This window comes from Bidens hawaiensis, unplaced genomic scaffold, assembly GCF_021521415.1.
Source record: "Bidens hawaiensis isolate Kalapana, Puna unplaced genomic scaffold, B.hawaiensis_p1.1 tig00001179_1, whole genome shotgun sequence".
Classification (NCBI taxonomy): Eukaryota; Viridiplantae; Streptophyta; class Magnoliopsida; order Asterales; family Asteraceae; genus Bidens; species Bidens hawaiensis.
The window spans coordinates 630,332-918,689 of NW_027491068.1; the positions used below are offsets into that span (position 1 = coordinate 630,332).

General features: G+C 37.3%; 3 protein-coding genes and 5 pseudogenes across 6 annotated transcripts; 1 reads left to right on the plus strand and 7 right to left on the minus strand.

The window, feature by feature from the left end:
• Positions 1-21,079: 21,079 nt before the first annotated feature.
• LOC143562362 (large ribosomal subunit protein eL32z) lies at positions 21,080-141,305 on the plus strand. Of its 3 annotated transcripts, none has more exons than XM_077050197.1 (4): positions 21,080-21,093; positions 140,640-140,739; positions 140,805-140,986; positions 141,066-141,305. In XM_077050197.1, exons 2-4 carry the CDS (start codon positions 140,650-140,652, stop codon positions 141,193-141,195), a joined length of 402 nt encoding a protein of 133 aa, XP_076906312.1. In that variant the 5' UTR covers positions 21,080-21,093; positions 140,640-140,649; the 3' UTR covers positions 141,196-141,305. The 3 variants fall into 3 exon arrangements, with proteins under 3 accessions (XP_076906312.1, XP_076906307.1, XP_076906299.1); XM_077050192.1 differs by lacking the exon at positions 21,080-21,093 and adding an exon at positions 139,610-139,668 and having other exon boundaries at positions 140,643-140,739; XM_077050184.1 differs by lacking the exon at positions 21,080-21,093 and adding an exon at positions 139,613-139,668 and having other exon boundaries at positions 140,636-140,739.
• On the minus strand, positions 45,804-47,264 carry LOC143562340 (small ribosomal subunit protein eS30z/eS30y/eS30x). Its single transcript, XM_077050170.1, has 3 exons — positions 47,178-47,264; positions 46,964-47,101; positions 45,804-46,019 (listed from the first exon to the last, which is right to left on the minus strand). The coding sequence occupies exons 1-3, from the start codon at positions 47,179-47,181 to the stop codon at positions 45,973-45,975; spliced, it is 189 nt and encodes a 62-aa protein (XP_076906285.1). The 5' UTR covers positions 47,182-47,264; the 3' UTR covers positions 45,804-45,972.
• Positions 51,391-52,132, minus strand: LOC143561781 (uncharacterized; annotated as a pseudogene).
• Positions 81,980-84,048, minus strand: LOC143562351 (protein IQ-domain 26-like; annotated as a pseudogene). The gene is made up of 3 exons (XR_013140470.1): positions 83,704-84,048; positions 83,413-83,589; positions 81,980-82,656 (listed from the first exon to the last, which is right to left on the minus strand). The product of XR_013140470.1 is annotated as a protein IQ-domain 26-like (transcript).
• A 19,367-nt stretch (positions 141,306-160,672) lies between the features above and the next one.
• On the minus strand, positions 160,673-162,117 carry LOC143562382 (serine/threonine-protein kinase OXI1-like). The gene is made up of 2 exons (XM_077050206.1): positions 161,654-162,117; positions 160,673-161,565 (listed from the first exon to the last, which is right to left on the minus strand). Exons 1-2 carry the CDS (start codon positions 162,019-162,021, stop codon positions 160,767-160,769), a joined length of 1,167 nt encoding a protein of 388 aa, XP_076906321.1. The 5' UTR covers positions 162,022-162,117; the 3' UTR covers positions 160,673-160,766.
• A 66,778-nt stretch (positions 162,118-228,895) lies between these two features.
• LOC143562391 (pentatricopeptide repeat-containing protein At3g25210, mitochondrial pseudogene) lies at positions 228,896-230,350 on the minus strand (annotated as a pseudogene).
• Positions 230,351-254,547: 24,197 nt separating this feature from the next.
• LOC143562399 (protein FAR1-RELATED SEQUENCE 5-like) lies at positions 254,548-257,000 on the minus strand (annotated as a pseudogene).
• A 10,946-nt stretch (positions 257,001-267,946) lies between these two features.
• LOC143562409 (chaperone protein dnaJ 20, chloroplastic pseudogene) lies at positions 267,947-268,688 on the minus strand (annotated as a pseudogene).
• Positions 268,689-288,358: the final 19,670 nt, after the last annotated feature.

A 288,358-nucleotide genomic window follows, 5' to 3' on the forward strand; every position in this document is an offset into this window, starting at 1 on the left:
CTTCGCTTAGGATAAGCGAACTTAGAAAGTAAGCGAACCTAAAGAGAACTTCGCTGAACGAGGCGAACTTGAGAAGAACTTCGCTGAGTTAGGCGAAGTTGAGGAGGTATGCGAAGTTATGAATAACTTCGCTTCTCCTTATATCTTCGCTGAAACCCTACGAATCCTGACGGCAACTTCGCCTGATGAACAGCAACTTCGCCTGACGAACTTGAACTTTCTGCAGATCTGAAAAACGGATTTTAACGACGATTTTGACGATTTGAAGGCTTAAACACACTGGTAGGAAGCTAGAATGAGCAAAAACACCACAAACTCGTCCCGGTAACACCCGAAATGAAACAAATTCTACAACCCGCTGAAAGGAAGAACCGAACTTTAATTGAAGGGGCCAGGACTATGCTGGCAGATTCGAAGCTTCCTGTGATGTTCTGGGCTGAAGCAGTCGCTACAGCCTGCTATGTTCTTAATAGAGTGTTAACCGTTAAGAGACTTGGTAAAACTTGCTACGAGCTTATGCATGGAAGGAAGCCCAACTTGAGTGGTCTTGAACCATTCGGGTCTCCTTGTTCGATCTTGAAGACAAATTCGAAATTTGGAGAAGTAGCCGATGAAGGAATCTTAGTCGGTTATATTGTTGGGACTCCCAACAGGCGTGTCTTCAATACTTCGACTTGCAAGGTGGAGGTGGTATGTAACACTGACATCACAAGTTACCAACCGCCAAAACCAAGCAATGGACCTGCTGAGCTTTTCGACTATGTTAAGCTTTTTAAGTCGTTTAACGTACCGGATTTGGAGATTTCTGAAGAAGAAGAAAGAGCTGCGACGAAGATAATGCTCGATGAGGAAGAAAATCTATTGCAAAGACAGCTGATTGAAAAATGTCAACCTTTCTCATCAAACATTATTGATACCCCTGCTGCCTCAACTGAAGAAGAATTTATCAATCCTTTTCACTCTCAGCATGAAACAACCATTGATGAGATCTCTTCTAATTTGGAAGATAATTTGCATGTCGGTTCTGTTCCGACCACGAGAATTCATAAAAATCACCCTTTGGATAATGTGATTGGTGATGTGTCCTCAGGTGTACAAACGAGAAGCAGCTTGAATGAACACACCTGTGTTTATACAAGCATTAAGGAGACAGGAATAATCGATGAATGCCTGTATACCTGCTTTATAAGCCAGATTGAACCGAAAAATTATCAAATGGCTTTAAAGGACAGCTCGTGGGTCGAGGCCATGCAAGAAGAGTTGGCTCAATTCGAGAAGATGGAAGTTTGGACTTTGGTTGAAAAAAAAAGAATGTGCATGCGATAGGCACAAAATGGGTGTTCAAGTGCAAGAGAGATGATAAGGGGATCATTATAAGAAACAAGGCGAGGCTTGTCGTGAAAGGTTTTAATCAACAAGAGGGGATTGATTATAACGAAGTGTTTGCTCCTGTCGCCAGATTGGAAGCCATAAGATTGTTTCTGGCGTTTGCTACTCATGAAAAGATGAAGGTGTTTCAGCTAGATGTGAAGAGTGCGTTTTTGAATTTGATAGTTGATGTGGTTGTGTATGTTGAGCAACCTCCGGGTTTTCCTGACCCAGACTATCCAGATCACGTGTACAGGTTGAGCAAGGCGTTGTATGGATTACATCAGGCACCTCGTGCCTGGTATTCAACGTTATCGGACTACTTGCTAGAAAATGGTTTTGAAAGGGGTTTGATCGACAGTACTTTGTTTGTGAAGAGAGAAGGAAGTGACATCCTGCTGGTTCAAGTCTACGTGGAGACATAATATTTGCTGCATCAAAAGTCTCCATGTGTCAGGAATTTGAAGCCGTCATGAAGAAAAGGTTTGAAATGAGTGCTATGGGTGAACTAACTTTCTTTCTAGGATTGCAGGTTGATCAGAGGAAGGACGGGATGTTCATTCATCAAACGAAGTATGTTCATGATGTGCTCAAGCGCTTCAAGATGGAGGACAGTTCTCCATATGATACTCCAATCTGCGTCAATCACAAATTGGGTGCTGAAGTAGACGGTGATGCAGATGTGGACCCAACTCAATATCGGGCGATAATAGGTTCTTTAATGTACTTAACTGCATCTAGGCCTGATATAATGTTTGCTGTTTGTCTTTGTGCACGTTTTCAGGCAAATCCAAAAGAATCTCATTTGAAAGGTGCAAAGAGGATATTGCGGTATCTCAAGGGCAAGCCGAAGCTGGGGTTGTGGTACCCGAGAGGAGGTGACTTGGAGCTGGTCGCTTACACGGACTCTGATTATGGAGGGTGCAATCAGAGTCGGAAGTCAACAACTGGAGGTTGTCAGTTTCTTGGTGGAAGATTAGTTTCATGGCAGTGCAAGAAACAGACGTCAGTCGCAATCTCAACGTGCGAAGCTGAATATATGGCAGCATCCAACTGCTGTTCTCAGGTTTTGTGGATTCAGCAACAATTGCGCGACTATGGTCTGAATTTCTTACTCACTCCGATTTTAATTGATAACACTGCTGCCATCTCAGTAATTAACAATCCCGTGAAGCATAGTAAAACTAAACATATTGACATTCGTCATCACTTCATACGGGATTGTGCTGAGAAGAAACTGATCAAGGTCGAAAAGGTCGATACGCTGGAAAATTTTGCTGATTTATTTACAAAAGCGTTTGATAAATCCAGATTTCAAAACCTAATTGAGCTGAACGGGATGATCAATCCCGAGTAACCATGTTTTTGTGTATATTTAAAAAAAAAAAAAAAACATTACTATTGCTTAAAATTAGTCGGTTACCTCAGTTTGATGGACATATCCTCGGATATGTTTTGGTCCTCAGAGAATGAGGGTCGCCATTAACCAGATGACTGAAAGTGACCGGGGCAGTTAAGATGTGTTTTCTTTCTGTCGCTGAAAATTAGTCGGTCATTCTTAGTTAGAAGGACACATACTTGTATGTGGTCGGTCCAGTTGATCCATTGGATCTTCGGGATTGCCGTTTACCTGAAGACTTTGACGTGATCGGGGTGACTGAAGTCAAAATATTTTTTTTGGGAAATGAAATTACTTTTCAAGTCTAATACTTCGTAAGAAGTTCTTTGCTATGTTTAACAGAAAATTGATCCAACCGTGGAAAATGATATATATACTGATTGTGTGTGCTTAACTAGTGAAGTTATTAGGCTTAAAAGGCTTTAGGACAATCATTGTATGTCATGGTGACTTTTTATGGTGCGTAAAAGTAGATGTGATACAAACTAATTTTATTTGATTTTACGTGGAAACTCCTTAAGAGTTTTGCGTGTCTTCATATATATCTTTTCGAATGATAGGCAGAAAAGCGATTACCCAGTCATACACGAGCCCATGTGTGTTCTGATTCCCGTGAAGAAAGCGTTTCAAGACACTGCAGTGATCCAGATTCGGGACTTGCAGTTAATTATTACTCTGAAGTCTTAAGTATGTTAAAAAAAAAAAATACTTATGAAGTTATTGTAACATTAGAGAGTTCAAGATATCGAGACTTCTCAATCATGGAGTAAGGATGAATACGGGATCCAGACATAGAATACTTACAAGTTAATCAGACACTATGGGTCAAAGTCAATTCGGGGTGACTTGGGGAAAGCCAAATACGCTTTGAGGATAGATAGGAGGCATCAATATTTCTGAGTTGTTGCCCACTTAAATTTTAAGGATTAATTGAACCTAACTCGTATAACAGAAACGATGAAAACCATCTTAAGTATATTACCTGCTTACAACCTGTCTCTATATGTCATAATACAGCTAAACACGGATCTATGTAACAGTCACGTAGTTAGTATGATTCCTGTTAGGATCTTTTCTAAAACGTGGTGTCCCTGACGAGACTGAAATTTGATCCCTTATTTGTTAAATTTTTATAAGTTTTTCCTATTTTTGTAGTTGTATTATTTTATAACTGGTTACTTAGACATGATCATATTTGTTTAACTTTTTTTGGAAGTTTCAAATGTTAATTGCAAAATGTTCAAACTTAAAGGTTTGATTTTGAAATTATAGGAGAAGTTGTTGAATCAGGCGAACTTGTGCTTAACTTCGCCTAGGCGAAGTTATCCGTAACTTCGCCTGAACTACACTGACCCTATATAAGGTTTTTCAAACATTGATTTTCTTTATTTTCAAAGTTATCAGCGAACTTAAGCTCCGAATTTTCCGGCGAACTTAAGAATTTTCCGGCGAACTTGATTCCTATTCCGATTTCGATCTTCGTTTCCAGTTTCGATTATCAGTTGAGGGTACGTGTTGTCGATACACATCACAAACATGTTCTTTCATGGTCGTTTTTTACCCGGTTCGAGACATCGGGTCGTCGGACCTTCAAAACCGAAACTTTCAAAACTTGTGTTAACGTGTGCATGGACATGCTCCTCATCTTTAACTTCGCCTATTCATTTTTGATCACAACTTCGCTCATGGTATAAAGCGAACTTGTGAGTTGCATAACGGTTATCTAACTTGGTTCGTTTAGTGCAGATATGGCTGCTGTTGGAGGAGCTGGTGGTGATGACGGTGACGATCAGAGGCTATTCTTTCCAGCTCATAATCAGTTCATCACTCTAGATCCAGATGCAAAAGGCGTGGACGACTACCGGGAGATTATTACCTTTCTACTGCGCTCAAGAATATTTCACGCTATCACAACTACCCTGCCTATTTCACTGCCGAATATTGAAGACTTTTGGCAGACGGTAGAGTATGATTGTCGAGTTGAGCCCCCAGTGATGCGAGCCACCGTTAATGGACAAGTTGTTCAGTTTTCCTCTGAACACATACGGGTGGCGTTGCAATTTGGAGAAGAAACAAGAGATGACCCCACGGAGTTTGTTGCTCCTTTTCGTGATGGCGCGTTCCTAAGGATGGGGTATTCAGGTCTCTTAGGGGATACACAGCGAAGGAAAGGATTCTTATTAGATCAGTGGCGCTTCCTAATGCATGTCATGATAGTCTGTATGTCGGGACGGAAGGCGGGCACTGATGGAATGGGTGCGACGATGCAGTCTGCTATGACCGCCCTGAATTACAATAAAAGATATTCTTTTAGTCAGATGATCTTTTACGAGATCGATCGCCAGAGGAGGGCTGTGGCACGTGAGCGGTTTACGATGTATCCACGATTCCTACAGATGATTTTAAATCATGTGGCTCCGTCGCTACCTCAAAGACGCCCTATTCGATACGTGGAATGTGTGTCGAAACGTATCTTTGCTCAGTGTCGCACTTCCAGCGCACGAAGCAAGCCTGAGCTGCGTCCCAGGCATACTCCCTTTTTTGGTATCTTATTAACCCGGAGTATGTACCTGCGGTGGGGGACGAGTTCAGAGACCCAAGACCACAACAGGCGGCAGCACCACAGGCTGTATCAGCTGCGCCTGCTGTATCTACTGCTGTATCTGCTGCTGTGCCAGCTTCTGAGATTGATCTTGACGCCATGTTCGGCGGGCAAGGATTGTTTGATATGGACCGATTTGATCCACATGAGAATAGTCAAGTTTCGGGTCCACAAGCAGATTTTGATGAGGTGATGGAAGAGGCCAGACAGATGATGGTGAGACATGAGAGAACGGTGGGTAAGCAGAAGAGAATTGTTGATGACGAAGATGAGGAAGATGATGAAGAAGAGGCTGTACAGCTGGTGCGAAAGGTCTCAAGAAGGGAAACGACAGGTATGGGTGTTGGAGCCGGAGAGACTTCAAGGTTTGCACGTTTTGCTCCACCTGCCTTGTCTGGTATGTCCCTTGTTCCTACCTCTGTGCAGGTATCGAGTACAAGCGCTACGGTTGTTCCCGTAGTGGCTACATCATCGGCTGACCTTCCACAGATCACAGTCGTCCAGACGTCGGCTCCAGAAATTGTGTCTCTACCACCTCAAACGCGTACTCCACCGGTGGTAGTAGCACGATTTGTTGATTCTACGGTCACCACTTCTGCAGGAGTATCGGGTACGGTACCACCTGCGGACACGCCCAGTTCTGACTCGGAACGGATAGCTTCACTAGAGCGGATTGTAGCTGAGCAGTCAAAGACTATTCAAAGCCTAGTAGAAGCAAATCAACTGCAGGCATCCCTCCTGGCTGAGCACGGGAAAATAATAGATGCCTTGAAGATTTTCTTGGCATCTCAGGGGGAGATGAGCTGTAGAGGAGATGAGTTGAGGACCAAGCGTAGAGAAGACCGAGACGATGATCCCAATGCACCGGAAGGTGCAGGTGGTGAGCTGCCAAGAACCTCACAAGCTCTTGGGGCTTCCACAGCTGAGGGGGAGTCTACCGAAGCGGCTGGTGGTGATGATGACGTGATCGATGCACTGAAGGAAGTTCTAAATCTATTTGTACTAAATGTGAGAATTTGTCTGAGCAACTTGCTACCATGACTGATCAGTATGTTCGTTTAGATGCTGAATTTAAAACTCTTAAAGAAGATCATCACTACACAAAAGCAAGAGAAAACAGTTACAAAGTTAAAATTAAAGCATGTGAAAAAGATGTTAAAAGCTTAAAAACTAAACTTGCTGAGAAAATTGAAGTTATTGATCTTAGTTATGAGGTTTTAGAAGAAAAGACTAAACTGATTGCTGAACGTGAAAAGCAGATTGCTGACCACCAGGTGAAAGTGGTGGAACTGAACCGAAAACTGGAGCAGTTCCGAAATTCCTCAGCTATTCTTGATCACCTTGTTAGTGATCAAGGTACCTCTACAAAGAGAGGAGGAATTGGTTATCACGAGGTTCCACCACCGTATAACCACAATTACACTTTTAACCCCAGTGTACAGAAATCTGCTGATTTTGAAGTTCCTCAGACAGTTCCTATCAAGGTTACAAGTAAAGAACCAAGTGTTAGTAGTGTTAGTAGTGGCGAAACGAGTTCGCCTGTTTCAAGTGTAAATATTTCTGTTACGAGTCCGGTCTCATCGGATTCGGATAAGTTGTCCGAATCTAGTAAGACAAAAGAGAAGGTAGTGTTACCCACTGATGGAGATAAAGATAAAACTTCTAAAAAGAGTACTCCACTCAACCCGTACGTCCCACCTTATGTGAGACGAACGGCTGGTAACACTGCCTCTACATCCAAAACAACATATGAAAAGAAAATGGAGTATAGGTGTTGTTTTCGGTGTAATAAGGTAGGACATCTTGTTGCAGATTGTCCTCTGACGCCGAAATTCAGAGGCGTGAGGCCTATTAAAACTAAGCATAAGTCTACTGGTAATTTATGAAAACCCTTTAAAGTTTCGAAACGTAACTAATTCAGGTTTTCACAGAAACAAACCTCAGTTTTACAATGCTAATAATCAAACCGCAAGATATAATACTTTCAATACACATAGGTTTGGAAGGCCTCACATTCAATTTCCAATGAGATTTCCTACTAGGACTGACAGGAATTATTCAAATGCTAACTTCGGAAAGCAGAAGTACGGGATGTATAGATCCAAGACCAATTGGTCTTGGGTCCCTAGATTCTAATCATTTGCTTTATTGTGCAGGAACAGTTGAACAGGGCTGCCCACAGTCTTTGGATTGTAGATAGCGGCTGTTCCCGGCACATGACGGGCAACAAATACTTGTTGCACGACTTAAAACCTGTTCAGGGAGCCAGAGTTAGTTTTGCTGGTGAAAGTGGAGGAAGAATTACTGGGAAAGGAACGGTGTCCAATGGGAAGATGACACTTGAGAATGTGAATTTTGTGGAAGAGCTGAAGCACAATCTGCTGAGTGTGTCGCAGATTTGTGATAAGGAGTATACTGTTCACTTCACGAAGAATGAGGCGATCGTGTTGAAGCCTGGTTTTCAAATACCAGAAGAGTGGATAGTGATGACAGCTCCACGTGATACAAATACGTATGTAATGGATATGAGGTCTACTGAAATGGCCTTGGGAGAATCATGTTTGTTAACGAAAGCAAGCGAATCAGAATCAGAACTATGGCACAGGAGAATGGGGCACATTCATCTTCGGAAGATGAACCACATTGTCAAAAATGGGCTTGTGATGGGCGTTCCCTTGAAAAGTTTTAACTTTGAAGACAAATGTATTGCATGCAAGAAGGGAAAGCAACACAAGAAATCCCATCTCACCAAGAAGGTCAACTCAATTGCCAGTACTCTAGAACTGCTTCACATGGATCTCTTCGGTCCAGTGAATGTAAAAAGTCTAGGAGGTACTTCTTACTGCTTGGTGATCACTGATGACTACTCGCGATACTCGTGGGTATATTTTCTAAAATCGAAAGATGAGACGGCTCAAATGGTGAAGAGTTTGATTACTAAAGTTGAGAACGTCATGAGTAAAACAGTTAAGTTCATCAGAAGTGACAATGGGACAGAGTTCAAGAATTTTGAAATGGAGATCTTCTGTCTTCAGAAAGGAATTGAACATCAATACAGCGCTCCGTATACTCCGCAACAGAATGGAGTGGCTGAAAGGAAGAACCGAACTTTAATTGAAGGGGCCAGGACTATGCTGGCAGATTCGAAGCTTCCTGTGATGTTCTGGGCTGAAGCAGTCGCTACAGCCTGCTATGCTCTGATACCAATTGTAGGTTCCCTGGACGGATCTTACACGAGATATCCCGATATACACAGGTGCGGAATCCCTGTGTAGATCGTTACGGACGTAGAATATTAGCTCACAAACACACGTACACACAATACGAACAACCACACGTTATATTGATAACTCACACCGAGATGCTTACAGACTCACGTCAATAGACTCACACGCAACTGAACTCGATCAACCAAAACCTAAAATGACCAACACTGAAACAGTAACCCGTAGGTTACTTAAATACACGACAACTTCGCCTCAGGCGAAGTTGTCAATAACTTCGCTCGTTGAACAAGTTCGCCTAGGCGAACTTGTCAACAACTTCGCTTGGTTAACAAGTTCGCCTAAACGAACTTGTCAACAACTTCGCTGTTACACAAACAATTACATAAACAATATTACAGACTCGATTACAGACTTTATACATATGAACTACTGACATCTATGCACCAACACTTAGCCTAAGGTAATCTTCACATACCTCACGACGAAGTACGTATCGATGAAACCTTGCAAATGATTGAGAAACCCATTGAAATCGTGGACCGCAATGAGAAACGAACCAAATGTAGCCGCATCCGTTTAGTTAACGTCTGTTGGGAATCACGGCGTGGCGCTGAATTTACTTGGGAATGAGAAGACGCTATGAAGGAAAAGTACCCGCACTTATTTATTACGGATTCTTCTTAATTTTGGAACGAAATTTCCTAAAGTAGGGAAGACTGCAACATTCGTCATTTTCGGTTTAACTTATATTTATATTTGTATCAAAAACCTGACCCGTTTTGATCTTTCGGATCCGTCATTATTAATGAAATATTGGGTTTGACTTATATTTGTTTGTTTACCACTTGTTTGACCAACTTAAACCATCCAAATGCACGAAACTTCTTAAAAGCAACACCATGGCCAACCCTTCACTCTTTCCCTATATAAACAAGGCTAATGCATCCCATTTGGGTTTGCTCATTCACCTCAAACTCTCCCCAATCTAGATCTAAGTATTCCCTCTAAACTTTCTCTCTATCCAAGTGTTCATCTTCAACCTCTTGTTATTTTGACTACTTAAGGTCAAACTAATGCTAACCTTCTTTCTAACTAATTATTATTACTTAAAGCTTGATGTTGCAACATATATATAATATACACCCCTTGTTTCCTTCGGCTATCACTTCTCAGGTCATGGTCGGTTAAAGTGTTGTGCTACAAGGCAAAGCTACATGGAGGACTATTATAGTCCTTGATTTATGCTTTAATTCATACTTTAGTATATGCTTTATTTTTGTTTATGCTTATCAATATTGCTTAGTCCTTACTTTCTCTTAGTTTCCAAATCATTTTTAATTGTTTAATGGTATCGGGCTTGTGGCCACCATTTTCAGTTTCATCCCGAATCAAGAGCCGAACCAAAACCGAACTTTTATTAAATGCTTTGTTAACATATTGTATGAAAGATTTGAGTATTATTATTTTTAAGTTTATTTTAATGAGTTTTTATGGTATTGGATATGTGACCACCATTTTCGGTTTCATTCCGAGTCAAGAGCCAAACTAAAACCGAGCTCTTGTTTAAATACTTTATATTTAAAATGATTTATTTGTTACAAGTATGGATTGTGTATTATAATTTCTAAGTTCATTTTAATAAGTTCTATGATATTGGGTATGTGGCAACCATCTTCGGCTTTATTCCGAGTCAAGGACCGAACCAAGACCGAACTAAACCGAGTTTATTCGCTTAAGACACACTAGTGTGTTTTGAGGCACCGAATCTCATATTTTCTCTAAATCTATTTTATATACTAAATTTTAAATTGTTTTTCTCAAAACACTTGGTATGTTGGATCTAACTTGATCTTATAACAAGTTTGGACCGACAAAACCAAACACTCGCTAAACGGACGTCGAGGTTCTTCTTAATAGAACAACACACTTGGTTAAGCTTCTTTTGATTTCATTGAGTAATCTCATAACATTTTTGAACCTCGGCTTTGAGCTTGACCAATTATCAAGACTCGAACTGATAAATCCAAACACTCGTAAAGTCTCGTTTTGGTATCTATTTAAATTTCCAATATTGCAATTGTACCCAAATATTTACTTAACAAAGGTTAAGTAAAAACTAATAAATAGAATACCGAGACTCGAATTCGAGAAACCTTACTTTTCAAAAATCAAATATTTTAATTCCTTATGTGTTTACATTTTAGCCTTCAAACTTTAATGATTTATGTTACTTATCAAGTTATTTTACTTTAAAGCTTTCAAAACCATCTACTAACTCAAGACCCTTTTAATCTAAGACTTGCCTGTTGAACTTACTCATCCCCCCTTTTATCGCAAACTATCGTTCAAGTTACTTATTCCATGTGAGTACATTTCATCCCCCGTTTTCACTTTTATACTTTGGGGGTAACATGCATATTTGTCCAAAACAAGAACGATTTATAATACTCTATCTTCAAACCACAAACTCTAGGGTGTATGATACTTAAAATACTTGTTGTATTGTGTGTAATATGTTTCATATGCTTTACGTGCACGAGTGTTTATTTTTATGTTGTTGTGGAACGCAATAAATATGATCATACGAACCCCTAACTACTTAGCTTGTGCTGGTAGCATAGGGCATCATTATTCGAGTATGTCGGTTGTTACCGGTTAGAAAGGATCCTCATTTACATATGCTTTATATACCATGATTGATGCTTTTTGTTTTGGACAAAAATCTGCTAAGGATAATGTATCCAAATATGTAATTGTGAGGTATAGTGCTATGGTGATAATAACGATTGTATGAACGAAATTGAGATGAACACCGTGATTTGTTGCGAGGTAAAACCCATTGATCTTATTTAGATCAAAGCAAAAAAACCTCGGGTGATGACAACTCGTCGATCACCACTTTATTAATATCAAAAAGGGTTACAAAGTGTTGGAGATAACGATCAGCAGTACAATTGAATGCTAGTGTGTAGTGTTAGAGAGAATCGTAGTTCTGCTCTAGTGTGTGAGAATACAAGTGATTCCTAACTGATCAGATATCTCAATTATAAAGAAAATAACAAACGACAATATTTCCTATTAATCCGCCACTCGTCCACAACTCCTTCAACGTTCTTTGACCACGTGCTGGGAGCTTCCAGTAGCGAACTTTAAGGAAGACTCAGTCATATAGTCGTTATAACTAGCTAACACATCACCATTCAAATACAATCATTAGTAAACAAATAATACCGAGGATCCTCGATCCTTTGTAATTTGAGACATATCTCCAGGATAACTTATCCATAAGACAGTCAAGGATAATGGATCCTCAGCATAAAATTCATGCCCTAACAACTCCCCCCCCCCCCCCAAATGGCGGGTGTTTATGCTTTACAGCTGGCATTTTGAAATTTGAAATCCCTGCAAAAAGATTAAATGATTAGACATATGCCAGGTGTCATTATTATCAAACCCTCAAAATTAATTATAACTGCCTATATATGCGATCCCTATAACCCTTTTATAACTACATATCCAGGCAGCTCATCAGGTATCTTTTCTTCTCTCTTTATTCTTTTAATTTTTCCGATAACATGGCTGTCGCTTCTTCTTCATCTCCCCCTCTAAGTCGTCCGACCAGTCTTTTGACGACTCCGGTTTGATGGAGATGCATTCCCAAAACCTCATAGCCAATCCTTCTATGGAGGTATGCAAGTTCACTGACCCCGAGATAGATGAGTTCCGACCATTGTTTCCTCCGGAAAACATTTTCCGACCATATGACTCTGGCGTTCCATGTGACTTTTATTCTCGAACCTGGGTGTGTTTTCCGGCTTGTCCCTTTCTCATTGGCTACACTTATCATTTCCCCCCTTTCACACAGAGTTTATTCGAAACTACGGGCATATCTTATATCCAAGTTATGCCCATGATTTGGAGGGTTCTAGGTACCATTGAGAAGATTATTGAAGAAGAGGAGATCGACTTTGACATCCTGGAATTGTCTCACCTGTATACCTTAACGACTCACGGTCCAAGCCGGTTCGTACTAAAGTCCAAGCATCGACAACCCCATCCGATTTCAAAAGTGACCTTAAACGATTCCTTTTGGAGGAATCAGTTTTTCTTCGTAAATCGCAACTCCATACCTGGTGGGGCTGATTTACCTTTGAAATGGATCAGAAAGGGTAGGATCCTGGATCCTTAACAAGACATAATCCGTGATGACCGATCTAACTCTAAATCTTTTTTATTTTTCATGATTTGCAGTTGATAATTTTGCTTCCCTGGCCAAGCTACCTGGAAGAGAAGAAAAAACAAAACGGTTCCTTGCACTGGATACCGAGGTCAGAACTTTTCAAGCCCGTTTCATCGAAGCTTTTTTTGATGTTTCCTCAGATTTCAACATGTCAAGTAAGATTAGTGTAATAATTTGAAATAAATAATGATAGATAGAATACTTATCTGTTAATTTATTCCTGCAGGTGCTAAGAAATCTCAAAAGTCTGCTAGCAAATTCTCCTTCGAGGATATTGACAGTATGATTACTCCTCAAGATGCTAAGGAAGAGGCTTTGAAGGCAGCAACCAGTTCTGAGCCAAAAACTGCAACTACCAGAGCCAAGTTAGCCGCTTCCAAGAGAAAGAGATCCTCTGAGCCCGAAACCCACTTTGATGTAATCCTCACTGTAAGTATCCTGTATCCTGCTATTTTGAATTTAAGGATCCAATATCCTTCTAATCCTCACTCAGTTGTTGGTCATAGGCTATGAATGCTTTCAAAGACCACTATGAAAAGATTGTGAACCAGATGAGCGAGAAGCTGTCCGGGATGGGGAATGTTGTGGTTAACAAGGATAAAGCCTTAATCCAGCTTTCAAAGGACAAGAAGTAGTTGAAGGATCAGCTATCCTCAGCAGAAGCCCAACGCCATGAAGAAGTGAAGCAGGCTACAGAAGAGGCCAAAATGTGGGCTGCCAGGTTGGTGCTCCAGGCAATAATTAAGATGGCGTCGGAGGCCGGTGATTCTGCTTTTGATAAAGCGACCTGGGATGTGAAGAAGTGGAAGAGTGCTCTAGCGGATATTGGTGGCGAAGAGGATGTGGAGATGGTTGAGGAGAACGAAGCTGGGACTAGTGGGGTCAAGGATGTGGTGGAAGCTGGTGAAGGAAAGGAAGCAACCGCGAAGGGTGAAACAGCCGCGTAAATGGGCGATGAAGGATATCGAAGACAAGCCCGAGCCCATATTTTTTTATGTTGATGTATTTATGAACAATGGTTATGGTTTGTAACAAACACTAGTAATTTGGGTTTAAGGATCAATGATCCTTAAGAAAATTTTCAGGGGAACCGAATGTGGATGGATCCTCTGTTTTCTGGGAATGAAGCCTTTGGTGCCTCTGACTTTTATTTTCCTGCACTTTAAGAATAATTAGTAACACCTTCTTAACCCGGGTGGATGGTCCATCTTCCGTATGGTGAAATCCGGGTAAAGGATTTTGGATAAGTCCAGGTGACTTATGTTAATAATAATCTAAAACTTTTGACTATTTACTTGTTATTTATTATTTTGAAGATATGTTTGATATAGTCTTAGTTTTGTTGAGAATTTTAAGAAATAATCTTGAATAAAAGAAATTTTTAGGATAGAATATCCTTAGAAAAAGTAATTATAAAAAATTTTAGGATATAATATCCTTATAAAAATAATTTAAAGATGTTAAATCTTTAAACAAAAAGATTTATAAGGATCCTAGCTAAGCCAATATCAAATTTCAAGTAGAAATCATACCACAAGGTCTAAGAAGACCTAAGTTACCATAAGTATAGAACCTTCGGTGATCCTTGTAGAAATAAGCTAAGGATTTTGAATCCACAAGTCTTGATTCTCGTTATTGGACTTTGAACATCTGTTGCAAAGGGCTTATAAGATCAACTGGGTTTAAACCCGTTAAGCTGGCGACAAGCCCATAAATAATAAACTGGGTACAAGCCCGTGCAACTGGGGACAAGCCCGTGAACTGGGGACAAGCCCGAAAACTGGGAACAAGCCCGTAAACTTGGGACAAGCCCAAACTGGGGACAAGCCCAAAACTGGGGACAAGCCCAAACTGGGGACTGGCCTAAACTAGGGACTGGCCCAATATATGGATGTCAACCGGGGACTCGCCTAAACCGGGAATTAGCCCAAACGTAAGATAACATGAAAATGTAATAAACCGGTGGTATGGTACGTCTACCATAAATCATAGGATCCTCCATATAGCAGAAGACAACGAAATTGTCAGCCACTAAGCGTGTACTGGTCCCGCTGCCCCAAACTATACGTTGGATAGTGTGCACTACAGGAAAGAGTGTAGAAACTCTAGTTCGTAAGAAAGGTGAAAACCTTTAAACCTTGGAGGATATGACCATCGGGGGACATACCCAATCATGGGCTAGGCCAAGGGAAATAGTTTAGTACCTTAAATGTAAAGGAGAGGTGGCCAACCTCTTGATCATTGAATACCTCATTAATATCCTGCATTGTTACTTAAAACTTGGAAAATACAAGTGTTAATTATATGTTATCCTTAAATAAGCGAAAATCAAAAATGAATAAGTGATTAGATAGATGTTACCGATTTTAGGATCCTTGATCCTTTAAGGATACTTGATCCTCAGAGGATACTTGATCCTGATCAGCAAAAGTATTTCTTGAGGTGGATAGCATACCATGCTCTTGGTAACATGTTGCCTTCCATAGTGAGCAAATGATATGCCCCCTTTTCTGCCTCCAATTCAATCAAATAATGACCTTCACACTTGGGTGCTAGCTTCCCATCTGCCGGATTGGTTGTATTCTGGAAGGCTTTTCTCAAGACTAGATATCCTTCTTGATATCTTCTGATCCTTATACTTTTTTTGTATTCCCCAGCTACCCTTTGTTGATAAGCCGCCATACTGATCTTGGCTAGGTTATTGAGTTCTTCAACAATATCCAAGTCTTCAAGAAGGATTCCGTCATTGGCTTCAGAATCACGGATGCTTGTTCTGGATGTAGGAACCACCATCTCTGTAGAGATTACTTCTTCTGACCCAAACACCAATGAGAAGGGTGTTTGGCCTGTTGCATTCTTGGGTGTTGTCCTGTCAGCCCAAAGAACATAAGGTAGCTCTTCAGCCCACTTGCTTTTCTTAGATCCTAGTTTCTTTTTCAAGTTGTTGATTATTATCTTGCTACTTGATTCTGCTTGGCCATTAGCTTGAGGATGCACTGGGCTAGAGGTAATCATCTTGATGCCCCAATTGTCACTAAAGTTAGTGGTTCTTTTCCCGATAAACTGGGAACCATTGTCACAAATAATTTCTGAAGGAATGCCAAATCTAGTAATAATATTTCTTTTAAGAAGGATATCACCTCTTTTTCGCGGACTTGAACAAAAGCTTCTGCTTCTATTCATTGTGAAAAGTAGTCAGTCATTTCAAGCATGAATACTCTTCCTCATGGTGCCTTAGGTAGCTTACCCACAATATCCATACCCCATTTCATGAAAGGCCATGATGAGGATATAGGATACATAGGTTCTGCTGGTTGATGAAGGATGTTTGCATGCCTTTGACAAGCATCACATTTCTTTGAGTATTCCATGGTGTCTCTCTTCATTGTTGGCCAGAAGTATCCTGTTCTTAGAATCCTAGAAAACAGAGCTCTACCTCCAGTGTGATTACCACAATCTCCTTTGTGAAAGTCTTTGAGCAGCTCTTGAATTTCAGGATCCTCTATACATCTTAAGTATGGACATGAAAGAGATTTTCTGTATAGCATGTCATATAATAAAATGTATTGTGATACCTTGAGGTTGAAAGATTTAGGATTCTCCATGGCTCGAATCTCTCCAGTTTGAATGTATTTTTTGATTGGGAGGATCCAGGATCCTTGGTTGTTTGAGGATGATGGATCCCAAAGTACAATTTGTATGTCAGTTGTTATCTCTCCAACTTTTTGTTCTCCTATTGTCGGCGAGAGTATATGAATGATTTGGATTGTTTGAGGATGATGGATCCCAAAGTACAATTTGTATGTCAGTTGTTATCTCTCCAACTTTTTGTTCTCCTATTGTCTTCTGGAATCTTCAAAGATGAGGCTAAATTTTCCAAGGCATCTGCCCCAGCGTTCTCTTCCCTTAGTACCTGTACAATGCTAAACAATTCGAAGGATTTTGCTAATTCCTTCACAACATCTAGATATTTGATTAGTTTTTCTCCTTTAACAGCATATGAGCCATTAAAGTGGTTAGAAATCAATAACGAGTCTATATATACTTGAAGATACCTGATCCTCATGCACTTAGCTAATTGTAAACCTACGATCAGAGCTTCATACTCTGCTTCATTGTTCGTTGCTTGGAATTCACAGGCGATAGTGATGTGTTGTAAAACACACTTACTTTCCTTATCATTTTATCATGTTTTACATACTTTATTAGTATAATTATTAAGATTTATGGATTGATTATGCTTGATTTTACAAAGTTGAAAGTTTACTTGTAGGTTTTGAAAGTTGATGGAAAAAGAGTGAAATTTGAAGAGTTTAGGGGCTTAATTGGTCAACTTTTAATACTACAACTCAAGGCCCGACCCAAGCCCAAAAATTAGAAGCCTTTCTTGCTTATTATATTAATTAAATAAAAAAAAGAAAAACCCTAAGACCTGCCCATAAGTCCGATCGGCCAGAAGTAGGAAGGAAAGAAAAAAAACAAGTGGCGGCTAGGGTTTGGTGTTTGGACGGCTAAGGAAGAAGATGTAACACCCCGCAACCGCAGCGGAAACGTAAACGGGGTGCGACAGACTCGTCTGATATCAACCACATTGTTTATAAAGAAAACTGAATACATTAATATACTTCAAATTACATTATCTTGTATTTCATTACCGTCTAGGTGATACACACATCATACAATACGATACACAATTCTATTTGTTATAATGTATCCTAACATCCTGCACGCAAATCTTACACACATCAAGCACTTAGCACGTAAGCAATCACTTCATCTTAATTGTACCTGAAACGCATGTGAGAAAACAGGTCAACTACGAATAGTTGGTGAGTTTCACAATTTGAGTAAACCATGATAAATCTATATCATAATATAATATTATCTGGGGACACTGTTAACCCAGTACTGTACCCTTTCCGGGGGCAATGTTAACCCAGAAACACCTCTTTGGACATCTGGGAACACTGTTAACCCAGTACTGTACCCATTCCGGGGGCAATGTTAACCCAGAAACACTTCTAGAGACATCTGGGGACACTGTTAACCCAGTATTGTACCCATTCCGTACGATTCCCGTACAATCAAATATTTATAAATACACGCAAATCCATGCGTTCAGTATGTACTTAAACATTTCAATAGTAACATGCTTCCGCCCCGGGAAAATATTTGAAAATAATTCAGAAAAAGGGGCTCGTGAAACTCACCTTAGGACATGCAAGCAGGTAACAACAATCATTATCAATTAACACGTCCAATCTGTAATATGATCCCTACGATCGTTACTATACACTCATTATTAATATAACTTTAACCAAGTTAACCGGTACATCTGGGGGCACTGTTAACCCAGCACTGTACCCGTTCTGGGGGCAAGGTTAACCCAGAAACACTTCTCCGGACTCAGATTGTGATGTCGTTTAGAGTTCCATGGTCACAACTGCTATTAGTCGTTTTTCTCGTTTTGCGTGCCTAGCACGGTTATCCGTTTTTATGTTTCAAAAATGAGTTTGGTCACACACGACCCGAAAATAGTGGTTGACTGATAATTTAATTAAAGATGTGAAATTATAGCTCGGTTTAGACGTCCCGATTGGCCGCGGGACCCGTTTCCGTCTTTGGCGTACCGGAAACTGTTAAAATAGGTTAAAATTACTCAAATCATCCGAATTATTTTCGGATGATTTATTTTTACTTGTTTAACTCATTATATGAAAATAGTCCATCTTTAGGGTTTTTATACACCAGTCAGCTCGCTTAAGCGAACTTCATCGGTTTACGCGTTTTAACTTTAAAAGTTTGATAATTAGCACAAATAATTATCCGTTTAACCTCGGATCTTGAAATTTTGGACAAACCACTTTTTGACAGTGGGGAATTTTATAAAAATATTTCCAGAATTAATTTTTATATTTAAAATTTATTTATCTATTTTTAAACACCATTTAAACACTAAATATGTCGTAAATACCAAACGATCTCCAAATTTCTCCTGGATGTCCCCTGCCATCCACATAATCCCCTGTAATTTTTCCAGAACCAAAATCTTCTTTTACATGCCATTTTCACTAAAACCGTGCTAGAAAACCCTAGAACTCGTTTAACCGAAAAGCCTACTTAGACTTCTCCAAAAAGGACCTCAAATTTTGTGTGTGACTTATACATGATATAAAAAGCTTATCTGTAATTTTCCAGAATTTTTCATGATATTTAACTATTTTTCACCATTTTTGGCCAAAACCGAGCATTAAATTCACCAAATATTCATCCTTTATCCAAAAATTACCAAAAATTCACAGAACTCATATTTTCATGTGTTTAATACCTCTGTAAAATTTCATGACCTAACTCTAAAGCATCAACAATCTGTCCAAATTTCCCAAAACCGAACATAACCGAATATACCTTTCGTTTTCCGCCACTACGAGCTACAAACTCGTCTTTCCGCCTTATCTACCACTAAATACAGTTCCTACAAACAACATACCACAATACCAAGCAAGTTACACTCACGATCAAGCCATTTCTTTCATGGTTTCGGTTATGATTCCAAAAACAAAGATTTAACCGTAAAAATTCGTTTTTGGTTCGTTTAACTCCTTTCTTGGACCAAGATCCCTTGTATAACCCGTATACATCACTTGATCATGCAAGAATCGGTTTTCATCATTGAAACCTCATTTTCTTGCAAACCAATTCAAGAAACGAAGGTGAAAACATAGATAACTCGATCCTTACCGTGTTTTTCTTGCTCCCAAATCTCGGTTTTGGATTATAATGTTGAAGAAGGGATGAGGATCTTGCAACGGAGGATAAAAAAAAAAGAATGAAGAGTGGGGTGTGACCCTATAGGTCCGATCGGAATCATCAAGGGGTGGGGTGGGACCCACCTCTCCAATATTAGCCACATATTTGGATTCTCGTAATCCGGATAATGTTTTGGATAATCTGGTTCAGTTCGTTTTTCGGTTAAATGTCTAATTCGGCTTAAAACGAGGTTAAAACGGTCGTTTTTCGGCTTAAAAATGAAATTTATATAAAACCGATTTAAAAACTTAAACCATGACTTTTATTAACTTGAAACATCATATCATTAATTATCGTGCATCTTTTTTTCGGCTTGATCGATCATCTCTTGCTCGGTTTGGTATTAAAGGTTTCGTTTAACGTACCGACGTACTATTAAATCGAAATCCTTTTTCTGTGCTTTAATCCACTTATCCCGAAGCTTTAATACTTCGTAACATCACTAAATATCATATATCTCGTCTATAATTGAACCCTCGATTCGTCCGGGTTTTAATAACTATCGATCGATTGATCGCATATTCAATACGGTGAATTATATATTCACGTACAATCAATGCACTGAACCATGTATTCTCGTATGATTAATATGGTAATTTATGTATCCGACATTAAATATGATGTAACTATTATCTACCGGTTAGGGTATACCGGGTTTCGTCGGAATCGTTACAGAAGAAGAACACCGTGGGCAGTTTGCTACAGCAGCTAAGGGTCTCATACATTCATAAACTCAGCTCATAAATCATAAGTATTCATCTTTAAACTTTGTCTTTTGTTCAAGAACCCTAACTAGTTAAGTTTGATCTTTTTGTTGGATTGTTTTGCAAGTAACTTAGAGATTGATTTGTGTTTGATTGTTCTTGATCATTGAATGAGTTTTATTATGTTTATGATGAGTTATATGATGTTTAATTTGATATATTGCTGCTGTCCAAAATCAGTGAGTGGCTAAAGTAGTTAGTTCTACCTAAGTTAGATGATTATTGTTAGGTTTTAGTAAGTAGTTTGGATTGTTGATGATCATGACTTGATTTGTTAATGTAAAGTTTGGTTAAACATTGAATTAAGTTGTGTTTAGTGGCTATGTTTTGATTAATAATACTCAATTACCTCTTGCTTTGATTGATTGAATCGGTTTTAGTTGATTTTATCTTGTTTGAACCATTTACTTTGTGTTTAGAGATTGTTTGCGGGGTGGGGTGTACAACCGTAGGGTAAATTTGGGTATATTAATTAGTTAAAATCAACGGGTAGACACCTTCCTTGAGACTGAGAGGTGATAGGAAGTAAACTCGTCTCATAGCTTTTACTTGTTAGAATTAGGATCGCGCGAGAGCGGGTTCGGTTCTTGTCGGGTTTTGGCGTGTGAGCGATTAGTTGACCTAGTTTAAGTTAAACTGAGTTGTTCCTCTATCCTTGGTTGCGTAGTATTCGTCTCCATTAGGGTAGTGTGTCGGTGAGACCGAGAGGAGAGTCGGCATTAGAGCACGTTAACAATTTGCCACCCGGTTTGTTCTTAAAATCAACTAAGTATAGGTTAGGGTTTGTTAATGAGACCGAGAGGTAATCTAGCTTCCTGAGTGAACCTTAGTCGTGTCAACCTTAGGAACCGGTGTCGTGAGATTCTACAATCCATTAGCTTACTATACCTTCAATAGGATTCTTACCTAGGTAGACGTTTTTCCCATTGATAAATCGTATTTTCAAAGGTTCGTCAGTTTTTCTTAAATTAAGTCTTTTAAGTTAATTAATTTAAGTTATGTTAAGTATTTAATAATATAAAAATCAATTTAAAATATATTATTCTTAGGTGAGTCTTATTTAGGGTTAAGTATTAGATACGTTTTCACGTGTCCTTGTGTTCGACACTCGGACTTCCTTAGTGCTATACTATTAGTGATCGGTACACTTGCCGGTTTTGTGTGGCTTCTTTAGGAATTTCGTTTACTAAATTTAAAGCTTAGTTGTGAGAGCATAGTTTTACACACATCATATAGACTGGGGTAATATGTCCCCCGTGGCGATTTCAGTAGGATACCTAATCCTGTCCCTCTTACGTTGGATGCTCCATCTGTGAAAAGGATCCAAGGATCCTTGGTTTCTTCTAGTTGCTGGACCTCTAAATCAGCTTCCTTTTGCATGTCACTGCTGAAATCAGCCACAAAGTCTGCTAGTGCTTGCGATTTGATGGCTGTTCCAGGCTCATACTGAATATCATATGCACTCAGCTTCACAGCCCACTTGGCCATCCTTCCTGACAACTCTGGTTTTCTAAGCACATTCTTAACAGGATAATTAGTTCTCAAAATAATAGTATGTGTTTCAAAGTAATGTCTCAATTTAGTGGAAGCCATAATAAGTGCAAGAATTAATTTTTCTAAATGAGAATACCTGGCCTCCGCATCTAAAAGACTTTTACTTACATAATAATTTAGTGGAAGCCATAATAAGTGCAAGAATTAATTTTTCTAAATGAGAATACATGGCCTCCGCATCTAAAAGACTTTTACTTACATAATAAACGGGATGTTGTTCACCTTCGTGATCCTTCACAAGGACAGCACTTACAGCATTTCCTGAGACAGCTAGGTATAGGTATAAGGATTCTCCATCCACATGCTTCATCAGAGCTGGTGCTGAGGATAAGTAATCCTTTAAGGCTTTAAGTGCAGCCTCATGCTTCTCTGTCCACTCAAACTTCTTGTTTTTCCTAAGAATGTCGTAGAAATCTTTGCACTTCTCGGAGGATCTGGAAATGAATCTGTTGAGAGCAACTATTCTTCCCATCAATCTCTGGACATCCTTGGCATTCACAGGGGATTTTAAGTTGATGATGGCTTCAATTTGCTCGGGGCTTGCTTCTATTCCTCTTTTAGTCACCATGTATTCTAGAAACTTTCCAGCCTTAACACAAAATGGCATTTTGACGGATTCAGTTTCATGTTATACTGGTCGAGGATATTGAATGCTTCTTCAAGATCTCTGAGGTGATCCTCAGCCCTCTTTGACTTTACCACCATGTCGTCTATGTAGACCTCCATAGTCTTGCCTAGCTGATCCTTGAACATCATGTTGACTAATCTTTGATATGTTGTCCCTGCATTTCTTAGTCCGAATGGCATAGCAATATAACAGTATATGCTGGAAGGAGTCATGAATGTTGTATCCTCTTGGTCAGATGGTTCCATCTGAATTTGTTGAAATCCAAGGAAGCATCCATAAAGGTGAGCATTTCATGTCCTGCCGTAGCATCCACCATGGAATCTATATGTGGTAACGGGAAAGAATCCTTGGGGCATGCCATGTTTAAATTAGTAAAATGGACACACACCCTCCATTTTCCATTCTTTTTAAAAACAACAACCACATTAGCTAACCATCTAGGATACTTAATCTCTCTGATCATACCGGCCTTAAGAAGTTTTTCAACTTCTTCTTGTATGATCGCGTTCCTCTCAGGAGCGAATTTCCTTCGCTTCTGATGGATGGGTTTAATAGATAAATCAAGGCCTAACTTGTGAGTAATTACCTCTTTAGAAATACTTGTCATGTCTGAATGTTTGAAGGAAAACGTAGACTTTCTTCTTTTTAGGAAGGATATAATATCCTCCTCGATCTTACTAGGGATACTGGATCCTAGGAACACTTTCACATCTGGATCCTCGGGGTCCAAGGATTCTTCCTTTAAGTCCTTCTCACGAGCTTCCAGCACGTCCCTAGGATCTTGTTGTGGTTGGTATGCTATCGTATGTTTAGTTGCTGGCTTCATTGATGAAGAGTAGTAGTTCTTGGCTTCTACTTGGTCACCATCTATCCTTACTACTCCCCGAGGAGTTGGTAGTTTGATGCATTGATGGTAAGTAGAGGCCACTGCCTTCATCCCATGTAGCCAAGGCCTGCCTAAAATAACATTGCAACAAGAAAGGTTATCTATAACACAAAATTTTTTGTAAGTATTTAACCCTTCGATGTTATTGGGAGTTTGATGTCCCCCAATGTCTTCTTGGTCTCTCCACTGAAGCCGACTAACACCAACGTCCTCGGGATGATTTCTAAATATGGGATGTTCATCTTCTGAAGGACATCCTGTTGGATGATGTTAACCGAGCTTCCACCATCGACAAGGATCTTGCGTACATAATGCTTAGCAATAAACAAAGTAACAATCAAACCGTCATGATGAGGATCCTGGATGCTTGATTTATCTTCCTCATCAAAGAAGATCCTTTTGTCTGTTTTCAATGTGGTGGATACAATTGGTCGTTCCCATTATCCAACTTGGTCTCTTTGGCCAGCCTCTTAGCTGCGGAGAAAGAAGTTCCACATATGTTTGAGCCACCGGAAATGAAGTTGATCACTTGAGCATCTGGTGGGGGGCGGAGTTGCTTTTTGGGGAGCCTCTTCAGGATCCTGGACTTCTTTCTTCCCAACAGTTCCTTAAAGTGGCCCTTGCTTAGGAGGTATCCGATTTCCCTTCTCAAACCGATGCAATCGTCCGTCATGTGGCCAAAATCCTCATGGAAGGCACACCATTTGGACTTGTCTCTAAAGGTGGTTGACTTCTTGTTCTTTCGGGGCCATCTTGCCTTCTCCCCTAGATCCTTCATGGCATAAATCAAGCCATGGGTGTCTACGGAGAAGCAATATTCTAAAATGCTTGGGTAATCCTCATCATCATCATCTTCTTCAACAGCTCGAACTTTTTGATTGTTGAATTTGGAGTATGACTTCGAATTATTGTTTCTGTATGAGGATCATTTATTCTTGTCAGGGGATTCTTGCTTCGTTTGAGCCCCTAACCGTTCCTATATCTTTTTGTTATCCTCCAGCCGTATGAACCTCAGTGCTCTGTTCCTTACTTCATCTAAAGTCCTGCAAGGAGTCATCACAAGATCATCATAAAAGGGGGAGCCCTTCTGAATTCCCATCTTGATTGCTTCAACAACAGTAGTCATGTCAAGATTAGGGATTTCTAGAGCTTCCATGCCAAACCTTGTAACAAAATCCCTAAGAGATTCATCACTGGGTTGGATAACGCGGTATAAATCACTAGTTAACCTCTCAAATTTCCTGCTACAGGAAAATTGACTGTTGAACAAGTTAACTAAGTGTGAGAAAGAAGTAACAAAAAAAGGGAGGAAGACTTAGCAGCCATTTCAAAGCAGATCCTGATAGTGTGGCTCCAAAACCTTTGTATAGACAAGCCTCCTTGAGCCTCTCAGGGATTGGATTAATTTCTATCCTTTCCCTGTATTGGGCTACATGCTCCTCAGGATCAGTGGTCCCGTCATACACCTTCATGTTGGAGGTTTGAAAGCGTTTCGGGATCTCCGCGTCACAAATTGGTGGAGAAAATATGGATATCTTATGGCTTCCCTCTGGTATCTCAGGAATTGGACGGATCACCCTTGGTACGCTGGATATCATATCCTTGAGTTTCTGCAGTTCCTTAGCCATAGCTTGGTTGATACCTGCGTCCTGCACGGAACCATGGTTAGCATTTAAGGATATAGGATTATAGGTGTTACCTCTTTGTTTTGTAAAGGTCGGCATTCCAGAAGAGTGGCTGAGGTAAGAAGTGTCTGCTACAGGAGTTGGTCCACCCGAAGCTATGGTCTGCATAGGGATTATATCTCCTTCATGGACCTCGGGGGATCGTTGATGTTGAACCCCTGAGGATCCTTGATCCTGGAATAAGGATCCTTGATTGTGGACAAAGGATCCCAATGGTTGAGAGTTGGGGGATCCTTGAAGATATGACCCGCAGGACCCCGGTTGAAGGATGGATGATCCTTGTTGGAAAGTTGAGGATCCTTGAGCTAACTGACCCATGGACCCCGGTTGAAGGATGGATGATCCTTGCTGAAAAGTTGAGGATCCTTGAGCTAACTAACCCATGGACCCCGGTTGAAGGATGGATGATCCTTGCTGAAAAGTTGAGGATCCTTGAGCTAGTTGACCCATGGACCCCGGTTGAAGGATGGATGATCCTTGCTGAAAAGTTGAGGATCCTTGAGCTAGTTGACCCATGGACCCCGGTTGAAGGATGGATGATCTTTGCGCATGTTGAGCCAAGGATCCTGGAGTAGTGAAATCCAACATCGTAGGCACTAGAGGAGTCTGATCCTCTGTCGGCCTCTTAGTCCTCTTAAGGTCTTCGATCTCCCGAAGGATCCTCTGGTTAGTCTTGTTCTGTTGCTCCATGTATGCTTTAACCTGTGGAAACATATTAGAAACATCATTGTTAGTATTAACTACCGAAGTGGCGGCGGTAGTTTTCGAGCTCTGGAAGACTGGTAATTGCGTATTGTTTCCAGCAACAATAGCCCTTGAAGCTCCCAAGATTGTCGGAGGCATCGACGGCAAGGTTCTTGATGAGAGAGGAACCGAAGATGGCATGGTTGATGAAGCAGAGGTTGATTGAGAGGCCGTTAAAAGTGATATGGGTATGAAAAATTGAAAATTGATAGGAATAATATGGATTATTGCACCTATTGCCCACGGTGGGCGCCAAATTGTTTTAGACAAAAATCTGCTAAAGATAATGTATCCAAATCTGTAATTGTGAGGTATAATGCTATGGTGATAATAACGATTGTATGAACGAAATTGAGATGAACACCGTGATTTGTTGCGAGGAAAAACCCCTTGATCTTGTTTAGATCAAAGGAAAAAAACCCTGGGTGATGACAACTCGTCGATCACCACTTTATTAATATCAAAAAGGGTTACAAAGTGTTGGAGATAACGATCAGTTGTACAATTGAATGCTAGTGTGTAGTGTTAGAGAGAATCGTAGCTCTGCTCTAGTGTGTGAGAATACAAGTGATTCCTAACTGATCCGATATCTCGATTATAAAGAAAATAACAAATTACAATATTTCCTATTAATCCACCACTCGTCCACAACTCCTTCAACGTTCTTTGACCACGTGCTGGGAGCTTCCAGTCGTTATAGGCGTTATTTTGTATGAACAAGTTGTGTTATTTGGTTGATTGAATGAAATGAATGAGTTGTTTAAATATTGTCACTTTAATAATATCTTGTGTTCTTGGACAATCCGTTGCACCCCAACATGTTCCGCCGCCTTTGATCGGGATGTAACATCCGACGTGTAATGACAACCCTACATATGATTAAATCTGTAGCTATTTATTGGAATTTGAAGAGCTGAGTTTATATTTTGGAAGTATAATAGAAATGGTACTAAATTAAACTTGACTTTTTTTTTTGCAATTAAAACATGGAGCAATTAAGCAATGATACTAGCTAGAAAGATAAAATTGTTGATTTAATTTAAATACAAGTTTATACATTAGAAGTTCTGAAAAGATAAGTAGATCTCTCAAAAGTAATATATTGTCGGCTATTTTGTGTTGAATTATTAAGAGGTCTGATTAAGTAAGATGTAGTTTTTCAATCATTTAGCATGTCTCTAAACTTAACCATTAAGAGACTTCATGAACCATATGAGTTATCTTTTTTGTGAACCAAACACACTCTACCTCTTAACAAATTTAGAGATATTTGTTTATCGAAATCATTAAGAGTCCACCAAACAACACCTAAATATTATATCTCAACTATGTAACTATTTCCACGAAAGATCAAGTTTATTTTATTATGTTCATGAAATTCATATTCTTAGGGTTATGAGCTAGATGTTCTAATTTATTTTATAATTATTTTATAATAAAAAATTAATTAACTGAAAACAACTAAGAGATGTTAACAGGAAAGTTGTGAAATGGTTCGATCATTCAACGAATCTAGACGTTTTAAGGGCCCTAGAATGATGGACTTTGCTTTAATATGTGTGGATCATTTACATTTTACAACGGAATGGTAAAATTTTACTTTTATATTTGGAATTGGCCCTCAAATAAATATATATTACAATTATCAAATTTTCATATTGTTACGTACTATGTGCAATGTTTTTTTACCCTCCTTTCTGCTTAGTGACTTGGTTACATGTTTGCTCTTGATTGAACCAATATTTTAGTTGAATTATAATTAATTTGTAATCCTTGAACTAGAATCTAGCTTCGATCACACTTTTTTAGCAAACATACATAACTTGCTGTGTTTGGTAGATTGGCAATAGAACTGATCCTACGATGTTCTACTTATATTCCTTCTGTATTAGTTTTAGGTTTTCTTTATTTAAGAGGAAGAAGAGAAAACCATATAGAAGGAACTGGGTGATTTATTTACGATATTTACGACTGCGGTTTCAGCACTTCAATTGTCTTCCTAATTATTAGGTAACGCTAGAGGTGCAGAAATCGGGTTTTTTTAAAAAAAACCGTTTCCGGATATGGAACTAAGTTCGGGTATGACCGAGTATTGGAAAATCGGGTATTAGTAATACCCGGGTCGGCTTCGGGTATTGTCTCTAAGAAATATACCCTATGCATCGGGTTCGGGTCAGGTATAGAACCGGGTATTCTAAAACCGGGTATCTAATTTTCGAGTATTGAAAAAACCCTATTTTCAGGTTTCTATTTTCAAGTTTTTTCGGGCATAGATCGGGTATTGTAAAACCTGGTTTCGGGTATTGGAAAAACTAGGTTCCGCGTATGGAACCGGTTCCGGGTTTCGGGTATTACCGGGTACCAATAGGGTCCAGTTCGGGTACGAGTTTTGGTATTGAGATGCATACCCTATCCGTACCATACGGGTAGAATCGGTACGGGTTCGGATATTAGAAGCCAGGGTATAAATAAACCGGTTCCGGGTTTTTTTTGGGGTCGGTTCCAGGTTTGGGTTTTTTGTGCCCCTTTGGTAAGGCCAACTTCATTGTTTCAATAGGAGAAAAATAGTTGTTTCTGAAAGTTGGTCCGTTGGCTTGGCTGCCATCGTTCAACTCAACCGAGTGGGCCGTATGGTGACCGTGATCGAGTGGGCTGATTAAATCGGTGAACTTTATTGCTAGGGAAGTTGTGAATTTTGTCAACACAACCTAGGTCAGACATTAACTGTTTACTTTTATAATCTTGAAAAGAAAGGCATATTATACATTCTATATAGTATTTAGGCACGTTCTTTTCATGAAATTGAATGAAATTGAAATTGGAATTGGAATTGGAATTGGAATTGGAATGAATTGGTTTTTAAATATGAACATTCTAATGGGATTGGAAATGAAGGGAATTGAAATCCAATTACATTCTTAATGTGTTCGTTTGACCAATAAATAGGAATCGGTTTTTTAACAAAGATAACGGCGAAAACTTTTAGTTATTTTAGATTTTTTTTTGTTTTTTATATATATTTTGCGTATGATTTTTTTTATTATTATTTTTTTATAATTTATATTATGGGTTTTATATTAAGATCAAAAATCCCTCAAAAAATATTCAAAAATAATAATAATAAATTCATAACTCAAAATATAAATAAAAAACAAAAAAATTTAAAAAAATAAAATGTTTATTCGTTGTCCTCATTTAAAAAAAATTCGAGAATAGATTCCAATGAATTGCCTTGAATTCTTCCACACTTTGGAAGGATTTGGAATTCCTTAATTTAAAGGAATTTGAAAGAATTGAATTCCAATTCCAATTCTTTGAACCGAACACACCAAAATGAAATTAAGATTCCAATTCCAACGTAATGAACACACCATGTTATGGGATTTTAATTCCAATTCTTTGAAACTCCCACAAATTTTGTGAAACAAACACGGACTTAGTTGTATCATGTTATATTTTTAGTGATTTAATGAAAGGCCTATATATAGATTTAAAAGGGTAATTATGTTGGAGGGAAACGTCACCTTATATACAAAAACCTAATTTTACCTATAGACATGACAAGTTAGGTATCGAATCCAGATGAGCATGTGGTCAGTGTCATATGTGTGTTCGTTTATCTAAATATATTTACAAAAGAGTTATAAAGAAACAATTATGAAGTTTTGTCGAGTTCTGATCACACTAGTTGGTTTTGTTAGGAAGCAACTTAAACGAGTTTAAAAATTAACGAGAACAGAATCACACATAGGGTTCAAGCATGCAACTAAAACAATAATCTCATGTTAACTTAACAGATTAATTGTCAAAGATCAAATCAGATTGACTAACTAGGCAAACCTTAGGCATCAACAATCGCTAACACACGACACTGGTTATCAAACAGTCCTTGCAAGTGTGACTCAACTAAGGGCAATTGTATGCTTCATCATATTCAAACAAGTCAATAAGCAATTATCATAGCAACTGGTAAACTAATCGTTCTGGTCGAAATAAACCTAAACCGACTAAGTGCACGGCAATACCAAATATCAATACTCATAGATTAACCATAAACAATTACAATTAGTTTGTTCTTTAAAACATGAGAAAATAATGAAAAGTCACAATATCCTACATCCCGGGAATGACTCGTGACGAATCAGCCGCTCATGATCTTCGATCAGTCTTCAGCTATTGATTCAGGATGATGAACTATGAACCCCGAGGTGATTGGAGGTGATCCAGGGCTCCTGGAATCGCCCCTTGTCGTCCCCCAGACGACTGGAAGTGAATACCCTGATTAGGGTTCGTCAAATAGAACATATAGGCTGAAACCCGTTTTTTTCCGTTTTTTATGTCCATCGCGATACGCGATGGACATATACCCATCCCGACGCGTATCACGACCTAAGATAACTTCATATTCAGATTCCTCTCGTCGAGAAACCAAAAATTCATATATTATGGGTCCCGTAACTCATTTTCTAGCCCAGGATATGCCCGTTTTACTTCTTGGTCGCGTTTTGTCAACCCATCTTGTTCAGTTTTAGCATCGGCTTATGATTTCTCATCCATACTCTTCCCTAATCCTTGTAACACTTACCAAGACATCAAATCATGCTCCGGTCTTCCCGAGATATCATTCCATGCTCGTACAGGTCTCCCATTTAGCATATTTAACGATCAATGACCTGAAATACAAAAACACGTATGAAGTACTAAAGTTCTAACAGTATACTCAATAAAACTACATAATTAATACACTAATATATATATATACAAAATACCTGACCATCAGTCGACATAGACGTTTCCTCTAAAATTCTAGAAGAATCGATTTGCAGCAGCTGTAGGCATGGTTGGTCGGTGATGGTTTGCAGTTCAGGGTAACATGATAGTATACAGATCTTCACATCTCCATCGTTACCTCTTCTCCAGTGTCGGGTCGTCTTCATCCATGCTACTTCTTGATTTCATCTTAAAGTTTACTAATCCGTTTGGTAAGTCCTCACTCCTCAGTTATAGATTTCTACACATATATAATACAAATGCATACTGTTTTCATTGATTAATCCAACGAAGAAGGACTGTATATGATTGTTGTTGTGTTAATTTAGATGGATGATTGTCTGCACAAGTGGTGGTAATTTTGATGGATGATTCTGTTGGAAAATTTGTTACGTGTGCATTAGTAGGTTGTTATGACACAACAAATGCACACTAATAGACATTGATGAATGAGATATCGATGTGTGATTGTGTATATTTGAAAGAAAATACTATAGTGGTGTATCACACATTGGTGGGATGAAAAACTTGTGCCTTGTTTTTCCTCTATAAATAGAGAGGTAAACTAAGTTGCAACACACACCAAACCTTACACACAACACAAGCATTGTTGTAAGGTTTTTCCAACTTCTTCTTCTACATTTCTGGTTTCTTTTATTCGAACCATTTTCAGGTTTACGGTTAACTCCGGCAGTACTACTGCTCTGGCTGTTGTACCCTGGGAAACAACGAGTTCTCTTGGGAGACTCGAAATATTGTTTTAAGGGCCCCGTGTTCAACACGATCCTCAGCCAAACCGTTTACAATTTTTTTTTGTGTATTGTATTTGGTTTATTTCTTTGATTCTGTATTGTATTTCAGATTCTTGTATTTTATTGTATAAGTAATAAAATTATTTGTTAATTTTATGTTTATTTACTCAATTCACGAATTCGGTTCCTACAATCTTAAAACAATGTTTTTAAAACCGTTTCGTGTAAACTTTGTTTAAATTTTCAAAAACTATTCTGTTTTGATCCAAACCAGTTTTGTTTCAAAATAGTATATGTTTTAAAAACAGTTTTTTCTTTTCTGTTTTGGTCTCAGAATCAAGAATTGGATCTTCAAAGTTGGACTTAGACAGATTCGTTCTTGGTTTAACATTCTGAAATCAGAAAATGCTCCTTTTTGGGCTGATTTTGGCTATCTAGCACGAGATAGCTTATCGTGAAAACTTTGTTTAAATTTTCAGAAGCTATTCTATTTTGATCCAAACCAGTTTTGTTTCAAAATAGTATATGTTTTAAAAACAGTTTTTCTTTTCTATTTTGGTCTTAGAATCAAGAATTGGATCTTCAAAGTTGGACTTAGACAGATTCGTTCTTGGTTTAGCATTCTGAAATCAGAAAAGGCTCCTTTTTTGGGCTGGTTTTGTTATCTCGCACGAGATAAAGCTATCTCGCACGGGATAAATTTATCTGGCAAATTTCAGAATTTTCTGAATTTTTTTTCTAAGTTACTAACTTGGTCTGTTTTCTGTGTGCAAGAATGACAGGACCAACCCCAAACACTTCTAATGCTACCCCTGTTGTCCATTTTACCACCCCAGCAATGTGGGAGCAACCACAATGGCTAACCATGCTGAAAAACCCGAAAAGTTCACGGGTGTCCACTTTAAGATATGGCAACGGAAAATGGTTTTCTACTTGACAACCTTGAACTTAGCACAGTTCTTGGAGAAAACAGCCCCCATACCCACTGCCCAAGATGATGCCCAAAGTGTGAGTGCTTTGGACGCTTGGAAACATTCTAAATTTCTATGTCGCAATTACGTGCTCAATGGTTTGGTGGATCCATTGTATAACGTCTATTGTGGGATAAAGACTGCCAAAGAACTATGGGAGTCTTTAGACAAGAAGTATAAAATCGAAGATGCGGGAACAAAGAAATTTGTTGTGGCCCGTTTTTTGGACTTTAAAATGGTTGACTCCAAGACTGTGATCACCCAAGTCCAAGAACTACAAGTTATACTTCATGAAATTCATGCCGAGAGTATGACACTTAGTGAAACGTTCCAAGTTGCAGCCATAATTGAAAAGTTTCCTCCTAGTTGGGTTGAGTTTAAGAATTATCTTACGCACAAACGAAAGGAGATGACTATTGATGAATTAATTGTTCGTCTTCGAATAGAGGAAGACAATAAAACGGCTCAAAAATCAGCTCGTGTGGAGCCAATGGCTAAGGCCAACATGGTTGAACTTGGACAATCTTCTAAGGGGGGGCATAAGGGTAAGGGTAAAATGAATAAGGGAAAGGGAAAGTTGAACCTTGGACCGAAGAAGGAGGTTGTGAAAAAGAAACCTCAATCTTCAAACTTCCAAGGTGTTTGTTACAATTGTAATGAGAATGGCCATCGTGCGAACCAATGCAAGAAGCCTAAGCGTGAGCGTGCGCATATGGTGGATGAAAATGGTGAACCGTTGGTGGCAATGATCACCGAGCTCTCGGCAATGAGTGAAGAAATCAATCTTGTGGGGGACAAACCGCAAGGATGGTTCATAGATACGGGTGCGACCCGTCATGTGTGTGGTGACAAGACCCTCTTTAGCACCTTTAAGGAGGCTGCTAGTGATGCTAAGTTGTTTATGGGGAATCAAGAAACGGCCGACATCAAGGGTGAAAGGAATGTGATCTTGAAGATGACTTCGGGAAAAGAGCTTACTTTGAGCAACACTTTGTATGTGCCCGAAATTCGTAAGAATTTGGTTTCGGGTTGGTTGCTTAATAAGTTTGGTTTTCGTTTAGTGTTTGAGTCGGACAAGTTTGTCTTGACTAAGCGTGGAATGTATGTTGGTAAGGGCTATGCCCTCAATGTTACGTTTAAACTTGATGTAACCGTGATTGGAAATGAAATGAATAAGGCATCTACTTCTGCTTATATTATTGAGTCTTTAAATTCAAATGTTTGGCATGGTAGATTAGGACATGTAAATTTCAATTCACTTCGTCGTTTAATTAAATTAAAAATCATACCAACATTCCACATTGATACAAACTCGAAATGCGAATCATGTGTTGAATCCAAACTTACAAGATCATCCTTCAAACCGGTTGAAAGAATAACCGAAACACTTGATTTAATTCACACCGATGTGTGCAATTTAAAAATGTGCCCAACAAGAGGGAGAAACAAATATTTCATCACGTTTATTGATGATTGCTCAAAATATTGCTATGTATATTTACTTAAAAGTAAAGATGAAGCAATAGAAAAAATTATCTTGTTTAAAAATGAAGTTGAGTTACAACTTAACAAGAAAATTAAACGTGTGAGAAGCGATCGAGGAGGTGAATACGTTTCACCATTTGCGGATTTATGCGCACAAAGTGGCATAATACATGAATTAACCCCTCCTTATTCTCCACAATCAAATGGCATGGCGGAACGAAAGAACCATACATTGAAAGAGATGATGAATGCCATGTTGGTTAGTTCTGGGGTGAGCCATGACATGTGGGGGGGTGCCATTTTAACGGCAAATTATCTTTTAAATAAGATACCTCTCAAGAATAGGGACGAGACTCCTTATAAGTTATGAAAGGGAAGAGAACCTTCGTACAAATACATGAAAGTGTGGGGGTGCCTTGCTAAAGTCACCGTACCACCTCCTAAAGCTCTTAGGATTGGTCCCAAAATTGTTGATTGCATTTTCATTGGATATGCTCACAATAGTAGTGCACATCGGTTTTTGGTACATGAATCCAAAAATCCAAAATGTACACGTAAACACTTTCATGGAGGCGAGCCCCAATACTGTCTCGTATTTTGAGCACGTGTTTCCTAAGTTAGGACACACATATGAGGCCTCATCATCACGAGCAAATGATGTAGGTGCAAGCACGTCAACACAAAATGACGACTTGGTTCATGAAGGAACACATGAACGGCACGAGACTGAGGATGGTGATTTAAGACGAAGCAAAAGACAAAAGGTTGCAAAATCCTTTGGTCCTGACTTCGTAAGCTTTATGGTTGAAGGTGAACCTAATACCTACCATGAAGCGGTGACCTCACCTGAAAGACCTCAATGGAAAGAAGCAATCAAGAATGAAATTGATTCGATCTTACAAAATCATACTTGGGAATTGGTAGATCTTCCAGTTGGTTGCAAACCACTTGGATATCGTTGGATATTCAAAAAGAAGATGAAAGCCGATGGAAGTATTGATAAATACAAGGCGAGGCTAGTGATCAAAGGTTTTAGACAAAAGGAAGGTATAGACTATTTTGATACTTACTCACCTGTAACACGTATAACCTCTATAAGGTTGGTGCTTGCAATCGCGTCTTTACGAAGTTTGGAAGTGCATCAAATGGATGTAAAAACGGCTTTTCTAAATGGTGATTTGGAAGAAGAGATATACATGGAGCAACCTGAGGGTTTCTCCACCCCTGGTCAAAAGGGCAAAGTATGCAAACTCATCAAGTCTTTGTATGGCTTGAAACAAGCTCCAAAACAATGGCACCAAAAGTTTGACCAAGTAATGATTAACAATGGTTTCAAAATTAATGAGTGTGATAAATGTGTTTATGTTAAAAACACAAATGGAGGTTATGTTATTTTATGCCTTTATGTGGATGACATGCTTATCATTGGGAGTAATGATAAAATAGTTCAATCTACAAAAGACATGTTAAAGGCACGATTTGACATGAAAGACATGGGTTTAGTTGATACTATTCTTGGAATAAAAATCATTAAAACCAAAGAAGGTCTTGCTTTGAGTCAAGCACACTACGTCGACAAGATTCTTGAAAAATTCAACAAGGAAGACAAGCGAGTGGCTCGTTCTCCTGTTGACACTACTCTACATCTATGTAAAAATAGAGCTGAGCCGGTTGCTCAATTAGAGTATTCAAGAATCATTGGAAGTCTAATGTATCTCATGACATGTACGAGACCCGATTTAGCATACGCGGTGAGTAGGCTAAGTAGATATACTAGCAATCCAAGTGTTCAACATTGGAAAGCTATTATAAGGGTGCTTAGGTACATAAGATACACAAGAGACTATGGTTTGCATTATACCAACCATCCAGCTGTGATCGAAGGGTATACTGATGCGAACTGGATTTCGGATATGAAAGATTCCAAATCAACAAGTGGGTACGTGTTCCTACTTGGTGGGGCAGCAATATCTTGGAAATTATCCATACAAACTGTAATTGCTAGATCCACAATGGAGTCTGAATTCATTGCCTTAGACAAATCTGGGGAAGAGGCAGAATGGTTACGTCAATTCGTGGAAGACATTCCACAATGGCCAAAGCCGTTGTCGCCAATTTGCATACACTGTGACAGTGAGTCTGCAATTGGTAGATCTCAACGTTCAATGTATAATGGCAACTCAAGGCATATGAGACGTAGACATAACACGATACGACAACTACTGTTAACGGGTGTTATCACGATTGACCATGTGAGGTCAGAAGATAATATTGCAGACCCGTTAACAAAAGGCTTAAGCACGGATAAATTTTATAAGTTGTCGAGAGGAATGGGACTAAAGCTCGCGATAAAGGAAGTATGAGGGAAACCTAACTTAGCAGACTGGAGATCCCAAGGGCTAAGTTCAATAGGCAAACTTAATCACATGACCAGAGGCAGTCATTGTGGGGGAGTACCCCAAAAACCAAAGGGAGTCTTGAACTTCCTAGTCCTTTCTCCTAGGGGAGTACCCTAAAACCAGTGACATTTGAGAGAGGTTAAGCATATTAAAGTTAAGTGAAATAACCATGATGCTTTTAATGATTCATGTGAATCACCTATGTTAGAGAGAAGTGTGGTCGCTTCGAATGGAATTGTGGGGAGGCGCAATTTCCTAGAGCTCTCGCAGAACCAGGACCGTGATCCATGACCATAACGGACACAAGAATGAGTGGTTGACCAAACCAGGGAGAGTATTGTGTGAAGGCATATTGTCGTCTACACAAAAGGGGGTCTGTTCAAAGTCATCGCGACTACAAACCGCTAGGAGGCTAAGTATGCTTCACAACGGAAGGTTCAAAGGGTAACACCTACCTATCCGGCAATACTCAACTGCTGAAACTTACTTCGAAGAATCGATTTCCATTCATGTGAGGGATTGTTGGAAAATTTGTTACGTGTGCATTAGTAGGTTGTTATGACACAACAAATGCACACTAATAGAAATTGATGAATGAGATATCGATGTGTGATTGTGTGTATTTGAAAGAAAATACTATAGTGGTGTATCCCACATTGGTGGGATGAAAAACTTGTGCCTTGTTTTTCCTCTATAAATAGAGAGGTAAACTAAGTTGCAACACACACCAAACCTTACACACAACACAAGCATTGTTGCAAGGTTTTTCCAACGTCTTCTTCTTCTACATTTCTGGTTTCTTTTATTCGAACCTTTTTCAGGTTTACGGTTAACTCCGGCAGTACTACTGCTCCGGCTGTTGTACCCTGGGAAACAACGAGTTCTCTTGGGAGACTCGAAATATTGTTTTAAGGGCCCCGTGTTCAACACGATCCTCAGCCAAACCGTTTACAATTTTTTTTTGTATTGTATTTGGTTTATTTCTTTGATTCTGTATTGTATTTCAGATTCTTGTATTGTATTGTATTGTATAAGTAATAAAATTATTTGTTAATTTTCTGTTTATTTACTCAATTCACGAATTCGGTTTCTACAGATTCTACAAATTATGCAAGTTATCTAGATCATTTATAAATAATTTTTTTGATACTTATTTTGATTATACTTTGCTTAATTCATATGTTTATTAATTCTGGTTCAACATACCATGGGTATAGGCATCTACAAAATATGTAAGTTCTCTTGATCATTTTCAGACGCTTATTGTATCAATATTTAGAACAGCAATACTCACATTGTTTTGAAAATTTATTGTAGGAGACGTATTTGCAAGAGTTGAAATAACTATGGAAGGAACTTCATATTCAAGCATGAGACCATGGGACCCGCGTATTCAGGTAACCATGGCACCGACCTCATCTTACGAGATTAGACCATCATTTACTGAGTACATGCAATCGCAAGAAAGGGTGTGTTAGTATTATTATAGTCATGTGGGGTTGTTTTTCAGGTTCAGCAATCGGGTTTCGGGTAGATCGTTTTTTTTGTTTTTTTTTTGTTGGAACCGAAAGGTTCACCATACTTATATTTCATATCTGGTGGTAGGTGCTTACAAATATATCTAAAATCTACTGCGTATTATTCTTCATGATTGCTTACGATTTATAATGTTTGATGTTTCAGCATCAAAGGATATAAATAGAACGATCTAGGCTTATTTGAAAGCATGGTGGTGGTTGGATTGCATCCAAACTATGCCTATATACATACAGAAGGGTGCTCACGCGATGCAGCGGGTGTTTGAACCCGGACCCTATTAATCACGTAACAATTATGAGTGTTCATGATTCGGTTTAAAACCTTGAAACCGTTTAAACCGGTCATCGGTTTAGTTTCACGGCTGAAATTTTTTCTTTCCGTCGGTATTTTTACTTCCTTTATCATTTTAACTATCATATTTTGACTTAGTTGGAATTGATGATACGGTTAATTTAATAATCATTTTAAACAAATTTAATTATCAAAGCTTAAACTGTTAAACCAAACCAAACTAAAACCAGACCGTTAATAACAGTTTGACTTTCAGTTTTCAATGGTTTAGTTTTGGTTTTGGATGACAAAAGATGGGTACTAGCGGTTGGACTCACAAGCTTAACTTAAAAACAATCAAAACCGGCATTAAACACCCCCTACGTAACAAATTAATTTTTTTAATTGAAAAAATTATAACAATATTATACTCAAATTAAAGAGAATAAAATACTCGTTTTTATGGTACAATAAGTTTACAAAAATATTAACGTATGAAAAAGTTATTGATGTTTAAAAATTATGAGTGAGAAGTTGGTTTAAAATTGAAACTAAAAAAAGAATATTGTTAAAGATGAGATGACAAACTTGTAAGTTGGATGATTTGTGTTTAAAAGACAATTTTACCCCTAATTACACATATACTTTATGTATTATCACTTGTAAACTCTTAAAATCATGTGTTTTAATTTGCTCTTGTTTAGTGTATTATATTTAATATAGATATATCATCACCTATATCAATGATTTCTAATATTTTTTAAATATATGGAACTTGAATAACTTTGCGTCTTTGCATTACTTTTGGTTTGTTTGTAACTCTTAAAATCATGTGTTTTAATTTGCTCTTGTTTAGTGTATTATATTTAATATAGATATATCATCACCTATATCAATGATTTCTAATATTTTTTCAATATATGGAACTTGAATAACTTTGCGTCTTTGCATTACTTTTGGTTTGTTTGTACTAATCAGAAGTTGTTCCCTACTTAATTGACCATTATAATTAGCCTGTCCCTTGTATTAGTAAATATTCCAAAATTGCTTCAGTATATTGAATCTTAATTTTATGTAAAGTGTGTTAATTGCAAAATATGATTTGACTTTTAACTACTATGTAGTCTTTTGCAAGTGTACAACCTATCATATGTTATTCAAGCTGAAAGTTTTAATTTCTGAATCCCGAAAACACCCCTGCTTATAAAAATGTATAACGAATACTCAAATTAACCTGGTCATGAAATGTTTGACTGCAGTTTCTAATTCACTGTTTCACTAATTCAAGACAATTATTATTGCAAATCATATCCAATACATGTGTAGACATCACTTTTGACTTGGTAATACAAGTTTGGTTAGGAATAAGAAAAATTATATAAAGATGATGTGCTAGCTTTAATGAAAGATGGATAGAATAAATCTACAAATATAAACGGCTCATTACTGTGGATGCATAATATTATTATATAGTATCCAGATACTAAATGTGTATGACATGTGTGTGCTGCTCGGTTGTTTTATATATGCAGATATTTTTGTTAGTGTTCGATAATTTGGTTTTGTTTCTTAATGTAGTGTTTATCTTTGTGTGTGTGACATATATGTGTGTTTCTGGTTGCAAGAATTGGAGTCGTCATATAACGCCATAACGGGTAAAAATGGGAAACTTTTATACAAGAAAGTGTACGGTAATATTGATCTTTAAAAATGGCTTGATTTAGAAACTTTTATACTTGTCACACTACAGGCACGTATGAGCGTAATGATGCGCCGTAACGTGCACGGGTCTAATTGCTAGTTGTATTATAAAAAGCATTTTCCCTTTATATTTTATTATTTTTGTACATTGAAACGATTCTAAAAGATAACAGATAACGTTGACATTCTACTAATCACGTTTCTCTTTTAAGTATTTTCTAATGAGAAAAGGGTTTTAATATAACTTGAAATAAAAATAAAAGTGATGGAAGAATTAGTTGTCTAAAAAAATTTATAAAAATAATAAAAAAAATCATAACTCAAAATATAAATTAAAAACAAAAAAAGTAATAAACACAAAAATGTTTCTCCTATCATCCTCGTCCCCTTTCTAAAAAAAGACACAATGTCGAAAAATAAACATAATGATAAATGATAAAAGACAATAAATTACAAAATAACACAATAACGAACAAAATATAACACAATATTAAGAAAAAAAATCACAATCAATAAAGAAAGAAAAAAAACACAATAATATTTTTTTCATTGTTGCTTCTTTGTTTTTGTTTTTTTAAACAAAGAGAGGGGGGGATTTTAGTTTTTTATTTTATTTTTTCCGGTGTTTATTAATAACCCACCCCCCCCCCCCCCAGAATAACTCAACCTTTCTAATTATTGTTATATTGTACGCATGTTTTATTTTGGTTGTTAATTCAATATAAGTGTCAATGTCTAATAAGTGTCAAGTTTTAGCTCAACTACAAGGGGAAGTGAAGATTTTGGATGGAGGCAACAAGTTCTTATGTTCGAATCCGATTCCAAACGGGTAACCTTAGTTGGCCTTTGGGAACAATCGATCTAATTAAAAAGCTCAGTTGTTAGGACGTTATGTTGTAGATACATACGTTCTCATAAAGGCGTCTTCTATGCTTGACATAAGTCGAACGCTTTAGACCCTAAGTTTAAAACACTTTTAAAAAAAATTGAGCATTAAGGTATACTGGCTATAGGTGATCAAATCGGGTTGGTCAAAGGAACCGGAACCGGTTCAGAACCGGTTCCATTAGTCAACATCACTGTTTAAACCGGTTCCATGGTCGAACCGGTTAGGGAACCGAACCGGTTCCCCAACCCTCGGACCTGGAACCGGTGGAACCGGTTCTGACCGGTTCCTAAACCGGTTCTTACACTGTAACCGGTTCCAACCGGTTACAGTGTAAAATATTATTTTTTTTTTTCGTTTTTCGTTTCCGCTGCTTGTGTAGGTGATGATTTGTGTTCTTCTGATTTCTGAAGAGGCTCATGCTACTTTTGTTGTTCACCCACAGAGCAATGGTAAACAACATATTGAACTTAATGCTATGAGTGTCAGCGTGTTTGAATTGATTAGTCTGTATCGTGTATCGTGTAATGGTGAACTTAAATCTGTATCGTGTTACATTTGTTGAGTTTGCTATGTATTATAGTCTTTTGGCTTACGCAAGTCAAATGCTGAATTATAATCAAGAGCGGTGTTATACGATTCGTATTTGTATAACATGTTAAATAAAAAAACAATTAACATAAAATTCATTTTATTTACTTTAAGAAGTTCAAAAAAAAAAGGTTACATGTTTTAAAATATTCAAAAACAAACTAACAAAACATTAAACTTATAAATATAAAGTTGTGACATATTATTTCTAGAAAAGCCTTCTTGTTCGTCGTAATTATTGAGTGGCGACTTATTCATCAGAATTACTTGTAGAAACGCCTTCTTGTTCGTCGTGCACTCGAACATCAAGTGGTGTTTCGTCTTCCAGAGTGGTTACGTGTTGAACACGATCGATTGAGTCCAAGTGATCCTTCAAGCAAATGCACATCTCCACCGACTCCGAATTCAGTCTTGTTCTTCTCACCGATATTACCCTGCCACTAAGAGAAAAAGCAGATTCCGAAGCTATCGTAGAAGCTTGGGCGGTTAGTAAATCACGGGCCATGGTGGCAAGAATCGGAAACTCGGTTTCCTTTACCTTCCACCAAGCCAAAACATCAAAAGTGCCATATTCCTCTTCGGATAAACCGGTAGAGAAATCATATGCACTATACCTTCCTAGTTCGCTTGAAGGGGTGTTACCCCTTTGTTTTTTAGCCGTTACGTTGCGAACGGTGTTCATAAGGCTAATCATGGGGTCTCGTACTCTAGGAGCACTTGAACTTGATGAAGACCCCCCCGGCGTAGGCATGTGTATGTTTGACCCATATTTATTTATATAAAAGTCATACATAAATTTAAAATTCAAGTTAAAATCATTTTGTGCCTCTGTTGAAAAGTTTGGGTCAACTTAATGCATATCTAAGGCTGAAAAAATTTCGTCTATCACACATTCAACCCCCGTAACATTTAACATTGGGTTTAAAGCTGCGGCACAAGTAAAAATCGGTGGCAATTCAAGAAAGTATTTTTTTAATTTAAACTTCATTGGTAATATGATGTTTGAAAACATTGGACTTTTATTTTCAAATTCTTTAAGATTGTTAACGATTAAAAATAACTCCGAAAGAACCAAGGGACTTGTCGGATAATACGTTCCCGATAGTTTCGTAGTTGATGTTTTAAAAACTTCAAGAAAAGTCGATAAGTCATTGATAATTTCCCATTTCTCATTTGAAAAGGGGATTGCCAAATCATTCTCGGCAAGACTAGAATGAAACATTTGTAAAGTGTCTCTTTGTTTCAAAGCACTTTGAAACATTATGCAAGTGGAATTCCATCGATGAGGTACATCCCAATTAGCTCCCAAAGCTTTTCTTCCCGTATCTTTACAAAATTTTCTATAATCCATTTGTCTTTTTTTACTTTTCTTAAAAACTTCATGTAGCATTACTCTAAAATCGTTTATAACCGATGTAACCTCATCCGAAGCAAGTCTGTCTTGCACGATTAAATTAATGATATGTGCAACACACCTTGAGTGAAAAAATACACCATTGCAAATCGGCGTATATTTTAATTTTAATTTATCAACCGCCGATGTATTATTCGACGCGTTATCAAATGCAATTGAAAATATTTTATTTTCTAGTTTATAAGTTTTTATAACATAATCTAAAATTTCAAACAAATTATCTCCCGTATGTGGATACTCAAAGAGTTCGAAAGCAATGGTGCGTTTCATCATTTCCCACGATGACGGGTCTACCCAATGAGCGGTGACACAAAGATAAGATTCGGGTAGACCATGTGGAGCCGACCAAACATCAGTAGTTAAGTTTATTCCCGTATTTATATTTTCAAAATATGCAATTAGTACCTCTTTGGCCTTCTTCCACAATTTTAAACAATAACGTTTAAGAGTATGACGACTTACGTGAGTGTATTGTGGTTGAAGCGTATCTCGAATCATGGCGGTTAAGCGAGGGTTGTCGAAGTGGCTAAACGGCAAAGCTTCTTGAATCACAAACTTCGCCATACGATCTTGAACTCGATCAATTTGGTATGTAAATATTCCGCCTTCACTATCCATTTGTGTTTGTTGCGACTCGACGTTCTGTTTCAACGCCCTGCAATACGGTCTTTCGATGTGTTTCTTCAAATTTGAATTCGAAAGTGGGTTTAAATAAATCCCACAAAACTTGCACCGAGCCTTCAATGAATGGTCACTCAATTCAACCAAATCCCAATTGCACCAAATCTCTTGATTACGATTATGAGGTACAATACGAACGAAACTTGGTCCGGCGGTGGAACCTTGACCAACCGATGATTGTGAGGCAGCCATAACAACAAATATGAATATAGAAGAAGAGAAAACAAGAGATTAGAGAACTCAGAACGTTGTAATAGCATTTTTTTGTATTTTTTTGCGTTCGGGTTTGCGTTTTGAGTGTTGTGATGAACCCATTACACCAAATACCTATTTATACTAGTAGTGGGGTGTTTGGGGAGCCAAAAAACGGCCATTTTTGACCCCAACGGTCAAAAAACGGCCATAAAACCGTTTCCCAACGGCTAGAACCACTCCAACGGCTATAACCGGTTCCGAACCGGTTCCGGTCGAACCGGTTCCAGAACCGGTTCCTACCCGGTCCACCTCCAAACATGTCAAACCGGTCCCGGATCGTCGGGTTGAAACGGAACCGAACCGGTTCCTACGAAAAACGGGTAGGAACCGGTTCGGTTCCGGTTCGGTTCCACCGAACCAGTTCCAGGAACCGGTTTTGTTGTCCACCTCTAATACTGGCAGCCTGTATTAAAGACATTATTTTGGCATCACTGCCTTCGTTTAGGAATGTAGGATGAGAGTGTTTTATACATTTTCATTGAAATCACTTTCTTCTCTCATTGGGTCAACATTTTTTAGTTATTCAAGAATGTGGGATAGGGGTGGCATTACGAACTCAAATGAGTTGTTTTTGTTCAACATTGTTAACTTTTAAAATTTGAAATGGGTCGGATGGATTAAAAGAATTTATTAAGAAGATAAAGATCAGTCTTTTTCTGGAAGATTTGTAATTACTTTTGTTTATGGGTTAGAATCGGTTTTTTTCTGGGAGATTTATAATTACTTTTGTTTATGAGTTAGAATGAGTTTGTTTCTGGGTTAAATGGAGTAAAACAAGCTACATCCTATTTTATTTCAAAACAAAACTCACGTATTCAAACTGAAAAAATCGAAACCTAACAAAAACCGAAAACATCAAAACCGAACCGAAACTAACCAAAATGGGAGAATATAAAAACAAAATCTAATAGAAAAATCCAAACCTGAACCAAGACAAAACCAATTTTTTTAACGAGCGAGGACGACAGCGAAAACAATTTTAGTTTTACTTTTTTCGGTTTTAATTTATATTTTAAGTTATAATTTTTCTATTAATTTTTTTGAATGGATTTATAAAACCCTTTAAAATTTAACATTTACTTGGGTCAAGATGAGTTAACTTAACCAATCTTGACCCATGAAATTGAATTATCGCATTCAAAATCAATGCCTAAAAAAACTATACTACTCATACCCATGCTAACCAAATCAGTTCGTATTCATCACCCAATTCAACTTAACCTATTCATTTCGCCATCTCATATTAAGCTGTATAACTTTTTAAAATTAATTAATTATGAAAGTTACTTTTTAAAAGCCCTAAATAAGTTATGTGGCCCTTATACGTACGTATAGATTTGGATCATTAGTCAATTACAAAACATCATTATATCATTACACAATTTGCACGTATTTAAAAAAAATTGTAATGCGTACTGCAAACTAGAGGTGCACAAAAAAAACCGAACTTGAAACCGGACCCGAAACAAAATCCTGGAATTGGTTTTTTAATATCCGGGTTTTTAATACCCGAACCCGTACCCTACCCGTACGGTACGGATAGGGTATTCATTTCGATACTAAAACCCAAACCCGAACCGGACCCGATTTGTTTGTACCCGATAAACACCCGAAAACCCGAACCGGTTCCAAACCCAGAACCGGGTTTTTCCAATATCCGAAACCAGATATTTTAAATACCCGATGTATACCCGAAAAATATCTTAAAAATACCAAAAAAAACACCCCTAATAATGTAACATTTTAAAAAGTCCAATCTATACCTGAAAAATTATCAAAGAAAAACCAAAAAAACAAAAATAGGGTTTTTAATACCCAAAAATATGGTATTTAAATACCCAGTTATATATCTGACCCGAACCTAATACATAGGTATGGTTTTTAAAGACAATACAAGGGCCAAAACACGACCCGAGTATTGCCAATATTTTTTTCAAATACCCAATCATACCCGAACACGGATCCATACTTAAATCCGGGAATTTGAAAAAACCCGATTTGTTTCTATTTATGATTTTATTTAGATGAAATTAAAATTTTATATCCGATATCATGTTTCATCTGAATCGTAAAAATTCACATTCAAGTATGACAGATTTCTTCTTAATATTTTGCATCAGTATTCTCATTCTCCTAGGTCATTAAAAACCACAATCAAAACACAACGCATCCTAGAACCATCAATCATTACACCTGCTATTAAAAAGTAACTCATGAAATGTTGACACACAACGCAATCACTTCATTTGAAAGTTACTACCACTTCATAAAATTTAATAAACATAACAAACGTTCATAACATCAAAACCAAAGCATATTAATCGTCAAAAACTTGTAAATGGTCCAGCACCTTACTTCTCTGATGAGTTAGGTCCTCTCTTCTTTCCAAAACCAACAACTGCACAATCACAAATCAAAAACTTAGCCACAATTTCAAATGCATCAACACCATAATCTCAACAAGCACAACACAATATTTATCAATGCAGTAAATCCATGTTTATTCATACATGTGCCAATCCAAGTGAAATCAATTTACCTAAATAAAACCTACTTTGAAACCAAATATTAATAACCCATGTGGATATTAGAGGCAGAAATTTCATGACACAAAGAAAACTCGTTTGGGATCAGCAAACATGACTTGTTTTCTTAAAGAGGTCAACCCAAACACAACCACCCGTTTAAAAGTAGATTGACCTGTTAATCCTTTTAACAGTTTTAAAGCAGTTAATATTTTGATTTTAGAGATAAAAAAACGTTAAAAAACTGTCTCTTAATTTTTCATAAAAATATCAACTTTTAAACCATTCTATCTACTATTCACTTCTAACATAATAATTTCGTTAGTTCTAGCCATCCATATTCTAACTATTCCCATCCGCATATTCTAATCATGAGACAAATATGTAAATCGAAGTTAGTTAACTGGAAATGGGGAATACTAACAAAAAAACAAATTAAATAACAAAAATTACAAAAAAAAAATGACTAAATAATTTCTTAAATTATCACTAATTCCGTAGTAATTACCAAATTTTTAAAGGAACATAAAACGAGTCGACTCAAACATGACATAATCTAATGTGAGTTCAACACAACACAAATATATAAATCACAAGTTACAATTAAATAATTTAACCCACCAACCCAAAACAATTTACACTTGTAGCTGATGAAACTCAAAACAATCTAAAACTTAAAAGTCAATTTTTACAGACACCCAATTAAAAGGATCTATCAATGACTCAGATTCAGTATTAGTTATTTGTCTTAATAGTTAAATAAATTCTAACAAACTAATAGTTAAATAAATAACAACGTTAACAGGCGGATACTTACCGGCGGTGACGAAACGGCGGTTGTATTGAATGCGCTTGTGAGCACGTCCACGTGGCTGTTTCTTCTTGTCTTGCTTTGCCACCTTTGGGGTTTGACCTCTCACCTTACCGGCACGAGCCAACGATCCGTGAACCTTACCTGTATACAAAATTCAATCATTAACAGATGATATTGTAAGTAATAGAAACACAGTAATCTAAGTAATTAAGGCTACCCATGTTGAATTTGAGGTTGTTTAGCTAGATCTAGTCTTCGTTTCGGCTGGATGCAGGGAACGAGAAGCAGGTGCCTTGTATTATTATTATTATTATTCTAGGGTTAGGGTTGGGAGTGTGCTATGTATTTAAGGCTTAACAACTCATATGGGCTGAATAATGGCCCGGTCTATTTGGACTCTTATGTTTATTTGCCAAATGGGCCTTATTTTGGTTGGATTCGAGGTGATCCGGTGTCTATTTTTGCTTTGGAACTTCAAAAGGATGTGAGGGTGATTGAGTGCTATGATTGGAGTAGGGTTGTTCACGAGCAGTGGCGGACTCAAGAATTATTTTCTTGGGGGGGCAACATCGGGACTTAACACTAATCTTAAGGGGGACGATTGGGATTTCACATTTAAATAACACTAAAAAAAATTAAGGTGGGCGGCCGCTCCCCTACCTTCTACATAGGTCCGCCTCTGTTCACGAGTCGAGCCATAGTGGCTTCGAGCTCAAGTTTGAAATTAAACGAGGCAACTTACGTAGGCTCGAGCTTGAATTTGAAGTTAAACAAGCCTAAGATCAAGCCAACGACGTCGACTTTGGATCGGTAACAAAAACGAGCCAAATCAGCTCAGGTTGCTTCACATCAAGTTTTTTAACTAGTTTTATTCGAGCTTTTATTGTGTGAGCTATTAGGTTTTTGAACAACCCTAGATGGGAGCAACGGTGGATTTGATTGGAAATGGAAACGGTGCAGGTAACCCACCACGGTTGGACAACATTTATAGCTTAATGGTTGACTTAATCTTTTATCGAATATCACACTCAGATGTGTGGCTTTGGAAAGGTTCAAACGACTTACTTTCGTGTTTTCTTATTAAATTACTTAGATGGGAGATTGACAAATTGAACAACCAGGCATTTGATTTTATCTATTGGCTTAAACGTGTCCCGGTCAAATTAAACTGTTCCATTTGGAGATTGCTACTTGATCGTGTTTCAACCAAGTGGGATTTATCGACTGGTGGAGTTAATGTTGGTCATGTCCAATGTGTTTTGTGCGGTAATAATGTAGAAACTCGTTTTGTGCGGTAATAATGTAGAAACTCATAACATCTTATTGTACATTGTCGGTCTCAAAGTGGGTTTACACGATTGGGTTAAATTACCTAAAAGGGGCAACTTTGGTATGGTGGAAGAGATTCTTTGGTGTCCAAGCAAAGACATAAAGAACAAAGAGGAAAGGTCATGCGGTATTGGATGATTTGAAATAGTAGACTCGATTTGATATTTGATAACTTGACATTTCAAATGACCAAAGTGAGAAATGAAATCAAATCTACATCCTTCTTGTGGGTGAAGCATCGAAGCAAACGATTAATATTGGAGTGGGAAAAATAGTGCAAGTTTAACTTTATCAATTTTCCATTATAATGTAGTACTTTGTTGTTTTTCTCTTTTCTTGTTTGTACCGAGTTACTTGCTTCTTATGAGTATGCCTAATTTTTCTTTTAATAAAGCTGGCCTTCTAAATATATGTATAACTAAATTATGTGATTAACAAAAGGACAACAAGAAATGTTTTGTTTAACTAGAGTAATTATTTGTAATAATGTGATTAACAAAATAACTTTGATATACAACAAAAATGTTTCCATAGCTAGGGTGATTATGTAACTAGATATAACAAGAGTATATAATTTAGTTAACTGAAGTAATTTATTGTGTTATTTTTTCGATTGTTTGAAACCTCATATTTTATAGTTTTGACTTAATTGGGTGGATATCCATGGTCCCAACGATCTACTTTAAGTTGCTATGTTTTCCTCATAGACATCGTCTCATGTGATAAACTGTTCGATCAAGGTTGAGCGTCAATCATGCTACCACTCAAACTGAAAGAGAATATTAGCATATTTTATACTTTGTGTGTTGTATTGATTGTATTTATTCTGTATGTTTGTCTTCAAGACATATAATCTCTTTGCAGTATACCTAGTGTTGTAAAACTTGGGATTAAGCGAAGATTAGTCGATGAGTTACTGACTAATTTTCAACGAATCGATGACATTAATTAGTAGTCAGCCCTAGTCGGCCAAACTAGACCATTTTTTATAAAACATTATATATACTTATTCGGAAAGGCAATTAAACCTTGATTTTAACTATAACATATAAAAATTCCAATCAAACTAATTGGTAGTCAGTATCCTACTAGTCGACTAGCACCTAGTGAGTTTGATGCAACAATAAAACGATAACGAAGATCGAATCACGTTGATTCTAAGAATACCTGTGATGAACTTCCCAAAACTCCCAAAATCCCACCCAAATGTCAAGGAATATGAAGAGAAAATAATATATTATTGAAATTCAAGTCGGTCCATTCACATTACATAAATATGATATAAATAAAATTTCTAATACGAAATGGGCCCTAAAAGTCCATGGGCTAAACACAAAAAAATAAAAATGTAAAAACTAGCGAAAAAACATAAAAAGACCCATAACTTTATTTGGGAGGTGTTTTTGGGCTTCGGACAGAGGCCAAACCACCGTGGGCAGTTTGCCACAACGTGATCCTCGTCTCAAGCTTCGATTTGACTGTTAATGAGCTCGAAACGGAGCTTCGTGGGCCAAGTTATGCCCGTTTTCGTGGGCCACAATCGGAAGCACAATCATGGACCTCTAAATATAATATGACACGCTCTTCAATACTTGGGCCTCCATTAGAGTTCTACTTCATTAATTATATCCTATATATATATATATATATTCGTGTTCGTAGTTTGTAGTAATATATACCAATTATCTAACACTAAAAACATTTTCAATAAGGCGTGGTTCCATATTGCTTACTTTTGAATAAGAACTAGGGAGAACTAAATATTTTTATTAAGGTGAATAAACTTAAAGAGGGGAGGGTTAAAAGACTTGAGTAGTTGACTGGATATTGGTGGGCCACGAGTAAGTCCTTTGGTGGGCTATGGCCTATGGGTCAACTAGTCTTGGTACACGCATGTGCCGTGGATGCTTAAATTTACCAAAATGCTTGTCCTGGTGCTATTTACTTTTTCTATTTTTTTTAGTGGGAGATGGTTAGAAAAAGCTAAGCAAATATTAAACACTTACATCATAAGCATAGGTTTTTTAACCACTCGGCCCAGGAAACTTTTAATTCATTGTTCCAACTAACAATCCACAAAAAAGAGAAATGAGAAATCGAGTCAAAAATAAGATTCGTCTTCAAATCGTTAGCCTTGAATATAACCTCATTTCGAGTCTTCCAGATCACCAGTAAGGGGCCGTCAATATCTAGCAAACCATAATCGATCTTCGAGCACAAGAAGCGATATGTGAAGTAGCAAATGAGTTCTCCACGGGTCTAACTCATTCGCACAAAAAAGGACACATAATAAAAGGTATATCTATACCTTTATTGAAAATATTCACTCGGGTCTGTATTATGTCAAGTAGAAGTCTCCAAATGAAAATATTGACTTTTTAGGGACCCATTTATGCCAACGGGTCGGAAAAAATCGTTTGGGAGGATTCTATAATTTCGATAGCGTTTGGGAGAATAGTTAAGTTGAAGGGTCTTTATGAGGCTCGAACTTGGACCCAAAATCATCTTATTTCGGGCTTTTTGGAACATAATGCCGACTATCTATAAAACGACTCACCTCATTCGCACTCACATGAGCGCATATGCTACGTAGTAACAATCTCTTCGTTTAAGTGTTTTTATTAGTTGTGGTTCAATTATATGGTTTCATGATGGAAATTCACTTTCCAATTATATAGTTTTAGCTTATACAAATCAAGCAATTTTTCTAATTCAGTGGTCAGATACAATTAAGAGGTGATGATCGTATATTATTTTTTTGAACGGCTGATGATGGTAAATTAACTCGAAAGAAAACGAAAACATTTAATCCGATTAAACATTGTGCTATAGCTACTTGCTCAAGAACACAAATTTTATACATATTTTGTTAAAAAAAAGACAAATCAAAACAATAACAAAAACAAAAAATAAAAACTTTATCTATACAGTATCATCCTCAAATCTCAACATCAAAAGCATCGTATACATCTACCAAAAGGAAATTAAAAAAAAAAGAAAAAAAAAGAAAAGGAAAAGATAGAAAAGCTAAGCCTTCCCACAAATATTTTTAAGCACGAAGGAAAGAATTGGAATGTCAATCCAAATTTAGGTCACTAATTTCATTGGTTATCATTGCATATGATTACATTTAAAGATAAGAATATGTTTTATTTGTTTCGTAAATGTTAAAATTTTTATGAAAGAAAATCTTGTTCGTCTTGTAAAAATTCTTTTCTTAGTTTTCGAGAAAAAAAGCATACAAGCGTCCATACTAAGATCAATTGCAGCTGAAAGCGCGATAAAAAGAGCAGCATCGGCCATACATGTCACATGTTGCACACCCACTTGCACCATTGGCTTACTAGCTTTCCCTTCGCCTTCAACACTTGAACTCATAACAAACCCTTTGATGTTTGACAATGGACTAGCTCTTGAATCTTTTAATGTTTCGTCGATGCAAAATTTGCCGCCTTTCTTTATATTCATCGTGCCTTCAGAAATAGGAATCCCGCTTGTCATAGAATTTGTGACAAGTTCAAATTTATAACCTAATCCGTCTGTTGGGCCCCTTTCACGCCAAGCTTCAAGCCGGCCCCATGGCTTCCAGTTACTAATCGAGACACCGTGAGGACGAAGGATAAGCCAAGCCCCAGGGTTTGACCGTGAAACACGATCAGACCCTTGAGAAGGAACAAAAGGAGTGATCATTGATGCAGCAGCTACGGATGAACCAGAGAGATCATGGACCACGATCATCCATCCTTTTCGTTCTCTACCATGTTTTTCTTTTCCACTTGAAAACGTTGTCATCCATCCTCTATTGATATTGTTCATGGTAAAATCTGATGGGAGCGAACTGAAAATTTAATAAGAATATCAATATCATATATTAGTCAAAATTAAACTTATACTTAAATTAAAATCACTTGAAATATTAATAAGATTTAATTAAAGTCAAATGATATATGCACCAAAATAATTAAGAGATGGTGGTTATTCATGGCAAATTGAAATGACACAAAAATCTTGAGCACATGGAAAAGAATCAAGCTGGTGGTCGTCTTTGACAGTTGTAAGCATTATTTATTGTCATTACATCAATTATTAGATGATATGTGTATGTAAATATATTTATCATTATATATTGGCAAATTAAATTATGCTATTTTCTTATATTTTTCAGTTGGTAAAAAATAAGTAACATTATGGATATAAAATGAATAAATTGGTTGTGGCTCAATGGTAGAGCACTTACTTTACAAGTGAGAGGTATAGAGTTCAAACCTCACTATCACCAATTTATATGGGAGATATGAGGATGACTCTGGCTTGCCAGGGTTCGAGTCCTGATCTCACCCGGTTTTATCGGCTCCTCGTTGTCATGCCATTTGGCGGGCGTGGGGGTCAGGTTTTATCCAGTGAATCCCTCAATAGGTGGACCGCTAGGGGTTCTGTCCGTCCGAACTAGTGGCCGGCTCGAGCTACCTTTAGCCAATGGGGGCCGCGTACAGAGTACCCGGCGTTACTTCGTTGGTCGTTCAAAAAAAATGGATATAAAATGATTGTCGTGGCATAATGCATAGAGATTGAAGACAACATTATCTTAGGCTATGGGTAATGGGGCTTGGTTGAACCTCAAGTGATCCAATCAAAACCCGACACGTAGGCGATGATATGGCACTGAATCAAGCCCCTCAACCAAGCCCCAGAGGGTGTAGTGGTCCGGTGATCCGGGGCTTTATCCGGTTATTTATTTATTTATTTTAAATATTAATTTTAATTTTAATATTAATATTCTTCTTCACAAATCACACATGGCTTCTTCTTCACCGGACCACCACCACCGATCATCGGACCACCGGACCACCACCACCACCACAGATCACACCACCACCACGATCCGGGGCTTCTTCCTCCCAAAACATACACAATCTCCTCTCTCTCTCTCACACACACAAGTTTGAATAAAAAACCCAATCTCACAGATCATTCCTCTTTTGCGCCCCGCAGTCCCAGCCACAGGGGCCAACCACGCCCCGGCTTACCTATGATTCACACGCTTGGATCTCAAAAATTCTGTTTATATAATATATATATTCATATATATATTAACTTGTAACTTTTATTATCAAAATTTTCGTGGATGCTTCAAACATTATTTATAAATTATGATATTTTCAATTTAATACATATTATTAGTCAAAAAATAAAATAAAATATCTTCCTAGACGCAACCACAAGTTCTCAAACACCCGTAATCCATCTCAAACTACCGCCTTAAATCAAACCACCCTTCCAATTCAAAAGTTTCCCGAGCACTCAAATCCTCCCTCGATATGAATGAAACCTAATACATCAACGTTATATCCTCACCTACCCAAACCCCATGCAAGTCCAAGATATACAAAAAAAAATCAACCTAACAAAATGCCCTAACTACCGTCACTCCTACGCCACGAAAACTTATCAAACTCGCTATCCTAATACTTCAAAGACACCGACAAACACACCCACGAATGCTTTGAACATATACAAACCAAAGTTTACCCAACTAAGACTTAAAACCCTTTGACCCATACTATGTCGAGTCACAAACCATATCGCCACACCGTTCCCATCCAACCATAGAGTTTGATACCAAAATGGCAACCTAAACACTCCTTACAAAATACCTGTATAAACCAAATCTCAACCCAAACTAGCCAAGATCAAATTATCCAACCCATCAACTTAACCCGAGCTCAAATAAGCCAAACCTCACCTATTAGCCCAACCACTACTCACACAAATTAGCTAAGCCCAACCCACTCAAACGACCAAAACTCAACAAACCCCACGATTCAACACAAGAAAACTCAACTATCCAAGCCAACCTAAACACTCTCACTTACCACTAAATTTCCAAACCATTCACCGTTTTAAGCCTAAAACCACCCCCTACACATGCAAGTTTCGTTTTCCGCAAAATTTTTATTTATTTATTTATATATATACAACTAGCGTATTTATTACAATCTCATGTGTTCAAATAAACACTTTTGAATTATAAACTCTATATATATATATATATATATATATATATATATATATATATGGTATTGTCATGACAACAAAATCTGATTATGAGGATTTGCTTTCAAAGATTATTAGCCGATTACATGGATGATTTCAATAATCATAAATATTGTCACCTAAAGTGGTAAATCTCATAAAGACCTTATAAACACGAGGTTTCATTTTGAATGTTGAATGCGGGATTTATTTAGTAATAAGTTACAATTTTCCTTATTTTGCATAAACGCAATGACCATGATTTTGTAAATCTTTTTGGGACGCGTTTATAAATGTTTTATATCGTTACACAAATTGTTATTCAATAACGATTTACGGAAACTATTACTTCTTATTATCGCAAGCATTATTTTATAAAAAAATCATCACAACCGCTCTGTGTATACACATTCCCTTAGCAAATTGGCTTACAAGATTTACTTTTGATAATGAGCAAAACTTTCTTTAGCTATGCGATTTACATATGTTGACATTAAATTCAAGTCTCACAATTATTGCGATTTCTTTTCATTTGATTAGATGTTTTGATGACATATTATGCACATGAGATTTCATTTTTGTGTTTTGATTTTCGTGACCGAATGCAAACTATTCAATAAAATATGTGGAATATTTTCAAATCCTCAATTTGGCTAAAAATTTCGTTTATCTTTTAAACGATATTTTCATGACTATGTTATTTATATTTGAACATTTATGTAAACACGATTCTATACATTATTCTATATCATTTCATCTAATCTACTAACGGCCTATGTGTGTCTGTCTACAAGTTTTGGCGCTATTAGAAACCGTTATTATAATGACGATTATATAAATTGTTTCACAATAGTGGCTGTATTCACGTTTTATCATATTTCATTGATTGTTTTGATTATTAATCTAATTTTATTTCATTTATGTTGATACACGTATGCGTCACCCCAAAGAAACTCACCTCATTTCTCATGTTATTACACTCTTCGTAATCGTATTCTCAATTACTTATAACCTCAAGTTTGTTCACGTATAAAACTCATCGTACAATATTATTGTTAACTGTATCATTGTTTACCCCGACCTCATGTACTCACTTCTGGGTTTCTCATTTACATCTATCAGAGTTCTCATTATTAAAATTGCACTCATCAGATTTTATACTAATTTTAGTGTCCCAACGTACAACCATGGAGCTCAAGAATTTGTTTATTCTTTTCACATTGATGACACTTGACTTTAAATTCTCGTCTCGTAATTACCTACCCTGGTTTGTATTTATTCGATCGTCTCTACTTATCTAAACCAAAATAGTTATTTTAACCTTAGTTATACATTAAGATTTTTATTGTTTCAATTATTTATTCCACTTTCCTACTTATTTAAAAAAAAGGTCAACCCCAAAATTTCCAACTGCTGGTATTGTTTTATCAATATGTGTAAAATTCAACAGATTTATGTACGAATCTAATGTTTGAAATTTCTTTTAAACCACATAATGGGACGAACCATATGGACCATACGAGGATCGAAATAATTATGGGTGCACACTTAATTATCGAAATCCCCGTATGGAAGCCATAGTAAGTACACTTGTGTGCGATAACTCAGGTCCGAGGATGATAGCAGAAAGATGGTAGAAATGCGAGTTATGATAAGGGCATGGTGGATACGCCGCTGGTACTTCCTATATATAAGTGCTATTATTATGTTCTCATTTGTAGCGTTTTTCGAGTCATGCAAGGATTTGACATTATTCTTTTGCTTAAAAGTTGTTCATGCAAATATTTTACTAAAGACAATATTCGTTAATAGTTACTTTTCTTTAAGTTTATTTTAATTTCGGGACGAAATTTCCAAAAAGTTGGGGATACTGTGACATTCGTCAATTTCGGGTCTCGTTTTATATTCGTTTTTTTTTGTAATCATTTTGTAACATGTTGATTTTTCGCGTTTTATTTTAATAAATTTTACATCGTAGTTGTGGTTAAGCTTGTAAACCCGAACCGGCATTTTATCAAATTATCGATGTTATAACTCTAGCGTGTGTGGGGTTTGTCAAATACAGTTATTTATAATTTAAAAACTCGGTTAAATAAACGTTAGGGACTAAAGTGGATTTCTTTAAAGTTATACAAGTTTTAAATCATTATAAACTAAATCCCAAACTTGGAGGGTCATTCTGTAAATATGTATTATACATATAAAAAGGAAAAAAAACCCAAACCCTAACCCTAACCCTAACCATTTATTCATTCCAGCCGCCACCCCCCGTTGTAGCCATTTTCAGGCGAGCCCGAGATTCCGTCAGGAAACCGGCGACGCGATTCCGGCCACCCTCTTCCCTTATTCTCTGACACCGACGCACCACCACCACTTCACCTTCCCTCCCTCGGCTTTCCGGCATCTCCATCACCCTCAGCCGCACTCTCTTTCCCTCTCTGGTTGCTTTTCCGGCGACCGGAAAACCATACTTCAACCTCTCTCTCTCTACCTCCATTCTCTCTCTATCTCCGTCATCTCTCTCTCTCTCTGCTCTCGGCTCTCTCCCTCTCGCTCTCTCTCTCTGCTCTCGGCTCTCTCCCTCTTGCTCTCTCTCTCTCTCTCTCTCTCGTTCTCTCTCTCTCTCTATCTCTCTCTCTCTTATGCGCTTTTCCGGCGCGACTCCGGCAACCTTTGTTCTCCGGCAGCCTATTTCTCCGACGACCCTGTTCGGCTTCGACAATTACTCTCGGTCAAACATCATATGGTAAGGGATTTAGAGTTCTTTTTATCGTCTTTATATCTAACAAATTAATCGGTAATCGAATCCAAGTCCGATTCCCCCTTAAACCGACTTTGGAGTGTATTTTTTGGTATCATTATTATTCATAACATAAATCTTGTTAAAACTCATTATTATTATTATTATTATTATTATTATTGCTATTATTACTTTTAACAAAACAATTATGATTATAATTATTTTCACAATTATAGATTATTACTATTACGATTATTATTATTATCATTATTATTATGATTATTAAGGAGTATTATTAAAATCTTATATTGTTAATATTATCTGTTTGTTTTGGCGAACTGAAACCCATGTCGGGCCTAGTTGTCGTTTAACGACATCGTTACTCGAGTTATATTTTTATCACTAATACTATTATTACTAAAATGTTATAAGTAAGTTATTATCATTAATATGGCATATATAATTTTTATAATAATAATAATTATTATTAGTAAAATTCAAATCTATTAATAATGTAATCAACAACAAAAGTAATTATTATTATATTTGTTATTATTATTATTACTATTATTAGCTTTAACAACAATTCTCGAGTGGTAGTATATTTATATATCATCATCATTATCTTATATATATATATATAAACCATATTTTTAAAATCACTATTATTATTTCTATCTTTAACATTAATAATATTATTATAAACTTTATTATCAATTCATTTTTATAAAACCGAACTCCTGATTTAAACTCATCTTGTTTCTATTTAATATTGGTTTAACTATTTAAAAGCTCAATCATATAATATTATTTTATTTTAAATTATCAATTAAGTACGAGTCCCTAATCGTTAACAAATTTACTAGTAACCCGATTAACAACCGAACCTTCTCGTTCAATGTTTCAAATGAAGTTTCAACTAAAGTTCAAGTTCATTAATATATTTTATTTATTCGTTTACATTTAGCTTTCAAGTTGGATTCGTTCGTTTCGTTCGCAAGCTTTCTACATTTCGATCATTTATTATTTCTTGATTCGTCAATCGAGGTGAGTACATTTCATCCCCAGTTTTCCCTTTTATATTTTGGGGGTAACATACTTATTCAAAACAATAATGATTTATTATACACTTTACTCAAACCACAAAACTATAGGGTATATGATACTTGGAATACTTGCTCTTTTGTGTGTTATATGCCTCATATGCTTTACGTGCACGCGTGTTTATTTTTATGTTGTTGTTGAGCCTCATTAAGTATGATCATACGCTCCTCTAAATACTTAGCCTTGTGCTAGTAGAATAGGACCTCATTATCCGAGTATGTCGGTTGTTACCGATTAGAAAGGATCCTCATTATATATGTTTTATATTCCACGATTGATGCTTTTATTTATAGTCTCATATACGTTTGTGGATTTCGCTCATATTATATATACTCAAACTATGAAATTGCTCACCAACATACGTGTTGACAAAATATTATTTTATGCATTGTTACAGGTTTAACTTTTATCGACTTGAGAACTTGACGAAAAACGTTACCAAGACTATTAGGATATTAGTAAAACGAACAATATATTTGTTTAATTGTGTTCAATTTGTTTGTATGACCAAGATGTGTTGTTTATTGATTTGTGAAATAAATGAGTTGATTAAATATTGTCACTTTAATAGTGTCTTGTGTTTTGGGCAATCGGTTGCACCCGGCATGTTCCACTTTTGGTCGGGGTGTGACATGAGTAAATATTAAGGGCTAGATACTTTAACCCGGTTTTGAGCAAACTTAAATTTTTAAAAGACTATTATTATAATATCTTAAATATTTACATTTTAAACCTTAAACTTTAAATTGTTTGCATTTATTATCATATATTTTATTTAAAGACTTCCTAAGACAACCTTTCTAATACAAGACTTCCTTTTATTTAGACCTTGCTCGTTAAACCCCATCCTTTCCGGTTACTTGTCATTTACCAAATCAAGTTTGTTACTTGAACGTGAGTACTTTTCATACCCTGATTTCCATCATTCGTTTTGGTGGTGATATTGCATACTTAGTCAAACTAAATGCTTTATACTTGAGTCTTAAACCACAAACTTTATTGTATACTTTACTTAAATAAATGCTCGATTTGGTGTTATATGCTTACATGCTAATGTGTTTACCGCTTTTGGTTAGTTGATTCATGAAATCTGAATCTATTTGGTATTCTCTTATAGACGGTGTCGTTAATGTATTCTTATTAACGATCTCATACGAAATCCGAATCTATTCGATATTCTCTTATAGACGGTGTCGTTAATGTATGCTTATTAACGATCTCATACAAAATCCTAGGCTATTTGGTATTCTCTTATAGCAAGGTGTCGCTAATGTATTCTTATTAGCGATCTCATTTATCCAAATTATTGCTATTGTTGTAGTTTTTTTCCATTTAAAAAATAATATGTTACGTATGAGTGTTCACAACTCGGTTTTGACAATTTTTAAGTTAAACATATGAGACAAATCGTTAATAAAGATTTTTCGTTGACAAAAATCGAAGCTAAACTGTTGTAAATTGAAACCGAAAGTTAAATAAAAAGTGAACTTTGAAACCTAGCCGATGGCCGGTTTAAACAATTTTAAAGTTTTAAACCGAACCATAAAGACACATAATTGTTACGTGAATACCAGAGTTTGTATTTAAACACCCACCGCATCGCGCTGGCTCTCATCTTGTACTATGTAATTTATAAGTAGTAAAACTGTTAAAATCAACACACTTACTCTTTCCTATCACTCCTACATTATATATACAAACTGGGTGCCTCTGCGATGTCGTGGGTATGCGTGTAAACACAACATCAAACGCGACCGGTATTAGTACGCACCTTATAACCTTGCATCGACATGCGTGTAACCCAACAATAGTGTGCGTGTAACGCGACATCGGGCGTGTATCCGATATCGTTACAATTTTGACGCAACAGTTGTACATGCGCAATTCGTTGTCGGTACGCGCGTAACCGATCTCAACCAGACATGAACTAAATTAACTTTTTATTTATCACGTTTTTGTTCATAACCATTTCTGACCCATGACCCGAACCCACTCGACGGGGCCCATTTCCTAGTCCTAACTGGTAATTACATAACACGTTAAGTTTTTAATATTAATATATATGTATCATACTTAAATTAAAGAGCATAAAATGCTCGTTTTTATGGTGTATATTTTTTTTGTTTTTGAAAAAATATTAACTTGGAAAAAATTATGACCGTTTAAAAGTCATAGGGGTAGTTAATTTAGAATAATGGGTTAATATGTAACTATTATATATATTAACAAAATGTCATTGAAATTATAGGACTATACTTATAAATATTTTTGAATCGTATATTATTTGTTAATCGTAGAAGAGATTGAAAAGTCCATAATATGCCTAAAATCTCATATATTTATACATTGTGTGTTGTACATTGTGTATGATTTTATATACCTCTTAATGCTTTACATATAGTATAGATAGATATATAGAATTAGTAAGTGTTTTGGCTTAAACAAGTGGTCAATGCTACTTTTTTTTTTTAATTGGAAGGAATGAAAGCAGTTTATATATTTTGTCGATCTTGATTAATTTTCTTTTCTCGCTATCGTATTTTTGTGCCCTGTTTGTCCTTTTTCTCTTTCATGGTTGCACTTGCATTTATCTTAACCTAACATACGGATTCAACGAATTAGATGAAACTTTAGGTTATCATCAAAATTTATTGGGTGACACCGAGGCTGTTTGTGGTATTTAAAGGTTTCATCTAGCTGTTCAAAAGGGAGACTAAAATTATAAACAAAATAAAAATAAAGCTTTTATTTGTCAACGTAGCTAATCCTATGACTAATACTAAAAGATAATTTTCTAAACTCAAAGACATCTCACATATCCTTAGACCTCAAAGACTTCCAGAGTGTTACATTTTATCAAGAAATGTAATATGAAATGATATATGTATTCAACATCATTCTTTTCTTTTCTATCTTATCTTTTTTTTAATTCTTTTTTTATTTACATTTTTGAGGTCTAAGGACATCTCACATGTCCTTAGACCTCAAAGACTTCCAGGCTTTTTTATTTACATTAAACCTGAAATTCAAAGTCAGGCTTGTGGTGTATGGCCGATCCAGCAAATTAGGTAATATACAAGGTAAGGCACTAAGGCCCTCACGCTACCAATTAGCTACTGGTGGAGTAACAAGAAGGAAACTTGGTGTTTCATGTCATTCAGGTTTAATTCATGCCTCATCATTTAGTTTCAGCTGCATCTGGTGATGATTGGAGACTAGACAAGTAGCTGACGTTCACTAGTTGGATCCTTGAACTAAACAAGTTTTATCTCATTGCACTATCGTGCTTTCGTACAAGTGTGTAACTATGTTCATGGATGTTAGCCTTAGGTGAGGATTTTCCACTTATCAAAAGGTGAGTGTATCCCAATATAATGAATCTAGTCAGTCACTTATTTAGAGGATTCATTGACATTTATAAAAAAATTGTTTTGAAATTAAAGAAATTCAAAGTCTCAACTTGTGGTGTATGGCTGATCTGGCAAATTAGGAAATAGACAAGGTAAGGCCCCCCACGGTTTATATTTGTGCTGTCAAATATGGGTAACAAAAACATATATGAGTACGAGGGCAACCAATGCCCATCTGTTCTTTCTTCACTAGACATGCTATCATGTTTTTGTTTTATACACAAGCAACCTCTTTTTCTTTTTCTGTAGATTTTAAGCATATTATAACCATAATACATGATAACAATAATAATAACTTTTATTGAGTGCAAGGGCACTAATTTTTGTACTAATGCATAAGTTTGTGTTTCCCAAGATTTATGAGCGAGAAGATTAATAGAATCACTATAACCTTACCTATCTCTACTAATCTACTTCATCACAAAAAGGAAAGGAAAAAATCTCTTTATGTTGATAATGATGCGGTATATTTAAGAATTAGCAATTCTACATCAGAGGGTGGACGGGACAATGCACCCTACTCAAAACCATGCAGCATGCGGGTTGGGCAAGGTACACCGCCACAAGTGATTCTAGGTTAGGGATCCGGTGAGTAAACAGTTCTACAACTCAGGTTGTTGAATGGATGGGTTGCTTGACTTTTAAATACAACTTTCTAATAAATACAATAAAATTTTGAATAGATAGTGTAACAATGTAGTTATATAAAAAATTATATATAACTAACTATTTAACCAAATGACAGTAAAAGTGAGTGCACAAAGTATTTAGTTTTAAACGTTTAACCAAATAACCAAATTTAAAAACTGCATAACTGAAAACCTGACCAAATAAGAATTAAGTTAAGACAGAATGAGCATTAGTTTCAATTACAATGGAATAACCATTAAATTTCATTTATTTTAAGTTTATTTATGTTTTCTATTTTTAGTTATTGTATTTTTTTTAATTTAATTTATGGATGTGTGTTTTATTTATTTATTTAATTTTAATTAATAAAAACATTTGGATGGTAGGTTGAGCTAGAAGGATGCCCATACATTTTGGGTCTAATTCGTTGGAGTGCATTGAAATGATGTGGCACATTAAGGGGAATGAGTGTTTCTTTCATTACTCTTCACTATCCTAAGATTCAACCATTAAGATATTATCACTTCAAACGTACCATAAACTACCAATATTAGTAACGCCACTCCCCTAATTAAGCTACCCTAGGCTCAAAATTTATGTCAGAGACCATGAAATGCCCCCCCCCCCCCTTCTCTCTCTCTCTCTCTCTCTCTCTCTATATATATATATATATATATATATATTATATAGGGGATGGTTCAAGAGAAAATGATATTATTGTAAGAAATGAATATGGACCATTAGTTTTATTTTAACTTTTAAATTCTTAAAGCTAAATAAAGAAAATATTAATTATTTTCTTTCTTCAATTAATATAACTAATAAACTATATCACTTATCTATTTAATTAATATAACTAATTAAATTATTATAATTAGAAAATATTAAGAACTCATTTATTTTTATAACTTATTTTTTATTTATTGAATTTTTATCCTACACAAGTATAATTTATTCATACATTAAAATTTCTTTCTATCCAAAACTAATTTCTTCCAAATTAATATATTAATATCCATCAACACATACTTACATTATGATGAATAATACCAAAAAACTATTTTACATGTGTTTGCATTAGATATCAACAAAAAACATACAACCTACACAAAAACGTATAATCTACACTTGTTCTAAGAATAAGACAACATATAACCTACACACGAAAAACATTTAACCTACACACAAAATTCATCATCAATAAAATACACACGCACACGAAAACATTTGGCCTACACACAAAAAACATATAACCTACACACGAAAATTTTATCTTACACAAATACAATTTATTCCTACATTAATTTCTTTTCAAAACCAATTTCTTCAAACTCAATATATCAATGTCCATCAACACGTAGTTACATTGTAATAAATAATACAAAAAAAATATCTTACACATGTTTGTCTTAAATGTCAATAAAAAATATACAACCTACACAAAAACATATAACATACACTTGTTCTAAGAATAAGAAAACATATAGCTTACATGCGAAAAACATATGACCTACGCATGTGTAGGGTATGTGTATCTTTGTGTAGTTTATATAATTTTTTATGTCAAATTACATATGTAAGCTATATGTTTTTTGTATGTTGTACGTTTTTATTGCTCAAAACAAGTGTATGTTATATTACTTTGTGTATGTTGTATATTAATTGTTTACATTTAATGGACACATTTGTTTGATATTTTTTTATTATTATTATTTATGACAATAATTTTTATAGACATACCAATTGAAAAAATATATATATATATTATGTTTTGATATTTAATGTTAAAAATACGTCGATATATGCTAATATATTGAGTGAAAATTATTTTTTTAATATAAAGAAATAGTTTTATATGAATAAATTGTATTTATGTTGAATAAAATGAAGAATGTGTAAATAAAAAATAAAACTAAAGTAGTGCTTATATCTTTTTAATTATTATAGTTAAATTAGTTAGATATGTAAATTACAGAGAGATTTATTATGGTTATATTAGTTGTATTAATTGGAGAGAGAGTGCATTTATTGTTGTATTTACATCTTTTTTATTTATTTTTAAACATTTAAAACTTAAAAAAAACGAGCGGTCCATATTCATTTCTCACATTTGTTGCAATAATATCATTTCTTTCTTGAACTTAAACCTATATATATATACATATATATATATATAGGATTGATTTCTTTTGAGAACCATTTTGATTTTTAAGAACTCGAAAGAACTCAACGTAACAAAAAAAAATTTGAATTTTTTTTACACATGTGTAATACGTAAGTGTAAGTGATGTACAAAAAATCACGGTATTTTTTTACACACCGAATCGACTTTTTACACATGTGTAACTAGCGCTTAAACTTGTGTAATTATCAAAAATACTTATTCTCTCTCATGCTTCGTTTTTTAATTACATTTAATATCAGTCACATGTTTCATATCATTTAATTAAATGTGTGGTCCAAAATTGAGTTCTTAAAGTTCTTAAAACTCACCATGGTTCTCAAAATAATCCTTCCATATATATATATATATATATATATATATATATATATATATATATATATATATATCTACTATTATAATAAACAAAAATGTTGGTTGAACCACAAGTCCCTTAGCTAGTCTAATATTTTGACAAGTTGCACACTCATGTAATTTCTAATTAAATTTATTATTTAAAATACAATTTTTATTAAGATTTAAAACATTCCTTATTAGCCTTATCAATCATCACATCAATATTAAATTTACACATTATACTTACCTACATAAATTATTTAAATATTACAATTTTAGATATTGTTAATTTTAGTGTATTGTAACCATATAACCGTTTACAATATGTACAAAATTAATGTTGTATTCTTTGTTTACGGTTATGGTGGAACTGGTAAAACCTTTTTGTGGAAGACACTTTCTGCATCAATAAGATCCAAAGGAGAAATAGTTTTGAATGTTGCTTCAAGCGACATTGCATCTTTATTATTGCCGGGAGGAAGAACAACACATTCAAGATTTGGAATTTCTATAAATCTTACTAAGGTTTCATCTTGTGGCATTAAAAAATCACTGATGCTGCCCATTTTTTAAAGAAAACAAAGTTATTTATATGGGACGAGTCACCTATGACTCATAAACATGAGCTCGAAGCTTTGGACAGAACCTTGAGAGACATGTTGGGTCAAAATGGTAACGATCGTTTGTTGTCCATGTTTTATAACGACTTTTGATATTCCTAACAGTCTTCCCAATGATCCTATTTCACAATTAATTAACTTTGTATATCATTGTATCCTCAGAGACTATGAAAATCTAGATTTCTTTAGTGAAGGAGCCTTACTCACCAACAAATGGGTCGTTGAGGAAGTTAGCGATCGTTTGTTGTCCATGTTTCCAGGAGAAGATAAATAATACCATAGTTCTGATAGTATATGTCGAGATGAAAATGTTCGTGACACGCTTCAAGAAAATATGTACTCTCTGGAATGTCAAATCACAAGTTAGTACTAAAAGTTGGAGTACCGATCATGCTACTTAGAAATATTTACCAAAAAAATGGTCTATGTAATGAAACAAGACTACAAGTAAAAAGACTTTATAATCGTGTTATTGAAGTTGTCAAATCTGAAACCAATATTGGTGACCGCACTTATATTTCAAAAACAAATCTTATACCAACAGATAAAAAAATTCCGTTCAGATTTTAAAAGAGACAGTTTCTGGTTGCTGTTTGTTTTGCAATGACAATCAATAAAAGCCAAAGCCAGTCACTTTCTAGAGTTGGTTTATTTCTTAGACAACCAGTTTTCGCCCATGGCCAGTTATATGTTGCGTTGTCTAGAGTTAAAACAAGAGGACTCAAAGTACTCATTTTTTATGAAGATGGTCAAGTTTAAAAAAAGACTACGAACGTTGTATATAAAGAGATTTTTAGAGAATTTTGTCATGTAATTTTATTTGTCTTCATTGTAATTTATTAGATGTTTTAAGTGTATCTTTAGATCCATTGACTTTTTTATAATATAATTTATCCAACTCGTGTATTACACGTGTACCTAACCTAGTATATATATATAATGGTAAAAAAAATACTTAGAAATTTAATTTGGTATATTTTAACAAAATAACAGTATACTTATATTCGTGGGTGTGCCTAAATGTAATAGGTAATCACTTGATGACATTGAGACTGGTACAAGAACACCATTTTAAAATCATACATGACAATATGATGAAATATACATGTCCCAAACCCATATTATATACATGGGTGTACTATTTTGAAAGAGAATGTATGTAACTACGATTGTTACTTATGTCCTATCTATTAATTATTCATTAATCAAGACGACTTGGGTCGGTACATATTCATCCGAGTTAGATGATGTTTAACAGCCTATTCGAGTCGTAATGAGCTAAAAAACATTTTTACCATTATTTCTAAGTTTTTCTATCTTTTTACATAAACATACGTTTTCACATATCAAATGTTTATTCATGCATATAAAGTACTTATAAAGATACTTTGAAGCATATCGTTTTGTCGTTTAGTCTAACTTTTTTTTTTCCTGTTTTTTTATATTAAATAAATAAAATACTTGTTCGCTATGCGACAAAAGAACATATAAGAAAAAACTTGAGGGAAATAAAGTCTTTTGTTTTTTTTTTCCTTTTAATATAACATACATCGGAGGCACAACCAATATCTATCTGGCAAATTGAGATACCAAATCCTACCAGCTACCAAACAATTTAGTGAAATCATATATAAATTTTTACGTTATTTTTTATAATATTTTAAAACGTTTAAAGTTTATTGAATTGTATGATCTGTAATTTCTTTTTGCAAATATCATGACCCAAATCACTAAATAATAGCAATGATGCTTATGGGAGCTTTATTTCGTTATTTGTGTCCGCTTATGAAAGGTCAAATTGACAACAAACATTGTGATGCAAGAGTTATGTTTGGAGAATAAAAAGCATACTTTGCCTGTATGTTATTTAAGAATATTGAATATAATGTAACTAGATGTCTAGACCGATAGGTGTGGGTGCGTGGTTGAGCTCGTGGGATTACTTGACACGATGTCATGTCGTGGAACATCATGCCTAGCACGCGTGGATCATGCCCGTGTAAGATGCACGTGGAATACTTTGGCAAACGTAAACAAATGAGTTTAAACAAATGTAAACTAACGACCGTGATTGAACGTAAATGAACGGGCATAAACGAAATTAAATGAACAAACGATCATGAGCATTAATGAATAAACAATATATGTGTTCCCGTTTGATTGTTTAACTAAAAGAAAAAAAAAGATATTCCATGTTTGTTTGTGTATTGAATAAACGAACATTCCATGAAATGATTCTTGTTTAGTTGTAAGAGGAGAATGGATGTGGTCCGTCGAGATGAAAAAACCTTCGAGTATATACATAAAGAGCATATTTTGGAGTGAGTGCTTTCGTTTAAACTTTATATTTGGAAAATTAGTAAATCCAGATGCTATCAGAAGTTTATATATATAATTATACGTATATTTGATATGTACATGCATAAATAAGAAACGATGATTCTACAATCTCCTTAGGTCGTGTCTTGTACTCTTGTGGTGGTGTGGTTTGGGCACCAAGCTCCCCACGTGGGCAACAAGGGGGCGGAACACTATACGTCTGTACATTATATCTCAAAACCGACCCATACCAAATTGTGCACCACCCTATGAGAATTTATCATTTTATCAGCCTTCTTAATTCTGTACAAGTTCAGTGACACATCGTACATAACCTAAAATGACAGTGTTCGTAGAAGCTTTTTGGTTGACCCCTTTCATGATTTCGTTAACCTTCTCATAACCCAAATCTTGGAACACGACAATCTGGCCATCGTAAAATATAGTCATCGTTATCGATTGACGCTGATGCTTTTGTGCAGCGGCCGGTGGCATGCGGAGTTTCAACCATATGGAATATATTCAAATATAAGACCTCTTCAAGATCCAAGAACGATATTAGGGATTGATAATTGAGTTTTCATATCCAGCTCTCTATGTTCCTTTCCGTAGAATTTTGGTGGCTAATTTTACTTTAGGGAGATGTGGAGGGCAGATGGTGATGACGGGTGAGAATGAGATAGAACACATGGTTGGCTAAGCTGTTGAAGTCCTAATGAAGTGTGGGGTGGAGATTTGATAATTTCATCAACACTATTTTACTGAGAGGAGCCAAATGATGGTTTTTGATATTTATATAATAATCTATCTCCTGTTATATAATTAGTTAAATACTCTTGAATAATTCTGAGAACGACAAACCGAATTCTATTATTTAATTATTTTATATGCAGATAATAACTTTAGATAACATATAAATGTACATTCATTTAATACTTTAAATATATCAATTTTTTAACAACATAGACCCTAAGGCTATGCGTAGTGGATAGGCTATAATTGGGGGCGAATTGTGACACTTGATGCCCAGTCAGCAAAGGGAGCGAATTTGTTTTTGGGGTGTAATGGTGTAGGAGCTATAAGTTGAGTCCACGGTATCTTTTTTATTATATAATTTTTATAATTAAACTAATCAAATAAAAACCAATTTGTTTAAATAATTAAATAAAAATGCATTAAAATTAAAAAGAAATACCAAAAAGTTAACTAAAAATATACAACTAAAAATATAAAAAAACATAACTACAGAAAAAAAATTTAAAAAAACACATAACTGAAAAAAAGAAACTAATATCCGTAATATTCGCGCATTTTTTCACGTTAAAACAATAATGTGGCTTCCTCGTGAAACTCCTCCACTTTGAGGGATTCGTAGCCGTCTTTCATTTGACGTAATTCCAACGTCTGGTTCAGCTTTTTTTGTTGTTTGTTGGATGCTCGAAGGTCGTTTCCTATTACCGTGGCATTTGTTTCCAAACGACCGACCAACTCGTTTATTTCATCGAGCGCCGTATTGAATCGTGTTGACGACAAACCTTCCCATTATTTTTATTTGATCTCCCGCGTGGTCGAGGCAACTCCTCTACCTCTTCGTCGTCGGGTATATTAAAATCGTCGGCTAAATTAATCGTGTCGTCCAGGAAGAAGCTATGAGCATCGGAGGGTGTGCTTGGTGTGCTCGGATTTGTCGACGACGATGTCTTCGACCTTTTTGAAGGCCGGGATGAGCCGGCTCGTCGGGTGGCCGGAACGGTTGGTGCCCCGTTCCTTTTCGAGCAACTGCGTAGCATTTCTTAACAACTCAAATACTTGAACGCTTTCCCGGGCCGCTCAAGGTGTGACCCTGAGCTCGAAAGTCGCTCAACGCTTAACTTATAATGTCGACGTCGTTATGCCCGCTACGCCAGCCGAACCCCTGCAACCGGTTAATTATCCCGGCAAATTTTTGACAATCGGCGTTAAGCCCCTTCCAGTGGGCTTGAACCGCTTCTTTTCCCCGGTAGTCTTCGGGTTTATTGGTTATCGTGAGCCAAGCTTCAAAGATTTTCTTCCAAAACACCCCGGTGGCTTGAAAATTAGCTACAAATTAAAATTATTTGTCACAATTATACATTTTAATAAACACTAAATATATTTTTAATAAATACTTAATATTAAAAAACTTACCGACGTTGGGATCCTCCGAAATGACGATCCAAGCCCTTGCGAGGGCCACCTCCTCCTCCTCGCTCCAATGCTTGTATGGATCACGTTGCGCCGTCGGCTCCCCCGGTTGTTTCTTTTTGTGTTTACGGGTCGCCTTTTTGCTTGAACCGGAGGCCTGTGCCGTTTGCGTCTCCGGCACCGTCACCGGCTCCGACTCCGGTGGTGTAGACCCGAACGCTGGCATTGTGTAATGGGGGCTGAGAAAGTTGGCATACATGCTTAGGTTCGGGTCGAAAAATTGAAACGGAGAACTCGGTTGGTTCAACGGGTTCCAATGTAAGTTCGGTTGGCTCGGTTGCGAACCATACGTTTGACCGAAACCAGGGAATTGGTAGTTCGGTTGGTTCGGGATGTTTCTAGGATTCATTTTGCTAATTTTTTGTAAGAATTTGGGTATGAATTGTGTATAAAATGGAGAAAAATGGTGTATGTTTATATATATATATTGTTTAAATTAATTATTTTTTTTTATTTGGCCGTTGTAACGGTAATATATATTATATTATTATTTTCTTAACACACCAGCGACAAAAACAACCCGCCCCAATTCTCCCACCGGGGGGGCGGTGTTTGCGCCCAATTTTGCCCATTTATCGCCCGAACCCACACCCACTATACTCAACCTAATACCCAAAATGACTGTCAAATAGATACTTTTTTAGGCTTTTGGATTAGGTGAGCCGGCCTACCAAAACCATATTATTCAAAGTTAAAAAACTTAACTAATGGTCAAATACATATAACATAATAAACTAATAACTTATAATTTTAAGGTTAAAAAGGAGGGGGGAAAGGCCTTTCCTGAATCCTGCCCCTCTGTGTAAGTAAATGCAGTGAAAAAAAAGGTAAAAGTAGAAGCGGTAAATAAAAATTGAGAATTAAAGTGGCACGCTGGTATAAGCCCAATCTATAAGAGCCCAACCCAGTTAAAAACTGATCGGGTTAGGAGGTGTTAGCTTATAGCTTATTTTCTATTATTTGATAAGCTATTTTTAAGTGTTTGGATTAGCTTATATTCTTCAAGTTAATTATGTGTCTAAATAAGTTGTTAAATCCATCATTTTTTAATTTGTTAGAGTAATAAGTTGCTTCAATAATCACTAATCTACCACCATTTGAGAACAAATGAGTAACTTATACCCTTACACAAATAAGTTTCTTCAAATAAGCTAAAAAACTATCTTTAAATAAGCTTATTCAAATGAGTTTATATAAGCTAATAAGCATAACCTTAAAAAGCTAAACCAAACACCAAGTTAAGCTTATTTTGTAAAAAAAAAACTAAAAAAGCTATAAACTTTGTTAAAAAAGCTAGGCCAAACACCCCCTTAGATGTCATTTTCACTATAGAATCAAGAGCCCATCCCAGTTTGTGGGATATATTGCAAGCGAACACTGGCTGTGATAATGTTGGATTATCCAACTTGGATAACCATTGCTACAAAATCAAATCAACCAGGTAAGGTTTCGTAGATACTTATGATATTCAGTTTTGACTACACACTACTTAAAAGTTAGACCCGATTATTAAAAACTTATGTTTTCTTTTAAAACAAGTGGCTAAATATCAAATAACCTCCACGGACACTAAAAGTTGAGTTTTTGGATTTTAAGAAAGAATTCAAGTTCCTTCCTAAAATACCAAGCTAACAAGACTCAATTCTTAAAATTACAAGAAACATGTCCTGTGGAGAGGCACTAAAAACCGTGTGTTTTAGCTCAAAGTGTTGTTATCGATGATTGAGAATCTATGAAATTAATGGTACCTTAAAGCGTTCCACTATTTTAGAAATCTGGATTTACCTTATTGAACAATAAGGTTTTAGGAGCTAGTCACATAAACCAGACTGTTGAGTAACTAATTGCAAACAATAACTTTTTACGTTTTTTTAACCACCACCAATGCATTCTAGGAGATGAGAAGGTGAACACAAGATAGATCGTTGTCACACCATAACCGACTCCACACCTCTTTAGCATAAGGACACGAAAGGAACAAATGGTCCAAGGTTTCATCTTTGATGTGGAAGAAGTGACACAAGGACGATGAGACGGATATTTCCCTGGTACAAGATTTGTGATCAATGGTATTCTATACTGATATAAGTCTCTATGAGAAGCTAACTGTAACACTCCAACCCGGAACGGCTGACGTGTCACTATTAGAGATATCAAATCAACGCCACAATCCAAAATACAACAAAAATAAATGCAACCTATGTCATATTATTAAACCAAAATGAAATAACTTTTAAAAGCGTGAACTTCATTATTTTCTCTCATCACTAATTTCCCCGAGTCCCGGATTACTTGAAAACAAAATAAGAAAAACAAAACAAGAAAATACGGTTGAGCCAAAAATTGCCCAATAGAAAGAACAATAGTATAGGTAAAGACGGACTTACGAAAAAGCAACAGAAATAGAACTGGCACTAAACCATAACTGAACTAACTGAAACTAATACAGATACTAAATATAATACTAATATGAATGCCGGCTAACCCAATATACAAAATAACAGAATCGGATATAAAACAATAATAATAATAATAATAATAACCATATACAGAAACAGAAACAGATGCAGAAACATATATCAAACTACACGACAATAATATATCCATAAAATAAGTCGTGTACACATAATCACCCAGAGCCAGAAACAGAAACAGAGGGGTACACAGTTAGCTAATCTATGCACCAATGAGATGGCACGTGTGGCGTACACGCGTTGTTCCATCCCCCAGAAATCAAAAGTCAGAAACAGAACAGAACTAAGATCGATCCATACGCCCCTAAGTGACCCTAATACTTCACAAGTACTAGTTAGAGACGCCGTGAACTTTAATTACGCACTGTCACGACAAGTGCCATGCCGTTGACGCCCCAACGACAAGTCAGAAATTGCTCGGGTAACAGAGTACAAAAACTAAAGCCATATAACTAAACATATTCAAACCGGAACATGCAATAAAGAGTACAAAATAAATAATCTATTGCATACTACAAAAATATATTATATAATATAAATGAAATCAAAATATAACCGATGCGTAACGAAAATCCGTACTACAAAGTAACGGAATAGAGTCAATACTATAAGTAACCGAAAACAAAAACCGTAACGGAATATAATTATACTATGAGTGACAGAAACCAAAAACCGTACTATGAAGTAACAAGAAACAGAATCCGCACCTTAACCAAAAGCGAAAGAAAAAGTAAAGTCAACGTCGTCCGCAAATTGTGTGAGAACCTACGGTTTAGTTTCTTGTAGGATTAATTATAGGAAATTTAAATTATCGTAATGGTGATTCGTTAACTTACGGATTTTCCGGCAACTACAGGTTTAAGATTCTTAATTCATTATTTAATTGGCGTTACAAGGTCATGCTATCGCATAATACCTCAAAACATAAGGCTGAGGGGTGTGGAGCGCGAGAGGGGGCGCGTGAGCCCATCCGCTCGCGCCCCGGGGCGCGAGCACCACACCACCGAGGCGCGAGAGGGGCGCAAGAGGGGCGCGAGCGCGGAAATCCAGGCAGGCGCAAGGGGTCTCGCGGCTGGGAATAGCGTGAGGGAGCCTGGGAATGCGTAAATAGAGCCGTTGGGCTCAAAAAAAAAAATCCGCTCGCGCCCCTCCACACCAGGGCCAGGGGCGCGAGCGGGGGCTCCAACACCCATCTTATCAAGTTTCTCTCTCTGCCACACGTCACAATATTATTGGCTGGAGCCCCCACTCGCGCCCCCCACACCCCTCAGCCTAAAAGTTAGAATAAGCTTAGCGGGGTTTGGTCGTGATAATTATTTGCAAAATAATCATGACAATCCCAAGCAATATTATTATGCTAGCATGTACTTGATCCAACATTCTGGTGGCTCAATCAGTTTATCACAGTATCATAAAATTTGTTTTAACTAAAGTATTGAACATCTCCATTTAATTTATATCAATTATTTATCTATAATAATTAATTAAATAGACATATAAATCATGCATTATTACGTACTGTAATGAAAAACAAGGATGAACTTAGATTAAATAAACTTCAATATGTTTCAATTCTTCCCCGACTACTACTGCTCGGTTTCGCAGCACCTAAGTCAACCAACAAATAGCAAGAAAGCCAAGGGCTGGTGAAAGGATCCATTAACGAATGATCACAAAAGAAACCGGTAACAAAAAGGTTAAAACGAAATCACACGATCCAAATAAACATGCTTGATTTTACCGAAAACGTTATTGCTTGTTCATCTTATTGTTATTTAAAGAAATATGATTTCAAGTTAGGTGTTCTTATTGGGTTTTATCGCCGGAACAAGTTAACGATCGCATAAGCGGTATAAAAGAAAAACAAGTTATCAGAATAAACAGGTTGTAGGGAAACGGACGATTACCTTGACGGCCGAACAGAACGAATTAGATAGGCGAGGTAAGTCGCAGCGGTTGTGATGGTTTTCTTTGTCAACAGCAGTTAGCGGTTGCGGTTGCGGTGGCGGTTTAACTCGGAAGAAAACAGGGTTGCAGATGGTGGCGACAGCAAGCGGCGAAGAGGGTGGCGGAGATCGCCGTTTTCCGGCGACGAGTTATAGGGAGGTGGTATGCCGTAACGGATGAACAACGATGTAGGGTCTGGGTTTGTGAAACGAATATATAGTTAAACGAATCGTGTACCTCAAGTTAGGCTTCCTTCTTTTGATAATAGGATTAGATTTACCAATTCAAATGATAAGGCTGAGGGGTGTGGGGGGCGCGAGAGGGGGCGCGAGAGGGGGCGCGAGCCAATAATATTGTGACGTGTGGCAGAGAGAGAAACTTGATAAGATGGGTGTTGGAGCCCCCGCTCGCGCCCCTGGCCCTGGTGTGGAGGGGCGCGAGCAGGGGGCGCGAGCGGATTATTTTAACATTCCCAACGGCTATATTTAACATTCCCAAGCTCTTTCTCGCGCTCTTCCCAGCCGCTACCATTCTTGCGCCCGCCTGGAAATCCGCGCTCGCGCCCCTCTCGCGCCCCTCTCGCGCCTCGGTGGTGTGGTGCTCGCGCCGCGGGGCGCGAGCGGATGGCCTCACGCGCCCTTTCTCGCGCTCCACACCCCTCAGCCTAATAAGTTTTTGCCCAAAAACTCGTTCAAGAGGATACAGTGGGATTTTAATTCAAGTTTTTGTATATGACGAAACTGGTCCTCCTACTTTGTTTCATAATTAATTTAATATTTATAAAACAAACCTTTTTGTTTAGTATTTAATTTAACAAACCCCTAAACTTAATTTAGCGTTTCATCTGCTTAACGAGATATTAATACTTCTAATAATTGACCACAAATATTCGACGGTTATTACTTTATTATTTTATTGTTTCGATTTTTCGTATATTACACTAACAACGTTAAGGGGAAGCCAATTGAACTAAGGAGTTTTTGTTGTTGTGTTTCATGTTTTTACTTTTTAAACCAACATCTGACTAGCAGACAAATTAAGAAGATTCCTAAGGTACTTAATAATACATAATTAGTTACACAAGTCTCACACAAAGGTATATTAATAGCACAAAGGGTCTTCTATATAATTTATATTAATATCATGATTATTACTAAAATAATTATCATTTTAGCAATCATAACTATCGTATTACTTATTTTAAAAATAATATAGAGAACAAAAAAGATGGTTACAAGCCAACCCAAGTACTCAATACCTTGTACAAAAAATACCATCTTTATTAGAGGTGTTTTATGTAAAATGGTACGGAGCTCAATGCAAAGAAAAAGGTTTTTTTGGAACACTCTAGACATTCCTCTATACGCCTTGTATAAGAATAGGGCATATATGGGGTGTCAGTTGTCCATAGTAGGCCTAAAGAAAATTGGAGAAGCAATGGTGTTTTGGGTTTATTATAAGCCTATACTCTATTCCTTCTAGAAATCTATGTTCGAATGCGTAGTCATTTGTCTTTAGTATTTTTATTTTAGAGTAAAGTACAATTTGTGTCCTTGTATTAATTGGGCGAGAGCAACTTGTGATCCCATTTCCAAATTCTCGCATGTTGAGCCCCTGCGGTTTACGAACAAGATCTTTGCATTTCTCCGTCTATTTGAAATTTTATTGGGCGTAAGACTAAGGGTATTTTTGTAATTCGTGTCACCATTTAATTATTTATTAGAGTAAAGTGCAATTTGTGTCTATGTAGTTTATGGGCGAAGTCAACTTGTGTGAACTTGAATATTATTTTGTGAAATTGAAACTGCGTTTGTGAACATAAACTTGAGTATCAATTTTATAGCCGGAATAAGGGTGAGTTCCACCCTTGATTATATGTGTCATCTCGTATATGTATATTTATGTGTGTACGGGTGGGATCTAGAGAGAACTCCTTTTAAAAAGAGAACTAGAGAACTAGTAAAAAATTATTTTTAACTATTTAAAAAAAAAATATTTTATGATTTTTTTTCTTTCCTCATTCTAATAAGATGATATTGATACTAAAAAAAAAAAACTTGTCGGTGTAGTACTATAGTGCATATGTGCACTAATGCCTATTGCATATATACAATAGTGTTTTATTGCATATAATACAACACAATTGCATTATCCAATACACACTATTGAATATATGCAAATACGACACTAATAATTGTATGCAAAACACATTATCGCATATATGTAATACAACACTAATGCACATATGCACTATATCAATTTTTTTTAATTTTTGTATATAATATAACATTATTGCAAATAAACAATACAAACAACTATATACATGCTATTCAACACTATTTCAAATATCAAAATGCACACTATTGCACATATGCATTATAAAAAAAGTCGGTGTATTGCATATTACTCGTTAATTTTTTAATTTTTTTAACTTTTTTTTATTTTTGTTTTTTTGTGATGAAGATTAACAACATATAAGAAGGATGAAAGAAAAAAAATTTAAAAATATTATTTTTAATTAAATTAAAAATACTTCATTATTAGTTCTCTAATTCTCTTCATAAAATAGAGTTCTTTCATGATCCTCTCCCTATATGCGTATATGCACATTTGATATTTTTTATGTTTAAAGAACTTTTTTACATATAAAAATCATTCTCACTAATGTATTTAATACTCTTATATGCTAGCTTTTAATAATTTAAAATTTGTATTTATGTAATTTACCCTAAAATCTACTTATTTAAATATTCAATCCAATGATTTCAAGTTGTTGTTGAAAGATGGAGTTTCTTCTAAGTGACAAGAGTTAATGTCTTATTGTGCTTGTTTTTAATATAAAAACTACACACTCTTCTGCAACATTTATGATATAAAAACTAAAAGGTTTTTTATATGTTGTCCCGGTGTCATTCTTTAAAGAGTGACCCATCGAATATTTAGACATGCACGCGTTCGGATGAACAGCTATAGTTTCAGTTCAAACTTTAAACTTAATACATTTTATTTCAGATCCATAGTTTGTACAATCTCACTTTTAATACTATTATTGACACTGGCCATTCGTTCCCAAATCAAATTTTAGGAAATTAACCAAAATAAACACTTGAGTTATCTGATGTATCAAATTAAACATTGTATTTTCGTTTTGCACTTACTAACAATGGCTAATCAAACATATCAGAATTTAACACATGGGATCTTTCGAAACCAAGTGCGCAATCCACTAGCCACAAGGAGCACTATAAAACAAGCTACATATGCATCTTTGGAAGTAAAACGACCAAAGATGAAAATCGCCGATGAACTTCGCCCAAAAATAAAATGTTGGAGGCGAATTTCAAGCAATGTTTAAAAGTTGTCAGGGATTTCACTAAAAGACCACAACCCGTAGAGTCGATATTATTTGCCGTTCTCAAATTTGTATCACTCTTGTCATATGTTAGAAAATATTGCTCAATTTTTCTAAGTACCAGAAAAATCATATTTAGCTTGTTAATTTAAACGGTGAAACTTCTTTTTTTTGTGAATTGGACTTTTTTTAGGGATATTGGTTTTTAATACCCTAAACTTTCACCCGTTGGTTAATATCACTCTCAACTTTCGATTTGTTACTCACTACTCCCAACTTTCATCACATTTGTTTTTGTCACTCCCTCACTAACTCAAGACTAACAACGTTAGTTTTTTTTGTTGATGTGTCGTTTTTCAATGACGTGGCACGACTATGTGACGGGTTTTAAAAAAAATTGTGGGGCCCATCCACAATCTCATCTTCCTTTTTTCACACATAACCAGCATAACCCACCAACCATCTCTACCACTACCACTACCACTACCACTACCACCATACAATAACCAGCTACCTACAACTAATTAATTTCAAATCAAATAACTATAACATGGAATGGAATTCTCACTTGAAGTTGAATTAGTTCTTCAAATTCCAGCCCCCATCACCATGAACATCAAACCTCCTATCATTGTCATACACTCATACGACCGTTCATGGTGGCCGATCCGTCATTGATTTCACGGAATACATCACGAACGCCCCTCTAAATTCCTTCTCCTCACCTTCCTTCGTCATCTTCTCAAAATACCCAACCCTAACACCCCATCTTCGTCTGCATCTGATGGCCTCAAACAACCATCTCTCCACATGAGGATCGCATGAAATCTACCACCAACCACCGCCACCATTTTCTCCGATTAAGGGTTTTTGCCGAAGAAAAAGCAGAACCAATTGGAGATCGTTAGAGCTTAGGGTGTCATAAATTGATGATAATTGTTATATGGTGAAGAAGAATGAGAGGATTTATTGCTTGATTTGGGGGATTTGTGATGGGATTTAGTAGATTGTGTAATTTAGGGTTTACACCCTGCAAATGTTGCTCAACTGATGTTTGATTAGGATAAAAACATAACAATGCTAAAATAAGTAATATCCAAGTAAGCATGCCATGTCAATTAGAAAAAGCCACGTCATCATCATCACTAACGACGTTAGTCTTCAGTTAGTGAGGGAGTGACAAAAACAAATATGGTGAAAGTTCGGAGTGGTGAGTAATAAATTGACAGTTAGGAGTGATATTAACCAACGGGTGAAAGTTGGGAGTATTAAAAACCAATATACTTTTTTTTTACTAATAAGGTTAGTGGTTCATTAGTTTGTGAGTGGAAGGTCTTGAATACAAGTTTCAAAGACAACAAAAACTAAAAGAAATTCGTTATGCAAAAGAAAAATGTTCGTGGATTTTTGCAATGACATAATTACAAATTTTGTCCTTTAAACAAAGTCAAATTACGGGTCGTGTCCTTTTTTTAGTTTCCTTGCAGGTGGTGTCCTTTAAACATTTTTTTCCTACACGTTACGTCCTTTACGCTAACTGGGTTAGAAAAACTCAATTAAGTATGACATGTGCCAGACATGTGATGGGCATAATTGTAATTTTAATATATCCTTAAATTTAAAAATAAGAAAAGAAAATATATATAATACATTCCCCTCATTTCTCTCTTCTTTCTCTCTAAGCCACCACCATCACCATAAATTCCAGTCACCTCGTTGCAGATTCCATTATAATCAGATGTCATCTTCATCCTTTCCAAATCCTAAAACCCGAAATCAACTTCATCCTTTCCAAACCCTATAACAATCTCTTTTGAATGCCGACAAGATTTAGAAATCTTTTGACTTATATTTTGAAGAACAACAAAACTACAAAGAAAAGGCTTACGAAGACGACAAAGACCGGTGGGGATAGGCGGCGATTGTCGTACATCACTTTTTGGGCAAATAGGCGGCGGCTGATATCAGTTCATAGCATATCTGTGTGGTTAATTGGATGTGGAAAGAAATAATTTCAGATCTGCGGATGAAGAATTGGATGTACGCGACCTAATATTTTAGGGTTTCATGGTCGATTTAAAAAGTTTGGGCTTCGTGGTGGCAGTTGCATGTGTTGGCTGTTGTGTAGTGGTGGTTGCGGTATGGTGGTGTGGTTGTTTCTGGTGGCCGGAATTTGTGACGGTGGCTGGTGGTGGCCGACTTAAGAAAGTATGGTTTTGTGGTGGCAGTTACAAGTGTTGGTTGGTGTGTGGCGGTAGCTGTGGGCTGGTGGTGTTGTGGTGGTGGTGGTGTACATATAGAAGGAGGTGTTTGTCAGTTGTGGTGGTGTATAGAGAGAGAGAGAGAGAGAGAGAGAGAGAGGTGTTTGTTGGTGGTGCTTATTGGGGGGTGAATGCTGAGCGGTGGTGGACTGGTGGTGGAGGAATTGCAAAGAGAAAAGAAGTTTAAGAGAGAGAGAGAGAAAGTATTATTTACTAAATCTTTTTAAAAAAGACAATTTATGGAATCTGAACGAGGGGCGGGAATTTATGGTGATGGTGGTGGCATAGAGAGAAAAAAGAGAGAAATGAGGGGAATGTATTATATATATATATATATATATATATATTTTTTTTTTTTTTAATTTATGAATACATTAAAATTACAATTATGCCCATCACATGTCTGACACATGTCATACTTAACTGAGTTTTTTAGCCCAGTTAGTGTAAAGGACGTAACGTGTAGGAAAAAAATGTTTAAAGGACACCGCCTGCAAGGAAACTAAAAAAGAACACAAATCGTAATTTGGTTTTGTTTAAAGGACAAAATTTGTAATTCTGTCTTTTGCAATCCCTATGGGCTGTATGATAATGTATAAATCCAAAGGTTATCTTACTGTATGTCACGATCGAGATTTAAAAATGGGGGGAAGTGTAACAATGTGTGGGGACAAAAGGTGCATGTGAAAGGGACCGAACTAGCCATAAGTGAAAGGTTTGGTGACAAGAATATTAATCTCTTCTTATCCTCTTGCAGTTCCTTGTACCATTTCCAAAATAAATTGAACCAACCAAGAGTTTTATGTGTCCGTTGAACCTCAAATTTATGCAAGATTGACCAATTACTAGGATCTTTTCTTATAAATTATAAATGTTGAGTTTTTTGTTTTCGCTATCAAATTAAACTCCCAAAATGTTATGTAAGTAATTTTATTATCACGATGTTTCAAATCCTTCGACTCACTTTGTTTACACATTTACTTTTAAGGATGTGATACCATGTCATGCTGGCTAGACATGTGTATACGGGCCGTATAGGCTACGCATGACTGACAACTGTACGAAGGGGACAAAAATAACAGCTTTTTGCAGCCTTTACGGTCATATAGACCTATACGAGTCGTATGGGTATTTAATTGCTCGTATGGCATCTGGTACACCATAAAACCTATACGGGTTGTATCAGGCTACACGACTGTATAGAAAACTTTTGTAGAATAACATCATGATATAATCTTAAACGAAGGTTCTCGAGGTAGAACGACAAATTACTTAGAACCTAATGATAAACTTAAATTATTGACAACTAGTAAATTTTTAATATTAAATTATATTACCCATGACCTATTGGTGGTATGATGTTTATTCTTACATATATATATATATATATATATATATATATATATATATATATATATATATATAAAGAAATGGGTTTAAATCATTAAAGTGTAAGATAAAGTAAAAAATGGAATTTAGGTGTTGAAATGAAAATAGTTGCTTTGTTAAAACAAAAAGAAATTATATGTCAAAAACTTTGGCTATTGCCAAAACTATTTGAATATGTAAAAAATAAAAAAATAAAAAATAAAATCAATTAAGCCTGTATACTGCATTGCGTGTTATCCGTGACAAAAACAGGTGAATAATTGGAACAGAAAGCAATGAGTGGTGGATGACCAGCTTATCAGACATCACAGAATTACCACCAACCAATTCTCATTTTTAATTGATTAAACGCTTCACAAACTTTTGCACATGTATTGTACCAGATAAAGAAAACGTACAAGGAGGACTCGATATATTAATTAGTCAATTGTTCAATTTACAATTAAAAATGACATCATGTTATTATCCATTCAAATTTCTTCAATGTTGATAAAGTTTGGTTATTTAAAACTTTTTTTAATGATATAACAAGTACTTTGAAAAAATAATAAAACATCATTTAATAATAAGCATAATACTAATATATATTTGTTATGTGGTTCAACAATAACTTACTAATATATAAATCAGTAAATCCCAAATCCAAAATCCTAAAATCATATTTGATCTTCCCTTCAAATGTTATGCCCAATTCCGCAATCAGATGAACTCAAATATCAAGTTAAACGTTTGTCGAAGAGCTTTGGTACTCACCATCGAATATCTGAATACCTGGCAAGCCTACCCGAAACCGCACTCTTGAAACTAATCGACTCTTGAGCTTGTGAGGTCGACCTATGCATTTTCACCCCATAACTTATGCTATTTCTTGGCTCCGTCATTTCATTAAGTGACATCTTCTTCTTGTGCCCGAATCCAAACTCGGGCCTTTGCTTTGGCGCACTTTGGGACCTTAACTTGGCATTGAATGATTTTGTGTTAGCCATGTAGCTCCGGTTGCTTGACGACCCGTCTGTGCACACGCTCTTGGATGGAGAGACGGGCCTGAACCGATTAAGCCCGAGATGTTGAGCCCACTCAAACTCATGGCTTTGCGAACTGGGTAAGGGTAAACGAGCTGGGGATTGGTGTCGCTGAGGTGACGAATGGATTTTGGGCACTCGGGTTATTGATATAACCTGGTGTCCAAGCCCATGTGTTGGGCTTTCTAGATCTTGATCTGGGCCTTCCTGTGTCCATTTCCACAATTTTTGGGCTTTCTTCAATTATGGGAGTATCAAAAGAAGATGACAGCCTTCTACTGTGAATAGATGTGGTGTACTCACTCCTTGCCTCATCGAAACCCTCCTAAAAAAACATATACCATTCTAAGTACACACAATGTTTGATATAACATAATAAGTTTTGTAGTTAACGATCAGATATTTAATACATTACATAAAAATCATGGAGGTATTTAGATAGAACACGGTTATTGCGAGAACATGCAAAAACACAATAAATCATTAGTTTTACCAATCTTAAAAAAATATATATACAGAAGATGGTTAAAATGTACTAATGTTTATCCATATCTCCAAAAATATAAAAAAATGTTAGAATAAATATTATTTACGCCTAGAACTTACAGATTTTTAATCATATGTAGTAACTCTTATAAAAGAAATAATAATAAAAAAACACAATATAAACAAATTACTTATAAAAGTAAACAAATTACATTAGAAAATATCAAAATATGAAAATATTTGTATTTAGGTAATACAAAATTATAGAAATATGAATCATTATTTATAAAAGTAAATAATTTACATTATAAAATAATTTTCAACAATAATAATTTGACAAGTATCCTCACTAAAAGTCTAAAACTTGGTTTTATATTAAAATCGTCCTCATCATTTCAAATTTTTGGATTCAAAAATTAAATGCAAATTGACTTTTTACCCCGTAAGGTACAATAATTGAATATTAATTTCATGTATCAATCAACTTTATTGCAAATAAAAATAAAAATATATATCTTTAAAAAATACCCAGAAAAATAAAATAATAATAATAATAATAATATATTTAAAAGTAGAAGTTCAATGTGCTGCTTACTTTAGAATTTTGAAGATTGTTGATAGCATGAAATCTCGGCGCACAAATGCTAGATTGCGCTCGCACCATAGCCTCCATGCTGCGCAGTGTAGCGGCTGCTTGTTTCCTCACCATGTATCCTCGTACTAACGCTTGAAGTTTCACTAATCCCTTTAATGCCCTCAATGCTTTCCGTGACTGTTTAATTATCACTCATTAGTCACTACCCAATTCCGTAATTTAACTTCATAAAAACAAAATTAATAAATAGTTACAAAAATAAAAAACAATATTTAATGTTAATATTAATACCAAGTAACCACGAAACAACGATTGAATTTTGACGGCGGCTTTAAACTCATGACCACCGCCGACAAACCCGCCTTGACTAGTCAACTTAACGACAGCAACAGCCGCTTGTGCGGCGGCAACGGCAGCGTCCGCGGCGGCGGCGGCGGCGGCAGCAACAGCAATTGCGTGGCGGTTCTGTTCTTCCTCGGACTGAGTTGAGTACATTGGTTTTGTCGGCGGAGAAATGGTGGGGTCTCTACGTGACCGGCCAATGCATGAGAAGTTGTTATTCCGGTCACCGGAATCTTTAGATTTTTTAATACCGAAAATGCCCTTGAGCCACCTTGTTGCTCTGCCCATTGTTTGTTTGTTCTTCTACTTCCAGAATCTGGGAAGACTGAGAGAGAGAGAGAGAGAGAGATCTTATTAATAAAAGGCAAAGGACCCAGTCTGGATTGGATTATGTATGTATATGTAAAAGAAACGGACATTTGAATTGAAAACATATTTAAAAATGATTCAAGGGAGAGAGAAAAATGTACGCTATATTTGTTGCGTAAAATTGTCACTTTAAAGGTTTTTAGTAAGTTTTATTTAAATTGGTGAAAGGAACGAGACCAAATAAGATGCTATTTAAGTATTTAAGGGGCTGTTTGACAAACCTCTGAATGATTAAGTGCTGAATGGGTAAGAGGTCTGAATGAGTAAAGATGATCTGAACCATTAAGAGCTTAACCATTAAGAGCTGAACGAAATGTATCTGTTTGGTTAGACATCTGAACAACTGTGTAAAATTACTATTTTACCCCTTTGCGTAGATTTGATATTAATCTCATTCAAAAGATCTAAATGATTTTAAACAAACTAGATTTATATTTATTAATGAAAAAAATATATCAATGTATATTTTAGTTCTTTAAACAAAAACAGGAAATTAAAATCTGTAAGTAATATAGAGTTAAAAATTTTTAAACTATTTATACAAATAATATACAAATAATAAATTACTAAACAAAATTGTAAAATAATACAAAACAGATTGTAACAATTATATTTTGGCCTGCATTTCCATGAAGCCCCAATTGTCCAGTTTCCAACTCCAAAACCAGAAACCGGTAATGGATCTCCACCGGAGACCTCAAGAGAAGCGGTGCACGGCGGCTAGTGATGGTGGTGTATTGGCAGACTCTTGTTGAACAACATACCATTTCCCCTTTGTCTCTAACCCTTTTTTCTGGTCGCCAGTCATCAGATAAAGCTCGATCGATTTTCCGGTGACCTTCTAATGACGGAATTGGAAGGGTGATGCAAGAATAAATGGTGAAAGGTTGTGGTGGCTGTGTTCGGTTGTGGCTGGGGTCGGTTTTACAGCGATGGGTGACGGCGGTTAGGGTTTCACCTAGAGCCGCATCTCCGGCGAGCTCTTGCTGGTTCTCCGACGACGACCCATCACACATGGTGGCTGGATGATAAATGGAGGGTAATTTGGTCTTGACTCCATTCAACAACTATCTGTTCTCATTCAGCGTTAGTTTCATCTGAACCATTTAGAGGTATTTTATCTGACCGGATCAGACCCATTGGTTGAACCAAACACTCTGAATCTGACCGATTAAGACGTTTGCCTCTTAATGGGTCAGATTCAGACTCTACCAAACAGCCCCTAAGTAAATAGATAATTTTGACTAAGAAAATCTATTATTGAAAAGTTTATGTAGCATGCAAAACGCAAATTGTGTTTGACATAAAACCAGTGACAATTGAATTCAAACATGAAACACTTATCGGGTTATCACTATGTTAGTGCTTGAAGGTTCACCAATGAGATTTTCACGGCCAAAATGTTTATTTGATTGGTTGATTTCTATGTTTAAGATTTGTTAGGTTGCGTTAAAAATTGATTCGTATAAAAGGACTAAACACGAGAATCGTGTTGTATTCATAATCAACACTTGTTTATAACATTTACGCTTGATACTTTGTTTTATTGCGCATGAGGATATGGAGCTACTTACTTGTGACCAATAGGTCATGTATAAATAATGTTATGATCTTAAGATCTATGAATGTAGTTTGTAAAACTGATTAGTACTTTTCAAAAACACAAAAACACTAGTGGTGTAACTTATTACCCGTTTATCTTTCATTTTGATGTGAAAAATGTCTTAAAAGTAAATCCAAATAACATTCTCAATCAAATAATAATAAGATAATTAATAAATATTATTATTAAAATTTATTATAAAAAGATTTTATGAGAAAGATAAATCGTGATGGAAAATGATGGCAGAATCAGATTCTAAAAGTAGTTTTAGCTCAAGGGGAAAAGAGTGGGAAAAAAGGGGGTCGTGAAAGTGAAAGGTTGATGGAGAGTGACTCAAAAGATATTGTTGTATAATATTTTATATTACTAGTTTATAACAGGGAAAAAATGTTATTTAACAAGAAATTAAATTACTAATAAAGTTTATGTATATATAATTATTAGAAGTACTTTTATAAAAATATATGTTAACCTAAATCTTGTATTAAATTTTAATATATAATAGAGAAAAGCACTTAAAATCCGTAAAATGAAACACTTTTGCTTTTATGTATGTATAGAGCAATGTGCTTTACAAAGAAAAGATACCAAGTTTTGTAGGCTTCTATCTTTTGCTTCTGACCATCTCGTGAACCCTCTTAACATTACCACAACCAAACCTCTGTTTTGCTATTACCAATCCCACATGCAGCTCTGACTTGTTAAGGTACAAGTTATACTACTATCTAAATAAAGTTGCTTCCTGATGTAGTCCCTTTCATGTTTACAACATCCTCTCTGTACGTACCAAAAGAGAAGCTCTTTTCTGTAAAGTGGTATAAGTATATTTATATAATTCAACCTATAAAATATAATGCATATAATGAATACATAATAATAGGATTTATTAGCAATTATAAGGTTAACATATATATTTAGAAGAGGGTTGATTTATGTAAGACACTTTTTTAATTATTTTTATACATATATGTGTTTGTAAAAATGTTCTTAGTTTTAGTACTGTAACCTGTTTTAACTTGTGAAAATTGATGATTTACACTATGTGGTTTAGTTTTATGATGCGATCTTGTTGGTAATTCTAGACCGTATTTGCAAATCGGTGGATATGGAAGGACCTGAGTTGATAAGTAGTTTCCTAACTGTAATATAATTATTATGGTAATGTCCTCACCAAATTAGAGTTAGATTATAAATACATGACTTGGTTAGAGGCTTTAGATCAATAAATAATTATTGTGACGAGTTTTTGAGTCACTTTTCTCTTACAGTAATAAAATGTTTGATCGATCATGTGTCTTAAGACCTAATTAATATGTTGGCGGTATATACTCATTATTTCTTAATAATTACATCATATATCATGAACATATTGTAAGATCATGCCACCATTGCTAAACCTTGTAATGGTCAAGTAACTATCTACATTTTAACCTTTTTAAAAGTATATATAAATCAAAAGAAAGAAAAGGTACGATGGAATCTTGGATGCATTTTCTGGTAACTTATGTAACAATTTACAGCTTACATAGACAGTCTAAAAGGACATGGACGATTTTTGGATGTTAATAAGAGAGAGTGATAGTTCGCAACTTTATACAATAAACAAATTGAATTTTGAAACGGGTTTCTGCTTATATCATAAAACTATATATTTTCATTTTTTGATATTAATATTCAATGATTTACGAAGAAAGAAAATTGGGATTATAATATCAAATTTCCTATGCAAAATATCATGATTTATGAAATAAATTACACATTTTTAGGTTGACCGATAATAATCCCAGCTCAGAAAACTATTGGTTGAGAAAACTATTGATATTAAAAAATGTGTAATTTATAAAATCAAATTTCCTATTGAAAGTATCAAAATGAGAAGTGATTTAGAAACAACAAATCAAAACTATAATTGTATATTGATTATTTTACTGTTTCCTAAACATTTTTGTTGTTTCTAACTATGTATAATAAAGAAGATATGAGATTAAAATGATTTATTATGAATGAGTTAGCTTTTAACATGTAAGTTTGGAGTTCACAAAATTCGAATAAGAAAGACGGTTTTGACATTTTAATAACAAAGTTAAAGATTGATTGACAGATATATTGATTAAAACACAGTTTGTTTTATGGGTACAGAAGTTAGCGTCTGTTGATGTTGATGTTGATGTTGATGGAGCAACACTTGTGTTTTTCAATCAATAGGGTCATCGAGGTCAACGGAAGCTTTTCCAAATGTGAGGCCAAGTCTAGTGTAGTGGTTCAAAATTTTAGCAAATTACTCAATTTCCCTTATACTTTTAGGATATACTAGAACAAATTCATATATACATACATGTGATCATAAAAACATGAATACTTGTTGTCTTGGTTTTTTTTAACTAAGAGAAAAAGAGTTTACCCGATAATAGTATAAAAAACACAAATCAAATTTGAGTATCTACTTTTTATACACATCTAACAATACTATTAAAACATTACAATTGTCTACATAATAATCAATTAGGCTGTCCACATAGGATGTCACCTATATATCATGTAGATCATTGTTAGGGTGTAGAATTTATGCTGAGGATCCTCTATCATTGATCGTTTTGTGGATCAATAATCCTTACGATATGTTCCGGATTGTAAAGGATCAAAGATTCTTGGTATTATATTTTTATATTAAATAGTTGTATTTGAATGGTGTTGTGTTTGTTAGATATAACAGCTGGAGGACTAAGTCATCATATTCTTGCGCTACTGGAATACTTTCGCACGTGGTCAATGATGAAGAAACGGCTAGTGGAGTGGTGGCGTAAAAGTAGGGATTTAGTTAGTTATCATTTTTTATTTATAATCAAGATAAATGATCTGTTAGAAAAACACATGTTTTACACACACTCTCGAGCAGTCTCTCATTCATAGCTCACACACTTAGCTTCCATTGTAACACTGATCGATATCTCCACCATTTGTAACCTATTTTGATATTAATAAAGTGGTGATTGATGAGTTGTCATCACCCGGGGTTTTTTTCCTTTGATCTAAACAAGATCAAGGGGTTTTTCATCGCAACAAATCACGTTGTTTATGCTCATTTTGTTCACATATCCATTGTTATCAAGTTAGCACTAAACCTTACTAAACGAATTTGGATATATAATCCTTAGTAGATTTTTGTCCAAAACAATTTGGCACCCACCGTAGGGCAATTGGTGCTATAATCCAGAAAATACCCTATCAATTTTCAACATTTTCCATCAATACCACTACCAATGGCCTCTCAGTCAACCTCTGCTTCATCAGCCATGCCATCTTCTGTTCCTCTCTCCTCAAGAACTTTGCCACCGATGCCTCCCCCAATCACGGGGACAACAAGGGCTGCTGCTGCTGGAAACAAGACGCAACTACCAGTCTTCAAGAGCTCGAAAACTACTGCTGCTACTTCGGTAGTTAATACTAACAATGATGTTTCTAATATGTTTTTGCGGGTCAAAACATTCATGAAGCAACAAAACAAGACTAACCAGAGGATCCTTCGGGAGATAGAAGACCTCAAGAGGATTAAGAGGCCGGTAAAGGATCAAACTCCTCTGATGCCCAGGATGTTGGATTTTAACACTCCAATATCCCTGGCTCAACCTACTCAAGGATCATCCATCCTTCAACCAGGAGCCATGAATCTACAGACTCACGGACCCTCAATTTTCCAGCAAGGATCTTCTATCCTTCACCAGGGGTCCATGGGTCAACAGGTTCAAGGATCCTCAACTTTTCAGCAATGATCTTCTATCCTTCACCAGGAGTCCATGGGTCAACCAGCTCAAGGATCCTCGGCCTTTCAGCAAGGACCGTTGATCCTTTAACCAGGATCCTCCGGATCGTATCTTCAAGGATCCTTCAACTCTCAACCACTAGGAGCCTTTATATACAATCAAGGATCTTTATTCCAGAATCAAGGATCCTAAGGGGTTCAACATCAACGATCCTCCGAGGTCCATGAAGCAGATATAATCCCCATGCAGACCATAGCTTCCGGTGGACCAACTCCAGCAGCAGACGCTTCTTATCTCAGCCACTCTTCTGGAATTCCGACATTTACACAACAAAGAGGTAACACGCATGATCCTATATCCTTAAATTCTAACCGTGGTTCCATGCAGGATGCAGGTATCAACCAATCTATGGCTAAGGAACTGCAGAAACTCAAGGATATGATATCTAGCGTACCAGGGGTGATCCGTCCAATTCCTGAGATACCCGAGGGAAGCAATTGTCCAGATTTGCTCCACCAATCTGTGACGTGGAGATCCCGAAACGCTTTCAAACCCCCAACATGAAAGTTTATAACGGGACCACTGATCCTGAAGAGCACATTGCTCAATACAGAGAAAGGATGGAAATCAACCCTATTCCTGAGAGGCTCAAGGAGGCTTGTCTCTGCAAGGGTTTCGGATCCAGACTAACAGGATCTGCATTAAAATGGCTGCTAAGTCTTCCTCCCTTTTCTGTTACCTCTTTTTCACATTTAGTTCACTTGTTCAACAACCAATTTTGAAAAGTTAACTAGTGACTTATACCGAGTTATCCAACCTAGTGATGAATCCCTTAGGGATTTTGTTACAAGGTTTGGCAGGGAAGCCCTGGAAATCCCTAATCTTGATATGGCTACTGCTGTTGAAGCATTCAAGATGAGACTTCAGAAGGGATCCTCCTTTTATGATGATCTTGTGATGACTCCTTGTAGGTCTTTGGATGAAGTACGGAACAGAGCATTATGGTTCATACGGCTGGAATATGACAAAAGGATCCAGGAACGGTTAGGGGTTCAAACAAAGCAAGAATCCCCTGACAAGAATAAAGGATCCTCATATAGAAACAACAATTCGAAGCCGTACTCCAAATTCAACAATCAAAACATTCGGGCATTTGAAGAAGGAGATGATGATGAGGATTACCCTAGCATCTCAGAATATTGCTTCTCCATAGATACCCACGGCTTGATTTGTGCCATGAAGGATCTAGGGGAGAAGGCAAGGTGGCCCCGAAAGAACGAGAAGTCAACCACCTTCAGAGACAAATCCAAATGGTGTGCTTTCCATGAGGATTTTGGCCACTTGACGGACGATTGCATCAGTTTAAGGAGGAAAATTGGATACCTCCTGAGTAAAGGCCATTTTAAAGAACTATTGGGAAGGAAAAACTCCAGGATCCTGGAGAGGTTCCTCAAAAAGCAACTCCGCCCCCACCAGATGCTCAAGTGATCAACTTCATTTCCGGAGGCTCAGACATATGTGGAACTTCCTTCTCCGCAGCTAAGAGGCTGGCTAAGGAGACCAAGTTGGATAACGGGGAACGACCGGTTATATCCACCACCTTGACAACAGATAAAAGGATCTTCTTTGATGAAGAAGATAAACCAAGCATCCAGGATCCCCATCATGATAGTTTGATTGTTACTTTGTTTATTGCTAACCATTATGTTCGCAGGATCCTAGTCGATGGTGGAAGCTCGGTTAATATCATCCAACACGATGTGCTTTAGAAGATGAATATACCAGACTCGGAGATCATCCCAAGGACATCAGTGCTAGTAAGTTTCAGTGGCGAAACCAAGAAGACATTGGGGGACATCAAACTCCCAATATGCATTGAAGGGATATATTCTTACAAAAAATTTTGTGTTATAGATAACCTTTCTTGTTGCAATGTTATTTTTGGTAGGCCTTGGCTACATGGGATGAAGGCGGTGGCCTCTACTTACCATCAATGCATCAAACTACCAACTCCTTGGGGAGTAGTAAGGGTAGATGGTGACCAAGTCGAAGCCAAGAACTACTATTTTTCATCAATGAAGCCAGCAGCTAAACAGACGATAACATAGTAACCACAACAACATCCTAGGGACGTGCTGGAAGCTCGGGAGAAAGACATAAAGGAGGTATCCTTGGATCCCGAGGATCCAGATATGAAGGTGTTCCTAGGATCCAGTATCCCTAGTGAGATCGAGGAGGATATAATATCCTTCCTAAAACGAAGAAAAAGTCCACGTTTGCCTTCAAACATTCAGACATGACAAGTATTTCTAAGGAGGTAATTACTCACAAGTTAGGCCTTGATTCATCTGTTAAACCCGTCCATCAGAAGCGAAGAAAAGTCGCTCCTGAGAGGAACGCGATCATACAAGAAGAAGTTGAAAAACTTCTTAAGGCTGGTACGATCAGAGAGGTTAAGTATCCTCGATGGTTAGCTAATGTGGTTGTTGTTTCTAAAAAGAGTGGAAAGTGGAGGGTGTGTGTCGATTTTACTGATTTAAACAAGGCATGCCCCAAGGATCCTTTCCCGTTACCACATATAGATTCCATGGTGGATGCATCGGCAAGACATGAGATGCTCACCTTTATGGATGCTTCCTCTGGATTTCAACAAATTCAGATGGAACCATCTGATCAAGAGGATACATCATTCATGACTCCCACCGGTATATACTGTTATATTGTTATGCCATTCGGACTAAGAAATGCATGGGCAACATATCAAAGATTAGTCAACATGATGTTCAAGGATCAGTTAGGCAAGACTTTGGAGGTCTACATAGATGACATGGTGGTGAAGTCAAAGAGAGCTGAGGATCACCTCAGAGATCTTGAAGAAGCATTCAATATTCTCGACCAGTATAACATGAAACTGAACCCGTCAAAATGCCATTTTGATGTTAAGGCTGGAAAGTTTCTAGGATACAAGGTGACTAAAAGAGGGATAGAAGCAAGCCCCGAGCAGATAGAAACCATCATCAATCTAAAATCCCCTGTGAATGCTAAGGATGTCCAGAGGCTGACGGGAAGAATAGCTACAGCAGATTCATCTCCAGATCCTCAGAGAAGTGAAAAGATTTATATAACATCCTTAGGAAAAACAAGAAGTTCGAGTGGAAGGAGAAGCATGAAGTTGCGCTTAAAGCCTTAAAGGATTATTTATCCTCGGCACCAGCTTTGATGAAGCCTGTGGATGGAGAATCCTTATATCTATACCTAGCTGTTTCAAGAAATGCAGTAGGTGTCGTCCTCGTGAAGGTGAACAACATCCCGTTTATTATGTAAGTAAAAGTCTTTTAGATGCGGAAGCCAGGTATTCTCATTTAGAAAAATTAATTCTTGCACTTATTATGACTTCTACTAAATTGAGACATTATTTTGAAACACATACTATTATTTTGAGAACTAATTATCCTGTTAAGAATGTGCTTAGAAAACCAGAATTGTCAGAAAGGATGGCCAAGTGGGCTGTGAAGCTGAGTGCATATGATATTCAGTATAAGCCCAGAACATCCATTAAGTCACAAGCACTAGCAAACTTTGTGACTGATTTCAGCAGTGACATGCAAAAGGAAGCTGACTTAGAGGTCCAGCAACTAGAAGAAACCAAGGATCCTTGGATCCTCTTCACAGATGGAGCATCCAACGTAAGAGGGACATGTTAGGTAACCTACTGAAATAGCCACAGGGGGACATATTACCCCAGTCTATAGCCTGTGAGTTCCAAGCGAAAAATAATGAGGCAGAATATGAAGCTCTGATCGTAGGTTTATAATTAGCTAAACGCATGAGGATCAGGTATCTTCAAGTATATATAGATTCATTGTTGATAACTAACCACTTTAATGGCTCATACGCTGTTAAAGTCGAAAAACTAATCAAATATCTAGATGTTGTGAAGGAATTAGCAAAATCCTTCGAATTGTTTAGTATTGGTCAGGTACCAAGGGAAGAAAACGCTGGGGCAGATACTTTGGCAAATTTAGCCTCATCTTTGAAAATTCCAGAAGATATGAAGATCCCAATCATCCCTATACTCTTGCCAGCAATAGGAGAACAAGAAGTTGGAGAGATAACAACTGACAAACAAATCGTACCTTGGGATCCATCATCCTCAAACAACCAAGTATCCTGGATCCTCCCAATCAAAAAATACATCCAAGATGGAGAATTCCAGCCACGGAGAGTCCGAAATCCTTCAAATTAAAGGTATCACAATACATTTTATTACATGATATTCTGTATAGAAAATCTCTTGCAGGTCCATACTTGAGGTGTATCGAGGATCCTGAAATTCAAGAGGTGCTCAAAGACTTTCACGAAGGAGATTGTGGTAATCATACTGGAGGCAGAGCTTAGGGAACCCCGTAGATCAGACACTATATCGATCTATGATCGGGTCCTTGATGTATCTGACAGTCAGTCGTTCGGACATCATGTTGGCAGTTTTTCAATGTTATCGTTAGCAGGCTAAACCTAAACTGCCTCATTTAATTGCTGTTAAAATAATTTTTAGATATCTGAAAGGGATGCTGAAGTTTGGTCTTTGGTATCCTAAGAATTCAGATTTTGATTTATATGCTTGTTAGGCCATGAATTTTATACTAAGTAAGAATAGGATACTTCTGGCAACCATGAAGAGAGACGCCATGGAGTACTCAAGGAAATGTGATACTTGTCAAAGGAATGCAAACATCCTTCATCAACCAGCAGAACATATGTATCCTATATCCTCATCATGGTCTTTTATGAAGTGGGGCATGGATATTGTGGGCAAGCTACCTAAAGCCCATGAGGAAAAGTATTCATGCTTGGAATGACTGATTACTTTTCAAAGTGGATAAAAGCAGAAGCTTTTGTTCAAGTATGTGAGAAAGAGGTGATATCCTTCATTAAAAGAAATATTATTACTAGATTTGGCATTCCTTCAGAAATTATTTGTGACAATGGTTCCCAGTTTATCGGAAAAAGAACCACTAACTTTTGTGACAGTTGGGGCATTAAGATGATTACCTCTACTCCAGTTCATCCTCAAGCTAACGGCCAAGTAGAGTCAAGTAACAAGATTATCATCAACAATTTGAAGAATAAACTAGGATCTAAGAAAGGCAAGTGGGCCGAAGAGCTACCATATGTTCTTTGGGCTGATAGGACACCACCCAAGAATGCAACAGGCCAAACACCCTTCTCATTGATGTTTGGATCAGAAGCAGTAATCCCTACAGAGATGGTGGTCCCCACAGCCAGAACAAGCATCCGTGATCCTGAGGTTAATAGAGAAATCCTTCTCGAAGACTTGGATACTGTGGAAGAACTCAGAGACCTAGCCAAGATCAGAATGGTAGCTTATCAACAAAGGGTAGCTGGGGCATACAACAAAGTATAAGGATCAGAAGATTTCAAGAAGGAGATCTGGTCTTGAGGAAAGCCTTTCAGAATACAACCAATCCGGCAGATGGGAAGCTAGCACCTAAGTGGGAAGGTTCTTATCTGATCGAGTCGGAAGCAGGAAAGGGGGCATATCATTTGCTCACTATAAAAGGCAACAGGTTACCAAGAGCTTGGAATGCTATCCACCTCAAGAAATACTTTTTCTGATCAGGATCATGTATCCTTTGAGGATCGTGTATCCTTAAAGGATCAGTGATCCTAAAATAGGTAATATCTATCTGATCACTTATTCATTTAAGTTTTTTATTTATTTTAAGGATAACATATTTTTAACATTTGTTATTTCCAAGTTTTAAGTAACAATGCAGGATATTGGTAAGATGTTCATGTTTTGGACAAAAATCGCTAAGGATCGAGTATCTAAATTTGTTAGGTGAGGTAAGGTTCTAACTCTATAATGACAAGTGTGTAATCGTAATATTGGTGAACACAAAGGTTTGATCACGAGGGAAAAATCCCTTAACCAAGATAGTCTTACTTCGTTCAAAACTTATCAAGGTAATCTTTGGTCGAATCTCATCAATCAAGGATTAATTAAGTAATCGTTGGTTGAATCTTTTCGGTCAAGGATCAACAAGGTAATCTTTGGTCGATGAGTATGTGAGTATCGTGGTCTCCGGCACATAAAACCCCCGGACGGTGAAAACTATCACCGTCGACTATATTGATAATAAAAGGTGGTTACAAATGTTGTGGAGTTGATGATCGAGATTACAAAGTAAACTAGTAATTAGAGAGAGTTTATGGCTTCTGCTCTAGTGTGTGTGATGATACATGTGATGATATCTAATCGATCATATCTCGATGTTTATATATAAATTACAATTAACAACTAATCCCTATTTTTAAGGAACTACTCCACTAGTTGCTCCCATAACTTTGACCACGTGCATAAAGGAGTATTGTATCGAAAGTTTAGGCAGACTTGGTCATACAGCCGTTATACATAGCTCTGGAACTCTTCAGAAAGATAATTTATCAAGACACGTCTTCAAGAATAACATATCCTCAGTACTCAGTTATTTGTCACTCAACAAGAAGTCCTATAAATCCGTCACTTCTCCCACTATCTTAGTCTTCAGCTTTGACCACGTGCTGCAGGTGCCTTGTAGCAAAATATTAGGTAGACCACGTCTTATAGCCGTTATACCTATCAAATATTAACCTACACATGAGAAACAATCGTTAGTAATACCAATTGCTGAGGATCCTTGATCCTGACAGAATTTGGAACACATTCTAAGGATAACTGATCAAGAAATATGCCAAGATAACGTATCCACAGTGTCAAATTTTCGTGCCCTAACAGTTCAAATGTCTAAGAGGTTGGCCACCTCTCCTTCACGTTTGAGGTACTTTACTACTTCCATTGGTCTAGCCCACGATTAAGGTATGACCCCCGATGGTCATATCTTCCAAGGTTTAAAGGTTTTCACCTTTCTTATAAATTAGAGTTTCTACACTCTCGCCTGGAGCGCACGCTATCAAACGTATTGTCCAGAGCAGCGGGACCAGCACACGCTTAGTGGCTGACAATTTCGTTGTCTTCGGCTATATGGAGGATCCTACGATTTATGGTAGACGTACCATACCACCGGTTTATAACATTTTCATGTTATCTCACATTAGGGCTAAATCCCGGTTTGGGGGAGTCCCCAGTTAACATCCGCATCTTGGGCTTGTCCCATGTTTTTGGGCTTGTCCCCAGTTTTTGGGCTTGTCCCCAGTTCACGGGCTTGTCCCCAGTTGCACGGGCTTGTCCCCTGTTTATTTATGGGCTGGTCTCCAGTTTGATGGGTCAAATCCCAATTAATCTTATAAGTTCTTTGCAATAGATGTTCTAAGTTCAATCATGAGAATCAAGACTTGTGGATTCAATCCTTAACTTATTTCTACAAGGATCACGGAAGAGTCACTACTTATGGTAACTTAGGTCTAATTAGACCTTATGGTATGATCTTTACTTGTTAATTTATATTCTGAGATCATTATAAACCTTTTTACTTAAGGATTTAAAACCTTTAAATTATTTTTCACAAGGATATTCTATCCTAAAATTTTTATAATTGTTTTTCATAAGGATATTCTATCCTAAAATTTTTATAAGTATTTTTCATAAGAATATTCTATCCTGAAAATTTTTTACTCAAGATTATTTCTTAAAATTTTCAATAAAGCTAACACTATATCAAACAAACTTTCAAAATAAAAATTACAAGCAAATAGTCAAAAGTTTTAGATTATTATTAATCATAAGTCACCTGGACTTATCCAAAACCCTTAACCCGGATTTCACCATTCGAAAAGATGGACCATCCACCAGGGTTAAGCAGGTGTTGCTAACTGTTCATAGAGTGCAGGAAAATAAAGAAAACATGGGCAACAAAGGCTTCATCCCCACAAACAAAGGATCCATCCACCTTTGCCACCCCTTGAAATTGTCTTAAGGATCACTGATCCTTCAACCTAATTATTATTGTCTGTTACAAACCATTACACATAATCCATAAAAACATCAATAAAGGAAAAAACAAGAATGGGCTCAGGCCTTGTCTTCATTATCCTTCATCGCCCATTCATGCAGCCTTCTCAGACTCTACTGCACCTGCTCCTTCCTCAATCTCCACCACTTCCTTTGCTCTACTAGTTCCAGCTCCATCAGCCATCACCACGTCTTCCTCACCACCAAGAGTCACCAAGGTCGCTTTCCACTTCTCAACATCCCAAACAGCCTTGTCGAAGGCATGATCACCAGCCACTGTCGCCATCTTGATCCTTGCCTGCAGCACCGACCTGGCAGCCCACATCTTTGCTTCTTCGGTAGCATGTTTCACCTCTTCTTGGCGTTGGGCTTCTGCTGAGAATAGTTGATCCTCCAACCGCTTCTTATCCTTAGCCAGCAAAGCCATGGCTTTATCCTTTGCGACTGCAACACTTCCCATCCCCTAAAGGCTCTCGCTCATTTGGTTCACAATCTTTTCATAATGATCCTTGCAAACGTTTAGAGCCCGTGGACGACAATTAAGTGAAAGTTAGAAGGATATTGGATCCTTAAAATTCAAAACATCAGGATACAGGATGCTTACAGTGAGGATCATGTCGAAGTGGGTCTCGGGCTCGGAGGATCTCTTTCTTTTGGATGTTGCTGACTTGGCTCTGGTAGTCGTGGTCTTTGGCTCGGAAGAGGTTGCTGCCTTCAAAGCCTCCTTCTTGATACTTTGAGGAGTAATCATACTGTCGATATCCTCTAAGGAGAACTTGTTGGCAGACTTCTGAGATTATTGAGCACCTGCGCAAACCAAATAACAGATAAGTATTCTATCTAATTTTATTCATTTTATTATTCTAATCTTACTTGACATGTTGGAGTCTGAAGAGATGTCGCAGAAAGCTTCAACAAATCTGGCTTGGAAGGTCTTAACCTCGGAATCCAGAGCCAAAAATCTTTTTGTTTTTTCTTCTGTTCCAGGTAGCTTGGCTAAAGATGCAAAGTTCTCAACTGCAAATAAGAAGAAAAAAATATTCAAAGTTAGTTCAGTTTCACTGATTGTATTTCTGTCAAGGATCTAGGATCCTAACCTTCTTAGCCCAAGCCAAAGGTAAATCAGTCCCACCGGGTACGGAGTTACGATTCACAAAGAAAAACTGGTTACTCCAGGAGGAATCATTTAAGGTTACTTTTGAAATCGGGTTGGGTTGACGAGGTTTGGATTTCAACAAAAAACGATTTGACCCTTGGTTAGTTAGAGTATACAGATGAGCCAACTCTTGGACGCAAAACTCGATATTCCTATCCTCTATGATTCTTTCAATAGTGCTCAAGACTCTCCAAACCATAGACATAACTTGGATGTATGACATGCCGGTTGATTCGAAGAAGTTTTGGGTAAAGGAAGGGAAAGGATAAGTGTAACCGATGAGACACGGACATGCCGGAAAGCACACCCAGGTTTGAGAGTAAACGTCACATCGGACAGTGGAATCGTATGGTGGGAAAATAGTTTCCGGTGGAAACAGTGACCAGAAATCATCGGTTTCGGGGTCAGTGAACTTACAAATCTCCATAGAGGTATTTGTGATCAGGTTTTGAGGCTGCATCTCCAATAGCTCGGAATCGAAGAATTCGTCGGATCGTTTAGAGGGAGAAGAAGAAGAGGAGACAGGCGTTTTTCAGAATATTATATTAAAAGGTTGAGAGGAAGAAGGATACCTGAAGAGTTGCCAGAATATGTGGTTATAAAGAGATTGAGAGCATCACATATATAGGCGGAGACTGTTGAAATTCAAGGGTTTGATAATAATTATCTTTGGCAACTGTCTAATCGATTAATCTTTTTGCAGGATTTTCAAATTTCAAAATGACAGCTGTAAAGCATAAACACCCGCCATTTTGGGGGCAATTGTTAGGGCATAGAATTTATGCTGAGGATCCTCTATCCTTGATCGATTTGTGGATCAGTTATCCTTACGATATGCTCCGGATTTTAAAGGATCAAGGATTCTTAGTATTATATTGTCACACCCCGCCAAGGCGGAAACGCAGGATGCGAGGTTTATGGTTTCAGAACGCCTGGACTAGCCCAAAATACTTGACATATTCCAACCGTGTCGCTGACAACAGATACCTGAAAAACATACTTAAAAAGTCAACATAATGTTGGTGAGTTCACGGGTTTTATGGTTATAATGTAAAACCGTTTTCCAATGAAAACATTGAAAGTGTATACGTAGTCTTAGTATGAAATCATTATCCTTGAAATCATAATGTAAGCATGGCCATAGTATGTAATTATTTTCCTTGAAAACAATATATATAAGGCCACAATAGCCATAATATATGAAAACATATCGTTGAAAATATAACGTAGGCTTGGCCGGTGTATGGAAACGTATGCTTGAAAACGTAATAACCGTTGCAATTTTGTATTAAAACGTATAATGAAATCATAACGTAGACCTCATGGTCATAACTGAAAACGTTTTCCTCAAGAAAACCTTTACTGGTAAATTTGTTTTCATGTTAAGCCCTCGTTAATAAAATGGTGACGATAAACACGATAACCAAAACAAGTAGCGATGAGCCTCCGTAGAGTAGCTAAATCTACGAATTAATATGCTGACTCTTGAGCCTATAACCAAGCCTAAACCTGTCAATAATTTGCCCAAGACCGTGCCATCACGGTAAAACGTTAGATTACACTGCACCCAGAAGACCATACAGATCGTGCGGTTAGCGCGACTAACCCTGAGTGGGGAGGTCGGTCCCAATAGTACTATTCACATAATCCTCGGCTAAGTCCATAGTTAATGGTTATAGTATGTGTGCGGTCCTAGACCACATGAGGGCTTCGTTCAATCATGATCACATAAAGATCGAATGTCTTCTTCTCTAGTTATCGTCTTAAATGAGTTCGGGCATGTTAAACAAATACGTTTATGTATGTTTTCAAATAAGTTTGAGTATGGTTCCCCCCTGAGTTTATAAAAAAAAACTTAAAAAGAAAAAGGGGTCGTGAAACTCACCTTGGTCCTTAAGCATGTTTATTAGATGTAGAAAGATGTTAGCCCGTTATCGCATATGTGTAAGCATCAAGATAATCCTAACAAGCAACATAACATAAGTGGTTTGGACTGGGAAATCTTAGTACACGTGTGACTGGGCTCGGACGATCCATTAAAACGTTACGACCCTTTGCAATAAATTGGGTTGTATAATATTTATTGATATATAAATTACTTCAATATCACTTAGTGGTACCCATTATGAATAAGTGTATATAAATACTTATATGAAATTAATATGCATCATGTGTATAACTAGATTTGTGTCAAAGTAAGCGTTAAAAGATATCATCATATATGTTTGTATGAAAATATAACACATGCTTCGTAAATATGAGTTTTTCAACACCTATACACATTTTAGATGTGTTTTAACTAAACGCTAGTGTCATGAAAAAAAGTATAGTCCCATAAGTATATTGCTTACATTTTATAAAGATTTAATTTGGTTTATGTCATAAAGGGTACTGCTCAAATATGCATACCTTTATTTAATCAAATAATTGCCCATGACTAACTCAACATTAAATACAAGTTATGTCCAAGGTCGATATAGTTTCCAATTAATCATATTACGATATAATAGTTTCAATAGCTCTGATTGAACATATATTCTATTAATTATACCTAGACACTTATCTAGTTAACCATTCACTTGTGTCGAATTATTAGTAAGTCCTTCGAACTTCACATTATTATTTGTCATGACTTATCAAAGAAACGTTGTTATTTTATATGGTCAACAAATAATATTAATGATCACCAACAACGTAAATCCTTTTTATGTCCTAATAAATACGCATGGTTGTATTTATTATTTTCCGAAACTAATTTATAGTATATTTGACCATTTTATTTTATCAAAATCAATCTTGTTACTATTTATAAGTCAAGTCGGGTCGGGTCAAGTCGTTTTGGGTTGTTAGAGTACGATCCGGCCTCACACGTGGTTAAATAATCTTAATGTTAAATATGTACATATTTAAATATATTACCGCGTTTTTACCTTCGTGCTCAAGCTAACTACGATTAATCCGAGTTGACCAGCTTTGACATATTGGCCAGATCCAACTTTAATCCAATACGCTCAGTATGATTGTAACCAACCACTCACCTAATTTAGTAAGTAGAGATACAGTACAACCCAACGTCTCTCCTATCACCATTTTAAGATCACTGCAGCCACCATCACTCGACGGGGTTCACCAGAGATGTCGCCAGAAAAACTTACTTCGCCGGAGAACATTGAATCCGTCCCTTGGGCAGTAGATCTGAACCATTCAGTTGCTGGATTTGTCTATCATGCACCACCATCACCTTCAACGTCTCTAGGTCCGTCACAATCCATGCCTAACCCGTCGCCAGAAAATCGTCCAAGCAACCACATATTACTTCGATAATCACTTATACAACATCAAGTTGCAACCTAAACTCACGACCGTCGATATATCACGCCACCTTGGGTCGCCGAAAAGATGGCTGCGTCGGAACCCTAGCCACCGGATGGAATAATCACTAACCTTTAGATCTGGCCGCTGATAGGACGTCTGATACGGATCCCCCATGATGCACAACTATTGGCTCCATGTTCTCTAGCCAATCCCATGTTTATTTGCATTAGTTGGTTAACTCCTTTATTTTAGTTATTTCAATTCTAGAAGTATTAGTGGGTAGTTATACCACTAACTTATCTTCCCTATTTCATGCATATCTTACGTTTCTTGTAAGCCTATAAAAGGCATATTTGGTTTTTAATGGAGAACGTGAACAATTTAATCAAAACAAGTCTCTTTACATTTAGTGTTATTTTATTTTAGAAGGAGATTAGCCAATCTCGAACTTGGCCTCTATCAACGTCCAGCCAAAACAAGGCTTGTTAACCGCCTATAAGTGCAAGCCACCGTTGTTGTTATCCTTGCCGGAATGCACGGGTCGACGTCGGAGAAGAGTGTGGCGGCCGGATATCTTTGGCTGTCACTCTCTCTAGTTGTATTTAGGGTTTTGGATAAAATGAGGCTACCAAGAGAAAATTTGCTTAAATAGGTAGGGTTAGGAAATGGGTAAAATGGTAAATAAATGGGTATGTGTATACGAACCCGTTTAAGTTTAACGCTCCATCGTTGATTCGTTTATTTCTAAATATTCAGCTAGCCCAATTATTCTAATAAGTGGTTTTATTTTACGAGTAATAAACAAGTGCTACTCAACATTTAGTCGAAATTTAAAATGTCGCAGCAGTGAACTGCGTATTAAACTGACATGTTAAATTTGAACAATGTGTCTCGCGTAATTATTCTAATTATTCGATTCGTTTAATATAAAATGAAAAATGAATTTTATATTAGTTTTCTTACTTGACCAATTGTTATTTAGAATGAATAAATAATGTCGTGTTTTATAGTATCGCGTAAATACGTCGTGGATTTCAATGAAGACCGCTACAAAAATGTCACCAATGCTCTTAATAGGTCTGCTTCTTAATAATTATTATCAAGTGAAATAATTACTACTAAGTAGACATATTAAAACACTTATCATTTAGTAGTTTAGTTAGATTCTTAACATTTTTAATATTAAAATATATACAATTAACGAGTAGAAAATTAGAGGGTGTCACATATATGTTTACTAATAGTTGTATTTGAATGGTGTTGTGTTTGTTAAATATAACAGCTGGAGGACTAAGTCATCCTATTCTTGCGCTACTGGAAGGCTTTCACACGTGGTCAATGATGAAGAAACGGCTAGTGGAGTGCTGGCATAGAAGTAGGGATTTAGTTAGTTATCATTTTTTGTTTATAATCGAGATAAATGATCAGTTAGAAAAACACATGTATTACACACACTCTCGAGCAGTCTCTCATTCATAGCTCAAACACTTAGCTTCCATTGTAACACTGATCGACATCTCCACCATTTGTAACCTATTTTGATATTAATAAAGTGGTGATCGATGAGTTGTCATCACCCGGGGTTTTTTTCCTTTTATCTAAACAAGATCAAGGGTTTCCTCGCAACAAATCACGGTGTTTATGCTCATTTTGTTTACACATCCATTGGTATCAAGTTAGCACTATACCTCACTAACGAATTTGGATATATTATCCTTAGTATATTTTTGTCCAAAACAATCAATTCCTTATTAATCATTAACTATTACTTAAAATACCCGGCTACCCATTTATGTGTTAATTCTCGCCGTTTTTGGGTGCCCCCGTTAACCCAACAACACGGAACTTTAAGTACTATAATAGTTGATATCCTTTATCAGTCACAATCATTCTCATTCTCTATCACCATCCAAAACCCTAATTACCACTCCAGTTCTTCTTCAATCATAAGTTTAGTCTTTTATCTATCTAAGGTATTCTTTTAAATGATGTTTTTTAAGTTTAATTAAAATCGTAGGTTATCAAAACCCTTACCGTTTGAAAGTTTAATCGAAATCTTTGTTATCCATTATAAATGCAATCAGTCACTGTAAACCCTAATCTAATTGATTCCCTACTATTTTCATATGTTTACTTTTCAATTTTTATCTTTGTTATTAACTTATTCTTGATCAATAAATTGAACCTGATAGTCTAATAATCATTTTATGATAACTTCTATATCATCCTTACATATTTATTATATCGTGATTGGTTAGTTAAGGCATACAAGTGCTTACCCGCATTTTGGTGTTAAGAATGTTCATGTTGAAGTTGAAGTTGATGGTGAAGATGATGATGTTTCAACGGAGATTTGTAATTATTCATTAAACTATATATTGTAAATGTTGTTAATAACATATATATTTAGTTAATAAAAATTATTAAAAAATGAAACAAAATATAACATGCACTAAACTATTATTTGGAAAGTTGTTAAACTTTAAAACCAATGGAAATGATATTGTTCAATCTGAATACAAATTCATGTCATCTTTGTATTATTTGGAAACAACCTTTATTTTAACAAAATTTCCACACTATAAGAGTTTTGAAGACAAATTTAACATGTTTTTGAATTATCAACAACTTTCCAAAAACCTAAACATAATAATATACGGGATTTAAAGTTAAAAATTAATAATTCAAAATAAAAATATTAAAAATATATTTTTAGTAAGATTTCATAATTCAAAAATATATATTAATTTTTAAAAATAAAAAATATATTAATTACGTTTAACTTTAAACCTAATTAATTTTACGTAAATTCGAACATTAATATATTTTTTTAAAACCATTAATTATTTTCAAAGTCAAAATAATTTTTTAGTCTTTCCAAAGTTATATAAAATTTCATATATTATAAATCATTATTCAAGTTTCACAAATATTAATGTCACTAATTTTACATTAATGTAAATAAAAAACGTATTATATTTGAATTATGTAATGACTAACAGATTTTCTAAGCATAATATAAATCTTCAAATTTTAACATCAACAATTTGATAGTTAAGTTTTCATAATGTTTTCAAACACAATTTATTTTGTTTACATATCAATTTAAAATTTGAAAATCTTATTTATTTTTTATTTTTTTATTTATTTTGGAACAACCAACTAAGTAACGTCAGGTTCTCCGTCCGCGGCCCCCATTGGCTAAAGGAAGCCCGAGCCAACCACTAGTCCGGACGGACGGAGCCCCTAGCGGTCCACCTATTGAGGGATTCCCCGGATAAAACCCGACCCCCACGCCCGTCAAAGGCACGGCAGCGAGGGGCCAGTAAAACCGGGTGAGATCAGGACTCGAACCCTGGCAAGTCAGGGTCATCTCTCATATCTTCCATAGAAATTGGTGATAGTAAGGTTTGAACCCCCTACCTCTCACTAGTAAAGTGAGTGCTCTACCATTGAGCCACATCCAATTTATAATAATTAAAATGTTAGTTTGTTATAGTTAACACATTACCTTATTTAGTATTTAAATTTTATTTAATTTCATTAATTGATTCATAATTTCAAATTAGGTTTTCTTATTTTTCTCAATCACAATTTATTATGTTGACTTTTTATTATAAAATTTAAAGTTTTTAATTATTGAAAATAATAAATTGATTTCCCAATTTCACATAACAATTTTATTCCTTTCAAACTTCTACATTGTAAGTTATTATTCATCACTTATTTACATATCAAAATCGAAGATACAATGAAGATTTTCCCCATTTCGTTTTTTTGGTAAAGCGATTCAAATAATCTGGTTATCAAATTGAACATCAATTTTACATTTGTTTACATAATTCAAATCTTCCATAATTGATAATTTTTTTATTATGTGATATTAATATTTAATTTTCTCATTTCAGGTTATGTCCCCAACTTAATAAAGCTAATTTCATGGATTGAGAATTTGTTGATAAGATTTCTTATTTTCTGTTTAATGTTGATGTATATTTTTGTTATTATTCATGTATTATGTATTTTTCACAATTCATGTAATTTATTTGATTTTTATATAATCAATCATATATTGTTGTTGGTCAAAATCTATTTAATATATTTTAACAATTTTGATTCATTTGAAATTTAATATCATATCCAACTAAATTACCAATGTCAACGCAATTTAAAACATTATTATATTTTCCAATACTATCGTACTTTACATTTTAAAATAATACATATTTAATATGACATTTTAGAAACCAATTTTCACCATTCAAATTCGGATTCTCGCCATTCTTTTGAAGTATACAAAAATATGTTACATAGTTTGACTTTCACCAGTTATTCAAAAACCGAATTTTAATGAATTTTAACAATTTCATCTTTTTTCAATATTCATGCCTTAAATAAAAAAAAATATTTTTAATAACCATTTATTTCAAGTTATTATGATTTTAATGTCACTTTCAACTAAATTCATTAATATATATATTCCTAGATGTCAAAATTAATATATATATATATATATATAAAACCGAATATAAAATTTGGATTCTCAAATTAACAAAAATTTAAACATTAAACCATAAAGTTCAAAAACTACTAAATATTTCCTTAAAAATCATATTTGATTATTTGTTATTTTGTGAAATATTTCCTTACGAAATTATTCAATATGAGCATGTTCCATAAAAGGAAAAAAAATGGGAAAAATATTTTAGTTTATTACTTTTGCCAGCCGAAAAGTACTTACTCGAAATATATTTGTGTTGGTTGAATATGTTGTCTATATTTATATGTGTGTTGATATGTTTTTCCACCCGTGTATAACACAGGCTATATCCTAGTATGTATCGTGAAGAAAAACATTTATTCCATCTACCTGTAATATTTGGATCATATTTGAGCACATACTAAACGTATATGCATTAACATTTTTCTACTTGGCTAATAAATTATACATGAATCGAATTCGAGTACCTTTTATAATCGGGCATTTCCATAGATATATTTTTATCTGACCCATAGATAATAATCATGGGTCGGGTTTTGATATATTCATTTTATTCTCATGCAACTCTTGGTTTATATGCGATTATTGGAAACAAATAAATTGAGACACGTGTAAAAGTAAGATGCGATTGTATAGTCATATGTGTAATGTTCATAGTTGCGAGTTGGCTTAGACATAATCCAAATAAATAGTAATATATGTGAGTTTCTCTTAAATATAGGATTATACATAGATGAACTACACTTGTGTAACATTCGTCATTTTCAGTTTATTTTGTATTTGTATTTGTATAAAAAACTGACCTCTTTTGATCTTTCGGATCCGTCGTTATTAATAATAAATGTTGGGTTTATGTTTCACAAATGTCGGGTAAAAAACATCATTTTCGGTTCGTTAAAACACCTTTTTATGGCTAAAAACGACTTAAAATGAACTTTAGGGACTAAAATTATCAAATATCAAAAGCTGGAACAACCCCCCCCCCCCACAGAGGCGCCGCGCTGCGCCAATACCAGCCCCTTAGTGGCCGCGCAGCGCCTAGCCTAACCTGCAGGTTTCCCAGCTTGTTTTCGGATGTTTTGTGCATTGTTTGATCATTTTAAACATACACATTTGCATGCAAACCTTAAAAGAAACTTTATGGCTAACCCATCACTCTTTCCCTATATAAACAAAGCCAAAGCATCCCATTTGGGTTTGCTCATCCTCCTCAAACACTTCCCAATCTAGATCTAAGTATTCTTTCTTCAAGTTCTTGATAATTTGACTTCTCAAGGTCAAGCTAATACCAATCTTTGTTTCTAACTTATTCTTGGTATTTAAAGCTTGATGTTGCAACATATATATAATATACACCTCTTGTTTCCTTCGGATTTCACTTCTCTGGTCACGGTCGGTTGAAGTGTCGTGCTACAAGGCAAAACTTCATGGAGGACTATTATAGTCCTTGATAAACACTTTAATTTATGCTTTAATTTTGTTTGTGCTTATTAATATTGTTTAGTCATTACTTTTAGTTTCCAAATCATCTTTAATAGTTCAATGATGTGTGTGTGGCCACCATTCTCGGTTTCATCCCAAGTCAAGAGCCGAACCAAAACCAAAATTTTGTTTAATTACTTTATTGTTAACATATTGTATGTAAGACTTGAGTATTATTAATTTTAAGTTTATTTTAATGAGTTATATGGTATTGGGTATGTGTCAACCATCCTCGGTTTTATTCCGAGTCAAGGACTGAACCGAAACCGAACTCTTGTTTAAACACTTTATTTTAACATGTTGAATGTAAACTTGAGTATTATCATTTCTAAGTTTTTTTAATAAAGTTCTATGGTATTGGGTACGTGGTAACCATCCTCGGTCTTATTCCGAGTCAAGGACCGAACCAAGAACGAGCTAACCCAAGTTCACTCGCTTAAGACACACCAGTGTGTTTGGGCCACCGAATCTCATATTTTCTCTAAAACTATATTATAAACTAATTTTAATTGTTTTCTCAAAACACTTGGTATATTGGATCTAAATTGATCTTATAATAAGTTTGGACCGACAAAACCAAACACTCGCTTAACGGACGTCGAGGTTCTTCTTAATAGACCTACACATTTGGTTAAGCTTCTTTTGATTTCATTGAGTTATCTCATAACATTTAATACTTTGGATACCGGCTTCGATCTTGACAAATTATCAAGACTCGAACCGACAAATCCGAACACTCGTGAAATATCGTTTTGATATCTATTTAACTTTGCAATATTGCAATTATACCAAAATATTTACTTAACAAAGGTTAAGTAAAAACTAATGAATAGAATACCGAGACCCGACTTCGAGTAAACTTACTTTTCAAAAATCATTACTTTACCTCCCTATGTATTTACATTTTAGCATTCAAACTTTAATTATTTGTGTTACTTATCAAGTTATTTTACTTTAAAGCTTTCAAACCATCTACTAACTTAAGACCCTTTTTAATCTAGGTCTTGCTCGTTGAACTTACCCTTCCCCCGTTTTATCGCAAACTATCCTTCAAGTTACTTATTTCACGTGAGTACATCTCATCCTCCGTTTTCCTTTTTATACTTTGGGGTAACATGCATAATTATTCAAAAAAAGAATGATTTATAATACTCGATCCTCAAACCACAAACTTTAGGGTGTATGATACTAGAATACTTGCTATATTGTGTGTTATATGTCTTCATATGCTTTACGTGCACGAGTGTTTATTTTTATGTTGTTGTTGAGCCTCAATAAGTATGATCATACGCACTCCTAACTACTTTAGCCTTGTGCTAGTAGAATAGGTCTTCATTATCCTCATTTACTTATGATTTATATACCGCATGTCACATCCCGACCAAAGGCGGCGGAACATGCCGAGTTGTAATGATTGCCCATAATCACATGACACTAATTAAAGCGACAATATTTAACAAACTCATTTTATTTCACAATGTCGAAAATGTCAAATAAAAAAATATTCATAACAAGATGTCACGAAAGATAGAAAATCAAATATTGTTCATTTTACTAATATCCTAGAAGTCTTGACAACGTTTTCTCCACAAGCTCGACTCAATCAAGATGCAAACCTGTAACATTTCATAAAATAAAATTTATCAACACAAAGGTTGGTGAGCAATTCATAAGTTTGAGCATATTAGTAGATAATAAGAAAAGCCACAAAACTCGTATACGAAACAATAAATAAGAGCAATAATTTGGATAAAATCGCTAATAGATTTACGTTAGCGACACCTAACTATAAGGGGATGCCAAATAGTCTAGGATTTTATAGTTATCGTTAATTGCATTAAGTTAACGACACCTTGCTATAAGGGTATGCCAGATAGACTAGGATTTTATAGTTCCACCAACCAAAAGCGATAAACACATAGGCATATAATCATAGACACCAAATCGAGCAATTATTCAAGTAAAGTATACAGTAACGTTTGTGGTTTAAGATTCAATTATCAAACATTTAGTTGAATAAGTATGAAATGTCACCCCCAAAATAAAATATGGAAAACGGGGTATGAAAGTACTCACGTTCAAGTAATAAACTTGAAAGATGATAATTTGGAGATTTGCCAGAACGACGGGTTTAACGAACAAAGCCTAAAAGGAAAGAAATTTCGGATTTAAAAAGGCTGTCTTGAAAGTCTTTAAATAAAATAAATGTTGAGAAATGTAAACAATTAAAGTTCAAGGTTTAAAATGTAACTATTTAAGAACTTATAATAATAACCCTTTAAAAATGCAAGTTTGCTCGAAACCGGGTTAAAGCATCTAACCTTAATGTTTACTCAACCTATGTTAAGTAATAAGGTGGGTAAAATGCAAGGATGCAAGTCCCTTTGGAATAAAGATACTAAAACAGGTTTTAACGAGTGTTCGGGTTGTTGGTTCGGGTCTTGACAATTTGGTCAAGCCCAAAGTCAACTTTCCAAAATATTAAATGTTATGAGACTTCTCATAAAAATCCAATAATACTTAACCAAGTATGTAGATCTATTGTTTTAGAACTAACAACGTACGTTAAGCGAGTGTTCGGTTTTGTCGGTCCAAACTTTGTTATGAGATCAAGTTGGATCCAACATTTCCAAGTACTTAGGAAAATAATTAAAATCAGATTGTAAACTATTTTTAAATAAATATACAAGTCTTGATAGCTAAAAACACACTCGTGTGTAATAAGCGAGTAAAAGTCGGTTTAGTTCGGTTTGGTTCGGTTTCCATCTCGCAATAAGTTCATAGATGGTTTCTGTTTTGGATAAAAATCAGCTAAGGATAATGTATCCAAATCTGTTATGTGAGGTTTAGTGCTAAATTGATAACAATGAATATATGAACGAAATTGAGATGAACACAGCGATTTGTTGCGAGAAAAAACCTTTTGACCTTGTTCAGATCAAAAAAAAAACCTCAGGTGATGACAACTCGTCGATCACCAGTTTATTAATATCAAAAATGGGTTACAAAGGTTGTGGAGATTAGATCGATGTTACAAGAATTGCTAATGTGTACAGAGAGAATAGTGAGTTCAGCCCTGAGTGTGTGTGAATATAGTGAGTTATCCAATCGATATTATCTCGATATATAGAAAATAAATACAACAATAAGTCCTATCTATTTGCCACTATCCCACTAGCCGTTACTTCTGTCGAGGATCCTTGATCTTCGACATGGTTCTGGAGCTCTTCGAGAGGATAACTGATCCAGACATATCTTCAAGGATAATATATCCCCAGTAGAGAAAATATCAGTCCTACCAATTACCCAAAATGGCGGGTGATAGTGGAACAAAGCTGTCATTTTGAATTTCAAACTTCTGCGAAAACTGGATGATGGGACGGTTTGCCAGACATATTTACCATTGGGCCCCTGAGATAATCATAACCGCCTATATATGCCGCCCTATATCTTGCTTATAATCACATATCCAAGCGACGCATCAGGTATCCATCTCTTTCTTTTCTTATTTTCTTTGTCTCTGAATAATGTCTACTGGTTTGTCTTCTTCTTCCCCTTCGCGTCACTCCGACCAAGTGTCCGATGAATCTGGGTTATCTGACATGCAACCACAATACTTGATAGCAAACCCTTCAATTGAAATCTGCAAGCTAACAGATCCTGAAATAGATGAACTCCGAACATTGTTTCCTTCGGGAACATGTTCCGTCCATACGATGCCGGAATCCGATGCGACATTTACTCTCAGACCTGGGTTTGTATGCCCGCTTGTCCATTCTTGATTGGTTATCTCTATCCAGTCCCTGTCTTTACCCAAAGCTTTTTCGATTCCACGGGCATATCTTATATTCAGGCTATGCCTTTGGTGTGGCGAGTTCTCAGCACTATAGAAAGAATCATCGAGGAACAAAAGATCGACTTTGGTCTCCCAGAACTTTCACATCTGTACACCCTTACTACCCACGGGCCTGCCCGCTTCATCTTGAAATCCAAGCCTCGACAACCCCTTCCGATCTTGAAAGTGACTTTAAACGATCTCTTCTGGAGGAACCAATTTTTATTTGTAAAACGTGACTCCATACCTGGGGGAATTGACCTTCCTTCAAAGTGGGTTAGAAAGGGTAGAATCCTGGATCCTTAGAAAATACTAGGATCCTTGATACTTTAATTTTAATTCTGAATCTTCTTTTGTTTGCAGTGGACAACTTTGCTTCTTTGGGTAAGTTACCTGGTACAGAAGAAAAAACAAAACGGTTCCTTGCACTGGATACCGAGGTTAGAACTTTTCAAGCCCGCTTTGTTGAAGCTTTCTGTGATATCTCCTCGGGTTCAAGTATGTCAAGTAAGTTTATTATAGTAATTTTAAGGTAAACAGAATTAGAAGAAATACTTATCTGTTTACTTAACCTTTGTAGGCGCCAAGAAGTCTCAGAAGTCAGCTAGTAAGTTTTCCTTAGATGACATTGATTGTATGGTCACCTCTCCGGACATCAAGAAAGAATCCTTGAAGGCAGCAACCAGTTCCGAGCCTAAAACTGCAATGACCAGAGCCAAGTCTGCTGCATCCAAGAGGAAGAGGTCCTCTGATCCCGAAACTCACTATGACATGGTCCTTAATGTAAGTATCCTGTATCCTGTAATATCAATTTTAAGGATCCAATATTCTCGTAACTTATTCTTCTCATTGGTTATAGGCTATGAATGCTTTCAAAGAGCATTATGAAAAGGTTGTCAGTCAGATGAGTGAAAAGCTGTCAGGACTAGGGAAAGCCGTGGTTGCTAAGGACAAAGCCATGATCCAACTTTCCAAAGAAAAAAAACAGTTTGTTGGTGCATGATGTCAGTAGTTCAGTGTCTAGTGTCTGTAATCGCGTTTGTAATGTTTTATGTTTTGTATAAGCGAAGTTGCTAACAAGTTCGCTGATATGGGCGAACTTGTTAGTCAAGTGAAGTTAGTGACAACTTCGCCTGAACATGCCAGGCGAAGTTGTCGTGATTATATAAGCCATATGTTACGGCTTATTAATCATTTATTCAGTTTTCCAGTTTTCGTGTATTCGAGAGAGAGAGAGTCTGTAATCAAGTGATCTTCGTATCACGTGTTTAAGGTTGGTATACAACGTGTTTGATTATCGTGTGTTAATCGTATTGTTTTCTATACTCGTAACGTCTAACGTAGGGATTCCGCACCTGCGTAGTACGTGATATCTCGTGTAGATCCGGCTGGGAACCTACAATTGGTATCAGAGCATTTGCTCGATTGTGTGGTTCGAGATTATCATGCGGGTATAGAAATCGTTCCGTTCGACTATTCGCGGGACGAGTTTTCTGAGTTTTTGTGTCATACTCATCTCCTACAAGCTTAAACAACCCATAACACCTTCACAAACCTCGAAAAACCCAGAAATCTAATCTGCAGAAACTTCGTGTTCATCAGGCGAAGTTGCCGTCACTGTTACTAGGGTTTCGGCGAAGATATAAGGTTAAGCGAAGTTATCCACAACTTCGCCTACCTCTTCAAGTTCGCTTACCTCAAGCGAAGTTACCCACAACTTCGCCTACCTCCCAAGTTCGCTCAACTTAAGCGAAGTTATTCTCAAGTTCGCCAATCCAGCGAATTTAAGAAAGTGAGCGACGTTACAAATTCACGCGAAGTTAAGCTTTAAGCGAAGTTATCCACAACTTCGCCTACAGAGCTGTTTGAAAATAAAATTTTTGATTTTCGGATTTCTTTGAGTTTTGAGAAAGATGTCTTCGATAAACATTACTGAACTGGTAAAGATGGAAGTAGAAGCAGGTTCGGCTACAAAGGCACCTAAGATGCTTAAGAAAACTGATTATGTAGCGTGGAAAGATCGTTTTGAACAATATGTCAAGTATCAAGATGCGAAGATGTGGGTATGCATACAAGATGGTTACATTCCACCTACTACTGAGTATGAAGGTCGTGATCAGATCAAGAAGGACAAAGAGATGGAAGATGAAGAGAAGAAAATGTATGAAGCCGAAAGCAAAGCTCATGCAGCAATTACAATGGCTCTTCCACAAGAGATTTTGCACACTTTCAGAAAGTACAAGACTGCTAGAGAACTTTGGGAAGCTCTTGAAAACCGTTTTGAGGGCAATGTGGGAATTCGTGCTTCGAAGATTAAACTTCTAAAAACCCAATTCTCGGTCTTCAAGTATCTGAAAAAAGAATCACTTGATGATATCATCACCAGATATTATCATCTGATGACTGAACTCAGCAACTATTCAATTGCATACAAAGAAGATGAGATTGTTGAGAAGCTTCTTGATGCTCTCCCACCAAAATGGGAGATGTATACAGTGTTGATGAGAGAAGATAAAGACTTTACTGACTATGAACTGGAGACAGCAGTTAAAAAGCTAAGAACGTTTGAACTGAACATGGTACGAAAGGAGACACCTACCGATCAGGTTCAAGATCCGGGTGACCTGGAGACAGCAGTTAACAAGCTAAGAACGTTTGAACTGAACATGGTACGAAAGGAGACACCTACCGATCAGGTTCAAGATCCGGGTATGTATGGTGCAAAGGTTAACTCTGGATCAAGTTCGAAAACTGAATCATCTGCTTCTTACTCTAAGGGAGAGTCAGGCGCGAGCTCAACACATGAGGGACATGTATCTCTCAACATGAACGGTGATGTGTGCTATGTAGCTGGAGGGTCAAATGCTTCTCAACCTCAAGCGAACAAGAGTAGTTATTCCCCGAGTGTTTCAAACAACAACTACTCGAAGATGCCAATGAGTGTCAAATCTGCTGAACAGCAGTTTGCTCTCTATGCATCTTTTATTGCTTCGTATGAGAACTACATTCAGGGTAAGATCGTTGATCCTGCAGTTTTGGATGAAGACTATGACCAGATCGATGCTGATGATCTGGAGGAGATGGATCTGCAGTGGCAGATGGCTATGATAGTGAGAAGGGTGAAGAGGTTCATGAAGAAGACTGGCAGGAAGTTTGTCGGAGAGAGGCCAGGGTTTGATAAGACGAAGGTTCGCTGCTACAACTGTCAGCAGAATGGCCACTTTGCAAAAGATCGCAAGAATGAACGTGCAGAACGCAGTCAGAACAGATCTACACAGCAAAGTGGTAGTGGTAATGACTATAGAGCCATGATTTCCAGACAGAACGAAGAGTACAACTGGAATCTGCATGTTGAAGAAGTATTTGAACAGGCCAACTTGGCAAACATCGAAAATGCAGATAGTAAGAAGGGAACTGGCGAAAATGAAGCGTACATGGCAGATGTAGCAGACCAGCTCTCCGAGGTAAGTACCGAACTCCCTTGTACTAAGTGTGAACTTCTGTCTGAACAACTGACAACTCTAACTGATCAGTTTGTTAGTTTGGATGCGCAATATAAAACTTTAAAAGAAGATCATCATTTCACTAAAGCTAGAGAAAATAGTTACAAAGTAAAAATTAAAGCTAGTGAAACAGGTATTAAAAGTCTTAAAGCAAAGCTTGCTGAAAAAATTAATATGATTGATCTTAGCTATGAGGTTCTAAAAGAAAAAACCAAACTAATAGCTGAGAGGGAAAAACAGATAGCTGATCACCAGGTAAAAGTGGTGGAACTTAACAGGAAACTGGAGCAATTCAGAAATTCCTCCGCTATACTTGATCACCTCGTTAGTGATCAAGGTTCCCCAAAAAGGGGAGGAATTGGTTATCATGAAGTTCCACCACCTTTCAATCATAATTACACTTTTAACCCTAGTAATCAGAAATCTGTCGATGTTGACTATGGTCAGACAGTTCCAGTTCCAGTTACTACTAAAGAACAAGAAGTTAGTAAGCCTGTTGCAAGTGTTAAAATTTCTGCTCCGAGTCCTGTCTCATCTAACTCGGACAAGTCTTCTGAGTCGTGTGAGAAAAATCATGAGGGAGTGTTACCAAGAGGTGGAGAGAAAAAGAAAACATCTGAAAAGAAGTCTCCACTAAACCCGTATGTCCCACCATATGTGAGACAAACGGGCAGTAATACAGCCTCAACATCTAAGACAACTTTTGATAAGAAAGTTGAAAACAGGTGTTGTTTTAGATGTAATCAACAAGGACATCTTGTTGCTGATTGCCCTCTGAAGCACAAATTCAGAGGTGTGAGGCCTTTAAAATCTGAGAAAAGAGCTAACAGTAATCAATTTAATGATAAAACTGAAAACCCATCGAATTTCAGAAAATGGACTAATCCAGGTTTTCAAAGAAATAGATCTCAGTTTTTCACTGGTAACACCCAAACCATAACTAATAATTCATTTAATTCAAGACGGTTTGGATGGCCTCATAGACAATCCACAAGAAGGTATCCTGTTAGGACTCACAGAAATGATTATGATACTAACTTTGGACAGCCAAGGTACGGGATGTATCGATCCAAGACCAAGAGGTCTTGGGTCCCAAGATTCTAATAATCTGCTTTAATCGTGCAGGAACAGTTGAACAGGGCTGCCAACAATCAATGGGTTGTGGATAGCGGCTGTTCCCGGCACATGACGGGTAAAAAGAAATTGTTACAAGACTGGAAACCTGTTCAAGGTGGTAGAGTGAGTTTCGCAGGAGAGAGCGGTGGAAAGATCACAGGAATTGGGACTGTGACTAACGGGAAGATGACGCTAGAGAAAGTTAACTTTGTTGAAGAACTGAAGCACAATCTGCTGAGTGTTTCGCAGATCTGTGACAAGGATTATACCGTGCATTTCACGAAGAATGAGGCGATAGTGTTGTATCCTGGTTTTAAGATACCAGAGGACTGGATTGTTATGAAGGCTCCAAGAGTGAAGAATACGTATATCATGGATATGAGGTCTACTGAAATGGCCACTGAAGAATCATGTCTTTTGTCGAAAGTGACTGAATCAGAGTCCGAATTATGGCATAGAAGAATGGGGCACATTCATCTTCGTAAGATGAACTACCTTGTCAAAAATGGGCTTGTGTTGGGGGTTCCCTTGAAGAATTTCAACTTCGAAGACAAATGCTTATCATGCAAGAAGGGAAAGCAACACAAGAAATCCCATCACACCAAGAAGGTCAACTCAATAGTCAGTACCCTAGACCTACTTCACATGGATCTCTTCGGTCCAGTGAATGTAAAAAGTCTAGGAGGAACATCGTACTGCTTGGTGATTACTGATGATTTTTCTCGATACTCGTGGGTATATTTCCTGAAGTCGAAGGATGAAACTGTTCAGATGGTAATAAATTTGATTATCAAAGTTGAGAACATTATGGGAAAAATAGTTAAATACATCAGGAGTGACAATGGGACTGAGTTCAAGAACTATCAGATGGAGATCTTCTGCCTACAGAAGGGGATTGAACACCAATACAGCGCACCGTATACTCCGCAACAAAATGGAGTGGCTGAGAGGAAGAACAGAACTTTAATAGAAAGAGCCAGAACCATGCTGGCTGATTCGCAACTTCCTGTGGTGTTCTGGGCTGAAGCTGTTGCTACAGCCTGTTATATCCTTAATAGAGTGTTAACTGTTAAAAGATTAAATAAAACTTGCTATGAACTAATGCATGGGAGAAATCCCAACTTGAGTGGTCTTGAACCATTCGGGTCCCCGTGTTCGATATTAAAGACCAATTCAAAATTTGGTGAAGTAGCCGACGAAGGAATCTTAGTCGGATACGTTGTTGGGACTCCCAACAGACGGGTCTTTAATACATCGACCAGCAAGGTTGAGGTGGTGTGTAACATTGATATCACAAGTTACAAATCACCAAAACCAAGCACGGGACCCGCTGGGGTTTTCGACTATGATAGACTCTTTAAATCTTTTATCATGCCTTATCTGGATTTTGCAGAAGCTGAGGAACGAATTGCTACGAAGATGATATGCGATGAGGAAGACACTTTGGTGCAAAGACCACAGTATGATGAATGTCAGCCTTCCTCGTCAAATGCTGTCAATACCCCTGCTGCCTCTACTGAAGAGGAATTCATCAATCCGTTTCACTCTCAACATCAATCAACCATGGATGAGCTATCTTCGAACTTGGAAGATAATCTAAATGTCAGTTCGGTTCCGACTACGAGAATTCACAAAAATCACCCATTGGAGAATGTGATAGGTGATCTGTCCGCCGGTGTACAAACAAGAAAAAGCGTGAATGAGCACACCTGTGTTTACACAAGCATTAAAGACACGGGCATTATCAACGAATGCTTGTACACCTGCTTCATCAGCCAGATTGAACCAAAGAACTATCAAATGGCTCTGAAGGACAGCTCGTGGGTCGAAGCCATGCAAGAAGAGTTAGCTCAGTTTAAGAAAATGGAAGTATGGAATTTGGTTGAAAAACCAAGAAATGTGCATGCGATAGGCACAAAGTGGGTCTTCAAATGTAAGAGAGATGAGAAAGGGGTTGTTATCAGGAATAAGGCGAGGCTGGTTGTTAAAGGCTTTAATCAGCAAGAGGGGATTGATTACAATGAAGTATTTGCTCCTGTGGCAAGATTGGAAGCCATTCGGCTGTTTTTGGCATTTGCTGCTCATAAGGAGATGAAAGTTTTTCAGTTGGATGTGAAGAGCGCGTTCCTAAACGGTAAAGTCGACGAGGTTGTGTATGTTGAGCAACCTCCGGGTTTTTCTGACCCTGACTTTCCCGATCACGTGTACAAGCTAAGTAAAGCGCTGTATGGACTACATCAGGCACCTCGTGCCTGGTACTCAACGTTATCCGATTACTTGCTTGAGAATGAGTTTGAAAGAGGTAAGATTGATAGCACGTTGTTCTTCAAGAGAAAAGGAAGCGACTTTCTGCTAGTGCAAGTCTACGTGGACGACATTATCTTTGCTGCATCAAAGGTCGCCATGTGTCAGGAGTTTGAGGCCGTCATGAAGAAGAGATTTGAAATGAGTGCTATGGGTGAACTAACTTTCTTTTTAGGACTGCAGGTTGATCAGAAGAAAGACGGGATGTTCATTCATCAGACGAAGTATGTCCATGATGTTCTCAAACGGTTCAAGATGGAGGACAGCACTCCATATGACACTCCAGTCTGCGTCAATCACAAATTGGGTGCTGATTCAAACAACGATGCAGACGTGGACCCAACCCAATATCGGGCTATTATAGGTTCTTTAATGTACTTAACTGCTTCTAGGCCTGATATAATGTTTGCTGTTTGTCTTTGTGCACGCTTTCAGGCAAACCCAAAAGAATCTCATTTGAAGGGTGCGATGAGGATACTGCGGTATCTCAAGGCCAAGCCGAAGCTGGGGTTGTGGTACCCGAGAGGAGGAGACTTGGAGCTAGTCGCTTACACAGATTCTGATTATGGAGGGTGCAATCAGAGTCGGAAATCTACAACTGGTGGATGTCAGTTTCTTGGTGGCAGATTGGTGTCGTGGCAATGCAAGAAGCAGACTTCAGTCGCAATTTCAACCTGTGAAGCAGAATACATGGCAGCATCCAACTGCTGCTCCCAGGTTCTTTGGATTCAACAACAGTTGCGCGACTATGGTCTGAATTTCTCACTTACTCCTATTTGCATTGATAACACTGCAGCTATCTCAGTAACTAACAATCCCGTGAAGCACAGTAAAACTAAACATATTGACATACGTCATCATTTTATACGGGATTGTGCTGAGAAGAAGCTGATTGAGCTCGAAAAGGTTGACACGTTAGATAATTTCGCTGACTTATTCACGAAAGCGTTTGACAAATCTTGTTGAGCTGAATGGGATGATCAATCCCGAGTAACCGTGCTTTCTTATGTGTGTTAAAAAAAAAAAACGTCACTATCGCTTAGAATTATGTCGGTTGCCACAGTTTGAAGGACATGTCTTCGGATATGTTTGGTCCTCATTTCTACTTGTAGAATATGAGGATAGCCATTAACCAGATGACTGAAAGTGACCGGGGCGGTTTATGATAAGTTTTCATTCTTTCGCTGAAAATTAGTCGATCATACTTAGTTAGAAGGACACATACTAGTATGTGGTCGGACCAGCTGATCCATTGGATCTTCGGGATAGCCGTTAACCTGAAGACTTTGATTTGGTCGGGGCGATAGAAGTTAAATTTTTCTTTTCGGGAAATGAAATTATTTTTCAAGTCTACTACTTCGTAAGAAGTACATTTGCTATGTTTAACAGAAAATTGATCCAACCTTGGAAAATGATAGATATACTGATTCTGTGTGCTTAACTAGTGAAGTTATTAGGCTTAAAAGGCTTTAGAACAGTCATTGTATGTCGTGGTAGCTTTTTATGGTGCGTAAAAGTAGATGTGATACAAACTAAATCTATCGATTTTATGTGGAAACTTCTTAAGAGTTTTGCATGTCTTCATATATATCTTTCCGAATGATAGGCAGAAAAGCGATTACCCAGTCATACACGAGCCTGTTAGTGTTCTGATTCCCGTGAAGAAAGCGTGTCAAGAGACTGCAGTGATCCAGATTCGGGACTTGCAGTTGTTCTCTATGTGTTTGTTAAAAAAAAATAATAATAAAAATACAAAAATAAAAAATAAAAAAATTTTTAAGTCATTGAGACATACTTTAACTTAAAATGTCAATCATGATGTAAGAAAGAGAACGGGAAGCAGAGTCTAAAGATCGAAGAATACTTACAACTTAATCAGACACTACGGGTCGAAGTCAATTCGGGGTGACTTGGGGAAAGCCAAATACGCTTTGAGAATAGATAGGAGGCATCATAATCTCTGAGTTGTTGCCCACTTAAGTTTTGAGCTTAATTGAACCTAACTCGTATCACAGAAACGATGAAAACCATTTTAAGTAAATTACCTGCTTACAACCTGTTTCTTTATGTCATAATACAGCTAAACACGGATCTGTGTGACAGTCACGAAATTAGTATGATTCCTGTTCGGATCTTTTCTAAAACATGGCAGTCCCTGTCGAGACTGAAATTTGATCCCGTGTACTTTAATTTTTCAAATTTTTGTTATTTTTGTAGTTGTATGATTTTATACCTGGTTACTTGGTCTTGATCGTATCATTTAACGCTTTAAAGGATGTTTTAAAACTTAATTGCAAATTGTTCAAATTTTGGGATTTGTTTTGAAAAATTTTAATATCAGCGAAGTTCTGCATAACTTCGCCTGATATGCGAAGTTATCCACAACTTCGTCGATACATCTGTGACCCTATATAAAGGACTTTAAAGGTCAAACGATTTCATTATTTCAAAATACCAGCGAACTTATCCTCCGATATTTCGGCGAACTTATCGATCGTATTTCATCGACCAACTGTGTTATTTTGTCTTCGATTCTAATCCGATTCAAGGTGTGTAGGGTTCCATATTCGTATAATCATTGTCGTTAATATTAATCACAGGTCGATTCGACCCGTTTCGTGACCTCGATTATTTGAAACCTAAACTCCCGATTTTCAAACTTGATATTACGTGATAGTAATTTGCATGAACGTCTAAAACTTCATAAAATCATGTATTTCGGAGTCCTCGATCTCCGAAATCATCATCTACACGTCGTTCAATATCCCTAACTGTTGCCGATTCAGATTCGGCGAAGTTACAGTTTAGGCGAAGTTATCCGTAACTTCGCCTGAGGTTTAACTTCGCCTGATTATTGATTTTGAAACAGTTTATGAGGCGATGTTGTGATTAGGCGAAGTTATCCGTAACTTCGCCTGGACCATTTTACTTAACTATTTTCAGACGAAGTTCAAGTTGAAGCGAAGTTGTTTCCCAACTTCGCCTCACCTTTAACTTCGCCTATACAGTATTGATCACAACTTCGCTCATGGTAACAGGCGAACTTGTGATTCACTTTGACGTTTATCTAACTTAACCTGTTTGTTGCAGATATGGCTGCTATTGCTGGAGCAGGTGGTGCAGGCGGTGATGACGGAGGTGATCAACAAAGACAGTTCTTCCCGGGTCACAACATGTATATCACCTTAGACCCGGAAGCGAGCGGAGTTGTTGATTTCCGCGAAATCATCACATTCCTTTTACGCTCGAGGATATTCCACGCCATTACAACAACTCTGCCGATATCCTTACCCAACATTGAGGATTTCTGGCAGACCGTGGAATACGACTGTAGAGTCGAGCCCCCGGTGATGCGCGCAACCGTCAACAATCATACTGTTCAGTTCTCTTCTGAACATATCCGGGCGGCTCTGCGGTTTGGAAACGAGACAAGGGATGACCCGACAGAGTTTGTAGGTCCTTTTCGCGATGGAGCATTTTTGAGAATGGGTTATTCAGGTCCCTTGGGGGATTCGCAGAGAAGGAATGGATTCCTACTTGACCAGTGGCGCTTTCTCATGCATGTTATGATAGTATGCATGTCAGGGAGAAAGGCGGGCACTGATGGCATGGGCGCGACCATGCAGTCAGCAATGACTGCTCTGACATACAACAAGCGATTCAGCTTTAGTCAAATGGTCTTTTACGAGATTGATCGTCAACGAAGAGCGATGGCGCGTGAGCGGTTCATCATGTATCCAAGATTCCTACAAATGATCTTGAATCATGTTGCTCCAACACTTCCTCAGCGCCGTCCGATCCGATATGTAGAAAGTGTGAACAAACGGATCTTCGCCCAGTGTCGATCCTCCAGTGCGAGGAGCAAACCTGAGCTTCGTCCTCGCCATACTCCACTCTTTGGGTACTTAATCAACCCGGGATATGTGCCTGCTCGTGGGGATGAGTTTAGGGACCCGGCACCACAACAGGCAGGAGCACCTCAAGTTATACCTGCTGCTCCTGTTGTGTCACCGGAGGAGGAAGTGGACCTTGATGCAGAATTTGGTGGTCAAGGCTTCTTTGATATGGATCGGGTGGATCCAGAGGAGAACGTTCAGGTCCCAGTTGAACGTGCCTCGACTGTGAATGTTACTATAGCAGCTACAACGGTGGCTGGCTTAGATTCTGATGATGAAGTGGCAGAGGCGAGAAGGATTATGGTGACTCGAGAAAGACTACATGGGAAAAGAAAGAGAACGGATGATGATGACGAGTCAGACTATGAGGAAGAGGTACAACAGTTGATAAGAAGGTCAAGAAGGGAACGGATAGGTGCAGGATCAGGAGCCAGTGAGAGCTCTAGGGTGGTACGTTTCACTCCACCAGCACTATCAGGTATGACAATGGTTCCTTCATCCCTACAGGTTACAAGACCAAGCGCTACGGGTGTTCCCGCAGTGGCTACATCGTCTACATTTGGCCTTCCATCCACTACTTCCCAACTTTCGACTCCCGTGATCGTTTCGTTGCCGCCTCCGACTGTTACTCCATCGGAGGTCGTGGCACGCTTTATAGAGTCGACTGTTGTGGCCACTGCAGGGTTGTCGGTCACGATACCACCTGCGGTTACGTCCACAGCTACTTCTGATGTCCCGGTTTCATTCGAAATCCCTCCTCAGTATTCTCAAGACATATCTCACATGAGGTTCGATTTCGATGCAACCCTATCAGACTCAGAACGAATAGCTGCACTTGAACGGGTCGTGGCAGAGCAATCTAGGATAAATCTTATCCAGACCCAGGCTATTCAGCGCCTAGTAGCAGAAAATCAACTACAGTCGTCCATCCTGGTTGAACATAGAAAAATTATAGATGCTATGAAGGAGTTCTTGGCATCTCAGGGGGAGACGAGCTGTAAAGGCGACGAGCTCAGGACAAAGAAGAAGAATGACAGAGACGTGATCCCAATTCATCGAAAGGTGCAGGTGGTGAGTTGCCAAGAACTACTCAAGCTCTTGGGACAACCACAGCTCAGGGGGAGTCTGCAGGTGCAGCTGGCGGTTCCGGTGGTGATGAGGCGGTGATGGTAGAGGACGAGGAGATGGGAGATGATATGATAGATGCCTTGAAGGAATTGGATGATGATATGTTAGATGTTGATGATATGTGTGATGATGATGTGCTGCCATTAGAAGAAATTGAGAAGATTGGTGCACAGATAGTGATAGAAGATGATGTTGAGGAAGGTGAAATTGTAGAGGAGAATGTTGAACACGAGCTTCCAACTGTTGAGAAGTCGAATGTATGTGAAGATACAGTAGTTGATGATACAGAATGGGAGGAGCAGCCTAGATGGAAGGAAGGCTATGCTCATTGGTTTATCAAAACGAAGAAGCCAGTGGTACCTACAATGTTCAAGAAAAGCTATAATATTAAAGGGTACGCTGAGTCAAAGAAAGGCATTATCTGTTGGTTATATGATGAACAGCTAAAAGTGTTCGTGGTGAAAAGATATGATGGGATCCAATACTTTAAGAGGACGTTGAGATCTCTAAATACCTTACCTGAGTGTGAGGTAAAGGATTTGGCCAGACTGGGGTTGATTAATAGATGTGATGATAATATGGCCAGAGTTATTGGGAAGATAGTATGGAAAGAAAGTATTAAAGAGAAAAAGTTTGAGTTGTTAAAACCACAGAAAGGGAAATTAGTTGAAGATACTGAAAGAGGAATGAGAGCAGATGGCAACCTTGGATGGTGATGAAATATAAGCCGATTCGGTGTTTGAAAGAGGTTCCAATGAAGACTATGCCTCAAGATGTGCTGAAAGATCTTAAATGGTGGTATGTGGATTGCCAGACTGCTGAAGCCGTGATGGAAGACGAAGACGAACAAGAAGTGCTAAGAGTGTATGATCCGATGCATCTTGTTAATTTATCTAAAGCTGATCTGCAGGTGTTAAACGAGAAGAAGATATTCTATATTCCTGCTTGGAAAGACGAAGCGAGGAAATATCAGCGAGTAGTCACGGTCTGTGTAAGAGAGGGAGTGCATGCATGAAGATTACAAGACAAGTGCTTAAAGATAAAGATATGAAGCTACTGCCAAGGGGGAGTCTGTTGGTGCATGATGTCAGTAGTTCAGTGTTTAGTGTCTGTAATCGCGTTTGTAATGTTTTATGTTTTTTATAAGCGAAGTTGCTAACAAGTTCGCTGATATGGGCGAACTTGTTAGTCAAGCGAAGTTAGTGACAACTTCGCCTGAACATGCCAGGCGAAGTTGTCGTGATTATATAAGCCATATGTTACGGCTTATTAATCATTCATTCAGTTTTCCAGTTTTCGTGTATTCGAGAGAGAGAGAGTCTGTAATCAAGTGATCTTTGTATCACGTGTTTAAGGTTGGTATACAACGTGTTTGATTATCGTGTGTTAATCGTATTGTTTTCTATACTCGTAACGTCTAACGTAGGGATTCCGCACCTGCGTAGTACGTGATATCCGTGTAGATCCGGCTGGGAACCTACACAGTTGGAGGATCAGCTATCCTTAGTGGAGACCCAGCACCAAGAAGCAGTGAAGCAGGCTACAGACGAGGCTAAGATGTGGGCCGCTAGGTCGGTGTTCCAAGCACGGATCAAGATGGCGAAGGAGGCCGGTGACCCTGCTTTCGATAAGGCAACCTGGGACGTGAAAAAGTGGAAGTCTACCCTGGAGGCTTTTGGTGGCGAAGATGATAAGGAAATGGCTGAGGAAAGTGAGGCTGGGACTAGTGGTGTCAAGGAGGTGACTGAAGCCGGTGAAGGAGAAGGTGCTACAGAGGGTGAAGACCAGCATAAGTGGGCGATGAAGGATATAAAAGACAAGGCCCGAGCCCACTTTTTTGTTTGTGTTGATGTTTTTCTATTTAAGGATAATTTGGTTTGTAATAAACAATAGTAAGTAGGTTTTAAGGATCACCGATCCTCAAGACAATTTCCAGGGGTACCGAAGGTGGATGGATCCTCTGTTTGTGGGGATGAAGCCTTTGATGCCTCTGACTTTTATTTTCCTGCACTTAAAAATGATTAGCAACACATGTTTAACCCGGGTGGATGGTCCATCCTTTGTATGGTGAAATCCGGGTTAAAGATTTTGGATAAGTCCAAGTGACTTATATTAATGATAATCTAAATCTTTTGACTATTTGCTTTGTTACTTGTTATTTTGAAAATTTATTTGATATAATCTTATTCTTATTAAGAATTTTAAGGAATAATTCTGAGTAAAAATTTTAGGATAGGATATCTAAAAGAAAAGGTGATCATAGAAATTTTCGGATATAATATCCTTAAAAATTTTAGGATAGAATATCCTTAAGAAATAATTCAAATATGTCAAATCCTTAAACAAAAAGATGTATAAGAATCCTATCTATACCAATATAACTTTGTAAGTAGAAATCATACCACAAGGTCTAAGTAGACCTAAGTTATCATAAGTACAGAACCTTCGGTGATCCTTGGAGAAGTAATATAAGGATTTTGAATCCATAGGACTTTGCCTTCGTGATGAACTTAGAGAATCTGTTGCAAATAACTTATAATGTTAACTGGGATCAAACCCATTAAGCTGGGGATAAGCCCAAATAAAATACTGGGGACAAGCCCGTGCAAGTGGGGACAAGCCCGTGTACTGGGGACAAGCCCGTGAAACTGGGGACAAACCCATGAAACTGGGGACAAGCCCAAAACTGGGGAAAAGCCCAAAACTGGGGACAAGCCAAAAACTAAGTGGCAAACGCAATAACTAAAGTCCTTCATTCACATCGAACCGTTTAATATTAGATAATAGCGAGTCATTGTTGAGTAGTACTACTGGGTTTGACAAACCCCACCCAACGCTAAACTCGACTGGAAGTCGAGTGGGTGTAATCTTGGCTAAACACATACCATGGTCGGGATAGACCTGGTGGCAAGGCAAATGATAAACAGTCAGTTTCGGTGTCGAACACTTAGTAATACTTGTTTTATAGGCTAGCTACCTATAGATATATAATTGACATAACACTATCTGGTAACGCATAACGCAAAACGCTTAACGCAAAACACTGAACGCAAAACGCTTAACGCAAAACGCTGAACGCAAACGCTAAACGCTTTATTTTATATAAACTTGTGAACTCACCAACCCCGTGTTGACACTTTTAGTATGTTATTCTCAGGTAGCCGAGGCGGACGCGTGGTATAGGATCATGCATTGCTTGAAAACGCTTTTATTATGCAAACTCTTTTAAAACTGTTATCATTGGGTTTAAGTCGTCCTGCGTGACGCAACATTTTGTTTTTTGTTTTTTTTACGCTTCCGCATTTAAATACTCAAAAACGTTTTCATGGTTTTGAAACTTTGTTTTATGGTTTGATTATAACTAATGAATCCGATCCTGTTAGTTCACACCCTCTGACGGTAAAACTATGTTAGTGGATTTTGAGGGTGTAACATGGTTGGATAACTCGGTATAAATCACTAGTTAACTTCTCAAATTTCTTACTACCGGAAAATTGACTGTTGAACAAGTTAACTAAGTGTGAGAAAGAAGTAACTGAAAAGGGAGGAAGACTTAGCAGCCATTTTAATACGGATCCTGCCAGTGTGGATCCAAAGTCTTTGCATAAACAAGCTTCTTTAAGTCTCTCTGGAATAGGATTGATCTCCATCTTTTCTCTGTACTGAGCTACATGCTCCTTAGGATCAGTATTCCCATCATAAGTCTTCATGTTGGGCGTCTGGAATCGCTTTGGGATTTCAGCATCACAGATAGGTGGAGCAAATCTGGATAACTTGTGGCTCCCTTCTGGTATCTCGGGAATCGGACGTATCACCCCGGGAACACTGGATATCATATCCTTGAGCTTCTGTAGCTCCTTGGCCATAGCCTGGTTGATACCTGTATCCTGCATAGAACAACGGGTAGTATCTAAGGATATAGGATCATACAAGTTACCTCTTTGCTGGGTGAAGGTCGGCATCCCGAATGAGTAGTTGGGATAAGAAAAATCTGCGATAGGAGTTGGTCCTCCAGAAGCTATATTCTGCATGGAGATTATATCTCCTTCATGGACTTCGGAGGATCGTTGATGTTGGATTCTTGAGGATCCTTGATTCTGAAAGAAGGATCCTTGAGGTTGGGAATTGTAGGATCTTTGGTGATATAACCCTGAGGATCCTGGTTGAAGGATGGATGATCCTTGTGGGAAGTATGAGGATCCTTGAGTTTGTTGACCCATGGATCCATTTTGAAGGATAGATGATCCTGGCTGAAGCAACGAGGATCCTTAAGCCTGTTGATCCATGGACCCCTGTTGAAGGATAGATGAACCTTGTGTGAACTGAGCCATGGATCCTGGACTAGTGAAATCCAGCATCCTGGGCATCAGGGTGTGTGATCCTCCGCTGGCCTCTTAGTCTTCTTGAGATCTTCTATCTCACGAAGGATCCTCTGGTTGGTCTTTTCTGCTGCTCCATGTATGCTTTAACCTGCAAAAACATAGATGAAACATCACTGTTAGTATTAACCATCGGCGCAGCAGCAGTGGTTTTCGAGCTCTGGAAAACTGGTAGTTGCGTCTTGCTTCCAGTAGCAGCAGGCCGTTGTGCTCCCGTGATTGGCGGAGGCATCGGTGGCAAAGTCCTTGATGAGAGAGGAACTGATGACGGCATGGTTGATGAAGCATAGGTTGATTGAGAGGCCATTGATAGTGATATGGGTATGAAAAAATCGAAAATTGATAGGAGTAATATGGATTATAGCACCAATCGCCCCACGGTGGGCGCCAAATTGTTTTGGATAAAAATCAGCTAAGGATAATGTATCCAAATCTGTTATGTGAGGTTTAGTACTAAATTGATAACAATGAATATATGAACGAAATTGAGATGAACACAGCGATTTGTTGCGAGGAAAAACCTTTTGACCTTGTTCAGATCAAAAGAAAAAACCCCGGGTGATGACAACTCATCGATCACCGGTTTATTAATATAAAAAAATAGGTTACAAAGGTTGTGGAGATTAGATCGATGTTACAAGAATTGCTAATGTGTACAGAGAGAATAGTGAGTTCAGCCCTGAGTGTGTGTGAATACAGTGAGTTATCCAATCGATCTTATCTCGATATATAGAAAATAAATACAACAATAAGTCCTATCTATTCGCCACTATCCCACTAGTCTTCCGACGTCCATTGACCACGTACCGGAGTTGCGATATTTAAGGTGGACCAAGTCATATAGCCGTTACTTCTGTTGAACATTCACCTGCACACATGAAACAATTGTTAACAATACTAACCTCTAAGGATCCTTGATCTTCGACATGGTTCTGGAGCTCTTCGGGAGGATAACTGATCCAAACATATCTTCAAGGATAATATATCCCCAATAGAGAAAATATCAGTCCTAACAGTTTCCACATGCCCAAATATCCAAGAACTTGTATAATAATGTACAAATGAAAATACTTAAGTTTTACAACCAAAAAGTTAACAATAAAGTCTTCAAACAAAAGTTCGGTTTACGGTTCAGATCTAGTTTCGGGTTAAGACCGAGTTTAGAATCTACTAACCCATAACCATGGAACTCATAAAAATAGTTTTATAAACTGAGATCTAACCTTAAACATGCTTACACAAGTATTTAACAAAAACTAGTAAGCAAAGTTCGGTTTACAGTTTAGAGCTATTTACGGTTAAACCGAAGCATAGACCCTCAAACCCATAACCATGGAACTTGTAAATAAACTAAAATGAGCAGAAGTTAAGCATGGTTAGTATGTATAAACAAGTTATATAAGTATATATATATATATATATACATATCAAGAACATGAAATTCTCCATGAAGCCTTGCCTTACAAGGTCCGAAACCTCACCGACCGGAATCGAAGAAACAACTACCAAAGGTAACAAGGGGTATTATATTATATATATATTGTGCCACCATAAACAAGTATTAATAAGACTATATAAGTTAATTAGAATGAAAGATTAAACTCAGTTTGACTTTTGGAAGTCAAACCTTCAAGAACACAATAACGAACAACCTTGAATCTATGGAGTTTGAGAGAGAATTTGAAGTTGTAACAGGGGAAAATGAGGTGAAATGGTGGTGTATATATATGGTAATGTTGGTGGTCAAATAGGAGTGTGAGACACAAGAGTTTTCATGCAAAATGGATCAAAATAAAACACAAAACAACAAAATTCGGGTTGCTGACCTGCACAAAGGACGCGCCACGCGACGGCTAACACTCTTCCCCATCGCGTAGCGCGATGGGGTGCTAGCTGGTGATTTTCCAAGTTTCGAAAATGGCAGATTTGACCCATGTAGTTCGTTTTAAGTGATTTTTACGCATTTTAAAGACCGAAAAGGATGTTTTCAAGACCCAACAAGTGTAAAACAATATTGTAACATAAAATCCATAATTATTGATTATATAAAAGGTTTCAGTTTACAAAACGGGTCGGTTTACATGTTAAACGAATACAAAAACAAATACAAACTATACCCGATATTGACGAATGTCACACCGAATTTTTGCTTTTATTTATAGTCTCATATACGTTTGTAGATTTTGCCTCATATTATATATACTCAAAACTACGGAATTGCTCACCAACATATGTGTTGACAAATATTATTTTATGCATTGTTACAGGTTTGGTTGTTGGTTGATTTGGAGTTCGAAGATGCTATCTTATTTGAGACCGTTTAGGTTATTAGAAGAATGAACAATTAAATTCTTATATTTTGTGATATTTTGTATGAACGATGTTGTGTTACTTTTGTTGATTAAATGGAATGAATGAGTTGTTTAAATATTATCACTTTAATAGTGTCTTGTGTTTTTGAGCAATCCATTGCACCCCGACATGTTCCGCCGCCATTGGTCGGGGTGTGAAAACTTGAGGTTAGCATATGCCACACCCCAACCTACGGCGGAAATATCGGGGCATGAGCTGATTGCTCACAGCTCTCAAGGTACTATCAGACAATAATTAAAATTATAATAACTATTAATTCAAATTAAATAAATTCAACAATTGTCAAATACCAAATACGTAATCCATAATTAAGATAAGTAATGACAAAAATAAAAATTTAAATTCTTGTTTCTTATCTCTAGCATGCAATCCTAAGTTTTCTTCAACACAAGCTTGAGAATCACATCACGCAATGACCTGTATATGCGTTAAAAATACAAATATATTTTATCAACACTAGGTTGAGTAAAACATCAGATTTTGTGAATATATAATAATAAATAAAAGTGCAAAATGTGTCATGTGAGATAAGCAATTTAACCAAATGAGCAAATAAATATGTTGTCGGTAAGCTCGATGCTAGATGAACTGGACGATGGCTAACACGACGAGCGTATGATCATACTAGTCTGAGAATATGTTGGACCTCTCCAAAATATATTCAAGTAAAGCATATAAGCATATAACACGTTATGCATAAATTGTTAAACACACATGACTAACAGTTACAAGTTTGAGTATTAAATAATAGAAAATATCTACGAACGTATATGTCCCCAAAATAGTAAAAATGAGGGAAAAAAAGGGGAGTGAGATATCACCTTATCAGACGAGCAAACGGGAAGATTAATAATATAATAAGGATGAAGACAGTAGATCAAGTTTTGACGATAAGGCCTTAGGGGGCGAGGGGTGGTGCAAATCTCCTCACACACCACACCCAATGGTGATGTGCCACATCACCAACCCCAAATCCATCACATTTTTGATGGAATTTGGTAGGGGTGGTGGTGTGGTGTGATGGATTTTCAATTTTCCGGCCAAAATAACTCACTCATCCTGAAGAACAACTTCATCAATACTGGGTTTCACTCAAATCCAACCAAAACCCACTTCCTAAACACCCTCAAAACCCCAAATCCACCTTCACCCCATATCTCCGGACCTTTTTCCGGCCAAACACCAACCAACCAACCTCCATATCCGTACCCGACGACACTACCAACCACCAGATCCGTTCATCACGCACAAGATCCGTTCATCACCGGAGCTCCGGCAAGAAAAAATCACCGGATCAGACCTTTTCCGGCCAAACACCAACCAACCAACCACCACACCTTCTCCTCCAACGTTAGGGAATATATAGAAAAAATCACCGTACCACCCCGCCCTCTCTAAGAGGTTTTATTTAGAAAATTATTATCCGATGGTTTATATAGAATAAATGCGAAAACAATAATTGACGGATATAAATAAAGTTGGGAATTTGATGACTTTGATAAATATATTCCTTAAATTTATTTATATTTTATAGATCTTTTTAATATATTTTAGTTAATAAATTTAATATAATAAATTATTATGTAAAAATACATGTTTATAATATATGTGTATAGTAAGGTTAATAAATGTATATATATATATATAAATTACATATTTATGATTTAAAAGTTAGATTAATCATTTAAATATATAAAATCAACTTTTATTTATATAAATCTAAAATATTTCAATTTTAAATCGATACATACATACAGTTTTTAATTCAAGGTTCGGAAAAACTAGCTAATATGCCGGTGTTTATAAAATACTCATTTATTTATATATATGATAATATTTATATATCTAATTGATTATGTATTAATAAAAGGTTTAAATTAGTTAACAAAACAAAAAGAAAAGAAACAAAAAAACGGGTTTGGAGGGCGGTTCGAACCTGCGACCTCCAGCCGAGCACTAACAACACACACACCAACAACTGAGCTACCATGCCAGTTGGTATTAACATCAAACAGAAAAATAGATAACCAGAAGCCCGATAATCAATTCCAACTAAGAACCCTCATAATCTTAATCGGTTAATCCCGTTATTGTTTAATCGATTAATCATAGGGTTATTATAGAATAGATCATGACGAGCAAAACCAAATTTTTAATTACCTTATACGACGATATATGAAGGGTTAATTATTGATTAAACGGCCAGCTCAGACGCGATGATGAACAACTATCAAACAACAATGAAAATCAAATTAATAAAGGTTAAGGACGGATAAGGTTAAGTGATTATTTCTGCAAGTTTAATCTCATTCTCAAGATGAGCTTGAGAGCAATCTCATCGGGATGATGAGATTTGAGACCAACCTCATTGTGAAGATGATATTTGAGAGTCACGTGTCAGTATGTCATCGTCCGACACATAAATCTCATCACCACGATTGGATTGAGACGGGACATTTTTGGAATTAAGCAAAATGATGGGTCATTATGAGAGTCTCTCTCCTCTAATGGGTCATTTTGATAATTTTCCCACATATTAATAATGTTTATATGAGTTAAGACTTTAAGGGATTGATGCTTAGATTTATATAAACTTTATATATACATTAAAGAGAGGACCATGCACATACCTTTTGGGTAATACACAATGGCGATTAATGTTTCCACCGAATTCATCAACAAACGATAAGCTTTTTTATGATATACAACGGAAATCTGATTCACAAATTGAAAGTCAGACAAACGCTTCAATGAATAAGGAAGATATGCGAGTTAAAGTTGATACATTACTATGATGTCATGCATCATTTCACTAATCACGATAGTGTTGATTTTTTCTCCTAACTTAGTCTATAGAATATATCACGACTAGAGAGTGACTAGTTTTGCAATGGCCCCCAAATTAACATAGATAAGGAGGTTGTTAATAGATTAAACTACATATATTAAATAGAATAATACATTTGTGAGGTAATATACCTGTTCAATTTTTAGAGTTTCATTGGACCATATGTTTAACTTCTTAGGCATTTTTATTATCATCATCATCTTCAATCCGGTTGTCTCGTTCCTTGCATGCTTTCATCGAGTTTCGCCCTATCTCTTTCTCTGTTATCAATCCCACCTCTCACCGATCGTGGTCACTCTATTTACGACTGCGCCGTCATCGCCTATTGTTCCGGATTCGAATACAAAGCCCTAGGTGTTGATGACGAGGTAGTGGCACCGGTCTGGTTCTTAGACCATCCGTAGTCGTGGGGTTATGGCAGCGTTTTGGTGTATAACACCGGGGGCACACCGCCCCCCCTCCCGGCGTTTTGGCTTTTTTTAACGTTGTACATATAACGCGAGCATGTGGCTCAAATATAAAAAAAAGAGCCGTTAGTTAGTTACCGTTAGGGAATAAAAAGAATTATTATTATTTCCTATATATTAAACCATCTCATCCCTAATCAAAACTCATCAAACTTATAAAAAATCTCTTTCAACTCTATATTTCCTCACACAAAATTCACTATATAAATGGATCCTCCATCTATATATAAACGGTTTTTCGGGCCCTACCAACAAGCCGACGACGACGCGGAGGAACATGCGGTTACGAGTGCGATTATGCTCGCGAAAACTTATATGAGTTCCGTTACGAGTGCGATTAGCTCTCCACCACCCCCCGTTTCAAAAAGAGCATGTATCGTACGAGATCGTACCGAAGCCAACAACCGGTTGATGGCGGATTACTTCTGCGACTCGCCGAGATACAAGAACCCGAAGACCTTTAGGCGTCGTTTTCGGATGTCTAAAAATTTATTTATGCGCATCACCAATGATTTGGAGCGTGAGCTTGATTACTTTAAGCAAAAGCCGGACGGTCGAGGGACGCTAGGATTCACGGCTATTCAGAAGGTTACGTCAGCCGTACGCATGCTCGCCTACGGAAACACGGCCGACATCAACGACAAGTATTTAAAGATGGAAGATCAAACAACTCGGGACACCTTGGAGTATTTTTGTTACGGTACGTTTTGTTTTTTTTTTTAAATAATTTTATCACTTGTTTACTTTAATCATTTATTTTATTTAAGTTGTGTAAAATATAGGACTATTGAAACTATATGGACCACATTATCTGAGAGAGCCCAACTATAACGATCTACAAAGTCTTTACGAGGTATATACAAGGGTGCATGGTTTCCCCGGCATGATAGGGAGTGTAGATTGCATGCATTGGGAATGGGCTAATTGTCCAACTGCATGGCGAGGTTAATTCACACGAGGTGACCAAAAGGGACCAACGATCAGCCTTCAAACGATTGCTTCATACGACCTTTGGATTTGGTCGACATTCTTTGGTGTTCCCGGTTCCAACAATGACATAACCGTCTTAGAGCAGTCTCCTGTGATGGAGAGTTACATATCTGGGACCGTTCCCGTCACTTCATTTTGGGCTAACGATAACTTCTACCATCATGGGTACTATATGGGTGATGAAATATATCCAGAGTAAGCGATAATCGTTAAACATTCAGAGACCCGATGGATTAAAAAAACAGTATTTTAAGAAAGTGCAAGAGTCTGCGAGAAAGGATATCGAGAGGTGTTTTGGTGTTCTTCAACAACGATGGCATTTTGTTAAAAATCCTTGTCGCCTATGGTCTTTAGAAAGAATGAAATGTGCTATGTATGCGTGTATCATAATGCATAACATGATCATCGAGGACGAGGGAAGAGCAATATGTCCAACTTTCATACCGGACCCGGATCCTCCACGAACTCCGGCAAGTATGGAGGAAAGACTCGAAAACTCGGATTCCGTGCGGTCAAGAGAGATACATAACACACTAAAGAAGGATTTGGTCCAACATCTTTGGATGTATCGGCCTTTGCCCGGTGAAAACGATGATCAAAACGAGGGCAACAGTGAAGACGATGATGAAGACGACTACGACGATGGCGAAGACGATGAAGACGAAAAGGGCGACGGCGACGAGGACGAGGACGAAGAGGGCGAAGACGACGAGGATGACAACGACAGTGAGTAGTTTTTATTTTATTTTAATGTAATATTTATTTAATAAAATATTATTATTATTTGATTATTCTTATTAAAAGATTAAAAAAAATAAAAAGTGCAAAAGTTACTGGGCGCCACGTGGTGCATAACGCCTGGAGGTGGAGAGTTATGACTACACCCTGTTTTTGTAAAATATCATAACTCTGACTGGGCGCCACGTGACGTAAAATTCTCGGGGGTGGAGAGTTATGACTACTCATGGTCTTAATAAGCACTTCAAGATTCTAAAAACTAAGACCATCCGTAGTCGAACGTTATGGGGGCGCGTTTTGGCACAAAACGCCGAGGAACACCGCCCCCCCCCCCCTCCCGGCGTTTTGGGGTTTTGTTTTTTTGAACGTTTTGAGTATAACACGGAAATGGGCACAAAAATAAAAAAAAAGAGCCGTTGCATCATGCCGTTGGGATTTAAAAAATATAAATTATATTAATTAAATTTATACTATAAAAACAAACCAAACTCATATTTTTTTAACACATTCCTCTATTCCTTCCACTTCTATATATTTTTTACTCAAATATTTCTACCAAAATGTTTCCGAATAACAACCAAAATGTTTTCGGTTTCGGTCAATTTGCCCGTCAAGGCAACCAAAATCCAAAACCGAACCCATCTATCGCCCCGATGCCAACCATACCTATGATGGACCCGCAAATGGCCGCGTACATTGCATTGTTACAAAACTCTATGCTAAATGCGGTGTCTGGTTTCCAAAACCCAACGGCAAACATTTTTGCCGTTTCGGGTTCCCAACCCGTCCCGGAGACCCAACCCGACATCGAGTTGGAGCCAGAAACACAACCCGTCCCGGAGACCGTAGGCGGTTCGATCCAACGCGGACGTCCGACAAAACACGCAAAGAAGCCCGCCGGGCGAACCTCGGGTTAAAAAAACGGTGATACCGTGGAGTATCGACAAGTGCGTACTATGTGCTCGTGCTTGGTGCGCGATATCGGAAGATGCCAAATGCAGTATGTTTTTAAAGTACATATATATATATTTTTAAATTTCTTAAAAAATCATTGAACGTGTAATGTTTTTATTTTTTTAGCGAACTATCAAAAAACGGGGGTATTTTGGCACAAAATTAAAGAGTTGTTCCACGACATTGGCGGGGACTCACGTCGAGAAAAAGATTCGTTATTGTTGAAATGGGGCGACATAAACACCAAATGCATGGGTTTCTATACGGTTTACTCTCGGATGAATCGAAATAGGAGTAGCGGTGTCTCGGATGCGGAAGTCATGGAAAACGCGTTGGTAGAGTATCAATATAAGGTCTCGGGGGCCTTCAATTACTTTGGCATTTGGAAAGAACAGTTGAGGTTTCACCCAAAATGGGGCCAGGTTTTGGATGCCGAAACCGAAGGTGGTACGCGTAAAAAAAAGGTCTAAAACATCGCCAGTTGATCTAGACACGCCCCGTTCCGACGCTCGAAACTTCAACTTAAGCGATAATGATGCCGTGAATACTACCGAGATGCCTCGGTCGGGGGGGGGGGGTAGAAGAACCAAGGGCAAGGGAAATGGGAAAGGGGTCGCTTCGTCGTCGAATCCCGAAATGGATAGTCAATTCAAAGAAATGAACTCCCGACTCCGAGATTTACACGAACTTGGAACCGAACGACTTAAGTAAATTTGGACGCCGTCGAACTTCTTAGAAGAAATCAAATGGACAAAGTCATCGAGATTTTATCAAGTGAGCTAACCGAAGCCGACCCGAGAGTCCAATCTCTAAAAGCCGCTCGACAAGCGAAAATTTTAGAAAAATATAACATGTAATTTTATTAGTATTTTTTTTTATTTTTTTTAATTTGATGTATTTTTTTTATTTTTTAGTTTTTAAATGGAAGTTTAATGTAATTTTAAATTTTAAGTTTATTTATTTAAATGATTTATTATTTAAATGATTGGGCGCCACGTGGCGCATAACGCCTGGGGGTGGAGAGTTATGACTACACCTTGTTTTGTTAAAAAACCATAACTCTGACTGGGCGCCACGTGACGCATAACGCCTGGGGGTGGAGAGTTATGACTACTCATGGTCTAAGGAATTATATAGTAACAAATGAACAAACTAAAACAAATTATTATTGTTTGACAGAATTACAAATTTTGTCCTTTAAAAAAGTCAAATTACGGTTCGTGTCCTTTTTTTAGTTTCCTTGCAGGCGGTGTACTTTAAACATTTTTTTTTCTACACGTTATGTCCTTTACGCTAACTGGGTTATAAAAACTCAATTAAATACCCTCACGTGAGAAGCATGTGAGGGCATTTTTGTCTTTTCACCTGTACCTGCAAACACAATCATTAATCACCATCATCAATAATAATAACATAACCACACCTTCTTTAATCACCATCATCAATCTCACCAACCAATTCTCCATCACAGGCTAAGAAAAATCCACCCTAAACACCCCGCCGGACTCACCACCACCACCACCACCACCACCGGAATCAATAGCCATAAGTGGTGGCCGGAAAACCGACTGTAGCTGCTGCCGTACACCCCCTAAACACCCCCGCCAGAATCACCACCACCACCACCACCGGAATCAATAGCCATGGGTGGTGGCCGGAAAACTGACTGTAGCTGCTGCCGTACACCCCCTAAACACCCCCGCCGGACTCACCACCACCACCACCACCGGAATCAATAGCCATGAGTGGTGGCCGGAAAACCGACTGTAGCTGCTGTCGTACACCCCCTAAACACCCCCACCGGACTCACCACCACCACCGGAATCAATAGCCATGAGTGGTGGCCGGAAAACCGACTGTAGCTGCTGCCGTACACCCCCTAAACACCCTCGCCGTAGCTGCTGCCGTACTGGTAGCCGGAAAACCGACTGTGACCACCATCGTAGGATTCAGATATGCGATTTCGATTTTTCAGATATGCGATATGCGATTTCGACTTTCAGATCTGCAAGGATTACGATGGTAGAGGCGTGGTATTATTCCGATGGACGGTGATGATGGCGATTGAACGATGGGGGAGGCGTAGCGGTGTTCCGGTGATGACGGCGGCTGGACTGTGGTTGTCTTTCAAAGAGAGAAAGATGAGAGTGAGAGAGAGAGTGTGAGAGAGAGAGAGAGAGTTGATCTTAGATTAGGTATTGTTGGTGGTGGTTTATGGTAGGAGTGGAGATGGTTTTCGTTGTCGGAGAAGATGGCTGCGGTGGCTTGCCGGAGAGGGAACCCGGTGGCAGGCAAGGGAGGAAAGGACAAAGGGGGAGACGGGGGTGGGTTGGGTTTTGTTTGACTTCAAGGGGTTTTGTTTGCAGGTATAGGTGAAAAGACAAAAATGCCCTCACATGCTTCTCACGTGAGGGTATTTAACTGAGTTTTTCTAACCCAGTTAGCGTAAAGGACATAACGTGTAAAAAAAATGTTTAAAGTACACCGCCTGCAAGGAAATCAAAAAAAGGACACGAACCGTAATTTGGCTTTTTTTAAAGGACAAAATTTGTAATTCTGTCTTATTGTTTTAAATATCATGATACCACGTATTATCGTATTAAGATAATCTTTACAAAATAACTTATCTTATTGAATTAAATTCACAAAATCATTACCTATATATTTGTGATTTGGGCAGTGCAGAGACGTACACATTTTCTTGTTACGGACCCAACCCGGTGTACCAGACTCGAATAATTAATTTCAACTCGTACCTGACCCGTGTGTACGACATGGTATTAGGTTTTACTTTGGACCTATATCCAAAACCGAACCCGACCTGGACCCGCCAGAACCAGTTAAACCTTTACCCGGTCAAAGTTCGACTTGCCACGAAAACCTAAAAAACCCAGAATACCCGGTAACATACCTGTCTATACCCTACCTAGTTTTGAATTTTGTTGACCATACCCGAAACCTGTTCTTACCCGACCCATTTTGACTTTTTTTGACCATACCCGAAACCGGTTTCTACAAAATACCCTGTTTGTGCACCTCAACTTAGGTGGGTTAACATATAATACGGGCTTAAAGCCTTATAAACTAGATATGGGCCACTGAATGTACCGGCCCAGCAAAGATCAAAGTATATGTAAACCCTAAAGTTATTCCGTTGCTTCTTGCGGCTATACATCACTGCTTGATTGCCAACAAACGCCGCCTTGGATCGTCTCAATTAGCAGGTTCCATGATCTCTTCGTCCTCCTGCTTTTAGTTTATTTTGATGCTATTAAATCTAGCTTCATCAGCGTCTTTAATTTAGCCTTTAATTTTGAGCTAAGCTTTCCTATTATTATTACCTTGTTATAATCTGAATCCATTGTTGTAAATTATATGATTTTTAATCTTCAATGATTTAATTTGTTGTTTTGAGTCTAGCTTGATCAGCGTGTTTTAATTTATTTGGGTTTAGTTTTGAGCTAATTCTTCAATCAGTGTGTTGATTGTTACAGTTATTGTCATTGTTATTTAGTTTAAGATAAATTTGTTTTTATGTGTGACAAATTTTTATCATTTTAACTTGACATGTGTTTGGTTTTCATTGATAGTAAAAGTTTTCGTATTTTATTCATCTAGGTGAAATTGAAGTTGGTTAATTATCTTTTGAAAAAAATTGTTTTAAATCTAAACACATTTGATCAAAGTAACTAAAATAAAAATAAAATTATAAATTTATGACAATATGGTAAGTTGACACCAATTACATGGACAAACTTTTTAATTAATAAGCTAGATTTAAAGCAACAAAGTTGCTACATTCATATATTTGAAGCCAGTTAGAGCATATGTTGTGAAAACTAAAGCAACGTTTGCTATGAATTGTTCTTTCTATGACAAGATTTCATTCAATCTTTTTCTAGAAGGAACCGATCATCCTATATTTTGCTTCTGTTTTCGGAACAGTTCTAATTGAGTTTAGACATATGATTGACGTTTCTCTGTTGCTTCAAGAACTGTTTGATTAGTTTAAAATTTTGTTTATTATATCGGTATTAGTTTGCCAAAGTCTTATAATTTATTGTTTTTTTTTGTAGATTTTTGTTATCTTCAACAAATGTGTTTAAATTAAATACGAATTTGGCCAATTTATTTTGCTACTTATTTAATTGCTTGTATATGTCATGAAAAATTTGTAATCATGTTGGATAGTTCTCAGGTAAGCAATGGCAGTTCCTAAGCTTGCTAAGAAGATCGTCAAGAAGCGTGTCAAGAAGTTCAAGAGGCCTCAAAGTGACTGGAAGATATGCGTCAAGGTATGATAATATACCGTTATCTTTTAATTGGTCTAACGGTTTGACTTTCATATTTATTGTTTTAGGAAAACTGGCGTAGGCCCAAGGGTATTGACTCACGAGTTAGGAGAAAGTTTAAAGGTGTAACTCTTATGCCCAACATTGGGTACGGATCAGACAAGAAGACCCGACACTATCTTCCAAATGGTTTCAAGAAGTTTGTTGTTCACAATGCCAAAGAGCTTGAAGTCCTCATGATGCACAACCGGTATAATATTCTTTTTAATACGGTGTTTTTATTATTAACTGTTTTATTTTTTCAGCTGTTGATATTGGATATTTTTCAGGACATATTGTGCTGAAATCGCACACAATGTTTCTACCCGTAAAAGGAAGGAGATTGTTGAGCGTGCCGCGCAGTTGGATGTTGTTGTCACCAACAGTACGGCTAGGTTGCGCAGCCAGGAAGACGAGTGATTTTATCTTTATGTGCTATGGATTGGGTTTTCTTTCGGTTAATGTTAGTTTTAATTTGCAAGAACTCAAATCTTGATTTTCTGCTCATGTGGTTTCGTTACCAAGACTTGAATCAATTTTGTGAACCTGAATGTTATTAGTATATTTATTTTTATGCTGACTTTGTTGCATCAGTTCATTATGCCTGTTACTACTGACTTTTTTTATTTTTTATTTGTCTTGATTTAAGGCAAAGTAGTAAAGTTCTGTGGTTTATTAAGTTGGTTTTATGTATATATGTTTTTTGCTTTGCTTTGGTATCTTGATTTAAAGCAAAATACTAGTTTATTAGGGAATGTTGTGTGAGTATAATTGAATTCATAGTTTTAATTTTTGTTAACATATAACTAACTACAAGTTGCAATATGGTTAACATGCCTATGTGGACAATGCCGGAACACCGCTTTCTCGCCTCTGATTTCTCCTCTTTTCTCTCCTTTCCCCTGCAGCTTGTTTTGATTGCCAAACTTCTGTCCATCTTTCTCTTCGTGTAGCCTCAAAATTTGTTCCAGACAAGATTACAAAGTACTGCTGTGGATACTCTCATTAAGATGATCATGTTGCCCTTGTATACTGGAGAATTGCGAAATGTATAAAGAATCACCATTTTGCTAACAAACTTGATAGTTCATTTCTCACCGGCTAGAAATTAATATGGTATTGCGGTTCAAATGTTTATTTAACGAAATTGATCCTTTGTAGAATTTATGAGTGGAGAGCTTGTTTTTGATATTTCCTGCTAAAATTGAGTGAGTTGACCATAAAAGTCAAAAGCTGTAGCATGAACAAGCAAACACTTTTAATAACCGAAGATCACGACAATGAGGAATGGTATGTGGCAATGGATGCTTTCAACAAAACTTCTGATGCTAAAGGCGTTTGTTGAGGGTATATCATTAGTTGGGGCGCTGTGCATTTGAACTGGTCTGTGACCCATCAAAACATGTTATGTATATTTCCTTTTTAATTGTATTAGACATTCTATAACCCGATTTGATGCTTGACAACATGAATCGCTGGTGTGGGTGTTACTACTGCTCTACTTTGTCAAACTACGGGTTGGCGTAATTCGTGACTTGTTCCCCTGTGAATGTGAAGGAGCATCAACTATGTATGCCAAATTGGTCATGGATCGTCTTCCGCCAATTAGTCGCACTTCATGTAGTAGTAACCTAAAAAGGATCTAAAAGGATGGACTTAATGAAAATAGGTCCACAACTTAACCTAATATAAAACCTCCGTCTTCGTTTCTTCTTCAATCTGTTGTCAGTCGTTGCTTTCCGGGGACTAACCTAAGTCGAATGAAATATCAAATATGCACTGTTTTTCCTTCTCTCAACACTTTAGCTACTTTACGGATAATAAGAGGGGTCAAACTCTCAAAGGACGATCGAACTTTTAATACCCCTGTGAAGAAAGGTTTGCCTGTCGGAGGGACTTGTTTCTTAAGTTTTTTATTTAAGGGTTTGAAAAACAATAAGATAAGAAAATTTTTCTTTTTCCATTTTTAAGTTTTGTCATTAAAAGAAAAGAAAGCAAATGGAAATAAAAGTTAGGGTTTTTTTGCTTCAAAACTTTCCAGCCAAATATGGCTTGATTGTGAAGGAAAAATTATAGCCAATTACCATATTACCAATTTATCTTATCTTAATTCTATTTTCCATGTTCCTATGAGGACTAATTGTAAAGTTACAATTTTTTTTCTATCTTTTCCTTCCAATCTTTTTTTTGAACGACCAATCAAGAAGTTATATAAATGAAAAAATATCGACCTAGAAAGAAGCTAGACCGAGAAAAACACCAAAACACCCTTTTTCTTCCAATCTAACTCAAGAATGTAATTAATACTTTCTTTTCCTTTCTTTTATTTTAACTCGAGAATGCCTTTTAAGTATATAATTTCTTCTATCCAATCTTATCATTTTTTTTCCTTGTATTTTAAACCCAAGAATTACGTGCCTCGGCCAATTGTCAGGCTCGCACTACCCTAGGCCAGCCCTGTTCATTAATGTGTTTCAAAGAAATTATTTTACAACTGACCACAAAATAAAGCAAGTCTTAAATCAACTAATGGCATTATGAACCGTGTTTGTATATATAATATATGTTACAATTTGACGTGTGATAGAACCACAACGATGCATATCTATATTGTTGAAAATAAATAGCCTACTGTTAAACATTCGATTATAACAAAACATTATTAGTAAAAAATGTTTTAAATACCGGTACCATCGGCTACCTCATAAGGCTTAGGTATGACCAAGTATGGTAAAACTAGGAGACGGCATATGTTCTAAACAGTCGGTAATTCCGTTTACACCGATAAACTGGTTTAAATAATACGAACTTTTGGGGTGGTTGAAGAAGAGCAGAAGGGAGAACTTCATAATGATGATGTGAATAACATGTTTGGTGTGGAAGAGCATAAACCGGCTTCTCAAACACAAGGTCACTTGTTATACATATTAATTGTTACTTACGTAATTTCAGTGTATTATGATTATTGGTAAGTATAACTTCTTATTTTATATTGTAGAAAACGAAAATAGTTATGCTCTTATTGATGACTTTGTCAATGATATTGAATTTCTTCTTTTAAACGATTGTGAACTTAATGCATTCAACACTCTTATGCCATAAACCTAACGTAGACATTTTTTTTCTATAAAAAACGTTGTTGCAAACTTGAATTTTTATTATGGAATAATGTAATTTTGGATTGTTTTTTGAGTTGAAATTGCATTTTTATAATAAAAATTATAAGGTTAACTAGTTATATTGATACGAACTGCTCTCAGTACAACCAGTTGTACTATTTCTAAGACCATAGAAAACCGGCTTGTTAAAAGTTGATTAAAAGGTTGGTTTGATAAAAATATTTATTTTTCATATTTTCTCAAATATCAGATTATTTAAATTTGTGCATAAATTAATTTGAAAAACGTATGAATTCTTATATCTATTCTAATAAATGACTACTCACTTTTGCCACGTGTCACTCTCATAGTTCTTTTCCTCTTTTTTTCAACATTTCAATATTGATCCTTATATTTTAAGTCATTTCAATATATAAATAGAAGTTTATTTTTCTTGAATGTAAATCTTATTCGATTCATTTATTAACATTAATGGCGAAAGATAATAAAATAAGGAAATATCAAAATTAAAGTTGCAAACCTATTACAATAAAATTTGAAAATCATAGGTAATTAAAATCAAGGTAAACTATAACTTGTTTTTAAACTGAGATTTGAGTAGCAATGCATAATTTTTTTTATATAAGATTGGTTTCAAATTTGGATTTAAAATTTTTCTCATATATATTTGAACTCAGGAACATGTGTATTTTCTTAATTTTCTCCAACCATTTTATATAAATATTGCAAACATGAAGAATACATTTTATATATATATATCTCGGTGTTTAACATTAAATCATTGAAGTTGAATATAATAATTATAATCCATATGAATAGCGATTTACTATATGAACTATCTATCATTTATTTATATGACTTTTTTGTATAGTATAAAAGGTTAGCAACAAGAAGATCAATATTTAGTTTTCAATATTTTTCTTCATAACTCAAGACAAAAATGCTACAGAAACATATATTTTATGACGAGAAAAGTGAATACGGTGCTGTCATACACCCAACTTACACGCAAAACTCACCAAAACTACGTAGTTTTGATAAAAATACCTAAAAATATAAACTAAATCTCTTGATTTCTAAACTATCTCCATGTGTACTGATCGTTCTTCCTTTCTTCCTGCTACCCCAACATCGATACCTATTTCATTTTCTTTTTTCCAAAATTCTTCTAAGGTTCAGAGTGAAACATCTGGTATATGACTATGCAAGTAAGTATTATGAGACTATCAGAAAACCCTAACGTTTGCTCTATTCGAATATTCTATATCAATAAAAAATCGCAAAATTTCTCAGTGGAAAGAATTGGAATTGATCATGATGGTTCAACTGATTAATTTTAGGTTAAGATATTAACTAACATTTTTTATTTGAGATGCATCACAGGTCTTTGCACTCAAACTCATGATTCTATTACCTTTATTTAAAGATGGATCTCCACATTGCTTAAAACATGGGCCTTTGAGAAATTATGTCAATGATATATGTAATTGTGATTCTGGTATCTATATAACTAAATGGAATTGTGCAAACCTTAAGGTTCGTGAACAGTAATGAATTTGTTACTGGAATAACAAGTAATAATAATAGATAAAATATTAGGGTTCATGGGTAATTGTGATTCTTAATCAATTTAAAAGATGCCACGGATATGAACATTCGAGAGGATACTTGCCAGAAACGAGGGATGAGCAGATGCAGAAATTGTGTTGTGTCTTTTGGCTAAAGGAAAATGAAGTTGTTTGTTTAATTTTAATCAAAACTACGTAGTTTTGGTGAGTTTTACGTGTAAGGTTTGTTGTATGACAGCACCGTATTCACTTTCCCCTTTTATGACTTGATTTATATTTTTTTATACATTCAAATATATTAAATTTAATATGCCTTTTAAGACAAATTACTTAATTAAGACTTTCAAATTTTTAAACAAAAAAAATATGTTTCAATCCCTTTCCACTATTTTCGCTTTCCAAAAACTATTTATGATATGAAAACCTAGAATATCGTTTTCATAAGTTATTCATTCAAATCATTTTAATATTATATTACTTAGTAATTTTATTTTTAGACAAATACAATGATTTGAGGTTATGTTAGTGTTACATGTTGGGTAGTAGATAATTAAAGTGTCTGTTATAGTTTATATTCAAAATAATAAAACTATATACATTTTTTTTTTAAAAAAGAATTTACTGTTATTTGAACATGACTTTAAGGTTAGTATATTTTTGTCATTTTCCATTCATATGAAATGAAACAAATCATTTTGTTATTATATTTAAATTTTGGGTTTTATATGTTTTTTTATTATACAATTGTTAATTTTAATATATAAAATTAATTAAAATTTGTCATATGCAGAATATTAATAACAACAAATAATTTATCATGATTAATCAATTTCAGATTCAAAAGATTCTAATGATGATTATATATCAAAGTTCAGGTAATCTGTTTTTTGGGATAATTATTTTTTTTTGGATAAACATGAGCAAATGATCCCAAATGACATCATACATATTAATTGAGCAAAATGTATACTATTTTATGTGTATGAATATTTTTTGTTAGTTTCATAGATATATATTATAATTTATACAGGGTCGCGATATGTACTTGAATAACCTTATTTGTCACACAGACAACTATACATGGCTATATCAAGAGTTATAAGTAGGCATATATGTTACCTTATAAAGAGTTACAAATAGACATGGACTAAAGATTTTGATTTTTGATAAACAATGTATACCAACCAATACAATCACAAATGTAATTTACAAGGAAGGTTTTACTCCATCCGTCCCATTAAAAGTGTCAATGTTTCTTTTTTTGTTTGTCCCATTATAAATGTCCACTTTCAAAATTTATTAGTAAATTTTCAAATTTACCCTTAAACACACACAATTAATATTAATAACTAATATTAATGGACCCAATTTTCAAGGGCATTATTGTCATTTGATAAGCAAGAAAAGTAATCATTCAATATATATACCTTAAACTTTGTGTTTTCCAAACTGTTGGGTGCGGATGTTTATCCTCGGAATTGAGCATAACTTGAGGATGTTGACTCAAGCGGTTATTCTGAGGAATGTACGTTGACTAATTCAATTATCCTATATTATCTAACTGTTTTGCAGATAAGAGCACGTGTTAAATATGTTTATAAGAACGTGGATTACAACGGAATACTGCTTGAACTTCGTCAACAAACAAACGTGGGCAGTAACGGCTTGGTGAAGACTTAGTCTAGGGTTTCCGGAATAATCGGGATATCAGTTGTAAATCTCTTATTATATATTGAGCTGATAATATCGATAGATCACACACAACTCACTATTTAGCTACTATTACTCGTTGAATCACTTAGCTCACGATCACTTATCAGCTCAAACACGTTGTATTCACCGATTTCATTATTAATAATATTGACGGTGATAGTTTTCACCGTCCGGGGGTTTTTTGTGCCGGAGATCATAATAATCAAGCTTAATTTGACCAAAAGTTATGTTCATAATCCTTAACCGAAGCAAATTCGACTAAGGATTAAGTTGTAAACTCTTGACCGAGACGAAGACTATTATAATCAAGGGTTTTTTTCCCTCGTAATCATATCTTTGTGTTCGATCTTTTTACCATTAAGCACCTAGCCTCACGCACTAATTTGATCAAAAGTTAGTTGTTAATTTTTTACCGAAACACAAACCATAGCACTTCTAATGGGACGGAGGGAGTACTTATTTGTAACATATTTGTGTAATCTTAGTTATGTAATTTCTGTAATTTTCATATATATTGTAATTGTATTAACAATATATGATCATTTTATTGACAGTAATTCACTTAATGATTAAAATTTAAAATTTTTATCAATTACCCGTGTAATACACGAGCCTCAATCTAGTACACCAATATTGAAAGGTCACTTTCTAGGAAAGGTTCCTTTTATTTCAAAGAAGAGTTAATGACTTTTGTTGTGGTTGGATTTTGATTGAATTAAAATTCAACTCTATAAATATCGGTTAGTCTTGTCACATAACCATCACTTATTTCTTTGCTTTCATGAGATGACTTAATGATTTTGGTTTTGGTCTTGTTTTTAGTGGTTAAAGTTTCTCTATAATTTTTTTAAACATCAAAAAACATAAGATATTTATAATAATAATAATAATAATAACAATAATAGAAGTGATAAATAATAATAACGATAATAATAATAGTAAACGTGCCAAATTCTCGTCTTCACCAATGTTGAAAGGTGTCACTTTCAACTTTCTAGGTTTCTTTACTTTCGTGAGGCTAGTTAATGATTTTTAATTTATGGCTGGACTTTGAGTTAAATAATGTTCAACTTATTAAATGTTGGTTATTCATGTCATGACCATCGTATACTACTATACTTTTATCTGAGAGGAGTTAATGGTTTTGATTTTGGTCCAATTTGTTTTTTTAGAAATCCGTATATCCCATGAATAAAAATTATAGAAATTTGCAAATATAAATAGATGTTTATATATTTAGAGAATGGTTAAAATAAAAATAGAGTCTTAAGAAATTTGTAAGAAGTGCATAAATTTGGAGTTAAGAAACTAGCAAAGGTATGGATCAATACAAATTACATTAACGTGCTAGTTGTGAGAGTCAAGTAGTGTAATTATATATATAACATAGTGTAATGTAATTATAGTATAGTGTAATTACACTACAATGTATTTCTATAATTGCATTGTTTGATTCACATGTTTAGTACCGTTTTTTAGTTTGTACGTTTAACTTTCTCCTAGAAAACTATATAGGCCTAGATTCTAGAGATTATGTAACTATATGGGCTAGATCATAGATCCAAAAAAAATATTTAGTATTTTGAAATAGGAAAATTGGATTTTAATAATCCATATTGAATGATATTGGCCAATAATAATCCATATTCATTTTATCGTCACTAGCGGTCCCAAATTCAAAAAAGTTGGCCCCCAATGGTCCCCCGTTAAAAAGGACTTAACGACGTTATACTTTTTTCCGAATTTCAAACTAACTTTTTAGGGCTATTAATTGGAAGGAAGATGTGAGTCGAATGTGTTGGAATACCGTATGCCCGAGACACATAATTAGGTTAATGTGGCTAGTCATGTTTGATCCAAGTCGGGTCATACCCAATAACGAGTTAGACACACACCAATTATGTAATTGTTGAGATATGATCTATAAAACAAATACAGAACACGAAACATTCAGAAATCGGGTTTCTGAATAATTACTTGAAAGTGTTAAATAAATTAATTGGTTAATTTATTTATTCAAATAATTATTATTGAAATGATTATTTAAACATGTGTTCTTTTATAAAATGGTTTATAAAAGAAGGGGTGTTTATATATTTTATAAGGTATAAAATATATATATCATTTAAAACATGAGTCACATACACTCCATACACTTGGTCAAAGTTGGTAAAGAGTTGATGTAGGTTGAGTAAGACTTACTTGACCAAGACCTAACCAAGGATTTGATTGAGATATGATCTCATTTTAAATAGCATCAACATACTTTCAAGTAAGAAGAGAGATACAATACCTTTTCTCTCTTGCTTTTGGTTCGGCCAAAGACAAGAAAAGAAGAGGTTCGGGTCTCGTTTTTCTCGTGTTCAAGCTCCCTAACATAGCTCGGTGTGTGTTGGAGGCTCGGGGTATCTTCCGTTTGAGGATCTTCCCTTTGAAAGTCTAGCATCAACATCATCATCTTCTTCAACCATCAACTACATCTCTTAAAGGTTTAAGAATGTAAGTTTTACAATCTTTGATAGTTTAGTTTTTTCCCGTATTATTTGATCTTTTGTCTCGGGTTTCTAATCTTAAGATTAATGGTAATCTTGAAACAAGAATAAAGGGTTATTCATAGATTAACATATCATATAAACTTGTAATATATATATATATATATATATATATATATATGGATACATATGTTTAAGTTTGTGATTATCACGCTTCCGCCTTAATTGTGACTAGTTAAATAGTTAACTAAGTTTAAAATATCCATAGAAACCCAACAAATGGCATCAAGAGCCGGGATACGGAAAACTAAGCTTCGGGTTTTCGGTTTTATATTTTCCCCTTGAAAGATTTTATACAAAAATTAACATGCATGATTTTTTGTATTTAATCTTGTTATATTTTTTTGGCTTTGTTAAAAAAATAAAAAATAAAACCGAGTGAAATGGGCCGAAGCCCATTTTGGATGAATGGGCCGAAGCCCATAAGACCTTTCATTGGGCCGAAGCCCATGTGTTTTGGACATGTGGGCCGAAGCCCATAATCAAGTTATTGGGTCAAGCCCAAATGGGTTGGGCTAGGCCCGATAAGGTCGAGGGTTTTTGAAACGGGATCCTAAAACATAACGGGTTATGTTTAATATTTATTAAAACTAGACCGAGCCTAGACCAAAATGGATGTTTGTTTGTGGTTGATAATTGTAATTAATTATTCAAGTTTCGGTTTGTAATAATTAATTAGGGGCAGTTTTGTAATTATTTATTCATATGGGTATGTAATAAATAGATTGTTTGTAATATTTTTATTTTATAGAAAAATGTATTAGGACATTTGTTTTGTAAAATTAAAGAAGATTGTAAAATTGGAAGTTTGGGCCTTATTGGGCCGGGTATGGTGATAATGGGTCTCACAAGCCCATTAAGGGGATTCAAGCCCAAAAGGACCTAAGCCCACCTATTGAGCCCAAATGGAAGCTTATGGAAGCTAAGGCCCAAGTTCAAGCCCAATGGATCACAACGGGGTTGAAGAAGATGCTCGAAGCATTTGGATGCGGGATCGAGTGGGAGCTACAACATCCATGTGTCATGTGTCCCTTAGGATCGGACCTAAGACACACACTTGTTTCGGCTAACAAGTGTGGTCTAACTTAGCGGCTCGTGTCTAGTATAATAGTGTATGCTTGTTAATTGATTGTTTGATTATGTGGTTGCTAGATATTAGGATATCAACTTCGTCACATAGAATTAATTAACAAAGCATAAAACGGGTTCTAATAATTATCGGTAATTACGTGACACATAGTTTAATAAAATGGATTTATTAACTAGCCGTCTCACGCCCATAATAAAATGGTTTTATTATAAATTAGAATTTTGAAAATGGTTTCAAAATATCATGTTACTAAATGCATGTTAGAACATGATTTAAAGTTTTACAACTAGAATTATTAAAACCAAAAATCCCTTTTTAAAATTAAGGATAACAAGTCAAACACCATCCTTTTGTATAACGCTTAACGTATTAGTAAGCTCTTAGTGGGAAAAAGGTCACCTAACCGCGTAGAGTAAATTAATATGTAGAGGTAATATTGGCATATAAATGGGAAAAAGGTCACCTAACCGTTTGTATGTTAATATTACAAGTTGATACAAGTAGGACGACTTAAATTAGAACCATGTGAAGAGGGTCACCCAAGCATGGGGTCTAATAGGTGTTGATGGGATAAACATGCCGACACGAAATATGATTTCGAACCGGTCCCATAAACTCTAGAAGTTGCAAAAGGGTTTGCAATTGTTATGAATAACTACCTTGATAAACCGACAATGGGAAAAAGGTCACCTAACCGGAGTCGGGTTTATCGTTGGATTCTAGATTTTAATTATTAATTATATTTGGTATATATAAAAGGGTATTAATAATTAAAAAAAGGTAAAACACTAAAATGAACTTAATTAAAATACTGCAGATGGCCGCACACGTCGACGACAACATAATCCCTAACGTCCAAAATGTATCTCTCCGATCTATTCTCGCTAAAGACCGTCTTAACCACAATAACTTTTCGGATTGGTTCCGAAATTTAAGGATTGTTCTAAAACAAGAAAAATTATATCATGTTTTGGAAACACCTATCCCCAACGAACCGGAAGAGGGAAGTGAGGTCGAATATATGAATTGGGTCCAACACACGGAAGATTCCATTCAAGTGTCATGCCTCATGTTGGCGACTATGGTTCCCGAAATCCAAAAGGATTTCGAAAACCATAATGCGTACGACATGATTACTCAACTTAAGGAAATGTTCCTTAAGCAATCGAGGGTTGAAAGGTTCGAAACGGTTCGAGCCTTGCATGCATGTAGAATGGATGATAATCAACCAGTTTCAACTTATGTACTTAAGATGAAAAGTTACATTGATCGCCTCGCCAAGCTCAACTGTCCCATCTCAAAAGAGTTAGCAACGGATTTGACCTTAACTCTTTGTCGAAAAGGTTCGACACTTTCGTGTTAAATTATAACAAGAACGGGTGGGACAAAAACATTGGAGAACTTCACTCAATGCTTAAAACAGCCGAGGCGAGCATGGGTAAAAGGGTTTTACCCGTGTTTGCGATCAATGAAGGTAAATTCAAGAATCGATCTCAACCCAATCCTAAGGCTAAGGTAGCAAAAAGAAAGGGTCCCCCTGTGCATCTTAAGGGTAAGGGCAAATCACCGGTTGTGGCAAAGAAACAAAAGGTTGTGGAACCAAGGGGTCATAAGGATGATCCTTGTTTTGGTTGTGGGGAGACCGGACATTGGAAACGCAATTGCCTGGTCTACCTAAAAGAGCTAAGAGACAAGAGGAATGCGGGGCATGCCTCGGGTAATGTCTTTATGATTAATATTGAGCTAAATCTTATTTCTTCTAACACATGGGTATTGGATACCGGATGTGGAACTCATATTTGCAATTGGTTGCAGGGGTTCAAAAGGAATGAAGACTTAAAGAAGGGCGAAGTGAGTCTTTTCATGGGCAACGGTGCAAGGGTGCACGTGGTCGCTAGAGGAGACTTCACTTTATCGCTTCTAAGTGGTTTGGAAGTTGTTTTGAGAAATGTTTTGTATGCTCCTAGTTTGACTAGGAACATTATTTCCGTGCACCTTCTTAAGACAATGTAACTTTGACTTTAAATTTGTAAAATCAGAAATGCATGTATCATCTAATGGTATCTTTTATTTTAAAGCTGTACCAAACAACGGTATTTATGAATTAGTTCATGACAATACCTCGAATAGCTCATTATATCAAACTTCCACTAAAAGACTCAAAAAGGATTTGAGTGATTCCTACATTTGGCATTGTCGTCTTGGACACATAAACAAGAATCGTGTAAATACTCTCCAAAAGAATGGTCTTTTGAAAACAAATGAGTTAGGTTCGTTTGATGAGTGTGAATCTTGTATTCAAGGCAAGATGACCAAAGAACCTTTTAAAGGTACAAATGAAAGGGCTAAGGACTTGTTAGGTATCATACATACGGATGTATGCGGACCTCTCAAGCCCACTAGTAGGAATAGTGAAAGGTACTTCATTACCTTTACCGACGATTTTAGTCGATATGGGTATGTGTATCTAATGAAACACAAACATGAAGCCTTTGAAATGTTCAAGGAATTTCAAAATGAAGTACAAAATCAGCTCGACCGAACAATCAAGGTACTCCGCTCCGATAGAGGAGGCGAATACCTAAGTGATGCTTTTCAAAGTCATCTTAGAGATTGTGGAATTGTTTCACAGCTCACTCCTCCTGGTACTCCTCAACATAACGGAGTATCCGAAAGGAGGAATCGAACACTGTTGGACATGGTTCGATCAATGATGGCACGAAGCTCACTACCACCATCATTTTGGGGATATGCGCTACTTACAGCGGCTCGTATTTTGAATATGGCCCCGACCAAAAAGGTGGATCGAATACCCTATGAAGTGTGGCATGGAAAGGTTCCATCCTTTTCATATTTAAGGGTATGGGGATGCATAGTTTATGTTAAACGTGACACCCCAAATAAGCTTGAGGCTCGATCCATCAGGTGTATCTTCATAGGATACCCAAAGGATAATATAGGATATATATTCTATGATCCTAGTGAACAAAAAGTGTTTATTTCACGCAAAGGATACTTCTTAGAAACTAAGTTCCTTATGGAAGGACCTAGTGAAAAGAGAGTGGAACTTGAAGAGGTTCAAGAATCACTGGATGATACACAGTTGGTCGATACTAGTTTTCAACACGAGGATGTTGAAGGTGATCAAATGGTTGATCATACACACGTTGCTCGCAGATCTAGTAGGATTAGTAGACCTCCCAAGAAATATGGATTTCTCGTGGATGATTGCTACTTGGTCGATTCGGATGAACCGATCTCCTACAAAGATGCTATGTCACAACCTGATTGTGACAAGTGGCTTGAAGCCATGAGCGCCGAGATGCAATCCATGCACGATAACCAAGTTTGGGAATTGGTTAATCGTCCACTTAACTCCAAAGTGGTTGGATGTAAGTGGGTCTTCAAGAAGAAGACCGATATGCATGGAAATTTAGATACTTACAAAGCACGACTTGTAGCAAAAGGTTTCACGCAAACTCAAGGGATTGATTATGATGAAACCTTCTCGCCGATCGCGATGCTTAAGTCGATCAGGATATTATTTGCCATTGCAGCTCATTTTGATTATGAGATATGGCAAATGGATGTCAAGACCGCTTTTCTTAATGGATATCTTGAGGAAGATGTCCATATGGTTCAGCCTGAAGGTTTTGTCGATCCATCTAATCTTGATAAAGTATGTAAGTTAAGGAAATCAATCTACGGGTTGAAACAAGCATCACGGATGTGGAATCATCGTTTTAATGAAGAAATCAAAGCGTTTGGTTTCGTCCAAAACGGTGATGAGGCGTGTGTGTATAAATGGGCTAGTGGGAGTATAATCATGTTCCTCATTTTGTATGTCGATGATATACTTTTATTTGGAAATGATATACCAAGTATGGAAAACGTTAAAGCGTGGTTAAGTAGTCGTTTCTCAATTAAGGATCTTGGAGAAGCGACATATATCTTGGGAATAAAGGTCTATAGGGATAGACAAAGGAAATTGATCGGACTCAATCAAAGTGCATACATTGATAAAATCCTGAAAAGGTTCAGGATGGAAAACTCTAAGAAAGGTTTGGTACCTATTCCTAGAGGAACCGTGTTAAGCTCATCCCAAAGTCCTAGCTCTAAGGAAGAGCAGGATAGGATGAAGCATGTTCCTTATGCTTCGGCAATAGGATCTATCATGTATGCAATGATGTGCACTAGACCGGACGTCTCGTATGCTTTAAGCATAACGAGTAGATACCAGCACAACCCAGGTGACAGTCATTGGATGGCTGTCAAGAATATATTAAAATACCTTAGAAGGACTAAGGATATGTTTTTAATATATGGGTCTGGTGAGGAGGAACTCGTCGTAAAGGGTTACGTGGATGCGAGTTTCCAAACTGACCGAGATGATTCTCGGTCACAGTCGGGATATGTCTTCATTTTGAATGGAGGCGCTGTCTCTTGGAAGAGTTCGAAGCAGGATGTTGTCGCGTTATCCACTACAGAATCTGAGTACATCGACGCTTCAATGGCAGCCCAAGAAGCTGCATGGATGAAAAAGTTCATCATGGATCTAGGGATTATCTCTACCATTCAGGAGCCCCTAGAGATATTCTGTGACAATGAGGGTGCTATTGCACAGATCAAGGAGCCTCGTGCTCATCAGAAAACGAGGCACATTGAGCGCAGATTCAACTACATAAGGGATGAAGTTGAAAAGAGAAAGATATGTATTCATAAAGTTCATACCGATCAAAATATTGCGGACCCACTCACGAAGCTCCTCGATAGGCCAAAGCATGAGGGTCATGTTTGTGCATTAGGACTTCGGTATTCTAGTGAGTGGATTTAATCTGTGTTTAGTGTTTGTATAAGAATGAATGTAATGGGTATCTCATGAAAATTAATTATGTTTTAATTATTCAATGAGTTATGTTCTATATTTGCATGTTTAATCCATGAATGACTTATGTTGTTCTAAACGTCCGTAGTCGATCATACTTGTGGGAACAAGTATGAAGGTAAGACTATTATGAACCCGGATTGGTTGATGTTCATGTGATGAATATAGGGCATAGGTTTGCCACCAAGGTTCATAGATATTTGTGGGATACAAATATTGGACTGACCCGCTCTCAAGGATCACTGCATGGAGTTAGTGTAACTGATCATAAGTAATCCTTGAGTAAAGGCGAGTATCATTATGTCCTTTGACCTGAGATGCATATTGGATCTGGTTTTCATCAAGTCTGATAACTTGACTCTCTTCTTTGTTATTTCGGTAACACCATAACGTGTAAGAAAGAGCTCAGATATCATACGAGATGTCAACGAGGATGTATGCAGTCAAGATGGGATTTGTTCCTCTTATGTGTTGAGAGTTTAGATGTCTAAGGCCTGTTAAGTTAAATCATTGAGAGAATGATCACTCTGTGTCTCTTCGTTTTGACAGGACATCTAGTAACAAAGGGATGTAGTGATAAGACTTACCTATATCATATCAAGTATGGACTTGAAGGGGATGATGTTATTGAATGGCACTTAGTCAAACACACTAGGGGTGGTGACCTGTTGTTAGGCGGTATTCACCATTAGCATTAACTTCCTATGAGTCTCGTGCAAGTAGGAGATTGTTGGAATACCGTATGCCCGAGACACATAATTAGGTTAATGTGGCTAGTCATGTTTGATCCAAGTCGGGTCATACCCAATAACGAGTTAGACACACACCAATTATGTAATTGTTGAGATATGATCTATAAAACAAATACAGAACACGACACATTCAGAAATCGGGTTTCTGAATAATTACTTGAAAGTGTTAAATAAATTAATTGGTTAATTTATTTATTCAAATAATTATTATTGAAATGATTATTTAAACATGTGTTCTTTTATAAAATGGTTTATAAAAGAAGGGGTGTTTATATATTTTATAAGGTATAAAATATATATATCATTTAAAACATGAGTCACATACACTCCATACACTTGGTCAAAGTTGGTAAAGAGTTGATGTAGGTTGAGTAAGACTTACTTGACCAAGACTTAACCAAGGATTTGATTGAGATATGATCTCATTTTAAATAGCATCAACATACTTTCAAGTAAGAAGAGAGATACAATACCTTTTCTCTCTTGCTTTTGGTTCGGCCAAAGACAAGAAAAGAAGAGGTTCGGGTCTCGTTTTTCTCGTGTTCAAGCTCCCTAACATAGCTCGGTGTGTGTTGGAGGCTCGGGGTATCTTCCGTTTGAGGATCTTCCCTTTGAAAGTCTAGCATCAACATCATCATCTTCTTCAACCATCAACTACATCTCTTAAAGGTTTAAGAATGTAAGTTTTACAATCTTTGATAGTTTAGTTTTTTCCCGTATTATTTGATCTTTTGTCTCGGGTTTCTAATCTTAAGATTAATGGTAATCTTGAAACAAGAATAAAGGGTTATTCATAGATTAACATATCATATAAACTTGTAATATATATATATATATATATATATATATATGGATACATATGTTTAAGTTTGTGATTATCACGCTTCCGCCTTAATTGTGACTAGTTAAATGGTTAACTAAGTTTAAAATATCCATAGAAACCCAACAGAATGATATAAAACTTAGCTCCAAACAATGATCCAAACGACTTGAATTGGTTAATATTAAGTTCAAACACCCGAATTGAAGTATTGTTTCGTCATTTTGAAGCACTGTTTTGAACTAAGTTTCACACCAATCGACTCGTATCCTCCTAACGATCAAAAGCCCTAAAACATTGGTTTGAAATTCAGAAAACAATAACGCCGTTAAGTTAATTTTAACGGGGGACCATTGGAAACCAACTTTTTTGAATTTGGGACCGCCAGTGACGATAAAATGAATAGGGATTATTATCAGCCAATACCATTTAATAGGGATTATTAAAATCCAATATTCCTTTTGAAATATACCAATCTTTAAGACTTTAACCACTAAATCCTAGAATTCCATGTAACCTTTTATTTAATATAATTTCTCTCAAAGTATATGATTAATCTTTCATTATGTTACATAGCCGATTAAAATGAAAACAATATAAAATGTTTTTAGGTGTGATAAAACGGAATACGACTACGTAAATATCTCGAATGATAATTTTTTTTCTTTGAATAACCAATAAACCCCGCCACCTGATACATTTATTGTCAAAAGGTCACTCACGTTCGTACAGACATCATTAGTGACCTGGTCAGTCACCAATTTTAGGAGAGACCCATCCAGGGTCGTCTTGTGGGTAAACTAAATGAGACAATGACTTTAAGCCTCCAGATTTATAGGGTTTCTATCTTGAATAAGTGTTATGTATTATAAGATTTTGAAAGTAGAGTTCTATTAGAATTAGTAACTCAATAATGAGCCATAAGCTAACGATGAGTGCTTCATATTCATTATCACGACATATCATCCATATTTTATCATTCTTGTATACTCTCTAACGCTATACGCATAAAGAAAGGAAAATAAAAAGGCCTCAATATTTTAATTAGTTTTAGGCCTACGAGGATGTTGAGCCGACCCTGGACTCATCGTCCGAAGATTTATTATAGTAAAATCTCTAGCTCGCGTATAAAGAATAGCGTAGTGTTACCATCGGACCAATTGGTTTGATGATCAATTCGGTTAACAGCTAGCTCAAACATGATGCATGAGAAAGTGAGGTGGCCCCAGCCCTCAAATGAAGAGCTGGCATGAAAGCAAAAGGGGCTATGTGAGTGCGGGCAGCCAGACATTTTAATGGAATATTTTAATATGTTAAATGCATGTCTTTTCTAAAACTTAAATATCACTATTTAATGGGTACATGTTCAATTGTCTTGCTGAATTTGGCAGCCAAAAGGCCCAAAACTTCAAAAACCCCATATCATTTATGTCATTCCAGAAGTAAACTTTATTATTTATATTTTTATGGTTTAATTATATAAATATGAGGTTCGAATTGAAGAATAAGATATTATGATTGTGGACTGACTGATGTAATATGGGGCCTCGTCCATGAGTATTCTTGGGTTTCTTTTGTTTGTAGGGACACATGTCCGGCCGTCCGAGGCCTACCAATTTTTTTATACAGTTTTAAATTATTTCAAAATACACTTATAAAACGGTTTCTTTTTATTATTTTTTATTTACAGAACAAATTAAAGCTTTAAGAAAACAAACTTTTATAAAGTAAACTTTTAAAATACTATAATTTCTTTTTAAGTGAAAAAGGGTTTACATAAAAGCAGGGCCGGCTCAAGCATTTTGGGGGCCTAAAGAAAAGAAAGAAGCCGAGGCCCTTTTCCGATAATTTTATGCTTAGAAAACATTGGTAGATTCATATCTAAATAGGTTGTTAATTTATTTCAGCTGAGTAAAATTGGGTATAAGAAAGCAAACCATCGGATTTATTAAAGGAGTTCAACCTAAATTGGTTGGGTTCGGGCTTAAGAAAACAACAATTTATGATAGAATATGAAAGCAAAATAAAATTTTGGAAATTCATTTAAAGATTTTAGAAAAATAAATTCAAATCTGCACAACTAGATTAGAATAAGTTGGTTTGTTATCAAGCAAACCAATTAAGTAACTTTGCTAGACATAATTGATAATTTTTTCATCTATTTTTCACCTGCTCTAGTGCTCTCTACTTGTTGAATCCAACAAAATAACATAAAAACAAAACCCAAACCATGAAACTATGGAAGCAAATAAATGGTTTCAAGTACAGGAATGATATTGAATTATGAGTCAAAGTGGTCAAAGGATTTTATAATAGAAAAATACGTATATATTTTTTCCAAAAATGGAGGCCTTACATATATGGTGGCCCTAAGCTAAGGCTTTACTTTGTTGTAAATAAGGGCCGACACTGTATAAAAGAACCTTAAAAACTTTTGGAAAATAATTTGATTATAAAAATAATTTAGAATATGACGATAATGTTGAATTTAAAGGTAATAGTACTGTTTTTGGAATGAATGCATAACCCACAGAAAAAAGTTTGTACAATATGTTGTATGTGCGAGCAAACGAATTTATACAGGGGACATGAGTTTGTTTTAAAGAACCTGTTAAACACGATTCTTAGGCAAACCAATTTTGGTGCATGTTAATGTATGTAAGCTGTAATTGTACTATAAAGTATTGTAATCGATAAGTATTTTTATTTGTTTGTTATACAAGTGTTTCAATTATATCGTTCATACAAAATGAAACTTTTATTTAACATAAAATAAAACAAATTATATAATTAAAATTACAACTACAAACTCGTGCAATGTAAATAAATTAATATGTACAAGTGTATTTCTAGTCATCATCCTTTAATTTCCACACTTCCTTTTCTTCAACAAGAATAATAAAGACTTACAGGGATTACACAATTTTCTTTGTGGAATTAAACTTTCTACTAAAAAAGACTTCATATAATTCTTAGACACTGGTGGGGGAACTAAAACTATAAATCTATAATGAATAAAAACCGCACACATACCTTGACATTTTAATTTAAAAAAACTATAATCACGAAATTATTAATAATTTAAATAGACAAGTGGTCTAACACTCTAATTTTTAAACTAGGGGGGCTTGCCCCAATGGCCAAGAACATGATAGATAATCCGGATGTCCGGGTTCGAATCCTGATTTCGACCGGATTTTACCAGAGTATTAAAACCTGTCGTGCCTTCTGGCAAGGTGAGGCAATTGAGTTAACCGGGAACGCAAAGCCAAACTCGGATGCCAGTGTGGATCCCGATCATGTCAATATAGTTGGCATGAGTGGGGTGGTGGACGCGACATGTTCACGCATTAAGATAACTTAACTGTGAAAATCAGTGTTCGAAACAAAAAAACAATCTAATTTAATCATCAATCATTTCTACACATTCTAATTAACATTATTATAAGTGATATAATATATTAATATCCAATAATCATAAAACTTACAAACTCAAAAAACCAAAAAATTCTCTTCATTTACCTTCTTCTCCATGACGTCATCACCCACCTCAAACACCTCACGGACATAATCCTCTACATCAATATTTTTATTCCCACCCGTGCACTCCTCATCGAACCGTCCAGGTATAAACGGTGGCCTCGAGATATCCATGACTTTTTCCCAGTCAACGCCTTTGAAAAAATCTTGACCTTTGATTTCCGCCACCGTTATTCTCTCTTTCGGATCCTTTTCCAACAGTTTCCGGATCAAATCCCGCAACGGCGACGGTTCTCCCACGAGTTCCGGCGTCTTCGATAATATCCGGTAAAACGTTTCCTTCCTGTTTATTCCTCTAAACGGCGTCGTTCCGTACAACATCTCGTGCAAAACGACACCTAAGCACCACCAGTCTACCGCAAAGTCATGACCGGTGCCTTGTATCATCTCCGGTGCCACGTACTCTTCCGTTCCGACGAACGAGTTTGATCTGTCGGAACTCGGTTCTGAGTTGACTGACTCGGCTGGATGGACCGAGTCTTTCGCCGAGTTAGCAAGATTGCAACACGTGTACAGGTTTGAGAATTTGTATTTACGGTTTTTCGACGGATCGGATTTTGGTAACGGTGACGGTGACGGAGATAACGATGAAGATGAAGCTTTTGGTGAGAGTTCGGTTGAGAGGTCGAAATCAACCAGCATTAAGTGTCCGTTATCTTGTATCATAATGTTATCAGGCTTTAGATCGCGGTAGACGATGCCTAATTGGTGAAGGTACTCCAATGCGAGTACTAATTCCGCAGCGTAAAACCTAAATTGTGCATGATTTTAATTTGTAGTTTATGATTAACGTAATGGTTTTACATTGACAAATAATTGAAATTTGAATTATATTTTACCTGATGAAATCATTAGAGAACATATTATCAGTCTGTTTCTTGCGGAGGTAATTGAGGTTACGTCCTGGACAGTAATCAATGGCGTAACCGACGATGTGTTCAGTAGATAATATGCCACGGAGTTTCGGAAGCAAAGGATGTTGAAATCGTCGTAACACGTCTTGCTCGAAGAAAATTCGCTTGTAGTGTTTATCATTGCTATCGGTTTTCTTCACTTTACTATTGATTGAAGCTCTTGAAATCGCTTTTAAGGCGAGCAATTCTCCGTTGTGTTGGACCAAAAACACTACGCCTTTAGCTCCTCGACCTAAAGGCGATAAAACGTTTAGTTTGTCGATGTCTAACAACGAAATTTGATCATTGTTCATGGCAACACCGGTGGCGATGAATGCCGTGACGTAGGGGTTTTACTATTTCTTTGTTTAGGAGAGGTGAGGAGTAGATGGGAAGTGTAACAGAAACAAGTATAGGAGGTTTAAAGTTGAGGTGCCTTTCAATTAAGACTCGCTGAATATCAAATAAAAATTAATGCTACTTACTAACGCTGTTTTATTCGCGTCATCACCGCATATACTGTTGAATGTTTGATGTTCATATGTAATGTAATACTAGCTTGGTTACCCGCGTAACACACAAGTTAAAATAAGTATTTTTTTTTAAATAATAACATAATATAAAATACAAAAAAAATGTATCACATATATAAATATAAATTATACAGTAAAAAAGTACACATTACGCAATTTGGAAATAAAAAGTTATTAGTTTGTTATATTCTATATCCAAACTTAGTTGTAATGGCTACTTTTTTAAAAAAATTGTGAACAAAAACTCATTCTAATCTTAAACTATTTTGACATGAAAAATGTTTGATAATTTAACCGGTTAAAGAAACCCACTCGTTTCGTATTGGTTACTTAGACTGGGGGGTGAGCAGTGGGCGCGGCCGCCTACGTGGCTCGCGAACACCGCTACACCCCTCAGGTGAGCCGGGGCGCGGTGGTCCGGCGTGGGTGTGACCGCGGGAGAAAGATAGCCGTTGGGCTGTTTGGGCTGTTTGGGTTTACAAAAAAACTAGCCATTGGGCTGTTTTTAATTCCTTTTTTTTTAATAAATAATACATTATAAATAACTATCCCATTTTATAACAATAACACACCATTCTCATTATATTTCTCTCTTATAATTTAAGAATCTATCAAGTTACAAACCATGTCGAGTTGGGGCAACATCAACGAAACTCAATTTCCCGAGGAATGTAACTACATGGACGACGATTCGTTTCAAGAGTTCATTAGGGTGTCACAACCTGATTTTTCGGTCCCGGAAACACAACCGGAGCCGGCAAAACGATCACACAAAAAGAAGGGGAAGAAGACAGGTGAAGCGGATGGTCCTTCGGCACCGGAGAAGCGGAAGTCTACTCCGTGGTCTAAATAAGAAAAACTTGCGTTGGTGAAAGCTTGGATTGAAATATCCCAAGATCGGAACGCGGGTAAATTATTTTGTGAATTTTATTGTTTAATATATCTTTTAAGTTTTATGTGTTCTTATTACATTTTTTGTTATTTATTTTGTAGTCGACTTTCAAAAAGCTCGAGTTTTTTGGGCCAAGGTTCGGGTATGTTTTTATGAACAAGTGGGGAGTAGGGCTCGTACCGATAATATGATATCGGGTCGGTGGACCTATACTCGTAAATATGTAGGATTGTTTACCAACATACATAACCGCAATGCTAACCGAATGCGGCCGAGTGGGTCCGATGATCTCGCGGTTTACCGATTCACTTGTGATGAATGGAAACAAGAGGTGTTGCGGATGTATGGGGTGGTGAAGACGTTTGACGATGGCTACTTGTGGGAGGTGTTAAGAAAGTGCTCGAAATGGATTGAACTATGTGCGGAGGACATGGGCGATGGGGCAAAACGTACAAAAACTAGTGCGTCCGGCACATAAGTCTCTTCGAGCGGGTCGGAGAATCAAATTCACTTCGACCTAAACTTGTCCGAAGGTCATTTGAAAGACCAAGGTTGTAGCCGCCCTCCGGGTAGGGATCGTGGGAAAAAAACGGTTGTTGATGGCGACTATAACAAATTAAGGAATAGTCAAGTGGCCTCCACTCGATTGGTGAAGCTCGACACAAAAGAAACCGTTTCAAGAGTTTGGCTTTTCTAGCCAAAGACTTTAACCACCTACCGCCATACGACCAAGCGCTAATGGAAGAAGAAAAAGAACGTATTCGGAAGGAATTGGCAACACAAAAATAAAAGCGCTATTTATATGTATTTTTTTTATTTTCCTTTTTATTTTCATTTTTATTTATGTTTTAATGAAGTATTTTAATTTATATTTGCGTATATAACAAAAAAAATAATAAATAAAAAAAATCAATCAAGCCCTTGACCAAGCCCCTGATCACCTGGACCACTACACCCTCTGGGGCTTGGTTGAGGGGCTTGATCATGTGCCACATCAACGCTTACGTGTCAGATTTTGCTTGGATCACTTGGGGCTCAACCAAGCCCCATTACCCTTAGCCTTATAAAAATCTAATATTAATAACTAATGCAATATATTTTATGTTAAACAAATTAGCATATTTATGATGTCATTAATTCTTTTAAATTAGGATGAAATTATTAAAAACTGAAAATGAAATATCAAAAAGAGAAATATATTAGTACGAGAGAGAGAGAGAGAGACTAAGGAAAATTTTGTAAGGATTAATATAATGATGACATGTGACATTTAGAAAACTTTATTTATTAAATAGTATATATTATTTTCTTTTGGGGGCGTTTTGTGCCATTTGACATCACATCATCATAGGTGTGTTTTACAACAAAGTGGTGTAATAGATGGAGCTCATTCAAATCATTATCTCGTTATTAATTATTAATTTATTATTGTATTTTTATTAAAAAAATAATAAAGAACCATCAATCACCTTCCGCCTCTTCCCTTTTGGCGCTTTGTGGGAAGCGCCCTCTAAAACGCCCTGGAGGACGGTGTTCCCCAACGCTTTGGGTGTGGGAAACGTCACACTACACAAGATCTAAGAGTTTAAGAAATAAGTTTTTAGTTATGAAATTAATTTTGTCAATAGATGAGTAAGAAATTTGCTTTAGAAAACCGTTAGTTCATGATTTAGGTTGACTTACTTGTTATGCGGTTTTTAGGCGACCGACCCCCTTGTTAGGAGTACTCGGAGTACGGGTCAAATACTATTTAACTAACGATACGAGTCTGATCTCCCAAAATCCAATGACAGAAACCTGCAAAACAACCACCGTGAGCTCGTTAAGGGAAGGACAAGAGAGGGGGTCTTCTCGTAACCACCCTCCGGCGTGAGAATAAGTACAATTCTGGCAGAGAGAAAGTACTTAAGTATTTAGAGTAGATAGTTGGGAATGAATGGATACCTCGTCGAGATTGCGAAGATATTTATAGCTGAAGGATGTGGGAAAGTGATTGGTCCAGCTGTCCCTTTCCAGAAGATGCTCTCGTAACCGCCTAAACACGTCCTCATATGATAGGGTGAGGTATACGGCCCATGTGCATGGTTGTAACTGTAACACCCCGGCTTTAAGCGGAATACGCCCGGGTGTAACGTACAGATCACTCATAAGCTCGTAACACTATTAATAGTGACAATATATTTATTTTATTTCATAATTTTACAAGTACACAAATAGATTGATAATGAGACAAAAAGAACATCACATCTAAATGAAGCAAATATTATTCATTGAAATAATCCTAAGGTATACCTAATTTTCTTGACCTGTCATTTCATCGTATCAACCTGCAACACGTTTAACAGCACATGTTGGTGAGTTTTCATAAGTTTTTGCGTATATAAATATATATAAAATGTGTGATTCAACGATCGTCATGCAATAAATATTCAAACATAATGTAAATGAAATCAAATAGTGTCGTCCTCCCGTTCATTTAGCCGAAGCCGTAGAAGTTGGGGAAATGAGAACCACCTTACGTAAACAACCGAAGTCGTAACGTTAGACGGCGCAGGTACGTCCCGTCAGACCCTCCCACTATGTGTATGTGTTTGCATAACTTCCACCATAAAAACAATAAACACGTTGCAAGCAAGTTCACTTATAATCATACACAATATGCAAGAATAATATTAACATGTACGATAAATGTGAATCGTTTTCTAAATAAGTGCATAACTAACGAAATAAAAACTTGTGACATGATACACCCCAAAAATATTAAAAGAGTTAAAAAGGGGTTATGAAAAACTCACTTGTTAAGTAAGCGAGTCGAGAGAGAAAAAATGCCTTTAAGCGAGTGAACTGAAAAAGTTTGGTTCAACAAATGGCCCTAGATAAATAAATAGCTTGGCTAAAAAAATAAGTTGCGTAAAGAAAATAATTTGGCGAGTATGTTCAGTTTATGACAAAATTATTTATAAAGAAAAAGTATTTTTGGTTTATTAAAAAGGTTATTGGTTATTTGATTTGTTAGGTAAATTTATTTTAGTCTTAGAAAAATAAATGGTTTATAATAAATATTAATTAATTTAGATGAGTCCGGTTTGTTCCAACCGAACAATTAATTAAGAAAACTAGTTTAATGAGTGGTTCGTTTTTTGGTCGGACACAAACCCGGTTATTGAGTCGGGTTTGTGAGTAACATAATTTGAAAAAGATGAAGTAGTATGTTAAAAAAATGTTTGTTCTTGATTATTAGTTTGTAAAAATAAAAGTTGAATTTTAAACATAAAATTCATAAACCGAACATAAGCGAGCCGATTACGAAGAATGATAGGTCTCCATGAATGTCGTTTGCGTTATCATCATGGAAACAATCATTATGCGTGACGAAAGAAATAAACATTACCCGAGGATTGAATCACAAAAGAAAAGAAAATAATATCTCTTGAATAATTGACTTTTGAATTTTAAACTTGAGAGTTGAGAGAAAATGAAAAGTTTGGATGATTTGAGTGTAAATTGGTTGTGCAAAGAATGTAGAGAATGAGTGAGCTTTATATAGGCTCCAAAATCGTTAATAACAAGGTCAAAATAAGTTAATTTGATGGCTACTCAAGAGGCTAGTCATAAGGTTTGAAACATGGTTTTGACTAGTTGAATGTCTTTTATGATCAATTAATTTCTTTGACTCAATTTATAAAATAAAGTTGATATAATACTTATGATTAAATTTGTAACATCATAAATAACAAAACAACATAAAAAAACATAAGCAACATCATGAACATAAATACAAAAACAATTCACCATTTTATTAATAAACAAAGATCGGAAAGGTGTTGAAAATTTTAAATGGGTCGGATTTTTGGGTTTTAAAAATGACGAATGTCACAGTAACAACCTGGACACGTGTCCATATGTAATAGGATGAGCTAAACTTGGCCATGCGATGGTTATAACCACATGGCCAGCTGTCCTTCTATTGGTTGTTGGGTCACGTGCTCTCCAAGAAAGGATCTTGGTAAATCTTCTAAAAGGGAGTTAGTTAATTACAGCTGTCCTCTAACGTTGCCTTCTGGCCATCCTCGCGGGTGGGAACACTACCCTGTGCATGACTTCTGAGGGCGTCTGGATCCTCCCGCACATAGTCTCTGGGATATATTGTTGCTCTTCCTTTATCTTGAGTTATGCGGGTGATTCATATGTCCCTCGGGTGACATATGAGGGGATCCCCTCTTACCTGCAGGTGGTATTTAGGGGTGTTTGGTTCTTTTTGGTGCCCTACCTCTATACTCGGCTTGTACTCGGACATGATAATTATAACATAAATTAATTATTGGATATTATATACATGTTAAGATAAACATAATTCACGTCAAAATAAGCATAATTCACATGAAAAAAAACATAATTCAAAAAATTCATGTTTTGTTATTTTAATTTTTTACTAAAAAAATAACAAAAAATAAAATAAAATAAATTTTTTTCGAGTTGACCTTGGAAGCCGAGTAATCCAGAGTACTCCGACTTTTGACCGAGTTGGACCTTGGCGAGTAATGGTGGCCGAGTTGGGAAAAGACGACAAGGTTGATGTCCTAGGACATTGGAATCACCGAATCCAAGGCCTTGAAATCCAACTTTTACAACACTAAGTTTAAGTATGTAGGCAATATCCTCGATATGCAAGCAGTGGCGAAGCTTGGACATACACGTCGAGGGGGGCGGACTCAATATGTATAAACAAATTCATAAAGTAGAGGGGGGCGGGCTCAAAATTTCGGTCATAAACGAGTAAATTTATACTATGCATAAAAATTTTCGGCCAAAAAAGGATAAATATACACTTCCGAGCATAAAAACGGAGAGGCCGGGCCAGGCCTGGCTCCGAGAAACACAAAAAAAATTTGGGCCGAAGGCGAATATTAGTTTGGGCCTTAAGACTTAAGTTAAATATAAACTCGATAACTCAAATAAAAAAGCAAATCATACGATGATAATATTAATTTCAATACACAAAACATAAATATTGTAGCAAAATAATCTAATTTACATACCTAAACGAAACACGATGCTCGCCTTGCATTTTTTGAAGCAAAACTCTCGATCAATCTTCGTCACGTTTCCTCTTTTTGCGTTTTTCATTAACGGATAGGTATTTGTATTTAGGAGGCATTTTCCTAAAAAATAATATATATATGTTAATTCATTAAAAAAAATAAAGTAACACTAACTGTTAATTCAATAAACATAAACTGATAAAACAACAATTCAACAACTTTTATAATAAAATTGTTACTAACACTAACTGATTAACTCCCTAACTCACTAAGACACTAACTTTTATAATAAAAGTATAAAACTAAACCAAGTAAACAAATAATAAACAACTAAACAAGAAGTTAGAACTAACCCCTACTGCTGGACGGACTGACTGACGGAGCAGGGTTGGAGCTAACGAAGCCGACTGCGGCGGTGGTCGGGTGGTGGACTGGTGGTCAGCGCCGGTGGTCACGGCGGTGGTTTGTGGCTGCCTTTTTGTGGTACACGGTAATCGCCAATTTGGAAGATGGCGTTGTATTTTTTTTTTAAAACCTTCAGACTTCTGGATCTTCTATATTGTAATAGGTTATGGGTCTTATGGCCTACAAATAATTGGGTCATTGGGCTACAAACAATTTATAAATGGGACTAAACAAATTTTTTTTATAAAATATAAAAAAAATAAAAATTTTCGGGCCTACCGGATGGTCGGGCCTATGGAGGTCGACTACCCTGCCATAGGCCTGGGCCGGGCTCAAAATTTCGGTTGAAAACGGGTAAATTTACACTATGTATAAAAATTTTCGGCCGAAAAGGGATAAATTTACCCTACCGAGCGAAAAACGGAGGGAGCCGGACTCAAAATTTTGGTTGGAAACGGATAAATTTACACTATAAATAAAAATTTTCGACCGAAAAAGAATAAATTTATACCACCGAGCGAAAAAACGGAGGGGGCCGGGGCCACCCCTGGCCCCAACTAAGCTACGCCAATGTATGCAAGTAAAGCTCATTACTCATTAGACCATTCATAGTAGGAAGGCCTAAAAACACTTAAAATCATCTTTAAAAACTTAGTAGTATAAATTTACATGTTTGCGTCTAAAAATTTATATACGTATTAAATCTAGTCCCTGTTTATGAAATTTTTTATGCATGCCTTGCCAACCCCAAGCCTCATCACTATTCAAATTTTCTTATTTTTTCTCACTCATTTCAACCACTCATTTCCCTCTATACATGGTCCACCCCCAACTAGCTTTTGGTAATTCTTGGCCAAGAAGCGGATGATAAACAGGTCATCAAAACCAACCACCCGTCCACCATAATAATATGATTTGACATTTTTAGGGGCTAAAACCAACCCTGGTGTTGCTGTTAGTAATTATCCCATTTGTGAGTGATTGGCCCGCAGAGAACTGGGCCATTGTTTAAACCCAACTAATTCTGTTTAAAGTAAAGGACTTAAACCTCTTTCTGGTCTTTCTGCTTTTTAATGCTTACGAGAACAAAACATAATACGTGAACCGTCCTTAAATAGAGGTTTTATACATGTATTTTGACGTGAAAAAGTTGATACACAAACACGAGTGATATTAGATACGCATCTTTAAGTCACGCAAGTCACGGTTATGTGCATCAACTGATTTTGACATGAGACCATAGAGGAATAATTCAACCTAAAGAATATGTTTTCGTGATTCTCACCTTTTTAACACATAAAACCATCTTTATAAGCTTAGTTCAATCTTATATGCATATGGATTCCCATTGAAGTGCTTATTTAGGTCATCCCAACACCTCTTTCTTTATGTCATTCTTGCAATGCATTTGAGACGTGCTACCAAGGTTTTACAGTTTTGTTTTCGTAACTATAATGTAGAAAACAACTTTTGGATGCTATCAACATAACACAAGGCGTGAATGCTTCCCCTTAAAGAAACATGTCAGCAGAAAATGTTGTTAGCACTTTATTAGAAAGTTGGTAAAAGTTGGAGGCGTAGTTGCAACAAACTTTATTTATAATGAAAACAATATGTTGTATCATTGTTATGACATCAAATACATACAGAGATTGATTGAGATGCTGATGATTAATTTGAATGCGTAAAAAGACTTAAGAGAACTTATTACTTATATGAGAAGATATTGTCACTTTCAGTTTGAAGGTCTAAACGATCAATTATAAAACTTGAAAAGCCAATTGAATGTTTGACAAATTACATAGATAAGACATAACTTGTATTAGATTCTCATTGATCTTAGGAGGACATATAATCAATTACGTTAACAAGACATCGACTACACGTCTAGAGTCTCCTATGATGTAATGACATCATTTAGGGGAACAACAATACTCCATCACAAATTATAACAAATCATACCGTCAAAACATCTACTATACACTTAGAGGTCGACTTAGGGTGTAATGACACTATCATCAGTAAGTTCAATACAATATGTGTTTCTGGTTATCATAAAGAAGCAATAATGAAAGCAAAAGCAAAATCATACACATTTACATATTAATGGACATAATCGTCTGATGTTCAATTGAATGTAATGTTATGCAATTTCATAGTCAACTGATGATTTTAAAGCCTCCTATACATCAGCTTGATTGATTAAATCATCAACCTTTGATCTATTTTAAGATTCTTGATGTTCAACACCGTACGATTTTTTTTTTTAATTTGTACATGATCAAGATTAACACTCAAACGGTCAGTCGGTTGATGCTCTGTTAACATTAACAAATCATAAAATGAATTTACAAGTTAACAGAGCGTATATCAGTTGAACCTAAAACCACTTAAACTCTGTTCGTCGTTCCAGATAGACTGAAACTGTCACACCCCGACTTAGGGCCTAGGCGTGTGGCCAATAGTTGGTACATGTTTTGTAAATATATCAGAGTTTAGCGGAAGTCTTTAATTTATAATAAAATATTAATATACTTTTGAAATATCAATTTAATTAAAAACCTTTATTTATAATAATAAAATATTTAATTTATTTGGAAAGCTTCTCGGATAATAAATACCCGAGTATTTAATTTATAAACCTTGGTTGAATTTTATAAATCATATTTAAATATTGTTTATAATATTTTAATAATTTAAAACTGAACCAACTCTACCTTGCGGGCGTCTATCTTCTTGAATGGCTCTAATTCCTTGCTACCCGTACTAACTTTATTTCCTGAAATGTTAGGAAAAATACGTCAGCGAAATGGTGAATCGTTGACTTCAAAAACATTTTATAAATCTTTCTTCGACTGACAAGATAGTTTTCTTGAACAATCTCAGCAGAAACGTCTCTTATTTTTGGGATTTGCCACTGCCATACACATACAATTACGGTTCTCCGGTAACTGATGCCCATTAGAGAACTTTTATTATGATCTATAGTCTGCGGTCACGTAGCCTTTATTGAAAGACTAGATTAATTATGTTTGGATCCAGACACATGTGTACTCAGTCTGAGTTGCTTTTATTTTCTATCTTGTAAATTATGGATCACGTAATCCCTTAAGTCTTTTTGTTAGAGATCATGTAATCTCATAAAAATTGACTGTTTTTGTTTAAGATAAACAACCCGTTTATCTTGACTGAAAAAGGTTTAACGTATTCACCTATGACTGTCTGTTCTGAATGATGTGGTGATCTCGTTTGAAAACCTTTGTGAATGAATGAATGATTGGCCTACAATAAAATAGGTTTATGGATATCTGGATCGTCTCTTAATCCGGCTACATACCTTTAGTCTGGTTTTGATAGCTTTAAACCTTAATTGATCTTTTGTTTGAATAAAATACTAGATCTGAAATCTTTTTCTTTATTTGCTAATCATGTGCTATGTTTCTTCTTCTAGAAGAAATTTCTATGATATGTTTCTTTTTCAAGAAGAAACGTCAATTATCTATATCCTTTGTATAAAATCTTAAGTTTCTTAATAATGAAGAAATAATATACTAACTATATCCTCATGTATATAAAATTTCATCTTTCTTATTATTTTTTTAAAGAAACATTATTTTAACTTAACATTTGTATTTATAATTCTTGATCAAGGTCTAGGTTATACCCCTAACTAGGGTCTAAGCCTTAAAATATAATAAAATAATAACTTAGGCAGAACCCCTACCTTACGTGGGTATACGGAGTTTAAATGCCTAAACTTGTACAAGCAGCACTTCTATGTCGTGTACTAAGAATTAATTGGCGGAACTTCGAAGCTTGGCACGTATTACGAGGTCGTCACTTATTATGAGTTCGGCACGCAAAACGAGGTTCACCGGTCATCAGGATTTGTTAGCACGAACTTCGAGGTATCGTAGGTATATGGCACGGTTTACGAGGTGATGCTTATCGAGTCGAGGCACGAAACTCTAGGTAGAGAGAGAAAGATTCTAGAGAGAGAAAGTGTTTTGGTGTGAAAATGAATGTCGTGACCCTTTCTATTTATAGCCGAAACAGGGCCCCATCGCGATACGCGATGGACCCTTTCTTATGGTCATCGCGTATCGTGATGACTCATGTTGCTCATAGAGTGCCACGTGTTGCCACGTGGCATGACACATCTCTCATATGTCACCCGGATGAGACACTTGTCACTGAGTCATAACGGACCATCGCGTATCGCGATGGCCTTGTTCTTGGACTTATCACGTATCGCGATGGGTTCCTTGATACAATCTTTTTCATTTTTGGTCCCTTGTCTTTTGGTAACTTAACACGTCTGGGCCTAACTTGAAATGTCCAAAAATACTAAGGCGGCTCTCGGCGATGCGAACGTGCAAAGTGCGCCATCAAAGCGCCACATTGCGCCCATCGCCCTTCGTCTTCGCCATTGTGCTCGTCCTCGCCCGAGCCCGTGCGCGTCGAGGTGCTCTGCACCCTCTGCTAGGACCACTTGATGCATGCTAAGCATAAAAGAATATAACTATGGAAATTCCATCTTTTATAAAGAGCTTCATTTTCTTTCCCACTTTTCATGTGGGATGGGTTTATCTTTCTTATTTATACTATGTGAAATTTTTTCACTTTCTTACATCTTTCCATGTGGGATTAAGTTTCCTTTTTTCATATCCTTAATATGAGATGACTTTCTTTATTGAATATTTTTATTTCATTATAAAAATGTTTTTATTTTCTTTATCTAAATTTCTCATTACTTATTTTAGAGAATAATTTTGATCCTTCAACTTTACTAAGTTGTCAAATTTGGACCAAAATTTTGAGGATGTTATAGAAACTCTTAATTGAATTCAACGAAATTTATTTAGAAATTGGGATTAGGTAACAGATTTTAGGATCACGCTTGATGACTTAATTGATTTGTAATATATGGATTAGATTGCAAAATTAGATCTACGATATTTACAAATATGTCATCGCGTGATTTTGAAATTAGACACTGAAATCGCTTAATATAATCTCGTAATAATCAAATAATCATCAATCGATCAACGATTTCATCATATGAATTATCAAATGAATTTATTTATGAACTTGGTCGGTATTTTGGAGTCATGTCTCATTTTGGTTAATGATTCATATAATTGAATTGATTTACGATTGTCACAAACATGAATGAAGCGATTAATTATGTCGAATACTGAATTGAAAGAAATTTCAATATTGCCACCGATTTTTTTTTAATTACCTGTGTATTAACTCGTGTACCTATTGTACAATAACCAGTTATATAAAGCAGAGTTATTTTAAAAAGACCATAATGTCTAAGAAGTATAGGAAGGAATCTTGATCATTGGATGAAGTTTTTCAATGGTCAAGATAGAAAGTTGGACGAAAAAAGTGTGTAATATTTTATTAGAGTTATATGGGGTTACAAGGGCAATATCGTCTAGTATGTTATAACTAAATAAATTATCAATGCAAGATTAAATAAAACTCAATTAACGAATTTAAATATCATTATTTTATTATCAATTAATCGGATATTTAATCTAAACTATGAACTAAAATATAATCAAACATAAAGTAAAAAACAAACGACAAAAAAACTACACATAGTATTAAATAACTAAAACATAATGACATGAAAAATAAACAATATTTAAGAACTAAAATACATTATATTAAACATAATGAAATAAAATACAATATGTTGTACAAAAACACTTCTTAAAACAACAAAACATTGCATACATGTGTATGTTTTTACACAGGCTTGGACGCAAGACTCTCTCCAATGTTACGTGCACCTTTAGGCGCGTTTAACTGTCATATCGTCTGTCATATAATATCTTTACAAATCCTTAGAAATTTAATTTCATCTCCAACCTAAAAAGATCCTTACTCTCTTTAATTTCCACCTCACACCCCATCCATTACACATAATATTTATATAATAGTTTTTTTTTACTTTGGGCCCACCTCACTTTCAAAAAGCAACACAAACCAAAGCCCTTCTGAGAGTGCTTGGTTGCTATCTACAACAACAAACGTATACAAACCGCAAAATCATCGTCACATCATATTTCAGATTATTCTTAAAAACTCCATTTTTTTCCACAACAACAAACTTTCACAAACCTCATTAAAAATATTAAAACTATACATATAGTGTATGTACATATATATGTATGTGAGAGAACGAAAGAGAAAGTTGGGCTACCATGGAGTCCTTCTCAAGTCTGCATACAAGGACTTATCTCCATAAACTTCACTCCCCAACAATAAAGTTTTTGAATGCTCTAAAGACAAATTTCTTCGATGACAAAGGACTACCATGAAATGCAGGTGATTGATTTCGAAGATTCTTAACCTTTCTGTGTAACTTACGGTTTAGTATAACTAATCTAAATTGCTAGAATAGTTGATTTTCTTTGGTTACGACTGCTGATCAATTTTGCTTCTGATTATTTAGTGAAATAAATATTGGATTTAGGGGTGGAAATCTGACAACATTCTAGCAATGCGTGGTGATGATCCAGAGTGCATATACTTTCTTATGCATTGAATTCTTTTAATTAAAATTTGTAATTTTGTTTAATTCTCTGTTGGTGTGAAAAATATAGTTTCTTGACAAATCCAATAATAAGATAAGTGAAGAAACGTGGATCTACTCACTGGTAGCAGATCTACTTTCCTCGGGTGTGATTATACTATTTCACCGACGGTTCTTCTGGATCAGTGTTCTTCCACCTACAAAATGAAGAGCGCCGTTACTTACCCCTCAGAAAGGGACAGAGGGGTCCTCTTTGGGGTAACCCTCCGGCGTGAGAATCAGTATATTTGTGGAGAAGATAATAATGTGTCAGAGAATCTCAAGAGTATTTGCTTAATTGCTCAATACCCTTTGGTTGTGAGACTGTGTGATTGTATGTAACTGACTGTGAATGAATGTGATTCAATATGATTGAATGTGTGATCACTGCTTGTAACTGTCAATGATTGAGTATGAATGTGTCATCAAAGTGGAGTTGATGCTGTATTTATAGTGCTAGGGTTACCACCGGTTGGGCTCAACCTCGTTGGCTTCCTCCAATCGCACTGCGCCACGTGTCCTCTGGGACACCTGGCGCTTTCTCGTTGGTTGTAATCACGTGGTAACACATGTGTCATGCTGAGTTGTCGACCTTTCATTTGGCAGCTATCAACATCAGCATATTCTTTCTCCTTAAAAAGATGCCTTCTGGAAGGTTGTCTGACGTGCACAATCAAGGTTGCCCTAATCCTGATTGGGATAAGGACGAGGTTGATTATGCGCACGTGTGATATGCGCCCATCCTGAGGATGCGCGAGATCTTCTCTTTATTCTTACGCGCAGATGTGATATGCATGAGCATGTGATATGCGCCGCGCGCTGATGCGCTGCGCGCATATGTGATGCGCGAGCATGTGTGTCTGGGCAGATGTGATATGCACGAGCATGTGATATGCGCCGCGCGCTGATGCGACGCGCGCATATGTGATGCGCGAGCATATGTGTGCCTGGGCATATGATGCCTGAGGATGTTTTGTATGCGCCATGCGCATAGGTTTTGGCTTTGTGTCTTCATAATGTCTTTATCTTGTGGGTTGACCCGCCTTGCTCGGTGTTGAGGCGGGTACATACCTCTTCAAGCCCCCCCAGTCTAATGTGTGTCTTATCTCGCGCGAGCGCGGTAAGATGGATATTAGACTTACTGATTTTTGTCTTTAAATGGGGTTTTGTCGTTTTCCTGGTTGCTTCCATCGTTGCGCGACGTTCTGTCCATTTGGTTGAAAACGAAGGGTAAAAAACGACGGGTCGAACACGTGGTTAGTTGGTGGTGACGTGCGCCGTAAACATGTCAGACGTTTCGTGTGCTCGAGGTGCTACAGTTGCCTTTCACGTCCCCTCACACAGCTGTCTTGAACACGTGTCGCGCTCGCATTGGTTAGCACCTGCGAGTGGGGGCGCGTCTCTGCTCCGTGGCAGGTCGGTTACGATTTTATGTCCCCTCAACAGTGTTAGGGACACGTGTCGCGCCCTCGTTGGCTTGCACCCGCGAGTGGGGGCGCGTGAAATCCGATCAGCTGCCACATTTCTCTCTCCTTGGCCTATAAAAGGAGGCCCTTAGGAAATTTTTTATCTTCATCTTCATTGTTGATAATTTTCGAGTTTCTGCCTTTCATATTCTGAATTGAGTGTTTTCATCTGTTCGATTTCTCGATTATCTGCTGCTGCATTTGTATGTCTGATAGTTCAGACTCGTCTAGCCCCTCAATCACCTCTGTTGCCTCTCGAAGACGCCGTGTGAAATCTGTGGTGATGTCGATATTGAAGCAAAAGGGGAAAGGGAAGAGGGTTGTTGAGACCACATCGGAGGAAGTAGGGAGGACCAAGGCCACCAAGAGGTGGAATGAAATCCTCTGCAAATTGAAGCAGGCCGATCTCGACAACCTCATCGCCTCTCAGGGCTTTCCCACCCTGTTTGGCTGCATGTTGCCTAGGTCCGGGCAAACGGCGGCGGACCCACCTGCCGGCTATATTTCCCTATATAGCCACTTTTTCACCCACTGCAACCTTCGTCTCCCGATGACAAGGTTTGTGGGTGCACTGCTGAAGTTCTATGGGATTCATATATCCCAAGTCCATCCGTTTGGACTCGTGCGCGTGACTCATTTTGAGTTCATGTGCAAATCCCAGCGCGAGGAACCCACTCCTCGGCGCTTTCAATATTTTTACAAGCCCAAGATCCAGGACAATTGGATCTCTTTCATTCCTCGCAGTCAGAAGGTGAAGTGCTCCACTGTTTCATTCAAGAGCCTTCATGACTGGTCTGAGAGGTTCTTTTACATAAGGGCTGGTGTGATCCCCATCCGTATGACCATGCGCTCTATCTCTTCTGCGCCTGCGGATGAGGGTGTCCTCAAGAACCCAACTGGCGCCTGGGTTAAGAAACTGACCGCCGAACCATCCCCCGCGAAGAAAATTTGCGAGGAGGCGCTGGTTGGGGTCGGCATGAGTAAGCTTTGGGGCGATAGCGCGCTTGAGCCCGTTATCCAAGTCGACGGGTTGTGTAAGTTTATTTCATTGGTTTATTTATTTTTTCTGCGCGAACATAATTCTTTTGCTGATATCACTTAATTTGTTTTTGCGCAGTCACCAAGGATTATGTCCTTGCCGCCTATGATGAACAAGTGGAGGGTGGCTCCGTCGCGCTTGGCGCTGGGGAAGTTGGTTTCCCAGATCGCTTCGATGACATGTTCATCCCAGTGGATCTGGAATTTGACTTTGACAGTGACGCGCCTGGTAAGCCTTCGCACTTATGCTCATTCCTTTAGAATACCCAAGTTTATTAACAGTTCTGTTGGTTGTTTTTGTAGATGCGCTTGAAAACTACGAGCTAGAGCTCGCGGAAGAGGAGGAGGAGGAAGAGGAGGCGCCCCTACTAAAGCGCAAAGCTAAGGGAAAATCTGGCGCAGGGGCCAGTAAGAAACAGAAGAAAGATGACACCCCTGTCGCTCATCCCCATGCTCAAACGAAGGGACCTAAGGAAACCCAGGTGTTTACCACAAATGTTTCTTTAGCTTCCCTGCCTGTGAGAGTGGGCAGACCTCCTGTCCACTTGAGGTATGGTGGCGTCGCCTCCTCCTTTCGCGCGGCTGAAGAGAGAAGCAGTGCCGCGCCTGCAACAGGTATACTTTATTTATCTTCATCTGGCTGAATTGTTATTAAACCTTTCCTCCTTGAATGTTTGCAGAACCGGCGACGGTTGCAGATGAGCCGCAGGCGCCACAAGGTGCTGAGGCTGCGCCGGGGGCTGCTTCGGAGTCCCCTGTTCTACCCTCTGAAAAGGGTAGAATGAATTTTATGGCGATGTTTGCCGCGCGAACAGAATTGCGTCAAGGTATGTTTTGCACACTTGTCTTCTTTATTTTTCTTTTGGATTCAGTCATAAACCATTTTTCCTTGTTGATTTGTTCATAGGAGTTGTAGCTGGCGTACAAGTTGCTGGCGACACTCCTGGCGCCGTTGGCGGCGCCGCTGGTTCTGGTCCTGCTCCTGCTAGTGCTGATTCTCCCCTTATTGGGGTTACCAAAGAGCAGGAAGCCGTATTGCGCGCCGAACTGGCGGCGTCGAGACCACCCTCGTCTCCTCCTACGCGCAGTCCTCTCCGCGAGGCTGGTTTGGAGCCCCCCAGGTCGCAGGAGAAAAGGCCTATTCAAGAAGACGAGGAGGATGAGGGGGCTCAAGCTGAGGGCTCCTTGGGAGACCGCGCCAGCCCTGCGATGCCACAAGTCTTCGCAGCGCATACTTCTGGTGGGGCTGGCGCTGACTTTTCTGCTTCATCCCCGCAGGTATGTTTTAATTTATTGCTCCGCTGCGCGTACCTCCATATAAGTATGTTTTATGACTTAGAACATTTCTTGTGTTTTGTAGGAAGGTGACCACGTTTATCGCCCGAGATGGAATATTAATGAAGAAAGTTCCTTCCAATCCATGGGCGTATGCGAGGACTTCTGGGCTCATGCCGTGCCTCCTACTGAAAGGAGGTATCAGGAGGAGCGCACTCGTGCTGACTTGCTCAACGATCACATTTTCGCTGGGTCAGCTTTCTTTGCTGCCTCCCAAGAGCTTCATCGCGATTATATTAAAGTACGCGATGCTCTTGTGGCAGCCCAGCAAGAGGCTAAGGTGGCTGCCTGGAACCTTTCTGATGCTCGCGCACGAGCTGAGAAACTCCAGGCGGAGCTCAGCGAAAATAGAGCAAGTGCCAACACCGCCTATATTAAGCGCGGGCATGAGCTCCAAGCTGCGCGGGAGAAGCAGCAGTTGGCGGAGGCCGAAGTTGCCAAGTACGCGCGTAGAGTGCGTGTCTTGGAACAGCAGGCTGAGGCGCGTGACCAAGCTATCGTCCAGAGTATCACTGAAAAATCATCACTGGAGAGAGAGGTTGCGCGCCTGAAGAGGGAGTTGGCGGCCGCGCAGGCCGATAGAGATGAGGCCTTGGCGACGGCGGCGTCCAGCCAGGAAGCACTTGGTGCTGCGCAGGCGGAGAAAGAAAAAATCTTGGCGGCAGCAGCGTCTGATAAGGAGGAGCTACAAAAGACTAAGGAAACTGTTGAGTTATTAAACTCCCAGGTTCCTGTCCTCGAGACGTCTGTTGCTGGCCTAGCGCAGGATCGCCAATGGCTGGTGTCACAAGGCATAACTCGCTGCGCTTTGGCGATGAAATATTCCGCCGAGTTTCAGGCCCTTGTGATGGACTGCAATGCCGCCGCGCGCTTGGTGGGCCGAGCTGAAGGGTTTACGGATGGGTATGACTATGGCATGTTGAAGAAGAACCCATCCGAGTACCCTTACAAGAGCGACGCGGCCTGCGCGGACATGGCCGCGGTGGGGGAAAAGTATATGAATACTCCCATCCCCATCCTTATGCAGGTACCTCGACCTTAATGAGTTTTACTTGACTAATTTTTCCAAGTGTTTTGTACTCAATATTTTTCTAATGATTTTGCAGATAGCTGCGCTTGCTGACCAGCCCGACCTCGGCGCGCTAAAGAAGTTGCTCGATGAATGCGAGAGGGCTGGTGGCGATGATGGTGGCGCGGGGGATGTTGCCCCTGCCAGCGGCTCTGGCGCTGCGAATAAATCTGCTCCTGCCACCGTCGTGATAGAAGACTCCAATGAGGAGGAAGAACTTGACTACGGTCAGTTCGGAGATGAAGAGCAGGCCGAGTCAGATGCTGCGGGGGATGATGAAGGTGATGAAGTGGCTGACGTCGACGTGGAGACTTGAGAAGCCCTTCATCAAATTTTACATATTTAATTTTTTATACTTGTAATTTGTAACTCATCATACTTGTAAATTTCAAACCAATGGAATGAAACTTGTTTTCTCTTTTTCACATCTTGCGCATTTCCATTCATCTCTTCATGTTTGCTTGTAGATATAAGATATGCTTGCACGTTAAAATAAGAACAAGGTTGTAAGGAAATTATTCACTTAACCTCTGTTCTATTTTGTTTGTGGTTTCGCAGTATCTTGCTCATGCTGACATGCGCGCTAACTTTTCATTATTTCTTTTTTGCGCGTCGTTGTCGCGCGGTATTTATATGGAAGTATGAGTTTAGCCATTACATGTCAGCGTGTGTTAGTCAGATATCCACTATGATTCCGCGCGCGACCTCGACCTGAGACCTTAACATGATATGGCATGTACTTTGCCTTAGTTGTGTTTAAGGATTTTTATGATCAGGCTGCGCGGGATGTAAGATGGATGTTTGTGAGTGTTTTGAGCTAAGGCTCTTTGTTTTGGGCTAAGGCCCTGACGTTTTTAGAGTTAAGACTCATTAACGTGTTTGAGCTAAGGCTCGTAAGTTTGGGCTAAGGCCCTGGCGTTTTAGAGTTAAGACTCGTTAACGCGTTTGAGCTAAGGCTCGCGCATGTATGTTTTACTTCGCTTTATTTTGCTTTGAAGTCAATATAGTGTTGTCATATTGTTCCAAATTAATAAAGGAAGTGTGAAACATGTATGCAAAGGTGATAGAACAAATATTGAAAGATAGCGCGACAAATATTGAAAGATAGCGCGAATCATCATTCATGATGGCTTAAAAGCCTTGATTACATATTTGAACTTTTTACATGAAGCATTTTCTAAGTTGTGCCGCGTTCCACGCGCGCGGTATCTTTTTTCCATTCAAATCTTTTAAAGTGTACGCGCCTTTCCCCAAATCTTCTGAAATTTGATAAGGTCCCTCCCAATTGGGGGACATTTTTCCTGGGGGTATTGCGCGACTAGCTTCATTGTTTCGAAGGACAAAATCATTTTTCTTGAAGTGGCACTCTTTAACGCGCTGATTATAATATTTTTCCAGTTTTTTCTTGTATCTGGCTTCATTAATGATAGCCGTTTCTCTGCGCCCTTCAAGCAAGTTAAGGTCCAATCTTCTTTCGCGCTCGTTATCAGTTTTGCTCATCATGAGTACCCTATGGGATGGGCATCCAATTTCTGCTGGGATCATAGCCTCTGTCCCATAGGTTAGGCTGAACGGGGATTCGCCATTGCTAGTTTTGCTTAATGTCCTGTGCGCCCACAGGACATTAGGTAACTCTTCGACCCAAGAATGGGATTCTCCCTCCAACCTTTTCTTCAGCCCATTTAGCAAACTTTGATTCGCGCGCTCCACTTGGCCATTCCCCTGAGGGTGGTAGACGGACGTGAAGATTTGGTTGATGTGCAATTCTTTGAGCCAGCTTGATATCTTCCTGTCAGTGAATTGTTTTCCATTGTCGCTCACAATTTCCATAGGAAGTCCAAAACGGCAAATGATGTGGCTCCAGATAAATTGCTTCATCGCCTCAGCTGTGATTTTTGCTAGTGGCTTGGCCTCAACCCATTTTGTGAAATAGTCTATCGCCACTACCAAAAATTTCACCCGCCCTTGCGCTTGCGGCAGGGGCCCCACAATATCAATGGCCCATTTGTGGAAAGGCCATGCGGAGGTCACTGGAATCAAGTTGTTCTTTGGACGCATGGTGTTTGGCGCGTAGCTCTGACATGCCTTGCATTTTTGGATTTCTTTTAGCGCATCCAAGTACATGCCTGGCCAATAGTAGCCTGAGCTCATTGCCTTGGCAACCACCATGCGCGGACCAGCGTGTATTCCACAGATTCCTTCATGAATCTCCCTAATCACATAGCTTGCTTCTTCAGCATCCAGGCATTTCATGAGCGGTCCAAGATAAGAGCGCCGATATAATGTACCATCAAGTAGTTCATAGTTCTGCGCCTTGTGTCTTATCTTTCTCGCCTGTGCGCGATCATCCGGTAACGTCCCCTCCTTCAGGAATTCCGTTATTGGAGTTATCCAGGATGAAGGGGTTGTATGAATCACAAGGACCGATTGCGTTTGTACTGACGGGTTGCTCATCACTTCCACCCTGACATCTTTGCCAAAGTGTTCAAAATTAGTTGATGCCATCTTACTCAACGCGTCAGCGGACTTGTTTTCGCTGCGCGAGATGTGTATGATTCTGAAGAAGTCAAACTGCTCAACGAACTTTTTTGCCTGCTCTAGATATAGAGGCATTGTGTTCTCCTTGGCGTCATATAGGCCGTTGACCTAAGCAGCTACCAAGTAAGAATCAACATGGGCCTCTAGCCTTTTAACTCCAAACTTGCGCGCAATGTGCAGACCAGCCAGCAGGGCTTCATACTCAGCCTCATTGTTGGTACTCTTGAAGTCCAACCTAATAGCATAAGTATATTCATGATTATCAGGGTCCACCAGTTTGAGGCCTGCGCCGGAGCCTTCGCTGTTGGAGGCTCCATCAGTGAATAGCCTCCAAACATCTTCTTCATCATTTGCTCGCGGAGGGTCTACCTCGCGCTGAGCTTCTTCAATCTTTCCCTCTGGGATTTCCGTGATGAAATCCGCCAAAACTTGACCCTTTATCGCTGGACGGGGCTTATAAGTGATCGTGTGTTCACCTAATTCCAGCGCCCACTTTGTCAGCCTTCCGGAGAGCGCGGGGCGTCGCAAGACTTGCTGGATGTTGTAACCAGTCAGAACTTCAATAGGATGACCATTGAAGTATCTATGGAGCTTGCGCGACGCGTGTGTTAGTGACAAAACTAACTTTTCCATGATGGAATAGCGCGTCTCAGGGTCTGTGAGCACCCGACTCACATAGTATATTGGCGTTTGGATCCCCTTGCGATCCACCAATAATACTGCGCCGATCGCGCGGTCTCCAGCTGACAGGTACAATGTAAGGGTTTCGCCAGGAAGTGGAGCTGTGAGCGCTGGCAACTTTATGAGACATTCCTTTATCTCAGTGAAAGCTTGCTCAGCCTCAGGCGTCCACTTGAATTGGCTCTTCTTCAAACAGTTCCTCAAGGTGTTAACGAATGGAGTAGATTTGCTGGCGTGGTTCGCTAGGAACCTGTTGATTGACACCAATCTACCATTCAGCTTCTGAACCTCTTTCATGGTGGATGGTGAAGGCATGTCAAGGATGGCTTCCACCTTTTCAGGGTTCACCTTGAAACCATCCTTAGTGACCATTACACCAAGAAATTTCCCCTCTTCTGCGCCGAAAGTACATTTGCTCGGGTTGAGCTTCATGTTAACCTCCGTTAGGCGCTGAAGAGTTTCCTCGATGTCTTTGAGCATTTGTCTCTCCTCCCTGCTCTTGATCACCAAATCATCAACGTAGACTTCTAGATTTCTTCCGATTTGTTCACTGAAAACCGAATCCATAAGTCTCTGATAGGTTGCGCCCGCATTCTTTAAACCAAAGGGCATTTTTGTGTAACAAAAAACACCCTTGTCGGTTCTGAAGGCAGTCTTGTCTTCATCATGTGGTGCCATTTGAATCTGGTGATAGCCTTTGTAGGCATCCAGGAAACATTTGAGCTTGAATGGCGCAACGGAGTCCACCTTTGCGTCGATGTTTGGGAGGGGGTAACAGTCTTTCGGACATGCTTTGTTGAGGTCCTTGAAGTCAATACACATTCTCCATGACCCGTTACTTTTCTTTACCATCACAGGATTGGCTACCCATGTCTGGTATCGGATCGGGCGGATGATGTTTGCGTGCAACAGGTCCTCCACTTGCTCATTCATGGCCTTCGCCTTTTCATCCCCCATGATTCTCTTTTTCTGAGCAATTGGCTCCACCGACTTGAACGTGTTAAGAGAATGTTGCGCCAAGTCTCGCGGGACCCCTGTCATATCGGAGTGTTGCCACGCGAAAACCGACGTGTATTTTGTGAGCAACTTTTTCATTCTCAATCTCGTTTCGTCTGAAATGGTAGCGCCAATTGTGACCGTTTGCTCTGGGAATTTTGGGTTTAAAATCCACTTCTCTGGCGCATTGTCAGCCATTGGAAGTTTCATTCTCCCTTCCCGCGGCGTGCTTGTCACTGCGCACAAATGATCGCGGTAAACAAATGTTACGCCTGTTGGTGTAGGGAACCCCAATGCGCCGTGCGCTGGCGACGGTACAGCATTAAATTGAGCAATCGTTCCCCTACCCAGGATCATATTGTGGCATGACGTGGTGGGCAAGACCAAGAAGTTGACAACTTCGGCTCGCTTGTGCTCATCATCCCCCATAGTTAGTTCAAACTGAATCTGGCCTAGGGGATGTATGATTTCATTTGAGACACCACAGATTGGTGCGTTCACAATTTCGAGCCGCGCTTGGTCTGCCGGGTCTAACTTTCTGAAACACTGCTCATACATAATGTCAGATTCGCTTCCAGTGTCCACCAGGACCTTTGACACTTCGTAATGAGCAATGTGTGTGGTGATGACGAGAGGACTGCTTATTGAAGGGCCTCCCCTGATTCTTGGGAAGATGACTTGCTGCTCGCGCCAATCTCCGTGGATTTGCGCGCTTCTCTTTTTTGACGTCTGCCCTTGTCGTCCCCCCTCAGCCACACAGATTCTTTTGTATTTCTTGCTGGCAGAGGCTCCTTCCGGTTGCTCATCTTCTATTCTTTGGTTTTTTACCAAGTGAGCCAGCCTGCCTGATTTTACATCCTTCTCGATCGCATCCTTTAAATGATGGCATGCGTCGGTGTTGTGGCCCGGGGACCTGTGAAATTCACAATATTTGCCACTGTTTTGCGGTCCCTTGTAGTGTAGTTGCTTGGGGGGCTTGAATTGGACATTCTCAGTACTTAACACCTGTGAAGGTGTTTTAGTGAGGGGCGTCCATATTCTTGGCAGAGGTCTGCTAGGATCTCTGCCGCCCTCCCTCTTGTCACCCTCCCCGCGATTACGAACTTCTTTTTGGGGCTGTGGTGAGGTTGGTTGCGCTTGTTTTTCCGCGGAAGAAAAACTTGTTGGCTGCAACCTGGACCATACAGAGTTCTGTTTGGCCCTCTTCTCTTTGCTGCGCGGTGATTCTGCCTGATGCGCTCTTTCTCTTGCCCTATCTTGGGCAATCTGTTTCTCATTTCTCGCGAAAACTCGCGATGCCTCCATTAACTTGGCCCACGTGGTGGGCATACCATCTTTGCTTACGAGAGCCCGGCGGAGTTGATCACTGCGCGCGCCTTGTATAAAGGCCACGCGCAGGAGCTGCTCAGTTATACCCCCGATTGCCAGGGATTCCTGATTGAAACGAGTGATGTAATCTTCAATCGTTTCATCATTCCTGCGTATGCAGTGCATGATGTCATCAGGATCGCGCGTGTGCCTGCGCTGCTGTACGAAGTGGGCTTGGAACTTTTCTAATAGTTCCTCGAACCCATCAATCTGCCCTGTCGGCAAGCTCTCGAACCATACCCGCGCTGCGCTCGTGAGGCAGCGAGCAAACATATGACACCATGTTGGCATCGTCCAGCTCTCTAGGTTTCCCGTGTTATAGAAACCTTGCAAAAAGTCATCTGGATCTGTTGTGCCATCATATTTGCCCAGACCACTTGGCATCTTTGTCTTGTGCTGGATGGGAGCCTGCGCGATACGCGCAGTAAACTTTGAGTGTTTTACCAGGATGGCTGGTCTGTAGGGCGTGGTTACGTCTACTTGCCCTCTGACCGGTGGGCTGTACGGCATGTGCAGATCCAGATCTGCTCTGGCTCCAGGCGCCATGTTCACAGGCGCGCGGAGCTGTGAGCCTCCTGCATGAGTATCCCGTGTCTTCCTCATGCTATGCACTTCTTCATCACTGAACTCAGTGTGTGCAGTGTGAACAGAATGTCCTTCTTCCGGCGCGCGCGTCCTCTTTGTAGTCTGCTTATCAAAAGCTTGCCTTTGTGTTTGGTCGGCTAGCTTCTTCTGCTTGACCATTTCGTTGTACTTTTCAATCAGACGCCGCTGCTCGTTTATGAGCCATTCATTCGGATCATTTGCTTCATCTTCTGGACCCATTGGTCCTTTCAGCTTCGCGCCGGCCATATTTTGTAACGTGAGATCATCTGGAGGAGTTTCAGTCTGGCCGTGAGGGGTTGTGACGAAGGGACGATTGCTGGTGGTACGCGTAGAATCACGCGGAACCCTCAGAACCTGCTGTCCGTCGTTAACACCCTCACGTTCAATATCCTCCAGAGCTTGTTCAACGTTACGAACTCCAGAAACCATGGTGATTGATTTTTTTTTTTTATAGATCTGATGAGATCTGATTGCCGTTTGTAACAGTGGATGGCGCCAATGAAGAAACGTGGATCTACTCACTGGTAGCAGATCTACTTTCCTCGGGTGTGATTATACTATTTCACCGACGGTTCTTCTGGATCAGTGTTCTTCCACCTACAAAATGAACAGCGCCGTTACTTACCCCTCAGAAAGGGACAGAGGGGTCCTCTTTGGGGTAACCCTCCGGTGTGAGAATCAGTATATTTGTGGAGAAGATAATAATGTGTCAGAGAATCTCAAGAGTATTTGCTTAATTGCTCAATACCCTTTGGTTGTGAGACTGTGTGATTGTATGTAACTGACTGTGAATGAATGTGATTCAATATGATTGAATGTGTGATCACTGCTTGTAACTGTCAATGATTGAGTATGAATGTGTCATCAAAGTGGAGTTGATGCTGTATTTATAGTGCTAGGGTTACCACCGGTTGGGCTCAACCTCGTTGGCTTCCTCCAATCGCACTGCGCCACGTGTCCTCTGGGACACCTGGCGCTTTCTCGTTGGTTGTAATCACGTGGTAACACATGTGTCATGCTGAGTTGTCGACCTTTCATTTGGCAGCTATCAACATCAGCATATTCTTTCTCCTTAAAAAGATGCCTTCTGGAAGGTTGTCTGACGTGCACAATCAAGGTTGCCCTAATCCTGATTGGGATAAGGACGAGGTTGATTATGCGCACGTGTGATATGCGCCCATCCTGAGGATGCGCGAGATCTTCTCTTTATTCTTACGCGCAGATGTGATATGCATGAGCATGTGATATGCGCCGCGCGCTGATGCGCTGCGCGCATATGTGATGCGCGAGCATGTGTGTCTGGGCAGATGTGATATGCACGAGCATGTGATATGCGCCGCGCGCTGATGCGACGCGCGCATATGTGATGCGCGAGCATATGTGTGCCTGGGCATATGATGCCTGAGGATGTTTTGTATGCGCCATGCGCATAGGTTTTGGCTTTGTGTCTTCATAATGTCTTTATCTTGTGGGTTGACCCGCCTTGCTCGGTGTTGAGGCGGGTACATACCTCTTCAATAAGAAAAATGAGAACAAAGAGGTTGCAGTCGATGACTTTATGCCTTCAAATACTGCTAATGATGCCATCCAATACTATAACTGATTATTTTGCATAATTTGGAATAATTATATTATTTATGATGATACTTGTGAAGAAAATCTTGATTATATAACTATTTTTATTAATATTTTACACCACGTTGTCTTTGGATTTCATGTGCTTTATCCTGGATTCTCTGCATAATCTTGGATAAAGGATTATTGACTGCAAGCCAAAGATTGTTAAAACTTGTAACGCATTAAACAAAACAAAGATGTCCTAAATCTTGACGATTTGTTGATTCTGCACTTTCGGTCTCATCTCAAAGTAGAATTCATGTCGGTGCGATATTCATAATTTCCTATGTTGTTTCCACTATTCATATATTCTCTCTATATAAAAATATTATTTGATTGAAATAATTATTTTTATTTAAATCGTTGTTTCAGGTCACCTTTGACATTCATCTCTCTGTTTTGTAATATTTTAGTTTCCAAGTATTGTTCTTGGCCTTTAAAACTCTTAACAGAATCTGTGCAAGACCACGTTTACAGTAACATTGAGAAGCCCCTTTTAGCTCAACCGTCTGCCTTTTTAGAGGTATTGCAAAACCCTTAATGGACCAATGTTTATTTGTCTTAAGTTGTTTTTATAGTTGTAAATTTATAAATTTAAAGTGGCAAAATTATATGTTTATGCTTTGCAATAACATAATTTATGCTTTGCAATAACAGAAATTCTAAAAAAGGTATTGGATAATATTCGCAACCTATAATAAGGATACTTTAGAGTGACACTAACTGGTCTTGAAAAGAAAAAGAAAGAACTGGTTGTGAAGCTTATAATAAGGTTACCTTTTGAAGAGGTAGGTCCCAGCAGGGCTCAGTTGGTCCCGCATGACTCACCTTGAACAGGGATGTCTGCGCAAAGACCATCTACTCCCGCAGGACCCACCATGCTCAGAGAAGCCTACGCGCAGTATGCAAGCTGCATACGCAGGGAAAAGGCTCCCAATGGTAAAGTAACCCGCCTGTTCCCGCAGTTGCGGATACAAGCCATCAGGGAAGGCTACCCGCACAGCATAGCTACACGCATAAGGCTTAACACTTACAAATATTCAGTGTCACCTGAAAGAATGAGCAGAGGCGGGAGGGGGAAAACTCCCGCCAAAATGGGCCAGTCTGTATGATGGAGGATCTTTTGCGTGATACCTGACGAGGTAAAGAAAAGATCTGACCAAGAATGCGACAGCTCACTGACAGCAGCGTGGCAGACAGCACGCCACAGCACTGTGACCAATAGCCGCCGCCTGCCCACCAACTCCTGCCAGACCACGTGCCTAGCCTGCAGTGGGTAGAAGACGAAGAGTGCACGGCACGCCTGCTCTGTGTCAGCCGCTACCTATCCACCACTCACAGGTAGGGCACGTGCATAGGTTACAGTTGGTAGCGTGTTGGGCCGGCTAAACCCCTTGGAAACCCACCTTCGGCTATAAAAGACAGCAAATGGTATTATCATTTCATCATCTACGATCTCGTATAACTTACTTGATAATTGCTCTAATAGTATTCATATACTTTTATATTTAAAGAGCAATATAGACTGATTCTCACGCCGGAGGGTGGTCACAAGGAGGAACCCCCCCCTTCTCAGTGACGAGCTTACGGTGTCTGTTTTGCAGGTTCCTTGAAGTACAACTTACTCTGCTGGACCTAACCTTCGTGGGAAACATTACTTAGCCCCCAGATTACCCATAATCTGCCAGGGGTCACTTAGTGTTTCTTCATTGGCGCCATCCGTGCATAAAGCTAGAACTACATCTTTCTCCAGTTTTTCAAAACTTCCAAGATGACTAGAGAAATTCCGGTAACCACAACCCCAGCCACTGGGGTAAACACCGGCAACACAATGTTTACAAACACTACCCCAGCCACCCAAGCTGGGGCAAGTGAAGTACATTTTACGAACACTACCCCAGTCACTCATGTAGGGGCAAGTGGAGTAAATATTCCACTGGGATTCACTGATGCCCAGCTGGAAAAATGAACTCGAGCCCCTCGCCAAACACTTGATCAAGTGAAGGCATGGGCCGAGGCACGTCAAAGAGAATTTCAGGCTGAGTTGGACGAACGCTTGCGTTCAGTCCAACAAGCTGAGGAATTCGGTAGTACTCGCCAGCACCTCAACATGAGTAGTGAGTACGAGTACTCAGACGCCGAGAGGGAAGACTCCGACACCGACGCGAACCCTCGCCATAGGGCGAAAGGGAAGCGTAAGGAAACGGATCCCCAGCCAAAAAGGAATTTTGGGGAAGCATTCCAACCAGTCACGGAAAAAAGCTCGCGTGACTTCTCCAAGGCCTTTAGACCTACTGCCACAAACGCAGGAAGGTCAAAATTTGCAAGGGACATTGCAGAAGCAATCGCCCCGAGGAGTGCCAAACAAATGTCCAATATTGGCACATACGATGGTATATCCGACCCAGATGACCATCTGAACAGGTTCATTGCGGGGGCAACCGTCAGTAACTGGACGGAACCCACGTGGTGCTACATGTTCCAGATGACTCTGGTAGGAGCAGCCAGAGCATGGTTCGACCGTTTACCGGTCCACCACATTTATGACTGGGCAGACTTCCAGAACAAGTTCAGTCAACAGTTTAGTCAACAGAGGAAGCACACTGAGGAGCAGTGGACGATCCTCAACTGTGTGAGAGAAGAGGATGAATCCTTACTGGACTTCATCACCCGCTTCAACTCCAAGAAGCTGAGTCTGGGCAACATCAGTGAAGACCTCGTTCGCGCCGCTTTCATTCAGGGCGCTGAATACCCAGAACTCATCCGCACTCTGACGGGTAAAGACGGCATGCCATCCACGTGGGATGCCATAATGACGGCAGCCAAACGCTTTGCCGAAACGGAGAAACAGCTGGGAAGAGATCTCCCCCAGAATACAAACCTCTACACGCAGAGGACAAGGGAGAACAATGTGAGAACCGCCCGGCTAAACAAAAAGAGGCGGCAAGGTATTTGGCAGTCAAGGATAAACTTTGACACCCCCTCAAGCTCTCGCCCTCTGGTTGGCGGAAGGGACAACACGCACCCTTCGAACCGGAAAAACCGTTGGACGCCACTCACCAAGAGCGTCACGGAGATATTTGCCACGGAAAAACTGCCATGGCCAAAAGCCCCAGCGATCCGACAGAAACCCAATGCGGATCAAAGCAAGTCTTGTGACTTCCATGGGACAAAGGGCCATAGCACTGAGGAGTGCACATCCTTGAGGGACATCGTCGAGACATTTGTCAAGGATGGGAGGCTCGCACACCTCGTGGCATCTATCAAGAAGGGAGGAAGGAACGACAACAGGTACAGGGGTAACGGACGAAAGCCCGTCGACATTAGCATCAACATGGTCCAGGGTAAGGTCAGAGGAAGAAAGAGACCGATAACCGAACCATGCGCATGGAAGGAAGCAGAAGTGCGCTTCCCGCGAGTGCCGGGAGGCCCAAACAAAGAAGGCCCCATTGTCATTAAAAGCCAGCTGGGGCACTACATCACCTCCCGCACCCTCGTTGACAATGGCGCATCGTCGACAGTGATGTACAGGCAGTTCTTCGACAAGCTCGACGATGAAGACAAGGAACGCCTGGAGACGGTCTACGCTTCAATGGAAGGGTTTGACGGCAGCATGAACACTCCCTTGGGCATCCTATCTTTCCCCGTCACTCTCACCGATGGGAATTATTCACGCACGGAGGATGTGGATTTTGTTGTGATGAAAAAACCACATCATACGTATGACATCCTATTCGGGAGAGACGGGATGGCAAGATTCAACGCCGTGGTATCCTCAGTCCACGGCATGATGGGATGGCCAACAACTGAAGGCGTAGCGATGATCACGGGCATTCCCCAGGTATGCATCGCATCTGTCTCCTCTAAACCCAAACCGAAGATGGCCAAACAAACCATCACTGAACCTGAACAGTGGGCATTCAATGGGAAATATCCCGATCAGGCCGTTACCATTGGCCCGACAATTGTTGATCCAACACGCACCTTACTCAAGCGCTTACTGCAGCGAAACGCAGACATCTTCGCGTGGACACCAGCCGACATGACTGGTGTACCCCGGGGAAAGGCAGAGCATAAGCTCAAATGCGATCCGGCCGTTACGCCGATCGTACAAAAGCGCAGAGTAATGGGGCCCGAGCAAACCAACGCGTGCAGAACCCAAGTCAAGGAACTCCTTGATGCGGGCATCGTGCGCGTTAGCAAATATCAAACATGGGTTGCAAATCCCGTAATGGTACCGAAGAATAACAAACAATGGCGCATGTGCATAGATTTCAAAGATTTGAATAAAGCATGCCCCAAAGATTGTTATCCGTTGCCAGAAATTGATCTCAAGGTGGATTCGGTGGCACCATTTCGCCTTAAATGCTTCTTGGATGCGTATAAGGGGTACCATCAAATCCACATGGCTGTAGATGACCAGGACAAAACCGCCTTTCGGACGCCCGATGGCACATTTTGTTATAAAATGATGCCGTTCGGACTTAAGAACGCGGGGTCCACGTACCAACGACTAATGGACAAAGAGTTTCACGCCCAAATTGGGAGAAACTTGGAAGTCTATATGGATGATTTGGTCATCAAAAGCCCCGAGCCAGAGGCGATGTTGAAAGACATTGAGGAAACTTTCAACACGCTCAGAAAGATAAACATGAAGCTCAACCCGAGCAAGTGTTCATTTGGGGTGGAAGAAGGGAAGTTCTTAGGAGTCATTATTACTAAAGATGGCTTCAGAGCGAACCCTGAAAAGGTCGAAGCCATTGTCAAAATGGAATCACCTACCACCATAAAACAGGCTCAAACACTTAATGGACGACTAGTCGCGCTTAACCGCTTTTTGGCAAACCATGCGGATAGGTCGTTCCCTTTTGTGTCAACGCTAAGAAATTGTTTAAAGAAAACGCACTTCCGCTGGACACCAGAAGCGGAAGCAGCTTTTCAGGAGATTCGATCACGCCTGATCGAACTCCCAACACTCACAGCACCACAAGCGGGGGAGGAGTTAATCCTATACCTCTCCGCAACAGATAGAGCAACCGGAGCAGTCCTGCTTGTAGAACGAAAAGGCATCCAGATGCCAATCTATTATGTTAGCCGCGTGCTGGCAGACGCGGAAACCCGGTACTCTACCCTGGAAAAACTGGTCTTGGCACTTATACACGCTTCACGCAGGTTGAGACGATATTTCCAGGGTCACCCAATCACTATTCTCACCAACTTCAAACTCTCAAATGTTCTAGGCAAACCCGAGTTATCGGGACGTCTAGCCAAATGGGCAATTGAATTGGGAGAATATGCGATTCAATACAAGCCGAGACCAGCCATTAAAGGTCAGGTCCTGGCTGATTTTATTGCAGAAGTCCCCGCTTCACGGGAGAAAGAGTGCCAGGAGGAGGTTCAACCCTCCCCAGCACACGAAATCGATGAAGTCTGGCGACTCTACACTGATGGAGCAGCTAGTAACGAGGGTTCAGGCGCAGGGTTAAAATTAACAAATCCAGCAGGCCAGGAATATACTTATGCTATTCGGCTGGATTTTCCAAGTACGAATAACGAAGCTGAATATGAAGCATTCCTGGCCGGATTGAGGATTGCGCGAAAGATGGGTGTAAAAAATTTGGAAGCCCACGTAGATTCCATGCTAGTGGCAAACCAAATAAACGGGACGTACACGGCTGTGAACGACACAATGGCCCTGTACCTTGCCCAAGCCAAAGCCATCATGCGCGATTTTAATGATTGTAAAGTGATACACGTCAAGCGCAGCGAAAACAAATCTGCGGATGCGTTAAGCAAGCTTGCATCACTGGCCTTCACCCACTTGGGAAAGGACATCCGCGTGGAACTCCTCGAAACACCATCAGTCCCGCACAAGGAAATTTGTGTCATCCAAACCGGTACAGAAACATGGATGACCCCAATAATAAAATACCTTGAAGCAGGAACGTTACCAGAGTCGAAGTCACAGGCAAGAAAACTACGCTGTAAAGCACTGAATTATCAGCTGGTCAATGACACCCTTTACAGACGTAACTTTCTTGGCCCATTGTTAAGATGCGTGGACAACCAAGATGCTGACTACCTCCTAAGGGAGGTTCACGAAGGCATCTGTGGAGTACACGCAGGCCCCCGCGCTGTGGTAGCCAAGCTAAACAACGCGGGATACTTCTGGCCGGGGATGCATATGGACGCGTTGGCATACATCAGAAAATGCAGATCTTGCCAGCTTTACGCACCCAACACGCATCGCCCGAAAAATGAACTTGTTCCTGTCACTTCCTCGTGGCCATTTCAGAAGTGGGCCATTGACGTGACAGGCCCATTTCCAACAGCAGCTGGGAATGTTCAGTTCCTAGTGGTAGCCATTGACTACTTCACCAAATGGATAGAAGCGAAACCTTTAGCCCAAACAACCGCAAAGCATATCAAAAAATTTATTTGGGAATTTATTATTTGTCGTTTTGGACTTCCACAGAATTTGGTAAGCGACAATGGCACCAACTTTGCTGACAAGAAGCTACAGCAGTGGCTGAAAGAACTTCAAATCACCCACACCTTTACCTCAGTGGCACACCCGCAAGGTAACGGTGAGGTGGAAAGAGCAAATAAGAGCATCGTCGAAGGCATAAAGAGAAGACTCTTGGAACATAGATCCGGTTGGGTGGACGAGCTTCCACACGTCCTTTGGGCAAACAGAACGCTGAAGAAGACCAGTACGGGAGAAACCCCGTTCAGTCTCACTTATGGCACTGAAGCCATGATCCCAGTCGAAATCGGTTTACCCTCACCAAGGGTCTTAATCCAACCAGAAGACAATGATGCGGAAAGACGGTTAGACCTTATGCTAACCGAAGAGCACAGAGACTTAGCCGCCGTGCGTGAAGAAAACTACAAACGACAAATGCAAAAATACTACAACACGCGGGTAAAACTCTGCAACTTCAAGGAAGGAGACTACATACTGCGTACCAACGAGGCTTCGAACCAACAACGCCCAGGAAAGTTGGCCCCGATTTGGGAAGGGCCATACATTATCAAAGAAGTTCTGGGAAAGGGCGCGTACCGGCTCGAAAGGCTCGATGGCACTCCCATCCCTAGAACATGGAATGGAGCTCAATTACGCAAATGTTATATGTAGATCAATTCCAACTTGTAAAGAAAAGGCCTAGAGCCACTTCTAATGGAAATGATTCTCCTTTCATGATGTATTAATAGCTTGTAACCTATGAACTTCCCTTACGGGAAGAAGTAGTTGCGTGTGGAAGGCGGCAATACCCGCATAAACACAACGCCAAAATGTTAAAAAGTTCTAAGGAAAACCTACACGCAGGTCAGACGTAGGTAAAGTTTAGCCATCCTTGTAAGTGCAAGTGACGGTCTTACCCGCACAATCACGAACAAGGAAGCCAAACTTAACTTACCGTCTACCACGTTAAAAGGTTAACTTATGAACACTTAAAAAAGGATAAGAAAAACCTACACGCAGGTCAGATATAGGTCTAAAGTTAAAGCCATCCTACTAAGTGCAAGTGACGGTTACACCCGCACAATCACGAAAGAGGAAGCGAAAACTTTAGTCCATTATCAACCACGTTCAAAGGTTTAACTTAATGCCTTAGAAATTTCGAAAAGGAAAACCTACACGCAGGTCAGATAGAGGGTAAAGATTAGCCATCCTACCAAGTGCAAGTGACGGTTTTACCCGCACAATCACGAAGGAGGAGGCGAAACTTTAACCCATCATCAACCACGTTCAAAGGTTCTTATTCTAAACACTTGGGAAATTGCTAATTTAAACTAAGTATGCAAGTCATAAGTTTATAAAGCAAAGAACCCAAGGAAGGAAATAACAATCTTATACGCAAAGAGATTAATATTTCACAATCAATTACAAGAATGGCTGGGTAACTACCCGCCTAAAAGAAATCTATACAAGGCTAAGTCTATCCTAGCAGTGGGAAGGGATCTTCAGGATCAGGCTTCAGGGCCACCTCCGCTTGGACCAGCACCGTCAGAGCGCGGCTGCCCAAGGAAAGCCTTAAGGATGCTTAGCCCATCATCAGCAGCAGCAGCTTCATTCACCTTCTCCACCACTGGATGCGGGAAGGCAGCATACTGATTCACAGCTTGGTCATAAGCAGCTTCAGTATTAACATTGAATAAAGGGAAGTTGGAGGGCGGAAAGCCTCTCTCAGCAAACCCTAGACCAAGCAGGAAGCCAGTCTTCTGCCCATCCTCATGAGAAGCGTTGAGGGCTGCGCTCATTGCATCGTCGTAAGAGGTCTCTGAAAGGACCCGACGCACAACCTACAAAAGAAAATTACAAGTTAGAACATTTTCTAATTACGAGCGGAAAGCGTAAAGAAAAAGATAAAGATACCTCAGGCAACGCTTCTCGAAGCAGCCATTGGAGGGTAGCTTGACTTTCTTTGTAAGCACGTTCGGCTCCGCTTTTATCAAGGTTGGCAAGTTGAACTTCCTTGGCGGCAGCTTCTTCGACGCTTTTGAGTTTCCTTTCAGTACGGTCAAGCATCCCCCTCTGGTCAAGGATCTCCTGCAGCTTCTTGGCATCTTCCATTGCCAAGGCGTCATGAGCATGCTGAAGAGCCTTTAATTTGCATTTAAGCTGCTCAGTCTCTTCGCGAAGTGGCTCAGCAACAGCTTCAGCCTTGGCAGCCCTCTCAGTTGAGTTTCGCGCAGTCTCCTTGGCCAGCCGAAGCTGTTCATTCACAGCTTGGGCAGCCTTGGAGCGGGCCTCGAGTCGCGCCTGGACTTCAACCTCGAGGGCCTTGAATGCCTTCTCCTTCTCGGCTGCGGCAGCGGCCAACTGCCGGTTCTCCTCCCGAAGAGCCCGCGCTTCAGATACATCTTTGGCGCGAGCTGCGTTCGGGCCTGGAGAACCCGAAGCTCATTGGTTAGCCTACCCTCTTGGTAGCTAGCCATGGCTTCCCCCAACACACCATGAGGAGCAGCGTGGCGAGCCCAGTCCACGCACTCCACAGGGGTGCGAAGGGTTGTTCCTCGGCGTATGTTCCATCTTGGAACATACACTTCATTGGAATCCGACACTGCAAAAGAAACAAAGGCAGTTAGGAAAAGATGACAAAAATATACAAAGAAAAAAGAACCCTACGTACCTGTAGGGTCAATAACAGGCCGATAGCCGCCAAACCCATCACCTGAACCTAAAGGAAATCCATCCAACAGGTCAGGCAGACGGGAAGGTGGCGTAGATCGGCGGGAAGCCCGGCGCGTACCTGATGGTCCGGCCGTCGGTGCCGGTGGCGCAGGTATAGTGGCAGCCGCCGTGGTAGCCATTGTTGGCGCCGTCTCCTCAGCAACAGTAACCGCCGGCTCCGTGAAAGATGCTGTAAAAATTGCACTCACGGCCGGCGGAGACACCTTCTCAGCTGGAACAGCCTCAGGAAGGCTGGAACCAGCGGAAGCAAGCGTAGACGCCTGGGTCGACGCCTCGGGAAGGCTGACCGAGCCTACCGTCATTGGCGGGGGAATACTTACTCCAACTCCACCCTGGAATGCGTCAACATCCACACCTGCACAAGCAAAAGTGTTAGAAAAATTTATTTGAAACAACAAATCTAGACAAGAATTATGGGGGTACTTACGGGGTTTCTTGAGCTTGAACGCACGGACGAGCGGGGGCGAACCCGATGGAGCCGGCCTCTTGACACCGGTAACCGTCGTCGTCGCTGCCTCCCCGGAGGTAACACCTGCAGCCTCAGGAGCGGTGGTCTCCTCACCACCGGGCTTCCCCGCCACCTCTGCATTATCTGACTCTGAGTCAGATAGGACTACCGGGTCGGCCGTGGAGGCCACCTTCTCCTTGCCTTTCCCGACGGCAGCCTTTTTCTTCCGCACCAGTGGAGGACCTTCTGCGGATTCCTCAGAAGAAGAAATGTCATGAACTCCAGCAGCAGGCACAGCATTGAGAGGATCAGGGTAGAAGATAGGCTTACCTGGCCGTCGGTGGCTCAGGATCTCTTGGCCTGGCGGGTAAACCTCCACGAACCGACCCGCGGTCTGCTCTAAGATGGGCAACTCGTTCTCGTCCAGAGCACGAGTACCCATCCGCGCGGGACCATCTTCCTCCCGCGGGTTCAGGAGCGACTGAAGATCGTTCCCCTCTGAAATCAACAAGAAAGTTAGAAAAAATCGAAGTCAGCAAAATGAAACAAGACGTACCATAAGGGACAGAGTTCGAACCATATTCAAGGACGATCGGAACCTTATCCGCATTCGCCGCCTTCCACACCCGGCTCATCCCCAGCATCACCATCGCCGACTCCGGAAAACGGAAAACCGGGGACTGGACCCGGGATATCTTCGAGAACCATTCCGCCTCCTCGTAGTTGAGGGCGGGAAGGTTCGGAAGCGCCTGGCCATTCTTGAACTTCATGGCGATGGGGATGGCGCGAGCGGATATGAAGAAGAACTCTCTTCTCCACGAGCGAAGACTCCGCTCGGTGGTACAAATCTTTAAACCCTTGATACGGGTTGTAAGAGTGTACCACCCCTGGATGCACCTCCAAGTGTAGAAGGTCATCAGACGGTCAACGAGGGGCTCAAGGCCCAGTATCCGGCACACCCACTCAAAGTGCCGGACCTTGGCAATGGCCATGGGGTGCACCTCTGTCAGGTGCACACCGTGCCTCTCCAGAACACGGTACACAAACTTTGTCAACGGAAACCTAAGGTTTCCGTAGACAAAGAATGCAGCATAAACCCCGATCTTGCCACTAGGGGCATCGTACACAGTATGGTGGGGTTCAGGAAACTCAGGCTCGAGAGACTCGAGCATGAACTTCCTGACAATATACTGGTACAGATCGACAGGAAGAGAGCACTGGCATTCGCCAGCAGTCTTCTGGTCATCAGCATCATGAGAAGGCATGGTGGAAGAAAGAAGAGATTTCAGAGTAATGCTTTACTGAAAAGAGAAATTCGCCGGAAATTACTGGAGAAGAAGAGATGAAAGTGGAAAGTGTGAATCGCAAATAACCCTCTCCCCCTTTATATAGTAATCGCAATTAATGCGATGAAATTAATACGGAAGAGAGAGAAGTCAAAGGTGCAATGAAACTATGACACGTGGCAAAGGCAAGCTGGCAACAGCTGTCAAAAGGACGTGTGCCAGAGATTTCGCGGCTACGCGCCCGGAATCCCGTGCCCACGCGCCTGAAAAAGCAACTGGAATGACCACATAATGTCATGTCGCCATAACTTCTGGCACGTCCTGACACAGTCAGAAGAAACCGTCGCACGACGTTTGAGGTATTGGGTTGTTATCCATCCACCAACTCTTCAAATTTCAAAATTTAAAAAATTTTTTGAAGACTAAGGTTCAAAAAAGTAAGCGGGAAAATACCCCTTACCTTGGCAAACAAGTAACCATAAGCCGGGTGTGGGTACAGTGTAAAGGCAAAACCCTTCACATACCTAACACCCGCAGGGAATTGAAGCCAAAATATTTGGCAACCAAGTAACCATAAGACGGGTGCGGGTACAGTGTAAAGGCAAAACCCTTCACATACCTAGCACCCGCAGGGAATGGACGCCAGGAATACCTTGGAAGTAAAGTAACCATAAGACGGATGCAGGTACAGTGTAAAGGCAAAACCCTTCACATACCTAGCACCCGCTGAGAATTGAAACCAGGAAGGATCTTCTGGGCAATGCTTGTGAAAACGGAAATAATATCCCCGCATAGCGGGAACATCGAGTACTACGTTGTTTGAGGCTCCAAGATGGAATTGGTGGTTTAAACATAATTGATCACTATGTTCAAAAACTACCAGAACCACAGGGAGAATCCGCACAACTAAGACTCAATGCTCCTGACTTGCGAGGAGGTTACAGACCTACCCGCATCATACCCAAAGACCAAGCAGGAAACTCGGGAATTTCTGCAAGTGACAAGGACTTCCGCGGGAAGAACCCCCATGGAAAACCTTACAAAAACCCCTTTTCAAAACCCTTTGCTTATAAGTCCAAAAGTTCACCTCACTTCATTAGACATTCGTGAAAAGAACATTGGACTGGGGGGACTTGAAGAGGTAGGTCCCAGCAGGGCTCAGTTGGTCCCGCATGACTCACCTTGAACAGGGATGTCTGCGCAAAGACCATCTACTCCCGCAGGACCCACCATGCTCAGAGAAGCCTACGCGCAGTATGCAAGCTGCATACGCAGGGAAAAGGCTCCCAATGGTAAAGTAACCCGCCTGTTCCCGCAGTTGCGGATACAAGCCATCAGGGAAGGCTACCCGCACAGCATAGCTACACGCATAAGGCTTAACACTTACAAATATTCAGTGTCACCTGAAAGAATGAGCAGAGGCGGGAGGGGGAAAACTCCCGCCAAAATGGGCCAGTCTGTATGATGGAGGATCTTTTGCGTGATACCTGACGAGGTAAAGAAAAGATCTGACCAAGAATGCGACAGCTCACTGACAGCAGCGTGGCAGACAGCACGCCACAGCACTGTGACCAATAGCCGCCGCCTGCCCACCAACTCCTGCCAGACCACGTGCCTAGCCTGCAGTGGGTAGAAGACGAAGAGTGCACGGCACGCCTGCTCTGTGTCAGCCGCTACCTATCCACCACTCACAGGTAGGGCACGTGCATAGGTTACAGTTGGTAGCGTGTTGGGCCGGCTAAACCCCTTGGAAACCCACCTTCGGCTATAAAAGACAGCAAATGGTATTATCATTTCATCATCTACGATCTCGTATAACTTACTTGATAATTGCTCTAATAGTATTCATATACTTTTATATTTAAAGAGCAATATAGACTGATTCTCACGCCGGAGGGTGGTCACAAGGAGGAACCCCCCCCTTCTCAGTGACGAGCTTACGGTGTCTGTTTTGCAGGTTCCTTGAAGTACAACTTACTCTGCTGGACCTAACCTTCGTGGGAAACATTACTTAGCCCCCAGATTACCCATAATCTGCCAGGGGTCACTTAGTGTTTCTTCACCTTTAGTGTTTAAGGATTCCTTTTCGTGTTCGAACTTGTCAAATTATATTTTATATGTAACAATCCACTTGATAATCATATAAGCAAAACTAGTTTTGTTGTAGCTATTCTTAAATTGATTGTGTGACCTCTAATTAGTCAAAATCAGTTTCAAATAATCACATGTATTTGAGTTTTGAGGTGTATTCCATATGGACAAAAGCTGTAACATCTGCACTTTGACTTTTGTTGGATACGTGATATGGCATGTAATTATTTCTTTACTATACAGATTTAATATTATCAATAACAAAAATGATTCAAGAACAGTTAGTAGTTTTTGGTATCAATCTAATACACCCCAACCCCCTCTTTTTTTTCCCCTTATTTATGATGTTATTGTATATTGTCTAATCTCGGGATCTTAAACGAGTATCTCTTTCACATTTTCAGGGATGGCGTTAGTTCATGACGGGTCATGGACTTCTTAAAAAGTTATGACCATATTTAGAGATAAAGCTCAAATTGAGCGCGCTCAAGAGCTTTGAAGGTCATGTTGATATTTTTTGCACATATATTTGCTGTATATCATTCAATACAAAGCTTGTTTTAGTTGCTAATTATTGTTTTCTTTTTTTAAAGTTTCAGAAGAAATTAGACTTGGTTAAGAATTTTGCAGAGTTTACATTATGAAGCACCTTAACACTCGAGCCATACACTTCCCTCTTTTATTCAGCTCCTAAGGTAAACATGAGAAAATTTTAAATAAGTTTTATTATATCTAGATATTGCTTTTATATATAATATTTTGTATTCTTTGCTTCACCGAGTTTTACACATGTCTTACCGAAAGATAATTTGTTATAAGCTACCTCAAAATGTCTAAAATACCCTCGTATAATTGTTTTCTTATTTTAGTTTTTGGTCAACACATTTTGACAGTGTGGGTTTTACTTTACCTTAATCCTTACCTATTGAAAAAAGTAAATGTTAACACATGAAGTATCTGAGGCAGCAAACTGATTAGAAGCAAACTGATTTAATACATGGTGAGAGGCAACTTATGTAATCAATTAGAAGCAACCTATGTGACCGATTAGAAGCAGGTGGAAAACTAAAACTATTGGTGATTGATTTAGTGACTGAAGCGAAGCAGGTGTTGATCGTTTTGTTTTTAAACTCAAATATGATTTGTTATCTAATTCTCACACTGTCCGTATATTTTTTTACGTAAATCAGTTTGAAATTTATCCAAGTTCTATGCGTCATAGTGATGCCTAAATGATGTGACATATTAAGAGTAAGTGTTAGTCACTTCTTTTGTCACACCCCAAACTACAGCCTAGGTGTATGACACATATGTTGGTACCACAGTTGTAAGTAAATCAGAGTTACGTTTAATACCGGAAGACTTTATAAACTTGTGGATTAAAAGTGTAATATTTACATATTCAAAAGACGGGATTTAAAAGTTTCCCGTTTAATGTTTAAAAGATTACTTGTTTTACAAAAACCACCATTTACATTATATTATGTTAAAACAAAAGATCCGAGCCATCGGATATCTTTTAGCACTTCGTCACTCCAAGCGCTAACCTTGGTCACCTGCAAAATGTAAAAAAAATACGTCAGCAACGAATTCTGTTGAATATGCTGACGCTAAAAATATTTTCTTTACTTAATCACCCCTCGAGACTACGTAGGTCTCGGCCCAACGTGGCTTAGAAATAATCAAGTTAAAACCATACAATTTATAAACTCAAGTCTGTATACTCGGTTCCCCCAGTGAAACACCACAGCGTTCGACTAGTTGAGTGCCTATGCGTATACACAAGGTCATACTCCCCGCAGGCGAGCGTAATTGTGACCAGGTGTGATGTGACCACCACATATGAAAGGATCCAGACAAACGTACACGATAGCCTGAGGCCAGTATTTATACCCTTGTTTATAAATGTTTTAGAGACACTTAGTCTCATGTAAAGTTCTTCATATAACACACTGACTTGTTTGAAAACAGTTTGTAAAAGTTGGGGCGTATTCACCTTTTGATTTGGATCGGCTTCAAACACCGGCCGAGGGTCTTTCCCGTTGCTATCTCGCACCTATGGTACGAGTATAACCAATAGTTAGTCGGATATACAATCCGGCTTTAGACCTTTAGTCTTATTTTATAAACTTTACCTTGACGAACCTTTAGTTCAAAATCTATTTTACTTTAAAACCTTTAGTTTAAAAGTAATTTATAAACCTTTAGTTTATTTATAAAACCCTACGTTTACTCTTCTCAAAGAAACGTATTCTTTTCTTTTCTTTATTATTTAAGAATAGTCATTTATTACATAAATAATATTTTCATAACAAAGAATATATATACTTACACACACACACAGATATATATGTATATATATATATATCAATATTCACAATCATATCTTTTATTTTTTCTTTGTTATGTTTTCTTTTATTTTTATCGAGGTATCGAGTATAACCTCGACATAAGGTTTAAGCCTTTTATAATATTTTATTATTATTTTATTCGGTGTTACGCCTACCTTTGTCGGCTTATGGAAACCCTAATGACTCGAGCAGCACTTCAACGCCGCTTTGCCTTCTTGATCAAACTTCCTTTCTCGTCACCTTCCTTTCAGCACGCCAAACAACGAACACTAAAACTTCACCACTTGTCGGTACGCCTTTCGAGACACATCGCCATGGTGTAGAAAAATAACAAACGCCTTCTTGGTCGATACGTCGGTGGAGGGTGGCAAGAACTTCCAGGAAACGTTGGCATGGAAAACGATGAATCGAGACACGCTTTTCGAGATGGATCAATGGAATGGTTGAGTACTTCTAGTGATATGTTATAGAGAGAGTGAGATACTGAATTTTGGATAAGAAAATTTGAATCACGGATTTGTTATTTATAGGCAAAACCTGGAAGCCCTTCGCGATACGCGATGGCCTCCTGGGCACCCTTCGCGCATCGCGAAGTAGCGCAGGCCAGTCACCATGTAGGTCTGCCACGTGGCAGACGGTGTGCCACATGTTGTCACGTGGCGGACGACGTGCCACGTGTGGCCACGTGTCGGGACACGTGGCAGACGGTGTGCCATGTGTGGACACGTGGCAGAACTCGGGCCAGAGGTGTCAAGCCATGTCATCGCGATACGCGATGACGTAGCTTCAACGATGATCGCGTATCACCGTTGACCCACTTCTAGAAGGTTTGACCAAGCTCTTCGCGATACGCGATGAGTTTGTCCTTTATCCCGTCGCGTATTGCTAAGGGACAGAAAATCAGAATTTTCATTTTAAGTCCTATAATTTTTACGTTTTTGGTCCCTAAACTTTGGAAGGTTGACATTTTTAACTCGAAATTTTCTCGATGTTACATCCTCCCCACCTTGAAATAAATCTCGTCCTCGAGATTGCTTTACAAGAACACGTGGGGGTATGTCTTTCTCATTTCCGATTCGAGTTCCCATGTATACTCGGGCCCTCTTCAGGAGTCCCATTTAACTTTCACAATTTTTAATGTTCATCTTTTCAATTTCTATGTTTTCGAATATTCTATTTGAATTGGTTTTTCAATAAATTTTAAATTTTCGTTTATTTCGACATCTTTTAGAGGAATGGATAGAAATTCGTCGGTCAAACATTTTCGCAGATTTGAGACATGGAATACGTCGTGTATCCCTTGCATTTCCTCGGGCAGTCGCAAACGGTATGCAACAGTACCAATTCGTTTAAGTACCTCGAAGGTTCCAACAAATCGAGGACTTAGCTTTCCTTTCTTTCCGAAGCGAACAATGCCTCTCCAGGGCGAGACTTTCAAAAGAACTTTGTCACCAACATTGAATTCCAATGGCTTACGACGGACATTGGCGTAACTCTTTTGGCGATCACGTGTTGTCTTAAGTCGTTCTCGGATTTGAAGAATCTTGTCGGTGGTTTCTTGGACTATCTCGGGTCCAGATAATTGATTGTCTCTGGTTTCAGACCAACACACAGGCGTTCTACATTTACGACCATATAACGCCTCGAATGGTGCGGCTTGAATACTTGTGTGATAGCGATTGTTGTACGAAAATTCCATTAGGGGTAAGTGGTCATCCCAACTTCCACCTAAGTCAATAACACAAGCGCGGAGCATGTCTTCCAACGTTTGAATTGTCTTTTCGCTTTGCCCATATGTTTGTGGATGATAGGCGGTGCTAAGGTTTGTCCTTGTGCCTAACACTTATTGGAAGCTTTTCAAGAAGTGAGACGTAAAACGGCTGTCTCGATCAGAGATTATAGATAGCGGTACTCCATGCAAAGCAACGATGTTGTTCACATAAATACGCGCTAGTCTATCCATAGAGTACGATTCATTGATGGGTATGAAGTGTGCGGATTTTGTCAATCGATCCACGATAACCCAAATAGCATTGTGTTGTCAAGTCGTTTTAGGGCGTTTGGTAATGAAATCCATGGTGATTAACTCCCACTTCCATATGGGAAGTTCGGGTTGCTGAAGCAATCCCGAAGACTTTTGGTGTTCAACCTTGACTTTCAAACAAGTTAAACATTTCGCCACATGCGAAGCGATGTCCTTTTTCATCCCATTCCACCAATAGTTCCTTTTGAGATTTTGATACATTTTGTCACTTCCGAAGTGCATAATATATTTGGACTTGTGAGCTTCGTTCAAAATTTTCTGACCCAAATCCCCAACGATTGGTACCCATATCCTATTGCCGAGTCTAAGGATACCATCGTCACCCTTGACTAGCGAGTCAATGGTGCCGTGACGATTTTTGTCGAAATTTGGTTTTCCTTGATCGCTTGAATTTGAGCATATTTGATTTGTTCGAGAAGATCGACTTGAAGTTCTAGACATAACGCTCGGACTCTTTTTGGCTTCTCATGATCCTTGCGACTTAAGGCATCAGCCACGACGTTAGCTTTACCTTCATGGTAAAGGATCTCGCAGTCGTAGTCGTTGAGAGTTCCCATCCATCGTCGTTGGCGCTTGTTAAGCTCTTTTAGAATGAAGATATGCTTTAAGCTTTTATGATCGGTATACACGACAAACTTTACTCCATAAAGATAGTGCCTCCATATCTTAAGTGCAAAGATTATGGCGCCTAACTCTAGATCGTGAGTTGTGTAGTTATTTTCGTGTACCTTGAGTTAACCAGAGGCATAAGCGATTACTTTCTTGCGTTGCATTAGTACACATCCCAAACCGGAATGGGACGCGTCACTAAAGACAACAAAATCCTCAGTACCTTCTGGCAAAGCCAATATAGGTGCTTGGGTGAGTTTTTGTTTGAGTATGTCAAATGCCTCTTGTTGTTTTGTTCCCCACTCATACTTGATGTTTTTGAGAGTCAAAGAAGTTAGGGAACGGCTATACGAGAGAAATTTTCAATGAACCTTCAATAATAGCCGGCCAAACCTAAGAATTCGGATCTCGATTGGCGACTTTGGAATTTCCCACTTCGAGATGGCTTCGATTTTAGCGGCACATTTATGACATGCCCAAGAAATTGCATTTCGTACAACCAGAACTCGCATTTTGAGAACTTGGCGTATAACTTCTCGGTTCTAAGTAATTCAAGTAAGGTTCGGAGGTGGACTTCATGATCAGCCTTAGACTTAGAATAAATAAGTATGTCGTCTATGAATACGATAACAAATTTATCCAAGTATGGCTTGCTGATTCGATTCATCATGTCTATGAACACGGCTGGCGCATTAGTAAGTCCGAATGGCATAACAGTGAACTCATAATGGCCATACCTTGTTCGGAAAGCGGTTTTCGGAATATCTTCGGATTGAACTTTGAGTTGGTGATAGCCAGAACGAAGGTCGATTTTGGAAAAGAAGCTAGCACCTTGAAGTTGGTCAAAAAGATCATCGATTCGAGGGAATGGATAACGATTCTTGATTGTGACTTTGTTCAACGCACGATAGTCGATACACATACGCATAGATCCATCCTTCTTCTTGAAGAATAGAATTGGCGCTCCCCATGGTGATGAACTCGGTCGAATGAAGCCTTTCTCGAGAAGCTCGTCGAGGTGTTTCTTTAATTCCTTTATTTCGGCCGGAGCAAGACGATATGGTGCTTTTGCGATCGGAGCAGTATCGGGAATAAGATCGATCCTAAACTCTACTTCACGATCGGGAGGAATTCCAGGAAGTTCGTCGGGAAAAACATCATAAAAGTCGGAGACTACAGGTACGTCCTTTATCTCCTTCGGTTTGGATTCTTCAGTGACATAGGCCATGAATGCTAAGCATCCTTGATTTAAACATTTGTTAGCCCTAATCATGGAAATTATGCTAACTTGGCCAGCGTCTTTGTCCCCTTCAATTCGAATGGTTCGTTTATCGGGGGCTTGAAGTTCGACGTGTTTGCTATTGCAAATGATACGAGCATGGTTATCGGATAAGCAATCCATACCAAGTACAATATCAAAGCCAACAAGAGTCATAGGCAACAATTGAATAGGCAGAATGTAACCAGCTAAGAGAATTTTTCCGTTTACAAGGGCTTAGGAGATTTAACGATTTCGCCACTAGCAGTCTCGACGCTTAGAGTTTTATTTAACTTTGTTAAAGGTCCGTTTAATAGATTACAGAAGCTATAATCTATAAAACTTAAATTGGCACCCGAATCAAACAAAATTCTAGCATAGGTGTCGTTGACTAAAAACGTACTGGTGATGGTTTCCGGCATGTCAGCGGCCTTTTTCGTGTGAGTACGAAGACTCTTGCATTTCCTTTCTTGTTCTGGCCACTTCCACCCGCACCACCAGTCGCGGGATTGTTCTTTGGGCACTCAAAACTTAGATGTCCCATCTCCTTGCAATTGTAACACGTCATCTTCTTCTTCCAACAGTCAGCAGCAGCGTGGCCCAATCTTTGGCATGATTCACACATGGTTGTTGAAGCATGTCGGCATTGCCCTCGGTGGCGCTTTCGGCAAATCCTACAAAATGGAGCGTTTGAATTGAACCCATATCGATTTTGGTTTGCACCTTTGCCTTTGTAGTTGGTGCTTCCTCCTGTTCTCCCTTGAACGATTGTTGTTGTAATCTTCTTGTCTTCTTCCTTGTTACGGATCATTCCGCCCATCAGGTAACCAGCTAATTCCATTGTAGAGTCAGCAGTTTGAGGTAAATGAGACCTCACCATGTCGCGGATTTCCCGCGGAAGTCCCCATATGTATCATGTAACTTTGCTGGATTCAGGAATATACAGTTGTGGAACCAGGCGACAGTACTCATGAAACTTTGTGTTTACTCTCGTAGATTTGTCCCTACAACCTTGTGATTAAGAAACTTAGTTTGAATTTGGTCGGTTTCATGCATGGGACAAAACTTTGCCATTATCATCGCCTTGAATTCATCCCAAGAAAGATCGTATAAAACTTGACGTCCCTTACTTAAAATCAGTGTGTTCCACCACTCCAACGCCTCGCCTCTAAACATTTGCGCGGAGTATTGTATCATTTCTTGTCTTGAACACTTGCTTATTATGACAATAGATTCCATATCCTTAAGCCATCTAATGGTTGTGATAGCTCCTTTATCTCCATAAAATTCCTTTGGGCCGAAATACTTGAAATCTTTGAAAGAATAGCCTCCAATATTCAGTTTCTTGAATTCTTGACGGATTCCGCCATCAGCATTCGATTCATGAACACTTTCTTTGACACGAAACGGTTTCGGACGAGATTTTACGGATTTATGGGAAAGATTAACAGATTGAGAATGTTTCGATTGAGATCTCGCTATAGATTCTTCTCTAACCGCATCCTTTATCATCTTTTGTATTTGACTCATATATTTTTCGGGAATTGGTTCATCTTGTTTATTCTCGGGGTCTTTCCCCTTTTCTTTTCTTATTTCTTTTTCTTTTCGAGCATTCTCTATATTGTTACTTTGTTCAGACATTATATATTTCTTTTCAATATGTCTTTAACTAAAATTTTAACAAACTTTATTAAACACATATTTTATTTCACTATATCACAAAAGGATATCTATATTTATTTTACAATACTCATATATATATATATTATATAGATTATCCTATCTTTATTTAAGAATGTTTCAACGTTCTTGGTTACACATATAACACATAACACATATGATTACATTATACACACAACTTCTACATCACATCCTTCTCCATCGTCTCGTCAATCTCTCATGAATTTCCTCACCACCTTGGTTAACTTGTTGCATCTATGAAGAAGCGTCTCTCCTATCTTCTTCTTTTTCTTCCCATCAACGGTCATCTTTTTCCTTAATTCGTTCGACTCATGCAAGGCGGATCCAAGTGTTCCCCTTGTGACTGCGGGATTTCGTTGGGTATCCATATCTTGGAGGTGGGTCGCGGTAACCCATCGTCACCATGTCTTAATGATTTCTTGGTTCTGGATACGGGGAGGTGGTCACGTCGGATGAGTAGTGGAAGAAAGCTTCGGCAGCTTTGTTTTGTTCTCGAATTTCATTGGCTTGCTCTTTTTCCATTGGGATCGTACCTTGAAAAGGTGGAAAAGTTGATGAATCTTGGTTCTTGATTTTCTCGAGGTATTGAACATAAGGGTCAACAGAACCGTAGCTTGGATTTTGGGAAGTGAATGATTCCTCCATCGGTGTTGACATCTCATTGGGATTATCAGGGTGTTCTTCTTCTGGTTCTTCATCAGATTCTTCTTCCGGATCTTCCTCTTCCTCAGGGTCCTCTTCTTCTTCTTCTTCTTCCGGTTCCTCTTACTCCATGAGTTGAAAGGTCTCCTTCACAATTGGTGGCATTCGGAAACTTTCATAGGGCATCATCACCCTCATCTTGGGTTTGCGGGATGGCCCTTCACCGTTGTTAGTTTGGGAGTCAACTGCATTGAAGGTAGAGCTTCCAGTATGCCATCTTCGTTGGTCGAAGTGGCATTGCATCCAGTCAGATGAAGGAGATCTTGGTTCTTCCTTTATTGGTCGATTGGAGAGGAAAGCATAGGATGGGTGAGGATTTGGTGGTAAATATGTTGGATTGTTAGATGGGTAGTAGGGTGGTATCCCCTGTTGGGTATGGATTTTTATCCTTGGAATTGAGCTTAACTTAGGGATATTGACTCAAGCGGTTATTCTGAGGAAGGTACGTTGACTAATTCAATTGTCCTATATTATCTAACTGTTTTGCAGATAAGAGCACGTGTTAAATATGTTAATAAGAACGTGGATTGCAACGGAATATAGCTTGGACTTCGTCAACTAACAACGTGGATACTAACGGCTTGTTGAAGAAGTAGTCTAGGGTTTCCGGAATTATCGGGATATCAGTTGTAATCTCTTATTATATATTGAGCTGATAATATCGATAGGATACACACACTTTTTCACGGCTTAGCTACTAGCAATCACTGTAACACTCAGCTTTCGATATTCAATCAGCTCCAACCCTTGTAACCACTTGTTTTCGATATTAATAAACTTGACGGTGATAGTTTTCACCGTCCGGGGTTTTTTGTGCCGGCGATCATAGTAATCAAGCGTTAATTCGACCAAAAGTTACGTTCATAATCCTTAACCGAAGCAAATTCGACTAAGGATTAAGTTGTAAACTCTTGACCGAAACGAAGACTATTATAATCAAGGGTTTTTTCCCTCGTGATCATATCTTTGTGTCCGATCTATTTACCATTTAGCACCTTGCCTCACGCACTAATTTGATCAAAAGTTAGTTGATAATTTTTGACCGAAACAGTTTGGCGCCCACCGTGGGGCCAACGGTGCTTTCATCATTATCCATTCTCAAACGAAACCCTACTCTCAATATCCACAACTTGTCTTCACAGCCCAAGATATTTTCATCTTCTGCCGCAGCCTAAGAATCCTCAGCGAAACCTTCCATGCCTCCTCCTCCTTCTGTTGCTGTTATCCCGAAGAAACCTGACAACATCTAGAAAAAAGCTGCTACTCCAGTATTTTCGGGATCGAGACCATCCCCTCAGGATCCCGTTATGGTATCTAATAATGAACTTTTGTCTATTTATAAGCGATTACAGGAACAGATGGATCGTCAGAACAAGACCAACCAGATGCTGGTGTAGGAACTAGAAGATATCAGGAAAGCCAAGAAGCCGGCGGAAGAATTCACGCCATTAATCCCGAGATCTCTAGATTTCACTCCTCCAGGATCCTCAGGATTGGTGCGTCCGTAGTCAACCACGGCGTACAACCCTGGATCCTCTCTTTTCCATCACTCAGGGTCCACGGGATTGTACTCATCCAGATCCCAAGGATACTTGCATGCATCCATTGCTGGGCCATTTCAACATGCAGGATCCTCAGGATTGGCACAGCAGGGAGGATCCTCAGGTCCTTATCAACAGGTGTTATCCTCAGGATTAGCGCAGCAAGGAAGATCTTTAGGTCCTTACCAGCAGGTTGTATTCTCAGGATTTCCACAGAAGGCAGGATTCTCAGGAGTACCTCCATCAGGATTCTTCAATCCTCAGCAACCATATGCTCAGACTCAGCGATTTGTAGGGTCTTCCGAGGTGCACCAGGGAGACTTCATCCTGATGCAGGCTAACACCTCGACCACTCCATTTGTCACTCCAGTAAATACTATGTTCGGGAATACCAGCTACAACACCCAAACCGTTCCTCAGAATATCAATCAGGGTAACACTTTCAATACAATTCCTTTTAATGCTAATCAGGGATTTTTGCAGGATGGAGGAATAAGTTCAAGTTTAGCCCGAGAGTTACAGAAGCTCAAGGACATGATATCAAATGTCCCTGGTGTAATCCGTCCCATAGCTGAAGTTCCCACTGATAGCCACAAGATATCCCGGTTCGTGCCATCGATTAGCGACGTGCAGATCCCAAAACGGTTTCAAACCCCAAATATGAAACTGTATGATGGCTCGACGGATCCTGAGGAACACGTCGCACAATACAGAGAACGTATGGAGATCAATCCAATCCCCATGGAAATCAAGGAAGCATGTCTTTGAGCAAGGTGTCAATGAAATATCAAAAGATGGCGAAGATATGGGAGCCAAGAATCCTGAGAATAGTGAAAATTCTTGGATTATCCTAATCAAAGAATATATTCAGGATGGGGTTATCCCTAAGGGTGAAAACCAAGAGCTTTTCGCACAAAGGTATCTCATATACTATAATGAATGATATATTATACAGAAAATCTCTTGCAGGACCATATCTTAGGTGCTTGGAGAAGGCAGAAGCTCAAGAAGTTCTTCAAGATATCCATGATGGAGATTGTGGGAATCACACTGGGGGCAGAGCACTATTCTCCAAAATCCTGAGGACGGGGTATTTCTGGCCAACGATGAAGAGGGACGCTATGAATTATTCTCAGAAATGTGATGCATGCCAGAGACATAGCAACATCTTGCACCAGCCAGCAGAACCATTATATCCTATTATATCCCCTTGGCCTTTTATGAAGTGGGGAATGGATATCGTGGGGAAATTACCAAGAGCTCCAGGAGGAAAAGTTTTTATGTTGGCTATGACAGATTATTTCTCGAAGTGGATCGAGGCAGAAGCCTTTGTTCAAGTCAGAGAAAAAGAAGTTATCTCATTCATCAAGCGCAATATCCTGACCATATTTGGGATTCTGGCAGAGATAGTATGTGATAATGGTTCGCAATTCATCGGCAAAAGAACAACTAACTTCTGTGCCAGTTGGGGAATCAAGATGATCACATCAACACCTGTTCATCCTCAAGCTAATGGACAGGCCGAATCAAGAACAAAATCATCATCAATAACCTGAAGAAATAGTCGGGGTCTAAAAAAGGAAAGTGGGCCGAGGAATTACCTTTCCTTCTTTGGGAAGATAGAACCACTTCAAAGAATGCTACTGGTCAGACTCCTTTCTCATTAGTATTTGGAGCTTAAACAGTTATCCCCACAGAAATGGTTATCCCAACGGCCAGAGTCACTCATCAAAATCCCGAAGATAACACTCGTAGCCTACTTGAAGATTTAGAGGCGGTAGAAGAGCTCCGGGATTTGGCAAAGATCAGAATGGCTTCTTATCAACAGAAGATAGAAAAGTCCTACAACAAGAATATCATAGTTCCAAGGTTTCAAGAAGGGGATTTGGTTCTCCGAAAAGCTTTTCAAAATACTACCAATCCTACGGAAGGGAAGCTCGCACCAAAGTGAGAAGGTCCTTACCTGATCGATTCGGAAGCAGGAAAGGGGGCATACAAGTTGTCTACTTTGGATGGTGACTTACTATCAAGGGCTTGGAATGCTATACATCTCAAAAAAATATTTCATGTAAGATTTCTATCCCAAGGATAACTGTTATACTAAACAGTCAAGGTATGTACTCAAACTTAAACTTTTATTCATTTTTAATATTATTATTCTTCAAACATGGTACTGACTTAAGCATCGGAGGGGTGTTAGCAAGGCTAACACCCACCCCTCACTTAGAGTTGACTGTTTTGTAGATATGAGGGATTCTCATATGGAATAAAACTAGCAAGGCCTTTGTCGCCAGTATCTAAAGGCCTCGTCGCCAGCTATTCCTTAAGGTATAAGAGGTTTTCACCTCTTCTAAGGTTTAAGGGATTTTCATCTCTTCTTAAGTCGCCTGTAGAGCACGTTTATTCAGCCTTAGTTTGAGAGGCGGGGCCAGCACATGAAGTATAGTGACTTGTTACCTCGTTATCCTCGGCTATTGGTTTGAATCACAAGTTTATGGTAGACGTACCATAATCTAAGGTTAAATAGATTGACATCTCTTCTAAAGTGCCTCGTCGCCAGTTCTTACTTAAGGTTTAAGAGATTTACATCTCTTCTGAAGGGCCTTGTCGCCAGTTTATTTAGGTCTTGTCGCCAGATTATTTAGGCCTTGTCGCCAGAATTTCTAAAAATATTTTTCAGGATAATGCTCATGTCGCAATTCTATTACTAAATCCTCAGGATTAGAAGAATATTCTGAACAGTGATCTTATTGCAAGGATAAGACGGTCTGGACAATCTCTAGATTAATTGATACACTGTTCTGGTATGATTTACTATTTGCAAAAAAATTTATCTTTCATATTATTTAAAGTTTATGACTTAATATTGGTTTGCTGGTAAAACTTAAACTATTACTAAGAGATTTCTCATGAAACTTAGATTTTTCTAAAAACAGAAAAAGTGAAAAGCATGCTGATATAAGTCATAAAAAGTTATACTAATATTATAATGCAGAAAAAGATAGTCCGGGTTTCACTCAAAACGGAGCCTATCCACCCGAACTATCATAATTGTTCTAAGTGCAGAAAGTAAAAGGCGGTTTGGGTTTCGTCCTGAACCAGGATCCGTCCACCCAAACCATTATCCTGAGAATACGACATTATCCTTGCACAACCATAAGAGAAATTGTTCAAAACAAACATTCAAAATACATGAAAACAACCTGGCAACCAGGTTCAAGCCTTTCCACCCTCAGCATCATCACCTTCCTTCTTCTCCAAATCTGTAGTCTCCCCAGCCTTATTCTCCTTCACATTCTCACTAGCTTCAACATCCTTGATAACCTCAGAACTCCCAGCCGTTTCATCCTCTTCAATCTTCTCTCCCCTTAGCACCTTAAGCTTTTTCTTCCAAGCTTCAGAATTCCAAGACTCCATCGCATGACCCTTCGCTTGTACTTCTTCGGACATCTTGATCATCGACTCCAGAATGCTGGCCGCTGCACACTTCTTAGCATCCTCAAGAAACTCAGCTTTCTCTGACTCAAATGAGGCTCTGAGATCCAAAATCTCTTTCTCCTTCTTTTTGAGCAGCTTGTCCTTTGTATCAACATTTTGTAGAAGATCGGCGAGCTTGGCTTCAGCCTCTCTCTTAGACAATTCATCATCTTGGGATATCCGACGGTAACTTTCGGCTTTCTTTTATCCCCAAATTAATATTTTTTTCTGCAGGTTGTTATTTTCAGGATAAGCAAAAAGTACTTACTGTCCCGAGAAAGTTAGCAAGAGCTTGAAGCTTCTCTGCAGCATCCAAGATGGTCATGTCAGCGAAGGGCTCGGTTTCAGCCAAGTGACGGCTTTCCTCTTCTTTTGTGCATCACTTTTTTGGCGAGTAGTTGGAATTTCACCGACGGAGAAAGTGTATTGGAATGCTCTTGCTTTACTACAGGCTTGTCCTCAATAAGATCGTCCAAATCAACTAAGCAAAAAGACTTTGGCTTCGGCATCCCTACACAAAGATTTATCTAATTATTTTAAAGATTCCAAAATCCTTAGAAAACCTAAAATCCCTAAAATACTTACCAGAAGTCATACTCTCAGCAGGTTTCTCAGCAATCACACTCGTTTCTCCTGTTTCTTCCTCTAACCAAACCTCCCTTTCCTCTGCTGGAATATTGAACAACGCCTTAAGCCTCTTCTTCGTGTCCTTCCTAAGCTTTATCAAATCCTCAAATACCACTGTCAAAAAACAAACCATATTAGAATAAATCATTTACAAAAAGAAATTTTATCCTACAGATTTCCTACCCTTATGAACCCATTTGGTAGGCAGGTTCATCCCATCAGGAATAGAATCCCGTTGAACGAAAAAAGAAGTATTTTTTTCAATCAGAGTCGCTACTGGACACTTTGGGAATCATATAAACACGGCTGGACTTGGATTGAAGACAATAGCGAAAGGATCTGTGGGTTCGAAGATTATAAGTCGCGGCAATCTCAGGCACACCTATGGATAACCCATGGGTTTTGTTTAAACGATCTATTGTTGCCAAAACCCTCCAAACCATTGGCAAGACTTGTGAGTACGAGAATCCGGTTACGTCAAAGAACTCTTGGATGAGTGGGGGAAACGGATATGAAAGGCCGATCGAAAAGGGATAATAAAAGAAGCAGATCCAGGTTTCAGAAGAAAAGTCGGCCTTGACTTTGGGATCGAACGGCCTAATGACGGCTTCGACAGGTAATAAACCCGATTCTTTCAAAAACCTAATATCTAAATCTTTGAACAGACATTGATCTTCATCGGTCGCCGGAATGAGACTTTGGTCGCAAAACAGAAAGGCTTAGGTGCACGAGGGGTTCTTTTCCTCATCTTCAGTATGGATCGAAAGGAGAACTTCAAGAATTAAGAAGATGAAATATGAGAACTAACCTGTTTATGAATCGCCGGAAGAGGATTGTGGTGTATAAGAAGGAAAATGCTTTAATTATAACCAAGAGGGGCGGTTGTAGAGTCTCCTCGATTCCCGCGCACGTCATTTCACATATCAGAGATATCATTGTTTTTTAAATTTAAAATTTTTATAGCTGTCACGCAGTAAAAATTGGGGGCAATTGTTGGCTGTGGATTTTTATCCTTGGAATTGAGCTTAACTTAGGGATATTGACTCAAGCGGTTATTCTGAGGAAGGTACGTTGACTAATTCAATTGTCCTATATTATCTAACTGTTTTTCAGATAAGAGCACGTGTTAAATATGTTTATAAGAACGTGGATTGCAACGGAATATAGCTTGGACTTCGTCAACTAACAACGTGGATACTAACGGCTCGTTGAAGAAGTAGTCTAGGGTTTCCAGAATTATCGGGATATCAGTTGTAATCTCTTATTATATATTGAGCTGATAATATCGATTGGATACACACACTTTTTCACGGCTTAGCTACTAGCAATCACTGTAACACTCAGCTTTCGATATTCAATCAGCTCCAACCCTTGTAACCACTTGTTTTCGATATTAATAAACTTGACGGTGATAGTTTTCACCGTCCGGGGTTTTTTGTGCCGGCGATCATAGTAATCAAGCGTTAATTCGACCAAAAGTTACGTTCATAATCCTTAACCGAAGCAAATTCGACTAAGGATTAAGTTGTAAACTCTTGACCGAAACGAAGACTATTATAATCAAGGGTTTTTTCCCTCGTGATCATATCTTTGTGTCTGATCTATTTACCATTTAGCACATAGCCTCACGCACTAATTTGATCAAAAGTTAGTTGATAATTTTTGACCGAAACATCTCTGATGGTTGGTATGTGGGGATCTCTGATGGATAGTATGTTGGAACTTCAGAGGGATGGTACATGGGTATTGTTGGTGGGTGGTAGCTTGAGTGCCTCGGTGGTTCACTTCTTTGTTTCGGTGGGCTATCGGGAACATTTATTGGATAGTGCTTGGCTCCGGGGTAGTATACAGGTTTAGTTAAGTCATGCTCCACATCTTGGTCGAAGAATGCTTGATAATAGCCTTCACTCATATTATCTTCGGGAAAAGGTTCGGCGATTCCAACCTATTTAGCCTTGCTTAGAAAGTTCTCCATCATGCTTTTGAATGACATCTATCAATTTGGGTGGTTTAGAGTGAGGAGGGAAAGAAAATGTTTACCAGCCTATCTTATCTCTATTTCAAATAAACAAATAATTCCTATAATTGGATCGAAGCTTAGGTATTATCTTGTAATACCTAATTCGCTAAGATCGATGGCTCTGATACCAACACTTGTCACACCCCAAACTACGGCCTAGGTGTATGACACATATGTTGGTATCACAATTGTAAGTAAATCAGAGTTACGTTTAATAGCGGAAGACTTTATAAACTTGTGGATTAAAAGTGTAATATTTACATATTCAAAAGACGGGATTTAAAAGTTTCCCGTTTAATGTTTAAAAGATTACTTGTTTTACAAAAACCACCATTTACATTATATTATGTTAAAACAAAAGATCCGAACCATCGGATATCTTTTAGCACTTCATCACTCCAAGCGCTAACCTTGGTCACCTGCAAAATGTAAAAAAAAATACGTCAGCAATGAATGCTGGTGAATATGCTGACGCTAAAAATATTTTCTTTACTTAATCACCCCTCGAGACTACGTAGGTCGCGTATCGCTAAGGGACATAAAATCAGAATTTTCATTTTAAGTCCTAGGGTTTGGAATTTTGACATTTTTGGTCCTTAAACTTTGGAAGGTTGACATTTTTAACTCGAAATTTTCTTGATGTTACATCTCGATGTTACAGCTAAAACTTATTGAAGAAAACGGTTGGTGTCGTGTTTGATAATTAGCAGTTCCATTGAGAAAACATTTACCAGCTAGAGTTTCTTTGATATATAAGTTTGCCGACATTCATCTTTTTTCATGTATTAAGTGAAACATTTGTTATCGTTATCAACATTTTAGTGATATAATTTTTTGTGCAAATTTGTTATTTTAATACTTCTCACTTTGTAGTTGTCATTAAATGAACGTCCTTCCAAATGAGAAATGTTTTGAAACCTGGACCATTCCAGAAATTGATGCTCACGACGGTCCAGTTTGCACTATATGACCCGGTTTTATAGAAGCCGACCGCTTTTAATTTGACCGAACCTGATTTTGGGTCACTGATTGAACCAGGTTCGTGGGTTTGTAGTTATTTTGGCATTTATAGAGAAAACTAGAGTCGATTCATGGGATCATATCACCAACTGAACACGATCCTCTAATTTTATGTTGAAAGGCGATGTGAGACCAACGAAGTGGATCCGTAAAGTAGGTTTTAAAGGAAACTTTTAATCCATGTTAAGGACCAAGTGGCAAGGATCGAACCGATGACCAAGTCAACTAACGATGATTGTTGTATTTTGGTTTAATGAGCAACTTATGCTCTTATTACTATTCAAAAAATTATCCGAACATGTAATGCATCGTAATCCGTTACAACACGCGAGTAATATTACTTTCAGTTAGTTTACTATAATATAAATAAAGTTTATGGTATTATTTAATGATTCATCAATATTAATTTGTATACTTAATAATAAATAAATAATTATAATTTATCCAGTTCCTATGTTTGGTTCGACTAAACCGACTGGTCCCACGAATGTTGTAACACCCCGACCAAAGGCGGATTATACATCGGGGCGCCACATATTGTTTCATTACTCGTGACACTATTGGGTGTCAATATTTAATAAATACATTCATTCGCGCACGCGCAGGGTAAACACAAGATAACATAAATCAACATAAATCAATATATTATAAGACAAAATATTCGAACAACAAAAACTTGTCTTGATACCTTTTAATCTAGGTCCAAAATAAAGAAACTTCCTATGTGTCCACAAGCTTCAAAACAGCTACTGCAAACCTGAACATGTGTTAAAATAAACGTCAAACACTTGCGTGTTGGTGAGAAATCAAGTTTAATACAATACATAGATAACAATAAATCTGCGCGCAACATGTGTATGTCTGGGTTTCAACAAGGGTGTAATCAGATCGGGACCAACTCTAAGAGACAAGACTGCCAGTGCTCACAATTGAGCTCACAAACAAGACTAACTGTGCAAGTGTAACAAAAGAGAAAATCATAAACGATAGTTCTCCCGTGTTCATCTAATGGTACCATGCGAACTGCGGAATAGACCGACAAGACGGTTAATGATCCACACATACAAATAAACAGCCAAGTCTACATCCTCAACACATGGGATACTGCGCGACTAAAGTTCATAAACAAGTTTAAGACTCTAAGTTTTGTATGAACACATGAACATCCCAAAGCATTTAAAATAAAAAGGGATTAGGTACGAGATAACTCACTTGATAATCGGTGCGGTGTAAGGTAAAGCAAGAACCAACTTTAAACAAGCACAAGTTAACCTATAATTAAAGATTATTGTTTTAACGATTGGTTTTAAGTCTTGAATATAAGTAGCATAATTAATAAGTAAATTATTATATATATATATTACCGGAAAACAGAGCAGAACAGGGAGGAAGACGGAGGCAGAGAGGGAGGCGGCAGAGAGAGCAAGGAGGAGGACAGGAGAGATTAAGTGTTTTGTGTGTGTAGTGTTAGGAAAATAATACTATATATAGGCAAACCCTAGGGGACACAAACCCTAGAAAAGATCTCCAAAAGTAAAAGAAAAGATATCAACAGTAAAAAGTTCTGAAAAGTAAAGATATCAAAAGATATGGTAGCAGGGAAAAAGAGAAAAAGGCTGACAGGATTCAGAAAAAGGCATGGGAGAGGACAGATAAAGTTACTGGTCAAGCATGGCAAAAGCAGATTCTCAAAAGATTATGTCAGTCACTTTATCTGCCAACCAATGGGGTTGGCGCGCATGCTGCGCCGAAAGCAACTTTTCAGACATAAAGCAGATTAGGTCAACAGCTCAAAAGATAAGACAACTCAAAAGCAACGGCTAGATTAAACAGAAGAAAACTCAAAGGGGTTTAGCGCGAGAAGGCTAAGGCGCGAAGGCAGACACAGAAGGTCAAGAGAGCGCGAGCGCGAAGGCAGACAGAACTAACCTTAACGCGTCGCGGAAAGAACTACATTTCTAAGCGCGCCGCGGGAAGAATTACATTTCTTAGCGCGCCGCGGGAGGAACTAAAATTCCTAGCGCGCCACGGGAAGAACTATAATTCTTCGCGCGTCGAGGGATGAACTACGATTCTTAGCGCGCTGCGAGAAGAACTACAAATCCTTAGCGCGTCGCGGGAAGAACTACCGTCCTTCGCGCGCTGCGAGAAGAATTACAATTCTTAGCGCGCTGCGAGAAGAGTTCGTCTCGCGTAACGCTGAAACAGGTGGTCTTCACGCAGGATTCCTTGTAAGGGGTCTGGCGCGTGGAGCTGCGCAGACAACCTTAGGCGGGAAGGAACAAAGGACAAGCAAAGAGTTAGAAGAAAAAGAGGGAAACAAGGCTTAAGGGCGGGACGGCGACAAGAGGGAAAAGAAGGCGGAAAGAGAGAAGGAGAGGGACGGGACGGCGGAAAGAAAGAGAGAGAAAGAGGCGGGAAGGAAAATATATATTATTATTATTAAAAGTAAAATATAAGTATAAATAAATACTAAATCATAAAAGAAAGAGATCGGGTCAGAGAAACGGGTACCTGGGTCGGGTCGGATCGGGCAGATGTCACAAATGTACCAACTAACAAAAACTTCAACTTCAATACCCTCATAAGACCCCGCCGCAAAGCACAGACTCTTTGCTAGTATGAAATTAAGCCTATAAGACCACCCATGCATTCATTATTAAATGTCATATTAGAGAAAATTTTGTTTTCAGAAACCTAAAATTCACTTGATAAATAGATGACAAAAACACTAAAAAAACATTGTCGCATTATCACCATTTTTTTAATTTATAATCGTTTATTTTCATCACTCATTTCTCTCTTCCAACTATTTTTTTTAGTTCTTTGCCACAAACTAGGTGTTAAACTGGTCATCAAAACCGACAACCATAACAATAAAGACAGATGATGACATGTTTAGGTGCTAAAACCAAGCCTGATGTTGTTGTTACGTTGTGTTCCCGAGTTTACGTAACGAAGTAAAAAAATGGAATATAAACATTTTCATTTCTTTCTTTTCTCTTCCTTTCATTTTTCTTTCCCTCCTTCCAGTTCCTTCTAATTTGGAAAGAAAACTTTTCACTATAAGGGTCTGTTTGGTATGGGGTAATGGAATAGACGATGGAATGAAATTGAATGGACATGGTAATGGGTGATTCAATTTCATGGACCAACCAAACACATTTTTTTCATTTCATTATAATGGTTCATTTCATTCCGCCTCTCATTCATACATACCAAACGCTATCTAAGTCTTTCCTTTCCTTTTTTTCTTTCCCTCCTTTAATAAACTCGGAAACACTCTTCATATTATTTCCATTCATTCCCTTCCTTAAATTAAACTCAAGAAACATCATTTTCTTTCCCTCACCTCACTTTCCTTTCCTTAAGTGAAACTCGAAATAGAATTATCCTATTATTGATGATTGGATGGATAGCTATTATGCCTATATGGGTGATTGGTCCATAGAAAATTGGGCCATCATTTGAAGAAAATTTTCAAAATACTTAAGGAAAAGAGAGAAACCTAAATTAATCATTTTAAAAAATTCCCATTATAGTCCAAACAAAACCCACGGAGGTGTTGCATTTGGTTTCCCGTCGACGGATTTCGGCCGCCACTAAAATAGTGACACTGTAAAGATTCTAACCCCACCCGATAATTTTCTGATAAAATCCATCTCCACTGTTATTTTTGGTATGAAAAACGTCCTCGCCAAAACCATCTCCTCCGTGAGTTTAAAAAAACATCAAAAATCATGTTTTTCTGAAATCAGTCTGACCAGACGAATTTCACGTAAATTTCGTCTTTGGATACAAACTTCAAAAAAACATGCATACATCCCCACCGCTTCATCTTCACCAAACCTTCAAAACATAAAATAATATTTTTTTGGTGAAACCGATTCTGAGACCACGAGGTCGTTTTCACATGTTAGAGCAGACAACAAAGCATATCCCCATGGATCATGAGGTGGTGCCTTGCAAATAATTAACAAGTAATTTAAAAAATCATTCTCCTACTTGAGAGCAACCCAACGACTATGCATATCCCCATGGATCCTGAGGTGCATGCATTTTTTATTTTTTTTTGAAATGTCTCTAAATACGATATTCACGTGAAAATTCGTCTGGTTAGACGAATTTCAAAAATACAATTTTCGACGTTTTATGAAAACTCAGGGGGGATATGGTATTGGGGGAGACGTTTTTCATACAAAAAGTAACCGAGGTAGATTTGATCAGAAATTATCAAGTGGGGTCAGACTCTTTACACGTGTCACTATTTTAGTGGTGGCCGAAATCCGTCGGACGAAAAACTAAATGCCACGCCTCCGTGAGTTTTGCTTGGACTATTATGGGAATTTTTAAAAATTTGGATTAATTTGGGTTTCTCTCCTCCTTAGGCCTATTTTGGGAATTTTCTCCACTATTTATGTTTAAAGAAAAGAAAAGTGCAGTAGGACACGTACGAGATTAGAATTTTAATACATGAAATTTGACGCGAAGAAATTGACACACGAACATGAGTAATATTAGATGCATCAAATTATTTTGACATGAACATAGAGGAATAATACAATAAAAAGAGTAGCTGAATATTTTCACGATTTTCCCTTTTTTTAACAAATAAAACCATGTTTATAAGTTCAGTTCAATCTTATATGCATATGGATTCATGTTGAAGTGCTTATTTAGGTCATTCCAACTAGAGGTGTATAAAATACCCGAACTCGTAACCGGACCCGAAATAAAAACCCAGAACCGGTTTTTTAATACCCGAGTTTTTAATGTCCGAACCCATACCCGACCCTACCCTTAGGGTACGGATAGGGTATGCATTTCGGTATTAAAACCCAAACTGGACCCGATTTGTACCTGTAATACCCGAAAACCCGAACCGGTTCCCTACCCGGAACCGGGTTTTTCCAATACCCGTAACTGGGTATTTCAAATACCCGATGTATCCCCGAAAAATACATTAAAAATACCCGAAAAATACCCCTAAAAGCACAACCTTTTAAAAAATCCAATCTATACCCAAAAAATACCCGGAAAAAAGGCCGAAAAAACCCACAAATAGGGTTTTTTCAATACCCAAAAATAGGGTATTCAAATACATGGTTTTAGAATACCCGGTTCAATACCCGACCCGAACCCGATGCACAGGGTATGGTTTTTAGAGGCAATACCCGGACCCGGACCCGGACCCAACCCGGTTTTTACCAATACCCGATTTTCCAATACCCGGTCATACCCGAACCCGAGTATTTGAAAAATCCGATTTGTGCACCTCTAATTCCAGCACCTCTTCTTTTGGTAATACATGCAATGCATTTAAGACATGTTGTGTTATCAAGGTTCTAATGTTTTGTTAAAATTCTTTCGTAACTAAAAGGTAGAAAACAACCTCTAGATGCTATGATGCTATCAACCTAACACAAGGCGATATTGCGCCTTAAAGAACATGTCAACAGAAAATGTTAGCACTCATTAGAAAGTTGGCATAAATCGCATCATCAAGACATCTACTATTATAATAAAAGACTACTCACTTGTGTCACTTGTCACTCCTTTAGCCATTCTTATTTTTTAACCTTTTTTCAAAAACATAAATTCAAGAAACATAGTTTTGAATCTGATCAACTCATTTAACATGCTTCCTAAAAATTCGAATTCTTTGTTTATATGGAAAACTACAATCACGATTTACTAACTATTTAAAACTTTTCATTATATGTCTTTTTTTTCATTACTAAGATACCATTAGTTGTTTGTTTTTTTGTTATTCATATTTTTGTTGACTACATTTTGCTTAATGTGCAAAGTTTTAACAATTTCATTAAAATCACTTTATTTGATATTTTTAAAATTAAGAGAATTTAAAGTAAATATTAAAACCAGTTTAGCTGAAATTTTGGAAACCTACGGTTCTGGTTTTCTTGCTAAAACTCTATTCCTCTTCCTCTATCTCACAGGTACAGTGTTTGAATCAATCGAGAACCTTTTCTTCTGTCTGAATCGATATTATTCCATTCCAATTCTTTCCCGATACCTCTCAAGGAAAATATTGAATTGGATACTAAATTGATGGGTTAGTGTGAGCTTATCCATGCGGTTATGCATTCTTCGAATAGGAATCCATTTTCTGAAAGATCCTGGCTTTCGTGCTTTGGTGGGTCTCTAAGATCCTTTCGATGACCTATGTTGTGTTGAAGGGATATCTATATAATCCAATTGATTGCGTAAAGCCCGCGGTAGCAGCGGAACCGAGGAAAGTATACAGAAAATACAGTTCTTTTATATTGTATTAGTATTAATTCATATTAGATTAGTCTTAGTTAGTGATCCCGGCTTAGTGAGTCCTTTCTTCAGTGGTAAACTGTTGGCGACAGTCCTACATTTTGTCTCTGTGGACCGAGGAGAAAGGGGGCTCGGCGGGAAGAGGTAATCATATGAATAATTATTAGTTTTAAGCCTTAAAATCAAGTATTAAATTATATCTTTTCCTTATTAATACATATATAAGTGTGAAAACAATCATGGTTTACTACATGTTTAATACTTTAACTACTTTTCAAATAAAATTATCTAATCACACGGGATATGTATCAAATTATAAATATTCATTATTTAACACTTTTAACTAATATAAATGTGAGTGATTTGATTTTTTAGTTTTCCTAAATATAAATCAATAGATTGTTTTAGGTAGATTTTTTTAAGGAAGAAATCAAGGGTCTAATATGATCAAGCTATAATAACGGTTTTTTTATTTAATCTGGTTAACTCATTTACCATATGATTGTTTCCTGTAATTCTGAATTCTTTCATTATTTTGAAAACTACAATCATGATTTTTTAATTGTTTTAAATAATTATAGAGATAGAGATATATCAATTTAATTAAATATTGCAACTTCTTAAAATAATCACTAATCACACGAGATTAGTATTTAAAGCATTCTTTATCAAATATTTTCAAATACTATATATAAGACACATCATGTGGTACTTTGTTAACTCATACAATAATCAACTTTTTCACAACTATGGAAAATAGGATAGTATGTCATTTTCATATTTATGCCAATCGCATTTCTTGTGTAATACTTTTAACTATTTCATATACTCCTTAATTATATGACATTTAATTGTAATAAATTAAAAATAATCTTTAAATATTTTAATATAAATCAGTTGGTGGCTGCAAATTTATCATGCTCATTCAACTTCCGATTCAATTAGTATAATACCTTGTATTAAAAGTCTGTTAGTATAATACTATTAAAAGTATCCAATTCAATAAAAAAAATAACCAACATATATGTTTTTACTTGAAAGAACCCGTGTTCTTACATGGACGGTTATATGTTGCCTTGTCAAGAGTTACAAATAGGCATGTGCTAAAAAAACTGATTCTTAGGCCATGTGTAGTGAAGGGGCTACAACTAGGGGCGAATTGTGACACGTGGCGCCCAGTCAGCATGGAGTGGAAATTTATTTTTGGGGTGTAATGGTGTAAAGGCTACAAGTTGGGCCCACAGTGTATTTTTTTATTATTTTTCTTTTTATAATTAAACTAATTAAATAAAAACCAATTTATTTAAATAATTAAATAAAAATGTATTAAAATTAAAAAATAAATACAAAAAAATACATAAACTAAAAAAAATACACGAATAATAAAAATAAATTATAATAAAAAAACACACCAAAATAAAAATACACATAAAAATTTCTATAAAAAAACTAATCTATTCGTCTTCATCTTCGTCTTCGTCCCCGTCCTCGTCATCGTCCTCCTCCTCGTCTTCGTCCTCGTACTCGTCTTCGTCCTCCTCCTCAACGGGACGATTATCCCACACGTGTTGAACCAAATCCGCCTTCAGTTGGTTATGTATATCACTTGATGTGAGCTGGTGAATGTTATACGTTCGTTGTTCTTGGGTTGGTTCAGGGAACTGTTCTGAAACGCTTCCTGGTATATAGTGTTGACATATTGCTTTTCCCTCGACTTCTAAAATCATATTATGCAATATGATACACGTATACATGGCATCGCTAATTTTTGCCAACGTCCATACACGACAAGGGTTTTTCAAATAATGCCAACGTTTTTTAGAACCCCGAAACACCTCTCGATATCCTTTCTCGCGGACTCTTGCTTCTTCTTAAAATAATCTCTTTTTTCTTCGATATGGTCTTGAAACGTCTTGACGATGATCGAGTACTCTGGATATATCTCATCTCCCAAATAGTATCCGTGACGATAGAAGGTATCATTGGCATAAAACGGTAAGACCAATATGCTACGGCTGATATAATACTCTAACATGGGTGACGCGTTGAGAATGTTTATGTCGTTATTGGACCCGACTGAGCCGAAGTAGGCTAACCAAATCCAGAGGTCGTGTGAACAAATGGCTTGAAGATTAACTGTTGGCACTCCATGGTCACCACGAGTGTATTGACCTCGCCATGCGGTTAGACAGTTGGCCCATTCCCAATGCATGCAATCTATACTCCCGTTCATGCCTGGAAAATAATGTTTGCTTTCGTGTACATTATATATGCGAGTCAGGTCGTTTGAAGTAGGAATCCTCAGATAACGACGAGAGTATAATTGTATTATCCCTATACAAACAAATTATTAAACAATATTTATATTAAAAACAATAGTTAATACAAACAATTTAAATATTACCGATGCAAAAATTCTCCAACGCATCTCTCGTTGTTTTCTCAGCCATCTTTAAATACTCGTCATTGATATCGTTCGTGTTGCCGTATGCGAGGATGCGTAGAGCCAAAGTACACTTTTGGATGGCGAAGAATCCTAAATATCCTCTTGCGTCGGGTTTCTGTTGAAAATACTCATACTCCCGCTCCATATCTCCAACGATGCGCAAAAATAAACGCTTGGACATCCGAAAACGACGTCGAAAGATAGCGTCGTTAAATGTAGGTGTGTCGTCGAAGTAGTCCTTCATTAAACGAGCGTTCGCTTGCCTACGATCCCGAAGGATATATGACCGTCTACGTGGTGCCGTAGATGGAGCAGAGCCGGACACCATGTTATTGGTGACGGCCCGAACCGCGTTCGTGACCTCTAAATGCTCTTCCGCCACTTGTCGATGAATCTGATGAATTCTTCGACTCTCGTTGATTAATTGATCCCAAATCTTGGCAGAGTTCGTGGAATCCAGGGAACTCATTGAGTTTGAAGAAGTATGAAAATAATAAAAATGATTGGTATTTTTATGTTTGGGTTTGTGTATGATAGGGTGAAAATGGTTTAATTGGTTTGATATTATATTAAGTTTTTAAATTAATTTTTTATTTTTTATATTTAGCTGTTACCCTCCAACGGTAACATTATTATTATCTTTCATTCTCGCCGGCGACAAACTAACCCCGCCCCCGCCCCTTTTCACCCAAATATCGCCGGGGGGGGGGGGGGGGTGTTCTCGCCCCTCTTCGCCCCTTTTCGCCCAATCCGACGCCCCATTACACTTGGCCTTAATAAACAAGGTAATCTGACCAATACAAACACAAATGTAGTATACAAGAAAATTTCTTATTTGTAAAGTATTTGTGTAATGTTTCTTTTATAATTCCTGTAATTTTAATGTAAGTTGTAATTGTATTAACAATATATGATAATTTCATTGTTGATTGTATATTTCTTAATGTTTAAATTTTAAAATAAAAAAATTATAATTTGCTTCACGGGAGCACTTTACAGTCCCGGTCCGATTTTGCGCGTTGCGTGCCACTAAAGCACATGGAGGCAAATCATAATTTTTTCTTTTAAAATTTTCACCAATTACCCGTGTAATACACGGGTCTCAAACTAGTCTACTATACATTTAGAGTCTATACTTAAGGTGTAATGACACCATCATTAGAAAAGTGGATACAATTTGTCTTTCCATTTATCATAAAGAAGCAATTGCGAAAGCGCAATCATCCACATTCACATATTAACGGGCATACTCGTCTAAGGTTTAAACAAAGAGTCAGAAAATTCGATACAATGTCATTCCAATTATACAGAAGCCACAACGAAAGCGCAATCATACACATTCACATAATTAACAGGCGTAATCGTCTAATGTTCAAACAAAGAATTAAAAGTACATATTATAGACGATGACTAAACCTCTAACCTGATTGTAGCAACAAAATGTTTGGCCGCTAATGTTTAAACAAAAATTGCTCACATGTAGCAACAAAAATTGTTCTCATGTTCAGATTATTGATAAATAAAAAGGCTACGTAAGTACCATCAAATATCGTAACCCCCTTCCAAACTGTTCAACATCTTCCTTAAAAACTGATGCAAACGGTTTTTTACTCAAATTTGACGCCGACCACGCCAAGCTAGCCTGTTTTCTCCACTTTTGTGTCGTTTCCTCCACTACATCATGCTATTCTATCAAAGCAATGCATTTTCACAAACTACTATATTCAAATTCTCCACATTAACACACGATTTATACATACACAAATACGCATGTATCATCCTCACATTTTGAATAATGTATTATTTTCTAACAGGAACACATCGAATTTTCTTCGCTTTACCATACAAAAATTATATTACACGAGTCAAATTTGATATACAAATGTATCTTCATGTATAAGCTATCAAAATGTAATTCTGTTAGGGCATAAGCTGTATACATAAAGTTAAAACTTATCAATTCTTATTCTCAGCATATCAAACAAGAAACTTTCAAGATAACATTCATGTATAAATGCGGAGTCAAATTGATCAAACATTATTCCAACTTAAACGATGACTTACTCCTTTCTCCATTTGCAGAGGCATCAACACAGGTATCCAATTATCCATCGATGCAGAGCATAAGCGGTTTCAACCATTTTATCCCATTTCCAGCTGTTATATGCTCCCCGCAGGGCTGATCACACTAATCATCATCCAGAGTTACAAAAAATCATAACTTTCATATGGCAACCAGATCTACTAGTTCATATATTGCAACCCGTTAAGCAAAACCTTGTACGTTTTCTCGTTCATGAAACTATCTTTCTTCCTAAACTCTTCAAGAACATCAAAAGCATCATCAACCCTACCTTCCCTACACAACCCTTCAACAACCGTCTTATACGTCAACAAATCAGGCGACATCGATTCACCCAACATATCAAAAACAATACCAATCGACTTATCAAACCGCTGCTCCATCGCAAGACTACAAATCAATATCATAAACGTACTCCCTTTCGGCACCAACCTCTTCTCCCTCATCAGTTTATAAAACCCTAAACCTTCATCCACTCGCCCCTTCTCACACAACCCGTGAATCAGATAACAATAAGTATACAAATTCGGCTCGTTCCCATACAACTCCATTTCCCAGTAAACCCGAATCGCCTGATCAATTTCGTGACATTTCGCGTGTGCTTTAATTATCATATTCATTGCGAAAGTATCCGGGACCACACCCGAAGCTTTCATTTGCTTCGATAATGATTTCACGCCACGTAAATACACGAAACACACATTAACATTATGAAACCTTCTAAGCAACGAGTCTAACAGCATTTTATAAGTTTCTAAATCGGGTTTAATGTCTTCAGAAGCTAACATCTTTTTATAAACATCGAACGCACGGTTGAATAAGAACTTACGGCCGCAGCAGAATTTGATGACGGAGTTGTACAGAGAGACGCTGCCGGAGCAGGCGCCGGCAATGATTTCTTCGACTAGGGTTTCGGCGTGGTGGTAACGTTTATTGGTAACCAAGATTTGAATGATGGTGAGGTAGGTGGTGCTGGTGTGTTTGTAATTACGTTGTTGGCCGGTCCAACGGAAGATGTCGAATGCGAGATCCGGGTCGGGTTGGGAGCGTAAGGCTTCGACGACGTCGTATTGGGTGAATCCGGGTTTGAGGTATTCGACCCATGAGTTGAATTGTTTGACTAGTGGGGTTCGGGTTATGGGGTTTGGTGGTGGTGGTACGGTGGTGGTGGTGGTGGTGGTGGTGGTGGGTTGGAGTTGGTTGTTGGTGGTGGTGGAGAGTGTCCGGCGGTGAAGAAAAGAAGTGAGAAAGCGTTGCTGTAATATTCGTTTGGCCATGGGGCTAACCTGTATTTGTTTGCAAAAAATTGAATAGAAGTGGACAATGTACAAACTGAGTTGTTTTTGGGTAGTGGTTTCGGTTAGGGTTAACAAAAAGGAGGCCTCTGTTGACTTTTTTACGGATTTTTTTGAAGGGAGGTCTACTTTTCGACCGGCTGATATTCTTGTGTTCGGGTGGGCAGGGGGGAAACACGCTTGTGTGGATCTTACAGGAGTGTCTCCTCTTATTGGGCTCAGGGTCCGTGGGTTTGTTGTGGGTCAGGCTGCGTTGAAGGCTGAATCAGACAAAGTTGTTAAAAACGAGAAAGCTTGTTTAGAGAATCAACATGTCTTTCTCCCATTTGCTTTTGATACATTTGGTTTCCTGGCCCAGAGACTGTAAATTTTTTTAGTAGGGTTCAGCGTGTCGTACACGGAACCTCTTAAACTCCTAAGTCTCAAAGCTTCGTTTTTAGTAGGATTGGCTTTGCTATTCAAAATAGGGTAGCGGCGCAGCTTGTTGCCCGTTTGCCTGCCACTTTATTGTAAACGTTTTCTAGAAATGAAAGTTATATGTATTATTATGTAGAAAATTGTCGTCTAGGTTTTAAACCGGTTTTGGGTTTTTTTCCAGTATGGTACAATTCCAAATCGGTTTCAACATAAAGGTTCCCAACTTGATTAGAACCAATAGTTTGATTCTAAATCGGTTTTAACTTTTAATGTATGTTTTGGTTTCCAAACCAATATGTACGACACTACAATTTGATATCAATTTGTTTCATCTGTTGACTTAAATCAAACATCATTGATTACGTCTTACTAAGTTTTATGCTGATTTGTATTGAATACTAAGACGTTTAAAAAATTAGTTATTCTACAGTTCTAATTTTTATGTCAAATCACCCAAAAATTGAATATAATGTGAACATAATAATTTTTGAAGGCTTTTTAAAAATAATGTGTAGGGTTTTTAGGCTGAAATACGAACTCAATCGCTGGCTATATACCTAATATCAAGTTCTTAAAACGAAAATTATATTAGGGTGTTTCGGGCTAATCCAAAACCGGGAGAGACCTAGTAGATTACACAACTTTTATACAGTAATTAGTTTTTATCTCCCGTATTACGAAGGTTGTTTTTTTTTTCGCAGTTAATATTTATATTTTTTGGATTTTAATTTTATTTATTGTAAAAAGGTTAATAATATACTTAGGGTTTGTTGATGAAATGGTTTCACAAATAAATGAGATGTTATAATCCGTTTAAAAGCTATCGGTTTGGTAAGACCCATGACCCACTTATTTTTTTTACTATAAAATTGTTGCTTAATATAAGTAATATCTTTTTTCTTAAAATAATGGATATTAATTTTTAGTATATCCTATTTTATAAGATTTTCATATCAAGGTGACATTATTTTTTAATATAATGAAATATTATAACGCGTTTAAAATTATCTGGGTTTACTGAAACTCATACCCGTGAATTTGGGTCAAATGTATGAAAAGTCTTCATTTACAAATAAAACAATCTGATAGATTGAGAGAATGTAAGAAGCAACCAGAGAGTTTTTATGGATTTCGTTTATATATATTTAGGATTAAGATTCTTAGTTCTATAGTTTTTCTTAAATAATATTTTTTTTAAATGGATATTAATTTTTAGTATATCCCTATTTTATAAGATTGTTCATATCAAATATATGAAGAGATTAATTTTTATAGCATGTTTGGGATTGAGTTTGGAAAATGTTTATTGGCTTATTGATGTTTTCAAAAAGCCAAAAAGTTTAAATATGTTTGGGAATCATAAAAAACTTTCTTATTTTAGCCTTTTAAAATGGTTAGAAAACAATTCCAAAAGCCCCAAATCCTGGCTTTTCAAAATGGCTTTTTGAAAAGCACATAAGCCAATAAGTATTTTTCAAACTCAATCCAAAACATGCCCTTAATATAATGAGATGTTATAACCCGTTTAAGGTTATCTGGGTTTGGTGATATTCATACCCATGAATCCAGGTCAAATGCATGAGAAGTCTCCATTTAAGACTTGAGATAATTTAGAGAACTTTCGTTTTATATATATATATATATATATATATATATATATATATATATATATATATATATATATATATATATATATATATATATATATATATATAACAAAGACATAAAAATCCTACGTGTCGCGATGTGGTCGCTCCCCCTTTTTTTGGAGTCACCAGATTTGCTTGACTTTTAAATGGAGGCTTCTCATGCATTTGACCTGAATTCATGGGTATGGGTCTTACCAAACCCAGATATTCCTAAACGGGTTATAACATCTCATTAAATAAAAAATTATTCTCACCAAATTATTTATGTAAAAATCTTATAAAATAGGATACAATAAAAAATAATATCTTATTTATTTTAAAAAAGATATATATATATATTATTTAAATTAAAAAAACAATTTAATAGTAAAAAAAAATAAACGGGTCTTGGGTCTCATCAAACCATAAGTATATTATTAACTTTCATAAAATTTTATTTATAATTAAAAAACCAATTTCATAGTAAAAAAATAAAGGAGTCTTGGGTCTCATCAAAACCATATAGCTTTTAAACCGGGTTATAACATCTCATTTATTTGTGAAACAATTTATCATCAAACCATAAGTATATTATTAACTTTCATACAATAAAAAATTAAATAAATATTAAAACAAACAATATAAAACAACCCCGTAATACGGAGGATAAAAACTAGTATATATATAGAGAAAAAATATTAAATTAAAAACCACTCCAGCTGAGAAAACTATGTAAACCCTCTCTAAACCATTGATTTCTTATAATGGATAGCTGAGATTAAATGTCGATTATTAATACATTATTTATGCTAAAAAAAACATATTATAATTGCAAAAGGGTAATAAAGACATTTCACATACCTTTACTTTATGTCTAATCAACCAACCTGCACACCAACAATCTAAAAACAAAAATCGTTCAAATTTGAAACACATATTCCAAAACAAAGTTATCCTCACCGCTTCATCTCCTTCCTCTTCCACAGGTGATGAACAGTAAGAAATCAATTGAAGATTCAACTGAGAGATATCAGGCTATTCCATAGACGTCGATTAAATTATTGGTATGTTTACTTGCTTTCATATGCGTAACTGAAGTTATAAAAAGTATATCTTGGTTGAATATAGGTTAATAACAACTTTATGTTTATGTTTTTAACATTTTCCATTGATTTGTTGAGTCATCTGGATTTTAACATTTTCCGGTCGTCTGGTTGTTAACATTCTTGGGTCATCTTTATATAGCGATCTAAGTTTTAGGGTTCTTACAATTTTAAAAATATTAAAGTTAAAGAAAACGTAGATGGGTTTCATTAAGGTTTAAAAGTATGAGGTTTACGTTTTAACATTTTTAACTTGAAAAACATGAAGTAAGTTACATAATGTGAATGTGAATGTTTTAATAAGTTACATAATGTGAATGTGTAATGTAACACCACGGCTAAAGCGGAAACGCCTGAGTGTGACGTACAGATTGCCCAAAACACATGTCACACTATTAAGCGACAATATTATCATTAATTCATTCCAAAGCATCAAGTACACAAGTTATTTCAAATGAACAAAAACAAGGGAAAAGGAACAAAACAAACATCTTCTTGTTTATTATCTAGATAACCTAACTTCTAGTATCCTCTTCATTTCATCCTCTAATGAAAGTACCTGTAGCATATATATATAATAATGTCAACTAAATTAATAGTTGGTGAGTTCACACAGTTTGAAATAGTATATAAAAAAACCATACAATTCCATGAAAACTTGTGAAAAACACATAAGGGTTCTTTACACTAGAAACGATGGTCCATGAGTGTAAAGAATAAACGAAGGTCTTTTCCAGTTGGGATTGTGCACCAACGTACTTAGATCGGAGTCCCTTTTACACCAGAAACAAATAGTCCATGGGTGCAAAGGGGGGGGGGGGGCGTATGATCATACTTATCGAAGAAATCCATGCACGTAATAATTGAGCAAGTAACAAGTAAACACACAAGTCCATGTAGCGAATTGTAGTTGGTAAATAATAAATAAATAAATTGCATTTTTGATAGGATATATATACTACCCCCAAAATAGTTAAAAAGGGTAAAAAGGAGGTGTGAGAAACTCACATTTGATATTGGAGACAACTTGAAATAAATAACCGAAAGGGAGTTAACAAACGAAGCAATTGAATCTTACGAAACTATAAATAATAACGAAGATACAAAAAAAAATCAAGGACTAGTAACCGGAATTATAAAGTTAATTAACTTATAGTAAATGGGGACTTGGGGATTTTTAATGAGTTTAACAAAAATGAATAAAGTTTATATAAATCATTTGATGTTTATTAGTTGAAGAACGATTTGTAGACAAATAATTATAACTTATTAATATAAGATTAAATAATAATATTAATAACAATTTATGATTAAACATTTGTTTCCAACAAACATAATTAATTAATTAATTCTCATAAATAGTAGTTATGTTGAAATAAAATAAATAATAATTAATTTACTCAATTATTAATTCAAAGATATGAAGTATGTTATATCTATTGTAAAATATTTTAAATAAAAGAAATTTTTATGAATAATCTTATTTAAAGAAAGTTCATAAGCTATGATAATCAACGAATCATAAGATTTAGATAAATATATATATTCATGTTTGTTCTTGCAAAATAACTAGGCTTGATCCAAGATTTAGAAAAATCAAAGTGTTCATCTTGGATATCCATGATCATAATGATTCTTAAAACCAAAATATAATATTTTTATGATAAAAGTAACATGATCATGAAGAACAATTTATGAACATTCAAGATAAAATCAAAACAAAAGCTATAAAATGCTTGAAATGGTAACATCTTACTTGTTAGTGCTCTTAAAATTAAGAAAAGAATAGATTGAGGTGTGAAAGTAATGGAGGATTTGTCCTCATTTTATATTGAAAATATAGAGTTGTTATGTCTTAAGAAAATTATGAAAATTAATCATATTTAATATAATTAAAACACAAATTAAAAATTGTTTAATAGGGTATTCAAAAGGTTTAACTATTTTAATAAATTTTATTGAATTAAAACATTCATTAGTTTTTATTAGTTAAGTAACATATGAAAAGATGATGATAATGATAATAATAATAATAATAATAATAATAATAATAATAATAATAATAATAAAATAAAAGTAGTAGTTGTAGTTAAATAATAATTATAATAAATTGCATGGGACATGTACTTAAATATTTGATCTTGATTATAAATGTTTTAAATGAGTTTGTAATACTACAAAGGTGGTGAAATGTATAATTGTATAGAAATGATCACATAAAATACATTAATGAAAATTGAGATTAATTAATAATATTAAAAAAAATATATAAATTTAAATTGAAAAAAAATCGAAAATTTAAAATGGGTCGAGTTTTCGGGTTTGAAAAGTAACGAATGTTACAGGACTTACAACTTTTAGAAATTTCGTCCCGAAATTAGAATAAAAAGAGAAAAAAATTAAAAGAGAATCACTAATAAACGGAGTTGTTGGAAATTTTAGCAATTTTATACATTCACAATTAAAATAAAATAACGTAGATCTTTGAATGACCCGAAAGAACGCCACAAATAGGAAATATGACAAGGACACCTATATATAGAATGTACAAGCGGTGTATCCACCATGCCCTTATCATATTGTATTGCCCCTTTCTCCAAAAATCATTATAAGTTCTGAGTTATTTCACACAACCTTACTTATTATATTTTCCATGCGAGGACTTTGATAATTACGTGTCGACCCGTAATCACCTCTATCGTCGGATGGTCCATATAACTTGCTTTATTGTGTGGTTTTAAGACATAGACCTTAGATAAAGAAAAAATACTCTCATATAGAACTTCAAAAAAATAATGAATTAAAAAGGTTAAAAACATTACAAAACACATTAATAGACCGTTCAGGCCAAGGACAACGTTAAAACACTAAGTCAAGTAAATAGAATCATTATGTCTAAACCAAGTGAACGATGTTGAAAACAAAATAAACGAGGTAATGAAATTAAAGAACGAAACATTTAGAATTATAACCATCGTAACATGTAATTGAAATACTGGGATCGAAAATAACGTGGTAGGTAAACGTAGCATTTAACCAACGAAATATGAACATGTAAATTTGATAACGCATTGGGTTCGAGAATAGATTAGATAAACGAAACTTTTATATATCAAAATATCAAAAAGTTTAACGAATGTCATGACTGGGTTAGAGATGTCTTATGGGATGTGCTTAGGCGTGCCGGGATCTCAGCCAAGAAAGAGGCACCTGTTTACTTTTTGACTGATCCGCGAGAGGGAAGATCTACCCTGCGTCATGCGGATGTTCTTGTGTTTGGGTGGTCAGGGGGTAAGCATGCGTGTGTTGACCTCACTGGGGTGTCCCCGTTGGTGGGGCTGAGAGACAGTGGTTTCGTACCGGGACAGACAGTTTTGAGAGCGAAATCTAGGAAGGTTGCTAAGCATGAGGCAGCGTGTTTGGAGAATCAGCACGTGTTCATTCCATTTGCCTTCGACATTTTTGGATCCCTAGCTCCCGAGGCGGTTCGCTTCTAGGAGCGGGTGCAGAAGGTGGTCCACAGTGACTCGCAGAGCCCTAGGAACCAAGGATTTATATTTAGTAGAACAGGCTTTGCGATTCAAAAGGGGATAGCGGCGCAGCTTGTTGCTCGCTTACCCATTATCCAGATGTAGTTCGGTTTGTGTTATATAAAAAGCTTTTATTCTTTAACGAATGTAAATCTCTGAATAACATTCAACGTAACTAGCGGCAACATTGAGATGAATAAACAATTACATATTACGAACATGTAAATTTATAATAAAGTGAAATGGGTGAACGGAATTTTAATATCAAAATCACATAGGTCTATAAAAAGAAAATTTCCAATAATAACCTTGAGTTTATCAAAGTAAACAATTGAATTTTTTTTTGAAAGTAAAATAACGCATTTGTCTCAGATTGATGAAATCACGAACAAACAAATGGTTCAAATAAAACATTGCGTGGAAGAGAAGTAAACGAATAATCCAAAACAATTTGTGTAATAAATAACATAACATAAACTCAGCATGTATATGGGACACAATTTCGGTTCAAAGTAAACGAATTTATTAAGAGAGAGTCGGTCAAAAATATTCAAATGTAAAAATATCATGAAAACACGGTTTCTATTAGGTAGCTATGTACACATAAATTTTCATAGTCTCAATTTTCACTTAACGAGTATTTTTAAGAAAAAGATGGGTCATAGACCACGAGATTTGAAATAACAACGTAACCCAATTTAGCAAAGCGAATAAGTATGATGTACGAATTTACGTTTCGTAAAAACACAAACGAATATGGATCCAAAATCAATGGACAATCAAAATAAACTACGTAAACAATATTCTAAAGAAGTGGATGTAAAAGTCACTTTGGGTAAGTTCGAAACATACATGAAAGAGAAAAATAAAGAAAAGTAAATGTAGCTTGCGACGCTTGTCTTCTTGAATATAGGTTTGTTTGTAGCATGAAGGTTGCCGTGGAAGGTGGTGCCATGATTTCATAGCCGAAACTCATTGGCGTTAACGAATGGGAAAGAATGGAAGGGATATATCACATCGGTTGTAAATCGTGGTGTTTTATGAAATCCTTAACGTAAAAATAAATGTTTTCTTTTGGCCAGCTGCATAGGAAAGAGATTGTCAAATAACCTGACTTGTTGAATGAAATATAGCCTCAAACGGGCTCAAAACTTGTTTGAAGCAAATATTTTACTTTAAATATTATTATATAATAGTAGTGACGATGATACTAGTAATAATAATATTACTAATATCAATAATAATAAAAAATATTAACAATAATAATAACAATTCTAATAATAATCATATTGATAATTACCGTAATAATAATGATGGTGACGGTGATGGTACTAATAACAATAGTAGTAGTAATATTAATAATGATGGTAATATTAATAACTTTAATAATAATAATAATAGAGGTAATAAATTCTTTTTAAAGAAAATCAATTTGACTGAAGATTAAATAACTAAGGATTTGGGATTTGGTACGACGTGTTAGTAAAAGAAATAAAATGTAGAAAAATATGCAAAAGAAAATGTAGACGAGTTTAATGAGTTTTGTAAAAGTCTAAGTATTGAAACCGAAAAATCGTATAAGGTCGACAAAGGATGCGGGGTTAGGGTATTGCATGGCGGAAACAAGTTAGGCCTTCCAAAGTATGGAGAGTGTGCTAGGGTCACCATGATGATAGTAGGCTTTAAAGCATGAGGTTAAGCATATGATTGAGACAAATGGTTAGATACAGGTCTTGCAGATGGGTGAGTGGCGTTGAGTTTTGGGTAGGTTTTAGCAATAAGTGGTAATTGAATCTACCACAAATTGAAGTATATCAACGGTTCAGGAAAGTAAAGTGGTGGGAATTACACATACTATAAAAAAGGGTGTGTTTCTGTGCGAGAGTTTTCGGTTGGGTTTAGTTTGCATTTCCAAGAATGGTGCTGGGTTTTAATTTGAATTAACTATAGCGATGAAGGTAGGTGAGGTCAAACGTGGGGTGATCAGGATCGCGGAGGCCATTTACTTGATAACTTGGATTTTCATTTCGCGAGTTGAGTGTGACAACTAGGAAAACAATGAAGCATGATACGAAATGTGAAGAATTCGCGTGACTTGAGACGTAAGTATGAAAACGACTAATATATACAAGTAAAGAAAAGAAATCACATGAAACAAATTTGAAATCGAAATTGGAATTCCCATGAAACGTCATGAATTTTTACCTTTCAATAAACGGAAACCCCATAATATTAAACTTACAATAAATAATGAAATCGAATTGAAAATCGAATGTTCATAAGCCACCATGACTTTTTAAATTTTCACTTCTAAAACATAATGGCAAATGAATATGGAAATAAGGTAATCGAATTGAAATCCGACCATTCATGTATCACTATGACATTTCGAATTTTCAATTCTAAAACGTAATATTAAAATAACATATGAATCGTTTGAAATTCGGTTATTACTTTGCAAAATTTTAAAAGTTTAAGCCGTAAATGAGTGTATAAATAAAGAAAACGTGTCACAATTTTTTTTTAAACTTAACTATTCTCGTATAAAAACGCGTAATTAAGTCTAACCGAAAGCTGGGTATTCGTGTACAGACTTCCAGTTAAAACACATTGTAAAACACAGAGGAGTGCAACCATATTCTTTTCACAAAGAGAACATGGTCGCGTTTGAAAACTTAAAGTTGTGATTCATATGGCGTTGAAAGTGGTATGCTTTGGCTTAATAGAGTTCATGCTCTTTCCTAACTTTCCAGGTAAGCAACCGGGTCCCGCGTCTGATTGGGATTTATACGCATTGCTTATCCTTAGGTTTCAATAACCTTAGTGTCAAGAGTTTCGAAAAACAGGCACGTCCCCCTTATAGGTTACTACATACCCGCCATATAAAACCATCTTTAAGAAGAATAAATATCGGAACACCACAATCAATCAATCAATCAATCAATCATACCCAGTAAAATCCCACCGACAGCAGAGCTATAGGTAGGGTCTGGGGAGGGTGGGATGTAGGCACACCGTACCTCTATCCAAAGGAATAAAGAGGTGGCTTCCAGAGAGACCCTCGGCTCTAAGAACATGTGTATGAAAAAAAAAAAAAAAAAAAAAAAAAAAAAGTTTAACAGTTATATAAAAAAAAAACTACTACTAATTATAATAATATTAATAATAAGGTCGCAGTTTAACCGCAATATAAAAGCTAATAATAATAATAATAAAATATGTAAGGGAACACCACAATAATTGAAAATGTTGGAAACTCTTGTTTTTAGGCATAAGCCTTAGACTTGTGTGTGCTTGTATAATTGAAGTAATTGAATCATCAGTATAATAGTATTTGCGTACATGAGACATAAACAAATTAATAATAACCAAGTAATGTGCATTGAACAATCAAATAAGGCTCACATAATTTCTAATCATGCAACCTAAACAATTAAGCAAATAAAATATAACCAACTAGAACACTACGTCTAATGTTCTATCTTATAATCACGGGTTTGATACCAATCTGTAACACCCCGGCTAAAGCGGAAACGCTTGAGTGTGACGTACAGATTGCCCAAAACACATGTCACACTATTAAGCGACAATATTATCATTAATTCATTCCAAAGCATCAAGTACACAAGTTATTTCAAATGAACAAAAACAAGGGAAAAGGAACAAAACAAACATCTTCTTGTTTATTATCTAGATAACCTAACTTCTAGTATCCTCTTCATTTCATCCTCTAATGAAAGTACCTGTAGCATATATATATAATAATGTCAACTAAATTAATAGTTGGTGAGTTCACACAGTTTGAAATAGTATATAAAAAAACCATACAATTCCATGAAAACTTGTGAAAAACACATAAGGGTTCTTTACACTAGAAACGATGGTCCATGAGTGTAAAGAATAAACGAAGGTCTTTTCCAGTTGGGATTGTGCACCAACGTACTTAGATCGGAGTCCCTTTTACACCAGAAACAAATGGTCCATGGGTGCAAAGGGGGGGGGGGGGCGTATGATCATACTTATCGAAGAAATCCATGCACGTAATAATTGAGCAAGTAACAAGTAAACACACAAGTCCATGTAGCGAATTGTAGTTTGTAAATAATAAATAAATAAATTGCATTTTTGATAGGATATATATACTACCCCCAAAATAGTTAAAAAAGGGTAAAAAGGGGGTGTGAGAAACTCACCTTTGATATTGGAGACAACTTGAAATAAATAACCAAAAGCGAGTTAACAAACGAAGCAATTGAATCTCACGAAACTATAAATAATAACGAAGATACAAAAAAATCAAGGACTAGTAACCGGAATTATAAAGTTAATTAACTTATGGTAAATGGGGACTTGGGGAATTTTAATGAGTTTAAAAAAAATGAATAAAGTTTATATAAATCATTTGATGTTTATTAGTTGAAGAACGATTTGTAAACAAATAATTATAACTTATTAATATAAGATTAAATAATAATATTAATAAAAATTTATGATTAAACATTTGTTTCCAACAAACATAATTAATTAATTAATTCTCATAAATAGTAGTTATGTTGAAATAAAATAAATAATAATTAATTTACTCAATTATTAATTCAAAGATATGAAGTATGTTATATCTATTGTAAAATATTTTAAATAAAAGAAATTTTTATAAATAATCTTATTTAAAGAAAGTTTATAAGCTAGATGATCAACGAATCATAAGATTTAGATAAATATATATTCATGTTTGTTCTTGCAAAATAACTAGGCTTGATCCAAGATTTAGAAAAATCAAAGTGTTCATCTTGGATATCCATGATCATAATGATTCTTAAAACCAAAATATAATATTTTGATGATAAAAGTAACATGATCATGAAGAACAACTTATGAACAAGTATGAACATTCAAGATAAAATCAAAACAAAAGTTATAAAATGCTTGAAATGGTAACATCTTACTTGTTAGTGCTCTTAAACTTAAGAAAAGAATAGATTGAGGTGTGAAACTAATGGAGGATTTGTCCTCCTTTTATATTGAAAATATAGAGTTGTTAGTCTTAAGGAAATTATGAAAATTAATTATATATAATATAATTAAAACACAAATTAAAAATTGTTTAATAGGGTATTCAAAAGGTTTAACTATTTTAATAAATTTTATTGAATTAAAACATTTATTAGTTTTTATTAGTTAAGTAACATATGAAAAGATGATGATAATAATAAAATTAATAATAATAATAATAAATAAAAGTAGTAGTTGTAGTTAAATAATAATTATAGTAAATTTCATGGGACATGTACTTAAATATTTGATCTTGATTATGAATGTTTTAAATGAGTATGTAATACTACAAAGGTGGTGAAATGTATAATTGCATATAAATGATCACATAAAATACATTAATGAAAATTGAGATTACATAATAATATTATAAAAATATATAAGTTTAAATAGAAACTAAACCGAAAATTTAAAATGGGTCGAGTTTTCGGGTTTGAAAAGTAACGAATGTTACATGTAACCAGTTTTATAAATGATTAAACAGAAAAATAAAACAACATAAAAATGTCTGTAAAGAATTATTAGGGTTTTTTTGGTCGAGTATAAACTGGCCTCGCACAGTTAATGCAACAAATGGCTTTTGATTTTATTCTATGTATTGAAGCGAACCCATGTATTTAATACTTTTTTGGATTACTTAAGTAACATATGAAAAGATGATGGTAATAATAAAATTAATAATAATAATAATAAATAAAAGTAGTAGTTGTAGTTAAATAATAATTATAGTAAATTGCATGGGACATGTACTTAAATATTTGATCTTGATTATGAATGTTTTAAATGAGTATGTAATACTACAAAGGTGGTGAAATGTATAATTGCATAGAAATGATGACATAAAATACATTAATGAAAATTGAGATTAATTAATAATATTATAAAAATATATAAGTTTAAATAGAAACTAAACCGAAAATTTAAAATGGGTCGAGTTTTCGGGTTTGAAAAGTAACGAATGTTACATGTAACCAGTTTAAAAAATGATTAAACAGAAAAATAAAACAACATAAAAATGTCTGTAAAGAATTATTAGGGTTTTTTTGGTCGAGTATAAACTGGCCTCGCACAGTTAATGTAAGAAATGGCTTTTGATTTTATTCTATGAATTGAAGCGAACCCATGTATTGAATACTTTTTTGGATTACTTGTAGAAAATTAAAGAAAGTACGTCGAAGAAGAAGTACTTTGTTATTGACAGAAGGAGTAAAAGCATCTCGAAAAAAACAAAAAAAGAACTTGAAAACACATTAAGCAACCCAATATATGTGAAAATCTCAAAGAAGAGGGAATGTGGCAGGGCCGAGATGGAACCAAAAGGTAAATGAAAAATTTAAGGTTACAATAAGTTACATTTACTTTTGGGTACTTACAGTTTAGGTGAATCATAGTTTAACTTTGTTTTGTTGTATTAAATCAGAAACTGCAAAAAAACTGTTTAGAAACACAATTAGAAATCCGATCTTCATAGAGTCAACCGACAAGAAGAAGAGTCAGAAGAAAATAAAATATGTACAAAAAGAAACAGGTACTTTTAAGTTAAAAAGTAGCATGTATAAGATTAAAAATAATATTCATGCTAAAAAGTTATTGGGTTGACTGTCATTAAATACAGAGTCAGAAGAAAGCGAAGACAATTTGGGCGATGCTAAGTTCAGAAGCAAGGAAACTTTAAAAAGAAAGGGAAACGAGAATAGGAAAACAAGAATGCATAAAAATTCTGGTATTCAAAAAATTTTCATCATTATAGACCATTTAAAAATTATAGAATATAAATGTATTATTGCATGAACATATTCTGATGGGAGTGAGTACGAAGAGGATACTACACCAAAAATTTGGAAGGGGCAGAAACAAAACAACGGGAAGAAGATTCGGAATCAGGTATAAGTTATATGTTATAAGTAAGGACTTCGTTATGAGTAAACCTTTATTTTATGTGATATGTGAAGTAAATAAAATATGGAGTATTCGTTTGGAGCAGATTTACCAGGAAGTGAAGAATAGGGACCCGAAGAAATGAATCATCCAAGAAACAATACTAATAGAGGTGGGAAACGGAAGTTTGAAGAAAAATAGGCTTTCATGTAAAAAAAAAGATCTTGTCTAGTATAAAATGTTTTTGATAATTAAATTGTAAATTGATGAGGGTGAAAATTAAGTTGTTTTGATAGAATAAAGTTAGAACATATGTTATTTATGAAGTAAAACATACGTTAAACATATATTTTTGATACTTACAATGTAAATTGATGAAATTTTTTGTTTAAGGAAACAAAAAGGTTTTGGGGGCAGGATAGACATATAAAGATCTGTTGTAGTAGAATTAAAACTCATTACATTTTGTTTTGAATACATTTGACACTAACTTGTTGCTAATTTGTTACTAATTTGTTGCTAATACAATAGATTCAGACAGCCAAAAGATTGACACAAAGAGGTAACGCAAGGTGGTAAAGAAAAAAAAAACAGGTAACTTGTAGCAAGTGTAGTTGAACAAAGAGTTTGTAAGCATTTGTCAGAATTTGAAAAATAAATTAATGAACTTGTTAATACTAACAGGGTATGAGGAAACAGATTCACAGGGAGAATACTCAGACGATGAGGAAATAGCTATGTGTTGTTGGATATCAACCAAAAAAAAGTTTGTGAAGTGTAGGCCATGTTTGTTAAAATTACCAAAACCTTAATTAAAAAATAGGTGACAAGATCCAGTGGTCAAGGCAAAAGTTTTTGGGGAAACTAAAAAGAGAGGCTAAAAAAGATAGGACAGAAACGACGGATGATGAGAAGAAGAAAAAGTGGCACGGAATAAGAACAAGGTCATCACCGTCTCAATTATGCATGTGCATAAAAGAGTTAAGAAAGAATCAAAGGAAAGGAGTAAAGAAAATGGGTTTTGGGAGAATGCTGCACTTTAATGTTGACGGGATACCGGCCAAGTTAGCACATTTCGTTGTGGACATGTTCGATCCAAAAAAAATGACAATTGAGGTTGAGACAGGTAGTATTTAGGTAACCCAAAAGGCAATAAGGAGATTGTCTGGAATACCATGTGAGGGTGAGAAAATTGAGAATCTCAAATATCATGAAGAATATACCAACAGTGTGGCAGAATGGAGAGAGAGATATCGTGGACAACATGTTGCGCCAACAGAAATTGTGGCAAAAATAAGGGAAGCTGAGGACAAAGTTACATTCATGTTCCGTCTTGACTTTTTAATGTTGTTCTTGTGCATCATGGGGGACTGCAAAACCCAAGGAAGATGTAGAGAGGAAGTGTTGAACTACATAAGTAGCAAAACGGATTTCAAGAAAATTGATTGGGGTTCTTACATTATGGAATGCTTGAAAACATGTAAGCTTGGATGGGAAAGATGTAATGTAAAAAAATACTTTTGTGGGCCATTTACACTTTTAACGGTAATTTGTTAGTTAATTTAATAATGTTTGAAAATATAAACACATTAACTGGTAGAAGCTAGTGACTTGTTATTTTGTTGTTTACAAATTTTATATGTTGAAAGCATGGACTTCAAAGAAGTTTGTTCAGATGAGAATACGAACCCAATCAACTTTTGGAGTAAGGAGTTGCTTATATAAAGAGATAAAAAAGAAAGGTTAGCAGGAGGATTCGGAGTTTGGGAGAAAAAGAAAATAAGGAAATGGGTCAAGGAGGAGAAAGGTGACGAAGAAAAAGTTTTTCAGGTGAGAAGATACAAATTTAAAACATATGTTATCTGTAAAATAAAAAAGTATGTTAATTTGTATTCTGTTACCCTTGTAACAAAGGCTAAGTTGAATGAAGCAGAGGAATATCTTGAAGAGTTTGAGAGTGCAAAGAAACAATGGATAAAGTGTTAAGAAAGCTAGAAAAAAAGAACATAGAGTCTGAGGAATTTGAAAAACTACGCAGCCGTTACAGAAGTGCGTTAACGTTAAAGGTAGTGAATGGAACAAATGGTGACGAAGATGATACTGGTAAGTTAATTAATAATGTTTTGGATGACCTAAATTGTGAAGGTAAGATATAACAAAATTAATTTATTCGCTTACAAAATCAATATTAATATTGTTTCTTAAAACATTTGAATTAAAAAAAAATATTATGAGGAGGAATCAGATGTCCAAGAAGAGGGAAATCCAGGAGACGCAACAGAAGTAAGCTTAGACAATGACCAAGAAGAAGATAATGTCAGCGGTAGAGGTTTGTGAAAACAAAAAAACACATTGAAAAAAAAGGTTAGCATATAACATAAGTGATCTGATATATATAGTCTTTGTCAAATCAATTTGTTGCAGAAGTAAAAAAAAAGGGAGAGGATAAGGAAAGTGAAGAGGATGAGATGGGAGAGGATGAGATAGGAGGGAAGATTGACGATGTGGCAGAATTGGAAGACACAAAGACCAAAAATGATGTAGAGGTTGATGAAGAAGACAAAGAAATTGGTTTGAGTGAAGATGAAAACAGAGACGACATAAATATCTTTGAGAAATCAGGAGATGAAAGTAAGTTGTCATTTGTGTTAAAGCAAAAACAAAATGTAACTTCTCAACACATAAATGTAGGAGTAATTGACGTTGTGTACTTTTGAAAAAAAATGTGACAGGTGGAAAAAATGATGTGGACAACGTGGAAGTCGAAGATTTGGAAGCCAATCAGGATGGGGAAACAAGAGATGAGAGTACTAGGGAAGATGATGTTAGGTTGCCAGAAGTTGAAACCGAAGAACGACAACGGGCTAACGAAGGAAGAACAAAAAGAGAAGCCGGTAGTAAACCAAAGACATTAGGTAAGCCCAAAAAATACACAGATGTTGATTACATTTACAGTTTCAAAGTTTTATGTTTTTGAATGTTGCAGAAAATGAAGATTTTGGAGCCGATGCACCTTCTTTCAGTCTAGGGGTTTCACAGATTGGTAATAAATTATAATTATTTGTTAGTTGGTGATTTTGTAAAAAGTGTAAATTAAAACGATATTACAAACATATTTGACGTAATGTCTTGCAGCAACAACAAAAAAGAGTGACAAAACTGATTATCCGGAAAATTATTCGGCTCAAAGAGAAAAAGAGGACGACAAGACAGGTATTGAAAAATATATTGTAGTAACGAATAATTGTAAACAGTGATAGTAACTATTTGTTTCAAATTTCGTAGACACACCAAAAAAACAAAGAAAATTGTGGATGTCCAAACACCGTCGTCGAATAAAGTATTACAGGGAGAAACAAAAGGTATTAAAGACAAAGTCCATATGTTTCAAATTTCGTTTTACTGTCAACTGGAAAAATGAAAAAGTATTAAACAACCTAATTTTGGTGTTGTATATGTGTGTGGTAGCCACAACAACAAAGAAAAATGTTGACGTATGAAGCTCATCGCATCAACCGGTGAAAGATGAACAAAGGAGAGGTATTAAAAAAGCAGTTATAAAAAAAACGTTACAAAAGTCATTTTCATATGTTATTATTTTAGGAAAACATACGTTATATATTGTTGACAGAGTGTGCTATATGTAGTTGAGCCAATGAAAAGGGGAATAGATCCAAGGGGAGTTGTTTCTGAAATCGATAAAAAGAAGACGAAATTGAACGCAGGGGTAGTTGGAGGGAAAGCTAAAAAAATGACAACAATGAGTGAGCCGTTGGATATTGAAAGAAAGACAACGAATTTGGGAAAATAGAATATGGGAGTACGTGATGGTTGAAGACAGAAACAGTGAAGAAACAAATCGGTAAGTTACTACAAAATAATGATTGAGTTATTGTGGTGTCGGTTTTAATAACTCCAATGTTAATGAATTACATAAAATGGGTTTTTTAATTATGTTTTTTATAACTTGTAAAAACATAAGTACTGAAAAAATTATTAACATGTAGGAAAATAATATTCTCCACGACTCAAGGACTGAAAGCGGATGTGGAGGTGATTAGGAGTTTGAACTACGAGGAAAGGATTGACAAGACTGTGGTGAACTTGTGGTAGGCTATATTGAATGAGAATATAACTTGGGAAACACAAAAAACACCGAGAACATACTTCCTAAACACAGAGGTGATGGTAAGTGCGTAATTGTTTAAAGGTATTTATTACATGTTGGTTAATAAATTATAGGGAAATCTAAACAAATACATAATGATATGAAAACAGGGGGAGGGTTTGATAGGGGCAGAGAAATGGGACAGGATTGTGAGAGAGGCAAATTTTGCCCAGAATGTGTACATTTCAATGAGGTCAGACCTGAGTATATGTAGTTTCAAAGACATAGACTTGGTCTTTTTCCCAGTAATGGAAAACGACGAGTATTTTGTGGTGGTGTTTAATCTTAAAAAGCCGTCAATTTTCACAATTGACCACTTTTCTAATATGTTTCCGTTGGCAACAATATAGGACAATGACGAGTTCGAATTAAAAGACACCGCATACAAACTGGTAAGAATCTGCTTAATTAGAAAGTAAATATGATAATTAAATTAGTAAAATGAAACAAAAAATGGCAGATATGTTTATTAGTTTGTTAACGGATTTACAGAAGGACTTGTTTGTGAGATATTTGGAGTCATGGAATCATCCAAAGAGTCAGGAGATAAAGGAGAGTAAGGTTGAAAGAATTCAGGTGAAGTGGGCAATCGCAAACCACACGATAGAAGGTGGAGTGGTGTTGATGAGGCATTTGGAGACTTTCATGGGGGAGGGAGAAAAATTCGAAGCCGGGTTTGCTAGACAAGGCATGAAGATAAAAAGTCAGCTTAAAAATTTAAGGAAAAAAATATTATCAAAAATTCTTTTGTCTGGCGTAAACACTCTAAAGAAAGAGGTTCTGATGGAGGTAGGAGGTAAGTGAAAAGATCCCACGAATTCAGTATGCTTTTGATTAAACTTGTAGTTTTTGTTTTGTAAAACTTTAATTTAGTATGGGGTAGGGTACTGTGATGTCTGAACATGATTTAAGTGGGGTAGTGGTTGGGGCAAACAAGTTACGGATGTGACTTCTGTTTTGTGGTATGGACAAAAAACTATGTTGTGGGCCCTTATACTTTTGTTTTAGAATATGACGGTGGCAAGTAGCAATTGTGGGACCTTAAATTATTATGTTAATTTGTGGACAAAAAGTGTTTTTGGAAATAGAGATTAGGTGGCTCCCTGTAGGGAATTCCAAGGAAGATAATATTTTAAAGTAGCCTATAGTACAAAAGTACAAAAGTATAAAGGTACAAAATATAATATCTTAAGTAGCCAATTGTAGTGGGTTTAACACGTGGACAATGAAACAAAAGCGGTCAAACGTGGGGAAAAGACTTGCTTTAGTTGAACACGTGAGGATTCTAATGTTAAAATATTTGTAACCTAGTTGTTGTCATCATTACCGAAAGCCTTTATTTGATTGTGAAAAAAGCATTAAAATATGTTAAGCATTTTCATAATAATGGGTAAGGCAGCTCCAAAGGTATAAGTCGGGGGACCATTTATTGTTTACGTGGAATAGTATAAAAGTACTAGATGTGACACTTGCGTGGTTGTACTGTAGTTGATTTTATAAGTCGGGGGACCATTTATAAAGTCAATAAATGGTGGGGGGGGGGGGGGGGAGTAAACTTAATTTCTTGAACACGCGACTATTTGGAGAACATTCGAAAAAAATAAAAATGTTAGTTTGACCAACAGGTATGCTACTTTGACAATACGATTTCGGGACAATGACCATATGATTTGTTATATGCAATATGTGAAGCCTGTTTACATAACATATGGTAACCCATTGGACTGTATGATATCAATGTTAACATATGTTTTCAATTACAACCTAACATATGTTATCCATGTTACCGAAATTGAACTATTGTTACAAAACATATGTTAACACTTTCTCCTAACATGGCATGGTCGAGTGGTGAATGGAAAAAAATAATCTAAAAAGCATATAGCTTGCATTTCGAAAACGTATTTAAAAGCATACAGTTACAAGAAAGTTGTAGACTTAAAGGTCATTTTATGTGGGATCCGTTTTTATGCTAAGTGAAATTAAAGATTAATTTATTGTAACAACTACTAACAGCCCATTAGTAAAAACCATATAGCTTTCACTTCGAAAACATATCTAAAAAATATAAACCCAAAATAACGAACAGAAAAAAAAGGAAAACACGCTTTATAAATGCTGCTACATGTCTTCGTCTTCGTATATAAATGCTACAAAAAGTACACCAGATGTTAAAAAAGAAAAAAATGTTTTTTAAAGCATATTGTACTATGTTGTACTTTTATAAGTTAGATCATATTATTTTCAAGTTGGTACTCTTGGTAGGGTCACATTTACCTCGTAATATATACGAATGTACTATGTAACGGGTCCATTTTGTAGGATAAGACATATCAACTAAAGATAAAGCTAGTTACGTAGGATAAGACAACTATGAATGACAACTAAAAGCATGATTCACGTTAAGTAGATAAAGCTAGTTAAGTAGGATACACGTTCACCGGAAAATTAACCTTTTTGATAAAGTAAGCTATCTAATTAACCAAACCAAACTAGGGTCCCAACCAAACTAAAACTAAATAAAAAATAAGAGAACCAAAACCAACCAAAAAAAAGTTAACACGACAATAAGAATGCCCCTAACGCGTATTTGACGTCGCAAAACTTTAACATCATCTTCAAGCTTGTTTTTTGATTTCAACAACCCAGGAATGATTTGCTTAGAACGGTCACACATAGGCTGATCTAGCCAAACAAAATAACCACACTTGTTCTCCTGCATTTTAAAAAAACAAAAAAGAAAAATTACAAAAATATAGTGTATTTAACAGAATTGTATACCATATGAGGACATGAATAAAAACGGCGTCCAGGATTCAAATCGGTCCAAGACGTACGTAAGGTGGCAACCTTATGGCAGTAACAAACATACATACTGATGAGACTGATTTTATGAATATGGTTTTTCAACGCAGCCGTGTGGAATGACTTTGAGAGTGTTGGATGGGTATTTTACAACAACTCAGCCAGTGGAGATAAAAAATGTTAAAGTAATAAAAGAAAATAAATGCAAGAGAATATGGTAGGAGGGGAAAGTTATAGGACAATTAATTGATTTGCATATGGGTCCTTGACACAATTCCCAATATAGTAAAAATAAGTAGCGACCAAACACAAAGTCAACAACATTATGGGTCCTTCACAACTGTCACGTGAACTAGTACATTTAAAAAAATAAAATAAAATCTAACCAAATCTAACCATAGTACACATTCATTGAGAAAACTCTTAAAAAACCACCTAATACATTAAAGGGTGGTAGATACATGGGATCCCGTTCCCAGATACATTTAAGATAAATAAAACTAAAACATCCCTTAAATAACATAACATAGAGTACATAATTTTAGAAAGTGACCATCTAAACTGAGGGGGTCACAAAACTAACGAACAAAGTAGAAACGTTTGCAACAGTGACATAAGTCAAAAGATGGAGTTGGGTTTGGAAAAAGAGTGGTGATGTTAGGGAGGGGATTGTCAAATTTATAATAAAACATCCATTCGTCATCATGTTGTTGACCGTAGGGACTTGAATTTCTTATGCAACTTTGCTCAACTTTGGGCCTCTCAACCTTCGGGGTTTTGTGCTTAAAATCTTCAACTTTAGGTTCAACGAAATTTGGGTGAATTTTGTAGGAAATTAGGTTCTCTCTTTTGACCACAGGTTTATAGTGCATTCTGGAAGATGACTCTATTTAATCTTAGAAAGAGAAACTAATCTACCACGAGGTGCAGACATGATAAAAATTGGAAAAATGGATGTTGTAGAAAACAAGAGTTCAACTATCTCCTTATCCTTTATATAATGAAAAAGGCGAGGGAGGTTAGATGAAGATTTGATGTGTTAATAAATATGGTGGTAAATGTAAGTCCAAAGGTCAAATGGTTGTTAAGTCCCAAACGTTGGTTACGTAACATCCTACTTTTGGTTATAATAATTAAATAAATTTCGTCTATTTTATAGTGGGTCGTTATCGGTTTAGATAAATAGAATATGAGTTGGGCTAGTGTTGGGTTAAATGGATATGGGTTATGGACTTCGGTTATGAAAGAAAGAATGAAAGCCATGGGCTTAAGCCCATGATCCCTAAATATATAAACCATAATCACCACTTAATTCCTCATTTACACATATTCCATACACCATCAAGACACACACTTAAGCTCTCTCTCTAGTCTCTCTCTCTCTAGCTGTAAAATAGAAGAAGAACCGATTCCGACCTAAGGTAATGATAGTATGATATTGTATGAGCTTAAACCGTTAGATATAGTCACAAAACGACGAGCCGACATCGTTAAACCGTTTAAGTCACGAGATCCGGGTGGATTCGGGTATAAACCGAACCTAAGATAAGCTTAGGGATCACCCTAACTCAGATCTGGATCGAACGAGATGAAAAACGGTGACAAACGAGTTAAAACTCATTTTTCCGGCGAATCCGCGGTTATCCGGCGATGGCGTCGGAAATTTAGGTATGAGGTAAGAGATGTCGGTGAATGTTCTGACATTCCCTGACCTAACCCTAGTTCGTTAACGGAAGGCTAACGAATCAGAGTTGATTCGCTAGTTGATTCGTCTAAGGGAGCGTAACGAACTAGCTCTAGTTCGTATCCATTTCGTTAAGGGAAAAAGGTAGCGAATTACCCTTGATTCATTATAGCCAGTTCGTTAGAAGAGATAATGAATTAGATGGACCGATTCATTACCTGGACTGGTTCGCTATGGACTGATTCGTTACATGAACTGATTCGTTATAAGAACCAGTTCGCTAAGTTAAGCCAGTTCGTTAAGAACCAAGTAACAAATTAAAAGTTTGACAAAATGACAGAATGGTCCCTGGACTTAGAAAAAGAATGATTTATTTACAAAGAAGCCCTTGAATTTTTTAAGTTAGCAAATATAATGATGATTCAAAATTCTAATGGAAAATTTGTTAAGACAGTTAATGGAAATAAAAGTTTTCCAAGCTGACCTGGCAACTCGACCCCAGCCAGGGGCTCTGCCCCTTGGACCCTACTAGGGGCGGACCCCGCTGCCAGGGGTGCTGCCCCCGGACCCCCATTCGTTGAGGGTTATAATTAGACTAGAAACACGAGATGAGTTGTGATAGTTAATTGATGCATGTAATTATTATACAGTTAGCCGTGCCCAACTAAAGAATGGAATAACAATTAACGATGAACGTAACCGACTTCATGTGAGTTTCTAGCCCACTTCCTTGTTATGTTTTCGGGGCTGTGTGCATACTCGATGTGATAGTTAATACACTTACCTTAAGTGGTAAGTGTATGCCTTATATGAATTATGTATGATGATTGCTTGACGGTGCATGAACGATCTTCGGATATGGCATGGACCGTCAGGTGGTAGCTAAAGATATGTATGGTGTATGATTGATGTTTGAATGAAGTATGTATGAGGTATGAGTTATATATGTATGGTATGTAAATAGTACATGAACGATCTTCGGATATTGCATGTACTGCCAGGTTAAGGTTTGATGATAAAATTATTATATATGAGAAATGAATGATGTATGTATGCATGAAATATACAATTATGTATATAGAAAGGTATGGTATGAAGGTATGGAAGAAAGGGTGACCGGACCCTAATTATATCTGAGGATGGAGGGTACCAGACCCTAATAATATCCGAGGATGAAGGGAGACCGGACCCTAATATTATCCGAGGATGAAGGGAGACCGGACCCTAATAATATCCGAGGATGGAGGGTACCAGACCCTAATAATATCCGAGGTATGTAGGGTGAAATGCCCTTTATAATGTAAGGTTAGCTATGAATGTATATGAACAGAAGATGAACAGATTATGTATGTAATGCGAACCTTCGGGCACGTATATGTGTATGTAAAGTAAGTTACGTGATTAACTAGAACTCACTCAGCGTAGCTGACTTTTAGTATGCACGCAGGCAAATAGGTTGAGGCAGCTCACGTGATTGAAGACGCATGGCATGGAACCGAAGATACCGACATCTCGAAGAAATGTTGTGATGTTTTAAAGACTATGTTTTGCTTTAAATGACTATGAATGTTTTATAAGACAAGATTTGATGGTTATGTAAAATGTTATGGTTGAAGTTTTATTATTCCGTGAAAGTTTTAATTAACTCTGATATCTAAAACTGCGTTTATGAGTAAATCCAACGTTAAAGTAGGGCTACCGGTAACGGGGCCTTACAGGTTATGTCCTTCCTTTTTTAATAAATTTATTAAAAAAGAAAAAGTAACAAAAAAGGAAGTTGCAAAAAACAAAAAAACATAAAACGGGATTACCATTAAACAAACTTGCAAATGTCATACATGATCCTTAAATAGTAATTAGGAAAGAGCATGCTAAAAGATTATAACAAAATAAGAATCAAAACTAACATGCCTTCCTATAAAATTTATTTATTAACCCCACCATGAACTACCTAAACATTGTCACTACTTTCTGGCTCTGCCAAAGACTTTTTCTTCTTGTTCTTGGGATTTAAAGGACAATTACGAGAATCATGATGAACATACTCACCACAAGTACGACATAACCTTGCGACTTTACCTGCCTTCTCGAAAATTTTTTCCGACTCACCCATCACTCGACGAACCTTGCCACATCCTTTTGTCCGAACAGCATCCGGATTCTCAATAAAATTATCACCTTCGTTGACATTCCCAATAATTTCTTCAAAAACAGATTCGTTGTCGTCTACGTCATTCGCATTTCTAAAACTTTTTTCAAAGAACAAAGACTTTAATTCTTTTATCTTCATAGCAAAAGAGTTTAGACCTTCAGAGTCAACCCTCCACATGTCAACACACTGACTTACCATCTCCAAAACCTCAAAACGTAAAACACTTTGAGGATTGGAATCCACACTAAAATGATTTGAAATTGAGAAAACATTTCTAGGTAGAACATCCCGTTTCCACCTATCACTTACATACTTCAACGGGATCTTGTCTACTTTTTTAATTCTATAAACACAAAACACATGGTGGCATAAAAAACCAATACGAGTGAATCCCATATAAGAACAAGAGGCCGAGTTGTCAGCAGGATCAAAGTTAACCTGTATGATTATAACATATGTTAACGTAGACTTCACTTATAACATATGTTAAAAAAATTATGTTAAAGTGACCAAACTTGATCATTAACGTACCAGAAAAACGTTGGTTATGTCCTTCCTTTTGTCCAAGTGAGTCACGGAATATAAAACATGAGCATCAATGGATTCAGTATGCGTAACATAACAACAATACTTCCCTTTCATTATCTCCTTTCTAACGTCATTAAAGATGGTTTGAGTGTACAACTCAAATGCATGTTTCTCTATTTCTTCACTAGTAGTACTTTTAAATGAAACAAATGAAGTCTTGTACTCATAACTTTTTTGAGAGTAACGTTGACTGTCTAGCCTAGACTCCATACACAGCATAAATTGGACAAGAGTGTTAGCGCTAGTTGAGTTGACTTTAAATGTTGCATTAGAGCTTTCACAACAAGATGTAGTCTTCATCAAACAACAAAAAGGGATCTCTCGAAAATAAGCATGAACCCAACTATCACGGATCTCAAACATATCATTCAACCACTCGTTGTCTTGTAAACCAAACTTCTCAATAAGATAGTGCCATCTGGACTCAAATGTATCAGGGGTGATAAACATATTCTAAACCAAACGATGTATTCTAGAACGAACATTAGTATTCTCAATAACATCACCAGATACCTAATGTAAAAAGAAACAAAAACATATCAAAAAACAAAACACAGATATCAACAAAAAAGTCAACGGTCAAATTTAAAAGATAATAACCTTGGCCGACAATTTCTTCATTATGTGCCACATGCAAAGCCTATGATGTGACTCAGAAAATATCTGGACTATTGCTTGCCACATAGAAGGATCCTGATCACTTAAAACTAGCTTCGGTTGTTGGCCATGACAATTAAGAAGGGATTGAAGCAACCATTTTTAAGAGTCGATAGTCTCACTACTGATCAAGCCAACTCCAAAGGTAACACATTTTTTGTGGTGATCTACGCCAGTAAAAGGAACAAATATCATTTTTTACCTGGAAAAGTAAAGTGAAAAAACACTTAAAACATATGTATTAAAGATAAAGGTACATAAGATAAGTGAGAAAACAAAACGTGAAATCAAATGACTAACCTATTAGTCTGATAGGTGGCATCAAAAGCCAAAACGTGATAAAAAGCTTTATAATTCAATATGGATATCTCATCAGCCCAAAAGATAGATCTTAACTTGCCATTTCAACTGTAAAATCAAAAAGAATTCGGGGCAACACTCATAACGATCTTTCAACCGGTCAATAACTAACGGTGAATCCCTGTTACCTATGAAAATCCTCATTCCATTATAAAAGTTCTTGAAATCAATAGGTGTACCTCTAGCGTTATGATGACCACCCTTTATTGAGACAAGTAAACGATGAGCAACAGTAGGACCAACTCTATTTATGCTCATCTGGTGGATAAATTTTTTGGTTGAGAATAAAAGCTTTCTAGATATCTTAGTTAAGTCATGGTTAAAAGTGTCTACAAGAAAATGATTGTGATCTTCTACAAACTTAGACAAAATAAAGTTACATGTTTCACGACAAAATGAAACACCTACGTGAGCCTTGCAATCAGTTACGGTAAATGTCTTCTTCCTGACATACATTGACGATTCAGACAAGGAATCAAAGGAACGTTTGCTTTGGGGGGGTACCATACTTATTACACCTCAAATACTTGTGTGTAATGACCCCTTTCCATTTCTTAGTCTGGCCTTTGCGGACCAAAAAACCAGATTCTTCAGCATACTTATAATACATAGTAACAACATCTTCCCATGATTTAAAAATAGTGCCTTCAACAGGTTTTAAATTGTTTTCAATATTTGGACGCCAAAACTTCGAACCATTAGGAGAATAATAAACATAATAGGCATCCTCTTCTTAAAGAGTTGTTGGTTCTATGGAAACAGGAAATACCACATCAGTTTGGCCTAAGGATGTTTGGTTGCTAAAGGCATTCTCTAAAAAAAAATACAAAAATCATTTAAATATAGTAGACATATGAAAAAATAATGCTTAAAAAATAAAGGATTTTAAGTTATAAAAGCATGGGAATAAAAGCATTAAAACAAATGGAACCCCCTGGAAGCCTTAAAACAAAAACATTTATAAAACAAACGGATTACAGGTCCCTGGATTAGCGTACTACAAACTAGACTTAAAACATTAATATGACTTAATGAAATACTACCTTGACTGGTGGAACTAACTAAGTGGTTCAGAAAAGTATTTGAAGTAGACTGATCAAAAGGTATGCTAAAAACTTGACTGCTTGGAGTAGTTAATGTGATATCATCATTGTAGCCGGCTAGAACATCCATCACAATAAAGAAAGAGTGGGTGAAGGAAGGTGGATAACATTAATGGTGAGTTTTAAAAGTGTGTTTATAGAAGAAAAAGTAAACATAATATAGGGGGAGAAGTATGAAAAGACAAGAAAGTACAAGAAAATATAAAAAAGATCTCCCAACTACAATAAAATAAATTAAAATAAATGGGGTGGAGTACAAAGGGGGACTTCACTCAAAGTGTTTGTTGAAATAAATAATAGGTATCATCAACCAAATTCACACCAACATCCCATTCAGATTTCAAGTAATACCTTTTACTCTACCACAACACAAAAACATACACAAAAATTGTATCCCGCCCCAAGTACACCTCCAGAGGATGTTATTGAAAACAAAAGTTTTTTTGCACTAAATCCTACTAACAATGTGGTTAACCCAGCTAACCAGCAAGTAGAAACTGGAATCGTGCAAGTTGAACCGAATGGTGGGGTTAACAATCAGCCACAAATACACGGGAACCCCATGAAGACGACCACCCTCCACCTCCTCCTACTTTTCGACCCACACAAATAGTACCTAATTGGGCGGAAGGGTACGAAACAGACCCTGGGGCGGAATACGAACCACCAATCCCCTCTCATCCACCTCCAAAACCAGAACCAGAACCAGATGGTTACGAGTCTGAACCCGACCCCTTTTACTATGTTAGTGATTTTGACGAGTCATGGGGGCTACTACAATTGGGGGAGAAAATAGGCTGTTTAATGTTTAATTATGTTGTATTTTTATTTTAGGTTTACCGTTTGTTTAGTGTAGGTTGAATGTTTTATGTACATTTGTTTAATTATGTAGAAGAATAGTTTAATGTTTAATTAAGTTTAATAATGTAACTCGACTCAAAGTTTGGTCTGTTTTATTATTTGGTAACCTGGTTTTACATTAAACCACAATTACCAAATAAATAAATCTCCAAAAATAGATACAATCTACCATAACGAGAAAAAACATAAAACAATTTACAAAAAGGTCATATGTTAATAAGCGTGCTAAAACATATGTTAACACGTAGAAGACATATGTTATCATTTGAAGGACAAGTCAAAACATAATAAAAACATACGTTATCAAGTTATCATAATATAAATGTCATACAACCATACTAGCAAAATGTGACAACAGATAGGGGGATACAGCAAAATAAAAATAAAAACAACAAAGAACTACAAACGAGCACCAGATTAAAACTACAAACTACAAAACACTAAAACAAACAAGCATTCCTCACCCATAAAATCTTTATATCAGGAGTGTAATGACCAAAAAGGTTATAAGGTACTAGGACTGACTAAAGCACACTGCCAGAATAAGCATTCCTCACCACCCATCAAACTTGAATAAGAGTGATAATCATCACATAAAAAACAAAAACAAATTTCTTGGGGATCAGGAATTGGAGAACCAGATATAGCCGAAGTTGTAACTTCATCAGAAACTTGATAAACATCCAGATGGTTGACTGCGGTGACCGGATTAACTTGACGAACAACTGGAGCAACGTCAACAGCTACAGGTACGCCAGGTGTTGGATTAACTTGATGAACAACTGAAACAACGTCAACAGCTACAGGTACGCCAGGTGTTGGATTCACTTGATGAACAACAGGAAAAACATCAACGCACACGAGGGGGTCAACACTAGAATGATGAATATCTAAAGAATCGAATGTTGTTAGTTGATGTTGTTTCTTTGAAGGAGAAAAGACTGAAAAATCTAAGAATCTATTCGCTTTGGGAGACATACTTGAAAACCGGTAACCTGTAAGGAATCAAATTGAAATTTTCTGAGAAGTTAAGATATATGAAAGGAACTAAAATGGGTGATTAGACAAGATGAAACTATTAAAGCACGGAACACAAAAAGACTAAAATACCTTTCTACTTAAAAAACAATTAAACCTATCCAGTGACACATAGCAACACCACAACCACTTATTTGAGTTTCCAGGGTTTTCTTAACTGGAATAGGTTTTCTTCTTATACTTTTCCTATATATATATATATATATATATATAGCAAGGTTAAAATAAGAAGTAAAACTATCCAAGAAGTGTAAGAATTGGTTTTTACCCTTAAAAAAGTAAAACACACCGAACTAACAAAATAAAACGCACCGAACAATAAACACACTAACAATATCCACCATCAGATAATCACATCCAACGCCCGATATTACTTCTCACACTTCTTACAATTAACTCACTTCTTATTCTAACCTCACCCTATATATATATATATATATATATATATATATATATATATAGGGTGAGGTTAGAATAAGAAGTGAGTTAATTGTAAGAAGTGTGAGAAGTAATATCGGGCGTTGGATGTGATTATCTGATGGTGGATATTGTTAGTGTGTTTATTGTTCGGTGCGTTTTATTTTGTTAGTTCGGTGTGTTTTACTTTTTTAAGGGTAAAAACCAATTCTTACACTTCTTGGATAGTTTTACTTCTTATTTTAACCTTGCTATATATATATATATATATATTATAGATTAAGATAGATATTTTATTTATAGAAATGAAAAATAAGACAGTAATGTACAAATGTACAATGATCTCCTACAAGCTAAAACCACTACCACTTAAACCCACATTTGTAAACAAACCCCATGGATTCTTCAGACACGCCGGCGATTCCGCCACCGACGCCGGCTTTCTCTCACCGACTTCCGTTTCACCACCACCACCTCCAACCGTCACCGCACTGCCCTCAGCATGACGGTTACCTTCTGCCTCCAAACACTCATCTACAGTTATCCTCTAATTGCCCACTCCACGGTCACTTATTACCTCCCTGCCAACTCCACACCTCAAATTTTAACCCCAACAATCAACGTTTTCCCATTATCTCCAATTGTTCTTCCACTCCAAACCCTAATTATAACTCCGTACCACCCGAAGCAGAAATTGATGCAAATAGAAATATAGAAGATGATGATGATGATGAGTTTATGTTTGTTTTAACTGATGAGTGGAAGGAGTTCTTTGCAAAATCTGAAGCTAAACGAAGATTAGGTGATTTTTATTTCTCATTCATGGTCCTGTTGTTATTATTATTATTAGTTTATTACTATACAAGTGAAATTAACTTCAACTGTTTTGCTTTTGCAGCAAAGAAGCAAGCAAAAAAGAAGGGTAAAGGGTAAAGGTTAGGAGATATCAGATCTTGCTGCAGCTGCAATCATCAAATTTTGTAATGGCTTAAATATAAAAGGTTATTCATTTTGAACCTGTCTTCCACTCTTCCTGTAAATTTTGATCTTGTTATTTGCTATGTTTGTTAAATCTCATGTTGTTTGAGAAGTATAACTTACAAGTGTAAAATCAGTAGAAATACATCTAGTAACACCTTCCTGTCCACTAGAGAGATACAATCATAAGGAATATCCGAACCCGAAAAATAAATTAATTACTCGCAAGTAATCGTCATGTTGTTTTAAGTTAGAGGTGCAACTTAATGGGTCGGGTAATGGAATTTTGCCCATTTTTAAAATTTCTGTAACAATAAACTAGGATGAATGCAATAAACTATCTTATGGTAATGATATTCTAATCCCTTTCTTAAAAAGTGATCTACGAGGTTGTATGTGTTAAAAACACCTTTTGAGCAACTTTTGACCCTGGTATTAGATGTTTGTATTTGATCTGTTAACATAAGACATAACATGTTTATAAGTAAACGAGCTGAAATTTCGTGACCTATCTTGTCATGAGGTGTTGCAACTTTTGATCTTGGCTAGATGTTTGTATTTGATACGTTAAAATAAAACGTAAACCATTTATAAGCAAATAAGATGAAATTACATAACCTATTGCAGTTTTTATGAGACGTGGTGCATGTATAAGAAAATAGATGTAGTAATCGTTGATTATAATTTGTGACTCGTGTATAGCAACACGACCACATTTTAAACAATGGGTGTTCCTCGAGACCTTGATCTGGTGGATTAATCATCTTTGCATTCTGATTTCTTGATCATGTTCTATCACTTCCAGCAACAGCAGGGTCACTATCATTTGCTGCATATTTAACTAATTTCAAGGTAACAGTCCTTTTCTTGGATTAGAGGCTGGTGTCACTTGGATTTTAAATGTTGGGTGGAATTTGTAGAGTGAAACATCATAGTTTTCTTTTCCTGATCTAGCATTGATCTAGAATATGACTCCACACAATTAAAATGTCTTATTTGGGCTTCTTGTATACTTTAGAGTCATGCGGAAGTGTACTCGTGCTTTAACATGTTCTTTTTATTTTACATAACTATTCTTTAACATAATTTGTATCAAGATTTAAGTTACATCAGTATATCATATGCCAGATTCATTGTAACAAAGTGAAAACAGATCATAAAAGGACAACATGCAACGCAATCAATACCTTTGTTGGTTCTTATAGGTATATGATTTGGCGCTCTGGTTTACATGCTAAGGACAAAAACACAACCATGATTGTACGTTACGTAGGAGCTACATTTCTTAGACGCGCCACAAAACTGTAGAGGTGGCAAGATGATCTAGTTAGGTAGCATATATATTAAACAAGTCATCTTGTGATGGTAAGGGTACATGTTGGGCTAGGTTAACACAAAAAAAATTTGATCAAACGTTATTTTTTATAACTAGCGTGTTAAATATGATTTACAAAGTTATATGATGTGCTGAATATTTAAAAAATTAATATTGAATTAGTTAATTTAGAAGCTTTTATGCATTTGAAATATGGTGACTTTTGACTTATTTAACCATTTAGCCATTCCTTTAAGCTAATTTTGTTTCCTAATCATTTGGCTCGTTAGAGATAAAGCATAGCTCAAGCTGAATAGGTCGATAACGCCACCTTTATAATGAGTTCAGGCGTTGCTTATCTTCTCATTAGCAAGTACCAGCAAATAAGATAAGTGCTATAAACAACATATATGCAATCATGAGGTTAAAATACTATGATCCTTGAAAAATAAAAGCTCTACAACAAACTAACATATGTGATATGTTCTTCCATTATTTGGTCTCATAACTGAAACTTAACTAGTAAAGAAACAACATTTTGTTTTGAAAATCAGAATTTCATTATTCCAAATTTGGAGTGAAATATCAAATGTCACCACATCCTTTCCTAAAAATAAAGCCGACAAGAAACACTGATATCGGTTAGAAATTTATATGCCGTAACAGACGGGTCTTATAAGGGGCTAAGGGCGAGCCTCGGTCCATTCAACTTTTTCGCTTAGTAGGGTAAGTTTTTTCAAAAAGTCAGGCTCCATTCAACTTTTTCGCTTAGTAGGGTAAGTTTTTCCAAAAAGTCAAAAAGAAAAATTATATGAATTAAGTCTGGCTAATCCATATTAATTTTGTCCGGCACATCCATATTATTAGTGTCCGGCCCACACTGGTTCTTTTTTTATCAATAAATTTCTTAAAGCCGAAGAACAGTAAATCGTTTACCTAATAAACGTAAAGAAAGCCCACAAAAACCTAATTTTCTTTAAAAACAAAAAAGCCCAAGCCCAAATGATATTTAAACAAAAAATAAAACTAACAATAAGTCCACACTCTCAACCCTCATCAAAAAATCTAAGCAGAAGAGCTTTTGTCAGAGCGCTAAGGTGTGAAAATTGAAATTGAACAGAAGTAGAGGCAGGTCGTTCGAAGAAGACTCAGACTACTAGACCAGTGTCGAGCAGGGGATGAGATTTTTTTTCTTAAATACACGTACCCGTACGTGTCTATTGGGTACGGGTATGGGTACCCAAATTTATTGATTATAGGTACGGGTACATGTACGGGTACTGGTACCTGTTTAGAATATGTAGTAGATTTTATTAGGTTTCCAACACTCATGACTTAACTTTCAAGCGGGATTTTCAAAACGTAATATATATTAGTTGAATAAGTTCATTCTTAATCTATATGTGTATATTCATATATTGTGTATCCATATTTTTTATTTCATATGTGTAATTGTGTATATCATTAAATAATATATACTAACTTTCTCTCTTGTTTTTCTGTAGAAATTGAGGAAACAATAAACAACAAAAAGGAAAAGATAAAATAGAAAGATGACTAGCAAAGATTAAACCAATGTTGACTTTCTTTGCATAAGTTATTTTTTGTTTTAAACATTTTGATAAAAAATTTTTTTTTTGATACTTTGCATGTTTTGGTTTTCAGTACTTACTTTTGAATGGATTTTATATTATGATTGATTTGTTTCATTTTTAGATTTTTTTTGTTATGTTTTGGTTGTGGTATTACGCTTTTGGTTGTGGTATTACGGTTTTTGTATTATAGATAATTGATTGTCGTTACTGTACCGTTACCTATACCTGGTTTAGTCAAGATTTTTTTTTTAAAAAGAACAAAGGGGTACCAAAGCGAGTACCGTACCCAATGTACATGTACCCATACCCGTACCCGCACCTTATAATTCGGGTACGAGTATGGGTACCGAGATTTACTGATTTCAGGTACGGGTATTTCGGGTACAGGTACGGGTACGGTCGTAATCTCATCCCTAGTGTCGAGTCATGAGTGCTCACGAATCACAATTCAGACATTAAGCAAGCAACAGGTTTGATTTTTTTTTTTCGATTTGGTATGTTAGGGTTTGGAATTATTAGAAATTGGTTCTTAATTTTGGTCTCATTTGATGAACTAGGAATATGTGAGTTTTAATTATGTGAAATCGGTGTATGAATATGAATTTGATGTGTTGTAATTTCAGATTAAAACTAAAAAGCTGTGGGTTATTACTTTATTTTTTTTAATTCATGGTGTTAAATGTGTGAAATTTATAAGTTTGCTGTGGTGATATGTGTTAGGTTAATTATCATGGGAAACTAGTGATTTATATTGAATGTGAACATGCTGAAATTTTGATTCAACATCCGTAATTAATGAGTTTAAAGATCTTAAAGGTCGTCACGCTAAGTTGTGATTCTTTTTCATGTACTCATTTTTCCCCTCACATATTCTCTTTGTTTGTTTTAAAAAAATTGTTTCTTATGTGTAAGAACGGCAAGTTGAATTACTGAATCAGCGCTTTAGTTGAATGATTGAATATATAGTTTTTATTGTTTGATCCAACCAGAACCGAATTGCCGACCCAAAACTTAAAAGTAGGAAAATAATTTTGTGTCTCGTGACTTTTGGCCCATCCATAATATATGAATTTTGGGTTTCTCGACGAGACGAATATAAAAATGGAATAATCTTGATACCCCCCCCCCATTCTTTCTGATTATACACACTTCGATTATTACCCGAATTATTAACGACACCATTTTGATGTAGATGTCGTGCTCTAATCAAATACAAATATTTATATAGCTTACTATCTATAAATAGTACGGGTAAATAAAGGTCGTCTCCACATGGAATCAATGGAAATTGCAAGTTACGGTTATGTTTCACTAATTAATTAGACTAAGGGGACAAACGATGTCAATCGGTTTTAAAAAAAGCTGGTTGTAAAACAATTTGAAAAAACAGTGACAACACTTCAGGTAATGCAATGAATTGACTGACCAAACTTATACCATTTGGGGAATCACATAGACGTAATTCGTTTATTAGAATAGGAAAATAATTTCTAGACACATTAGTTTGGTTATGATAATTCACAAAACCTAATTCGACGGACTGACGCAATTGAACGTGGTCTACGTAATTATAAGCTCGTTAATATAAAACTTAGCATCTATCAATGATTAATGGTAAATGGTTCAATGACGATAAGAACTTAATCATAAATGTTGATGAAAACACACCACATAATTGATGATAAATGTAAATCCTAGAAAAACAATTATTTAACCGATTCAAACCAACATAAAGGTTCAATCAACCAAAAGATTAATCAACACTAAATCTCAATACCAGTAACAATCATATAATATTCAGTTCATATGCAAACCCTACATCTGAAGTGGTCACGAGTGGTTTAGCCTTGCATATGCATCATGATTAGCTCACTTTTTGGTTGGAATCTTGAATACATTGATGAATTTATGATTGAGAGGTGTTACGATGGTGGAGGATGACCCCAAAATCGTCCAAGACGGCTAGGGTATGAAGATGTCTTGAATTAGAGTTTATCCGGGCTTAAATATGGAAGAAAAAACCCAATCCGACATTGTGCGTCGGCTTCATCGTAAGCTTCGGTGAAGTTGACATCAATATTCTTCCGTTTTCATATTCGTCTCGTCGAGAAACCCAAAATTCATATACTATGAGTCCCGTAACTTATTTTCTAGCCCCAGATTTTCCTGTTTTACTTTTAAACGCATACGGATCACTTCCGAACTCTCCTAAACTTCAAAACATGCATGTAAAAGCCTCTGATTAGTATATTTAAGCTCCGAGCACCTAAAATCATAAAATCAATCAAAGTAATCGTGTTTGATAAATATAAACGACTAAAACACACAATATTAAACACCAAAAGCACATTATTTCATCCACACGTCAATAACTAGAAAGTATATCAAGAACTATTTAACATTACTTATTTTATTTAAATAGTTAGTTGCGATAATACTGTCTCTCTCTTTATTTTGAGATCTGGGACCATTTCTTTCTTTTGTTCGCTTCAAGAACTAAATGACAAATGTATGTTATTTGATTTAGTGTAAAAATTATAAGAGAGACATGTGTTAAGTTTTTTTTTAAACGATGACTTTAACTAAAACGCGACGCAACTTGAAGCCGGTAGAGGCCAAAGGCAACAAAACAAACATTAGAAGTTAAAATTATACCAATTTATCCAAGACAAAGACTTCAATAAAGATATATCTTTTATCCAATAGTACCCCCAAAGACTTTATGTTCTCTGTCACCTCGCGGGGCAAACCTTGTTGAAAAAGATGGCGTTGTTTGTCGCCTTCCAAATGAACCAGCAAGCCAACGTTGTTATCATGTGCAAAACCTTTTGTTTTTTCTGGCAAAGTCGAGCCGATAAGCGTAACGTAAGAAGGTCACGAATAGAAGCATAAATTTTAGTCTCGTGTTAATTATATGTACAAAAGAGAATTATAACTTTGTATTAAATATATCCATGATTGTCGCAACATGGCAAGTTTTCATTTATTTAATTTTTGGTCTATAGATAAAGTGGATAAGAATGTGAAAGCAACAAACATCAGGAAAGAAAAGTTGAAGTTTAGGTTGTGTTTACTTCTGTTTCCAAATAGAAACATCCAAACCCAAGTCTTTGTTTACATTTGATTTTAAATAAATAACATAGAAACGGCTTAAATTAAAACTCTAAAGCAATCAAAAACTATAAATTAATTGAAACTTATACGAATTACTTTTTGCTATAAAGCAAAAAAAAAAAATAAAAATGAAAGTGATGTATCCCAACCATCATTTAATTACGATCTAAATGTTAGAAAGCTGTTTGTTTATTCTTAAATATCTAATAAACTTTGCTTGAACGTTACTCTCTGATTACATAATATCTAACAAGATGCATCTATAAAACAAGAATTTGTTTTGTTGTGTGTGCGCAAGAAGAGACGTTAAGAAAATATATTAAATTAGAAATTTATCAATACTGAAACTGAAACTGTGTGCGAATTACTATCAAGCTTACCTTAGGGTACTGCCAAAGGTCCTAGACCATCCCACCTACTTAACCCCGATTATAACCATTGACTTTACTAATAAATGGACGTTTTTTTGGCAATCGATTCCAGTCGTTCGTCCCGCGCAGCACCTACCACTACCCACCACCATCGTCACTAGGGCTGTCATAACATGTCGGATACGACAAGATAAGACACGACACGATAAGGCACTATGACCTGCTGTACTAAACAAACACGACACGATAACTAATCGTGTCATTTTTTTGAAACACGAACACGAACCTGTTTAGTTACAGGTTAACCTGTTAAAACATATTAAGGGACCTGTTTAAACATACAATGAATAATACATGTGTAATGAAACAAAAATTTTCAAAACAAACATAATAGTCTTAATTAATACATAACCCATAAGGCCATAACATATTGAAACAAAAACCACAATTCTTAACATACATGAAACAAAAAACCACAAATTCATAGCATACTTGATACAAAAAACCATAAAAGCAAATCATAACATCCATGAAAAATGTAATAGCGGGTCTAACGGACATAAGTGAGATGTCGTATATAAATATGTCTTTAGGTTTAGGATTTTAGGAGTGTATATTTTTTAAAATTATAAATCTACACATGTTACTAACACACGAATTTTAACATGTCTTAAACATGTCAACATGTTTAAAACACGAAACCTGTTAAGCTCAAACCCAAACATAAAGTAGGGCCGGCATTGCATATAGCAATATTGTAAACAATATGGAGTATTAACAAGAGACTGAGACAATAGCTAATTAGGCTACACATGATTCGTTCCATTGCGTCCGGATCCTGGCTGCCCACGACATCCCTCTTGTCCGATCAACTTTCGTGTTCCGCCTCTGCAGCTCTGATATTTGTCCCGTCCACGTATCCTTCCATCGTTTCTTCTCATCGGACCTCAGGTCACACCGGGTTTCTCTCTTACCCGAAAAGGCAAAGCCCTTGGCCATGCAACTATCGTACATGGATCTAGCTTCCGGGTCAGATAAAGTCTCATAGGCTTCCTGAACCTGAATAAACCTGACAGTGTACTCCTCCAGACTGTCTGGAGGAGACACGTCAGGATGGTACTTTAAGGCCATTTTTTTATACGCGTGTTTGATCTCGGAGAGTGTCCCGTTCTCAGAAATACCAAGTAGGTCGTACAAGGTTTCCTTGTCGGGTGTTGGTGTGAAAGAGCAGTGGGCCGTGGCCGCGGAGGCTTTGGTGGTTATATTAATATTACGTGGTTGGGTCGAATTATTATGAGTTATCTTAACATGGTTGGTGTTGAACTTGAATAAAGTATGAGACGGTAGAGAAGAAATGAGCGGATTATATGATGAGTTTAAGAGGGATTGGGTGGCAGAAGGTAAGGGTTTAGAGTTCATTGCTTTGGTGTGTACTGTTGAGAATATGGGATTATGGGGCATGGAGGTATGCGTTTATAGCGGAGGATAAATTTAGAGACAGCTGAGTTAACTTCTAGTTCACGCTGTAAATATTTGTGTTTGTTATATATATTAAACTTATGGAAAAAAATGAAATAACCAGTAAAAAGTCATGGAGATGGTCATTTGTTCTAGAAGTATCTTTACCCGAACATGTTCACATGAAGAGCTTTTTTGGTAATATTTCGAAATTTTTGGGTTAAATTTAACAAGTAGAAAAGATAAAGGATTAAAAATGAAAAATATTGAAATTCAAGGCCCATCACGCTACCCGATGGATCAGAAGGTGATCATCGTGTTACGCGATGAATGTGACATTCGTGACAAAACGAGGTACACCTTATTTATTACGTAGTGAGTAAACCGTTAAACGGTTATTTCGTATCGAGTAAACGATTAACTGAGTGATACTGATTATGAACCATATATATCAGGGGGTCATATACAAGTGTTATATGTATTATAACAACTAACATATTGATATAGCGCTAGTATGTGCACAACCGCTTAAACGAAAAGACTTTCGTTTAACAATACGTTGTGAACTTAAACCCGATCGTATGTATTAAAACAAGCATCTGTCAAGCCGGAAAGGACTTATAAAACAGTTATTGGGATGTTTTTAGCAACTCGTGAAAATATTTTGGATTTTTGTAACAAGTCAGTACGTTTTTCTTAATTTACAAAATTTAGTTGAAAAATACTCGTTTTTGCGTTGTTTGTTAAACACGCTGATAATAGACATTGATAGTTTAATCAACAGTCAAAACTGGTTTTCAAAGGGGAAGTGGCTTCAGACCGTGGTTCGTATTTTTACCAGTTTCAATGAAGGGGTTCCCAACCTAATTACTAACCGGTGGTTCAGTTCAGTTCCTAACTGGTTCTAATACAAAAAGGTTTAAAGTATAAATATGGTTTTATAAAAAGAGTACTGCTAAACGTACTCTCTACCCATCATTTTACTTGTTGTACACTCGTTAAACTTTAAAATTTATTTATTCTTAATAATGTTTTTAGTTTAAAATATGACCGCCTCCAAATTTTTTCATGTAATATCCACTTGTAATTATAAGTTATAACATATACAAACGTTTTAAGTCCTTTTCTTATTATTATTATTTCAAAAATAGTGATTTTCCTATTGAGGAGTATGAAATGTTTTTTTTTTTTTTTGATTTTTCTAAAACAAGATACATTTACCTTAATCCTTTAAAAACATATAACTAATAAAAACATTCGGATGTTAAAAGAATAAATGTTCTGTTGTATAATAAACGAAGTGACAACTATTATATATATATTAAAAACCAAAATTTCATGCTTTCACATATATTCTATTCATAAACATGTGGCTGTCATTTTGACGCGTCTTCAGCTTCTTACCCTCACATAGTCTCATCTGCTCTCTTTTCTAAAGGCTTTCACATATCATTTTCACTCCCATACAGAGAGACGACGGATCACCACCGTCATTCTCTTTATGATCGTTTCCTGCGTGTGTATCTCTGTAGTTCATCCTTGGTGGCGTCGTACGACAATGCTTTTGCCGGCTTCCAATTATCGGCGGTTGTGGCGTTGCCGAAGATGTGCCGGTTTCTGATTCGGAACCCTCGGTGGCGTCGCGGTTACGTGTTCGGTGGTGCGGTGCTGCTGTGGTGGCAAATGGCTTTTGTGAACTGCTTTTTCAGGTTTATTGCTTTGATCTGTTTATCAACAGTTTTCAAATAAATATTTGTGGATCTGATGTTGATTTTTACATTTTGTAGACAAGCAAACACCTTTTATTATCTTTCGTGTCACCTGAAGTAAGTTTTTTTCCGAAATTTGTTGAATTTGCAGCTGTAAATTAGGTTAGGGTTTTTGTGGATCACTGTTGGAATTTTGGGATTTAGAGGTTAATTGGATTGTTGTTTGGTAAATTATGTTATTCTGAAAACGCAGGTTTTGATTCCGAACCTTTTGTGATGGTGAAGTCGTTGTGGCATTTGGCTTTTGTCGGTTTGGTTATCGACTGTGGTGGTGGCCCTCGGCTGTTGTGGTCGCCGATTGTGACATACCATTGAGTGGGTTTTAATTGTGACTCGGTGTTACTGTCGGCTTTGTTGTTACCGGCTATGATGCTCATGGATGTGACCCTACGATGATGATCGTCTATCGTTGTCGGGTTCCGATACGTCGCTTCAAAGGCGGCGTTGAGGATGGTATGTTTTGTATGTTTAACGCTATGATGATAGTTCATTATATGAGCCTCATTATTTGTTGGCTTTATTATTTGTACTTATTTGGTTTCTGTTGTTGGTTTAGTAACGATGGCCGTACGCTCAGTTGAGAGACTCTTATTAGTTTGCTTTTGGTCGATTAGTTTTCCCTACGAGCTGGCTTTTCGTTCAGTTTTGAGAACCTTTGTTTGGACTTTGTTTGAATAAGTCGACTAGGACTATGTTAAGTCACTATTGCCACTTACTGTATAATAAGTTAATATGTATTATCCTTGAGTAACTTGGCTACTAAATATCCAAATTAGAAATATTAGCCGTAAATAAATTATACTTTGCTCATAGCCAGTATTACAAATTTCAAAAAATTTTACATGAAAGTTATGTGCATGTTATTTTTATGTTGGATGGGGTTTAGGGGTTGGTTTTAAATTGCATTTTATTTGACCTGCAAAAATTATTTCACATGCTAATATAATTTCAGAAAGTGTATCGAAGTTGCTGCATTCAAATATTCACAACAATAGTTGGACCGTTAAACGGGTCGCATTCATGTATATATTGAACCTTTTAATAGTAGTAGCATGTATCAAGGTCAAATGATCCGCACGAATTCAGGTAATATGTTATATGATTACTAAATATTTGTACCATATTACCGTGACATCTGATTCTATAAAGTATAATTATTCATAACGGTGATCATGCGCTCTTACTTACACGAGTCTCTGTCTGTATGCCTTCTAGGGTATTCAATCAACTCACCAATATGTTCCGTCTTATCAAAGACTTTGATAAAACACGTTGAATACGAGTTCCATAACCTCATGAAAGAAAGTAGAAAATCACCACCAGACGAAACCTGCTGGAATCCTCAACACCCTCTTAGATCTCGAGCTTGCGTATCATGTTGTAGCTATACAGAACCAGCTTTCTTAAGCTTGCACCTTCCTAATGATTATCCCCTCTTTGTACAACTCATGTATCATGTAGCAAAAGTATATTTGCTTAACAGAATGCTATTGATATAAAACCCGTACGGATTTGTATAGTGGTTACAACTTCAACGAAATGTTAGTTTTTATCGTCTTTAATGTTTCAACGCTAGGGAGTTAAGGTTTCAGTGTTGGCTGTTTTCTCTCGATATACACCTCCGTGGCGAAGCGCGGGTAAAAGAAAACTTGTTTATATTAAAATGTAACTGAAACTTTATAATATTATTAGCCACTTGCAACATGGCATTTTTTATTTTATTTTTTAAACTTCTTTCATGAAAGTGAATAAGAATGTGAAAACAAGAAACACGGGCAAAGAAAACTCGAACTTTGATGCCGACATTCATGTAAAAGACATCCATATCATTGGATAGGCATATGAAGACGGGTAACATCAAAAAAAAAAAAAAAAAAAAAAAAAAGGTAAAATTACAGAAATAGACAAGTTAGATCAATAATTTATTAAAATAGACACGTCTATTTAGCTACATCTCTCCAATCATTGGTTTTTTAACCAATAAAAAAATGACACGTTATCGAAGCCGGCTAAGCCTTAGCCTTCACTTTATGGGCACTGAATTTTATAAAAAGTAAACGGGTTCTACCTTTAACCAATAAAAATTCGACACGTGTCAAAGGCGGCTAAACTTAGCCTACATCTATGGTTATTTAGCCGGCATCTCTGACTCTTAGCCGCCTTCGGGATACGTGTCTATTTAGTTAGCCGGCTCGAAATATTCCTTCTTAGCCGGCTCCAACTCGGCTTGTAGGCTAAGGCTTCACTTAGCCGCCTTCAATTTTTTCCTTTAGCCGTCTAATTTTAGCCGCCAAAATTGAGTATTTTACCAACCTTATTAAATATTTAGCCGGCTTTACTTAGACGTCTTCTTAGCCGGTGTAAATTTAGCCCTCAAAATTAAATATTTTACCTACTCACTTAATTATTTGGCCGGCTTCGCTTAGCCGCTAATTTTTTTTCTCCTAGCCGGCATGTTTTAGCCATCAACAATAAATACTTAACTACCCAAATTTAATTTTTCACCAACCATTTTTATAAAACTATACAACCATATTCCCTACATCTTATAAAATCATCTTCACCCTCTCAAGCATTTTTACTTTCTTATCACAAGATATAAACCACCATCTTGGCGGCTAAGCGAAGCCGGCTAAATAATTAAGTGAGTAGGTAAAATATTTAATTTTAGGGGTTAAATTTACACCGGCTAAAAAGACGACTAAGTGAAGCCGACTAAATATTTAATAGAGTTGGTAAGTTGGTAAAATATTCAATTTTGGCTGCTAAATTTACACCGGCTAAGAAGACGGCTAAGTGAAGCCGGCTAAATATTTAATAAGGTTGGTAAAATATTCAATTTTGGCAGCTAAAATTAGACGGCTAAATGAAAAAATTGAAGGCGGCTAAGTGAAGCCTTAGCCTACAAGCCGAGTTGGAGCCGGCTAAGAAGGAATATTTCGAGCCGGCTAACTAAATAGACACGTATCCCGAAGGCGGCTAAGAGTCAGAGATGCCGGCTAAATAACCATAGATGTAGGCTAAGTTTAGCCGCCTTTGACACGTGTCGAATTTTTATTGGTTAAAGGTGGGACCCGTTTACTTTTTATAAAATTCCATGCCCATAAAGTGGAGGATAAGGCTTAGCCGCCTTAGCTGGCTTCGGTGACGTGTCAGTTGTATATTGGTTAAAAAACCAATGATTGGAGAGATGTATGCTAAATAGACATGTCTATTTTGGTAAATTATTGGTCAAACTTTTCTATTTCTTTAATTTTCCCAAAAAAAAAACAACCTTTTTTTAATTAACATGTTCCAACTCTAACTCATTCTGATCCTAATCTGTGTTAACCCATGATCCGTTATGACTTGACCCGACCCGTTTTCCAGTGCTATTGACCTAGTTTTTACATTAAATTATGACAACCAAATGAAATATATATATTTATTTAATCTTTTGGTAATAGACCGCAAAGATATAAAAGACAGATTTCTCAATCATCCATTTAACTATGAGCCAAAGGCTAGAAAGTGGTTTATTTGATTTATAACTATTTAATGGTTCTTGTTTGCATATTACTATGGTTAACTAAAATTACCTAATAAAATATAGCTGGAACAGTGGAACCCAACAATTTGGGTTTTATTGTGTGCGGAAAGAAAGATTAAGAAAATTATGTTTCTTATTTTAGAGAATTTTGCTTAATCAGGTCATAAAGTTTGCATCTGCAACATTATCAGTAGTTTTAAGAGTTAGTAAAAGCCGAAACAAAAGGGATCAATGGATGAAAATCATAATAGCACGACCTAGCAAGCACACGAATGTCAATTAAAGAATGATATACAAAATAGACAGAATTGGGGCATGGAGTTACATAAGTGGCATGGCCAAACACGTGTAAGAGATCAACAAAGACATGACGTGACACCAGTTGGATTTTTGTTAGCAAATATTACTTTGTTTACATTTGATTTACCGATTGGATTTGTGTTAACAAACATTACTTTTTTACATTTGATAATAAACTAAAAGGGCATTTGGTATTGGTTTTTGTCTTTTACGAAAGAGTTGAAACATGAGGTAGTTAAGTGTTAGAACTGAAAAGTAAATCTAAGAGTTTATTTAGGTACCAAAGCCAATTGGTGGTAGCCTCATTATTTAGGTACCAAATCCGAATTTGATGAAGAAACTGAAACCTAAAATATATGGGACATGTAATATCTGACCCATTAGGGTATCAGACGGGTTTGGATTTGTTTCGCCAATTTTGGGTTGAGCTATGGAATTTTCCTAGTTGTGGGTTTCCTTCTAGACGGGCATGCCAAGTTTAATTCAAGCAGAAGGGTGATCCATCTACCAAGGTGATCTTGGGTGTCCAGGTTTTGTTGTTCAAAAAGAAAAGTTTATCTCTTATAATGGTTCGAACAATGGGTTATTTTAAAGATTTTTATTTGGCATATGACTTGTTAGATTGCATATGTTAAGCCGGATCTAACGGGGCTTACGTCAACTGCTTGTTTTGTGTAGTCTAGTTTAATTGTATATTGCCCATTTAAATAGAAAGAGTTAATTGTAGTTTGCACCCCTGTAGTCATCACAGTTTTGTTGGTTGCAACCCTTGTCTGCGATTTTAGGCATCCGACACCCTGACGTCTGTAGGGCGTGGCAAATTGAACCATGCCATTAGACAACGTTAAATTTGACCGTCTAATTTAGTATGACCCATGGGTATCTTGGCAATTTCGTGTCATATGACCTTATAAAACCATAGAGTTGTTGTTTAGCTTGCATTATGAAACCCTTAATGACCAATTCAGGAGCTCCGATCGTCATCACCTTCATTTCAATGGCATTCCGATACCAAAAAATCATCTAGACATCATTGTTCATAGGTTAGATGTTGATTTCTTGATTTGATTAGAAGATTTTTTAAATGATATTGGCCAAAATTTTAATGGAAATGTAGGAGGAATTAGGGTGAATTTCGTTGGAAGAAATCTTCGGATGCTGCATAAGGTAGTTTTTAAGACTTGGTCGGCCCTAAATTTCACCTTACGACTAGAACGAGTCCTGGAGCTTAGCAAGCAGTTTTAATTAGGTTTAATATAGTACTGACTTATGACTTATGCTTTTAGTATGATCAAGGTTGTATCTTGATCATGGTTTTACCTTGATCGTGGTTTACTTAGGTTTAATGTAATAACTTTTTATGACTTATATGTATATTATGAAATGAATGTTAATGTTTACTATATAATTATCAGTTGTTGGTCAATTAATGCTTAAATTTGTGCTATATGTAGTACGTTAGTAGTGTAAGTGTGTTTAATGTTGTGTGTATATGTTAGTTAATTCATGTATAACAGGTTGGTTAAAGTTCAATGCTAGTTTTATGTTAATTATGTTAGTTTTATGTTAATCATGGTTTAAGGCTCTAATTCGTACGTCACACCCCAACCTACGGTAAAAATATCGTGGCGTGAGCTGATTGTTCATAGCTCTCAAGGTACCACCATGCAATATTTAAAATGATAATATCCATTAATCAATTTCAAATAATTCATCAAGGTTCAAATAAACAAAGTACAAAATTTCATAAATAAAACAAGTAAAACAGAATCCAAATTTAAATCTTGTATCTTCTTCTTTAGCATGCAATCCTAAGTTTCTTCAAACAAATCCTGATAATAATATCATACGGTAACCTGCTATGCGTTAAAAATACAATAATTTTGTCAACAATAGGTTGAGTGAGTAAAACACCAGATAAGTGAATATATAATAAGTATAGAAAAGTGCAAACTGTATCAAGTGAGATAAGCAATTTAACCGAATAAGCAAGTATATAAGTTGTCAGTAAGCACAATGCCAGATGAACTGGGCGATGGCTAAATAAGATGTCGATAAGCACGATGCCAGATGAACTGGACGATGGCCATTACGACGGTTGAACCAAATAAGCAAGTAAACATATAAGCATATAACACGTTAGACATAAATTGGTATACACACATGATTAACAGTTGCAATTGAGTATTAAATAATAATAAAATAATTAGAAACACATATGTCCCCAAAACAGTAAAAATGAGTTAAAAATGGGGAGTGGGATACTCACCTGATAAAGTAGAACAAGTGAAGACAAAACGATGATAGAAAATAAGTTAAACGAGACCGAGCTTCTTGGGATGCGTTGACAAGGGTTCCTAGTTTTTAATATAATACAATAGTAATTATAAAAGATATAACATGATTTAATGAATTAAGATTTCGATGTGATTTGAGTTAAGTTTCGTGATTAGAATGTTGATTGATCGAACGATTGATTCTATTATTAATATTATTACAAACCATTATTATTGTTATCATTATAAAGAATTATTACTTATATTATTTTATAGAATCTCCACTACGTATACTTGATAAAAATCATATAGTTAGACTTATAAATACATAATTTAAATAACTAATTTTTTAATATAAAATATACTTATAATTATTTGAGTTAATAAAATACTAATGCATAAATAAATAGATAATCATAATAATAGTATATAATTAATTAAATATAATATGTAGTAATATATAAATGAATATTTTGTTTTTTATTTTAAAGAAAATCTATTTAATACGCTTACGTCAAACCCCAATCTACGTCGGAAATTGTTTTGGTCAAAAATCAATCAAGGATAATGTAATTAAATTTGTAAAGTGAGGTTTAGTGCTTGAATGATAATAACAATTATGAAACGAATGAAGGCAAGAACACAGTGATTTGTTGCGAGGAAAAACCCTTGATCTTGGTCGGATCGTCGGCACAAAACCCCCCGGGTGATGACAAATCGTCTATCACCTCTTTTTAATCAAAAAAGGGTGTTACAAGGTTTGGAGATTATAATCAGTAATACAATTATTGCTATGTGTGTGTGAACAACTATAGTAAGCTCTATGAACTGCTTAACGAATATGGAATGTGTCGTGTGTTAACCTAACTGATCATAAGCTCGTTAAATACAAAAAATTAAAAATAACTATAAGTCCTATCTTTGCGCCACTCTCCCACTAGCTACGTCCAAGCTTTTGACCACATGCTGAATGAGTCCAGTGGCGAAATAACAGGTAGACTAAGTCTTCCAGCCGTCATACCCATCAAATATAAACCTACACATAAGAAACAATCGTTAGTAATAACAAATACCGCGGATCCTTGATCATGATATCATTCTGGAACTCCCATGAAGGATAATTGATCCAGACACGTCTTCAAGAATAACATATCCTCAGTACAGATTATCCATGACCTAACAATTGCCCCCAAAATGGCGGTTGTTTGTGGATAACAACTGTCATTTTGAAATTCAAATTTCCTGCAAAAATAAGATGATTAGACATGTGTCAGATATAGTTATTAACGCAAAAACCGATTAATATTCGCCGCCTTTATATGTGATCGTAACAATCCTTTTAAAATCACACTCCTTGGTAGCCAAACAGGTATCTCTCTTTCTATCTTCTTTTCATTTTCTATCTTAAAATGTCAATTGTCTCTATTTCTTCTTCTTCTTTTGGCCAATCGGACCCGAACGAACTCCGATCACAAGGTTTACTCGCTTTCGTCTGAGATTGTAAGTTCGTTGATCTAGAAATTGATGATCTCCGATCATTTTTTCCGGCCGACACCGTCTTTCGTCTCTTCGATTCCACCGTTCGGAGCAATATTGTATCCAAGACCTGGGTTTGCTTTCCAGCCCAACCGTTTCTAATAAGCTACCGATATCCCTTTCCCAGCTTCACCCAAATCTTTTTTACATTTACCGGAATCAGCTACATCCAAGCGATGCCCATGTCGTGGAGGGTACTATGCACTATTGAAAGGATCATTGATGAAGAAGGTGTTGAGTTCGGCTTGTCGGAGTTGTCATATCTGTACACCTTGGCTACTCATGGTTCCAATCGTTTCGTTTTTAAATCGAAACCTCGTCAACCGATTCCCATTTCAAATGTTACCCAAAATGGTTCTTTCTGGAAAAACCAATTCTTCTTTGTAAAAAGGGACTTAATCCCGGGTGGATTCGATTTACCTAAAAGATGGATAATGAAGGGTAGGATCCCGGATCCTTAGGTAACACAAATAGGATACTCGATTCTTCTACTAATGCTTTGTTCTTTCTTATGCAGTTGATAACTTTGCTCAGTTAGCCGAACTTTCTGGAGTCAAAGAGAGAGTTAAGAAGTTCCTTACACTGGATTCAGGTATTAGGACCTTTCAAGCCAAGCTCACGGAAGCTTTTCAAGAATCAAACTCATAGTCAATTAGCAACATGTCAAGTAAGAATTTTTATAACTATGTTTAATATTAATTGAAAATAATTAAAACTTATATGTAAATCATTGTTTTTAGGTGCCCATAAATCCGGTAAGTCTGCATCCAAGTTCTCCCTTGAAGACATTGATTGCATGTTTCTGAAGAAGGAAACTCCGAAATCCACACCGATGCATGAGCCACGCCCAGTCAAGACCTGAGCCAAGTCAGGAGCATCCAAGAGGAAGAAACCCTCAGAGCCAGAGAATCCTTTCGATGCTGAGAAACAACTTCTCGAGATGCTCACTGCAGTAAGGATCCTTGACCCTGACAACCTTTATTTATGAATCAAGTATTCTTCTAACTTTGTCCAACTTTCTTGTACAAGCCGTAAACTCTGCCAAAAGTTATCATGAGAAGATAGTCGAAGAGTACGAGGATACCCTGTTTGGGATGAGATCCATGGCCGCTACAAAGTATAAGGCGCTTGCTAAGTTGACAAAGAAGAATAAGCAAGCCGAGGATCACGCATCCTCAGTCGGAGCTCAATTTCAGGAGGAGACAACCCGTGCCACTAACGAAGCAAAGATCTGGGCAGCCAAGTCGGTCCTCCAAGCTAGGATCAAAATCGTGAATGAGGCCAATGATCTTGCCTTTGACAAATCCTCATGGGACATGGTACAGTGGAAGAAATCCTTGGCGGAATTGGGTGGTGGCGAGGATGAGGCAGGCGAAAGCACTGATACTGTTGTTGGAGCTCAGGAGGCTGAAGTGATGGACGCGGGGAAGGATGCAGCTGTTGAAGAGGAGGCTGAGAAAACGGGCAATGAAGGATAAAAAGACAAGGCCCGAGCCCGTTCTTTTTATTTGTTTATGTTTTTATGGATGTCATAGTTGTGTACTTAAGACAATAGTAATTAGGATAAAGGATCTATGATCCTTAAGACAATTGTGAGTGGTAGCAAAGGTGGATGGATCCTCTTTTTTGGGGATGAAGCCTTTGATGCCCCTTCTCTTTATTTTTCCCGCAGTTTAAAAATATTAGTAACACCTGCTTAACCCGGGTGGGTGGTCCATCTTTTCGTATGGTGACGTGAGGTCGAAGACTCACTCAAAAATAAACCGAATACAATTAGTTAGATAGCGGTAAGCGGGTATCGAACACAGGGAGTTTGTGGAAAATGCGTTATTAAGTAGCACAGTAATTACTCTATATTAAACTAAGCGCAGAAAATAAATTCAATGAGTTGGTTGGTTGATGTGATTAACGAAAATAACTAAAACAATTAAACGAGTTTTAATCAATAAGAGAAAGAATGCCCTTTCCCGATTTCAGGTTTTCAATATTGATAATGTTAATGTTTACTTTTGTGAAGAACTACATAAACATAATTCATGAAAGTGAATTTGAAAGTGATCAAAGAGGACGAAGTACTTGGATTATAAAAAAACGCAAGGTTATCACTCAATAATCAATATAGTATAGCAAACCCTAATTCTCTTCTACTAAATCTCGATTGCCTATGGCACCAAGAACGGATAGTCAAGAACACGAATTTATATCACACTAACAATTACAAACAAATACACAATCACCATAGCACAATAATCATATGATCAAAATACTATCTCACCAATAACATAAACAATTAACAAATATTCAATTAGAAAACCTTACAATTCGGGAGAGAACATGAAGATGATTAGCCACACATAGTTTGATTCAACATCACATCAATTAGGGTAATCATACAAATCACAAACCCAAACTAATGATAAGAATTCCCAAAGTATTGTCTTTGCTCTCAAAAAGTCGCCCCTAGGTAGTTGTGAATGAAAGATAATGAAAAGCCTAGCCAAAAAACGAGTAATAGAGCACCAGAATTCGGCAGTTACGACATTAACCGTGGCCCACGGTCTACACCGTGGGTCACGGTGGACTTCTGGAAATGCTGGACCGTGGCCCACGGTCTACACCGTGGGTCACGGTGGTCCTCACGGTGCCCGTACCTGCCACGGTACGATGCCCTATGCCATTTTTGTAAATCTTGGACCGTGGCCCACGGTCTACACCGTGGGTCATGGTGGACTTCAGCCACGAAACTTCAATTTCTTCACTTGTTTGGTCTTCTCAACTCGTCCGTTCCTTTGGTTTCTTCATTATACACCATAATAGCTCCGGAACCTCCTTTGTACCTACAATTTACCGAACACACCGTAGTCATCTAATTCCACCAAATAAACCAATACAAAACATGATAATTACCGCTTTAAATCAATTAAGGGTTGTCCCATGGACCACCCGTCATATGGTGAAATCCGGGATAAGGATATTGGTAAGTGCATTTGACTTATTAATAAAATAACTTAAAACTTTTGACTACTTGCGTGTTATTTATTATTTTGAAAGTATAGCTGTTATAGTCTTAAATTTATTAAAAGTTTTGAGAAAAGTTTCAAGGGTAAATTATCCTTATAAAAACAGATTAAGAATCCTGGATCCTTACATCTATAAAGTTAGAAAGATTAAAACCGAATAAATATAAATTGATAAGTAGAGATCATACCATAAGGTCTGATTAGACCTAATTACCACAAGTGTTGATATCTCCGTGATCCTTGTAGTTTGACTTAGGATACCTGATGCATATTACTTATCATATTAACTGGGATTAAACCCAACAATCTGGGGACAAGCCCAAAAATAAACTGGGGACAAGCCCGTGCAACTGGGGACAAGCCCGTTTAACTGGGGACAAGCCCGTGTATCTAGGGACAAGCTCGTGAACTGGGGACAAGCCCAAAAACTGGGGTCAAGCCCAAAAACTGGGGACAAACCCAAACTAGGGATAAGCCCAAACTGAGGACTGGCCCAAAGATACGGATGTTAATTGGGGACTCACCCAAACCGGGATTTAGCCCAAACGTGAGTGACATAAAAACGCCAAAACCTTAGGTATGGTACGTCTACCATAAATCGTAGGATCCTCCATATAGTCGAAAGAAACGAAATTTTCAGCCACTAAGCATGTACTGGTCCCGCTGCCCCGAACTATACTTTGGATAACATGTGCTATAGGCGTGAGTGTAGAAACTTTAATTCGTAAGAAAGGTGAAAATCTTTAAACCTTGTAAGATGTGATCATCGGGGATCACACCTTAATCGTGGGCTAGGCCAAGGAAATATAAATGTACCTTGAGTGTGAGGGAGAGGTGGCCAACCTTATAACTGTTGAAATCCTTATAGAAATTTGTATAAACTTAAAACTTGGAAAAGATAATTGTTAAGAATATATTATCCTTTAGTTAGTAATGTAAATCAGAAATGAATAAATGATAGAATAAAATTTTACCAACTTGAGGATCCTCAATCTTTTAAGGATTTATGATTCTGGTTTGACAAAGTACTTCTTAAGATGAATGGCGTTCCATGATCTTGGTAGTCGGTCACCTTCCATGGTAAGTAGATGATATGCCCCCTTTCCTTAATTCTTATTCGATCAAGTAGGGGCCTTCCCACTTAGGTGCTAGCTTTCCATCTGCTAGATTAGTTGTATTTTGGAAAGCTTTCCTTAAGACCATATCTCATTCTTGAAATCTTGGAATCCTGATATTCTTGTTGTATGCCCCAGCTACCCTTTGTTGATATGCTGCCATTCTGATTTTGGCTAGGTCTCTGAGCTCATCAACAGTATCTATATCTTGGAGACGAATTTCATTGTTGGCCTAAGGATCACGGATGCTTGTTCTAGTAGTAGGAACCACCATTTCCGTAGGGATTACAGCTTCTGATCCAAACACCAATGAAAAGGGTTGATGTGTGTCTAATAAATGCTCTTTCTAAGAAACTCACAACTAAGCTTTAAATTTATAAAACGAAACTCCTAATGAATCCACACACAACCGGCAAGTGTACCGATCACAAGTAGTATAGACCTAAGAAGTCCGAGTATCGAACACAAGGACACAAAATAACGCCTATGATAACTCAACCCTTGACAAGACCTTCCTAAGAATAAGATTTTTTAATTTTGTTTTTAATAAATCAACTACTTGACTTAAATTACTTTAACTAAATTAATTTACTTAACTTAACTGGACTAATGAAACTGACAGACAAAACTTTCCTAATTTAGAAACTTAACTGACAATGGAGAAAACGTCTACCTAGGTAAGAATCAAATTGAAGGTCTAACAAGCTAATGGATTAAATGATCTCAAGATCTAAGGATGACACAACTAAGGTTCGCTCAAGAAAGCTAGATCACCTCCCGGTCTCATTAACAAACCCTAACTTACACTTAACTGATTTTAAGAACAAACCGGAAAACGAATGCTAAGGTGTTCTAATGCCGACTCTCCTCTCAGACTCACCGACACACGACCCTAATGGAAATGAATACTACGCAACCAAGGATAGAGGAACAATTTGGTTTAACATAAACTAAACCAACTAATCGCTCACAAACCCAAACCCGACAAGAACCGAACCCGCTCTCGCGCAATGCTTATCATAACAAGTAAAAGCTATGAGACGACTTTACTTCCTATCACCTCTCGCTCTCTAAGAAGGTGCTTACCCGCTGAATTCAATCAATTAACAATCTCAACAAAACCCTACGGTTGTTCCTACCGCAAACAAACTCTAAACACAAAGTAAAGGCTTGAACATACAACTATCAATCAAAACCAATTCAATTAATCGAAATATGAGATTATGACATAAAACCAATAAAATCACAGCCACAAAACACAACCTAAATCATCATTAAACCAAACTTTCAATAGCAATTCAAGTCATATTGATCAAACAATCCACTCAACTCATTAAAACCTAACAATAATCGTCTAACCTAGGTAGAACTAACAAGTTTAGCCCATCATAACTTTTGGACAACAGCTATAACTCAATGCAAACATCATATTAATCACCACAAACATAATAAAAAACATCCTACAATCTATTAAGATCATACACAATTCAATCTTCAATACAATTGCAAAATAATTAACCTTTAAATATCAAAATAAAAGATTATGAACCTTGAGCAATAGAACAAAGTTTATGGATGTTTTACTCAAGTATGGGGCTGAGATAAATGATGAGAAACGACCTTTATGCTGCTTTCCCGACTCCCTTTTCCTCACAGTTGCAAAAACCGATTTTTTTCGGTGATGAAGGCTGGCCGATCGCAACTTCTAGGGGGGTTTGGTTTTTTATTGTTTTGTGTTAACATATAATATTGCATGAAAGGCTTGCTGGGCTTGGGTCGGGCCTTGAGTTTGGTCTTGTTAACTTGATCATAAAAGCCTCTTATGTCTTGCAAAACCCAAACCTTTCTCCTTTAAAACTTATAACCTACACAAAATAATAAACTATGTAAGAACATGTTAAAGCAAGTTAAAAATCATTATTTAATATAAACTTAAGCAATTAAAATGACGATAAAAGGTGTGGAAAATAAGTGTGTTTTACAACACATCAATGGTGTTTGACCTGTTGCATTCTTTGGTGTTATTCTATCAGCCCAAAGGACATAAGGAAGCTCCTCATCCCACTTGCCTTTCTTGGATCATAGTTCTTCTTCAAGTTGTTGATAATAATCTTATTGCTTGATTCTGCTTGACCATTGGCTTGAGGGTGAACTGGTGTAGAAGTGATCATCTTAATGCCCCAACAGTCACAAAAGTTAGTGGTTCTTTTCGCGATAAACTGGGAACCATTATCAAAAATAATTTCTGAAGGAATACCAACTCAAGTAATAATGTTTCTTTTAATGAAGGATATCACCTCTTTCTCGCGGACTTGTACAAAAGCTTCGGCTTCTATTCATTTCGAGAAGTAATCAATCATGGCAAGCATGAACACTTTTCCTCCTGGCGCTTTAGGTAGCTTACCCACAATATCCATGCCCCACTTCATGAAAGGCCATGATGAGGATATAGAATACACAGGTTCCGCTGGTTGGTGCAGAATTTTGCCGTGTCTTTGACAAGCATCACACTTCTTTGAATATTCCATGGCATCTTTCTTCATGGTTGGCCAAAAGTATCATGTTCTAAGAATCCTAGATAATAGGGCTCTGCCTCCGGTGTGATTACCACAATCACCCTCATGAAAGTCTTTAAGAACCTCTTAAATTTCAGGTTCCTCGATACACCTCAAGTATGGACCTGCAAGAGATTTCCTATATATAATATAATGTAATAAGATGTATTATGATACCTTAAGTTTGAAGGTTTTAGGATTTTCTGTAGCGGGGATCTCTCCATCTTGAATGAATTTATAGATTGGGAGGATCCAAGATCCTTGATTACTTGAGGATAATGGATACCAAAGCACAATCTCTTTGTTAGTTGTTATCTCCCTAACTTCTTGTTCTCCTATTGCTGGTGAGAGTATATGCATGATTGGAATTTTCGTGGTGAGAGTATATGTATGATTGGAATTTTCGTGGCTTCCGGAATCTTCAAAGATGAAGCTAGATTTGCTAAGGCATCTGCCCTAGCATTTTCTTCCGTTGGTACCTGTATAATACTAAAAGAACCGAAGAACTTTGACAGTTCATTCACAATGTCTAGATATTTAATTAGTTTTTCTCCTTTAACAACATATGAGCCATTAAAGTGGTTAACTATTAATAACGAATCTATATACACCTAAAGATACCTGATCCTCATGTGTTTAGCTAGTTGCAAACCTGCAATTAAAGCTTCATATTCTGCTTCATTATTTGTGGCTTGAAACTCACAGGCTATAGACTGGGGTATTATGTCCCCTTGCCGCAATTTCAGTAGAACACCTAGACATGTTCCTTTAAGGTTGGATGCCCCATCTATAAATAATATCCAAGGATCCTTGGTTTCCTCCAGCTGTTGGACCTCCAAGTCGGCTTCCTTTTGTAAATCACTATTGAAATCAGCCACAAAGGCAACTAATGCTTGAGATTTGATAGCTGTCCTTGGATCGTATTGGATATCATATGCACTTAGCTTCACAACCCACTTAGCCATCCTACCTGACATCTCTGGTTTTCTAAGAACATTCTTGATAGGATAATTAGTTTTCACAATTATAGTATGAGTTTCAAAGTAATGCCTTAACTTAGTAGAAGCCATAATTAGTGCAAGATTTAATTTTTCTAAACGAGAGTACCTGGCTTCAGAATCTAGAAGACTTTTACTTACATAATAAACATGATGTTGTTCCCCTTCATAATCCTTTACAAGGACAACACTTACAGCGTTACCGGAGACGACTAAGTACAAGGATAGGGGTTCCCCGTCTATTGGCTTCACTAATGCTGGTGCTGAGGATAAGTAATCCTTCAAGGCTTTGAGAGCAGCCTCATGTTTCTCCGTCCACTCGAACTTTTTATTCTTTCTAAGGATATCATAAAAATCCTTACACTTCCCCAAAGATCGGGAGATGAACCTATTCAAGGCTGCGATCCTGCGGGCAACCTTTGTACGTCTTTTGCATTCGCAGGTGACTTCAAGTTGATGATGGCCTTTATTTGTTCCGGGATAGCCTCTATACCCCTCTTAGTGACTATATAACCAAGGAACTTTCCCGCTTTAACACCAAAATGGCATTTAGATGGGTTGAGTTTCATATTATACTGGTCGATGATGTTGAAGGCTACTTCCAAGTCTTTAAGATGATCTTCAGCCTTCTTGGATTTGACTACCATGTCGTCTATATATACTTCCATGGTATTCCATTTTTAATCTTTAAACATCATGTTGACTAAGCATTGATAGGTCGCACCTGCATTTCTTAGTCCAAAAGGCATGGCAATATAGCAATATATTCCAGTAGGAGTTATGAATGTTGTATCTTTTTTATCAGATGGTTCCATCTGAATTTGTTGAAATACAAAGGACGCATCCATGAATGTAAGCATCTCATGTCCTGTTGTTGCATCCACCATGGAATCAATGTGTGGTAATGGGAAAGGATATTTGGGACATGCCTGGTTTCAATATGTAAAATCGACACATACCCTCCACTTTTCATTATTTTTTGAAACAACCACAACATTAGCCAACCATCGAGGATACTTAACCTCTCTAATCATACCAGCCTTAAGAAGGTTTTCAACTTCTTCTTGTTCGCATTCCTCTCATGAGCAAATTTCCTTCGCTTTTGGTGAATGGTTTTTATAGAATTATCAAGGCCTATTTTATGAGTAATTACCTCTTTTGATATACCTGTCATGTCGGAGTGCTTGAAGGAAAATGTATATTTTTGTTGTTTGAGGAAGGATATTATATCCTCTTCAATATTAGTAGGGTTACTGGATCCTAGGAAAACTTTTACGCATGGATCCTCGGGATCCAAGGATACTTCTTTCAGGTCTTGTTCTCGAGCCTAAAGCACGTTCCTAGGATGTTGCTGTAGTTGCTATGCTACCATTTGCTTAGTTGCCAGTTTCATGGACGAGGAATAGTAGTTCTTAGCTTCCACTTGGTTGCCGTCTATTCTCACTACCCCCAAGGAGTTGGTAGTTTGATACACTTGTGATAAGTAGACTCTACAGCTTTCATTCCATGTAGCCATGGCCTGCCAGTAATTACATTGCAACAAGACAAATTATCTATAACACAAAATTTTTGGTAAGAGTTCACTCCCTCAATGTTTATAGGAAGCTTGATGCCCCCATTGTTTTCTTAGTTTCACCACTGAAACCAACGAGTATGGATGATCGGGGAACAATTTCTGAATCTGAGATATTCATCTTCCTGAGTACATCATATTGGATGATGTTAACTGAACTTCCTCCATCAACTAGGATCCTGTGCACATAATGATTAGCAATAAATAGAGTTATAATCAAACCATCGTGATGGGGATCCTGGATACTCGTTTTATCTTCTTCATCGAAGAAGATTCTCTTGTCATTGGTTAGGGTAGTGGATATGACAGGTCGTTCTCCGTATTCCAACTTAGTTTCTTTAGCATGTCTCTTGGCTGAGGAGAAGGAGGTTCCACATATATTTGAGCCACCGGATATGAAATTGATGACTTGTGCATCGGGCGGGGGTGGAGCTGCTTTATGTGGGACATCTTCAGGATCCTGGATCCTTGACTTCTTTCTTTCTAGGAGCTCCTTGAAGTGGCCCTTGCTTATAAGATACCCAATTTCTCTTCTTAGACCGATGTAGTTATCGGTCAGGTGGCCGAAATCCTCGTGGAATGCATACCACTTGGACTTATCCTTGAAGGATGTTGTTTTCTCCTTTTTCCGAGGCCACCTTGCTTTTTCTCCAAGATCCTTCATAGCACAAATTAAGCCATGAGTATCAACAGAGAAGCAATACTCGAAAATACCAGGGTAATCCTCATCATCATCGTCCTATTCTTCGACCGCTCGGACATTTTGGTTGTTGAATTTTGAATACGGCTTAGAATTGTTGTTCCTGAATGAGAATCCTTGTTTCTTGTCAGGTGACTCTTGTTTTATTGGAGCTCCCAACCGTTCTTGGATCTTCTTATCATCCTTTAGCCTTATAAACCTGAGTGCCCTGTTTCTTACTTCATTTAATATCCTGCATGGGGTCATAACAAGATCGTCATAAAATGAGGAGCCCTTATTTAATCCCATCTTGAATGCCTTAACAGCCGTAGCCATATCAAGATTAGGGATCTCCAGAGCTTCCCTTC

What these genes read in the sequence shown, in the direction of transcription:
- LOC143562340 (XM_077050170.1), bottom strand. An exon ending in CCGCCGTTTCGTCACCGCCG is followed by an intron (nt 46,020 to 46,963) that starts GTAAGTATCCGC and finishes GTGATTGTGCAG; the next exon opens with TTGTTGGTTTTGGAAAGAAG.
- LOC143562362 (XM_077050197.1), top strand. Translation starts at nt 140,650, where the DNA reads ATGGCAGTTCCTAAGCTTGCTAAGAAGATCGTCAAGAAGCGTGTCAAG. An exon ending in ACTGGAAGATATGCGTCAAG is followed by an intron (nt 140,740 to 140,804) that starts GTATGATAATAT and finishes TTATTGTTTTAG; the next exon opens with GAAAACTGGCGTAGGCCCAA. An exon ending in GTCCTCATGATGCACAACCG is followed by an intron (nt 140,987 to 141,065) that starts GTATAATATTCT and finishes GATATTTTTCAG; the next exon opens with GACATATTGTGCTGAAATCG.
- LOC143562382 (XM_077050206.1), bottom strand. Translation starts at nt 162,021, where the DNA reads ATGAACAATGATCAAATTTCGTTGTTAGACATCGACAAACTAAACGTT. An exon ending in TTCTCTAATGATTTCATCAG is followed by an intron (nt 161,566 to 161,653) that starts GTAAAATATAAT and finishes TGCACAATTTAG; the next exon opens with GTTTTACGCTGCGGAATTAG.